Source organism: Pelobates fuscus, chromosome 7 (assembly GCF_036172605.1).
Source record: "Pelobates fuscus isolate aPelFus1 chromosome 7, aPelFus1.pri, whole genome shotgun sequence".
Classification (NCBI taxonomy): domain Eukaryota; kingdom Metazoa; phylum Chordata; class Amphibia; order Anura; family Pelobatidae; genus Pelobates; species Pelobates fuscus.
Window position 1 is genome coordinate 69,792,429 of NC_086323.1, and position 271,850 is coordinate 70,064,278.

The 271,850-nt window shown below is 42.1% G+C and overlaps 2 protein-coding genes, 1 non-coding gene and 1 pseudogene across 6 annotated transcripts; 3 read left to right on the forward strand and 1 right to left on the reverse strand.

Annotated features, from left to right (window-relative positions):
* Positions 1-44,715: 44,715 nt before the first annotated feature.
* Positions 44,716-179,534, reverse strand: EVI5 (ecotropic viral integration site 5). Of its 4 annotated transcripts, XM_063428395.1 has the most exons (21): positions 179,323-179,377; positions 175,002-175,107; positions 137,862-138,091; positions 121,396-121,588; positions 119,593-119,817; positions 115,822-115,896; positions 112,158-112,283; positions 111,907-112,050; positions 111,116-111,205; positions 107,275-107,372; positions 103,522-103,582; positions 101,889-101,942; positions 98,903-98,935; positions 98,108-98,254; positions 93,702-93,836; positions 92,714-92,854; positions 89,846-90,004; positions 88,628-88,774; positions 81,859-81,954; positions 66,424-66,519; positions 44,716-46,977 (listed from the first exon to the last, which is right to left on the reverse strand). In XM_063428395.1, exons 2-21 carry the CDS (start codon positions 175,068-175,070, stop codon positions 46,669-46,671), a joined length of 2,628 nt encoding a protein of 875 aa, XP_063284465.1. In that variant the 5' UTR covers positions 175,071-175,107; positions 179,323-179,377; the 3' UTR covers positions 44,716-46,668. The 4 variants fall into 4 exon arrangements, with proteins under 4 accessions (XP_063284465.1, XP_063284466.1, XP_063284467.1 ...); XM_063428396.1 differs by lacking the exon at positions 175,002-175,107 and having other exon boundaries at positions 179,323-179,534; XM_063428397.1 differs by lacking the exons at positions 98,108-98,254; positions 98,903-98,935.
* LOC134568600 (small ribosomal subunit protein eS6-like) lies at positions 143,641-153,463 on the forward strand (annotated as a pseudogene).
* A 56,196-nt stretch (positions 179,535-235,730) lies between the features above and the next one.
* Positions 235,731-248,258, forward strand: RPL5 (ribosomal protein L5). Its single transcript, XM_063428394.1, has 8 exons — positions 235,731-235,840; positions 236,589-236,658; positions 236,761-236,876; positions 240,395-240,529; positions 242,805-243,007; positions 243,990-244,167; positions 245,352-245,440; positions 248,096-248,258. Exons 1-8 carry the CDS (start codon positions 235,838-235,840, stop codon positions 248,196-248,198), a joined length of 897 nt encoding a protein of 298 aa, XP_063284464.1. The 5' UTR covers positions 235,731-235,837; the 3' UTR covers positions 248,199-248,258.
* On the forward strand, positions 243,769-243,864 carry LOC134569991 (small nucleolar RNA SNORD21). Its single transcript, XR_010084646.1, has one exon. It is a non-coding gene; the product is annotated as a small nucleolar RNA SNORD21 (small nucleolar RNA).
* Positions 248,259-271,850: the final 23,592 nt, after the last annotated feature.

Sequence of the window (271,850 nt, forward strand, 5' to 3'; positions counted from 1 at the left end):
ATTTATAAAAAAAAAAAAAATACAATATGGGCCACATACAATTTTTAGTTTTGTTCGTTTTTTTTTTTTTAAATAAGGACCATAAATACTCACAGGCGAATTATTAAACACCTACAGGCATTAGTAATATCGTGGGGTAAAAAAACGGCATCTGTTTTGCCCCAACCAATAAAGTCCTGGTCTTTTGACTGGGTATTAGATATATAGGGTTGTGAACTAAAGTGATTATTGTTGAGAAATCAAAGTAAATTTCAATTTCAAATTTAAGGCTATAATAACAGAATTAGAAAAATTCTCCCAGTCAGCTGTGCTCCTAGATCGGTTACTTTGATCTTAAATGTGAAATTCGCTTAGATTTCCCGACAAGTCACTCTAGGAAATAGCCCTATAATTACATCTCTGTTAGCCCAACCATTGTACAGCGCTACGGAATCTGATGGCGCTATATAAATAATATGTGTACACTGTTTAAAGATAATTTAGAAGGCCTATATGTTCTGATATTTATATACTTGGTCTATGTGTGCTGAACCTGTACTGACCAGTATGCCTGGCTGACTTGTTTCTGTCTGTCCATTATACACTAGGTCTGCTAGGGCATATCTGAGATATTCAGGTCACACAATATAATCTGTTTATTGCTCTATCCACACTCCAGACCTAGAGAAGGGGTTATAGATCAGTCTGTTATTTGGAGCAATCAGCAGAGCTCTTAATATGGTTTCCATGGTGATTATACTCTATTGGAATGTTGGCCCAGAATGGGACTTTATTCCTGTCCCATAAGCTGGATAGGCTACATTCAGAGTACATGGGAGACTGATCACTCCAATCCACCTGCTGATTTTTTATCCTTGAGTTGAGAATAGAAGCTGCTAGTGAAATCAGAGTCCTGAGATAAGCATGCTGCTCACACTATTCCCATTCATGCCCTGTCTGATTCTGTTTGCTGTTTCCTAACTCAGGATACAGTATCAAGAGACTTATTAAATAAACAGAGAATTGTGCTAAACTCTCACCCCAATAGTAGAATTAAGGCAAAGATCAGAGCTGCAAATACTCTCCAAGGCAAGTGTTTTTAACTTTGCTCTTGTGGATTAAATGTCCTAATTTACAATTTAATTCAACCCAGCCTATTTAGTGAATAAATTCTACAGTATTAAAACCATTGAAGTCCTGCCTGGCTTACTAGTATATGAGGTTGCCTGGCTTAGTGTGATGGGAGTTGTATTCACAATTTGCAGGTTTATTTACTACACCAGATTTGGCTAAATTCACCAGAAAGTTGAAAAAAAACAAAAAAAACATTATAACTAAGCTGCAAACATAGCCAAGGGAGATTTTTCTGCCATTTGTCCTAAATTGTATAATTTCCTTGTGAATTAGCAGAATTAGCAGAATTATTCAGTAAATAACACTGTAGATGTTTAGCAAACAGTGAAGGGTTTGCTCAACAAACACAGTTATATTGAACTGAATGCAAATTGCAAGGTTTAGGTAAAACCAAGTTTTTCTTTGGAAAACATTATACAGTGTGTGTACCTATTATCACAGTTTGAGTATTTCAGATTCAATGTTGTGGTTCTTCATTACTTGCAGCAATGTGTTGTTTTTATTGAGAAATCCGAACTGTACATTTAAATCACTAAGCAGTGAGTTCTGGAAAGTTGACAAATGAGTTGTTAAAATGTAAGATGAAATATCAGCAATCGATAAAATATTTTATTTTTTTTTTTTTTAATTCTTTATTTTTGCATGTGCATATGAATTACAGACAAGCGTGCAGGGCCACAACAGCAACTGCAAGCATAATCATAGCATTCCAATGAGTGGCATGTTGGTACAGCACATTTTTTTTTTTTACATGAACAGATAGATTACCGGCATATTTTTGTTTAAACGTTAGAGTGATGTTGGGTAGTTTTAAGTTTAGATATAGTACAAGATTGTGTCTGCGAGTTGTAAGTAGGCTTGTGTAGCCACAGTAGGAGATATAGGCTAGTAATACATATCAAGCATTTGAAAGGTAACAGCTAGCAGCTAAATATTTCGTAGAGTCAGCATAGTTTCAAGGCAGTTAAACAAGCATTATAGGGGTGTCTAACGCGTGAAACAGTTAGTTACTAGTTTTTAAGAAAGAGAAAACAAGCTAGGAACATTTTTAATGCTTATGAATATGAATATGTAGGCATACTAAATAGTGACCGCTAAAACATTGCATGAAATCGCTGCGTGGCTGTAAGGTACTGCAGTTTTACATTGCTCCCCTCCCCCCACCCAATCTCACTATCAAGCAGAAGCACACACTTGAGTTAGCAGAAACAGTTAAACATCAACTGATAAAACTAAAAAGTAGGCAACTCAGCCATGTATCATTGCTGATGGTGGGGTGGTCTGTCCTGGGTGCCAGCCTTATGTGTCAGTATAGACAGGTGGTCATTCAGCCTAAACCCCTGCTGGGCTGTGGGCTTCCATGTGGGGATAGTCGATAAAATATTTTAATCAGTCTAAGCTGTAGGCTTGTATTTGTACAATTTGGGCATAATTTTACCCTTTTAAATGTCATCCAGGTGCACAAAAATATCTATGGCACTCAAAGCCCTATGTTCCCCATTTAACGGTGACAGTGGACTAACACGTTTTACTGCCCTGCCTGTAGATAAAATAAAGAGGGTATACTTTGTAAATTAATACAAAATAAATAATTTGGAATCAGAGTTTTAAACTGGGCAAGGACAGGGCCTGAACAATTATTAATATTATTAACAATAAATTAATATTAATTAATTAGGGTCCCCAGCTAGCTACAATCTTCTAACTTACTTTGAACACTCTGCAATTGAAATTATTTAAAACCACTGTTTGACTTAATCTCAACTCTGTTTATACCCAGGTGGAAATCTTTATTCAGTCAGCCTAATGTCAAGGTTACTTCTTACGATAATGCTGGAAGTTAATGTGGGAAATGAATAGGTCATCCCATCTGGCTTAGCTCAGGACCCAGCCAAAGGCACCATATGGCAGACTCAACAAGCATCATGTTCAACTGGGTACCTCCAGAGATATGTACTCTGTCCCCTTACCTATCACATACCAATGCTTTGTTCACTGCAAATCACTTTGAAATGACTTATTTATGTACTCAGAGCATTTGTTCTATATATACATTTCAAGGTCAGACTATCAAGTTTTCACTAACATTTGTTTGTTCCAGGGTGTAGTCTAGAAAATAAACATGTAATGCAGAACAAATAATAAAAAAATTATCTGTACATTGTGCTTGCCAAATTTCTAGAAAATATATAAATGATATTACACTAAATAGGGCGGATTTACAGTTATATTGCAATGCCATGGGCATAGAGGTGTATATACTAGAGATATGGGTCTGCCTTGTGCATTCTGCCATGCAGGCACCTCAATCCCAGAATACTATGAGCTCAGCTGTACACCAAGCATTCTGGGATTGAGCCATGTGCATTTTGGGGACAGAGGTTAGGTCAGCACACATCAAACTTCAGGTAAATATATCTTTTAATCTATTATTTTATTCTAGTACAAATTACAATCTATAGATTTTATTTTTTCTATTTATTTTATACTAGTACAATCTATAGATTGTCATATGTCCTTACTGGAAATGCCAATGTCACCCTCAGGTTAGTGACAGTCAGACCCACTTAAAAAAAAATACATAGTCTGGGCACCATGGATACTGTTGCACGTATAAATACAGTTTATCTGAGTCAAAATTAGTTTAGTTCATATTTTTTGGTTTTTGGTTTTCTTTTACACATTTAAGAGAAAGGTGCACACAACAATTTTATGAATGATTTATCCCCCGTGCCTTTCTTGAATTGTGAAATTATAGAATGCGTCATTAATTTATGTATTCATTAATAATGCCATGATCAATATCTGCATCTAATATTTGTTACACACCCATTATAGTGAAGAATCACAACAATCTATTCTACTGTGAAAAGGTTTGATTGTAATTCCTGGCATGCAATGTGTGATGTGCTATAATCATATTTAGCACTGATAGGGTTAAGACGTGCAGGGTTATTCACAAGGTCAGAATTCAAAGTGAATTCAGGGAGAATTATACTTTCTAGGCCAAACTAGTAGAACTGAAATCATAACTGACTTAGAGAATTTTTCCAATCAGCTGTTTTGGCCTTAATTTTGAAATTCACTTAAAATTTTCCCTTTAGTAAATACTTCTGTTAATAGAGAATTAGAAAACAACTCCTAAAATCCTTAGCCAGTGCGATATTCCAGGAGGTGCCGCCTGACACCATCACCAAGCTTTGGTCCAGGCCTGCAGATTTATCTCCAAATTTACTAAGATTAGTATATATTAACATACTAGATTATGCAGCAGTGAGGGATATGTTCGCATAATTCAAACTTATAGCAGCATTTAAGCGAAAGATCTTACAAGTTTAGTTTCCTATCTCATCTGACTAGATGTAAATCTGTTTACAACGTTGATGTGATAACATTCTGTTTACCATTTAACATCAAATGACTTGGTTATAGCTACCATAACACCCCCTCGTTTTGTTTATTGGTGTATTAACCGTTTGAGACATTGAGAGGTAGCTATATAAAGTAGGCAATCCTTGTTTTTGTTTTGGTTAACACTTGGCCCATATATCCTGGTTTGGTAACATCACCTGTAAAGCAAATCGGATTTGATTTGTATTAGTATCTATTACTAGCCCTGTCATTGCTGAAGAGGTGTATAAATGAACACACAGACCAATGTATGTTCCAAGTTAAAATGAAAGTCACCCACTACTCCAACATTTATGCATGTTTCTTCATATATAGTTATTGTCATCATTCTATCTATCACATAAACAGCAATCATTAAAATAAAATGAAATGATCTTACCCCGAGCTTCTTGGCTAGTTTTGTGCATATTGAGTTGGATCTTTAGTACATGTACAAAATAAGCCAATCTTATTTTTATGCAGGTGATGGTTTATTTTCTAAATTGCACTCAGCCCCCAAACCACATTTCCTGAGAGCAAGAAGCCAAAAGATGTCTATGCGTAAGGTAGGAGTCCGGCCGTTCCTCTATACTCGTATCCTTTCTGCGTCTGGAGAACAGAGTCTGGCTCAGATAGAAAATTTTGCTAAAACACTATATCTTAACTTAAAAAAAGACAAAAAAAAAAAAAAGACAGAAAACACAACCACTGCATCCACCCCCTTCAACTTCCGTAATGACTGCTCACAGATTTAACACACAGATTGACTGAAAATATAAAGTCACTGGACTGGAACACTATCTAAATGTGCTGTACACTGGCAGCCTGTTTAAAGACTGTCAGTTCCAATGTAATCAATGATGCTGAACAGATTTATTATTTTAATATACCGGAAATATTTTAAGAAGAATGTATAATAGCAGATAAGTCTAAATTGTGCTGGTTCTAATCCTCTCAATGTGGTTAAACGTAACTGGCAGTCCGGGCAATTAATGGTCATAACACATGACTGAAACCCAATTTTTCCACGTTAGATAAACGACTTGGTTTAGCAGTGACTCCGTATATATGGGGCTGTGTTGGTCATCCTAGCTATCATGGAGATTGGGTTGGGAAGGATGGAATAAATGGAGAACATATGTTAAGTGAGGCTGGCATGGAGAGATTTTAGAAGGAAATAGATGAAGATGGGCATTATGGAATGATAAGCAAGACTGGTATGAAAGGAAGGTGGGGGGTGGTTAGGCATGAATGGGCATAAATCATGGGCATGGGATGAGTGAAGCTGTCATGAATGAAGTCTAGGTTGAATTGGGTGAGGAAGTGCCTGGAGGGTAGTGTGAGACTGGTATAAAGATTGCTTATACTGCGCCCAAAAGTAATACGTACATACACCTCAAGGAGGGAGAGTTGGTAAGTACCTTGAAGTAATGAAACAGAAAAAAACAATAATAGTGCAATACAGTATATTAAAGTGCAAAATATGTGCTGGATAACTGTAGGAAAACCACTCACATAGGGTAGAGCTATATAAGAGCTCTGCTTTGTTCAGCGTGGACGGTATAATCCCCGTCTAAGGATACAGGATGGTAGGGGATGGTATTGGTCCTCCAGATGCAAATGTAAATAAAAGAGAGAAGCACTCTGATAGTGTAGTAGTAGTGCTTCTCTCTTTTATTTACATTTGCATCTGGAGGACCAATACCATCACTACCATCCTGTATCCTTAGACAGGGATTATACCGTCCACGCTGAACAAAGCAGAGCTCTTATATAGCTCTACCCTATGTGAGTGGTTTTCCTACAGTTATCCAGCACATATTTTGCACTTTAATACACTGTATTGCACTATTATTGTTTTTTTCTGTTTCATTACTTCGAGGTACTTACCAACTCTCCCTCCTTGAGGTGTATGTACGTATTACTTTTGGGCGCAGTATACGCCATATTTTATTCTCTGTTTCACCAATACACAAGGTTTGGGAATCCTTGTACTGTATACAGCAGCCCTCACTGATCTATCACATTATAGCGAGCACCTATATACCCTGTTTTTTGGTATAAAGATTGGCATTAAGGGGAGGCTGGCATAAAGGGAAGGCTGTAAATAACGGAGAGTTGGCATAGACGACCGCGCAGAAACCCCTAAAAAAATGAAACAATGCAAAGGATGAGCGCATGATATCCATCTATCAGTCACTGTGAAGCTGATTGGAGAAGGAGATAGGGACCCTGTCAGACTGTATAATACATCTAGTGGGTTAGTGACTCTTCTCTGAACTTTGATTGTAAAACTACATTGACTCACATTTAGGTGGGAATATTAGTTCTGCTTTTGATAGATTTCTTTTTAAAGTCATTATTCCATGTTACAGTAAACAGATATTCATCAGTAAATGGTTCCGTTGTATCGGTTGTTAAACAGCTATCAGGTTTTTTTTTTTCTTTTTAACCAAAACCCCCCTGAATAGTGTAACCTGATTATCAGTGCTTTTGCAGAAAATACTCTACTATCTTGTTGTGGCAGAAGAAACGTCTGTAACAGTGGTTTTAATACAGCATTCACTTGGGATCCAATTTTTAATTTCAAAATATCCCATTACTAAATTGTTAAGCAATATGTCACAAAACAGACTCCTGAAAAACACAATCATTAGACTTTTTGTAGTGTCTTTGGGATTTCCATTCTACTCTGGAAAGCAGTATTGATACATTAATCAGTCCAGTGTGTTCCTTGTTCTACGGCCTGCTATGATGTATTTTATCAAAACATTGGGATACTCTGAAAACAAATAGGAGGCTAAAGGGAACCTGTCATGGACAACACTACTTAAAAAAAAACCTTCAAACTCCATCATTACATTGTACTAGTAGTTTTGATAGCTTATGTATAGATTGGGAGAAAAAAACATCTAAAAATAATTTTTGTGTTTTATAATTTTTTTTTTTTTACATCTGTCTCTCAATTCCTCAGCAGAAGACACTGTTCTACACCTATAGCAACCACAGTACGTTTTTTGTTTTGTTTTTTTTTTTTTAACTTTGTTTTGATGATTATCAGGTAATCGATTAATTTCAATTGATGCTGTCACTTGGTGTTTTATACATAAAATATAAACATTATGGGGAAAAAAATCTTTGCATTGATTGCACTGACATGCAATCGGAATTATTAAAAAAATAAATAAAAGTGGACAAAACTGTTTTTGGTACAATATGCTCAACGGTCGAATTTCGAGCAGCTTCTGTGGTCAAATCTTGTCATTTTCCCATCAACCATTTACTTGTACAGTGCATAATAGGTAGCTATTATGCACTGCACAAGTAAATGGTTGACTCATGCCCTCTTGTTGACTGACATTTTTAAAACTAGGTGAGAGTGGCAGAATATTTCATTATGTCAAACATTATTCTCTTATTTTTCTCATCTTTTCCTTGAGAGGACACGGTTATACTTTTAAAAGCTTAAAAAAAGGCCCTCTCTGAGTTGCTGTTCGGTTTTTACTGTGCAGCTTTGAATATTGCCATGTTGTGTCAGTATGGTGTATGACTCGAGTGCCCTCGTGGTGTTTTAGGTGTTATTAAGAAAATTTATGATGAAGAAAAAATACCTTTTCCTTCTCACTGCTGTCTCGCACCATGTGCGCATGTGTGTGTCTGGGAGTAAGCAATTGTTGTGTAAGTTTGAGTCTTTGAGTATATGGTGTCTATGCATATTTGTCTGTGCGTATAGTTCAGCTTGGGGTGTCTAAAGTGAAGAGTAGAAAGGTATTTATGGTTAGAACAGTGTTACGGATAGAATAGGACATGGAGCACTGAGAATTCGGTGAAAATAGTACATATGGATTACAGCTGTAGTACATAGAACTAGGAAATAATTTAGGTTTAGTTGTTGGTTTGTTTTAAGGTTAAGAAACAGGACTTGGGGTTTGTGCACTTTATTATTATTATTATTATTTTATTATTTATATAGCGCCAACAAATTCCGTAGCGCTGTACAATGGGTGGACTAACAGACACATAATTGAGATCAGACCACTGGACGTACAGGAACAGAGGGGGTTGAGGGCCCTGCTCAATGAGCTTACATGCTAGAGGGAGTGGGGTATAGTGACACAAACGGGTTAAAGTAGGGGAATTAAATAGTTTGTTAGAGAAGGGTTTATTGAGTGCTTGGTAGGTCATTTTTGACAGTTGCAGGAAAGGAGTCATGGGGTGGGGGATGAGAAGCCTGCTGACAGTTTAATTGATACGCTTTAACGAAGAAGTGAGTTTTCAAAGATTTTTTGAAGGAGTGGAGGCTGGGTGAAAGTCTGATTGAGGAGGGAAGGGAGTTCCACAGAATAGGTGCAGCCCTAGAGAAGTCTTGAAGGCGAGCGTCAGAGGTGGGGATCCGGGCAGAGGATAGGCGTAGGTCTTGGGATGAGCGCAGGGGTCTCGACGGGACATACTTGTGTATGAGGGAGGATAGGTATGTTGGAGCAGCATTATGTAGGGATTTGTAAGCAAGTGCCAGAATTTTGAATTGGGCCCTATATCTAACTGGAAGCCAATGCAGGGACTGACAGAGCGTGGAGGCATGGGAGGTGCGACCGGACAGGAAAATAAGTCTCGCAGCCGCGTTCATTACAGATTGCAGCGGTGCAAGCTGGGAACATGTAAGACCGGTCAGAAGGGGATTGCAGTAGTCGAGGTGAGAGAGAACAACAGCATGAACCAGTATCTTAGCCGCGTCCGGCGTTAGATATGGGCGGATGCGCGCTATGTTCTTGAGTTGGAAGCGACAGGATTTGGCTATCGATTGGACATGGGGAGTAAAAGAGAGGTCAGAATCGAAAAGAACCCCTAGGCAGCGAGCCTGCGAGGTAGAGGTGATAGTAGCGCCGTTGACTTGGATGGAGACAACAGGAGTAGCAGCACTTGAGGGAGGAAAAACTAGAAGTTCTGTTTTGGACAGGTTGAGTTTAAGGAAGTGAGCAGCCATCCAGTTGGAAATAGCACAGAGGCAGTCAGAAACACGAGTCAAGGTGGGCGGAGAGAGATCAGGGGAGGACAGGTAGATTTGCGTGTCATCTGCATATAAATGATATTGGAAACCAAAGGAGCTGATGAGTTTACCAAGGGAGGCAGTATAGATGGAGAACAATAGGGGGCCGAGGACAGATCCTTGGGGGACGCCGACAGAGAGGGGTTGGTGAGAAGAGGCAGAACCAGAGAAAGAAACACTGAAAGAGCACTGGGAGAGGTAGGAGGAGCACCAGGAGAGAGCAGTATCCCGTAGACCAAAGTTACGAAGAATGTGAAGAAGCTGTTGATGATCAACAGTGTCAAATGCGGCAGAAAGATCAAGGAGGATTAGGATAGAGTATTGGCCGTGAGATTTAGCAGCAATTAAGTCGTTGGATACTTTGGTCACAGCAGTTTCGACAGAGTGACCAGCGCGGAATCCAGACTGAAGGGGGTCAAGCAGAGAGTTGGATTCGAGAAAGTCTGTCAATCTGGCGTACACAACTCTCTCGAGGATCTTGGAGGCAAATGGGAGTAGCGAGATAGGGCGGTAGTTGGATGGGGAGTTGGGATCAAGGTTGGGCTTTTTCAGAATCGGGGTTACGGTTGCATGTTTGAAGGGTGAGGGAAATGTGCCAGAGGAAAGGGAGAGATTGAAAATGCTAGCGAGAGGAAGAGCAAGAAAGGGAGACAAAGTGCGGATGAGATGCGAGGGAATAGGATCGAGAGAGCAGGTGGTGGGGCGGGAGGACAGGAGCAGTGCAGAAACCTCTTGTGCTGTAGCAGGTGCAAATGTGCATAGGATGGCAGGGGGAGTGGGGTTGGGTGATGTAATGATAGGGGAAGGAGAGAGGTTAGAGATCTCTTTCCTGATTGTAGAGATCTTCTCAGTGAAATGAGATGCAACGTTTGTGGCGGACAAGGTGGTGGAAGGAGGGGTAGTCACAGGGCGAAGAAGAGCATCAAAAGTGTGAAACAGGTGTTTGGGTTGATGGGACAGTGTGCTTATGAGGGTTTTGAAGTAGTTTACTTTTGCAGAGGAAAGAGCCATGCTGTAGGAGCGCAGCATAAATTTATAGTGGACAAAGTCAGATGCAGAGTGAGACTTTCTCCAGCAGCGTTCAGCAGTTCTGGAACATTTTTGGAGGTAACGGGTCAGCTTAGTGTGCCAGGGTTGTAGTTGGGGGCGCTTGCTGTGTTTAACTGTAGGAGGTGCCATGATGTCAAGTTGAGAGGAGAGAGTGGAGTTGTAGAGTGAGGTTGCAGAGTTAGGGCAGTTGAGATTTGAGATGGGTAAAAGGAGTGTTTGGAGTGTGGTGGAGAAGTGCTGGAGATCGAGGGAGTTGAGGTTTCTGCGAGGTTGGAGAGTTGATGGTGTTGAAATTTTGGTATGAGGTATGCAGATGTTAAATGTTAGCAGATGGTGGTCAGACAAAGGAAATGGATCAGTGGAGAGATCAGAGGTGGTACAGAGATTGGTGAAGATGAGGTCAAGAGTGTTTCCTGCGGTGTGAGTTGCGGAGGAGGAAATCTGTGTGAGTCCAAAGGAGGAGGTTACAGAGAGCAGACGGGAGGCATCAGGGCAGTTGAGCTTGTTGATAGGGATATTGAAGTCCCCAAGTATGAGGGTTTATGGCAGATGGGTAATGAGATGGGTAATATTGGATGACAGGTGTGCCTTAAAAATTAAGTTTGGGTCTGGATGTCCCATTAACAAAAGAAACTTGTGGGGTACAATCGTGATGAATTCCTACTTTCATTTTTTATAGTACTTAAAGGAACACTATATGGTCAGGAACACAAACGTATTCCTGACCCCATAGTGCAAAACCCACCATTTAGGTGGCTTTCCTCCCCCTTAGCCCCCTTAAAAGTTAATAAAACTTACCTTATTTCTAGCGCCACGTGGGTCCGCCGTGGCTCCGCTCCCTTGGTGACATCATTAGAGTTGCCAATTTTTAGCCAATCCAATGCTTTCGCACAGGGAAAGCATTGGATTGGCTCAAATCGGCAAGGGGGCGAGGCCAAACACGTTTTGGCCAATCAGCACCTCCTCATAGAGATGCATAGATCAATGCATTTCTATGAGGGAAAATTCAGCATCCCCATGCAGAGTGTGGAGATGCTGAATGGCACTGCTGCCTACTGTGCAGCACTGAACCAGGAAGCACTGCCTTTTCTCTGAAAAGGCCGTGTTTGCATGAAAATGCCTGAATGCAATGATTATACTCACCAGAACAACTACATTAAGCTGTAGTTGTTCTGGTGACTATAGTGTCCCTTTAACCGCTTGAGGTGATAGTGTTACACCTTATTATGTACACACAGTATGTGCATACAGGATGTCCTGCTTCTGGAGTAAAAACAGATTGAATTAAAATGTTCCAAATAATGGCGGAGAACGTGGCTTATGACAGAAGGCAACCATGTTGGATAATGAAAGCAGTATATGCTGATACTAAGAACAGATTCTAAATTAATACATTTAGACCAACAAAGCTACTCTGGTATCCATTCTGCACAATACCAAATTTAAAATTTTAGGTAGAAATAGTCCAAATGATACCTAATTACGTGTCATTTTTATGAGATTTAAAACATTTTTTTTTTTTTTTTTACAATTTTATTTTTTAAAATGTTGGCCCAAAATTTAGAATTTACTGCGAATGCCTGACAATCCAGGCTGTGATAAATATTATTATTTATCAAGTAAGTTATTTTGCCTTAGTTTTAGATCATAGTTATAATTTCAGAAGTTGTTGATTAAAAATTAAAATGTTTGTGTATTAATTTCCTGCCCTAAAATGACTCCCCATTTACTTATTAGACTCCGCCACCACCACTAGAATAATCAATTTTGCAATAAACAAGTACACATCCTGTCATAGGTATTCAAGATGGCTGCTCTTACATACAGGTGAGGTAGATACACAACATTACATTTTTACATGTTACTTTTTATTTATTTTACATATGTTGAACTAGGAGGAACAAGATTTTGGAATGTGTATTGCACTTAATACTAAATGATTTCCTGAAGAAAAAAACAAAAGCCTTTTTTTGTTTGTTTGTTTCTTAAACATTTGGATTTTAGCCGAGTATGACTAATGAATCCATTGTTTAAAATTCAAACCTTTTTTAAGCTCGTGTACTAAAAAAGCATGACTAACTCGTAGTATGTTAGTCCCAAAACTAAAATAACCTTTGGTGGTTTTTGGCAATGAAAACACTGCAGATACGAAAATAGTAGCACGAAGAAGACTCTGACTGTTAATTTCCTCTGGATTCGGGAAGCCGTTAAATTGAGTCTAGGTGGGCGAAATAGCCTCTTTGAGACCAGGTAAACTAAAGCAGAAAGTGATTCAGGAGACAGAGCTTGAAATAATCTTAGACAATTCTCTTATGTCATCTGTGAGTGACTGCATGCCGTACTGCACTGCATTGAAATAAAATACTAAACAGGGGTATCTAAACAATATTAGTCAGGCTAGACGTGTAGGAGACATGTTTCTAGAATATATTACAAATCTTAGTGACTGACAATGAGTTAAAATTCCAGGTAAGGTTGTACAATTCTAATTACTAAACACTCTCTTTGCTGTAATAAATGCCTTGTAATTCTATATTTCTCTTTTATACAAAAACTGTATCTAAATAGCTTTGGCATTTGGGGTTTCAGACGGTTTCTTAAAGGAACACTCCAAGCCTCATAATCATTACAGGTAGCTATAGTGCTTATGCTGCCCTGGTAACGCCCCACCCATTCAATAGTCAAGTTATTACATACATTTGATGTAATAACAGTGCATTCCATACCACATTATCTTTACAAACACCTGTCGCAGGTAAGATAATGGGTTTTAGTTGCAAAATCTGATCATACATTACATAAGTTTGTCACAGTGCCAAAGTACTCCATGTTTGGCAGGTCCGATTCTAGTGATTGATCTTATGATATTAAGCACTCCGTGGGACTGAGGAAGGATCTGGAACATGGGTAGGCATCCTTTGGCACACCAAGTGTTTTGGACTACACCTCGTCTGATGCATTATGGGTGTAAGAGCATTATGGGAGATGTAGTCCACAACATCTGGAATTCCGAAGATTGCCTACCCCTGCTCTAGATCTACATATTTGGGAGGCTAACATAGTTGGCGAATGACAGGGGAACATGCATACACACGTAACCACTACAGACTGAAAAACTCATGTAAAGAGTTAAAGGGAATGTAAAATGTCCCGTTTTTTGTATGCATTATGAAGAGAATGCAATAAAAATGGGGAAAAACTAAACAAAACGCAACAGAGAAAACATGCTAAGTTAAGCTTTCTAAAGGTTCTAATGCTACTGACACTGGCTCTGGAAGATGCACCATTCCCTGACCCGACCAGGAAAACTCCTCAAATACAGGACTCTTCTCTCTTCTTTGTTCCCACATCCAAAACATACATATGGGGAGAGAGAGAGAAGTGGACACATAGACTAGATCTTCACTGGTCACACTTACAAGATATAAAAACAGAATAGGCATATCGCCATATCCACTGGAACTCCACTTGCAAAGATTCTCAGGGTGTTGGAGCAGCCATGAACAGTAAAACAATAAAAATATGCACTTAAAAACGCCCTACGCGTTTCCTCCATCTGCATGGACTTCCTCAGGAGAATTAATAAATCAGTGTGCAGTCATCACCCAATTACTAACCCTAGGAGACGGAATGGGGATACACACGCTGGATACACACCAGCAAACTGTTACAAGTTAATTGTTACAACCCCTATATAAACGAGCAGAAAGCCATGCAAAGGTTCATTACTCCTGACGACGGCGTGTTAGCACGCTGAAACGCGCGTCGAGTTTTCATTTCATTTTTTATTTTATTTTGGTCAGTTTGTTCACTGAGGTAGCACTTATGGATTAGTTTAATTTAAGTTGATTTGTAATTTTAGTTACCTAGCCAGGGAGACAGAAGGGTAACAGGTAGGCACTTGTGGAGTTCACTGTGCCGAGGTTAAATAGGGTTAGGACCTCTCTCAGACAGTAGGTTCTTTACTGGGATTGGGGCTTGGGGGTTTTGTTTGTGGGAATTTTTGGTTTTTTCCCCCTCCCCCCTCCCCCCCTGGAGGTGTTCCTCCACCCTTACCCTTTACTCCTTCCTCTACCTACTTATACCTTTACACTTTGCAGCTTGGAGGAATTTATACCAACCACTTTGGGTTTGGTTATCTCCCTGTTTAGTAGTTGGTAGGATTTGTATGTGCAATTACACATCTAATCCTTGTACCCTGTCTTTTCTTCCTGTCTATTTTATTCCCCTATATCCCTAGGATTATTAAAGGCAGGGACTCCCTTTTCACCACTACTCTCCCTATTAGGGGCCTTTTGGGGTTCCATTTTTTCATTTTTTGTTATTTATCAATTGTGGGTTATTCCCCAGCAGGGAGGAGGTAGTAGGGCTTTTTTCATTTTTCTTCTGTACAATTTTCCAATATAGGTGTTATGCACCAATCTTTAGCCCTTTAAACATCTTTTCTATAGAGTATACATTTTAAGCGGATTGATTATTTAGCCCATTTAAGTCCATGGCAGGATTTCTCACTAACAAAGTAGACCACAAACAATGGTGCTCAGATGCGGATGCCATTTTTTCCACTAATTCTCCACCCAAAACGTTACCTCCAGTAGATATACAGAGTGGTTTTAACAAATTAACTAAGGTCTTCAAACAACAAATTAAAACAAGTTGGGAGATCTCAACTTTGGAGACATATATTGCTAAAAAAATCATACCTAGAGGTCTAAGAGTTCTGGTTCCTCCATCTAGGAATATTGAAATAGAAGGCTTTAATCAAGAATGGGAGGACGCAGCAGCTAAATGCTCCACCACGTTTATGTCAATTATATGTAAATATGAGACATTACATCTAGCTAAAATTCAACAAAATCTAGATGAGGAGATTGAAAACATTCAAAGGTTCAAAGATGAACCTCAGTTCCAAACTCTAGAAGTAAAGCTCAAATCTAATTTGGATAAGTTTTCTTATCAAATAAAAATTAAAAAACATCATAAATTCGTAAGAGACACCTCAGATTTTGAGACAGGCAGAGTTTATCGCCAGACGAAAAGGAGAACTAGAGTTGATTCAGACCATTTTAGCACATCTGAATATGAGTCAACAGACAATGAAGGGGACAATTTAACCAGTAACCCTGTACCAGCAGCACCCAAGAGTATATTGAGAAAAGGGGTGGATTTTTTAGGGTTGCGACAGGTGGACGAAGTACAACGTCCCAGAACGAGGCAGTCACAGAGAGGCAGGGGTCGGAGACCATACCGACGCTAACCACTAGTGATCTAAAGGTTATAAATCTATCCTCACTAACCCTAACAGATGTACAAACTAAAATACTCTCTAAAGGTTTGTCCTTTGTACCCACCCCAATTTTCAATAAATTCATGTGGACAAAGGATTTGCATCTGTTCGCCCGTAAGCTTGCCTTACACAAGTATCACACACATAAAAAAGAAGTAAAAGCATTGAGTCTAGGTCTGACAGTCACAGATATGGACTGCCTAGACACTTTGATCGAACTCCTTGACTCTAATGATCCTGTAGACAATACTCCAACCACAAATCTCGCACCTAAAAGTCGATTTACCCCTCATCTGAAGGACTACAAAAATATTGCAGTCTTTCTAGATATGGTTTGTAGGGACATTGAAAAAGCAGACTTGGGTGATCAGAAAATCAAAATCTGCAGCAATCTGACTAATAAAGAAAAAATTGCATTAAAACAATTTACTGAGTATGATGACCTGGTGATTAAACCATCCGATAAGGGCGGGAATGTAGTGCTTATGGACCGGTCTAACTATATCCAAATGGCACAACACCTTCTGGATGATAGGGAAACCTATCAGACCCTTAGTCATGATCCCACCTCACAATACTTTATTGAAATTAAAACTCTGTTGAACCAAGCCTTATTAGATCAAGTAATTACTAAAAGTGAGTTTGACTTTATGTTGGTTAAACAGCCAGTACTCTCAACATTTTACAGCTTGCCAAAAGTCCGCAAGTCTCTAGACAATCCATCTGGGAGACCAATTGTGTCGGGCTGTGGCAACCTGACTCAGAATTTGAGTATATACCTTGATAAAATCTTGTCACCTTTGGTGTCAAAATTACCATCTCACATTAGAGACACTAAGCAGATGCTTAATTTTCTGAAGGACCTATGCATACCAGAGAAGGCATGTCTATGTAGCCTAGATGTGGAATCTTTGTATAGTTCCATCCCACATGTGAAGGGCATTGATAATATCAGAGCCATTTTGGAACAAGAGTCCCAGTTCTCAAATCTCCATATTGATTTTGTCTCAAATGTACTCAGAATGGTATTGACCAGGAACATCTTTCTATTTAATGGCATTATTTACCAACAGATAAAAGGGACGGCTATGGGGACCCCATGTGCTCCGTCCTATGCCAATCTTTATCTGGGGACTTGGGAGAATCAAATCCTAAAAGCGCCACAATTACGGAAATATTCCGAGTCAATATCATGCTGGAAAAGGTACATCGACGACGTACTAATCGTTTGGAAAGGGTCTACCAAGGATTTTGAAGATTTTGTTAAAATTCTGAACATAAATGACTTTGATTTAAGATTCACCAGTGAGCTAGGTGGGAATAAAATTAACTTTCTGGATATTACTATTGAAATTAAGGAAGGGGGAATGGTACAAACGACTTTGTTCAAAAAACAAACAGCTACAAATAGCTTTTTAAACTGGACCAGTTACCACCCTCAGCCACTCAAGGCCGGCATCCCAATAGGCCAGTATCTCCGTTTGAGACGGAATTGCTCATCCACAGAGGACTTTAAAATCAAAGCCTGGGAGCTAAGGAGAGCCTTTAAGGAAAAGGGGTACCCGAATAGGGTCCTTCGTAGGGCCTACACCAGAGCCATCAAAACTGACCGCGATACACTTCTCACTGACGAGAATGCACAATCAGGGGATAAAAAACTGATTCGATGCATCGCCACATATGACGCTGGGTGGGACTATATGATGGACTCTCTTAAGCGGTATTGGCCGATCCTTAAATCAGATCCACATCTCAAACAAGTAATTACTCCTTTTCCCTCAGTAACGGCAAGGAGGGGAAGAAATTTCAGAGATTCTTTGGTCCAGAGTCACCTGGCACCAAGAAAAAGAGGCACCAATAACTACTTACCGAAAGGCTCGTATAGGTGCGGGCACTGTAGCGCATGTGAGTTTATGGAAAGAAAGTCCAAGGAATTTACTGATAGCAGCAATACAGAGGTTTTCCCTGTTCGATCATTTTTTAACTGTAGAACGGAGGGCGTGATTTATTTACTAACCTGTTCATGTGGTATCAAATATGTGGGGAAAACCTTTAGAGCTTTTAAACTGCGGATCAGGGAACACATTAACTCAGTTAGGAGACCGTTAGAAACTCCTATATCCCGCCACCTTAGAATACACCATCAAAATTCCTCTAAAAAATTGAGATTTATGGGAATTGAGCACATCCCTCAGACCCAAAGAAAAGGTGATTGGGATACGAAACTTAAACAGCGTGAGTCCTTTTGGATTTACAGACTGAAGACCCTTTCCCCTGCTGGACTAAATGAAGGCTTTTCATTTACCGCTTTTTTATGATTATGACTACTCTTCGAGATGTAATATATAATTAGGGACATCCCTCATAAGTCCTGTGTATATAGTAAATAAGTTGGACACTTGTATATAGTCACTGTTCAAGTAAATGTATATATCACCCTTTGCATGCTTTGCTTATTAAGGTATCCAGTGTGAGATTTAACAATGGGACTATTAATCTGGACATTTTGTATGTCTCTTCTGGATTTATCAGGTTTATTTGTTATGCTGCTAAATAGGGAGAACAATAGAGATGTATGTAACTCTCAATATTCCTTCATAGCAGCTCCCCCCCCCCCTTTTATACTCTCATCACTGGGTCTCTCGTTTATATGTTTCTGGTTTTTGTTTGGGTATGTTAGGAATACTTGTTATACAGCTATGTTCATTATAGGACCCTATGTATTGATATCTTAGCAATACATTACTATGACATTGTGGCAATAGGACCATTATTCCTGGCTTAATAGCCAGAGGTAGGTCTGATAGACTTATGACCCACCTATTATGTGCCAAACTCCCCTTCAGAGTATTATGATGGGCTGCTCTGGACACATAGAATGTGGTGGGTCCCTTTAAGTATGCCAGTCCTGAGTCACCGGAGGGATCCTACGTAAACTGTATGCTGCATGAGGGGCTGGGTTTGGAAAATTCAATGACGTCAAGATTGACGCGATCTAAACCACTCCCCCCCCCATATCCCCACGTGGGTATTACCCAATTGAATAGCGTTCGCCTGCGGTCACATGGTCCAAGCAGTAACCCAATCACGGACTGTGTGGGCTGCGTTGTGACCAATCAGTGAACCGCAGATGGAAGGGTACTACCCAATCGAACGGCGTCTGCCTGTGGTCATATGGTCCAAACAGCAGCCCAATCACAGACTGTGTGGGCTGCTTTGTGACCAATCAGCGAACCACAGGAGACGGAATGGGGATACACACGCTGGATACACACCAGCAAACTGTTACAAGTTAATTGTTACAACCCCTATATAAACGAGCAGAAAGCCATGCAAAGGTTCATTACTCCTGACGACGGCGTGTTAGCACGCTGAAACGCGCGTCGAGTTTTCATTTCATTTTTTATTTTAGTCAGTTTGTTCACTGAGGTAGCACTTATGGATTAGTTTAATTTAAGTTGATTTGTAATTTTAGTTACCTAGCCAGGGAGACAGAAGGGTAACAGGTAGGCACTTGTGGAGTTCACTGTGCCGAGGTTAAATAGGGTTAGGACCTCTCTCAGACAGTAGGTTCTTTACTGGGATTGGGGCTTGGGGGTTTTGTTTGTGGGAATTTTTGGTTTTTTCCCCCTCCCCCCTCCCCCCCTGGAGGTGTTCCTCCACCCTTACCCTTTACTCCTTCCTCTACCTACTTACACTTTGCAGCTTGGAGGAATTTATACCAACCACTTTGGGTTTGGTTATCTCCCTGTTTAGTAGTTGGTAGGATTTGTATGGATTTGTAGGATTTGTATGTGCAATTACACATCTAATCCTTGTACCCTGTCTTTTCTTCCTGTCTATTTTATTCCCCTATATCCCTAGGATTATTAAAGGCAGGGACTCCCTTTTCACCACTACTCTCCCTATTAGGGGCCTTTTGGGGTTCCATTTTTTCATTTTTTGTTATTTATCAATTGTGGGTTATTCCCCAGCAGGGAGGAGGTAGTAGGGCTTTTTTCATTTTTCTTCTGTACAATAACCCTAAATATTATACTCAATTCTCACATCAAATGCCACCTAAAATCATAATCTAATGCCACTTACAAGCATACTACTAAACCTAAACATTACTCTAAATCCCAGCCGTAAGAATCCTAATCCTAAAACATATATCCTTAATCCCAAATGTACAAATCCTAAAACAAGCTCTAAATATTACTCCTAACCCTGTTGGCCACATGACTCCAATGCCAACCTCTAATCTCAACTCCAACTATAATCAACATTCCAAAAAATATCCACGTTGTCCCATTTAATGTTTAATTTTTATAGCCTCCTTCTCATTCAGTGGTGGCTGACACATTTTAAAATGGTAGGCTGCTGGACACCACCCACAGAACTCACTCTTATTACAATATACCTCTCCTTCTGACTTGTTGGGTTGTGTTTATACGTGACAAAAGCTGTGAATGGGAGGGTGCATTGTCATGCCAAATTGACTTATTAGTGTTAATTAAGTCACAGAATGGGGAGCTACCATTTTAATTTTAACACTTATTAAAACACATTTTAATAAATGTACATCCCTGAAGTCGATGTGTTCGTGGCAAATCCTGAGGTGGTTGATTGTCCATATAGTCACTGAACAAATTAATTACAAAAATGAAACAATTAGAAAAGATTTCTTTGAGGGGCGAATGAAGCATACAGCTGTTAGACCAGACTTGTGTTTACCGTACTTTGTGTCATATTGACTTATCAAGTGGATTATTTACACTTTATGCACCATGGGTTTGAATACATTGACCTGTTCTCACTTCAGACCACATGGGGAAGATGCCTAATAGGCACAGGAGATTACAGTATCAAAATACAATATATCTGAGATCTGTTGGAGAGAATGCAAATGCCCAAGAGGCCTCCATGGATGTGTTAACCCCTGTTCCAGCCATGGGTGATCGGCATGCTTTTTGCATACTTTATTATATTTTATTTTAATTATATTTTTTTTTTTGTTGGCAAAAGGAAGTAAAACAGTTCACATTACTGTTACATGCGAGACTGTATATACAAGACACGGAATACATAACTGTATAAATGCCATACTACTTGTTAGATACAGCGAAAATAAACGCAGCTTGTGGACCAACAGGTTTTCATTGTAAATAAAGAGTGGTTAAGAATAAAGTAGAAACAGAAAATACATGAGAGTTGAATTCTCATTGAGCCAATCTATACTGCATTAGAGAATATATTCTATAGAGAGTAAGCATGTCTCAATAATAAATATCCATTACTCTAAGACAGGAGAATGTGTATTCAAGCTACCAGAAGCCTCTTTTGTAGGTACTACTGTCTTTTAGAGATTGGTATCATGGCTAATGCTGATGCCCATAGTGTGAATAATGAACCTTCATCAATGGTTAGTTACCTGGTCCAGTGAGGAATAGAAGAGACAAAATGGAAAAGAAGAGGAGAGAGGAACTAAAGACAAAGTATTGTGTTGCACCTATTTTAGTTAGGATGTCCGGCCTAACCTATGGCGTTAAGGACATAGTGATAGTGATCCTACCATTAGGGAAATATGTTTTTCCTCATTAAAATATACAGTAGTTTCCCGCTGGCCGTTTGATGGCAAAATAGAGAATCGGGGTTGAATTACGTAATGAACTACTGCGCTTGCATGGTGCCTGGTGATTATATTTGGATTTATAGTGATTCCACATTTGTAATGCTTCCCTTTTTATGCTTTTTGGCCCAAATTGTGACATGATCATAGATTCATATGTCCAGTTTAGGTCAATTTGATTAACTAATTGATTGGGTTCAGCACGGTTAGTGGACTTTCAGCGCTTAGTTATCACCATATTGGCCAATATAAATACGTGGCACAAAAATGTCACGTGTGCCTTAGATATTCGTTTTGGAAACTTAAATAAGATACAAAATGCATCAGGTAATCCCTTTGTGTACTTGGTATGCTTGCTCCCAAGAGCTTTCCTCCTTCCATAAGGTGATGCATGACTTTGGTAAGGGCTTACCTCCACTAGTAAGAACACAATATCACAGAGAAATTATTTGTGGGGGTTTGTGTCAAAGGCACATTATTCAAAATCTGATAGAATTTGATTATGTGCGGTTACTGTGTTACCTCTTAATATTGGCTAGAAGGCATTTTACTATGTAACTAGAACAAAACTCCTAAACGAGGTGTTACATCAAAAAAGTGCTTTACATATAATGTGGGATACCCTCTTACCCACACAACACAAACATATAAACACCTTCTAACAGTACAAGATACACTTACCTAGAGTGCCTTGCAAAAGTATTCACCCGCCTTGGCATTTTTCGTGTTTTGTTGCTTAGCAACCTGGAATTAACATGGATTGTTTGAGGATTTGCATAATTTAATTAACAGAACATGCCCACAACTTTGAGGATTTTTTTAATTTTTTTATTGTGAAGCAAACAACAAATAGGACAAAATAACAGAAAAAGTCAATGTGCAAAACTATTCACCCCCCTAAAGTCAATACTTTGTGGAGCCACCTTTTGCGGCTATCACAGCTCCAAGTCGTTTTGTCAATCTTTGTTTTATTGAGGCACATTTGGTTTAGGGTACAGAATAAAGAAGGGAAGACAATGATAAGTTGTACAAGTTGGGGTCGTCGCATCACAATACATATTGTCATAGAGAAACATCAGCCTCATCATTTTTTTTTTTTTTACATGAAGAACAGGTATATACCGGAATAACAAATATAACCATAAACATAGACATCGCCTATCTAGGTGAACTATTAAGGTAAAGAATCAGTATGCTATACAGCACCGTAGACATGCTGTGGGCGGTTAAGTCGACAGGTAAAATTTATATCATTCTAACTTTCCAATAAATTAATGACATGAATAGTGCGACAGTTATACATGTAACCTTAAACTGTGCGATGTTATCCTCGGGGTTAAAGAGAAGGATGCAAATGTAAAACTGGGGAAAGCTTATGTAGATCAATCCGGAACATGGAATAGTAAGTCTTGGTACGTGCTGGCCATGATTGGAGGTAAACTAGTGTACATTGGCATGACAGAAAAAACTTATAAGAGTGTAGCCGGGCCTGTGCCCTTCAATCTGCCAGATAGTTAAAAAAGGGGATAAGCGTCTCAGTCGGAGACAAAGTGTATATCAACTGAACAATTACAGTAAACTTGGCCGCGTGAGAGGTGATGCTAACCATTTGAGGGGCTAAGCATTAGATTCTAACAAGGTTTATGAACAGTAATAGTAACTTCCCTACTTGTCAAGGTTTAGGCTCCTGTTATTAGCGTGGTTGCAAGTAGGGTTAGTGGTTACGATATGCTTCTTGCAGGGTATTATATCAGGGTCAGGTAGTGTGACCTATTGCATAAGTAGCGTTCTACGGCATGATACAGTGGTGTATTACCCCTAACCAAGGGGGCGACGGGGGGGGGGGGGGAGGGGGAGCGTTAGTGTAACGGACCGTTTCAGCATAAAAGGGGAAAAATGCGTTTAGGCGATAATCCCCTTTTCCATAGACAGGCACAGCTACTGCAGAACATCAGAACTCACGAGCTGGATACGAAATAACACTCCGAACTGGAACAGCTGAACAAGAAAAGCATACAATCGGCTTACACTCTTGGCAGTCAGCTTACAATCCAATCCCCCCCAAGAACGAGACGAAACTTCATTTTGAGGGTTAAGCAGGAACTCAAGACTGGGACACCCAGTCTGGCTTTTATTACCAACAAGTACATACAGGACACTCCCAGGGGGAGGATGAAATTAACCAATCACATGGATGTACCTCCCACACATTTCCTCCCCTTAGATTAACACTTAACACAATTATACTGTACACCTTTTTCTCCAATTCCTGGATGTACCCCAAATACATATGCTACACCTCCAAAACAGGTATCCCCTGATAGCCCTTATTCAGGGGGACAACATATGCAAGAATCAGCCCATTCGGATAAATGGTTCAGGAGTTATGGAACTTTAAAGTATTGACCGACCGCATGGGTAAAGTATCCGAAAACAGTTCCATGCATTTTGGCCCTGCGGTCGGTCACAAACAAGGGAATGAAAACAGACGAATTGCCTGTGTTATAGAGCCTGGAGAGGGTTTGAATGAATTCCCTTGTTTGTGGGGTTCTTTCTACCGAACGGGGGGTCATTCGGTAGTTTCCATACGAACTTCTGGAAGTATGGAGGTCTCAGCGGTGTTTGCCTAGTCAAGTGTCCGATTTCAGTTCCAGACACTCGACGGCAAAACACCGCTGTTCGGTAGTTAAAGATGGCCGCCGCCACGTGTTGGTTTCCTGAATGGCGGCCACCCAGAGGACACAGAACACATTACATGATTGCCAATTACCCGTTTGCAACATTGTTGCAAACGGTAATTGGAGGCACACTTAATCCTGGGTGGTCTGGTTGTTCGGTAGTTTCCTCAATACAATGAATGGAGTGATTCTACCGAACAATCAGATGAAGGCTGCATATATATATATAACCCAGGTTAACTGCATACAACAATACATACATGACATTTAAAGTATTAAAGGCAGGATTACTGTACTACGTTCCACAGTCTTAAAGGTACAGTAGTCCCAAAAGTTCCAATATGTCCATCGCTGCTTTTAAAAGGGCCAGCAGCAGCAATACAAATTATTACCTGCCCAAATATAGTCTTTAAAGTGCAATATGTCCAGGGGCCATAGTCAGCGGGCAGGAGGCTAGCAGCCAGGCCTCTCCAGTTCACAGTGGCGAAGCTGGTTTCGCCACAGTTAGCGTGTTGGTACCTTTCGCAGGCCCAGAGCCTTGAGCCATCCCGTGCTTTTCACGGCTGGAGTTATATACTTAAACTGTAAACTTAGGATTAAGACAGAAAAGGAAAAACAGGAAAAAACAAAAACAAAACACAGAACGATCAGTCCCATAGTCCAGTGGCCTTTGCGCTGGTGAAAGTAAAATGTGGGAGGATGGAGAAATGTCTCGTTCCCAGCAATGTCGGCCGAGTGACGCAGGTCCCTGTGATCACTCCGGCTGCTGTTGTCAAGTTTGGGGGTTCAACGGTGTCCTGTCTCGTGGGATGAACGGCATGCTGGTGGCTGGGTCCCCTATTTCGTGCTGTGACTCCGGTGGTAGGGTGACAGGTAAGTCCGGTAGGCCAAGATTTTTCAGGAGTGCTGGTGCCTCTTCGCTCGATGTTATCGTGTGAGTTAGTTCATTGTGGGGGATTAGCAGGGATCTTCGTGGGCCCCATCTGTAGGGCACTCCTTGGTTGCGCAGATGGCTTGTTAAGTGGGATAACGTCTTTCACCACTGTAGCGTGGCCCTGGTAAGATCTTGGTAGAACGACAGCTGAGACGTTTCAAAGGTCAGGGGGGTTTTACCTCTGGTTGCCGCCAGGAGTTGTGCTTTATCGTGGGTGGAGGCGCATCGTAATATGACATCTCTGGTGGGCATGTTAGGCATCCTGGATGAGGTTGGGAGTCTGTATACGCCGTCCAGCCCGAATTTACGATTAACCGCCGGTGGTAAGATGGTGGTTAGGAGTCTACGGACGTAGTGCGGCAGTTCGGCGGCCTGGATTTCCGTAGGTATACCCCTTATTTTCACGTGATTTCGCCTGGCTCGGTCCTCCAGGGCGGACATTTGTAACGTTAGGCTGTGCTGTGAGGTTTGCAGTTGGTGCACGGCATCTTGAATGGTCTCTATGCCGGCTTTGAGGTGTGTGATGTCTTGCTCCGTGGTTTGGACGCGCTCTTTGACATTGTGCATGTCGGTTTTCAGGCGTCCCACATCCACAGCCAGTGTTTTTTGTATGTCTTTGACCCAATTTTGTAGGTCCTGTTTAGTGGCAAAATCAGTGTCTCCCATTGCTGCGGTCCTTGCCGGCATTGTGAGAGCTGTGTCAGTTTGGGTTGATGAGTGGGCCGGTAAGAGGGAAGGTGTGTGGGCCACGGCGGCGGCTTTGGGCAGTGCTGGCCTCTGGAGCAAGGTTCCGATGTCCTGTGCCATACCGGGGCCCATGTGAGCCTTCTGCGAGCGTTTCCCCATGGGTTCAGGGGTCTCCGGCCTGTATGGATCGAAGTCGCTTTCCGTGTCGGAGTCACCCTGCAGGTATGTCCCGCCGAGTAGTTGCTCAAGGCCGTGCAGGCTTGGCGCATGGTAGGCCTTAGGCCTGCGTTTTGCACTCCCGGACTTCGGAGTGTACCTGAAAGGCATCTGCCGGTTCGGTATGTGGGCCTGGACACTGTTCCGACGTGCTCCGGTTCGGATGGCAGGTAGGTTCCGAGATTTCGGCGGATTTTAGATTACAAGGTGGGAGCCCGCTAGAATGGCGTCCGCTCCGTTTCAGGTCCCGGCCCCCGCTCCAAGTCGTTTTGGATAAGTCTCTATGAGCTTGCCACAGGGATTTTTGCCCATTCCTCCTTGCAAAACTGCGCCAGCTCCTTCAAGTTGGATGGTTTGCGCTTGTGAACCGCAATCTTTAAGTCTGACCACAGATTTTCTATTGGATTGAGGTCTGGGCTTTGACTAGGCCATTCCAACACATTTACATGTTTCCCCTTAAACCACTCAATACTATATATACTTTGTGCATACTTTATTTTATCACTGATACAGTGCTCTACTGCCTTGCCAATAAAAAAAAAAAAAAAAAAAGACAAAACCCCAAAGTTTAGCTATGGTGGAAAAATCTTCAATAACTCTATCCATTTGCCACAATTCCTTGTTTAATGAACAGACCCCTCAATATTTATTCTTGCACAGTTCAGTGCACGAGTCCCTTTCTATCTGTTGAGATTATATGATGTATAATGATCTGACATTAGTTTACAGACTTGTTAGAGGTCAATGGCTCTTAAATACTAATTTAAAGGGACACTTTAGACAACCAGACCAGTTTATCTCATTGAAGTGGTTTCATGGAAGTGACCCCGTCTCTTTATCCCTGCAATATTAAAACATTGACGTTTCTGCAAATTACATTACAGGGTTAACTCCACCTGTCTTCCAGACAGCCACTAGAGGTGCTTCCGGGTCGTCATCACGCTTTTCATGAGGTTGTCTAACATCGTCTAATCCCCACAGGAAAGCATTGATTCAGTGCTTAAGAGGCTTGCTGTGCATGCGCATTAAGTTCCACCATTGCTGTGGCAGTGCAGGAGGACACGACCAAGTCATCTCAGAGGGAGCTTCAGTCCGGGATGATGTAAGCGAAAAAAGGGTAATTAATCCTTTTTATCATCAGATGATAGGGGGAACAGGGCCACTCTACAGTTAGGAATACACATTTGTATTCCCAACGCTGTAGTGTTCTTTTAATGCTTGAGGGCCAACAAAGTAGCATTTCAGTCTCCGAAATGCTACTTCATTAGAGATGGTTGATAAAAACTAACTAACTAAAAAACTAACTAAAAAAATAAATAAAAACAAATCGAGATAGAACATTCTGTTAGGAGTTATTTTAATAGAGCTGATGAACAGGGATCTCCCCATTCCTAACAAGTGCAGGCTCTGACAATGTTCTTATACTTGAGTTCCCCAACTAAATTAATTCATCCTACACTTTGATATACACTGTGCTTGTTATCGTGATCATATGCCTGTCCTTGTGACAACCGTGCAATTTCCTGTTTTGTTTAAAAAAAAATAAAAATAAAAAGAGAGAGAGAGAACAGATTGATGTGAGATTATTTCTGGGTTACCACAGATTTCCTATGAATTCCTAATTAGCAATGTTTTTTTATAATTATGCTACCAAACACAAATCTGTGTACGCGGTATTACGGATGATAAAATTGAGATTTGTCGGACTGCGTGGTAACCATTTAATATCACACACTCAAAAATACTAACCGAGAACGGCTTTTGGTAATTATAAAATAAACAGGAGCAAATGTATTTAGGAAATAAAGAAAAGCAAAGAAAATGTTTCCAACCTAATACATTGTGGTCATTGTTAAGACTTTGCTAAATCTTTTCATACTAATACAGTGATGGTGGTAAGGGGACTTACACAAAGGGCAAATGAGTTCTCTCATTCTGGAATAGTAAATTGATTATTGTTAAACATGAACGTTACTCCAACCACCATGACCACTTCTGCTTTTAGAAGTGGTGATGGTGGTAGGAATATGTATGTGCCGCGTTTCTGCTTGAATACGCTGTACATACAGAGAAATATGCACTTTTGGTCCCCCGGCACACGCGAATTAGGCAGCCAGAACTTTGTTCTAGATTGCCTTATGTTAATGCTATGCAAAATTAAATAAAAATATATTTTTATATGTCAGCGCACACTATGCACTGGCAACAGGATCTGCAGGTAGCGCTGGGAGCAAGGGGGAAGCTTCAAAGTCCTCTCCTCCTGCCTCCGTTTAGTATCATTTTTTTCTTTTCATATGTGTTTAAATTCCACCCCTTGTTTACTCTCAGCTCCCTCCTCACCCTGGCTCAATGTGTGCGCCATGCACTCAGTGTCTGAGAGAATGGTCCAAACAAATGCTGCTTTTTGACCGTTTGGACCATTGGAACTGTCCGCTTACGCAGATATATTACCTGGACAATTATTCACATCATTCTCTGACCACAGTAGACTGTTTGTATTTTCCCAATTTACCTGTTCTCAGGGCATGCAGCCTCTGTGATGCACACCGTATTAGCAGCACAACTCAACAATATTAATGAAAAGAAAGATTTTTAAAGGTAAATTTGTAAATTCTGATTTAAATAATTAAACAAAGTTAACATCTCTAGAACCTTAGAACACATGCATCTTCTTTTACCCGATTGTATGAATGCTTATGCCAGATCAGTACTTTCACTTTCATTGAAACCTTCTAACGCTGTTCTAGCTATTGTCGGCTTCAAAATCCACTGTTGCTGGAAAGTACCTCCTGCAGTTTTTTTTACTACTTTATAAAACTAGAAAATGCTTTTGAATAATCGTAACCACAGCAGATTCAAATACAACTATACTATTGCAATCTTCTTCCTATTCCATGAAATCTCTGGGGCCCAATCCCACCTTATTACAGAAGTTCTAAAGATGGAGCACTGCTACGAGCAGTACCTGTATAAAAATCTATTTTTATTGTCCTACTAATACCAAGGTCAACAGCTGCCACTGACACATTGCCTACTCTCATCAAGTCAGTGCAAACAGCATTATTGCCATTCATTGTGATTAGCACTCACTCTCAGCAGTTAATGTAAGTGAACAAGGCTGACTTGCATGATGTGAACACCCAGGGAGTACTCACACTATACAAGTACTTGGACAACTCAATGGAAAAGCAAAATTTCCCCATGCCTTAACGGATTCTGGGTTCAGAGATCTCACAATTAAAAAAAGAAAACGTTGAGGATCTGTAAGGTACATATTATCGGACAGCTTACTAGCACCATGACCACTACAATCAGCTATAGTGGTTACAGTGGTTGGAAAGTCCCTTTAATCTTAGAACAGTCCTCACTGTGGGCCACACTTCTAATAGCCAAAAGCAGGTGTTATTTGGGGCAAAGTGCTAAACAAGGTGTGATCACCATAGAAATCAACACAATGCCTCTCAAGTTTGCCTTCAGAATAGCACTTTGTCTTGATAAGTAATTGTAATGGAGCTCCCTGTACCCCTGGCTGGTTACCTCCGCCAAGGACCGCTTCCTAGCTGGAGCAGGGGACAAACCGCAGCACTTCTGCCCACAGTCGCCGTGGCTTGACTGGGGTCCTGGAACCGCTCCCTCCTGGAGTTGAATGGGGAATTCGCTCTAGACACCCCCAGGCACTGGATGACACTCAGTCCTGGGAGCTCTAATCCTTACAAGGACTTTCCCCATTGAATCCTCTACACTGGAACAGTGATTAAAGAGTAGCCCTTTTCTCCTCCCAGTAACCAGACGACACATCGTTCTGGGAGTACAATCTGAAATACCTTTATTGGCAGCCACAACTGGCCTTATATGCAGGTCCCCATGGGGGACACACTCACCCCTGGACCTGAGAGTAGACTACAGTAAAAACAAGCACACGATTACATTGGCTCTCAGGTCCAGGACACTCCCACATAAAACAAGATAATCCCTCCTGTGTGCCTGGGAGATAATTGAGTCAGGAACTGTACAAAACTCCATTATCTCCAGGTACAAAAAACACACATTTACCAAAGACCCCAAAAGTACCTGAAAAATACATAAAACCCCCTAAAGTTACATCCCCTGATAGCCCCGATCTGGGTGACCAACATTGAAAAATCACCCACATCGGTTCAGGATTTTCCTGGAAGTCATAATTAGTCAAAATAGTTCCATAGAATCACGGCTAAGTGCCCTTGGGACCGACCGGGAACCGCAAAGTCTTCATACCAAAAATCGTTCCAGGGCATTTGCGGCAGTCCCCCTGAAGTCTATTCGCGGTTTTGGTCCATGCGAACGGCAGCTAGTGAGCTAGTGTTCGGTTCTATGCGCACGAATGGAAAGTGCCAAACCAGGGGGAATAAAATATGGGTCTTTACAGTCGCTGACCTGGCCCATAGTCGGTGGGCAGTAGGCCAGCTTCCCCACTCCTCCAGGAGTCCGTGGAAAACATCTGTGGAAAGCGGCGTTTGTCACAGTAGGGTTCTGTATGTAATACCGGATATCTTAGAATTAAAATCCTCTGAGTATTTTTTTTTCCCCACTATTTCTCTCTTCATATATTTTTTCTATTTACAGATATTTATTTTTTTAAATTTTTTTTTTAAAATTCTTTTTATTTTTGCGAGTGATCGCTGTAAATAAGCATGACACATGAAACACATCAAAAACATGTCAACTACAAACATGGTACAGTAACAAATTATTCAGGGTCTCTTTGCGTTATTCCACTCTATTTTTTCTTTTTGGTATTCGTGACTAGGGTTCCCTAATTTGGACTTGGAGCGGTGTGGTAATCTACTCCAATCTAGGGGTCTGTCCTTAGGTCTTGTAGCGCCTCTTTGGTTTTAATGCTGGTAGTCAGTGGCTTCACTGAGGCAGTCTGTAAGGCATAATATTAGCCTGCTAGCCTTCATGGGTGGTGACATTTTGCTTGGTACTCTATAGCTGGGGCGGAAGGCCTAGGGAGTGGGCCGCGCATGCATAGGTGTGCTTAAAGGAGGATATAATGACCTCTAGTCCATTGCGCGCTGTGCTTGGGGGGGGGGAATAACGGAACTCGGGGCTAGTCCAGCAGCTTACGGAGCCAGTTTAGTCATTGGGAAGGGGTATGGGGATAGAAACAGTGTTAAAGACAACAGGTAGTTTTGCGGTCCATCAACAGTGTGGATTGTCAACATGGGTATCTGTAGGATTTGCTCTCAGGTGGGTGAGGCGTTCATCTCTCGTCTCCCTCTTCTCGGTACGAAAGGGGTGATCCCTGCGACTGTCCATGCTGGGCGGTCTGTTTGTAATGCTTGCTCCGCTGGTATGCCTAGGTTTTGGAGAAAGGTAGGTGCGTCTGAGAGGCATGTCAGTGTGTGCAGCTTGCCGGCTTTCTCGACCAAGATTCGGCGCGGTCCCCATTTGTATGGGACGGCGTGCTTCTGCAATAGCTGGGTTATCTGCTTAAATGAACGTCGCCAGATAAGTGTGTTTCTGGAGAAATCACGGAAGAAAATCAGCTGTGCCCCCTCAAACGACACTGTAGAGGAGCCTTTCACCGCCCCCATTATTGCTCCGTGGTCGGAGTCACGGGTCAGTTTTAGTAGGGTGTCCCTGGTCGCTTCATGGGCGGCATTGGAAGCCTTGTTAAGACGGAAGCAGGAGTCCACCGCCACCTGCTTTGCCTGTTTGGGCAAGAGCAGTGTGGCGATTAACCTCCGGCAGTAGTGGGGGAGTTCCGCCCCTGTGATCGCCTCTGGTACCCCTCTGATTCTGAGATTGCGTACTCTGGCTCGGTCTTCCATTGTGGCTATTTGCGCTTGCTGCTCTGCATACTGTTTTTGCAGCGCGCCTATAGCGGCGTCTGTGGCTGATTGGGCCAGTTTGGCGCCCTCCATGCCGTCTTCTACCGCCTGCACTTTATCGGTTAGCTTTGTCACCGCCTCTCGTATCGGGGCCATGTCTGCATTGAACATCGTTTTTATTTCCGCCATTAATGCCCTGATGTCTGCTTTAGTTGATGGTGCAGACTCTGCCAGTTCAGTGGCTGTGTGTGGCCCTGAGCGTGGCCGGGAAGGGGGGAGAAAATATTCAGCAGCACTGTCGTCGTCCGACGATGTTGGTGTGTAGGCCTCAGCCGGCGCCATCTTGGCTGCATCTGGCCGCGAGGTTGAGCGGAGGTACTCTCCGATATCGCGGGTGCCCGAGCCCGGGTCCGCTCGATGTTTCTTTGACTTTTTCCCCATTAGGTTAGGTGTCAAGCTGGTACCTTTGGGGTGAGTTTGCTGGGTTCGGAACGGTGGAAATCTCCGTTTAGTTAGTGTAACAGGACGGAGCGTTCTCAGTATACGTTCGTCTCCTGCAAGCGCTGGCTCCGCCCCCTATTTACAGATATTTTAGCAGTTTTTCTCCAGCTATATTACAGGTTGTTTCAATCACTCACCTTAGGAGGTTTGCAGCTACAAGTCTTCAGGGTACTTTTTTTTATTGAATACCAATGGAATATTTCTCGAACCAGCCTCATCCTAGGAATTTTTTTCTGTGTCCACAGAAACAGAACATCAGGAAATAAAACAGGCCAGAGGAACCAAAAGGACAGCCTGCCAGATCCAGGGTTATTGGGAATGGCTGAAAACCTAGAAAAAATAAATATAGCACCACTGAAGTCCTGTGGTGGCGATTGCTATATATTGAAGAATTAGTTAGTTGTATTGAAGGGAGATTGTCATGCCAGGCTCAACATTCGTTGTAATAGCACCTACATCACTCAATATAAAAATGATTATATAGATACATTCTTCATTTAACTGCTATAAAAGCTGTTATACAGTCCATGTAACATTTACTCCTCGCTCCAGTGCCTCCATTTGTGGAGGTCCATGGGTATTACAATATTGTAACACTTAGTGCTGCCAGCAGACATCGCGGACCCCCCAAGCACAACTCTCCCAGACATCCACACAGATACATGCACACATGGAGACGCTCTAGACGCAGACACACACCTAAAAACAGAGGCATGCATTTGCAGACACGCATAAAGATACACACACCGATATATAGTGCTGGATGTGTACATATACACTCTGCCACACAATAGTAAATACATATTTTAGTGCAGGAGGGTGGCTTTCCAGGAGTCTAGAGGGAGTGGGCTGGAACTAGCGAGGGTTGTTATCTGATAATTCTCCATCGCACAGCTTTTTGAGGGCACTTAGAGTGATATTTAATCACCTCCTTACAGTCCAAATGCAAGTCCAGTTCAGCTGGGAACTGCGGCCTAGTTTGAGTAGGTATTTTTATTTCCCCAAACAGACCACAACATTTTAAAAAGGCCCTGTTGACTATTCTTAGACTCTGGATTTTCTGACATAAATTAGTGTATGCGAGCACAGGTGCAGCACACTAAGATTCCTTAACCATCTTACATTGCTAACGGCAGCATCATATCGCGATACCGAGAGCCCGATCTAGATTTAATGACCGATAGATCAATAGCAGAGCGGTGTACCGTCATGTAAAAAGTGATGTGGAGACCACACCAAACTTCCCCATAGACCACCCACTACCTGAGGCCTAATTAGACATCGAGAATACTACTTAAAAATTTAAAAAAGTAAATGTGAAATAGGGATTAGGGGAACATTTGCGACGTTTTATACTAATGCCTGTATTATTATTATTATTATTGCCATTTATATAGCGCCAACAGATTCCGTAGCGCTTTACAATATTATGAGAGGGAATTTAACTACAAATAGGACAATTACAAATAAACTTACAGGAACAATCGAGCTTACATTCTATAGGAGGTGGGGTGTAAAACACATTAGGACAGGAATTTGCAATCAAATAAGGTGGGCTGCTCTTTAGGAGAGGGCAAGAGACAGGTATGTGAGGTAGGGGTTAGTCTTGGAGGCCATAAGCTTTCCTAAAGAGATGAGTTTTAAGGCACTTCTTAAAAGATGCAAGACTAGGGGAGAGTCTGATGGCGGTAGGCAGGCTAATCCATAGGAAGGGAGCCACCCGCGAGAAGTCCTGCAAGCGCGAGTTGGCCGTACGGGTGCGGACAACGGACAGGAGGTGGTCACGGGCAGAGCGGAGAGACCGAGAAGGGACATACCTATGAATCTGTGAGGAGATATAAGAGGGGCTAGAGTTATTCAGTGCTTTATAGGTGTGAGTTAGTACCTTGAATTGACTCCTATAGCATACAGGAAGCCAATATAAGGACTGGCAGAGGGGTGAGATGTGAGAGAAATGACTAGAGTGGAAAATCAATCTAGCAGCAGCGTTCATTACGGACTGTAGGGGTGCAGTACGGCTATTGGGAAGACCAATCAGGAGAGGGTTACAATAATCCATGCGGGAAATTACTAGAGCATGGACAAGCTCCTTGGTAGTATCTGGTGCAAGAAAGGGGCAGATGCGGGCTATGTTTTTAAGATGGAATCTACAGGATTTAGCAACATGCTGGATGTGAGGCTCAAAGGTGAGACCAGAGTCAAGTATGACGCCAAGACAGCGCGCTTGCAAGGATGGACTGATGTTGGTACCACAAACTTGAAGGGAGAGCGAAAGAGGAGGATCAGTATTAGGAGGAGGAAAGACAAGGAGCTCAGTTTTTGAGAGATTGAGTTTCAGAAAGTGGGAGGACATCCAGTCAAAGATGGAAGAAAGGCAAGCAGTGACAAGTTGCAGGACGGCAGGGGAGAGGTCCAGGGAGGAGAGATATAGCTGGGTGTCAACGGCGTACAGGTGGTAGTGGAATCCAAAAGAGGTAATAAGTTTGCCAAGAGAGGCAGTATAAAGAGAAAATAGAAGGGGACCAAGGACTTGGGGGACTCCAACCGAGACAGGACGAGGGGAGGAGGTATCATTAGAAAAAGAGACACTGAATGAGCGTTGGGAGAGATAAGAGGAAAACCACGAGAGGACAGAGTCACAGAGACCAAGCGATTGAAGAGTTTGAAGAAGGAGAGCATGATCAACAGTGTCACATCTTCCAGAGATGATACCTCTGCTCATAAGATTCTGCAGGACTTGGTTGCTTGGGAGTGCTGGGTGTTAATGTTGTTTTAAGGGGCCCAGTCTGAAATATAACATAGACCAGTTCACTAGGGCATGGAATCCTGCAAATCTATATTCGAGGAAACTTCCCTGAACAAAGATTAGTTTACTCACCAATGGAATTCTGTGAACATAGATTAACGAACGACTAGGGCTTATTTTCGGGCGATGGCTTATTTTGGGGGAACACGGTGGGCACTTCACTAAGCAGGGCAATTCTCCCCAATGAAGCGGGACATAGTCTTTTCTCTGCCAGCATATCTACAACTGCGTCCTATTACTTCCCCTGCCAGTTGCTGAGAGAACAGGCGCAGCTCTCGGTTTAGGTTCCCCTATCACCCCCCCTTTCCCTCTCCCCCCCCCTCACCCACCCCCCCTTCCCTCTCCCCCCCTCACCATCACCCCCCCTCCCTCTCCCCCCCTCACCATCACCCCCCTCCCTCTCCCCCCCTCACCATCACCCCCCCTTTCCTCTCCCCCCCTCACCATCACCCCCCCTTTCCTCTCCCCCCCCTCACCATCACCCCCCCTTTCCTCTCCCCCCCTCACCATCACCCCCCCTTTCCTCTCCCCCCCCTCACCATCACCCCCCCTTTCCTCTCCCCCCCTCACCATCACCCCCCCTTTCCTCTCCCCCCCCTCACCATCACCCCCCCTTTCCTCTCCCCCCCTCACCATCACCCCCCCTTTCCTCTCCCCCCCTCACCATCACCCCCCCTTTCCTCTCCCCCCCTCACCATCACCCCCCCTTTCCTCTCCCCCCCTCACCATCACCCCCCCTTTCCTCTCCCCCCTCACCATCACCCCCCCTTTCCTCTCCCCCCTCACCATCACCCCCCCTTTCCTCTCCCCCCTCACCATCACCCCCCCTTTCCTCTCCCCCCTCACCATCACCCCCCCTTTCCTCTCCCCCCTCACCATCACCCCCCCTTTCCTCTCCCCCCTCACCATCACCCCCCCTTTCCTCTCCCCCCCCACCATCACCCCCCCTTCCTCTCCCCCCTCACCATCACCCCCCCTTTCCTCTCCCCCCTCACCATCACCCCCCCTTTCCTCTCCCCCCCCTCACCATCACCCCCCCTTTCCTCTCCCCCCTCACCATCACCCCCCCTTCCCTCCCCCCTCACCATCACCCCCCCTTTCCTCTCCCCCCCCCCATCACCCCCCCTTTCCCTCCCCCCCCTCACCATCACCCCCCCTCTCCTCTCCCCCCTCACCATCACCCCCCTCTCCCACTCCCCCCTCACCATCACCCCCCCTCACCATCACCCCCCCTTTCCCTCTCCCCCCTCACCACACCCCCCCCCCCCCTTTCCCCCCCCCTCACCATCACCCCCCCTTTCCCTCTCCCCCCCTTTCCCTCTCCCCCCTCACCATCACCCCCCCTTTCCTCTCCCCCTCACCATCACCCCCCCTTTCCTCTCCCCCCCCTCACCATCACCCCCCCTTTCCTCTCCCCCCCCTCACCATCACCCCCCCTTTCCTCTCCCCCCTCACCATCACCCCCCCTTTCCTCTCCCCCCTCACCATCACCCCCCCTTTCCTCTCCCCCCCTCACCATCACCCCCCCTTTCCTCTCCCCCCTCACCATCACCCCCCCTTCCCTCTCCCCCCCTCACCATCACCCCCCCTTTCCTCTCCCCCCTCACCATCACCCCCCCTTTCCTCTCCCCCCTCACCATCACCCCCCCTTTCCTCTCCCCCCTCACCATCACCCCCCCCTTTCCCTCTCCCCCCTCACCATCACCCCCCCCTTCCCTCTCCCCCCTCACCATCACCCCCCTTTCCCCCCTCACCATCACCCCCCCTTTCCCTCTCCCCCTCACCATCACCCCCCCTTTCCCTCTCCCCCCTCACCATCACCCCCCCCTTTCCCTCTCCCCCCTCACCATCACCCCCCCATTCCCTCTCCCCCCTCACCATCACCCCCCTTTCCCTCTCCCCCCTCACCATCACCCCCCCAATCCCTCACCCCCTCACCATCACCCCCCCTTTCCCTCTCCCCCCTCACCATCACCCCCCCCTTTCCCTCTCCCCCCTCACCATCACCCCCCCTTTCCCTCTCCCCCCTCACCATCACCCCCCATTCCCTCACCCCCCTCACCCCCCCCTCCCACCCCCCCTTTCCCTCTCCCCCCTCACCCCCCCTTTCCCTCTCCCCCTCACCATCACCCCCCCTTTCCCTCTCCCCTCACCATCACCCCCCCTTTCCTCTCTCCCCCTCACCATCACCCCCCTTTCCCTCTCCCCCCTCACCATCACCCCCCCTTTCCCTCTCCCCCTCACCATCACCCCCCCTTTCCCTCTCCCCCTCACCATCACCCCCCCTTTCCTCTCCCCCCTCACCATCACCCCCCTTTCCCTCTCCCCCTCACCATCACCCCCCTTTCCCTCCCCCCTCACCATCACCCCCCTTTCCCTCTCCCCCTCACCATCACCCCCCCTTTCCCTCTCCCCCTCACCATCACCCCCCCTTTCCCTCTCCCCCTCACCATCACCCCCCCTTTCCCTCTCCCCCCTCACCATCACCCCCCCTTTCCCTCTCCCCCTCACCATCACCCCCCCTTTCCCTCTCCCCCCTCACCATCACCCCCCCTTTCCCTCTCCCCCTCACCATCACCCCCCTTTCCCTCTCCCCCCTCACCATCACCCCCCCTTTCCCTCTCCCCCTCACCATCACCCCCCCTTTCCCTCTCCCCCTCACCATCACCCCCCCTTTCCCTCTCCCCCTCACCATCACCCCCCCTTTCCCTCTCCCCCTCACCATCACCCCCCCTTTCCCTCTCCCCCTCACCATCACCCCCCCTTTCCCTCTCCCCCTCACCATCACCCCCCCTTTCCCTCTCCCCCTCACCATCACCCCCCCTTTCCCTCTCCCCCTCACCATCACCCCCCCTTTCCCTCTCCCCCTCACCATCACCCCCCCTTTCCCTCTCCCCCTCACCATCACCCCCCCTTTCCCTCTCCCCTCACCATCACCCCCCCTTTCCCTCTCCCCCTCACCATCACCCCCCCTTTCCCTCTCCCCCTCACCATCACCCCCCCTTTCCCTCTCCCCCTCACCATCACCCCCCCTTTCCCTCTCCCCCTCACCATCACCCCCCCTTTCCCTCTCCCCCTCACCATCACCCCCCCTTTCCCTCTCCCCCTCACCATCACCCCCCCTTTCCCTCTCCCCCTCACCATCACCCCCCCTTTCCCTCTCCCCCTCACCATCACCCCCCCTTTCCCTCTCCCCCTCACCATCACCCCCCCTTTCCCTCTCCCCCTCACCATCACCCCCCCTTTCCCTCTCCCCCTCACCATCACCCCCCCTTTCCCTCTCCCCCTCACCATCACCCCCCCTTTCCCTCTCCCCCTCACCATCACCCCCCCTTTCCCTCTCCCCCTCACCATCACCCCCCCTTTCCCTCTCCCCCTCACCATCACCCCCCCTTTCCCTCTCCCCCTCACCATCACCCCCCCTTTCCCTCTCCCCCTCACCATCACCCCCCCTTTCCCTCTCCCCCTCACCATCACCCCCCCTTTCCCTCTCCCCCTCACCATCACCCCCCCTTTCCCTCTCCCCCTCACCATCACCCCCCCTTTCCCTCTCCCCCTCACCATCACCCCCCTTTCCCTCTCCCCCTCACCATCACCCCCCCTTTCCCTCTCCCCCTCACCATCACCCCCCCTTTCCCTCTCCCCCTCACCATCACCCCCCCTTTCCCTCTCCCCCTCACCATCACCCCCCCTTTCCCTCTCCCCCTCACCATCACCCCCCCTTTCCCTCTCCCCCTCACCATCACCCCCCCTTTCCCTCTCCCCCTCACCATCACCCCCCCTTTCCCTCTCCCCCTCACCATCACCCCCCCTTTCCCTCTCCCCCTCACCCTCACCCCCCCTTTCCCTCTCCCCCTCACCCTCACCCCCCCTTTCCCTCTCCCCCTCACCCTCACCCCCCCTTTCCCTCTCCCCCTCACCCTCACCCCCCCTTTCCCTCTCCCCCTCACCATCACCCCCCCTTTCCCTCTCCCCCTCACCATCACCCCCCCTTTCCCTCTCCCCCCTCACTATCACCCCCCCCTCACCATCACCCCCCCTTTCCCTCTCCCCCTCACCATCACCCCCCCTTTCCCTCTCCCCCCTCACCATCACCCCCCCTTTCCCTCTCCCCCCTCACCATCACCCCCCCTTTCCCTCTCCCCCCTCACCATCACCCCTCTTTCCCTCTCCCCCCTACCATCACTCTCCCTCTCTCACACCATCACCTACTCACACACACACAGCCTCCCCAGACACACTGTTAGCGTCCCCTCACACTGTCACCCCTCCCTACACTGTCGTCACCCCCACACTGTCAGTCTCTTCATGCATCCACACTCACATTAACCACTCTTAATCCTGTTAATCTCACAACCTCCAAACTCACCTGCCCTCACTCTGTGCACATTTAAATAACAAGTTTTTTTTTTTTTAGTATCACTCCAATGGCCTTTCAAATGATACTAAAAAAAAAACTCCAGTTATTTACGTGTACATAAGGATTTGGGATAACGTACACGCACTATTTATGTTAAGCCTTAATTGTGTGTTACATGACAGGTAACATTGAAAGCCCAGTTGATAAACAAATCAAGGATTTTTGAGGAACTGATTTTGCCATTGCTAATGCTAATCAAAACAGAAAATGAAGAAAACGTTTAATCCCCTTCCCTGCACTCATTTCCACCTCAGTGTGGTCTCAGCTTTGCTCAACACCGATTTTATCCAATCTGATAAAAGACTCCTGCGGATTTTACACACAGTAGCATTTGTGCAAATTGCAAAATAAGCACACTGCAGATAAAGGTTAGCCCATGAACCTAACCTTTCACAGAGGTTACACAGTACTAAGAAAAGACTTAGCAGACTCCTATCTCCTTCCAGATATCGACAGCCTTCCTGGACTACAACAGATAATCTCACCCTCAGAGATGAGTGGTGATTATAGAGATAAAAGTGACTCGATTTGAGATATCGTCAAGCACCAGGTATACAGCTTTAACCAACAGGGCATGAATTAGATCTTGGTTGATATATTACATGTTACTATACATTGATAAGTCGCGTGCGCATCTGTGAAGGTGGTATGTGACAGGCTTATAGGCATCAATGATTATACCCTAACTACTACAGCATGCTGCAGAGGTTATGGTGCCAGGAGTGCACCACCCTAAGTACTCATTCTGTTTGCGGGGTCTGCCAGGTGCCAGAAGCTCTCTACATTTTGCTAGAATTAAAAATATAAACTAATATAACCGCTCAAAAACTGCTTCATTAACGTAGGCAAATCATATATTTAATGCCCTAGGAGTGCAGCTGTGTATAACTTGTACCAGGAAGTGAAGGTTATTTTAGTCTTTAAAATCTGTGATTTACATCACCAGTGTTTGGAACGTGCACTAGTCAGACCACTGTCTAAAACCCATACTATATTGGTTACTGTTACTGTTGTGGCCCTGCCATCGCAAAACAGAGGGCCGGTTTGAAACATGAAGAGTCTAATAAAAGTCGTATATATGTGTGTATAAAAAAATATATATAAAAAAAACACAAGAAGATTCCTTGCACTCACACTTTTCTATTCAATGCCAGGCAGGGACGTTTTAGCCACGAGGCAAACAAGGCATTTGCCTTGGGCGGCATTTTCCAGGGGGTGGCAAAAAACGCCACCCCCAAACGCCCAGGGCAAATGCCTTGTTAGCCTTGCGGCTGACATGCTGGGCGGGCAGCGCTGGTGGGCGGCTGGCGAGGGAGCACTTCCTCTGCTCAGCTCCCTCACGCGACGCAGAGTGTGGCTGGGAGCTGGAATATGACGTCATATTCCATCTCCCAGCCTCACTCTGCGACGCGCGAGGGAGCTGAGCAGGGAGCTCAGGGGAAGTGCTCCCTCGCCCGCCCAGCAGCCACTGGACCCCCAGGGAGGAAGAGAACCCCCACCCAGCATTTCCAAAGGTAAGGAGGGTGGGGGGGTTAAATTTAAAAAAAACTTTAAAAAAATGTTAAATATGTGAGTGAGTGTGTGTATGTCTGTTAGTGTGTGTGTGTGTGTGTATCTGCTAGTGAGTGTCTGTTAGTGAGTTTATGCGTATCTGTCAGTGAATGTGTGTGTGTGTATTTAAAAGGCGGGGCGGGGGAAGGGTTGGGTGGGGGTGGCGCGGGCAGGAGGGGGCGCCTGAGTTTTGTCCTGCCTAGGGCAGCACAAAACTAGGATACACCACTGATGCCGGGTGCAAAAGCCATCTGGCTGTTGTTCACAAAGTATCCAAAATGATGGCTGCACTCCTCTGTCTTCATTAAAATCCAAGTAACATTATTAGATATACATTAAAAAAATAGATCAATGTTTCAGCCCTGCACTGAGCTTTCCTCAGGATCAAAAAAGACAAACATATATATTTTTAAATAAGTGCATCACTCATGCTATATGTGACTTGCTGTAACTTCAAAGGAACATTTGCTCTTTATATTGCAATAGCCAAATGCCTAAAACACGGACAGAATGGAAATTCAGATTTTTTTTTTCTTCTTGTAATAAGCTAGGTCCACTTTAAGTCCAAAGGGGTTTCTATGAGACACTAGTAAAGGTAATATTAAAGGAGCACTATAGTAACTACAACCACTACAGCTTCATGTAGTGCTTTTGGGGCATATAGTCAGTCCCCGCAGGCTAAGCATTGTAAACACTACCTTTACGAAGAAAAGGCAGTGTTTATATTGCTGCATTCAGGGCCGGCCTTTGGGGTGTGCGAGCTGTGCTACCGCACAGGGCGCCATGGGAGAAGGGGGTGCCATGCGGCTGACAGCTCCGGAAACCCGGGTGGAGGATTTCATTATTCACAACAACATTGCAGCAGTGCTCACCGTGCGGCAGGGGCGAAACTAAAATGCAGCTATAACTGCCTCCATTTCTCCCTTTCACCCCATAATGGACAGAGGTAAATGTGTGTGACTGTCTGCCTGTGTTTGTATGACTGTCTTTGTATGTGACTATCTACCTGTGAATGTCTGCCTGTGTGTGTGTGACTGTGAATGTCTGCATGTGACTGTCTGCCTGTAATTGTATGTGTGAGACTGTATATGTGGCAGTATGTATGTGACTGTCCGCCAGTACCTGTGTGTGTTTGTCATTGTCTGCCTGCAACTGTGTGTGTGACTGTATGTTACGGTCTGCCTGTAACTGTGTGTGTGTGTATCTGCCTGATCCTGTGTATGAGACTATCTACCTGCAACTGTGTGCATGTTACTGTATTTGACAACGTATATGTACAGCTGTGTGCATCTGACTTTGGGACTATGTGTATGTGACTCTGCAAAAATATACACCTGCATTCACACATTTGTATCTGAATTAAATACACACAGCCAATAAACCCAGAAAAACACACATATAATCACACACAGTTAATATACCCATTACAAATATCACACACGCACATTATTCTGTGTTTTATAGTAAGGGAGCTCTGTGACACGCTAATAGGCACATTGCTGTGTAGTGTATGAGCTTGTCGCAGAGCTCCACATTACTGTGAGTTTTATTGTTGTAGGGTTCTGTGATAAAACGGCACACACCACATAGTATTGTGAGGGTTTTTTGTTCAGTGATAAATGGATAAACAGTGCGTTACTATGAGTCTTAATTCCAAAGAGGTCAAAGTAAGGAAAAGCCAGAGCACCAAAGCAAAACAACTCGAAGTATTATGTGACACACTTAGTCTGCTCATCTGAGGGGGTTGTTTTTAAATCATTATTAATTTAATAAAGCCCCTATACGCACACTCTATAGAATGGATGAAGGGGGGTAGGCGCTAGGTAGATTTTTCGCACAGGGAGCCTAAGGCTGGCCCTGGCTGCATTCGTCATCCTCTAGTGGCAGGCACTAGCAGGACTTCCTGGATAAGATCTTGTAATCTTTGTAAGACCTACGTTCAGCATCTCCACGTCTTGCGTGGAGAAGCCAAACACTACCCATTGAGATGCACTGATTCAATGCATCTTTACGAGGGGCAGCATGGAGAACGTTGCCGCTAGGGCCAGTGGCGTACACATGACCCATGGGGCCCCGGTGCGAAAATTGATCCGTGGGGCCCCCCCCTCGCGCTTACTCTGCGCGGGCCGGGGCAGCAACACATGGCGGCGGGCACCTGGTCACAGGGGTTGCAGGGCTGCGACCGCGGTATGTACGCCAGTGCATGCAGATGCACACACACTTAAAGGACCACTACAGACACCCAGATCACATCAGCTCAATGAAGTGGTCTGGGTGTCAGGTCCCTCTAGTTTTAACCCTGCAGCTGAAAGCATAGCAGTTTCAGAGAAACTGTTATGTTTCACTGAGAGTTAATCCAGCCTCTAGTGGCTGTCTCACTGACAGCCGCTAGAGGCGCTTCCGCCATTTTATGACACTGAACGTTCATAGGAAAGCATTGAGTAATGCTTTCCTATGGGCGGTTTGAATGCGTGCATGGCTCTTGCCGTGCATGCGCATTCGGAGCTGAGAGGCGGAGGGATCCCCAGCGCCATGGGAGTCCGGCGCTGGAGAAAGGTAAGTGCTGAAGACACACACACACACACACTCTCACGAACAAATGCATACACACTAGCTAACAGACACACACATTTACTGACAGAGACACACTCAGCGGCAGACATACATACACACTCACTTACAAAACATACACTCTCACTGACAAACACACACTCACTAACAGACATCAAACAGACTCACTAACACACACACAAACACACTCAGTAACAGACACACACAGTAACACACTCACTGACACTCACTAGCAGACACACACACTCTAACACAAACACACACACACACTAACACACACACGCACACACACACACTAACACACACACACACACACACACACTAACACTCACACACACTAACACACACTAACACTCACACACACACACACACTCACTCACACACACTCACACACTAACACTCACTCACACACACACACTAACACTCACTCACACGCTCGCTCACACACACACACACACTAACACATGTTTTTTTTTTATTTAATCCCCCCAGCCTCCCTACCTTTTGGAGTGCTGAGGGGATTCCCTGGGGTCCAGTGGTGCTGCTGGGCTCCTAGGCGGGCAGTCAGGCTGGCCGGTGCGCGAGGGAGCACTCTCCCCTGAGTGCTTCCTCTTCAGCTCCCTCGCGCTCCGCGTAGGGATGCCGGCGCCGGAAGATGACGTCATCTTCCGGCTCCAGTGTCAGTGCGGTGCGCGAGGGAGCTGAAGAGGAAGCACTCAGGGGAGAGTGCTCCCTCGCGCACCGGCCAGCCTGACTGCCCGCCGGGTGTAAGCAGGGCCAGCCTCGGGGGGCCCGGAGGTGGCCGGCTTCAGGGCCCCCCAGGAGAAGAGGCTGGCCCAGTGGGTGCATACAGGGTCGCAGGGGCAGCCGGGCCCCCTGGTGGGCCGGGCCCGGTCGCAGCCGCGACCCCTGCGACCCTGGTATGTACGCCACTGGCTAGGGCTACAAGGTAATGAAGACTTCATTATTCTTATGCATGAGATAAGAGGGAAAGAAATTAAAAGCATAGCAGCCATTTAGAAAATAATAAATTAATTACATTTAAATCATGAAAAATTGTTTATTTTAGTTACATATATATAATGTTAAAAGATTTCCATAGTGTTTAACAAAGCATTCATGAATTTGCAAATGTCCAATTCCATGTATTTTTTTAACCTATTTCACAAAGATGCAGTTAGTGTTCTGTAAAATAATCAAATATTCCTTAATCCATCTGATATGATTTATATACACAATCCTCCCTCCTACTCCATCCCTCCCACCTGGATGCAGAAAAGCCCCATAGCAGTTTATATTTTAACATTTACATTCCCAATATAAAATGACAAAGTGTATAATGTACATCATTCTCTTGAGAGATATGTATAATTATATACAAATTAGTAATGTTAATTGACCTTTTAGTAACACAAATTAAAACAAAAACGACACATCAAAAGTAAATAAAAACAGCTACTAATTCACTGTGCACATTTGGTCTCATTGTGCAGAAAATCTGCTGCTTTTTACTGCCACTGAACAGTGATATTTAAATAAATCCACAAATATTAAAAACCGCAAACATTTGAACCCATTCAGAACGGATATATTTATGAATGTCTGAAAAGGACTTAAATATCCCTTTGCATCCATGAATTATATGAGACAAGTACTAGAAATATGCTCGTTTCAAGAATAACCAAAAATAGGAATTTGCCACTGGAACATCTGCCTAAAAACATTATTCTCTGTTACCCTTACCCTAGAAAAGAGATTCAAATTGAGACTTTAAGGAACACCAAAATACGGCTATTTAAAGATTACTCAGATCCGTCCAAAGGGGAAATGTTGATAACTTATTGACGACTGACAATCAACGAGGCCTTGTTTAACCCCTTAAGGACCAAACTTCTGGAATAAAAAGGGAATCATGACAGGTCACATGTCATGTGTCCTTAAGGGGTTAAGAACTAGTACTCTCAAACAAATTGAGGGTATGAACCCGAGCAGGACGCACACGCTTCCACTGGGTGATAGTTTTACTGTGTAAAAATGTAACATGATCTAGCCACTGCCTCAATCGTTTAATCTATGCAGTTTGATGATATTTTGTTACAGAACCATTAACGCCTAGATGGTCTATAGATGGACTAGTGTCGAGTAGAACTGGGGTGTTGGCTTTGCCATTCTATAATATAGATTACCAGAGAATGTTAAGAGCTACATTCTAAACACTAGAGGCCTCCACACTTGACATGTTCTACAGCCAGAATGTATTAGAGCTCTTCGGATGTCAGTAGAATAAAATCAAGCCCATAACAAGCTGGTCATCAACTGGAACCATGAATCAGAACTACAAAGATGAATATCACTGCCAATTTCATAAATCAGAACGGGTATTTATCATCTCTAAATAGTACCACTTCTTGAAAAATCTGTTTTTTAGTGGGTGGAGTGTCTTAGAGTCATCCTTGATATGAAATGAAAACAGTTTAGTGTTATCGACGGAATAAACATGAAAAAAAATAATCAAATATTTCTTAACAATACACAGCGTAATTAGCCAAAGATTATAATCATAATAAATGAAAAAGAGGCATATCATTTGTTCAAATAGGCATAAAATATTGCACAGGGCGGTCTTTTTTTATTTTATTTTTAATGTCAATGTTAAGTCTACTTCTATGACAAACTGTACATTGACATTTTCCCTCTTTAGACTGCTAAACAGAAGGTATTTATACATTTATCTAAAACCAGAAACATTCAAGGAAACAAACAAAAATTAAAAAACAAATTGCATGATAATACTGTTACAACGCTCAATCCATCACAAATCCCAGTTTAGTGTATGGCAATGGTGAAGATTTGGCAAACATGAAGGCAAGTGAAAGTATATATACATGCTGGGACAGTTGGGCACCAAAGGCCCTGCGATAATTCCGTATTGACTTGTACCAACGATCGTAAAATCCAAGGAAGTGGATTTTAATGGGAAGTCACAGTGATGATCACACAGTAGTGGAATAAGACTCTGTTCTCCTTGAAATTTGATTAGGAACCAATCCATTGGTGTCTGTAACTATGGAAAGGACATCTGTGTCACTGTCACTGCTATCTGAATCATGTGTGTCCAAAGCAACCTTTCCAGGTCTTTTGTGAAGATGAAAATGAACCTTTCCTTCTTGCAATGCTCCAGCAGCAGAGTCTTCTTCTGAAGAGTGAAAAGACTCATATTCGTCTACCATATGACTGACAATATGGATCCCGTCAAAAGTGGGTTGGTCTGGGAAGCCCCTCTGACGCTTTAGACACCTTATCTGAAAAACAAATCAAACAAAGAATATTAAAATCAGTTCAAGTAAAAAAATGAAAGAGTTTTTCTGTATTTCAATATGAATACTAATAAACAGCCACAGCATCTTGCGCACAAGGGTTAGTTATTTATATTTTAATAAAAGTTAAAGAAGGAAATTTCATCCCTAATAATTCTTCCATGAGGTTTGGAAACCAGAGTTCTCTACAAAACAAACAATAGTTGAAGCGAGTCCTGAATATCAACCAATGATCTAGGATTTAAACCAGATATTCGGCAATTCCATAAATCTAGACTAATATTGATCGTCGATAAGTGATTTAATTACCCCTGCTTTACAAAACATGAACAAATCTTGCATTACTTCGCTAACAGCCAGCAAATAACAAGAGATGGAATGTGGATTCTACAAGGGATAATGGGAGGGCACATGATAATGTAACAAAATGCAACATTAGAAATTCTTACAGGTACAGGAGTGACCAAACAATGATGTTGGTTAACATGTGTATAAGTTGAAATTTGAGTGAATGGGTTCATGTAATGGAGTATGCAAGCTTATCAACTTCACAAACACTATCTTGTTCTACAAATTGCTAAATCCTTCTCCGCTAACTACAGAACATCTGTGAATATTCCCAGGGATTTAAAGGACAAAGTATCTCTAGCAATAATCCTGGTTAATTATGAAGAGATATGTGCCACATCAAGTCCACATGCAACACTAGAATAAAATAAGACCATGGCACAGTGGATGAGGAAAAGTGAAATTCTGGACCAAAATGATGCATTGGGCTTCACCTTACCTGGAGCAGACTGTCCCGTGAAGTCAAGCATGTATGAAAACAGGTGGAATTAAAAAGGTACATCTTTCACATCATAAAGATAGCAACCAAAACATCTCATAAATGCATACAAGAAGCAATACGTCAAGTAAGAGACTGTATCATCACAACAGAAAGTTATGCAGTATTGACATGCATTTTTATCTAAATACTAAACCCAGTAATTTTGCACAGGGCACTAGCAGAAAATGAAATCCTTGCTAAAATACACCTAGTATAAAGGAGAGTGCTACCGGTATATTTGTATTATATACGTTTTTTTTTCTTGTTTTTTTTTTCTTTAAATAAAAGTACAAAAAGTCTCAAGGTACAGCCCTTGTTTCATAACTGTGTGCCACAGTATCAGTAAAGAAAAATGTAAATAGATTTCATGTATAAGTCAGTCTTTTCTATGTGCTTCTAGTCTGTTCCTGAAACCGAACATGCTTAATTCTTTAGTTGTGTTCTTTGAAAAGAATGGCACAATGTTCCTCGAATCTTGTGGCATTGAGCCATAGGAAGTGAAGTCCATGAGGATGGAGAAAAAAAATATATGATGAGGCAATTCTTACAAAATAGCCTGACAGCAAATTCCATTTTGTCTAGGTGCCTGATTTATCTTTATTGTGTCTAGTATCCTCTAGACTTCTTCCTGTGTCGGCCAAGTATCTCCTAAAGGTAAGACTGTTGTGGTGATTTGGTTTGAAACATTGGCACCCGTCTGCCCTAAATTGTTCAGACAGACAAATAATGATACGATCAGCTAGAATGATTATCAAATCACAACAGCTCTCCATATATTTGTTATTTATATACTTAAAGGAACCAATATCACTACAGCTTAATGTGGTTCTGGTGTCTATAGCCTGTTCCTGCAGGCGTTTTAATGTAAAGACTGCCTGTTCTTTTAAAGCATATAAATGTACGGCGGAACCTGCTGTGGATCTTTAATAAATAATCTCCTGCATTTTCAACAAGGTGCCATAGACCGCTTTTGATGATGATGCGACCGTTTGATGGGAAATGGAAGTAGAAACTCTGCCTTTTGCCAAAAATTGCAAGAAGTTAGCAATAAGTATATAAACAGGATTTGAGAGTCATCAATATGATTAACCTAGTCCATTTAAGGAGTGTATCTCACAGCAGTAGCCGGGTGTGATTGTGTATTTTAGCACTAAGTTTATAAACCTAGTGTATTTTTAAGGCTTTATTTTAGGAGTTTGGCAAATTGTAGGCCTGAGCACAGTTAAGCTGGCCTGCCATGTATTGCCATTTTGTGTTGAATTGCCACCTTTGGTCTTCACATCATTAATCATGGATTGATTGGCAACACAGCACCCTTTCTACATCTTTCTCAAAGAAACCCGCTATGTCAAGATTGAGATCCAACTGCCAGGTGATTATAGAGGTCCATGACTAAACAGGACTGACCACACCGAACGGAATAAAGGCCAATGACAGTTTCTTTGAATGCTTAAAAAACACATTCTGCAGTCCCATAATGGGCCATCACTGACTGTGTACTAAATGGAGCCATCCAACTAGCTAAACAAGACAGAAAATGATGTTCAAAGACCATCTGAAGCCACATGTTTACATACAGTTACTCAGGAGGGAAAAGCATATGATTTTTGGAATACACTATTGCCTAAATGATCACTGGCAACGTAAGAAGACAAGTTCTTTAATACTATCCATCAACACTCTGGGGGTTAAGCCATAGCCAAGAAAAGAAAAGAGAGAATGTCCTGCAGTAGATGTCGAATAACAAAAGTAACTGACTGATAGACTTAAAACCATTATTTTATTTGCTATTAATTAAAAACAGTAGAAAGGTAGTTCACACAGAATAAAAGTATAAAAAAACAACCATAAAATCTTATGTGATTCACCACTTAGGCAAAGATCTTGATCTGATCTAGGACCAATGCTTTGTGAGGAAACAAGCAAGGTTTTTAGCTGTGTGAATTAAATTGCTACTTAAAAAAACAAAACTTTTTAAAAATAAATAAAAATAAAATAAGGGTTTCAGGCTGATCAGCATGTTTCTGTTATTGTAATACAGGATATTTCACACTGTATTTAAACAATTTTATTAACAAAACGGTGCTTTAAGCAGCTTCTTAAAAGAATGTGCAAACTCTGGTTGCTAGAAAACCACGACGATGTGAACACCATCTAATCGTATCATAGGTTCCTTTGACTGACCACAACTGCTCAAAGACAGTCCCAGCCATCTGATGCTTGAGAAACTGACATGAGCAAAACTAGGGAGGTCCAAAAAAAGAAAAAAGAAGACCATGGCGGTTCTCTGCAAATCAATCTACTCCTTCCCGGCAGTAACTTAAAGATATGTGATATGCAGAGACAGACGATTCTGTGGCCTGAAGCTTATAACTGTGTACATCAGATTTAAGTGTAGAGATAAGAGAATTCAAGTGTAATTGAGTTTAACATCTGCTGGTCACAAAACAACAACAAAACAAAACAAAAAAAAACCTGCATACTTTCCAATTCATCACTAAGACCTAAAATAAATTGATTAAATGGAATGATGAGGACCACCATCGCAACCATAGGAAGCTGCAGTAGAACTGGTGAATACGTTCCTGTTTTGTAAATTTTTAATGAAGAATATAAGTAAACTAGTGACTGGTAGAATAACCATCGGCTGCAAAATACTGTGAGCACAGAGATCTTCTTAATCAATATCTTCCCAAATATGCATATCCAGCAACTGGCTAGGTGGGTCCCTAAAGGGATTCTGGTAGGAATGATTGTTTGATGGCCTCTGCGGTACAGCTGTTCTCTGTGAGGCAGGAGATCAGAGGATTTGGCAAAATTCAGTATCTCATTCAGCCATCCGATTAGTTCTGGACACATTCTATATTCTTGTGTATATTTGTGTTTAATAATTTCTACTATATTAAAATGAGTAGAAAACGATAAAGGACTAAAGTCAACCAGGCCACTTTATCTTAATGAAGTGGCATGGGCGTTGAAGTCCTGTAGATTTAACACTGCAATCTAAAGCATTGCAGTTCTGTAGACACCGTAATGTTTACATTGCAGGGCTAACTCACCTCATATAAAACTTTCATAGTGGTAACCACTAGGGGCACTTCCTGCTGCAATGACAAAGAAAAGCTCCATAGGAAAGCAATCACCACACATGTGGTAGATAATGCTCCTCTGTGAAAAGTATTGGAATGGACTGACTCCATAGGAGGCCATGGCTCCTCCATGAGGCAGATGGCAGAGAGGTAACCAGCACTGAGGGAGTTGCCAAGTCAAGTCAAGTAAAAAGGCTTTTAAAATAATTTTATGCTGAACTGGAGAAGGGCTGTCTAAATAGGGACATGAACACTAAAGCGTTATGAATACAGGCTCGTTTATTTAAGATAATATGTACCCGATGTGTATTCTGCACCCACGAACATATCTTGCCGCCTTTCATTTTACCTTATAAAGCAGGAGGTCTCTACTTCCTGAAATCATTATTTCACCCCTAATGATTTGACACTTCTTTTGACAACTCAAATCCTGCAGCATTTTCTATAGAGCCTCCTTTGTATTTCACTTCTTAATATGCTATATACACTAGAAAATCTGAAAACAGTGACCAACTTGACAATCTGCCCTTTGGTTAGTTTCCACTCGGGTATCAAGGTATTTTTTGTTCACTTGTGCAATTACAGAGAGAACCTTAGTCTGTTGCTTTGTACACTAATGCCACCCAGAAGGGCGCCCCAGATCCAAAATGCTAGCAGGCTCCCTCTGCAAAAGATATATATCAACCCCAGATAATGGTCTGCCTTCGGAACTTGTCATTGTGGTGTAGGTATGATACCGCTAGATACAGTGAGGATAAGGTCCAAGTCTGGATTACCCTTAGGGAGACCCTAAGCAAATACAGTGAAGCAAAACCAAACACAAATCTATACACCATACTTTCATCTGTACATAGTTACTGATCTTTGTATTGCACTCTGAATATTACAGCAAAGGTAAAAAAAGGTATTGTAATAGTGAGCACCAAGGAATTACCTTTAACCCTTTAAGGACACATGACATGTGTGACATGTCATGACTCCCTTTTATTCCAGAAGTTTTGTCCTTAAAGGACCACTCTAGGCACCCAGACCACTTCAGCTTAATGAGGTGGTCTGGGTGCCAGGTCCTTCTAGGGTTAACCCATTTTTTCATAAACATAGCAGTTTCAGAGAAACTGCTATGTTTGTGAATGGGTTAAGCCTTCCCCCTATGTCCTCTAGTGGCTGTCTCATTGACAGCCGCTAGAGGCGCTTGCGTGCTTCTCACTGTGATTTTCACAGTGAGAGCACGCCAGCGTCCATAGGAAAGCATTGAGAATGCTTTCCTATGTGACCAGCTGAATGCGCGCGCAGCTCTTGCCGCGCGTGCGCATTCAGCCGACGGGGAGGAGAAGAGGCGGATCGGAGGCGGAGAGCAGGAGGAGATCTCTCCGCCCAGCGCTGGAAAAAGGTAAGTTTTTACCCCTTTCCCCTTTCCAGAGCCGGGTGGGAGTGGGTCCCTGAGGGTGGGGGCACCCTCAGGGCACTCTAGTGCCAGGAAAACGAGTATGTTTTCCTGGCACTAGAGTGGTCCTTTAAGGGGTAATGAAAGTAAAAAAACAAAAACAAAAAACAGTACATTTTACTGAATCTTTATTAAAGGAACACTATAGGGCCAGGAACATAAACTTATATTTCAGACCCTATCGTATTAAACTATTTAGATGGCTGCTACCCCATCCCCCCAATTTAGTTTACTCACCTTTATTCTGGAGCTGGGTCCGACCCCGATCCGCCTCCTTGGCTGACATCAGAATTGATCATCTCAGCCAAGGATATGGGCTGGGGGCGGAACCAAACACAGTCCTGGCCAATCAGCTTCTCCTCATAGAGATTAGTTAAGTCAATGCATCTCTATGGGGAAAGTTAAGTGTCTCAATGCAGAGTGGGCAGCACCTCTAGTTGCCATCTGACACTGTAGGTGTCCCTAGGTAGCAATGTAAACACTGTCTCTTCTCTGAAAAGGCAGTGTTTACAGCAAACAATCTGCACGGACTGACTATACTCACCAGAACAACTACATTAAGCTGTAGCTGTTCTGAAGACTATAGTGTCCCTTAAAGTAGACTCATCGTACAATTGTGAAAGGGGTGAGGGGAGTTGGAAGAGCAAGTGTATAGTTTATGGGCTTTACGCAATTAGTATTAAATATTAGTTTCTAGCGATTTGCAACCTACTAGTATAGACTGCAATGACCCTAAAGAAAAAAGGATGCTAATAGCCCCATTAGTGTAAATAATAACTACTCAACTTAATTTAAAAGATCCTTGTTATTACGGAACTCTGTAACTAAGTAACACCCGCTCCTTTACCACAGGATAACAGTAGATCAAGCTGTTATATCACTGTCGGGCTAATGTTTACGTAGATGCTGAATTGGCTGCTACCAAGAAAAAACTAAAATGAGGCAAAGCTGCCGTCCATGCTCATTTCACCAAGAGAATTGGCAACATCGTGTTGAACATAGTGTCATTGGATATGCAACAAATTGTTACAGCTAGGTACATGTTAGGTGATTTGGCTCCTGATAACAGAGTAACCTGCAGATCCTAAATTGTGCAGTTTGCTGGACACTAAAATCTGATGGTGTTATGGTACACAATCCTCTTGTCGTAGGATTTAAGTAACACTAAAGCCTTGAGGATCTGAAGAACTCCCAGTCACCTCATCCTTCGATATCAGTGAGCAAGGGATTACAATATCAGGAGAAGCAAGGTATACTCATGCTCCTAAAAATATGTGCCTAAACACAGTACCACAGCCCCTGAGTGAGAACTCTACAGGCACTTACTCATTACCGGTGGGACCCAACAGCTAAGCCTCCTAACATTAAAAACAACAAAAATGGCCAACGTGTGTTTCGCTGCTCAGAGGCACCTTCGTTGGGGACCATAAAGCATTGCCTTGAGAGTTATTGTCCCCATATTTATGATTTGTGTGGTTTTCTAAGACCCTTGTGAGACAAATGCAACAAAATCTAACTTGTGACCACTTCAACCTAACCATTAAAAAGCAGCATTATTTCTCAGAATACGCCTTGCTCACTGAGCTGTGAAAATAAAGCAGAACATCAAGTCTATTTTTGTATGTACGTTTGCTATAGAGTGGTGAAGTCAACAAGCGAGGAGTGTCCCACAAACAGATTGTACTTCAAACAGCCTGATAAGAGGTGTTGACTTTACACCAGACTTGTGAATCTAGTGAACAAGAAAGCTGATTAAAGGGGAACTACCATTCAAAGGAGTGAAATATATCTATAAATACAATGATGCTGTGATTCTGTAGTTTCCAGCTATAATCTAATGACTAAAATTCGGAAACAAAAACACGTTTTATTGGCCTCCATAAATCCTAAACTACTCAATACAGTTATGGTAACGTACAGACTTCCCTTTGATTTGGGCAAGTGGAGCTCCAGCCCTCAGCCACGTTTTGTGGGGCCATGGATGTGGCATCGGTGACTGAGTGGCTCTCACACAGACATCCTGGGGGCTGAGTGCACTTAGGACATCTTTCCAATAGTTAATCAAGCAAGACTCCCACACCTGCAGGCCTTAAAGTACATGTATCAGTAGAAGCAGGAGCCCGGATGTGATGTCATATCCTAGCGCCCACAACCTGGTTATTGTACAGCTCTTAAACTCACCAACACTGGACACCCAGAGCCTTTGCTCTCCTGGTCTCCGGATTGAATAAATAAGCAGGAAGAGGGATATACTGCATGTTTGTATGTGGTCTACTATATGTATTGGTATGAGTCCATGTTCATTTGTGTATGCATGTTAGTGTGTATGTACGATTATGTGTCTACATGTTTGTGTGTGAGGATACTGCTAATAAGCATGGGGTGTGTGGCAAGTATGTAAATGGACAACTCTCTGCGTAGATAATTAAAGGGTTTAGTAAGTACGTCAGGCCCTACAAATAGTAATAGAGACGTTGGTAACTTACAAAAGTTACAGTACCCATTGACTCGACTACACCCATTCACCCTGGGGATAACACTAGATGGACCCCACTCTTCATTTGTTCTCCCCTACTTAATCCATTTTCATTTAGCCTGACTTAAACTCACTTGCCTAACGTATACATTTTTGCAAGCCCAGCCAACACACGAGACATCTTTCTTGCCAACTCTTATGTTCAAACACCTACGGTACATGACAGTGACTGAATAGTGATGCCAATGGGCCTGGACTTCCACATAACTGATTTATTTTATGTTTACTTTGCCTTTTAAAAAACAATAGTGCAGTATGCATGACCTTATATGCTAACTAACTATGTCGTGGAATATATCTGTACAAACCACTACAATTTGTGTACTCCCAACTGCACTGTCAAAAATAAAGAATTGGGAAAAAAAAAAAGTTACAGTAAGCCTAAAACATTATTCAAAAATAAAGAGAGCAAATTGCCAGCAACGCTATGTTATACTGCACGACTCTCAATCTGCAGGGTTAACTCTGGAACAGCAGCTAGCTGATGTCTCTGTTCAACCAATGGATCCTTACCTTTTTAAACAGCATTTCTTCAGCTTGCCAACATGAGGCAACCTAGTTCGATGTAGAATCACGTTTCACTCAAGGTGGAACTTTGCTTCAATAAGGTGTTAACACATTTTACAAGTAAAAAATCAAAAATCGAATAAAAAGAAATAAAACAATTAGATTGTGAGGAAGGCTGAACTTGATGGACCCAAGTCTCTTTTCAGCTATGTAACTATGTAATCTTCGGGGACTGATTAAACCAAGCATAATAAAGCCATGGATGGGCACATGTATGGTTCTCAACAAATATGAAAAAGCTGACAAGTATAAAAGTAATGTGTGTGTGTGTGTATATATACACACATAAGTAATTACATCATCACGTAGGCAAAAGTAGTGAATGCTAATTGTACCATTCCTAATTAAAAATGATGATAACATGGGGGCCGGAGCCTAACTGCCGAGCCGGGAGGACGCAACTCGCCAGAGCTTCGGCAAAAGAGTGACCAAACTGGGGTATATGCCGCTCGAACCGAGCCCATCCACAACCAGGCCACTCAACAGAGGCTGGAGGGACACCCGGCGAACATTTTGCACCGCAACAAAGGTGTCATCTCCGACACCTACCACATGTGCGCAGACGGGAGGCGGCCGACCCCGCTGCTCAGGTACCTGAAGGCTTAAAGGCTGGTGTAGACACCACCAGAGACCACCCCCCCCCCCCCCACGCCGGCAAGGGTAATTGCTGGCACCCTTAACAATTCACAGCAACTATGGGGCGCAAACACAAGAGACAGATGCAGATAGAAAGGCAAGCGCTACAGGATATAAGGCTATCCTTTGAGATGGCACCCCTGCCATCACCCGCAAGGGCGGCGCCGGCACACGACCATTATAGTGAGCAAGAGGCCTCAGATGACTCCCCTGAAGAGGGGGAATCAAGTAACTCTCCTCACCCAGCTGATGTATACCTACAAGCTGACTCAGACGAAGATTCATACCCCATCCACAAAGGGAGACATTAAAAAGTTATTAGCAGACCTAAGAGAAGTGTGGAAGTCAGACCTCCAAGAAACACAAGCTGACATAAAGGCCCTGCAGCATAAATTGTCAGCGGCTGAGGTCAGAGAACAGGCTTGAGACACTCAACTCAAGACAACTACACAACAGGTGGAGAGTCTCGCCTCACAGGTCAAGCAACTACACAAAATGGTGACCACACTGGAGTCCCGGCACCGGCGACGAAATGTACGCCTGAGAGGCATACCTGAACAGGTATATGTGGTGGGGGGACATGCTGTCATATGTCCAAAAGCTGATTACCTCAATGGGAGTTCAAAAGGCTACAGACACCCCATGCATCCTGGCTGCTTTTCGGGTGCGCAAGGCTGCAGTGGCACCAGCGGACGCACCGAGAGACGTTATTGCAACAACCAAAGACATTGCGGTGCGGTCCGCCATCCTGAATAAATCCAGAACAATGGGTCGAGTACGTTTTGAGGGCCATACTCTATACATCTACAGTGACCTCCCATTCCTTGTCCTAGCAGAAAGAAGGCAGCTGGCACCAGTGGCTAAGAAGCTGCGAGACTGCTCAGTCAAGTACCGCTGGAATGCAGAAGGCTCCCTGGCCGTCACACAAGGCGCGGAAACACTCACCCTGACATCCTCGGATAACCCAGAGAAGCTTTATCATAAATTAGGCCCATCAGCCACCAGCGCATCGGAGGGGGCAACCGGCGCAGATACACCACGTGAGAAAAGAGCCTCAGGGAGACGGTGCTGGGCAGCTGAAAAAGCCCAGCACCAATCACAATCAGATTGGGGCCTGCAAGGAGACTCTTCAAGGGTATGCTTCAGACCCAGGGAGTCCTTCTGGAGCACCTGCCAGCCTAGAATCATGATGGCTGAGCTAATTTCCACTGCCGCAGTGTGCTTAATTAATTTAAAGGGCTATAAGCATTGCTCACTTAGAGTATGGTATACAGCTCATCGATCAGTCGGGGGCCCACATGAAAGAGGAGATCCCAAGTATTGTTTGATACCTGGATCTCCCTTCCATGAACAGGGATTTAACCCGGCTCACACCAAATTGCAGTAGTCCGACTAAAAGACATGTACCTACCGTCAGGGACAGTTCGGACACTCCATAGCGGTTGCTACTAGACAGACTATGTGCTAATTCTGATGCCCTAGGCGTTATAAACACAGTTGCCGTTTACCTATATGGTCAATCACTACCCCTAACCTATAGACCAGTGATGGCGAACTTTTTTGAGCCCGAGTGCCCAAACCGCAATACATGCCAACTTTTTTTTCCTTAAAGTGCCGTGTGTGTGTGTGTGTGTGTGTAGGGGGGTGCATGTGTGTGTGGGGGGTGCATGTGTGTGGGGGGGGTGCGTGTGTGTGTGGGGGTGTGTATGGGGGGTGCTGTGTAAGTGTATGGGGGGTGCTGTGTAAGTGTGTGTGGGGGGGTGCTGTGTGTGTGTGTGTGTGTGTGTGTGAGAGGGGTGCTTTATTTGTGTGTGTATGAGGGGTAATGTGTGTGTGAGAGGGGTGCTGTGTGGGGGTAGGGGTGCTGGGCGGGGGTAGGGGTGCTGGGCGGGGGTAAGGGTGCTGTGGGGGGGTAGGGGTGCTGTGGGGGGGTAGGGGGTACTGCTGGGGGGGTAGGGGTACTGCTGGGGGGTAGGGATACTGCTGGGGGGTAGGGATACTGCTGGGGGGTAGGGATACTGCTGGGGGGTAGGGATACTGCTGGGGGGTAGGGATACTGCTGGGGGGTAGGGATACTGCTGGGGGGTAGGGATACTGCTGGGGGGTAGGGATACTGCTGGGGGGTAGGGATACTGCTGGGGGGTAGGGATACTGCTGGGGGGTAGGGATACTGCTGGGGGGTAGGGATACTGCTGGGGGGTAGGGATACTGCTGGGGGGTAGGGATACTGCTGGGGGGTAGGGATACTGCTGGGGGGTAGGGATACTGCTGGGGGGTAGGGATACTGCTGGGGGGTAGGGATACTGCTGGGGGGTAGGGATACTGCGGGGGGGTAGGGATACTGCGGGGGGGGTAGGGATACTGCGGGGGGGTAGGGATACTGCGGGGGGGTAGGGATACTGCGGGGGGGTAGGGATACTGCGGGGGGGTAGGGATACTGCGGGGGGGTAGGGATACTGCGGGGGGGGTAGGGATACTGCGGGGGGATAGGGATACTGCGGGGGGGATAGGGATACTGCGGGTGGGGGGTAAGGGTACTGCTGGGGGGGTAAGGGTACTGCTGGGGGGGTAAGGGTACTGCTGGGGGGGTAAGGGTACTGCTGGGGGGGTAAGGGTACTGCTGGGGGGTAGGGGTACTGCTGGGGGGTAGGGGTACTGCTGGGGGGTAGGGGTACTGCTGGGGGTTGTAGGGGTACTTCTGGGGGGTAGGGGTACTGCTGTGGGGGGGAAGGGGTACTGCTGGGGGGTAGGGGTACTGTGTGTGGGGGGTAGGGGTACTGCTGGGGGTGGTAGGGGTACTGCTGGGGGTATAGGGGTACTGCTGGGGGTGGTAGGGGTACTGCTGGGGGTGGTAGGGGTACTGCTGGGGGTGGTAGGGGTACTTCTGGGGGCTAGGGGTACTGCTGGGGGGCTAGGGGTACTGCTGGGGGGCTAGGGGTACTGCTGGGGGATAGGGGTACTGCTGGGGGGATAGGGGTACTGCTGGGGGGATAGGGGTACTGCTGGGGGGATAGGGGTACTGCTGGGGGGATAGGGGTACTGCTGGGGGGATAGGGGTACTGCTGGGGGGATAGGGGTACTGCTGGGGGGATAGGGGTACTGCTGGGGGGATAGGGGTACTGCTGGGGGGATAGGGGTACTGCTGGGGGGATAGGGGTACTGCTGGGGGGATAGGGGTACTGCTGGGGGGATAGGGGTACTGCTGGGGGGATAGGGGTACTGCTGGGGGGATAGGGGTACTGCTGGGGGGATAGGGGTACTGCTGGGGGGGTAGGGGTACTGCTGGGGGGGTAGGGGTACTGCTGGGGGGGTAGGGGTACTGCTGTGGGGGGGGAAGGGGTACTGCTGGGGGGATAGGGGTGTTTGGGGGGGATAGGGGTACTGCTGGGGGGGGTAGGGGTGCTGTGTGTCAGTACCCCCCCCTCCTCCCTCCTTCTTACCTTTAATGAAGTGGGGGGGCGGCACAGCCATCCCTGGTGGTCCGGTGGTGGTAAGCACTGTAGGGGGAGGGATCTGTGAATCAGCTCCCCTGTCGTCCCGCGCTATGCTGTGTGGAGTGTTGCCATGGTAATGCTCGGCAACGCTCCACACAGCATCGCGCGGGAGGACAGGGGAGCTGCATCACAGATCCCTCCCCCTGCCTCCCGACCCGGAAGCAGAGTAGGCGCCTGCCGTTTCGGGCAGGCAGGTGCCTACTCTGCATTGATGGTGAACCTATGGCCACGTGCCCACAGAGAGGGCCCGGCGTGCCACCTGTGGCACGCGTGCCATAGGTTCGCCATCACTGCTATAGACCAATGCTATTGTTTTTGACCGATGCCTTCCATTTGTCCTATGTCCCTGTTCTTCATCTCTTGCTGGCATAACTGTGTTTGCTGGACCATATTGAACCTTATTCTCTCTAATTGTTTATTCCTCACATATAATGGCACAGATGTATACATGCTTATAACTCTAATAAAATACAAATAAAAATAAAAAAAAATGATAACATAATCCTACACGTTAAGTTATGTCATTTTTGAAGACCCTTTAAAATTACTCACTGAAAATTTTACTAGCATTGACCAAGCCCTTCAAAGTATTGTTTGTTCTTGTGAAGATCTCCTAAATGAAATCCAAAATAAATGTATATATGGTATGTATAGACATATCAAACTAGACTCCTATATCTGGTAAGAACTTGTTAACCATAACTCATCGTAAAAAGATATTTAGCACTTTGGGAACTTGTTCCCTCTAAAGTTCACAAAAAAGTAAATTAGCTCTAAACAAGAAATCTGAAACAGAAAAAAACCTAAGCTTAGTCGCCAAAGCGATTTTGTGGTCTGCCAGGATACATGTGGGTAGACTTGCATATTGTAATCTCTTGTGCCACTCCTGTAATCTAGGTAAAACATACAGTGCTTGCAACATTAAGCAGGAAGTCAAGACAGCTGCTGAGTAACCAACAAGAGCCATAAAAACAAGACGACCCACAAGTTGATAAATCATTGGATTTCAATGGTTTGAAGCTAGAGGAAAACAATGTGGAAGCTGGAGATTTATTACCATTTTGAAAAAGGACATGTGGTGTCCCGTTATTTTTGTTACAGAAAAAAAAAAACGGCATTTTCTTGGTATAAAACAAAACAAAAGGTTTCTGCAATGGCTACAATATTTATCGAAAAGACAAAGTACATATTACTGACTCACAACACAAAAAAAGAGGTACATCCATCTAAATTTTAGGCTTATTCAAGTTGGGGAGTTAAAATAGACCAATATTGCGTCCACTTGCTTAGCCTTGACATCGCAAGTTGACTGCCCATCTATGTGATCATGGTTTAAAATAACTTGCTCAAATTCTAATCCACATGATATTTCAAAGGATAATTGAAGGGTGCTCTTGAAGGGTCTCCTTGCAGGCCCCAATCTGATAGTGATTGTTGCTGGGCTTTTTCAGCTGCCCAGCACCAAGCACAGTGTAATCTGCAAGTCTGAGTCTCAGCATTATAGGAATATCCCTGAAAACAGATTGCAATCATAGGCCACTTGCTTGGAAATCCATCTGCTAATATCAGTAGGGTTGTGGATAAAGCTTGTGCAGAGTTAGTGTTAGATTAAGCAAAGCGTTAATGTTGGGTTAGGGTTAATGTTCTTTTAGGGATAGTGTAGGGTTATGGTTACGGCAGGTACAAGGTGAGAGTTAGTGTAAGCATAGAGTTAGGTGCGTGGTTGAGGGAGAGGGGTGCGATTGAGGGTAGTGATAAATATGAGGCCTCTATTTTTAGGTCTTTTTATGCAATGGATGTGTACAAATTATTGCAAGAAATTAAGATATTGACCTGACCCCCCCTCCCATTTTTAGATATTAAAAGATAGTCCTTTCTGTCCTTTAAAATACAATATATAATAAGTATGGGTACAATTAAAGAAAAGCCCCTACATTACATTTAAACACAAAGAGCAAATTCTCGATTTTCTAGAACTTGGACAATTACCTCCATCCTTTAGGGGTTAAATATTGTTTAAAGGCTTCTTAGGGGAAAAAACACGAAAAATATTTCTTGTGTATGACTACGTGTAGTAAAAAAAAAAAAAAAGAGATCCATATATAGTGGTATCAGAAATCTCGGCTTTTTTCACGACCATGTACATTTTTCGGTTTTAACCTCATTAGAGACAAAACACGTGTTTCTGATATTATTATTCATACACAGACCACCTGAGAATTATCCCATAAAAAACAGGGAAGTAACGAAAGACTATGGAGTGTAAAATGACAACACTGAAAATATGACTCATTCGTTAACAGCTAGATTGTGAGAATATTCTAATGTGGCTAGTTTGTAAATTTCTGAAGAAATCAAACTACAATCCGTGAATATCTTAACATCTTTGATTTAGCAGTCTAGTAAGAAAAATTAAACAACTAGAACATGTGCTCATTTGCGGTGGACAGTCAGCTTTTAAAGGCTTTCCAATTTAGACATTTCATACCTCCACCTAGAATACTTTAAGTGTGCCTATCATTGTAATTATACTATTTTTAACGAGAATAAACTATTATCTCTATGTAATACTGTGCCAGCAGAATTGCTAGAAAACAAACGTATAGATCTTTCAGTTTTCATAAAATATAAAGTTTTCTACCTATTCACCTTTTCTCTCCATAGAGAGGTATGCTGGTGGCATAGGTTTTTACGTGGAGGAGTTTGTAACAGGAGAAAAGCAGGAGAACCCCCTACAAATGGTTCTCTTGCTTCCTGCTCTCTCACAGTAACTACACTGCAGGAGTTTTAACTGCTGTGATTAATTTCCATCAAGAGTGTGTGGAGCTTTGGTTGGGGAATAAGGATCAAGGTGGCACGTCACTCCATGCCGACAATGATGTGTAGGTAAAAGAGTTGGTGGGAGTTCCAGGGCAGCACCTGCCACCATAAATGCGACCATGTCCCAATAAGCATATGCGAGAAGAGGAGCTTTTCTGCTGTAATTCAAACATTGGAACCTACAAATAGCAGCTATTGCCTGGGAATCTATGTTTCACTAATCTCAGGCAGACAGAAACACGTGTGCCCTTCTAGCACTGCCCTGAGATATGGGATTCTGCGCTTCAGGACATCAGTCAAACCATGCATTCCGAAGAATACCGTATGGATTAGGTCACCCACGGAGTAGTAAGCATTTTGAAAACATGACCTGTCTGCAGGAAAAGTGTACAATATAAAATGAGGTTTCCATTATTATTATTATATTGGGTCTATGTCAAAGTGGATAATTGCTTTGTGAAAACTTTCTAAACCGAGATCTCTGCTTTCCAACAGGTCGTGTAGTCGTGACAGTAGGGAGGAATAATGGGTCTTCAATATCATTGTGCACTAAATTAAAGCAGATATTAATATATAACAAGTACCCACACTGGTTAAATTAATTTCCAGTTCATATGTGTGCTGTGCACATACAACAGCTGTTGAAAAGCACAAATCAAGGCTCCTAAACTGTGAGAGTAAACAGCTGCCAGGAGACCTGTCCTAGATCATTACAGGTGTTCCCCCCCCCATGGATGTAGGACACGGCACCCAAACACAGCAGTTTGTCCTTAAAGATGTGGTTTCATTTGAGCACCTAAAAACCCGGTTTAGAAACCAGATTTGGCGCCAGGCCTCAGGGTAACCCTTTAATGACGTCTATCCTCTTTCTGTACTGCCACATCTTATGCTCACCTCCAAGACTTCTCCAGGGCTAGACCTTTTCTGTGGAACTCCCTTCCCTTCTCTATTAGACTTTCACCCAGTCTCCACGCCAACATAAGCCTTTACAAGATGGCCTGCCAATCTGCTAAATAAAACTACCAAGACTTTATCTCACCACATTACTGTCAGTGGTATCTCTGGCCTGATGCCGCACATTGGGTTTTGTAACACGAGCATGAATTCCTGAGAACAGATTTTAACAGATTTCAATAAAAGCCAATTAAGTCTTTACTCTTTGAGTTCTTTTACTTTGATTACGTTTTTGTATCAATTGCCCGGGTAATAAAACACCAAGTGTATAGGATACATTTATTTGATAGGATTTGTTTAATTTTGCTACATATCCTTTCCTATGGAGTTCTACCAGAACCTGCTTTCTGACTACACGTTATAATTACACTACCAGAAACAAATCCATGTCTAGCGGCTTTAAAACAGATAGCGATTTTTTTATGATCAGTAATGTACAATGCAACAGTGAGGACAAAACAATGCTAGTGGATTAAATTCTAAATCACGCAGCAGTGATGGCCCACTCTGGGCACCAGACATGTCTGAATTGTTTTTACTGTGACTCTCTGCAACTTACCAAAGTAACACAATCTATATATTTATAGGTACACAGATATTATGCTTTACTATCAAAAGGCATATATTTCAAAGCAAAAGTGTGCGTGGGATTTTATCCCCCCACAGCTTTTAAGCAATTGTGGTTATTTCATTTATTCAGAGCAGTATTTTCTCAAGGCTGGTTTACGGTTTTTAAGAGATAGAAATAATAAATATATATATATATATATATATACACACATACATATTTTTTTTTTACATTAACACACATACGCACACGCACCCACTTTTGCTTCACAAACACGATGCTAACACCTCTCTTACCTTTTACACATTCAGTTTCCATGAAGTGGCATTGCGTATTAAATTGTTTTCCTACAGACATTTAAAATTTAGTGCAGGTTGCATCTTATTCTACCAAGTCTGTATAGCTAAACAATTATAGATTTTGCCTACATAGCCAAATCCACATGACACTTCAAGAGGTAAGTGGCAACATCCGTCTGACAATTCACATATACTGTATGTCTATTTTGAAATTCTTTGTGGATATGTAAATACGTCCATAAGTTATATTTCATTGCAGTTTACACTTTTACCGCAGCAGTACGGTCACACAGGGAATTGTGATCTTATTACCATTAACTATCAAAGGATCCCAGCGACATCAACATGATTTTTGAAACAGTAATCATACTATGAAATTTACCATCAGCGCTGAAATGTTGCTGAATTCATTTTTATTTTTTTTTAATCTGTGATCCTGTCACAAGTTTTGTAATACTTTAACGGATGCCGTGAAAGAGATTTTTGATAATCATCTGACAAGCCCCCGAGTGTAGGGTATAAAATAGAGATCCCGAGATGTTTTAACAAAACTTCCAAGAAGCTTTCCAATTCTAAACACGGGCAAACTGGAATGGCACTTGCAGTGCATCTAGGGATCCAGGGATAAAACACTGCATTAGAAAAAGAGAATAGGCTAACACAATGGGTCCACAGATATGTGGGTTTGAAATCTGAAAAACTATATATACTGCCTGTACGAAGCATACGGAGACTGTGAAAAAAAATATTTCAAAATGACTCTAAGGCTGTTTTTTATTTTAAAAAAAAGGGTTTATTATTGGTATTGATATAGCACCAACTTATTCCGCAGAGCGTTACAATATTATAGAAAGGGGGAATTTAACAGTAACAAAACGATACCAGAACAATAGGTATCTGAAGACGCTGCTCAGACAAACTTCTTTATGATGTGCAAATATACTTATATACAGCTATTGGTGCGGTGCAAGTTTCATAGCCACATTCAATAAAACAAAACACCCACCACACCCATGCACTCTTCTAAAAGAGAACAAATAAAATACACAAAAAACGTTACACACTGAAAAAGGTCTGTTTGTGAGAAGAAAAAAAAGTGTTCAACTTCTGTTTGAAAAATAATGCAGGATGGAACAGGAGGACAATACATATTCCTAAACACTACACTTTTCCTAGAGCTGGCAGAGGATTATGGGCATTAAAGGAAAAGGTCTATTTTTTATTTTTTAATCTAATGATCTGCTCTATTGAGAGCAATGACCAGTATTGACTTCACCCTGTACACAAGCTTTAGCAGGGCTGAAACCAATCAGAAAATGCTTGGAAGACAGATTATGCCAACCAATGGAGCAGCAACATGGGGGTTGAACTCTTTAATACACGTGGTTAAAAACAGGGGGGCCCAAAGGTGGATCCCCAAATGTTGTAGAACTAGAACTCCCTTGATGCTGTGCATACCTTTGGAATGCTTCTAGAATGACAAAGAATCATGGAAGCTGTAGTTTTAAAACATCTGGTAATCTACTTTTTGGGCATCCCTGGTTAAAAATAGAATAAAAAAAAAAATACATGGTAAAAAAAAGACACTCAAATGATTACAAAAAATATCAGTAATCCTTTAAAGAGCTGATGGAGGAATAAGCAGTTTGAAACCCGGTGCGAGATATAAAAATCTGAAGCAGATTTCTTTGTGGTTAAAGAAATCAAAAAACTCTAGCTACAAAGATACAAATATATCTTATACTTCGACAGGAAAATTAGCCACTTGGGGAGATTTGAACAACCTGAAATTAATTATTGAATAGAATCATACAGAGGTCTAAGTTTTGCATACTTTTCAAGAAGTAACTGAAATTAAGCAAGTATCCTTTTTTGCAATCTCAGCCCTACCAACATACTTTCCCCACAACTGCAAGAGACCACAAATCAGCACATGTGTTCATGCATAACTGCACTATAGTTGCATACACTGTACACGATAGATAAGCAAAAAAGACAAACATAACCCCAACAAACAAAAAGAACTAAACAAAATGATACATACAAGCAGAGAAACTACAGTCAACGTAATCACGCTAAAACATTTGTACTGTGGATGCACATTTAAATACCACATTTGCTAGATATAAAACATGATTATAACTGCAGTGAGACGTAAATGGTTGGTGATAGCATTACGTCCACTTCGTACATACCTCATGTTTTAGCTCAACGATCTGATCTTTTAAATCTTGGATGTAATGATTGGAGTCGGAGTTGTTCAGTTGTCCTTGTACTTTCCCTTCTTCTTTCTATTTGAAAAGAAATAAAATGAAAATCAAGTCACTCACGATGGTCAAGGTACTTTTTGCTAACATGCAGAAAAAAAAAAAAAAAATAATCATGCCAAGTAGAACTGGCTCATTAAAAATGCTCATTAAAATGATTGATTACTGGTTCGAACATTTTTATTCAATTTTCTTTTTTTTTTTTAATTACAAGTTTGAAAACTGAACACAGTCGTGGAATAAGTATTTCAGGTTAACATGCAGAGTTAGTCTGTAATCCGGTTTCTTGATGGTAGCCTTTAATGTAAAGAACGTAATGCTGTACTCACTCTGACGACACCTACTCCAATGACGTGGAAAAATCACTGCAATACTGTTTGTGCAATTAATTAAGTTACTGTTGGATTAGTACTGTGACCAACAGAGAATAAACATGATATTCATGTCTTAATTCCCCCGTGATTAACGCAAATACCCAGGATCACTTAAAACATGTCAGGGACGAAGGGAAGAATTAAAAAGAAAAATTAAAGAGAATCCCCCTCCCCCCAAAACTGAGAAGACTAGGTCAATGTAAGACTAGGTCAATGTAAGACTAGGTCAATGTAAGACTAGGTCAATGTAAGACTAGGTCAATGTAAGACTAGGTCAATGTAAGACTAGGTCAATGTAAGACTAGGTCAATGTAAGACTAGGTCAATGTAAGACTAGGTCAATGTAAGACTAGGTCAATGTAAGACTAGGTCAATATAAGACTAGGTCAATATAAGACTAGGTCAATATAAGACTAGGTCAATATAAGACTAGGTCAATATAAGACTAGGTCAATGTAAGACTAGGTCAATGTAAGACTAGGTCAATATAAGACTAGGTCAATATAAGAATAGGTCAATATAAGACTAGGTCAATATAAGACTAGGTCAATGTAAGATTGTAATTGTAAGTCTATGTTTTTGTAAGTAAATGTTACAGACGTTGATTTGTAAAAAGTAAAATGAAATGATGCAATGCTTTATATGTATGACAAATTATTCTATTTTTCTATGTTAATGAATATATATAACAAACGAATGCAACGAATGTATGTACACTAATTTTAACACTTTTTGTTTAGGTACATTGTACTTTTTATATATGTATATCTCTTTGCTGCAAAAATACACACACATACAAACACACAATTTAATTTCAAGACTTCTCGAGGGCTGCACCGTTCCTGTGGAACTCGCTTCCCTCCTCCGTTAGATGCTCAACCAGTCTCCACTCCTTCAAAAAATCGTTAAAAACCCACTGCTTCATAAAAGCGTATCAATTAAACTGTTAATAGCTCCCGACTGATTCCTCTTCTGCAACTGTCACTAGTCTAATTCTATCCTTTACCTTTTTGTGTCATTTTACCCCACTCCGTCTAGCATGTAAGCTCATTGAGCAGGGCCCTTAACCCCCCTGTCCCTGTGTGTCCAATTTGTCTGGTTACAACTACATGTCTGTTCGTTCACCCATTGTACAGCGCTGCGGAATTTGATGGCGCTATATAAATAATAACATAATAATAATAATAATAATAATTTGTACATTGCAGCTTTGCATCACAGCTGCTTTTTGGGGGATTTTATTAACAAAGGAAAATATATTCTATGCAGTGGAAAGTGCTAAACACTGAAAGACATTCTAAAAGTTTATTTCGCTCCTTATTTAGCACACGTTTTCGCCCCTAGAGTCCATTTACAAGGTTGCATATTACAGCTCTCCACATAAATACCTGCACACTGGCTATCAGAAAAGTTTGATGAAATAAATGTCCGTTTATTTATCTCCATAAAACTCTCAAACGCTTTAGCACAGTTGCCATTTTGAATGTATCAGTCCACAAACTTTACTCAAATTATAAATATTTCCCCCCCCCACATTTAACAGTGCTATTTATGGCTTCCCAAACTATCTGTGGGAAAATGGCAGCCACAAGCATGTCTTCCAAGAACCTAAATGCAAGCGAGGTTTTTATCACAGAATGTCAGTTAACAGACTTCCTTCAGTAGGAAAACAGGTGCAAGAAATGGAGTCAAGAGAATTCGGTAGGTTTTCTGTTCTTTCAGAGCAACGGATTCCCTCATATGCTCCACTACACCCAACATCACCAACGACATGGGCATCCAGCTGTCACCAAAAGGGTCAAACGAGGTCTTACAGAAACCCAGATTTTTCCTCTGTTTCCTTACAAGCAAATATTCTGCAGGAAGAACATTCATTCTCTGCTTGACTATATTCTAGGAAAGCTAAAATAAGACAAGCTATCCCAAATACTTCATGTGTAATAGGAGATACGTGTTCTAAAGCATTGTTTGTTACATGTGTATGTCTATATGAGATTGGGAAGCTTGTGTGTGTGTGTTTTAACTAGACTATGTGACTGTGACTGTGAGTGAACAAACAAACTAGGTTATAATCCACTAACGTGGTAACTGTGGAGCACTGATAAGTGCTCTATAATGAAAAGGAACACGATAGGGTCAGGAATACAAGCATTTATTCATGTCACTATAGTGTTGAAAAATACACGTGGGGTCCCTGTCTCCCCTTAAAATAAGTTAAAAACAAAAAAACAAACAAACAAAAAAAAACCCACCTTTTTTTCCAGCTCTGCGTGGGTCTGCTGGTGCTGGCTCCGCCCCCGAACTGCCTCCTTGGTTGACATCATCAGAATTGATGATCTCAGCCAAACACAATGCTTTCCCATAGGATGATCTGATGTTCTCAGCCAAAGAGTTGGGCAGGGAAATGCTGCCCTTGCCAATCAGCATTTCCTCATAGAGATGCATTCATTCAATGCATCTCTACGGGGAGTGTTCAGTGTCTACGTCAAAGGGTGGAGACGCTGAACGTCAGTGCTGCACAGAAAGCACCTCTGGTGTCTGTCAGAGGAATGGCCACTAGACGTGTTCCTAAGTTGTAATGTAAACACTGTCTTTTCTCTGAAAAGGCAGTGTTTATAGCAAAAAATCCTTCAGGGACATGGTGTAGACACCAGAACAGCTACAATAAGCTGTAGTTGTTCTGGTGAGTATTGTGTCCCTTAAAGGATCTCCTCCAATTACCTGGTCAATTCACCACAATCCCTGATATACTGAATCATCCCAATAAAATAATTATAATGCATAAATGCCATTGCTAAACTATGTGCGCAAATTCAAGTAGGGTCGTGATTTTAATTAAATATCTTGATTTAATTTTGTAACATTGTGTTTAGATAGCACGTATATAAAATTAAATTAACCACCACAGTGCCAGGCACATGTATGGCACTAAGGAACAAAATCCCAATAATCTATGCATTTGTGTAGCATTTCTGTGTAGATGCCTGAGTGCACCCCATGCATCATGGGTAATGATGTCACTCTGAATGTCAATGTAAAGTTTTGCAGAGGTTACAGTTACACTAATGAAACACTATGTACATATATTTATTTTTATCAGTCCCTGTGTTCCTTTACAACTTTATATATTAATGGAATTCCACTTGTGAAAACAAAAACAAAATATCCGCACAGTTTAATAATCACCCTTAAACGTTCCAGTAAACCAAAGCCTAGTCAGGCTCCTCACTACAGCCAGATCCTCCCACTGTAGAGGAATCAACATTGAAGGACTTCTGACAATTAAATGCTTCTCATAGGTAAGCATCTGTCGCCACAGTTTACCAATTACCTTATATACTCGAGTATAAGCCGACCCGAATATAAGCAGAGGCCCCTAATTTTACCCCAAAAAACTGGGAAAACTTATTGACTCGAATATAAGACTAGGGTGGGAAATGCAGCAGCTACTGGTAAATTTCTAAATAAAATTAGATCCTAAAAAAATTATATTAATTGAATATTTATTTGCAGTGTGTGTATATAATGAATGCAGTGTGTGTATATAATGAATGCAGTTTGTGTATATAATGAATGCAGTGTGTGTATATAATGAATGCAGTGTGTGTGTGTGTGTGCGTGTATGAGTGCAGTGTGTGCGTGTATGAGTGCAGTGTGTGCGTGTATGAGTGCAGTGTGTGCGTGTATGAGTGCAGTGTGTGCGTGTATGAGTGCAGTGTGTGCGTGTGTGTGCGTGTGTGTGCGCAGTGTGTGCGTGTGTGCGTGTGTGCGCAGTGTGTGCGTGTGTGCGCAGTGTGTGCGTGTGTGCGCAGTGTGTGTGTGTGTATGAGTGCAGTGTGTGTGTATGTGTATGAGTGCAGTGTGTGTGTGTGTGTGTGTGTATGTGTGTGTGTGTGTGTGTGTGTTGCAGAGCCTTGGTGGGGGGGTGGGCATTTTTATTATTTTAATAATTTTTTTATAATTCTTTTTTAATTGTATAATTTTTTTTCGTCCCCCATCCCTGCTTGATACATGGCAGGGAGGGGGGCTATCACTCCCTGGTGGTCCAGTAGCATTGGCAGTTCAGTGGAGGGGGGCTGGCAGGAAGCTCTTACTTACCTCTCCTGCAGCTCCCTCCTCCACGCCGGTCCGGTCAGCTCCCTCTGCAAGTCCCAGTGTAAGTCTCGCTGCTGCGCTATGACCCCACGGCTCTCGCGAGACTTACACTGTGAGCTGACAGGGGAGCTGACCAGACCGGCGCGGAGGAGGGAGCTGACAGGAGCTGCAGGAGAGGTAAGTAAATTGCTCTCTGCCAGCCCCCCCCCCTCCCCACAGCCCCTTGATGTGATGACGTGTTGATTTAATTGAGGAAATAAAGAAGAGTATGTTGAAAAGACAACGTGCAGTGTTTTTTTTTGTTTTGTTTTGTTTTTTAATATTGAATTTCATGGATTAACATCCACTACCATGGTGACCAGGAAAAGGATTGTTCATCCTGTGAAAGGTTTAGCAAAACATGCTGTAATAGCATAGTTAACCCATTCTATCCACACGATATAAAACATATAATGTGACGGCAGATAAGAACCGTTTGGCCCATCTAGTCTGCCCAATTTTCTAAATACTTTCATTAGTCCCTGGCCTTATCTTATAGCTAGGATAGCAAGCTACACCTTAAATCTAGGATATGAGCTACAATCCTGTATCCAGGTATTTGCCCCTTGGACGTATATAGCAACCTACTTATATTTACAACAAACTTTCAAAGAGGAAAGCCTAAAGCATAATGCTTGGGCACCCCAGTAGCCTCAAATGTGTTCAGTTCTTTATCTTTTACAGTGATTCTTTTAAAATGTTATAGCTTCACAATTTGACTTTTGTGTTGTTAATCAAGTTCCCTTTTAAATTATTCAAGTTCTGTTAATTGGCAAACGCAAAACTAGTTCCATTAAAGGAACTAGCAGTCGCGTGTGTAGTTCAACAGAAGTGGCATAAAGCTTTGCATTGTGTGGTGCCATGTACCAGCTGTAGACCTACAAAAGGAACCCAGAGGTTTTCTGCAATATCATACAGCGGTGGTGGTGGTGGTGGCGGTGTAAATGGTTGTCTGTCATGAACTAAAGATATCAAGATAGAGAATTCTCAATATAGATGGTGCATGTAACTAACCAGAAGAGAGCTGGCAACTTTTAGCTTGGGGGGGACAAACCCAAAACAACAGCCTTTTTTGAGTACAAAACTCACAAATCTCTGTGTGGATGCTCCTTCTCAAGCAGAGCATGTAAAAACAAGTAGATGCTGATGGAGCCGTGAGATGTAACATAATGTATAACTGGTCCTCCATCAGCCTCACCTGCACAGCATGATGGAGTAACCATAGAGAAACGTGCATACCCGAGAGAGACAGACTTTCATTCCCACAATTCACTTGACACCAAAGTCTTGCCATCTAGCACATGCTTTGATTTTTAAGAGGACTGTCTCATCTTAAGTAGCAGTTACTTCTAAACACATACAGGGACATCACATATACTCGCCATTGTCCTCCAGCCTAGTCAACCCCAAATACTGCAGTTCACTAAAAAATAGTCTAGTGGGCCAGTCTAGGCTTGTAGAACAAGTTGGGAGAAACAGCAGCCCAACAGCAGCCACAATTTCACATAGTGATGGACTAGCAAAGGCCCTGCACCAATAACACATTTTAATCTGCAGAAGAATGGACACTACAATCCCTGTATACTAGCAGGCCCGGAAGGATGGGGGTTGGCATTGGAGATCCAATTGGTTAGCACATCTCGCAAGATAGGCACACTCCTTAAAAGGGACACGCTAGGACCAATGCGCTTTTTATTAATTTTCTAGCTTTTGTCCTAAATAATTTGTTTAATTAATATTTTTTGCAAACCCCCACTTAGTCTGCACCCCAACAGTCTGTTTCAACCAGCAGTGTCTAATAACATAGTTATACATGTGATCAGGAAGCGAAGCAAAACAAAGGTTTTTGGGTGTTGCAGTTCAGGTAACAGCTTTGTAGAAAACTGATAACTAAACGTCAATCACAGAAACTCCTTCTCAGTAGAGTCTACAGAAATCGTTGGAATCTGTGAAGTCAACTTCAATAAGCAACAATAGTTTGACAGATTCATAGAAGTTCGAAACGCAGAACAATTTATGGCTAAGTCAACTAGTGACTGTCACATTTTAACCTTGCAGTGCTCGGTTATACATTTCTAACGGTACAGACTCCATTGACCTGAATGAGAGGCTCTTTATTGACCAAGCTACTTTCTGGAGTGGGAAGAGTTTAAGGCTGATGATGCATTTTTTCCCTTTAAATTAAATTATCATACATCGAAAAAATAAATAATTTACTCTACTGTCCACATATAGCCACCTCCATAAACTCCTTTGTACATGAAAAATGCAGTTTTCAGTTCACGAAACACTTTTCTAAAGTGGTCGGTCAACAAGATACAAAAAAAAAAAAGATAAAAAAAAAAAATCAAAGACCTACTTTTTCAACCGCGTACAACAGCCACTGCTAAAAGGTAATTAGAAGCAAATAAAATTATCACAATGGAAAATATTTTTTCCTTTCAGATTACAGCATAAAATAACCAAATGTTCTAATTTAAACAGACAAAAAACAAAAACATTAAAAGTTACTGTTTTCCTTGGTTTTAAAGGCAATTTTTGAGGACCACGAATAGTTATGTAACTTGCAAACAGTCAGTGTAAGCAGGCTGTGGTGAAAATCTTGCAATTGCTGTGCTAAAGGCGTCTAAAGATTTCTTAAGAGGTATAAATTTGCATCCTGTTCAACTTCAGTGTATTTCTGAGCCGGCAACACATGAAAGGGAATCAGTTTCACGCGCAAAATGTTTTCTTGAAAGGGAATACAGATGTTTGGGGGGCTGATGCCACAATACAAATACCACATTTAAGAGGAAAACTCGTCTTTAGCCCTGTAATATTATGTAACTCATAGAGCAGGTGTAAAGAGGAAGACAGAACACACGGAGTGTACTTATTTAACATGCCTTACATAGATGTGCAGAGTTCGAGAAGGGGTATAAGTAAAAAGGGATTTACAAAAAATTTTTTTAGTGTAATGCGTATTGATAAGTCCTTGACACAAACTGATCAGTAATAGCCATTAAAAGGGCAGGCTAAGCAACCAAACCAACAGTGTATTGTAGTGGTTATGGTGCCAGAAGGGCCTGGTGCTGTCCTACAGGAACGAGTGAAACAGACTTTGAAAAGTTTGACATGTACTCAGATCCCATGCCACTGTAGCAATATCAATTTCACCCAAATTTTGTCATTAGCTGAAGACTGTCAGATGATGATGCTCTCAGCTTCTAGATTGCTATTCCTTAGGTGAAAGAGGAACATACTCCCATATTTCTCCTCTTTATCAATATCACAGAAGAACCACTAATGCTAAACCATTTGAAAATGGTTGAATTCCTTATTGTAGCGTGTCGTAAGAGTTACAGGGCTCAGTGTCCATTGAACCGGGCTGCAAGACAGTGTAACCACAAGCACTAAGGGCTGAAACTTGCTTCCCCTGTGGAAAGTGTTTGATAGAGAAAAAGATATGAATAAAGTGGTGCTGGAGAATGGTAGAGATTCAGTACGAACTACGGTCTCAATCATGAAACATCATGGGATATGTCACATCTACAATAATTTCACCAGCAGAACCGGTAAGACAACTGTACCTGACACAAATCGCCGATACTATGGAACAGTAGGTCCTTAGAACTTTTAAAAGAGGTTTATAAAAATCTATTTATCATATCTCCTGTCCCCCTGCACAGATTAGGAATAATGCCAACAAACATATCTTACTGATCCTTTATGACTGTCTTCCCTGCTTGAAGCAACAATCAGCTTTAAACCGTGGTTTATGCTTCAACTGAAATTCAGAAAAATGTATGTGTGAAAATTATAAAAAAATACTATTTTATCTCTTAAACAGTTTCTTATGGTGTTTTTAAACATAACAATAGGGGATATACAGAAATCAGAGCAAGGTCGGCAAGTAAGATCTGTGGGTTCTGAACGTCAACCTGACCCAATTATTCTACAACAGTGCATGTCTCTGTGTCTGCTAAGAATGCACCTGTATATTTGGAGGACACATAACATTGTTTGTTATAGGCCAATCACTAAAATAATACCATCTGGAGGGTGGGGGGATTCTATTTGTATCATTCTGTATAACGGGGGGAGGGGGGATCTAGAGTGGTAGCCATACTTCACAGAAGTGACAAGAGGTTTCATGAATAACGGCGGTTATCCTATTAGGTCCACATGTTGAAGTGCGCATGAAAAAGATAGTCACATTCTCATTCTTCCCCAATATAAACAGCATACTATTAAACAAACCCTCAGACGATAGGTGCCAAAATAACCTTATTGGAGTGCATAAGCTGTATTTCCTCCTCGAAAGCTGTGTGCGTTGAGGGTTGTCTCACATAACAAACCTCTGCTAGGGTGCAGGGCAACTAACGCAGTCTTTGGCAAATTGTTTATTTTGTGCTCTGACCAGGACTTATACATTTTTGATATTATCGTACAGAAAAGGGGATGTCATTATGGTTTCAATTTGAACAAAATTTCTTATGTTTAGAGATGCATAGAAGTCATCGTTCAAATGGAAAAAGAGTTCAAGAAATGGTAACTGCTGACTAGAGGCAAGTTTACTTTTCTTTAAATAATTCACTGTGGCATTTTAAGATGGAGGCCAGATTGTTTGAAGAAAAAAAATAAAAAAAAATATATATATGATATGTATTTGAAATGTTAAAATGTGGTTAAAATGTCCTTTCTGTGACTTTGTGGTGACTCATACAAGGTTAAGGTGCTGATTAAAATGTGTAAAAAGCAAGGTTTCCTGTAAACTTGCAGACAGAAAACTAAACTCTAATTTACGAGATACTGGTACCGGGTTTAAAAAAAAAAAAAAAAAACGAGAACCAAATTAAGGGCACTGATTTAGCTCTTGAACATTACATTTTGAGTATTTTCCACTTATCGGAAAAACATATTTCTGCAATAGTTTCCAGACGTCTAAGACAAAAACAAACTGGTATAACGAATAGGCAAGTAATATGTTACTTGCTCTGTGAATTTATCAAACTGTGCATAGTGCTGAAAACAAGTCCAACAAAAAGATAAGGATCGTGTGCAGAATAAAAGTCAATTTGCCCATCTAATATGGATGTGCGACAGCAGATTTATCCCTGCTCTGTAGATAATGTCAATATAAAACTACAGTGAACTTGGTGAAAACCTCCTAAAGTATTTCACACATCTACAACACTTAAAAAAAAATAAAAAAAAAAAAAATTGAAAAAGTAACACCCCTTACCCCCCTAAAAAACAAACAACAACACAATATAATCTTCATTTCCCATCCCTCCCAGGTCATGTGATGCCTTCTTGTTTTAGCCACAATTATTTGACAGAAAACACTAACATATCTTATCTAGTTAAATTCATTAATAAATGGAAATATCGAATGCTCTCTCTTTTAGACTACACATTTTAATGCTTTATAGTTTGCTTGTTATGTTCTACACATACCTATACTTTATGTGTTCTGTAACGCATATATGAAGTTTCAACAGTATGTAAAATGCTTTATGGGAGAAGGAACGTAAGTTTAAGTTCAAATTCAATATGTTTATACAATAGCCTCTCGATGACAAGATAAATATATATATATATATATATATATTTACTTAATGACAGACTTGGCAAGTCAACTTTTAGAAGGGAATTAAAGACACTGTCTCCGTTACGGTTCTGAACACAACATTTTTATAACCAAAAATTATGAAGTACACATTAAAAAGGAAACACAGATATAGACGGGGAATTTGTGGTGTAATATATAGTTTATATTGGGTTGTGAGCTCGTTATCTCACAATCATAGAATATTAGAATATAACCAGGGTGGAGACATCAGGAAAAGACGTTCCTTCAGATCTCGTGTAAGGTCACCAGAGATTATAATGGTCAGAGAAAATTCCACAAATAGAGTGAGTCTTCCTTTCATAGGTTTAGAGCTACAGATTTCTTAGGGAGATTAACGTGTCCATCCAGCCACAACACATAACTATACTGCCCATGTGTATGGATAATTACCCAATTGAATCTCACATTATTTATAAAATAGGGTTATATTTCTTGGTCACTATAAAGCTGGGGCCCTTCCTCAAGTCCAACCATCTTACAGTGTTTAAGAATGAGATGGTCACCTTGCACCACAGGTTCCAAACTTTCAGTTACGAACACAAAAAAAAAAACCAACAAAACAAAAAATTGCAATATTCATGTGATCCAGGCAGTCAATCAGTAACCGGACGAAACAAGTCTCATAAGATTTAAACTTAAACTTCTGAACAGATTTAAAAATGATCAGCACAGAATAATGTTAAAGTACTAAATCACCTAGGTGGCCTAGTGCATTTAACATTTTCACAATGAGTGCTCCTTTGCTTTTTTTTTTTCTACACTTTTTTTGCACGGATGTGTCAGCCGCACATTTTTTATTTACTGTGGGCTTTCTCTTTGACCTGGAAACAACCCAGTACACTGATTTATGGCAACATTCTGATCATCATGAGCTAAATCTGTGGTAAGGTTGAAGGTGCAGGGGAGACAACAAGAGTTTCTAACTGTTTGTTCATGAACTTTCAGAGGAAAAGCTTAGCTGAAAGGTTTCAGAGAATCATCATCACAGAGCTAGGCGTGCAGGATGGAAAGTCAATATACAGCATATTAAGTAGAAGGAATCGCTAGATCTACAACAAAATGATTTCAGGTTGGCTGAAGAGCTGTTTTAACGTTAGAAGTCTAAAAACAAGCAAAGTAGTTTATTCAATTAACTGAAAATCATGGAAAATAAAATAAAAAATTAAATAAAACACTTCTTGTAAAGTAAGATCTAATGTTTACACTCCCTTTATTGCACAGTCTGTTTAATCTAAAATGTATCATCTCATGCACTGTTAATCACTTGTTAGAACTTGCAGGAACCTCCAATGTGTGATTAAAGTTACATTTACAGAGCAAGAGATAAAACATCTAAATAAGTTAAAAATCAAACCATTTTTTTTCATGCAGACTGTGTAAGTCACAGCCAGGTGAGGCACGGCTAGGGCTGCATGGACAGAAACAAAATAGATTTAATACCTAAATGGTAGTGAAAATTTAAAAAATAAAAAAAAAAATACCATTAAAAACTACTGTTCTATTGAGATACTGCTGATTAGACAAAGGCTTTCTACTGTTTACAGAGTAATTACGTCAGATAAGATCTTCAAATTCATTTTCAAAGCAGGGCAGAAGAGAGACAGCGAGTAAACAAAATGGACTTAAAGCTAAATAAATAAAAATCCCCCACCCCCCGAAAACGTAATATATGAAATTTGCACTGGCGAGCCCAATAGAGCTAACTGGATTCTCCTACAAGCACTGGGTCAACTGGATGCAGTGTGTGGACAACTGGCAGAACCAAGTGTAAACTAGACTAAAATGGTTTGACAAGGTACTTTGAGAGGGTACTAGGGCACTCCTGATATTATATCACTACAGTGAAATGGATTCTATGAACATGCAATAAATGTGAAGACAAGGCCTTAAGAATTCATTCTTTTTTTCTAAATGCTGTTATGTACCCTGTTCAAGGCAGTAGTATGTGTTAAATCTTGCAAATCCCAGTGATCCTAATGCATTTCTATGGGCTGCAATGAAAATCCAATGTAAGCAGATGGTTCTTTTTTTTTCTGATTGATTTAAAATATTTTGGAATGGTGCCAGGCATGCCCTGGTAATTTGTCAAGCCATTTTTAGAATGGTTTGACAAATTACCTGGGCCCTGCTAGGTGCACAATGCTCTGTATCTGGTTAGTTCCACTAAGTAGGGCCACTCATTGGATGAAAGCATCAGGGGAGCATTCTCCACCAATGACGGAGGTCCCTTATAGTGTCGTGCTTAGTTTGGGGGAGATATCTGGCAGAAGGCTGAGGTGGTGCTGGAGTCTGGTGGCCAAAGTAAGTTATCAAACCTTACAAAAAAAAAATGGTTTGACTACAGGGTTCTGTAGTGGCTATGGTGGTTGGAGTGTTCCTTTAAGGGTTTCGCTGTGTATCTACAAATGAAATGGAGAAGATATTTAGACAAGGGATCTTGGGAAACTTCCTTATGCAACCCAATTTTACTTCTTTAGAATTATTTTGTGAGTTCTTCTCAATTTGGGGTTTATGGTTCCTCAAAACAAAACGGCATATCTGTGCGAGGGAGTGGGCGTTTGCGTGACAATTTGCTTTGCCACATTTCTCACAAATGGGGCCACCGATGACACTGTCCAACAATGGCCAACGCATGCTACACTGACACAAAAAATAAAATGAATTCAGCAGCTTCACTTTACTATTGCATTGGTCAAATTAGCTGTGCACGCTCCAGTTTCACAGTTTTCTTAAAAATCAAATACAGAGGGAAAAGGGGAGGTCAACAAAATATGCAAACATGCCAGCCTTAAAGGTGAATTGCCACTTCTACTAAAAATATATCACTGAATGAAACCATGAAAAAGCACCTATAACTTTTGTAAACCATCTTTTCCATTAAAAGTATATTAAAGATCTAGATTTACTTAATATGTTACTTGCAGATTCTCATGTTTGGTACTATTACCATGTAACCTACCACAGATAAGTTTGTTTACAGTACCGGCGCGCACTGTACAGCTGTATCTTGAGGATACAGGTTTTTATCTGGTTCAATAAAACTGCCTTGTTATAGTACACATATTACATTGGTTTCTCCACCTCCATATACTATGCTCAATAACAAAAACGTACAGGGTTTATAATAATTGCCATAGAGCAAAGATGGAGGCACTTAGCTGCAGGTTAGAGCTGAAATAAAAACACTAAGAACGGACAGTTCCCTTTTAATTTGTGCCTATATAAAATAATGGAGGGCCATTATATACTGCAGAGTTAAATTTGGTCACAAATATCTGAGATTTCAGTGCATACTTTTTTCGAGTTTAGAACGGAAGAATAATTCTGTTCAGATGGTGAAAGAGATAGCTTCCTTTGACCATTCTAACATTAGAATTTAACCTTTTAAACAGCCCAATCACGTTTTGCTTTAAAGATGCATTATATGAGGTAAAATGTAAGCCAAATATAAACTGAAGCACCCCGATGGGCACTTACTATTAACTGGGTGTTTAATCTAGCATATGGTTACTATTGCTCCTGTCTATACTGATCTACCTACTCATGCAACACGAAGGCTGCCAAAACTGGGCATCATGGGAAATACTTTGACCACAAAAATGACAGTTAGATTTCTCATTGGATCAGGAAGCTGTGATCCAGAATATGAACGATCATATATTTGAATATCGGTAAAAATAATTTTTTACAAAAATAATCAGAACGTCATTTTTCTTCTTTTTCCGGTATGAATTTCAACAGATAGCAGGTCTAACCACTAACCATTTTGTCTGGAAAATATATGATTTGTCTGCCACTTATAATGGCTATGTTTCTGTAACCAGACCTGTTAATGAATTTCAGAGCAAACATTTAAGTACTAATTACATTAATACTTTGTTGAATTTCCTGTTCGGTTTGGTTGTATGTATCTTTATTTCATAAAATCAATAAAATGTTCTCACTGAAATGTAAAATAAAATGCCTATAAAAAGGAGAGAAAAAACAATTATTTATAAATGCAAGGAGCTTAAAACCCCAAAGTGATGTCATTTCTAAGGAAAGGATTTTGTGGTCAAATTCAGGTTTGCTAACAGCTATGAATAGTCGACAGCAAAACTCTATTTGCTTGGCACAACACATTTCCAGTAAAATCACTTTTTTCATTACTTTAAAATCCAGAAAAGACTAAACTGTCTAAACGGTTTAATTCCGCATATTCCAAGCGCAAAAATAATTAAACAAACAAAAAAAAAAAAACACACATATATGCATTAGATAACAGAAAAATGCTAACAAAATTATCTAGATATGTGTAAATATCCCTACCCTGTAATACACCCACATGGAATAATTACATTCTAAAGAGAATAATTTGCATATGAGGGTCTCTAGCTGATGTCGCAAAAGATAGACATAAATTTAACTATAAAACAATATTTTTCCTGATTAATACTAGCACACAGAGAAAAACATGTAAAAATAACTGGCTTAACAGACCTGGAAACATTATTCCAGATAGGAGGTGGGTGCATCCAAATGTATTTTCTGGACAGGTTTAATTAATAATCAAGTAATATAAAAAAGACAAAAGCATAATCCCTAAATCCAGAATTATTATTTAGTCTACTTCAAAGGGACATTATAGTCACCAAAACAACTTTAGCTTAGTGAATCAGTTTTGGTGTATAGATCATGCCTCTGCAGTCTTACTGCTCAATGATCTGCTATTTACAAGTTAAATCACTTTGTTTATGCAGCCCTAGGCACACCTCCGTGCATGTGACTTACACAGCCTTCCTGAACACTTCTTGTAAAGAGTCATGTTAATGCATAAAAAGAAACAAAAGTGATTTAACACCAAGATGGCAGAGAATTGAGCATTATCTATACCAGTGGTTCCTAAATCAGTCCTCAAGGCACCCTCTACCAGTCCAGCATTTAGGGATTACCCAGTTGTGTCTAAGTTTTTTTTTTCTTGTGTTTCTTTCTAAAAAAAAATAAATAAAATAAAAAATCTTAGAGACAACTGGGTAATCCCTAAATCCTTGACGGGTTTGGGAACCACTGATCTATACACAAAACGGCTTCATTAAGCTAAAGTTTTTTTGGTGACTATAGTGACTTTTTAAGAAGTATTTTTTCCCCCATGTATACTTTAGTAAGAAGAATATGGGGATATCATGTGGGTTCTGCTGTGAGTTTTGTGTCCTAGTGTTTCTACGTATATATAGGAAGCGTAGGGTCCAGGGGCACTCTTACCTGAATCTCTAGTTCTGCTATATGCTGTTGGAGTTCTGCCACAGCTGCAATACTGTCTGCTTCTCGCAGTCGCACCGCCATCAAATCTTCCTTGTTCTGCGACAGAAAAATGAAACACAGGTCATAATGAATCTAGCTTTGGCGTGATAAAGATCCATTTAATACTGTTCTCTGCTAGACTAGTGAGGGTTCAGCATAATTCTCTGGTCCACAGTGCCATATAATCATTAGAGAACATTAAGCCAAGAATGTATGGCCATCAATACAAACATGGTTCTGAAAGGGATCAGTTGGTTTGATATAAAAATGAGATCCCTGTGCACTCTAACCTCAGTCCACACCCTTTGCTAGAAAAGTCATAATTTCTATATATCCAAGATATAGGCTTTATCCTGTTACACAATGCCTTGGCTGTTCCCCACTGCCATTAACCTATTTGGTGTAGCCAGTTCACAGTTTAATCTTTCAGGCAGTCTAGCCTTCTTTCTAAGTCACACTCTCTTTGCACATCTTGGAATTATAATGAGGAAGTGAAACAAGCTCATTAGGATGTCTCAAGCACAGAGATTCGTCCATAACTTCTTAGCACAATAACTAATATTAGCTGTAGAGAATAAGTGGTCGAGCGTCCCTTCAACGAAAATGGAAGTGCAGGTTTAGCATGTAAGGGAACTGTAGTCACAAATTAGCAGAATGCCATCAAAGAAGCAAACATAATACTTCATATGGTTTGATTGGAAGGATAAAGATTAAAGGCCATCTAGTATTGACTGGAATAAATGGTTTACTTCAAATTAGCATAGGAAACAGGAGTAGTAGCACAAGGAGGTACACAGGACACTATGTCCATAATAAGAACAGCTTACAGCAGGGGTAATGGTGCCATTTGGGTTTGCGTACTGTTCCCGGTTTTCAAAAAGTTTTGATGCATTTTGACAAAACCAGAGGTCCTAAACCCAGCACTGAGTGTCTTCTGTTTCAAAAGATAGTGCTGAAGTTATGTATTATCTAATAAAAACCAACCTTGGATTGGGATTCTAGACAAAAAAACGGAGCTTTTTTTTTGGCATTTGCAACAAGAGAGTGGCTCATCCATATGTGGTGTTCATATTTAAAGGAGGGATCAAAAGGATTGTCAAGGAATTACACAACGTTGTGTGCTTAACATCTGTGGAGGAGACATTTGTGAAGGATTCTTAAAGAATAATATTAATGGAACATTCCACGCACCTATAGCACCATTAGCATCGCCTGGAGTGCCTTATGTGTTAACAGCATGTCCCCTTTTTTTCAATTTATATAAGGTTGAGATTTTAACAGAAATTGGCACTTTTGTAAATTAACCTTGTTACAACCACTGGCAAAAAATCCTGCTACTTCCTGGTTTGTTTAGCTCAGTGGAACTAAACTCAACAGACAGCAACTGCCCAGAGCCCCTGTGTTGCAAATACTTCTTATTGAGCTGCATTGGTCAGTGATTGGACAGCCACAGAAAGTCTGGGTGGGGTTAGAATAGGATGGATTGCAAAGACTTTGGATAGGAGATCTGAAACATTTGCAATTCCTTCCCCCCCCCCTGTTTGTTTGTCATTTTAAGGAATATATTAGTAGATGTAAACATGGTTATGGCACAATAAGCCAGCATTCTGCAAGGAAGAAAGTATCAAGAAGAAGTGATTTCCTTATATTATTCTAAAGCTGCACACACAAGGTATCAAATGAAAATGCTCCTGGATGGTAAGTATTAAAATTTGTTGTAAATGGTACATTTTCAAGTTAAATAATCTCCAATTAGTAACTCAAATTTTCTAACTAGGCCCCACATCTCTTTAATTTGTTTATTAATTATGTTTTGTACATATCCATCTACATCTCTCTCTCTATCTATATCTATCTATAGGCAATGAGAAGAGATGGTGACCAGTTCATCAAGAGAATTGTACAATGGACATGAGTTCATGCACTTAAACTTGAGAAAAGAAGATTTCACCTACAACATAGCAATAAATAAATATATGTAACTCTCATACTGTCCCATTGTACAGCGCTATGGAATTTGCTGGCGCTATATAAATAATAATATTAATATAGGTAGAAGATGTTCAGAGACATAATAGTTACCGCATTTATTAAATAGCTTCTTGATGCAAGGGTAAATCACTTTTACCAGCCTGGTATTTTTGGGGTGGGGGGAGATACAATTGGAAATCATGAGAGTTCAGCAAATCTCAGGTAATAAGTGTGTTCTATAATAATCTAGCTGAGGAAAATGTTAGGTTTTGTTATTGCAATGAATATTACATGACTCAAACTGAGCAGAGGGTAAGAGGTCATACACGGTTCTGCAGTCCCCACACACATTGATTCATAACGCTTCTTCCATTTTTTCAGTTTTGCTTTCTATTCTAGATGATTTTACCACAACTTGTGCAAAAAGCTTATTTTCCTTTTCTTTTAACAATGTACATCCACAGGTACTTCTCCAAAATTGGACATTTTAAACAGAGTTGCTATTAAACGAGAGATGTTAATGTGTTTGTGTGGACCTCGTGTTATAAAAAGCTTCTAACTTCATAAAAAATGTTTGTGCCATCTCAGAGTGTAGAATGTCACTTATATAGCAGGGAGCTTACAACAAAGAAGGTGCATACTCTGAGCTTCCAATGTCGACAGCAGCAATAAATGCATGGCCCACAGCATGGGGACATGTTCTTGGATTAAAGAGTATACTTATCACCTATAGATTTACATTGTCCTGTCAGCCATGAGGAGAGAGCTATCCCTTAAACCAGAAATGCACTGTGGGTATAAAAGGAAGACAATCACAATTCACTGGGATTCAGTAGAATATACCTTTAAGGCCCTTCTAATATAATAGATCTGGTCAGTGAGAGGCATGGCAGAAGGCATTTTATATATTAGAGGTTTACATTTTTGTCAAAAGTCTGCTGCCTACTAAAATTTGTCCAAAATTAGTTCGGAGAGGTTCAACCAAACTTCTTTAAATCTAAACATGATTGAATTGATCCTTTTAGGGTTTATCTGTGGACTCATTCATTGGACATTATTCATTGAATAAGACTTTATAGGTAAATCCTGGTCTACTCATTGTAGTGTGGCTTAAAAAGGAATTTGATTTGGGCAACGCGCTGCACACAAATTTGTGCACAAGTCCATTGCCTGCTCCCACGATATATGGGGTTGGTTTATTTAATTAATTTAAAAAAAAATACTAGCGAGAAACAAAAGGGACTTTAAAAACATTTTCCTCTCCAACCATTATAACAAAGTCATGTTCATGTTACCCCGGGTTATATCCTGATGGAGAGAAGTCAGAAGACCGTGTTCTAGTGCTAAGTATCTTACTACTTATCCTGCACTGCTGCTGTACCCGATCCTGAGGCAAACCATAACTGTACAATAGTGTCAAATATTTACTACTGCTTAAAAACGTGAATAGCCAAACAGCAAATCACATGGCTGCACAATAAAATGCATGAATTGTTTAGACTTTGTTGTTGTTCATCTCTAGAATGAGGAAAAACATATATTTTACCAGTCTTACACCATGGAATTATTATTGGTACAAGTATGTCAGAAATGGCAGACCACCTGGAATATCCTGAACAAATTCCAGATAGAGAATGGTAAAATAACGAAATTAATAAAACACTTCAGGTGCCCAGTGTTTCTAAGGTAAAGAGCACACTAAATCAGAAAGTCAAACATGATTACTTTGACAGAAAGGTAACTTCTCTTCACACTACGTATATGATGATGTGCACAAATCCAGCCATTAGATGGGCTACAGCAGCAGAACTCCATGCGTGGTTCTTCTCGGGTCAGCTAATCTCATTTACATAAAGCTATCCAGAAACAAACAATACACCACATTTCAAAACATCTCAAGCTAGTTCCACCAACATGAAAGTCTCAATCAAATCGTGAACTGCTAGGATGAGGTACAATAAGAACTTTACAGCCTGAATCTGCCACTCAATACTCCATAGGAACTATATAATGCTTCAGAGTCTGCATGGACCATAATGTCCAAGGAATATGTCCACCACCTTTCTGATTCCAATCAACAACCAACAGTCATCTATCTATTTCAATATAGCCAATGGCTCCACATACAGAAATCATATTACAATTAGTGGTTTACATTCGGATTTAATAAGCCTTCACTCTTTCGGCAGCAAAATGTTTCCACGTTGCCCCTACCATCCCAATATAAACGATTTCTGTCTGCATACCCACCCTGCTTACAAGAGAAAGCCTTGGGTGCCATTTTTTTTGCTTTTCTAGTGAAATTCTCTCCTTCTGAACGATCATTAACCCCCAGGAAATTCTCTCCTTCTGAACGATCATTAACCCCCAGGAAATTCTCTCCTTCTGAACGATCATTAACCCCCAGGAAATTCTCTCCTTCTGAACGATCATTAACCCCCAGGAAATTCTCTCCTTCTGAACGTTCATTAATCCCCAGGAAATTCTCTCCTTTTGAACGTTCATTAAACCCTTGCTAAATATAGGTAACGTATTCAATGACCAGTTCTACCTTCTAAGGTATACATATAAATAATTTAGAACTTGTCCTCTCCGGTACCTGGAATCACTCAGAGCTGTATCATTAGACTGTGGCCAGGGCGGTGAAATCCCTATAGTTTACATTTCATAAGCAGAGTACAAGTTTGTAATACCTCCAGTGAACTGTACAACTGCATGTTATGCCATGACGTCATATACATATACATGCTAAACTGAGAAACAAACAATCCGAGATAAATTCATAATATTTTATAAATAATGGGCCGCAGTGATTAGTAGAAGATGACTGCTAGTTAAATTGGCATACCGTAGAGAAAAGTATATGCAAATGTAGGACTTGCCTACCAAACGCAACAAAAGCAGGTAACAGCATAATCTGTTTCTAAGTAAAGAAGGAGTAATTTCAGAATTATTAACGACGGATGGACTTTTAAGAGGGTTACTTAGCAGAGTACTACTCTAACTGCGAAAACAACATTATGTACACATTAAATATTATAGTATACCATAATATAGCATGTCTGATATATCGGATGGCTCATAATTTCACAAAATTCTCCATTAACGTGTTAAGAAAAAAAATGTCTTGTGTCGGCAGCACTTTGCATAAACAGCTAAAGTTGTATACACACTCCCAAACCTTACTGAATGAATAACAAAAAAACTTGTTCAGAGTGTACACATTATACTAGTTCCCATGTTCTCCAATATGACGAACTGAACTACATGGGTTTGTGAGATATGCCCCACACTTCCACTGAAAACATCAATAAAATATCATATTGTATATGAAATATTTGATCAGCTTCATCTGTACAAAGTTACTACCAGTTCCAAAGGATCCTGCTGAAAGCTAAAAGCATACACATTAGGGACAAGCACTGGTGTCATGGGATCTGGTTCCGAATCTCAAGCCAAAACTTAGCCCCTCCTGTTTTTTTTTTGTCCCTGCAAGTGGTTGTATTGTGATTTATCTGTAACTAAAGGAACACAAATACAAAAAAGAGAAGTCCTGCTCTCACTCCCATCACTACTGGGCCGGCAGCAAGGACTACAGTACACATCAGCCCCAATATATAGTAAAAACCAAAGAAAAGAAAAAGTTACCTGCGCTCTCTCCTTAATCCCTATGTATATTTAGACAAATGGAGGTCATTTAGTTGCTCCAATGGAGGGAATGCCCGCCTGCCAACGTTAAGGCAGACCCCATTAAGCGGGTCCTAACACTGACCCCTCAGCCTGCTTCCTTGAGCTTCTGGCAAAGATATCTCTAATGAGACAGAGAGGGGTATTTGTTATATACACCCCTATATACTTATTAACCCTTAATAGGGAACACTTGGGATGGGCAGCAGCATTGTAACCAGGCTGTGTGATACAAAGTAAATACAAATACAAAAAGAGAAGTCCTGTGCTCACTCCCATCACTACTGGGCCGGCAGCAATGACTACAGTACACATCAGCCCCAATATATAGTAAAAACCATTAAGGGTTAATAAGTATATAGGGGTGTATATAAAAATACCCTTCTCTGTCTCAGAGATATCTTTGTCAGAAGCTCAAGGAGGCAGGCTGAAGGGTCAGTGTTAGGACCCGCTTAGGGGGGTCTACCTTGACGTTGGCAGGCGGGCATTCCCTCCAATGGCCATTGGAGCAACTAAATGACCTCCATTTGTCTAAATATACATAGGGATTAAGGAGAGAGCGCAGGTAACTTTTTCTTTTCTTTGGTTTTAACTAAGGGAACACGCCAAGCACTGTCAACACTACAGGTCACTGTAATGATGTATTGTCCTGTAAGTATTTAAACCACTTAAGAACATTTTAACAACTTACCTGGGTCATGCCAGTTGGTGCTCTCTGCCACACACAGCAGGGCTTAGCTCAGTGGAGTTGGGCAGTTAGGCAGCAGGAGGAGCATCAGGCACGCAGCTGAACCAACGCGAGTTATCAAACATTACTTAATTACTCTGGGAGGGTACCAGAGCACTCTTTATACCACAACCACTACAAGTTGCGGCTATTGTGCTTGGACGGTTACTTTAAACTTGTGTGAGTGTGTGGGGGGAGGGAAACAAAAACATATATTACATATACATTAATGAATGTCACAATAAAGAATAGATTATGAACTAGATGCATTTTCTTTAATTTATTTTATTTGTAGATAAAGGTTACTCTCTGTATCTGCATTGTTCTATTGAAGGTCAGTGTTACCTTGCATTCAATCTCGGCCTGTTTGCGCTTTGACTCAGACAGCTGAGCGTGCAGGCCTTTGTTCTGCGCGGACAGATATTGCACTTTCCCTTGTAGGGTGCTGACCTCCAGCTCCGCCCTTCGAAGATGGTTGCTGTTTATCTGGTTCTATCAAAGGAAAAACACAAAAACACAGAAAGGAATGAGATAGTGAGGTGGAGAAGTCCTGCAGCAGATAAGCATTTTTCATTTATGCCACATAAAAAAAGAAAGATAACAGAACTTTGCTTCAAATACAGGTTTCCATTGTTCTTCTAAATCGTTAAATCTGTAATTTTTAGTAACTGACATACTGCAAAAGAAATACAATGGATTTGGTTAAACCGATCTGTCACCTTAGTACCATTTTATTTTATTATTCACACAACAAACGCAAATTCCAAACACCTACTCAGGCAATGGCTACAGAATGGCTGTTCATGGTGACGACATTTTGCCACTGCAACCCCTGGCAGCCTTGCATGCCCATTGTCACTGTTCTCTTGTACATACACAATAACACAAAATGGGGCATGCATAGGAGACGGTGCAACATTTTGGCTGCTGACGTAGCTGAAACATGGGGGGGGAGGGGAGGGGGCCAATTGCACAAGATGTTTGGAACTGCATTATAAAGAGACAACATCCTTACCACTGCGGCTATCAGTTTATACACAGCCTATTCACCCATATTCGACACAGGTAACTTGTAACCAAGTGTTTTGGGCTGCCTGATTGAAAGTCCTGGTGAGCTCTCCTACAATGGCATCAATTTATTTAACAAATCACAAGTTACTCTCAAACACGAAAGTAAGCTGAGGAAGAGCCAATGAAGTAGCAAAGAAAGCAGCGCTCAGTGAATGCCAGGTAAGAGAAAATATAAAAAAAATATATATATTTGACTCCTTCCAATGAGGGTCCAAGTGCTCCTTTAATTAATTAGGAATTATGGCACCAAAAATAAACATAATATTTCAGCTAGTAAGCTATTGGCCAAAAAACAAAAAACAAACAAACCATGTATTTGATTCATTTTTATGTTACAAATACAAGCCACAAGGTGCAATGGGCCCCCCTAGTGGTCATTTGAATAATGGAGAAAAATTCAAATATTTAAAATCTAACGTAACCTAGCACAAATGCATGTAAAGACATAGGTGACAATGATCGTCATATATTTGCTAAATAAATATGCTATACCTGCGTTTCCATTTCCATCAATCGTTGCCTGATCTCCCGTAACTCCACGTGCCTTTCGGCTTCTCTCAGGCGCACAGTCATGAGCTCATCCTGAAGTTCATTCACGGTGTTCTTCTTTGAGGGATCTTTCCACCGCCCAGCGGTACGCGCTAGATGACGCTGAAATCATACAAAAATATTTTTTTTTGCTCATATGGTAAGGATAGAACTTAGTCTAGTGGTTGTTACTCATGTAACTTGAAAAATGCGTCTTATGCTGAAATGTTGGGGGGTAGTTTATTTGACAGTGTTTTTCTCTCTATTAGGGTTTGGTTGATATTGTGTGTTTATGGTGTTGTATTATACAAGTGTATGTTGTTATGCGATTTGAAATAAAACGATTTTTATTGTAATGCAATTTGGTGTGTATCCTTAGTATATTGAGCTGTGTGGATTAAAGCATTTTAGGAAATGCTCTGAAGGATCGCAACCTTAATATTTGGCCAAGTGATCTGCTTTCATCCACAATACTATAACCAGGCTGCTATTACCATGGCATTCTTGGTGAACTCAATAGCACAATATAATACAGAGCCATTACATCGGGCAACAGGCCATAGGGTCGTAACCAAATGCCTGATTGGTCAGTGCAGAGCCCGCTAGGTAGATGACAGCAGCTAGTAATTCTGAGTTTGTCTTAATCAAACGTGAGATCAGGTATAAGATGAGACAATTACTGTAGGTCAATGAACGTGTGTGTTTTTTTTTTGCTTTATGCGATTAAAAGCCAAAAAACTAAACAAAAACAAAGATTTGCGAATACAAGTTGGGAAACCAGATCTTTTCATTTAATTGTATTACACAAATCAGTACAGGATTGCATCCCTAATTACAGAGAGAAACGCTGTAATATAATTTTTTAATAAAAGGGCAAATCTGATCAGGGGCATGATCTATACACCAAAACTGCTTCATTAAGCTAAAGTTGTTTTGGTGATTAGAGTTTCCCTACTAGTATCATAATCAATGCAAAAGTGATCACAGTGTCGCTATTAGGTTTGTGATAAACACACAGAATTCTATTCGCAAGATACTGCCTATTATGCACTTAGTCCAGATTAAAAGAAAACCATGTATATATACAGTATCTTTGCTGTTGCAATACTATTCAAAATGTGAGAATATGAGATCTCACGTCACTTTTTCACAGAATACCTTGTGAACAAAATGCATTTAACAGCCCTATCGGCTCAATAGCAGAAACTCAAGGTTTAGTTTGAACAAATATCTATCGCCACATGATGGTGCGATCTCTGAAAGCCCACAATAGTTTTTAATTTGGTAACCTTGATGTAGGTTTTTACAGGTATTGCACTCTCAAAACGGTATATCCATCCCTCTCCATCCAATTACCAGGAATACGGATACTGGCAACATGTTCAATAAAATGAATGTTAAATAAAAAAACACACAAAATGTAATGCACAATAATTGGGTCCCTTTAAAAAAAAAAAAAAAAAAAAGGTTACAAAAAATTGTGGATCTATTCTGATTGGTGTCTTTTTGCTTTGAGGCACTCATTACATCATTAATATTCGTGTTTTTGTCAGATCCTAAATTGTATGATTTACCTATTCTGTTTCTAAGTAAACACGGAGTAATTTCAGAATTATTAATGACGGATGGACTTTTAAGAGGGTTACTTAGCCGAGTACTACTCTAACTGTGAAAACAACATTATGTACACATTAAATATTATAGTATACCATAAATACATAGAAGGCAGTATTCTGCCAACAGGATTCTGTGTCTATCATCACAAACCAAATAGGAAGACTTTGGCGACCATCAGGATACTTTACACACATTATTTGTGGTTTAACAGGACTTCTGTGCTAGCCAATATAGGATAGCACATAATTTACATATATTTTGGATTTCTTGTAATTATTATGATTATAGAATTTAAAAACAACATATTTAAAAACGCTTTGTGCTCTACTCCGATAGGGAAGTGGAACACTGTTTTTTGTATTTGTCAGTTAATACTATAGTGACACCTAGTGGTGAAGACTAAACTTGCAATGTTATCCTAAAAAACTAAAGTGGTTGTTAAAACATCACAGCTTCTAAAAAAGAAAAACATACAAATTCCGCAACATCAATAGGTTTCATAACCAAGAGAGCAACATGTGACAACACTAATTCATCGGTGGATGGATTTAAAGCAATGACACACAACTCTGCACTTTTTGATCTATTTTTCAATGTCTTTTCAACATTCCTGCATGTGCTTTAATTCTTCAGAAATGAGGAGCAGCGCTGTGTCTGTGTGCACTGCTCTGTAACTTTATATATAATTACATCCCATATTTATGATGTGTACACAACCTGTAAAACCTTGAATGCAACAGAATGACCTGGATTGGCTGAGGAATCTATATATTACGGTAGAAACTGTAGAACACCAGAAGGTCTGGCAAACAAAGGACATTCAAAAAAGTGATTTTTATTTTTTTATTCACATGCATTTTTAAAAATGCATTTTTATTTTTTTCATAAAGTGTAACTCTAGCTTATTAAATTGTAGCCAGTATTTTTATTTTCATCCCTGCACGACTGGAACGTATTTTTAGGCCAATACGTTTTTACACTTTAATTAAAACTTTTTTTTTAGCTTGTTTAATAAGATAAGGAGGTATAAATAAATATGTAAACTAATATAGTTTAAAAAAAAAAAAAAAAAAAGCAGAGCTCATTGCATCTGTTGTCTTGTTTCTTAATTATTCTGTTATTACAAACCAATAAGAATATCATCTATTCTTAGTGGTTTATCGTTATTACCTTTACTTAGACCAATAAACACAACATAACAAAATGGCCTAATACCTGCCAGTGTTCTTCTAAATCCTTTATTTGCTGCTTCAGCTCTTTAAGAGCCATAACTGCCTCCGCTTCTCGTAATTTCACAGCTATCAGCTCCTCCTGGAGTCGTACAATGTTGTTCTCATCCGGTAGGTAACTATTCCTCTGTACACAAAGAAACATGGCATGTAAATGAAATGAACCCCAGCAGTATCATGTGTACCAACGCCACTACTGAAGGAACGCTTAAACCTTCATGCACTCATATAATATGTCTCTATAGATGTGAGTATTTGCAGAGCACGCCTGAGACATCACGGGGGCTGCAAAGTCTCCTTAATCAAGGACAGGCCATGGAACAGGCCATAGATGTAAGCGAGTTACTTATAGCTGCGGCTTTATTAACCTCAGTAAATATGTCAATGGCATAAGCTTGGGTGAAGGAATAAAGAAACTCGCTTATCTCTTCCACGGAATTAATCGTTCCACATTAGTGAATAACCCTGACAGTATAGAAGGTTTTTATGTTCTGATTATTGCTAAACAAAAATGGTGTCTTCCATACTATAACGCACTTACAAACAAAGTATACAGACTGAGACAACTTGGGTTGGGTGAACTCTTCTCACTATCTTAGATCACTGCCTACAATATTCAAGTAAGAATTCCAGGTGAATTTAAAATTTAAGGTGAAAACAGCCAAACTTAAAAAAAAATAAAAAAATTCAGTTCAGCTACTTTGGCCTTAAAATGTAATTTCACTTAAGTAAATAACCCTATATATCAGTAAAAAGAATTCAGTTAGCAAACTTACTAGGGAATAAGTCAGAAAAAGGGTCTCACGTTCTATTTATGCACCATTTTAAAATTAAATCTATAGATACCAGGCAGGGGTCAAATTAGCATGCATCCTAAAAACTAGATGGCATTTACTCCTCATTTTAAAATATCTACAAAGGAATCGAAAATGGAATAAAAGCAGCGGAATGCAGACCCTGTACGAAAGGGTTACCTTGTCCATCTCCAGCATCTTATCCTGCATTTCTTTCATTGCACAGTGCGATTCTGCCTCTTTTAGTCTGGCTTGCACCAATTCCTTCTCCAGCTGCAGTACAAATTCTTCGGAATAGCGAGGGTTACATTTATGCTGAAAAAAAAACAAGATATTTCCTAATGTTAAATATATAACAGTAGTTTTGTAAAATCCGGGTAAGTAGGAAGAAAAAGATCCATATTTTCTAAAACCCATTTTTATCTTGCTAAAAAAAAAATCATCATATTTAAGCTGCTTTTGTTAAAAGATTCACAAGGACTGTGCGGAAATCTTTTCCTTTTTTTTCTCCCATCTCTATTTCTTTTAATAAAAAGGAGTTTAAAGGAAAAAAAAATAAAACAAAGGAACGTTTTGTAGGGTTCTAGGCGCCACACAGCTTTAAACGAAAAAAAAAACTGGTGCAGTGCACCCGACTTATTTTATAAACCATTTTATTGATCTCCCATCCCTTCACAACGGCTTATTTCAACTTCAGAGATGTGATTTGTTTTGTAAGGGAAAGAAGAAATCGGGTTATCTGGCATCCGGTGATATAGAGCTTGTGGTTAATTGGGGAAGGAAATCAAAAAGTGTTCATGGTAAACATGGATATAATTACTTTTCCGTGTCCAAAGTGAGTTTGTTGAGACATCGAAAGATTTTCTACCAATACTACCGACAAGGTATCGAGAGCGGACAAGTGATTACTGCGATGTCACGATGTACTGCTGTGGTGGGTTTTAAGACTACAGCAGGTGACTTGCAACAGAGATTCCAGAAACAACATTTACCCAGTCTACATTTAAGGAAGAGAAGCAAATAATGGACAAACCAATAACATTATTAACATACTTCATAAATCCTGGATCCCATTGTTCCTCTTTTCTAGCAGCACAAAATATTTTGGTATGTGTTTTAGAGAAGAGAATTTAACACAAAGAGTGACTAAGCAACCAAAAATATGGCACAAATATGGAAGGTATATTTATAACTAAATAATGAAAATATCAAAGGTTGTCCAAACCTATATACTGCCAGAATCCTGGTTGTCCTTCTGCACCTGTGCCTGGTGTCTCGAAATCCAGATATCTTCTCAAAGGTAGGTTTATTTCTTTAAAAAATGTATAAAACAAATATACTTTACCAGAATACAACTGGTTAAAGTGCAAAAGTAGTGTAAGATAAATCCAAGGTAAAAGTCTTTAAAAAGTGTCCTTCAATAAGGTGTCCAAGTGTCCAATTTGGACACTTGGACACCTAATTGAAGGACACTTTTTAAAGACTTTTACCTTGGATTTATCTTACACTACTTTTGCACTTTAACCAGTTGTATTCTGGTAAAGTATATTTGTTTTATACATTTTTTAAAGAAATAAACCTACCTTTGAGAAGATATCTGGGTTTCCTGCTACTTCATTTCGAGACACCAGGCACAGGTGCAGAAGGACAACCAGGATTCTGGCAGTATATAGGTTTGGACAACCTTTGAATGGTCCAAAGGAGCATACAAAGAGAGTCATATGAGGGTATGACTCCAACCTTGTGAGTGCAACTACTATTTTCTCTCATTTTATGTTATTGTATAGACATACTACGCTATTTTGCATATACCCTTGTTTTACAGATTATCAAAGACTCAAGCGGTTCCACCTATTGTTTTGTATGTATATTATTGTTTTTATGGTGGTGTAGGGGATACCACATATTAGGTGTTTAGAGCTGCTTACTTTTTATCTTTCCCACAGAGTGTATTATTTTTCTTTTTAACTAATGAAAATATCATGTTTAACGGTGTAACACTGAAAAAAACAAAAAATAAAATAATTTAAAAAAGCTTTCTCCAATTTATTACCTTTGCTGAAAATTGATCAGATAGTCTTTAGATGGATGGTGTATGTTTTGGGCTTTTACTTCCATCCAATAACATTAAATACCCAATGACAGCTCATGTAGGTATTTAGTTATATATTAATTCTACCGGGTGCTCTTTTTATTCCAACTATTTTTGGGTGACAGCCTGCACAAAGATACCGCCACTGTAATTTAACACTGAATTACATCATTTGAGTGCTCCAAACAGGTTTCCTGCTTCATCCCATGTAATTGACCAGAGTCAATGTATAATTAACGTTAATCTTGCATTACAAAGTGAGCATACTCTGGATCAACATTCATCATTGGGATAGACAAGATTGTCTTCCATTTCCGTCCACAACAGTACATTGTAACTAAAATATTTATAGCCATTGTGTTCCATGACTTGAAAAACTGCCTGTGATTGCACAAAAAACTTTATTAACTCAAACATTTTGTAATGGTAGTTTAAACAATACTACATTTCTAAGGGTTAATCCTAGCTGGACCAGGCACCCAGACCACCTCATTAAGCTGAAGTGGTCTGGGTGCCTAGAGTGGCCCTTTAAGTATGAGACAAGGGATACCTTATATCTTACTAGATAGTACAATCAGTATTTCCACCAAAGGCGAATGTATGAACTCTGAATGCCAAGTAAAAATATACAATTTTATAAAAAAAAATGTTCTTCAAAGTTTTAAAAGACAGCAGCCACCACAAAATGTCAATTTTTTCCCTACTCTTTTGTGGTAGACATGAATCCAATGTTTAAACAGAAACAAGCCTGTGGTGAAGGGTATTAACATAATAAACCCAACTAAATTACCACAAACGGCCACTCTCTCCTTCCGGAAATTTCAGCTAACACCAGATCCATAACCCTGACCCCTAACCCTAAACACACCACATCATCATAACACCACCACTACACACCAATGGAGACGTACATAGGGGACCATCCCTTATCTCCGCACAACATGACAAAGTCAGCAACCCCAACACAAGGTTCATATACACCCACAGAAAGACAAGAGTCAAGAGACTGGGGAAGCATACACAGGAAAGCCTAGACTTAGACTCCTGACATATATTAACAGACCTGCAAACTTAACTCATACGAGTCTGAGGTTTTGGAAGTTGTGTGATTCCCCTGAGACCTGCGCGTCTCACTGTTTAAAGGTTTAATAACGTACTCATTACTTGTAGAAACTACTGCTCAAAGCCAATCACTCAAAATAAATAAATAAATAAATATATATATATATATATATATATATATATATATATATATAAATTAAAAAAGTAAAAAGAAAAGGAGATAACAGATCTACATTATACACGAAAGAAGAAAGGACCACAGGCACTCCAAATTGAAACCGTATGCAGATTTATTAGGAAAAAATGCAACGACAAGCAACGTTTCGACCAACAAAGGTCTTTTTCAAGCTCAAGACCTTTGTTGGTCGAAACGTTGCTTGGCGTTGCATTTTTTCCTAATAAATCTGCATACGGTTTCAATTTGGAGTGCCTGTGGTCCTTTCTTCTTTCGTGTATAATTCTGGGATTGCTGGTCCTGATCCGGAGCACCCTTGGCCGCTGGGATTGAGTGCGGTTCCCACCATCTACTTTGCGTAACAGATCTACATTAGACATAAGAAGTCAGAATGTTTGGAATACTATAGAAGAATATTGGTTATTGTTTGTATCATACGGGATTTATTGTAAAATGGTAACACATTGTAACGCTGTTATTTCACACCTCTGCACAATAAAGAAATTTACAAAAAAATAAATAATGAACCCAACAACAGTCAATCAACTAGAACTTTCATATCATGTAGGCAGTCATCAGGAGATAGGGAGCTCTCGTGCCTTGAGGACTGTTTTAAGAAACACGGATAGAGCAAAGGCATAGAAGAAAGGAGTATGCTACAATTAAGCACTAAAGGAGAGAAACAGATTGTGTGGTAGAGAGAAACATTGGAGAAGGACAGAGGAAAGAGTAGACATTAAGCATGAGATGGGTTTTACCAGCAGGGAATTCACCAGCCATTTTAGCAAACAACACATTTGAAATTCGGGTTAAAATGGACAAATGAAACAAGTAAACTCCTTTGACGTAACTTTACCATGGAACAATGTTCAAATTACGTGCGCTCAGTGCTGGCATATTTAAAACTATATTATGTAAATATAAAACGTGGGTGGGGGAAAAAAAAAAAATCAAGGAGGGATCTCTCAAAAGGGTTCATTAACAATCGTCAGGTTTGCTCTGTTGAAGAAACATTTTACATCAAAGCTCTTTTCACCTTTTCAAACTAATCGTACACAATGCACTGTTACTGAATAAATGAGAACTACATAAATGAGTAAAAAAACAATTCTAAGCATTCTATACAGGAAAAACATTTGCATATGTGTAGAACGTCAAAAAAATGAAAAATAAAAATCCCACTAAACCTCAACGAAGAATGCAGATAGAATACAGCAAAATATGGCAAACATAAAACTGTACTAGCAGGCGTCTTACCAATCTCCTCTGTTGCTGAAGCTCTGTGATGGTATGTTGGGCCTGCTCCAGTTTATTACTGGCATCATCACTCTGCTGTTTGATGGTGGCCAGCTCCCGTTTTATGAGGTAGTTTTCCTCTGCCTCCTGGGCCCTTGTCACTTGTCCCTTTGGACATAATTTTAAGGTTTTGAGCAAAAATGTTCAAACGAAAATTAAAAAAAAAAAATCAAATCAAAATGTAAAAAAAATCTCCTTTGTAGGGTTTTTCAAATGTGATTACATTTCCCAGGAGTTTTGATATTTGAAGTTCCGAACAAACAAAAACAAAATCTGAGCTGCATGACTGGAAGTGGTACAAACAAATTAAAATGAGGCTATCACAATGGAGATGCGATTTGACATTCCAATTAGGATTTAGTTCATGCAAAATGACTGAGTTTAATCATGCAGTGCAGTTAGTTTGTTTTAAGAAGTAAATTTATGGAAAAAAAATTAAATAAAATGTTATTTGTCGGAACCAAGGATTTCACTGATTTCTTGTGTGAAACCAAAGAGGTTAGCTGGAAATTATATTAGGATAGCGAGCAACATATAGATTTTTTTATTTTTAGGGTTAATAACAGACATAAGTAATTATCTACTTAATGCCAAAATTAAAACAAAAACCAAGGATAGTTTTTTTTTGTTTGTTTTTTAACGGATGCATGTAAAACTATAGATATAGAAACCATGCATGCATCTCCCTCCCCCAAAAGGAAACAGGATTAACCGGGTTTAATTGTTATTTGATGGTTATATGTGCAAGAACTATACCTGGATCAATCTATCTGCCAAGGATGCACTTTCCTACGAAAAGGAAAAAATGCAGAAAGGAATTTCAGAAGAGACGAAAATGAAAAAAAAAAAAAAAGTGACACATGAAAAAGAATAAATAAATCAATCAAGTGTGCAGAAAAATCAGCATGTGACACTACCTCCTTTGTACACCGTCATATCTGACAAAGGCTGTGCGTAGCTCGAGAAAGATTTAGAAACCCAACAGAACGTAGAGGAGATTTAGCAAAGTGCTGGTCTGAAAAGTGTGCAAAGTCCTTAAAAAGCAAAAATGAAGGTTTCCATGGTGATTGCTCCAGTTTTAGAAATATGCACCACTTTTCTTATCACTATGCTTCGGTAAATTTCCTCTCATTGTATTTTATAAAACATATTCAAGCACGTTCCTTTTAAGAGCCTTGGAATGCTGTTCAAAGGAGGTAGAATGGTTTATCTGAAAGTGAAAAGAACATCATGCAAAAGCGAAGATTTCATAGAAACAGAAAGTAAGGCCGTTCGCAATGTGTGCAGTGGGACGTATCACACGGGATACCAAGTGGACTTCGAAATTGTGTGCTCTATATTATTGCTCACATGTTTAGCATATACTCCGTTTGGGCTTACATGTGCAAGACATTGTACACCAATATGTCATTCGACGTTAAAGTGTGAGTTTTTGCAAATTTAAAAACACAACATAGATATCTAGTTAAGGGTCAGTTATTCACTGATGCACGTGCTTTTAGTCACATTTGAGAGAGCAGTCATGTTCAGCAATATGTGAGTGCCAATCTTGTTACTGCTAATGAGCAAAAGATTTTCCCACGATTCTTTATAACCATCCCTGCACCTCAAGCCATAATGCTATTGTATAAACATTGTCACTGTTAATGTATACACCTTGTTTTATAATTTCAAACATTAAATATAAACTCTGCCGTACAGGTTTGTTAGAATGAGCACAACAAGAGAAGGGCTGTGAAACTCTCCTGGCCTGGCTGAGTGTCCCCTTGAATGCATCACTCAACCTAGAAAAGTATAATATCACTTTAAAAGCATATGTGGCAACACTTGGCTAGAAGGTGTGTTGAAATATGGTCCCTTGAAACATTGTTGCATGAATACAAACATAACAGTATTAACTTTAAATTTACCAGTAATCACACCGACACTTTGATAATACTATAAAATGAAAACAAAAACACTCTCACATGGAAGTAGGAGCTTTAAACCATTTACATTCTTTTCCTCACCCATATTTGATGAATATAAGCCCCTTTAGGAAGTGATCAGGTACCAAGTTGCATGATATAGATATCAGTGGATACATCAGACACAGGCAAATTCTATTAACCCTCTCTCTCTGCCCAATCATTCCACAAACTGTAGCATACGTGGCTCACAGTGCCAAGTGCAATGCAGCCACAACAAATATTTTACCATTTAGCAGGCAGGAACGGATAAAATACTCACAGTATTAATTATAGTTACCTGGAGGCATATATAAGCTTTTGAATTATTGATATGAAAGAATCTGTAACGGGCACTAGGCACCTTAAATCCCCTGGCATCATGCCACGGTAAGGAGTTAAAACCGTTTTTAAACGGTTTGGCACTTGCCTGGGTTTCTGTACGCAGTGGACATTCCTCTTGTAATATTGCTCAAGTGGAAGTATCCATTATACACACTGATAGTACAGTAGTACAATGCTTTATGAAGAACAGATACACACATTCACTTGCTCTCTGTCACAGCATCTACAGTGTGTGCACGGCTCGCTACAAGAATAGAGAAACAGATATCACTCTGTTCCGGCGATAAAGTGCTACCAATGAAGCTGGGGAGTTTGTGGCACAGACCGTGCGAACCTCTTGTAATGTGTTCTCTTGCAGAGCTAGTCAGGATGGGACTGACATTTAAAATGCAATGCATAGTGTAAATAATATATATTCTAGATCACCAGAATAGCCTTTACATAAGAAGTTATAAAAAGCTTAAAGTGAACCTGTCGCGACCAGAATACTCAATACAAGGCAAGGTAATTTATATGGATCATTAAGCCTACTCTAATATTAATTTGACACTTTGATCTGTTTTTTACATCGGCAATATGACATTGTAAAGACTTCTGGGATATATATTTTTACGGAACTGTAAATTGTGGTGAATCGCTCCGGGGTGGGACAGGTTGAAACGTTGCCAATATCCATCCAGGCAGGCTGTGTTATGTACTCTATTCTTCACACCAACTAAAATACTTTTTTATATCCAGCCAATGTTGATCATTGCATCCACACGTTTTGTGTAGGTCAGGTTCCATTTGAACACCACTATTACAGATGTAAGAAATACAACGACTAGCAAAAGGCAGTGCCAAAAGGCAATAGATAAAAAGAAGACAAATTCTGAGCTTCCGGTAAGAAGCATGTGTGAGAGCGAAATATAGGAAGGTATATAACATTTTATCCACTGGAAAAAAGAAAAAAATGTATTTCGCGTTTGAGTACAACAAACCATTTTCTATTTCAAACTTCACTGCTCGCAACTTCAGTGCTAATTTACTCTCGAAAGCCAAATCAATTATTGGCATGTTAATGACGTGTCAAAATATATTCTAGATCCATGATTATTATCTATATTGTTGCAAAATTGATGATTCTATCATTGTAGAGGCACACCATCACCCCCATCCTACAAAGACAAAATATCCGTGCGGAAAGAGTCCATCCATATCATGCAGGAACTGGAGGCATTGCTGAATGATTTTATTGCCTCTTCCTCAACACTCAATGTTCTGATACTTCATTTATGTTTTGGTATTATTGCCTGCCACATTTGATAAAACAACCAATTCTTCTTCCCCTTCCTGTTCTTTTCTTTCTTCATTGCCAACACAATCTACTCACATGTTCTTCATAATATATACAAACTTCACAGTTAGAAAATTAAACAAACATACAGGATCTATTTTCAGAAAATACTTACTTTTTCTAAAGTTTCTATACGTTGTTTCAGAAGTCTGTTTTCAGTGCGTAATCTCTGGAATAATAAAAAAAAAAATTTAATTTGCACATAAGGAATTGGGTATACAAAACTAATCCCTATTAAGGGTTAATAATGTATAGGGGTGTATATAAAAAATAACCCTTTCTGTCTCATTAGAGATTTTTGCCAGAGGCTCAAGGAAGCAAGGTGAATGGTTAGAGTTAGGACCCACCTAGGGGGGGTCTGCCTTGACGTTGGCAGGTGGGCTCATCCTCTCATGGCCATTGGAGGTAACTAAAAAACCTCCATTTGTTTAAAAATACATAGGGATTAAGAAGAGAGCGCAGGTAACTTGTTTTTCTTTGGTTTTTACTATATATTGGGGCTGATGTGTACTGTGGTCATTGCAGCCGCCCAGTGATGGGAGTGAGCGCAGGACTTTTCTTTCTGCATTTGTATACAAAATCTAATCTTTAAAGGCAGATTACAGAAATGTATTGTTTTATTTTCCATTGAACTCAATGTTTGGGAGTAAATAACAAAAATCAAATGTTCAGCATGTAAATGAAGGGGGTGGTTACACTGTCACGGCTATTCAATAAAAATCTAAAATTTTGCTAATTAAATTAAAATGGAAATTTTGACGTACAAAAAAGGGCTGATCTGGCTTAATTCTGGAACTCAGCCATAGTCAGAACGGAGGTTTATTTTGTATCAGTTTAGCGATCTGGATTTACTGTGTGTAATTTTGGAATTATGTGAATAACCTGGTTTGCAAAGGCTTGAAAAATGTAGACAACTGTAAAATGTAATATTTTACAACACAGAAGAGATCAATTAAAATATCCGGCACTCCTACATACGCAAATTACACTTTTGAGCATATGAAAAAAGGCTAACACAAGTTATGGATGATTTTACACGTGTTAATCTGTGTTCTTTTCAAATTATTAAAATAAATTCTAGTCCAGTTTTAGAACAGCCAAGAAACACATTGCACTGGATAAAAGCTGCCTGCCGACTTTTTAAACAAACTGAGCCAGAAACTCTAGTACATTTTAACAGTAGTGGGACATCAATTATGGCTATGACATTAAACACATGACTTTCATGTGAAATGTAGAAGCTGGGACTTGGAAGTAAAGGATATAGAATACCTGTGTGCCAATACTTGACACAATTTATAGATTAATTTAGAAAGTTTTATCGAGAATACTTTTGGTTTGCAACAAAGGCACCAAAATGTTTTTTTTGTTATTGTACATACCAAAAGCCTTAATTTAATTATTTTGGATACCATACTTTTTTTTTTTTTTTTTTTTTTTAAATGACCACAATCGGTTTGAAAAAAACATATCAAATGATTTTTTTCACAAAAAAATCCCATTGACTTTATAATGGTGACTTGTGTTAATAACGCATTTGAAAAGTTATCTAACAGATTATGAGCATCGGAAAAGTGTATCCGAATGAATTGAATAGATGCTTGTGGGGTTTTAGTAGCCATCATAAACAAAACCAATGTGCACTTGACTGAAAATAGTTGATGACAGCAACTCTCATGATGCCCAGTTTGGCAGATTATTGTGGTGTTTTTTTGGTAAGCAGAATGTAAGAAAAGTATATCACTTACTTTGATCTCAACCTGCTCCTCCATTTCTTTTGTTTTAATTGTAGTGTAATCCTTCTCCAACCTATAAAGGAACCGCAACATGTTTGTTATTGAGAAAAAAAAGAAAAAAAAAAAAAAGGTTTTAGCCCAATACAACTGTACTGGCAAATGAAAAAAATGTAACACATTTGGCAAAACAGTAAATTTTGGTCTATATATTTTGGTCTATAATTTGCCAATTCCTAGCCCATTCTACACAATTCTTAAAATATACAGTACAATGAAAGCCATTTTCAAAAGATCACGTTGACCACATTGTGCAACATATACACACAAGACAAGTAGAGAGTAGGTTTTGATGGATCTAAATCATACTATGTAGATAGAAAGACTCTACAACGGAAGACATGGAAAGTGATACTCTAATGTAAAGAAAACAGTGGTAAAAGAGCATTGAAAAGGGCATACACCCATAGGAAAAGGTGAGAACATGAGCTGTCGCAGCAGGGACTGACCATGTTCAAACCAGGGAATCACTCTCAAATTTAAGAGGGACCTCCGTCAACAAAAATTTGTCTGAGCACCTTGGGGATCCACATTTGTCGGACCTCCTTTATCAAATAGCTATTGAGAGATCCATGCTAAAGATCTCATCAACTTTGGCTTTCCACTGCTAGAGTGTGGGCATCGTCCACGGTTTCCAAAATAATATGAGGAGCTTTTGCTGTATTTAGCTGGTGTTTTTTTTTTTTTTTGTATTCTGAAATTTGAGTGGCTGTTATGCAAGGTTCAGGTTGGAAGGATAAACCAGGTCCAACCAAATCAGCAACAGTGCCATGAATAGTGGTCCAACGAGGCTCAATCTGGGGACCATCCATCATATATGAAGTACAGTTCAAACAACTGAGAATCTAGCATGAACATAGCTGGTAAAGACCCTCTGGCTTTTCGCAACTCAAACCAGAACCACTCTGTCTTTAGTTGAGAGATGTGCCAATCTGAAAGTGTCAAGAGGTATTCAGCACGACAGTACTTTTTCAGTAAAATTAATTCCACTACTAGGATTTTAGGAAGGCAAGGCTGATCTCCAAACTTCCAATGAATAACTAGTATGTAAACAATATCCTAGAATTATTTCATAGAGTTGGTGTAAATGTGGAAAAAGGCCTTCTTTGTTTCCAATACCGACTTCTGTTCTTTGGATAATATAAATAACGCTTTTTTTTTTGGTGTTGTTGCTCCAACATATTTTTTTTTTTTTTTTTTTTAATTCTTTATTTTTGTTGTGCTTTTGAATGAGTACCGGGATGGTCACAATGTCACAACAACATTGGTAAGTCGTCTTAGTGTGATACACGATAAAGCATTGGTGTGACATTTGCAGATTCAGCACATTTTTAGAGAGTAGGTAACATGCTAGGTTTAAGCTAGGCAGTTACATCTAGGATGGTAAATATGAACAATATTGTCTAGAAAAGCATAGCAGGACATTTGATTTAAACTTGCAACAAGTACTATTAGGTTTGTACATATGAGGCATGAGAGTCTGCTAAATAGTTAGCTTAGGTGTCGGAGAAGGCTTGGCATGCTAAGCTTAGTGTCGCCAAGGCTGGCTGCATAGGGTGTTAGTTAAGCACGGTAGTGTTTTCTAACTACTGTTTGGGCTTGGTCGAGCTAGCGTTTGGTGTTCGGTAGCTCGAGCGCGAGTCCTCAAATGTTTGTTATGTAGCGTACACCTTATTCAATAACTGCGAGTGTGTGTTGGGCGTTTGGCATGTAATGTTGCCTATTCAGGTGAGGCGGTACCTATTGGTAGGTGCTTCGTGAGAGTGAGTGGTGCAGGACTAGTGAGGGACCACAGCAGAGAAGTTAAGGTATTTTACACGTGCTTAAAAAATGTGAGAGAGAGAATTATAAAAGAAGAATTAACTATGAGACAAACTAATTGAACATATCAAATGAACATATCAAGTTAAACAAAGAGGTACGGTTGTTGCTCTTGGCGTTCAACCGGTTAAGTCCCCCACTGTGAGCGGGCTGATAGCCGGAACGCGGGCAGCTGCAAACCTTCATCCGATGCCGTTGATGTGCTTCCATAGTTAGTCTGTTTGATAGCTCGGACAAGATATGAGGTTGTATGCAAATACTATGAAACACACGTTTAAGTACAATGTAGATAGATGGAGTCTGGAGCAATGCAGCTGAGGCATATATTATAAAGACAGACCGGGTGTGTTACTGCATCCTCAACTACATGAGACAGGATACCACTGGGTTGTGAGACAGGTGTATTAATATCGCCAGAGTGAGTGAAATTAAAGTAAACAATGCAAACATAGATATCTATCATGTGGTCACCGGGTGTGGGGGGTATGTGAGCCACAGCTTTTGGGCCCAGGATGAGGGCTGTGGCGTGCTGGTAAGGAGACCATCAGCCTATGCCTGTTTCGGGCATCAGTAGCAAATACTTACTGTGTCCATGCAGAACTCGCTGCTCGGCGGAGCCCCTGGGCTTGGTTCCATCTCTAGCGTTTTTGTGGAAAGCATCCTCTTGTACAGCCATGCTGTGATCTGCCATCCCCTCAGGGTGAAGAGTTGTGCCTCGCTTGTCTGGGGTTCTTTGGTTGTGTATGCAGTGTGGCTGTAGAGGTTGCTCATTGGTCCTGCTTCTATGTGTGTGGGAGCAAGTGCGTGAGTCCAGGTGGCATGGCGTTATGTCCCGCTGTGATGATTTGTGGTGCCTGCATGGCCGCCCTGGAGGCTTGGACTGGGTACCTGTAATGGCGTCTACTGGGTCGCAGGGCGGATCCACGTGGCGATCACTCTGGCTGCTCGGATGCAGTACACTCCTCGGTGACATAGTGTTGTCCAGAAGCTCTTGCAGAGCCGATTGAAATTTTCCATGTGATGAGTGGATGGTTTGATACTTGTGCCGGCCATCCTTGGCCCTTGCTGAGCGGCCATCTTGGATGTGCCTCGGCAGTCTGGCGTTTCTGCAGTCAGCAGTCCTGATCCGCTTGTCTAGTGGTGATCGGGATATCCCCCACCGGTCCAAAGGGGGAGACCAGCCAAGTCGTTTAGGGGGTCTGGTGTCTGAGAGAGCGGCCGCCTCTCCCCGGCTCCAACTTTGGTAGGCCGCGCTTGGTGTCCCGTTTCCCTGGCTCCGACAGGCTTCAAAAAGGTTACATTATGAATGATTTAATCTATTATGAGACCAGAAGCCAAGTATTACGAGAAGAATTTCTGAGACCTCAAGGTTTGCGATGGCCAACCTTGTCTGGAGACACATTTTTCAAGCTATTCAGCCAGCCGTTAGAGGCGCTTCTCACAGTGAGAAGACACCAGCGTCCATAGGAAAGCATTGAGAATGCTTTCCTATGGACTGACTGAATGCGCACACGGCTCTTGCCGTGCATGCGCATTCAGCCGATGACGTCGGAAGGAGGAGGAGAATCCCCAGCGCTGGAGAAAGGTAAGCCTTTAACCCCTTCCTCCCCCTTCAGCCCGGTGGAAGGGGGGCCATGAGGGTGAGGGGGTCCTATTAACACTATAGTGCCAGGAAAACGAGTTTGTTTTCCTGGCACTATAGTGGTCCTTTAAATACAAGAACTGATCAGATTCATAATCTCCACTTTGTCTTACAGGGATGAAAGTTTTGTAAACTTAAACGGTTACAAGCTGCTCACTCAGAAGGATATCTAAAATAGTTTAACAGAATGTGAGTCTATATTAAACATGTACAAAAATAAAATAAACTAGCATGTTCATTCTTACTTTTTCATCTTTTTTGCATTGTACTTGACTTGATAAGAAGCTTGGATTAGTTTGTCTGGACCCCCATCAAACTGATGTGGAATGACTTTTTGAAAGTGCTGAAAATGAAATTAATATAGCGTTAAGAAAAAAAAAGAAAAAGAAAAAGAAAAACAGCAAAAGATAAGTAGTAGTATGAAGCTCACACATATCAATAAGGGACATTTCTTCTAAATACTGTTCACATGTAACAGCAAACATTGTGCAGACAAAATGAATATTTGTTAATACATATTAATGATGCTTTTATTAATAGTAATTTAGTGGTATATAAGTTATTGATCTGAATCTTGCAGTAATTTATTTGGCTGATAACAGAACAAGCTTTCTGGCCCATGCTTCTACCCATTGACCGTCTCACACCATCTCCTGGGAAATGCCCAAACCCTGAACTGTTGTTGCGCACCGAGAACCAGTGCTCTACAACATCAAGAGGATTTTCCCATCAAGAGTTACTCCAATCACCATGATCACTTTGTTGATTTTTTGAGTGGCCATGGTGCCTGTGCCTGTGGTCTGTATGTGCAGCATTTGAATTTGAAATGCTGCACAAAAAGAGTTTAACACATAATAGAAATGTACACTTCTCAGTATGTATCATTGGGTAATAAATATAAAAAATAAATAGAAACCCATGTGGCTTAGTGGAAGGTAAGCCAAGAAATTAAAGAAAAAAGGCATTAAAAGCATTTAAACAGAGGCATATAAGAAAGCCAAAATGCATGCAAAAAAGGCGATTAGATAGGCCAAGTTCAAAAATTAAAAAGTGATAGCCAAAGAGAGCAAAAACTTTTTTTTTAAAGTACATAAATAAAAATAAAAAATACACAGCCGACGCATACACACAGCAACACGCAAAACGGATCACTTATCCTCATACAATAAGAATACGTGACATATGTTGATTACATTTATTATGCTTAATTTTTGTATGTCTTTTATGCATGATATACATGTTACGAAAAAAAATAAAAATCAGACGGTTACCAAGACACCATCGGGCTTCTGCGCAAGCCACACAATGCATACCGGTCGCAATGTAACTGTCATCACCAAAATAAAGAATTGACAAAAAAAAAATAAAAATACAAAATAAATTAAAAAAAGTTTAGGTACACTGAAAACAGAGATGGGTGTGTTCGTTCATGAAGTCAGTTACAAATGGAAAGAAATTCCAGGCACTCAATGTTTCTTCAAAAAGGCAGATTAATGAAAATTTGACAAAGGCCTCTGTGTAGGTCGAAACGTTGCACATTCAGTTTTCAATAAATCTGCCTTTCTGAAGAAACCTTGAGTGCCTGTACCAACTTTCTACTTATATCTACTAAATTGGGTTTTGCCAACCCGGTCTTTGATGCACCTAGTTTTCACCGTGAGAGTGCGTTATCCTTTATCTCTGAATCAGTTAATGAAGACAGACATTTTTTAAAACTGTTTATTATCAGTATACAAATGATTGCTGCAAAAAAGCTTGCAGAAAAGTTGTGATTGGAGGACTCAAGAAGAGGTGCTGCAGCAACTAAAGAAAATCAATGTAAACAAAACCCTTGAGCCTGATGGTATTCACCCATGAGTACTTAAGGAGCTAAGTGTGGAATAAGTGAACTTCTGATTTTAATCTTTTAGGATTCTTTTCTTTCAGGAATTGTACCAGAGTGTTGAAGGAGGGCGAATGTGGTTCCCATGTTCAAAAAAAAAAAAAAATTCTAAATATTTGCCTGGATAACATAGATTTGTGAGCTTAACTTCTTTGGCTGGGAAAGTATTTGAAAGGTTATTAAGGGATAATAATGATTAGCAAAAATCAGCATGGTTTTATTAAACATGGGTCAAACTAACTTAATTGCATTCTACGAAGAAGTATAAGTATCGATCAGGGTGTTGCAGTCGATTTTGCCACAGTGTTTTATATGGTTCTACACAATAGGTTAGTGTTCAAACCAAAATGAATTAGTCTACATGAAAATTATTGTGCTTGTGTAGAACACTGGCTTAAAGACACAGGACAGAAAGTTCTCATTAAAAGGTACATTTTCAACCTGGACAAAAGTGGTAAGTGGTGTCCCTCAGAGTTCTGTTCTGGAACTGCAATTTAACATATTTATAAGTCTGCACTAAAGACTCAGAACTACAGTCTTGCAGCCAAAGCCTTATGCAGAGGTACCATTTCTGAAAGATCTACTTACCGGTTAATTATTTTATTAATTTAGGTCTTAATTTTTCAATTGCTTTCCTACAGTATTAATTTTACAGACGGTGCCCCTAACATGTTTCCACTCAGGACTCAGAAGTATCAAGTTTTGCAGCCGAAGCCTTATGCAGAGGTAGCATTTCTAGAAGATCAATTCCTTCTCTAATTGTTGGGGACTTCAACATTCCAATTAACCCACCCTTGATCTCAGTAGCCTCAAGATGTATTTCAATTGAGTCCTCCCTTGGGCTATTCCAGTGGGCTAATTCTCCCACGCATGTAGCAAGCAATACCCTCATAGTTTTTCTGATGCATGCACAGTGTCATATCTATATAACACTCAATTTTCTCTCACATTACCACCTTTTCTTACTTGTTCTTAAAAGCCCCATTAGCCAACAGCCCCAGCTACATTCTCCTTAAGTCCTGAGGAACCTCCTGTCAGCTGATGTCTGTTCTCAACTCTCATCCATCCCTACCATCTCCTGGAGGGTGGGTTTAACAGTGGAAATTGTGTGTGCGCGCGCGTCAGTATGTCTGTGTGTGTGTGCGCGCGCGTCAGTATGTCTGTGTGTGTGTGTGTGTGTGTGTGCGCGCGCATCAGTATGTCTGTGTGTGTGTGCGCGCGCGCGTCAGTATGTCTGTGTGTGTGTGTGTGTGCGCGCGCCAGTATGTCTGTGTGTCTGTGTGCGCGCGTCAGTATGTCTGTATGTCTGTGTGTGTGTGTGTGTGTGTGTGTGTGTGTGTGTGTGCGCGCACGTCAGTATGTCTGTGTGTGTGTGTGTGTGCGCGTCAGTATGTCTGTGTGTGTGTGTGTGTGTGTGTGTGTGTGTGTGCACGTCAGTATGTCTGTGTGTGTGCCAGATACCACAGGACATGTTCAAAGGTCTTGAGGAATCCATGCCACGATGCATCAAAGCGGTTTTGGCAGCACGAGTAGGACCTACGCAATATTAGGCATGTGGTTTTAAAGGGACACTATAGTCACCTGAACAACTTCAGCTTAATGAAGCAGTTTTGGTGTATAGAACATGCCCCTGCAGCCTCACTGCTCAATCCTCTGCCATTTAGGAGTTAAATCCCTTTGTTTATGAACCCTAGTCACACCTCCCTGCATGTGACTTGCACAGCCTTCCATAAACACTTCCTGTATAGAGAGCCCTATTTAGGCTTTCTTTATTGCAAGTTCTGTTTAATTAAGATTTTCTTATCCCCTGCTATGTTAATAGCTTGCTAGACCCTACAAGAGCCTCCTGTATGTGATTAAAGTTCAATTTAGAGCTTGAGATACAATTATTTAAGGTAAATTACATCTGTTTGAAAGTGAAACCAGTTTTTTTTTTTCATGCAGGCTCTGTCAATCATAGTCAGGGGAGGTGTGGCTAGGGCTGCGTAAACAGAAACAAAGTGATTTAACTCCTAAATGACAGTGAATTGAGCAGTGAAATTGCAGGGGAATGATCTATACACTAAAACAGCTTTATTTAGCTAAAGTAATTTAGGTGACTATAGTGTTCCTTTAATGTTGTGGTTGATCAGTGTAATGTATTTTCAAAGTACCAATTGAGATTTTTAACGCTTTGTGGCAATCAATGCTAAAATATTGCTTACCTGTAACATTCCTTCCATATCAAGCTGCATTAGCTCAGTCTGATTCATTTGGAGAACAGCTAGCCCAGCCCGGAATACGATCTCCAAACCCTGAAGAGGTATTTGATTTAGATTTTTTCTTTTGAGAAATGCATGTAATTTAAAACGAGATTTGTCTCAATTTTTTTTATATTATATATATATATATAAATGGATGCTTTTAGTTTTTCTATATAAATATTTACAGGGACACCAGCACAACTGAAGTACATTTTATAATTTTTGGCATCAAAAACGCTCTGTATTTATCTTTAGTACACATTTTTATAGCAGAACAGAGTCTCCCATTTTTTAAAGAAGTTTGATTGTGAAAAAAAATACAGCAAAAATATGAAGCCAAACCCTATCAAATAAACTTAAAGGATTACTCCAACCACCATAACCACTTCCGTGATTTGTATGAAACGCGACACATACAGAGATATTTGCAATTGTGTTCCCGGGGCTAGTTAAACTCCCAGCACACAAGACTTGGGTAGCCAGAAATTTTGCTATGAATTATCAATACATATCAATTCTGAGCAAAATGAACATCGGTCGTTAATGTGGTCAGATTTTATCAAGGGGGCAGAGATATATATATATATATACATATTTAAAAATATATATATATTTAAAAAATCTTCTACTGCTCTCTTTTTCCACGCCCTCCCCGGTTTAGAGTGCACGCACGTGCTCCGAGCTGGCATGACGGCCCAATAGGATTAACAGAACACAGGTTTGAAGTTATATATTCATGGAAAACTACTAACCTCAGACATAAAGATATCGAATATCCTGGTGGCAACTGGTAGTGGGAAACTTGTTAAAAAAATAGTGAGGAACCAAGAGGACGCATACATAGACGTATGGAAACTCTGAGCCTGAAAGTGCACATAAAGTTCGGGAAGCTGCTCCTGAAAGGAAGAGAGATTTAGAACAAACATTTAAAAAATTGTTAAGGTGACAATAAAAAAAAAAAAGGTACATTATTATTTTTCGCAGTGAAGATAGTGTTTCTTACCTGGATCATGCATTCAAACTGATACATGCACAGGCCTAGCTCAGCCATGCTTGGTTTAAACAGCTCCCGAAGTCGATAGTCTTGCATTAATTTAACAAACACACAAAAAGCCTCCTCCTCCGGCATCTATGGAACAACAAAAACAATTCTAGCTTAGCATTGACAGATATATCGATATTAGAATTCAAGGCAGAATAATCAATATTAATGATAAGTATAACCTTTTATTTAAAAAAAAATATTAAAAACAAAAAAATTACTTCCCCCTAAAAGCCCCCGCCCCCCCATGCTGCAAGCGATTTTAATTAAATAAGTTACAGTAAATAAAGAAAACAAAAATAATAGACACTTAAAATTGTTCCTTAGACAAGAGAGTGAGAGCATCCATGATACCAATTCCTAAATAAATTGATTTTGATACAGTCCGACTAATGCTACTGTATAACGCAAAGGACTCAAAAGATTTCACTAACCAGCTGTCTCAACAAAATTCTTACTATCATGCTTGTAAATCACTGCCAAAACAGAAACAAAAACAAATAAAACCACACAGTATTATTAAATAAGCTTGGTACACAAGTGCGACTACTACATAAGTAGTAATCATTCTGTAGATCCACAAATGTTAAACTACAATTACCATGATAACTTGCCATGTAGCCCGTAATCAGTGAAATTGTAGTTTAAGAGTTAAAGTACATCCAATATGACAGTAATAGACAAAATACAGTGAACATCCAGTATACAATGTTTTCAGCATTTACAAGCTTTTTACTACTTGCTGCTAAAACAGTCCATTTCCTACAAAAATGACTAGATCGTAAAAATAGGTCTGCATCATCCAATGTGATATCTGGGTAGCTCCAATGTGGGTTTATCCTAACTTTGATTATAATCATGTTTTCATAATTCTAACCCTTGAACAGAATGCATGTACAAAACAAACACACGTGAAGCTGGAGAGATAGCTCATTGGTTAGTGCTCCTGTGGTCATGTTTATAAAGCCTGTTCTAAAAGTCATAGGCGAGTCAACTGAACCTTTTCATCTCTCCAAGATCCATAAAACGAGTACAACTTCACAGGGTAATAACATCAATATCAGTTCTCCAAATGGCTAAATAGTTCAACGAAAGGAATAGTACGGACTCTGAGAATTAAAGTGCATTTCAAATTTTGGCCAAAACAGACAAATTGAAAACTGGTTACTTGGAATTGAATTATTGTTATTTTAGTCTTCAATTTGTTCAGAATTCCCTTTGATGTCCAAGTTTTGTGAATTAACTAGTTTGTGTTAGTTTGTGTACCTCCCCATTAACTGTCATGACTCTTCTTGCACTTGATGAAGTTCATAATTATGGTTTTAGTTCCATTCTTTCGCAAATATTAACCTCCTTTCTATTCTAAAGGAATGTACCTACATTACATTATGATTAAAGACAGATTGGTGGATTTAAGAAACCAGTAACTCAGCATCCAGTAAATAAAGTATACAACTACAATCATTTTATAGGTTTTCCTTTTAATAAGCCTACAATCTGGTTTATCATACCTACCTTCTAAAGAGCACTGATAGGGTATTTATTCTAAAAGGTTGCTTTAATATAATGTGGTTTGGCTTTGCTTTTTTTAAGTAAACAAGCCTTGAATACTCAATTTAACCTCAAAAACAAGAAATAATCTATGACCTGGGTCAATATGCTGGGATTCCAATGAAAGCGAAGGAAATGCACTGACACAATCCCAGCATACCATGGTAAAGGTTCATTTGCATGAATTGCCCTGTCAGTGCCTTTTTAGAAGCAAGCTTCAAAGTCATTGTATTTTATTAATGTAAATTACATAAACTAAAAGAAAAAGGGAAAAAAAAAACACCAGAGTAAATTTTACATGTATGAAAGAACCCTAAAACACTCCTCTAAAACCAAACTGTTCCCCTTCAAGATAATGCATAGCTGCCCTTTTTTTGAAGTTCTGTTTGTGCTAGCTTCTTGTCTAAGTGGATACAAATTTGAAGCCCCTTCCCCCCGCCCCTTATGCTTCAGTCCTTATCTCTAGCGGGTTAGCAGTCTTTTACTTTCCTGCGATAAAATAGCTTGCAAAGCCACTCACAGCTTTAAACCACTTTCCCCTCTGAAGTGTTATATATTAGTAATGACTTAATGGAGCTTAAATGAAAGTTCCTTTACAATAATCATCTGTATTAAAATAGTTAAAAGTACAAATCCTTTGCAATGGCGTCCTGGTACTAATATTAAAAGGGAACATTGGGCAGCATAACCAATGTGGTGTAATGTTAAACCACTTAAGAACAGTTTGATACAAACTGAGGGCCTTCTATAGCCAATGGACAGGCCCCGATCTCAGCCACACGGATATCTCAGAATTGAAACTTTCATATTAGGAATGTCAATTTTCTCCAATTTGAACGACAAATGATTGTTGGAGAGTGCTGGGCTAATACATACCTAGGCTTCCTAAATGTTTTGATATTAAATAAGGGCATGGCGTCCGAGGGCACACGTAGCATAGTAACTAGAGCAATTTCAAGTCTTCCTTTATCCGATTAAAAAATTTACTTTTTCTCAAAGCAGTCTATGGGATCTGCTTTCATTCCAAGTGCTTGTTAAAAAACTTTATTCTACCAATCAGGCACACAAATGCTCTATGTTTAAGAGCCACTTCTATAAAATGACAGGTAACAAAAATCGAACATGGAACAAATAAATTGGGGTCTTTCAGAAGTGATATGATTATATCCATCAGTCTTTAGAAGAAGGTTGAATACAGTCTAATACATGTTTGGCCGAGATCCTTTAGGATTGATCTAGCGGGCCTTAGACTGTTAAACTGCCACTCTCCAATCACGTGTCTTAGTTGCTTTAAACTAGGTTTCTTATGTACCTCCCTTAACTTATTGAACCCCCATAGTAGAAATAGTAAAATAAAGACACATTTGGATACAGACATTTAACTTGTCCAAAAAAAATACAAAAATTAAAAAAAAATAAAAAAAATATGTCAATTTGTTCATAGAAAACTACGGTAAAACATCAAAGCATCTTTTGTACCTTTTGAGTTATTTAAGCTCACTTCTGCAAAACTCTGACTTGTGCCTTCTGGCAGCTTTTGTTGCAAATAAAGCATAATTATTCCCTAGCACTTCCTGTGCTGTACTCCCTTCCTGAAACTGTAACAGCACACACACATCTGCGATTAACAAATTAATGGAATCTGAATTCAGGAGTCTGCCAGTAACTTCAAACCTTGGGAACAACATCTTAGAACTTGTATATACTAACAGAACCTTCAATAATCAAAGCAACCCACACATTGCGCAAACAATAAGGCTGTTAACCCACTGTACTGTCTAGTTCTCATATGCTACTCGAGTAAAACAAATCAGTTCTTGCAATGAAAACTGTAAATTGGTGATAGAAGGGCTTTGATTGGCAAGTTCTCCGCCATTAGCCAGGCCTGAAAAGTTACTTGCCCCAATAGGCATGGAGGGTACCTGGCATACTCATTAGGGGTGAATTTTTTACTCACCAGGATAGAATTTTAACTCGCAAAGACTAGTGGAAATTCTGAGCCCTGTGTGATGATTATATATAGATTGTAGAACAGAAAATCTCGAGATGTTCTTTATATTGCATGTGAACTTACCTGCATGAGAAGAAGGCCTACGATAAAAGCGCTTCCTTGGCAATAGCCAACTTCACGATCCACTAGGGAATAAGCCTTAAAACAAATAAATTAAACATGATATTAGTTGCATAAAGAAAGGCTGTGCATTACCTAATGCATTTCTGTTATCAGTAATAGTCTGTGCACCATCATATATCATTTTAAAAAGTATTCATATACTTGGTGTTGACCAATTTTAAATCTGTGCAGCAGATATTTATCCTCCATATATAAAGATCAAAAAAACTATTTCCAGCAAACATCGGGACCACAGCATCTCTCAGAGAATTCAAAGAGAACCATTTCATGCTTTGTGCACAGTGGAATCCTGGGAGCTGCTCTGCAAATCACACGGATTGGCTGCTGACATCACATCTCCTCTGTAGCGCTTATTTATTTATTTTTTAAATTAAGTGTCACCAAGGGTTTAAATACTTCAAGATGGCTAACTCCACATTGAAAAACTGGCATTTCGAAAGAGTTAATTCGGCTAAATATCTTACTGCTTGAACAGATCAAACCTTTATCAATCTACTTGCATTATTAATTTAATTGGATAAAAAAAACAAAAAAACATTTTCAGGTGAAAATGCTTTCAAGGTACACTCCAACCACCATAACTACTACAAAATGTTGTGGTTATGGTGCCAGGGTCCCCCATTTTAGAAATGCTTGACTTGCCTGGGGTCAGCTGAAAGCTCTGAGCTAAGCCAGGTTTTGCAGGACCTTGTTTATTGTCTGAGAGCGATCTGCTGATGTTGTCAGCCTTTGACTTAAACCTGCACTGCATGGCTTAACTCAAGGGAGCCAATGGAAGCTCCTGATAAGTAGCTTCCAGCTCTCCATCGGAGGTAGAGGCGGTGGGGAGCAGTGCTCCGTGCACCCCATGTAAGAAGTTACGTCATTCTAAAACAATGGGGTTATGGAGCTTGGAGTAATCTCGGTTTACAGTACTCCCACAGCAACTAGCAAAGTGACCATCAGGTTAATATGGTCTTGCCAATTAGTTATATTGCTATACAGAAAGATTCATGTTAACAAAGATACTCAAAACACCATAAGCACTAGAGTCCGTGATGTATTTAGGTTTCTGACTGCCATAAACTCTGCCAAGTATAAACAACTCCCATATTCACTTTATCTTTCTCATGGACAGAGGAGGTTTGGAAGTATATATACAATGCTTGCATGTGAGGGAGAGCGTGCTCGGCTCCACCAAACCTGAATTGGACACACTTTCACATAATCTCACATACATACCCAATATTCTAGCATGCCCTGCCTAACACACAACTAATAATCTCTATATTTACATTGTAATAACTAACCACGCCCACATATAAGCAATACATTTATAACTTAACAAAAAAATGAGGGACAGCACTCAAAGATTGCTCACACTGTAATTACTACAAAAAGATATTGTGGCGTTTTGAGCGTCACCTTAATAATTAGGCTTTATTAAAAGAAGCATGTGTCTTCCAGTAGCCAAACATTGTGTCCCAGCAGTTCCACTACTTTCTCAAGCGAGTGTGTTACTTTCGAGGGGCATCATTTTATATTACAATGATTATGTGCCAACTGCTTTTAGGAAACAGGACACTAGAACTAAAGTGGTTTATTGTCTGTACCAACTGATTTACACCTTTACGTCTAAACGCCAGATTCCGAGGCTCTAGATCTAATAGCCGCAGTAATTCATGTATTTTCTGGAGATTTTGTTCTCCCTCAGACATTTATTTGTAGGATCCCCAGTAAATGAAGGGTAATGTCTAAATCACAAAATCAAAGATCCTCATAGTTGTATGTCGCCGTTTAGGAGATATTTTAACCTTCTGACATTTTTTGCAACCCTTCAGTCAAGAAGTATTGTCAATTAGAAGGATTCTGTGAAATTCATTCTAATACAACCAGACGGATGCATTTTTAGGACAGTACCTGAAAAGATTAGAAATACCCATCAGTAGACACTGAGGAGATGGTAAAGAGGGGCTCTGTCAGGCGCAATGGCCCTTTAACAGCTCGACCGGGCCCCTGTAGTATTTGCAGGCAGCTTCATATAGAGAGTCTGCACGGGGAGGAGGAGACGGCTGAGCGTCAGCTCCAGCCAGCTCCATACTCCCATCAAACTCAGCTAGCAGCAGGACCCCAAGCAAGCCACCATCCTGCACATGAAATGTATGCTAGCAGAAGGATGGCTAAAAATATAAAAATTATGACATGTGTGTGTGTGTGTGTGTGTGTGTCAGTGTCTCAATACATATGTGCATCTGTATAAATATTTATGAGTATATATGTGCATACATCCCAGCAATTAAACGTCAACACTACATGTAAACACATCCTTGCTAACAAAGACAAAAACTATATACAAACACTCGTTCACTCAAGCACCAACACTACACACAAAAGTACATATGTATTTAAAAGCTAACACTACATACAAATACACCCCTGTGTTTAAACGCAAACATTACATAGAATTCCAGTGGCAAAGGTGTACACAAATACACCCCTACATGCACATACAGACAAACCTACTCCATACAAAAACATGACTACATTCAAACGCAAAAACACGGCTCACAAATGCAACCCTGCAAGGATGGTCATATGGTAGATGCCCAGCTAGGATAGCATCGTGGGAGTTGTACAGCAGATGGGGATCTATCTTTTGGCAACCTTTGCAAAAGTGGGGGCCCAACACATTTTCTTGCCCTCTCTACATTAGTTTCACCACTGCATCTCCATTACAATCAGCATCTACTGCACACACTGTGAGGTTATGATTCTTTAAAGACATGTCATCTGATACAATTAGCAAGCAGATATTTCAGCTCACTAACTCCAGTCGCACAGCACACTGTTGCAGTCAGTTTCATACCTTCATTAGAAAAGTTGGTTTCACAAAATACATAGCCGACACGTTTATTGGAGTCCCAGTTGCGAGGCTGATACTTTTCTCCTTTACCCAGGACATGGTAATTATTTAAATCCTGCTCTATATACGAACCATAAAGTACTACTATTTAAAGAATGCAAACTTATTCAATTTTGACCAAGTGTACAATGTATCTGATCCAGTCACATCAGCTTGTTATATCTGTAATAATAATCAATCCCCTCATGACACAGAGTGTTTATATTTAGTGTCAGTTTTTTCTATTATATTGTTCCTGTACGTTTGTCAGCTGCAGAAGATTCAGAGAGTCCCCCTTGTGCATTACGCAAGCCTGATTTACACCCAGACTGCAGAGATTACAGACCTGCACACAGTTACTTTCAAGAACAATGAGAGGAATTTTAGAGGAAACTTGCAAACTGCTTACTGCTACATTTTATCACTTAGCCCCAGGGCTACCATTTTAAATATCGCTGCGGACCATCTGAGAAGTTTTAGTTGTAGATGCTCGTTTCACAACCTTTCTAGGAAATATAGGATTGCACTTTCTGCTCATGCTCTTATCAGATAGCAAAGGAAAAAAAATAAAAAATAAAGCATTCACATATATCTTCTGATTATTTTTAGCATTTCCTGGGCACTAAAATACAGGAACACAATGGGGAACACACGCAAATATTTTTAGTTTGAATAGAACAGGAATAGAAGTAGAACTGGTCTTGGTGACAAATGTAAGCAGTGATCTACTGCGGTCAAATGATTTACCTTTTCAGACATGTCCTGCCCAAATACTATACGTTCTGCTAATAATATATTTACATATGTCTTGAACGGATATATATACCAACCTTCATGACATTAAATAAAACTTCTTGTCCCAGGCTATCTTTCTCTTTAAAGAAATCGTGTTCTGGATATGTCCGGGCAATATCTCTTCTGATGAGCTTTTCACACGGTGAAGTCATTTTTAGGAGATCGGAATACTGGTCTTTTATTGGCATATTTTGGGCATTGCATAACAGTTGCCATACAATCGCTCGGAAGTGGTGTGGGATGCCTTTTCTTACAAGCTCCTATAAACAAAATAAAAGATTGTAAAGACTGTCAGGGTTTTCATAAGAATACAGCTCTTGCTTGAGAGTTTGTGCAAGCAATCAGAGTTTCCTATCAACACAGCTTATCTCAACTCCTATTTCTTTATCCAGAACACATTACATTAAAATGCACCCAAGGAATGTGCATGCGACGGCCACTCACTTTCGTATGAATTACACAGAGTAGATATATCGCCCAAACAGATTTCAGAGGAAACAGGAACAGCTTGTTTTCGTCTCATTTTTTAACTTTCAGGCACATGATATTGTGGTTATAAAGGGACTTGGGCTTAACAGCTGTGTAAAAAGGGCACGGAATGTAACAATTTATTTTTTTCTTCAAAAAACATAAAATTTAGAAGCACTCTGAAAGATAGTACAATTTACCCAATAATCCAAGGCTTGACAAATCCAGATCGTCAGAGAAATGGGGCTAGGTGCCCGGAATTTGCCTCCCCAAAAAATATTTCCGCGATTGACCCCTACACTCTGTAGGACAGCGAGATAGCTGCCTCTTCATGCTACAAAAACGGTCTTATGCTGTAACCTGGTTCAAAGCTCTGTGATGATATGATATGATATTGTATTGTCTCCTGACACAGTTAATGCTGCATGGGAGAGGAATAACATTTGGAAGTGGTTTCAGCTATCAGAACTCATAAATACTCAGTCTGCTCCCACCAGCCACCACGGACAGAATGCTGCATCTTCCCTCTCTACTGTCTCCCATTAATCTCTAGCCATCCAGAGGTTTCCGGTGCTTCCCTAGCAAAATTAATAAATAAAATGTGTGTGTGTACTTGACAAACTCTTGTTTTTTTATATATGAAAAGATACAGAATGTTGAATGATGTATTGGCAGAATATAAAGCAATCCAGAGGTTTTGCCTCCACAAACCATTGATGCCATTATTTAAATCTAATACATGCATTGCCATTGTATGACTGACTGGTCTGGATATGTCACAATATGTCAGCCAAGACAGAAACCTCATACTGGCTTATCTTATATTGTGCAAACATTTGTCAAGTCGTGCTTTAAAGCGTTTAGTAAGATAGATAATTTGTTTCAATGATGGTATATTTATTTAAAAAAAAAAATATATATATATATATATATATATATATCAGAGAAAGATTTACAAAGCTGCTACCCATCCTCCACAATTCACTGAACGTGTCAAGCCTTTAGTATGGTGTGATAAGAGCATAAGAAGGACAGGCATGCAGAAATAAGCATTTATAACAGCCTTGGTTTCCAATCGTTTGAGAAATCTCCAAACCTACTGGTGCCAGTCTACAAATGCTGCATCATGCGAGGGACACAACATGAGTCTATTACAGCTGGTCTTATCAACAAGCATCTGCTCCAAGACTTCCCGTATAGAACTGGCACGGACGTTTGGCACCCTGGCACAGCAAATGTTTACATACACTTATAAGATATATTTACTCTTGAATACACCTCCATGTTGGCTAACCACTTGGCTTGCACAATGTATAGATACAATTAGGAGCCAATTAACAAAACAAACTATAGATCATGCAAACTAATACCTTGATTTGTTTTTCTTTCTTCTTGTAGACTTCCTCCCATTCATTAACAATTCGACCCCAGAGCAACCAGGAATCCTCTTCTTGGTGATGGCTGAGATTACTGGAGGCCGAAGAGCTAGACACCAGCGAGGAACCGCTGTTTCTTCGTGACCCATTGACGGAGCGCAAGGATTTACTGTCTATCTCCAGCAACCTGTAAATAAAATCCGTAATCAGTTATAGCTTGGATGGTACTTTATCTCCTTGTGCCGTATTACTGGATGAATTCCAAGACTCTGTATTATTTACACATAGTGAGCTCTTTGGTTTAAAAAACAAAATCTATAGCCCATGATTTAGAGGACAAATCAAGAGCAATATTCACTTATTACATGGTGAGAAATTTGTAATGCGGTTTATTGTAAACAGAATCGGATGTCTGTTCAACAGGAGTACATCTCAATACGACAGTATAAAAACAGATACCTTAAAACTATTCTCCATTTAACTCTTTCCACTGTTGTTGTATATTGCTGCATATTCCCATTGGTTTAAATTAAATTGTGGGCAAATACTGTATTTATACCATAATCATTTAACTGCTGTTGTGCCCATCTCTTCTCTCGATGCATAACATTGCTTTAGATTGCAAGTTCAGAGGTCTTGCATAGAACTTTGGTTAATAGTGGTACAAATAGCAAATAAAAAGGTGTGAGTCTGTGCTTTCCAGTATGAGACATATTAGATATATAGATAGATATAGGAGTAATTGCTATATATTATTAAGTACTCTGAATCAAAGGATGCTTAAGCGTGTTTAATTAATTACATTTTTTTTTTTTTTTAAAGTACTCAATTCTCGCTCTCCGTCAGCTAAAATATACGCTCAGTGACCCACTGTATAGCACTGCAGAAAACGTTTTTCCCCCCACACTAACAATCTAATAAAGCTTTTCATTCCCCATGTTTACTTTCTGTCTAGTTTTTTTGTTTTGGATCAAAGCCAAAATTACTCCTAATCACACTTTAAAATTATACATTTGACCAGGACATGTCCCTGGCCACCATCATCCTACTGCCATAACCAGATAAAGAACCCCTGTCCCCTGGGAGTTATCGGCCCATTTCCCTCATAAACCACGACATGAAAATCCTACCAAAAATGCAAGCAGAACGCCTTAACCCATTCCTAGCATCTCTAATAGACGCAGACCAGGTTGGTTTTGTACCGCACAGACAGCTATTCGAAAACACCGGCAGAAACATAGATTTGATATGGAGACAGGTGGTTACAAAAACCCTGACGCTGTTCGTGTCGCTCGACGCGGAAAAAGCTTTCGACCGTGTGACATGGCCATACTTGTTCACCCTGCTGACCCACCTAGGGTTCCCCGACCAGTTCATGACCGTCTTACGAGCAATGTATACCAATGTTAGAGCGCAGGTGAAGATCTCGGGGGCTCGGCTCCGACCCTTCACGCTTTCCAACGGTACGAGGCAGGGATGTCCCCTCTCGCCTCTACTGTTTGTGCTCTCCCTAGAACCCCTTTTACAGGCACTAAGGAGCCACCCAAGCGTACGGGGAGTTGGGGTGGGGGGTCGCGAGTTCCTGGTATCAGCCTATGCGGATGATGTGCTCTTAGCTTTAACCAGCCCCGTGAAGTCAATGGAGGCCTTACAAGAGGTATTGAATACATTCGGGCCAACTCTGGGTACAAGGCCAACATGGAGAAATCGGGCGCCCTCCCAATAGAGGTACCGGCAGCCACTGTCTACTTGATACAGGAGACCTACCACTTACAAATCGAACGGCAGGCACTCATATCTTGGAGTTCGCCTGACGGCTAAGCCAGAAAAACTCTACGACCAAAACTACGCACCCTTAATAAAGCAGCTAGTGCGGGAAATGGAGACATGGGTGGATAGGCCCATCTCATGGATGGGTCGCATCCATGCCGTTAAAATGAACATATTGCCCAGAATTTTATTTATGTTCCAAGCGCTCCCCATTCGCGTCACAAAAGCCTCCCTGCAACCCCTACAGCGGGCGATTGGCGCTTTTATATGGCAGAACAAAAGACACATAATATCTAGATATATCCTACACAGGCCACGTCCGAGAGGGGGGTTGGGTCTCCCGCACATCTATTTCTACTACATAGCTACACAACTGAGGCGGCGATGTGGCACTCCCCTCTGGGGGATCGCAAATGGGCTGATGTAGAATCACTCATGACGGGAGCCGACCTCCCACAGCTTCTAATGTGGGTACCCAAAGAACACACAGACCTGAGATCAGAGTCACGTGCCCAGCCATACTCAATTCCCTACAGATATGGGACACCTTTAAACTTAAATAACGGTTAGCATCGGACCCGTCCCCAATTATGCCATACTTACGCAATACGGCCTTCCCCCCCAGGTATGATAGCAAGGGACGCCAGGAATTTAGAAAGGATAGAGCTCCAACGCATCTGCCAACTATTTGAGGGAACGGATGTCATCGCCTTTGACACATTAAGACAGCGGGGCCATCTCACCCCGGCAGATTTCTTTAGATACGTGCAGATTAGAGACTTTGCGAATCTGGCTCATATAAAAATGGCGGCCCGGAAACAGTTGACGTTCTTTGAACGCATATGTCTCCAAGAAACAATACCCAAGGGCATGATAATGCTCATGTACGCCCACCTCTGTTCAGAAGCTAGTAACTGGGGTAAATTAGCCGATACGGATCAATGGGAAAGGGACCTAGGAGACACGCTGGAAGGCATAGAGTGGCAAGAGATCTGGGAGGCAAACCACGCCTCGTCGGTGTTCGTCACACTCCAGGAACAGTCCATAAAAACAATGCTTCGCTGGTACACCACCCCAGTTAAACTATACCAAAATGCACAAGACTCCTACAGACATGTGCTGGAGGGGGTGCGGCCTGGGAGGGAGGTATGTCCACATGTGGTGGGAATGCCCGCAGATAATCACATTCTGGAAGCAGATACAGGCACTATTGACACAGGTCTTTGGCAGATCTCCAGACCTGGACCCTTGGCTATTCCTTTTAAGCATGACCCTGGACGGTTGGACTAGGCAGGAACAAAAGCTACTACATAAGATCACTTTGGCAGCCAGGAGGGCTGTAGCATCCGATTGGCTTCGGCCAAATACACCACCCCTCTCGGGGGTCATCAGTAGAATAAAATAAGTCCATCTGATGGATGACCTGACAGCTAGAGTAAGGGGCACCTTAAAAACCTTTCACAAGGTATGGGAACCCTGGGAAAATTCCCCCCCTCCTCAAGACATACAAGAAATACATTTGAGAATAAAACATTCTTTAAACACAAATTCTTTCCCAGAACAACCCAGACTCCTTACACGCCCGTATAGATAAATTCCTGAACGACGTGTCCCTACCCACGATGACCCAGGAGGCAAAGGCCTCAATGGGGCGAGATGTGACGGTGGAAGAGATGGCGTTAGCCCTAGGCTCCTTCAAGCCCAACAAAAGCCCGGGCCCAGATGGCTACTCTGCCTTATATTATAAGGAATTTAGCCCACTACTGCTCCCCCACCTGTGCAGGGTATTTAACGCTACACTTAGGGGAGAAACCCTCCCACCGGATATGACTAGCGCGAACATCTGCCTCCTGCCCAAACCCGGTAAGGACCACCTAGAACCCTCTCACTATAGGCCAATATCTCTACTTAACGTGGACCTCAAACTCATGACTAAGGTCATGGCAAATAGACTGAACCCGTACCTAGAATCCCTGATCCACCCAGATCAAGTGGGATTTATCCCCCACAGACAGGCCGCGGACAACACTCGACGAGCGGTGGACCTTATATGGCTCGCTAACCATAGACAAACTCCAACTGCAGTAATATCACTCGACGCCGAAAAGGCCTTTGACCGCCTGACATGGCCCTTTTTACACCACACCCTAACGCACATAGGACTACCGCCGGAATTCACCTCATTCTTGCAGGCGGTATACCACGATCCTCAAGGGGCACTCCTACTGCCCCACATTCCGCCCCCGCGCTTTCCCATTACCAACGGCACACGCCAGGGGTGCCCTCTATCACCCCTGTTGTTTGCCCTCTCCCTGGAACCCTTACTCCAGGCGGTGCGAGCCAGCGGGGAGGTGGAGGGGATCACTGTACGGGGGGAGACATTCAAGATCTCGGCGTACGCCGACGACATTCTCCTGACGCTGACCAACCCGGAACACTCCCTAGGGCACTTTCTAAGCATCGTACAGGAATACTCCGACATCTCGGGCTACAAGCTCAATTTAAACAAATCTGAACTCCTTCCCGTGCAGTTAGACCCCGCGAGCCTAGAAAGGTTACGCCAAACATTCCCACTTAGGATCTGCCACCTGGCTATTTCCTACCTCGGAATCCAATTGCCAGCTGACGTCTCCTCCCTATATGCCAAGAACTACACTCCCATACTCCTTAAAGCACACGAGGACCTCATCAAATGGAGACCCCTGGGGATATCATGGATAGGGCGCGTGACCTCCATTAAGATGAATCTCCTCCCTAGGTTCCTCTACCTCTTCCAAACCCTACCCATCCCGCTACATAAACCAGACTTCAAAGCCCTCCAATCAGCTATTGACACGTTCATATGGAACGGACATAGACCAAGGGTGCGAAGGAGCACACTATACGTGCCAAAGAAAACAGGAGGTCTGGGCCTACCTAACTTTTTACACTACCATACGGCAGCACATTTAGCCCAGATCCAGCAATGGCATATCCCGCCTGGAAAGAAGAGATGGGTGGACCTGGAACACCTGATCTTTGGACGCGACCACCCGTCCCTATACATGTGGACACCCAGACCTCATAGACCCCTACCACCGCCAACAGCTCCCGCGATTAACCACGCACTGGACCTGTGGGACAAGACGAGGGACAAATATGACCTCTCCTCTTTCCTATCCCCGATGACCCCCATCTGGAGGAACAAGCTGTTCCCCCCAGGTCTCACCCCCAAACACTTTGCCAACTTTGAGCAAAGAGATATATCCAGAATAGGACACCTCTATCAGGGCACCGAAACCATCCAATTCGCGGACATCCCAGAATCTTCTTCCCTGACAACATTTGACCACTTCAGGTATATCCAACTGCGAAGCTTCGCGGCTACACCGAGCATCAAGCAAGCGGGAACAGCTCCGCTCACCAAATTCGAACGTGACTGCACAACCCGCCCAAACAGAAAAGGCCAAATATCAGACCTATACATGACCATCGCCAACCACCCCACACAACGCTCCCTCCCATACATTTTAGCATGGGAAAGAGACCTAGGCCCACCAACTGAATCGACGGACTGGCCCGACATCTGGGAGGCAATAGCCTCAGTGTCCATATGCGTAACCCACTCAGAACAAGCATATAAAATGCTATTCCGGTGGTACCTCACACCACAACGCCTAGCCACCATGCACCAGACGCCGACTAACACATGCTGGAAACAGTGCGGGGAAACGGGGACATTCCTACACTGCTGGTGGACATGCCCGAAACTCCGCCCGCTGTGGCAAAGCGCCACCCAATTAATCACCAAACTGTTACACAAACCGTGCCCGGTGGACCCTTGGGCCCTGTTGCTATCCAAACCCATAGAACCATTCACAAGATCAGAAAACAAACTAATTGCCCGTATCGCACTGGCCATCCGCAGATCAATTGCAGAACTCTGGTCCACGCCCCGTATCCCACCACAAGACATGATCACACGAAAAATTGTAGAGTGCTCGCAAATGGACAAATTGACGGCACTAATCCGAGACACCCCTAAACAGTTCCACAAAATATGGGACCCATGGCTGGAGGGGGACACGACTATCCCCTGGTGACCCGCACACACAGACAGGGACACGATTAACATCATCAGTATAGACTGAACCGCCAACACTCCACCACAACACTGGCTCACCACAAAACTCATACTCCACATTACTCACCCTAGGCCCTCCCGGGGCCCGGGCGGGGGGGCCCGACGCCCCGGGCGGTCCACAGGCTGTAACCCCTTCCTATATCCCAACACACCCACATAAGACCACCTGTAGGGATATCAACCCACCTACCTAAACCCACCGTCATGACGTCCCCTAACACAACACCAACAGACACACAGCACACCCACGCATCAGAGGGACGCACAGACGACCACCCCACCAACATACAAGTTACCGAACCCGACAAATACAGACCATTACTTCGACCCTACAGAGGGGGCACAGTAGGGACCACGCACAGCCTAATCACAAACGACTAGAGACGGACAAACCCGACATCTGGATCTACAGCAGGACTACCCTCAGCACGAGTCCCCAACACCCTCACCACCCAATACCAACTGGGCGATCAACCAGGCAAGCCCCCTGACGCAACCCTAAACGGATCACCCCCGACGGACGCGACAGACAGGAACCAAACAACGTCCCCGACGGGACTAGACACTCTAACCCTGGCTGGACTCACGACCTGACCAGACCCCCACCCCCCCCCCTTTACCAATATCGTCGCGGTGGGGGGGGTTGTCTTTAGGTTTACACAATTACTGGCTCCCAAAAGAGCGAGAATGAACGCATGGATTCCTGACCACCAATCAATACCGATACATCACTGTATACCATTGCTTGCATTATAATATTCTTATGCGTACCCTGCGATGGTACAAATCTGATCGGATGCAAATGTTATACCCCCACCCCAACCCTTTCCCTCTTTTCTTTTCTGTACCCCCTCTCCCGAATATCGATATGTTTACTTAAATACACAAAAAATCCGACAAATAAAGAATGATTAAAAAAAAAAAAAACACAAATTCTTATAGCCCCAAAACAGAGCGTTGACTAGTCCTGTGCTGGGTGTGAATGGAGCATAGATATTCAGAACTCGCAACATCTAAGATATCCTCAAACATGACGCTTGCTATCAGCACAAATTTTTTTGCTTACTTTGCCCCCTCCGGTTGTAGGATGGAGGTTGTAAATACTGCAAACATGTACTCTAGATCAGGGGAAGACAAACCACTCAGGCATAACATTCATAGACCGAAGGCCCAAGGCAGTCAGGGACCTGGCTGAACAGCTCAGAGATCTCCCCAGCCAGAAAGTCATAATTCCTCACACACATTCCAGCGATAGGTTGCGGGGCTCTGCAGGAAGGGATGGTCTGTACTAGAGGAGAAGGCGGGGTCTGTGGGATAGGAAGTGACATTACTTCCTGCCAGCTCCTCTCCTGCAGAGTGCAGGAGAAGCACTTCTAGATGCCACCTGAGTGACAGTCACTAGAGGTGTTACCAGACAGCAATGTAAACCCTGCCTTTAGTCTGAAAAGTCAGTGTTTACATTTAAAAGCGTGCAGGGATAGTATATAGAGTCCAGAACAACTACATTAAGCTGTAGTCGATCTAATGAAAATAGTGTCCCTTTAAGAATTGTATTTTTGACGTTGAAAAATCTGGCTCCTAATTTTTTTTTAGCTGGCTCCTAGATTTCAAGCAAATTTGTCAAGCCCTTCACTATAAATATAAAAAGCAACTATATCACTCCCCAGGAATGCTTTTTTGTACAGCCCCTATGCACCCACTGCACACACCACATCCCCATCCCACCTTACACCCACCCATTCTGAAGGCAAGCAAAGCATCATGGGAGTTGTAGTTCTACAACATCATCTGTGGATCTGCCTTTTGAGCACCCCTGCACTACAAGCAAACCCACTAGGAGCCTCAAAGTATGTACACAGTCCCACAAGCAGCATCCCTGCACATGCATCCTCCCTACACACACACACACACACACACACACCACAAGTCGCATCCTCACCATTGCACCACTGCAAGCCTCCTTACCCACACTCACGCACAATTATTACAATCAACATACTCTGCTGCACTGTACAATAGGTAAAACAAGACAAACCATTAATGTTTAACACAACAGGTTGCCATACAGGCACACAACATCAGTAGCACCCCACACACACGCACAAGTAGCCGTCAAAGTTACTTGTATGGTTGCACATGTGGGGTACACTGCTTGTGACGTCACTATCAAACACAGAGGAAGCATGTAATTAAATTTACTATATTTCTCTATTTTAAATTGGAGAGGGGTGGCATGCCAACAAGGGTTACTCCATCTAAAAAAAGTTTTATTAAAACACTGTTTTTGGTTGGATTAACCCATTTAAAGTAAATATAGCCCTTTTTGGGGGTGTTGGGCAGAGCACACATTATATCTATGGGATAGCTGCACAAAGGGAGAGAAGAGTAGTAGTAGCCAAAAAACCTTGCACCCGGAAACGGGTGATTGATCTCATATTGCCCAAGGACTCAGTCTTTTAAATCAGGAGTAATCTAATGAGCCGTTATCAGACAAAACATTTGATAAACCATAAATTATATTTATCCACTAGAAGTGGGAGCTGCAAATGAGCAGGATTAGATTAGATTTCCTTTTAACAGGAACATAAAAACGCAGACACATTCCACTAATTGCACATTAATATTTCATGAACTGAGCAGCAAGTGCACAACACATCACCCAAAACAAAAGTCAAAGTCAAAATCATAAACATTAGGATTTACGTCGGGTTCTTTAGTTTTGCAAACACTTGAGTACCATGTGTTTCTAGAGGTCCACAGCAAACCATACAATCCTATATATTAAATGTATCAATAAATGTAATGTGAAGGGCCCTCTACTGGTGCTTAAACATGTTAATCCAAATGGGCAATGATTGTTGAACATAGTTGAAATTATGTAAAATCTGTCAGTTCATATGACTAAATAAAAAAAGAAAGAATTTGTAAAAAAATGAAAAAAAAATTGGTCCCAACCGAAGGAGAATTTAGCTAAAATATGATTGGTCTTAATGGATCCATGATGTCAAAAGCATGACAAAGATGCAAGCCCTCAATGCACCCTGCCCCACCTACCCCCAGCAATTTTTGGCCCTGGGGACTGACTTGACCCGTTGGTGGCCCTTCAGAGTCTATCTTCAGGACAGTGCCCTGATATAGTAATCATTGCCAATAGCTAGGTGTGCGTCAAATCTAATACACGATCAGACATTAGCACTGACCTCAAATTGACTCTCACTATGGCACGAGAATCAACACTGAGGAGCTGTGACGCGATGCTGGAAGGAGGCAAGTACTTTAATCTGCGTCAATAACAAAGTTGACAAAGGTAGTTTATCTTGACTAAAGTTCTACCATTTGTCAAACTGCTGTTTCTACATAAGGACAAATAGTCCCTAGCTTTCCTTATGTATAACTTTGGAATAAAGCATTAAATTTTTTTTTTTTTTTTTTTAAAACAATAAAAAACGCAGATCTGCAATACAGATTTGCTTTAAAGATACATACTGTTTAAATAACCCTCACCACAATATTTTAAAGTGAATTCAACATGCATCTGACGAACAGATGAAAGAAGTATTTAAAGTTAGGCAACACACACTGTCCTTGACCATTGATATTTGCTGAACAAATCGAAAAAAAATAAAAAGGTATGCTGTGAAGCCAGTCAGCCTCTACCGTATATTTTATGTTTTACTTTATTTTATATTAAAATGTTACACTTAAGTACATGTATAGATATTGCATTAGGAATTAAAAGGGTCACTCTACACACCACGACAACTTCGCGCTAATACAAAGTTATGTTACAGAGAGTAAGCAGCACTCACTTTCCCTGCAGACGTTGGTTTATAACCGCACTGATCTGCAGTCTCAAATTGGTGTATGTAATTTATACAAAGATAACAGGTTACATAACAGAGGGAAGGTACAGTAAGTGCAGTAATTATTACAAAAGGGAACAATACTTAATTATACATTATAAGGATATCCTAACTTAATTACAGTTACTAAGAGATAAAAAAAAATAAACAACAGATCGTTCGAAAAGGAACAGAAGCAAAACATTACCTTAGAAGATCCCATCTAGACATATTCAAACGATATGGTGAGTTTGGTTAAAACCGTATTAAAACCTACAAGCTATACTTTTGCTTGTGTCTGTGTTTTTAAAAAAAATATATAAAAAGTGTTCAATGATTTACACTTGGTAAACAGATATAAGGACTTTCAGAGCTGGACTGAACCATTCCTGTATCGCGGGGATGGCATGCTTTGCTAAAACAAACCTTTAGCACCCAAAAAAAAAAAAAAAACTACTTGCAAAATGTTATCCATTATGTTAACTCCCTTCAGTGACATCACAGGTTTTCTGTCCATTAGCTTTGATTTGACAAGTACAAAGTAGCTAATAGGCAGAGCTGAGCATCACTGAAGTTGTCGTTCCAAAACAGGTAGACAGTGAAACGTCTGTTTCTACAGAACTGACAAGCTTGGGGAGCCTGTGGACCTCCTGATTTTTTTTACTACAATCAAACCACCATCAGAGAGACAAAAAAAAAAATTATCAGGGGCTATTGTTAAACAGCTGGATAAAATTGCAAAGTATACAATAATGCAAAGCACATGTTTGGCGATCTAATGATGAGGGGTTAAAGATTTATACAATTCATCTATAGAGAAATGTTCAACATTTTACATGTAACATACGCAATAATAGAGAACTTAAAAGGAACAGGATCTATAAATGTATGTGCGAATACAGCCATGTCGGAAATTTGCTATAATTTACAAGTATATACCAAGTATCTACCCCCTTTGGCAATTATATGGGGGGGAAATGTAACTAAATATCCTATACCGTTAATAATACAATTATTAGCATTTACATAGAGCTAAAATCTTCCACAGCGCTTTACAATTAGAGAAAGGGGATATTTAAAGGTAAAGACCACCCACCTAGAACAAGCTTACAACTTATAAGGAATGTGAAGTAGTTGGATATATATGGTTAGGTGTCTTGCCCAATGACACTTACTGGTTGTGTGGTTTAACGGGAGATACAATTCTGGGTGAGAAACATTACTGCGCCTCTAACCAGATGTTTTCTGGTACTCACTGCAGTAGGTGCTTTAGGATAGTCAGTCCCTCTTTACAGATGAGACGAAAGTATGAAATCAGAGGTTTCCACAAAACAAACATTTCTCCATTCAGAGAATCATTTATACACCCCAAGGAGAGGCTTTAAAGCCACCAAATAAATAGCAGAACAACCATGGAAAACAAGTGTCTCCGGAAAATGTAAGCGTATCCCACAGTAACCTGTATTATCTTTGCGTTTTGTAAAAGACAGAGAAAAGTATACCATATGTGAAACATGTGGGTCTGAATATCAACATCCACTGTTAAAGATCAGATTGCCCAAGAACTGCACTTCTCCCATTCGATATTATAGGAAAATATTATAAAAGTGTTTCATTCAAAAAGGACACTTGGTTTTGAAGATTTTTTTTCATTAAAGGATCACTATAGTGTCAGAAAAACAAAGCGGTTTCCCTGACACTAGTGTGCCCTGAGGGTGCCCCTACCCTCAGGGTCCCCCTCCCGTGGCGCTGAGAGGGTTAAAACCCCTTCAACAGCTTACCTGAGTCCAGCGCCGGCGCTGGTGACCTCTCCTCCTCCGCCGACGTCAGCTCCCTCTGCCAACGTGGATAACTCCACTGGCCACTCCTCAGATGGCTGCTAGAGGTGCTTCCCTGGGCTGACATTCCGTGTCTCCACCCTCTGCATGAAGACACTGAACTTTCCTCATAGAGCTGCATTGATTCAATGCATCTCTATGGGGAGATGCTGATTGGCCAGGGCTGTGAATGACTTTTGCTGGCTCTGACCCTGATCTGAAACCTTGACAGTCTCAACCAATCCTATGCGGAAGCATTTCTGATGATATCCACAATCAGGTTCATTTCAAAGGCAAATAAGGGCAGAGCCATGAGCTGCAGACTTGAATACAGGTAAGTTTACTATATTTAGGGAAGCAAGAGGGAGCCAGTGGGGCTAGATGGTGGTTTTAACATTATAGGGTCAGAATTACATGTGTGTGTGTTCCTGACCCCATTGTGTTCCTTAAACTGGATGTGAGTTTATATGCCCTTTTTTTTAGTCTTTCAGTGAATGTTTTTTCCTCAAAAGAAAACTTTTTTTTTTTTTTTTTTTTTTAACAAGCAGGTCTGTCACATTTTAGTATTTCATAAAGAAATAATCTTTAGAGACTACTTAGTCTTCTGGGCAAACCTGAGGTTGACAAAAATTGACAAATGGCAGAGCTCCCCTGTAAATTTTTGTTTAATCCCAGCAGCTGTCAAGAGTGATAGCTGTGGGATGCAGGCATTGTCTCGCTCATCACCGTCTCACAGGATCCTCCATAGGCCTCAGTGTCGTATTCTCACACAGGCATGAGAGTACATCACTGATGTGCCTCCTAGCAGATGAAAAGCCCGGAGCTGAAGAGGGTCCCCAGGATGAAACCAACGGTTGTCTTAAGGAACTGCTTCAGGTAAATAAAACCTAACTTTGACTGCACCCCATATGAAATAACCCAGAAACTGTGAGATCTACCTTAAGTGGATCTAGATATACACACCCACACACCTTAGAATTCCAAGTCGTACTCTGCTGGCCAGACCTTAAAATTACTTGCCACTGCAAGGCTGGAGAGCCCGTGACATACTCAACAGGGTAGAATTTATAATCACCAGGGGTAAAATTTCACTCACAAATGGCTGGTGGAGATTGTGAGTATACATTTTTTAATACAAGAATTTTAACTGCATTGTATGTACATGTATGACAACAATTATTCCCCACTACTTTAACATACCAGTGTAACAGTAACCCTAATCTAAACTTATCAGGGATTATTAAAGAAAAGTAAGTAGTGAATCTCGTATTAGGGGAAAATAACACTCTCTGGTTTCTGGAGACATTTACAAGCCATTTGACCGTGACCTGATCTCCAGAACCTCTCCAATGGCATTATTTCCCCATAATACACAGTTTAATGGTATGCATTTCAACACTATTATCTCAACTTTCATTTATTTAAGATTGATTGCTGGGATAGCTTGTTATGAGTCAGAATAAAACAATTAGAGGCAAAATAAATGTGCAGAAAAATTACACAGGAGGCAGATCATTAAAAAATAATGAACAATGGAAGGAAATGGAAAGCATGACTCAACCTAATATAGACAGAGAACACAAATCACTTGGGAGTTCTTTTGAAGCCGAAACATTGGATGACACTTGGAATAGATGGGGAAGCATGAATAAATAGATGTACTGTAAGATGTACTCATTCTGTCAATAGATAAAGCTTTGATAGTAGCATGAAAAAGCTCCGACACAAGCATCCCAGCGTGAACCATCCAAGTTGGATTCAGCCTATTAGCTAAGTTTTAGTAACCTATAGATTAGCTTGAGTGGTATACAGTAGAGGATCCCAATCTTTGAGGCACAGGTACAGGTTTTGTCAGTATCCCCACTGGAACAGAACAGGTTAACGTTAATGTCTAAATGCTGGACCTGTTGGTGGCCTTGTTGACTTGGCTGATAACGGATCTAACGTTTTTGATTAGTAAATATATCAATCTCGATAATACTAAAATATGACAAGTTTATTTACTAAAAATGCATCAGTCTCCAGCAGGGCCGCATTAACATAGGGGCTGATTGAGCTGCAGCTCCAGGCCCAGGCCCATGCCCATGAAATAGGCCCATTTAAAAAAAACAAAAAAAATTAATACATTTTTTTTCATTATTATTATTTTTTTTTTTTACACACTACTCTTAGGTTTGCAACCTGCCTGGTATTTTATGTATTTATTTGAGGCTGGCTGGCCGTGCCGGTATTGCAGTAATACCGACAATACAAATGCAGATATTTTTTTCAGTATAAACGGAGATTACTCTGCAATACCAGCACCAGCCAGTAAGGGTCACTGTGTGTGGAGAGAGGCAGGAATAGGAAGTTATAGCATATCCCTAACTGCCTCTCTTTACTCACTGATCCGCGGGGAAGCAGCTACGCAGAACAGAGGGTCCAGACAGCAGCTCCCAGCCTGCAGAGACAGCCTACAGCTCAAGTAAGTAAAGGTTGGGTGGAAAGGCAGCGGGGAGACACGGGGACACAGACACACGGGGACACAGACACACGGGGACACAGACACACGGGGACACAGACACACGGGGACACACACACACACGGGGACACACACACGGGGACACACACACACGGGGACACACACACACGGGGACACACACACACGGGGACACACACACACGGGGACACACACACACGGGGACACAGACACACGGGGACACAGACACACGGGGACACAGACACACGGGGACACAGACACACGGGGACACAGACACACGGGGACACAGACACACGGGGACACAGACACACGGGGACACACACACACGGGGACACACATTGTGACATGGAGACACTAGGGACACAGTGTCTCCATGTCTCCCAATGTCCCCGTGTCTCCCAGCCAGTGTCCCCACGTCTCCCAGCCAGTGTCCCCACGTCTCCCAGCCAGTGTCCCCACGTCTCCCAGCCAGTGTCCCCACGTCTCCCAGCCAGTGTCCCCACGTCTCCCAGCCAGTGTCCCCACGTCTCCCAGCCAGTGTCCCCACGTCTCCCAGCCAGTGTCCCCACGTCTCCCAGCCAGTGTCCCCACGTCTCCCAGCCAGTGTCCCCACGTCTCCGTGTCAGTGTCCCCACGTCTCCCAGCCAGTGTCCCCACGTCTCCGTGTCAGTGTCCCCACGTCTCCGTGTCAGTGTCCCCACGTCTCCCAGCCAGTGTCAGTGTCCCCACGTCTCCCAGCCAGTGTCAGTGTCCCCACGTCTCCCAGCCAGTGTCAGTGTCCCCACGTCTCCCAGCCAGTGTCAGTGTCCCCACGTCTCCCAGCCAGTGTCAGTGTCCCCACGTCTCCCAGCCAGTGTCAGTGTCCCCACGTCTCCCAGCCAGTGTCAGTGTCCCCACGTCTCCCAGCCAGTGTCAGTGTCCCCACGTCTCCCAGCCAGTGTCAGTGTCCCCACGTCTCCCAGCCAGTGTCAGTGTCCCCACGTCTCCCAGCCAGTGTCAGTGTCCCCAGTCTCCCAGCCAGTGTCAGTGTCCCCACGTCTCCCAGTGTACCTAGTGTCCCCATGTCACAGTGTCCTCATGTCTATTTCCACAAGTGCCCCCATGTATCCCAGTGTCTGTCCCCATGCCTCCCTCCCAGTGTCTCCCAGTGTCTCAGTGTCCCCATGTCTCCCAGTGTCTGTTTGTCTCTGTGTCCCTAGTGTCTGTGTCCCCATTTCTCCCAGTGTCTCCATGTCTGGATCCACAAGTGCCCCCATCGCTCACTGTGTCCCAATGTCTCTCAGTGTTCCCTAGTATCCTAGTGACACGGGACACAGGGAAACTAGGGGAAATGGGGACACAGACAGTGGGATTGGGCGACATGGGGACACTGACACTGTGATACATAGGGACACTGATGCCAGGCTGGCCTTCCAATTCTCTGGGCAGACATGCCGCCCTTTTGGCTGTTCTCGTCACGTGATTCGTGTCAGTGGCCCACCCTTTTACCCCGCCCACTGACTTCCTGCTTCACTGGCCACTGCTAGAGGGTATGGATTTACTTGAAAGATGAATGCATAAATTAGAGAGAGATTAGCATTGAGTATGTGTTTTCCTATAGCTGCATCCTTTAAGTTTCCCTCCAACACCATCTCCATCAGATACATGACGCTTGAGAGGTATGACTGTTTCAGTGTTTTTGGTTGATAAGATTCTGTAATTAGGCCCCATCAGAATTGTCAGCACCAGGCCCACTGGGCTATTAATCTGGCCCTGGTCTCCAGGGTTGTGGAAATTAGAGATTATTTTTTTATTATTTTTTTAAAAGCACCTTGGAAAGAAATGGCTGCAAAGTAAACTAGACCCAATGCTGCAAAGTAAGCTTGTTCTTTTATTTTCTTTGTACCTATTCTCATAATACAGTGTGCAGTAACATGGTAAGCAATTCACCAGCTTTATTAGAGGGTTGCTTCAAGCACTATGACCACTTCAGAGGCTTCAGAATGACTCCTCTGCTACTAAAGTTGCAACTTTATCTCCAGCAGAATCATAGGAGCGTCATTAGTCAGCCTGGAACTAGAAATCTGTGCAAAATTAGGATGAAGTGGTCTGGGTGCAGTTGCCCTATCGTTTTGACCCCTTAACGTAAAACATGTTTACATTGCAGTGTAATGTAGTTGCTTCCTGTTCATGAACAGAGTTTTACTGCATGAAATTACTGTCCACGTCCTCATGCTTTGCATAAGTGTCTTGTTGCTGGAAACGAACTATTATTAAACTTAACTTTTTACCAGCAAAAAGGGGGTGGACAGTGATCACAACAATGGAGGAGAATTATCGTTTTTTTCAGGACTACATGTTCCCTTCTATTGTTGTTAGGGTACGTTACAGGTTCCCTTTAAAAAAAAAAAAAAAAAAAAAAGGACATTGTCCAGAGCTATGTTCATTACCGATTTTGTTCTTCCAGCTTTGCTAGCAGCTCTTCCTCATCTGGGCTTAACTGAGCTGGGGAGGTAGGAGAAAGTGCAGGTGTAGACAGGGTGGTCGATGACGATGTAGTGTGTAGTGAAGCCGATGGACTTGCCACCTGACTTGCCATTTGACTGACAGTGTGTGACACTGTGTTCTTCACCCATGAGAGAGTAGAGCTCAACTTTTCTGCAACCTTGTCTGTCGCCACCTGGAATAGAGAAGATGAGTTACTGTTTTTTTTTTTGTTAAACTTCCTTACTGAGAAGAGTTTCCATTTTTGGCACTCCTTTAAATGACACCTCATCTGTTACCATGCAAGCGTGCTAAAAATGCAGCAAGTGTTAAAGAGCTCTGAGATAATAAACAGACAAAATTAAGAGTCACTGAAGCTGAAGGAGGTGCAACAAAAATAAAATAAAAAAGGAATGATCACATTTTATACTGATTCAAGTTCTGTAATAAATGTTACCGTATATACTCGAGTATAAGCCGAGTTTTTCAGCCCATTTTTTGGGCTGAAAAACCCCAACTCGGCTTATACTCGAGTCAGAGTCTGTATTATGGCAATTTGCATTGCCATAATACAGACTGGGGGGAGAGGGGGCTGGCAGAGCTGTAACTTACCTTTCCTGCAGCTCCTGTCAGCTCTCTCCTCCTCCGCCGGTCCGTTCAGCACCTCGGTCAGCTCCCAGTGTAAATCTCGCGAGAGCCGCGGCTCTCGCGAGATTTACACTGGGAGCTGACAGAAGAGCAGAACGGACGGCGCAGAGGAGGAGAGAGCTGACAGGAGCTGCAGAACAGGTAAGTTACAGCTCTGCCAGCCCCCTCTCCCCCCCACTGAACTGCCACTGGACCACCAGGGAAGGAGAGCCCCCCTCCCTGCCATATATCAAGCAGGGAGGGGGGACGAAAAAAAAAAAAAAGAAATAAAATAATAAAAAAAAAGGGGTATAAGGACCACTATGGGAGGGGGGGGGGTATAAGGACCACTATGGGAGGGAGGGGGTTGGTTAAGGACCACTATGGGAGGGAGGGGGGTATAAGGACCGCTATGGGAGGGAGGGGGGGTATAAGGACCACTATGGGAGGGAGGGGGGGGGGGGTAAGGACCACTATGGGAGGGAGGGGGGGATAAGGACCACTATGGGAGGGAGGGGGGGGATAAGGACCACTATGGGAGGGAGGGGGGGTATAAGGACCACTATGGGAGGGAGGGGGGTATAAGGACCACTATGGGAGGGAGGGGGGGTATAAGGACCACTATGGGAGGGAGGGGGGGTATAAGGACCACTATGGGAGGGGGTGGGATAAGGACCACTATTGGAGGGAGGGGGGTATAAGGACCACTATGGGAGGGAGGGGGGGTATAAGGACCACTATGGGAGGGAGGGGGGGTATAAGGACCACTATGGGAGGGGGTGGGATAAGGACCACTATGGGAGGGAGGGGGGGTATAAGGACCATTATGGGAGGGAGGGGGGGGGTATATGGACCACTATGGGAGGGATGGGGGGGGATAAGGAACACTATGGGAGGGAGAAGGGGGATAAGGACCACTATGAGAGGGAGGGGGTGGGATAAGGACCACTATGGGAGGGGAGGGGGGAGTAAGGACCACTAGGGGAGGGGTGAGTCAGGACCACTGGGGGGGGGAGTGAAGGAACACGGGGGTGGGGAGGTAAGGACCACTGAGGGAGGAGGAGGGGAAGTCAGGACATATGGGGGGAGGGGGCGGCAAATTTTTTTTTGCCTACGGCGGCAAATATCCTTGCACCGGCCCTGCACACACTGCATTCACACACTGCATTCATGCACACACACACTGCATTCATACACACACACACTGCATTCATACACACACTGCACTCATACACACACTGCACTCATACACACACGCTGCACTCACACACACACACACACATACGCACACACTGCACTCACACACACACACACATACGCACACACTGCATTCATTATACACACACTGTAAATAAATATTCAATTAATATATTTTTTTTAGGATCTAATTTTATTTAGAAATTTACCAGTAGCTGCTGCATTTCCCACCCTAGTCTTATACTCGAGTCAATAAGTTTTCCCAGTTTTTTGGGATAAAATTAGGGGCCTCGGCTTATATTCGGGTCGGCTTATACTCGAGTATATACGGTATGATATTTGCATAGATAAGGATGAATGGTGCTCTTCTTTTTCATGGCCTATCCCTGATTGAACACACCATAAAGTAATTAATAAATGGTACATGGTTTCATCTAAATTATCAAGAATTTCTCCCAGCTATGATGAGAGCTGCTGGAGATGTGGAGTGTCGAGAGGAGATTATCTACATATATGGTGGCAATGCAAAAAAGTGGTCTATTTATGGCAATTGGTCAAATGCACCATAAATAAAAAATATGTCATATTAAGCTGCCAAGAAAACCGGAAATCATGTTGTTTCATCTTGAATGGCCTAATTTAAATAAATTAGACCTAACAGTGATTATTCACGGTCTGGTCCCAGCAAAGATTCTAATTGCAAGTAATTGGAAGAATGTTTAGTCCTTTACCGCTCCACATCTTAGCAGACTAAATGTCAAATACAGATGGAAAGGGGTATTAATATTTTTAATTACCATTATCAAGATATTGGCCCATGGAACAAGTGGATAAGTATATTAGAAGACATAGAAAGAGAATAAAACCATTAATAACAAAAAAATATAGAATTTTTCTAATAGGGAGTAACAGGACAGCACCGGTGCCCTCTCTGTGACTGATGGTTTTAGTTCTGTTTTTTGTTTTTTTAATACTTATGACTGAATGTATGGTAAGGTACATTGTATTTTGTTTTTATATGAGTTGTTGATGCCATCATCTACCCTTTGATGGGCTGAATCAACAACAAACAAAATTAGACTACAATATACCAACTTGAATGGATAATTATGTGTCAAGTGTTTAAACCTAATGTAATGTAATATGAAAATCTGTTATAAAGAATATTTTTTTAAAAGATTTACATTTTCAATACAGAATGTCAATCACAAATTAAAAATTAAGTAAATGATAACACCACAACAATAAATGTATTTAATTCAACACAAACACAAAAAAGAACAAAGTTGGCAAAATTGAGAAAGATCCATCTACAGCTACTGAATTTTGTTTAGTCCTAAATATGATGCATATTTGTGGCTTTTAAATTTACATAATTGTAAAAGAGGTCTTTTGTACAAGTTATATAACAGTAGAGTGGTACATTTAATAGTTGGTGTAAATATTATATAACAGAGTCTCCCAGCAGTGTTACGGCAGGAGAGTAGAGCAGGCTAGTAACCTACACAACAGGCTGTCAATAGCTACTTAAACTGGGTTAAGGGAAAATTGTCTTTTTTTTTATTATTGAAAAATAAAAGTTGGCACGTAGTCTTTAAGTTTTGCAAAAAAAATACATATCGGGCTCCATGAGAGCAGCCATCTTGATGTTTTCTTTGGTCGGAAGCACTATTTGTCTGTGAAGGCCAGGCATGCACAAATTGCTGTAACCCAACAGTACATTTTTTTAAATGCCCTTATTATACGTATGTTATCAGAATTTATTAACAAACTCTACTAGATATTGATGGTATTGGATTGGATAAACTTGGCTTCTGAACAAAGAATTTAATGAATGCCGCCCCAATAGTACATCAGTGAACCAGAAGATACACTAATTAAAAAAATACATATAATGAAAAAAAATTAAAATTCTTTAGTTATATGTATGCAAAAAAAATAAATAAATAAATTATAGACACAGAGGTTATGACTCCTGTTATATTTGAAAATAATGAAACATGATGGCGGTTTTCCATTAAATTGAGAGAGAGTTGGAAGTTTGGAAGTTGGAAGTTTGAGGAGGACCCCTTTAATTCTGAATTGTTGGTTTGATAATACAATGACACCGAACTAGTCCATATAACTTATGTACCCCATTGGCATTTCAAGCAGCATCTCCGTGCAGAAATATTATAAAAAAGACAGGGAAGCAATGCTAACATAACAAAAACTGCATGAAGAAAAAAAACAAAACAAAACAAAAAAACAGCAACGATCAGGTTGAATTCACTTTAAAAACAAAAAAGTCCAGACAGACTGCAGCTGTTGGAATTCCTCCCATCATTCTTTAACGTAATCTGAAAAGCGCCTGTTTTTTCAGACCCATTCCCTAGTTTGTGGTGCAATGCATGCTCGTTATATTTAATACATCCCACGACAGACAGAGCGATGGTAGGAAGTTGCTAGGTAACATAATTACTGCACTGCAAGAGAAATCTAAGCCAGAAAGGTATGTATCTGCATAACGTACAGCGTCCAACAGCTTGGCTCTGCTCTGGCTGACATGGGCACCAGTAACAAGCCTTTGCCTGGCCCTTCTACATAGCGCTTCCTTTTCAGACCAGACAAAGACCTATTGATGACAGCACGAATCATTCATTTACATCAATGTACAGAGATCACATTATTCGATAAGTTGTCACAATACAACCAGGAGTAAAGGGCTAGCAAGAAAGGGTTTACTTCTTAGGAATTAAGAATGACAACAAATGAAGCATGTGGATACATTTAAGCAGCCTGCACACTTAAACTCTCATCAGGATATGATGAAGTGAAATCGTGCATTGTCATGGCACAAATTTTGTGTGTTTGCTCTTCCACGTGAACGGAATGTAAATATACGATGCGGAAAAGCTAAAAATAGAGTTTTCTGCTTCGCTTTCATTCAAACGCTCACCGGGATTTAGAAGCTGCAGCTGAATTCACAGATGCCTGGAATCCATGGGCAGCTAAGGGAACAAGTGACGTAACGAAGGCTCATTCCACAGACATGAGATTGGAGGCTTGCTTCTCATCCTGTATTAGAAGTAGGGTCTAAAACATTACTGGTGACAGTATCTATATATACAGAGAAACTGCGTCAACTCAGAGCATCTCCGCTATATTCTACTATCTAAGCCCAAATACATATAGGCCACACAAGATGCTATCAATATCTCATCATTGTCAAATAATTAGAACAAAAAGCAATTAGTACAAAATGCCATTAAAATCAGTCAAGTCAACACCACCCAGCTGCAGTCTGATAAAGAGTCATAGGAGAATGGGGAGAAGGGATGACGGCTCATCAAGGCAATTAGGAACACTTGAGAAGATATTCTGGTACTAAATAACTAAAAGTGGGGCAGTTGTCATGGTAACCAGAGGGACCAGTAGGTAAATTCCATTGGTGACTCCTTTCCTTCAGCGTATTTGCACACTTTTTAGAATAGAGCAGTTTGATAAATCTCCATCGTTGAAAGGAATAAATGTGAAAAAGTTAAACAAGGCTAATCTATTTTATTTAGGGTTTGGCAATTGTCAGATTTAAAGGAACACTGAAGGTACATTTTACTTACAATCAGAATTCAGCTCCTGGCTCTTCATATGCCAGGAAGAGGCAAGAGCAGAACATGGAGGTCTATGGAGGATTGCACATGACCCTTCGTAGATAATTTTAAGCGATGAGATAATGCATTATTCCTCCGGCCGTTACTAATTTTCAAAACTTGACAAAGGTAGCTCTGCCTTACGTAAATTGGAAGAAATATACCCCGTATTTATCGGCGTATAACATGCCCCGGCGTATAACACGCACCTCATTTTAAGAAGGAAATTTCCCCCACTCCCAGTGTCCCCCCCCCCTCCCCTTGTCCCATAATTACTTACCTGTCTTGAAGCATGGGCTGGCTTCACAGCGCATACTGCGGTACAGGAACTTAAATTTCAGGTTCCGGTTTCCGGCGGGACTGAAAGGAAGTGTGCACACTGAGTGCGCACTTCCTTTCAGTCCCGCCGGAAACCGGAACCTGAAATTGAAGTTCCAGTACCGCGGTGCGCGCTGAACACCGGCCCACGCTTTCCCCTCACTTTTGAGGGGAAAAAAAGTGCGTCTTATGGAGCGAAAAATATGTATATCGGCGTATAACAGGCACATATCATTTGCCCCCTATTTTCAGGGAGGAAAAGTGCGTGTTATACGCCAATAAATACGGTATATAAAGCAAATAAGTCCCTACTTTGCCTTATGTATTTTTGGAGTAAAGATTAGGAGCGAGACAGAAGAGGAACAGATTGAAGCAAATTAAAGGGACACCATAGTCACACAACAATTGCAGTTTAATGTAGCTGTTCTGGTGAGTATAATCATTACCTTTAGCCATTTTCATATATACGCAGTTATTTTCAGAAAAAAAGGCAGTGTTTAACCCCTTAAGGACCAAACTTCTGGAATAAAAGGGAATCATGACATGTCACACATGTCATGTGTCCTTAAGGGGTTAAATTGCCTCCTAGGGACACCTCCAGTGGCCACTCCTCAGATGGCCACTGGAGATGCTTCCTGCAGCATTGCCGTTCAACTAGATGCTTAATTTGCCTAATAGAGATGCACGGATTCAATGCATCTCTATGAGGAGGTGCTGATTGGCCAAACCAGCGTTTGTCCCCGCCCTTTTCCCAATTTCAGCCAGGCCAATGCTTTCCCATAGTGGCTAAAAATCGTAATTTGTGATGTCAACAAGGAGGCAGAACCCACGCGGCGCTGGAAAAAGGTTTTAACCCTTTCTAAATATAGGTGTGTGTTCCTGACCCTAGAGTGTTCCTTTAAGTATACAGTGACAAAGCTTTAAAGGAACACTGTAGCATTTGGGATACAAATATATTCCTAACAATATAGTTCCCGGTTTGTTGTTTACGTCCCTGGCCTGCAGGGAGTAGAGAAGGTAATTTAGATGCAATTTCTCCATCACAGCGCCAGTCTCCGTGGGGAAGCTCCATCTAGTTAGCTTAGAAGATCATCGAAATAGATGATCTCAGCCAATCCAATGTTTTCCCTCTAAGCATTGGGTGGCTATTGCACAGAAGTGAAAAAATGTTGGTCTCTCTGAGTTTTACTCTGCTACTTCATTGGATGCACCTCTAGTTGTCTTTTCTAGCAGCATATTCATTTTTAAGTAAAAGGTACACTACAGTCCCCAGAACAACTACAACTTAATGTAGTTATTCTGGAGAGTATAGTATGTCCCTGAAAGCATTTCAGCTTACCTGTGTGAAGGGCCTGCAGAATGCAGTAACCCTGTGTATGTGCATGCGCCAGAGGGGGGCCGTCCGTGGGCATGTACACATGACATCACTGATGCGCATGCACGGTATCAGGATAAGGTTTTTTTAGTGCTGCAAGAACCCATGCGCCACAATCAGTTTGCAGGACGCATGTACAGTATAAGGAAGGGTATTCAAACTCTGATACTGCACATGCGCTGGACCAATAACAGCGTCAGAATACCCTATTCTATACCCTGTATACGGTCTATACTACCAGCACAGCTGATTGCGGCACATGCGCTCTCACAACGTTAGAAATTCCTAACCCGATACAGCACACAAGAAGTTTACACATATAGACACACCTTTTGCGCATGCACAAAGTACCAGCACCCTATGGACATCTAATGCAATAAGAGCCAATTTCCCCTTCTGGTGGGGCGCAGGCAGCCCAACCTTCAGCTGATTCAGCCTCACTTCCAGTGCAGCCGCATCACTGTGAAGTGTATAGAGTTCTAACAAAATAGGGGATTTTGAAAGAACACCGGCGGGTCCACGCAGCTTGGAATAAAGTTGAAGAGGAGGCCAGGTACCTAAATAGTGTTTTTAGCACTATATGGTCAGGAATACACATTTACCCTACAGTGTTCCTTTCATTGTCTTTGAATGGGACACACCTTAGGGGGTTTACACACAGGTCATCTGATAAATTGTATTACCTTAAAACAAAACACTTGTGAGACATTTGTATTAGGAAGATTAACTAGAAGGGTAAACTTCCATTAACGCCCAAGCTGTTGGCTATCCATAAACATCTACAGACAACGAGCCAAATAAAAAGGCTGGTAGCCCACGTTTACTTAATGAGAATGTATAACGTTAAATGGGTTCAGTTCACTCTGTTTAGAATCATTATCTTAGCAGGTGCGAGCATCTACAGGTATTAAAAGAGAAAAATAAATTCAAGTACATCATGTACTTGAATCTGTGCAAACAAATATTCTGAACTCTGTGGTTAGAACGGAGAATACTATAATTATTTCCCAGTGAATCCTTTTTGTTGCAGGGAATACCAACGTTAACAGACCAGATCGAGGTCAGGCTGTGTGCACAGCTTAAGGAGATTGTGCCTTTATCTGGTGTTCATGCAAGTGCTTTCCGGCTATTGAAAACAGGATATCAATTGATATAAAGGGACTTAAATAGATGTGAATTGGAAACAGAAGTTTCATGCGACACAATCCATTTACGCTAAACAGGAACAGTTGGAGCAGGATTTCCACAAAAAGCAAAGCTGATTTGTAGTCTGAAATCGGTCAAAGCTTCCCAATTTCTCCACTTACAGCATGTTTGTCAAAACAATATTAGCATGTAGGTAAATTTATTACATTCAAAAAAATGGTTAATTCTAGCTAAAGTTCTGTATTGCTGAAAGAAGAGAAATAGAGAATGAGTAGCTGGTATCCCACCACAGCAAGAAATATATGATACACCCGAAGATCATATACTATATCCCGGAAATCACACCCACACAATGTGTCAGATTATGTCTAATTTACAGTATATTCTATAGGACAAATGCCTTAAATAAATTCCCCCTACAGATTATCCACCTGACGGATATTATTGATGAACAGGCTCTTAAAGGGCCGCGGCACCTAACCAGGCCCTTGTGATATCGGCTGGCTGTGGTTAAGGGACAGCTAAAAATACTGAAGAGAGGAGGAGGCTGGAGGCGGCACCATCACAGTCAGCATGTAGGTAGAGGAGATGCTGGAGTGAGCTGCTGCATGCTTACTACAATCAGCCTCAGCCAGGACCCCAAGCAAGCCAACCTCCTGGACACAAAACTTAAGCTAACAAGAGGGTGGCTGTAAATCAAATTGTTATAACACGTTTCTATGTATGTCAGTTTGTGCGTGCATCTGTTTGGCAAGGTGTGTGTATATGCCAGAGCGTGTGTGCATGTGTATATCTGTGTGCATGTGTCCGTGTGCAAATAGTTGTAATATGTTGTTAAAGAGTCGTGTACTCATAATAAAATGTCATGTCTTTGTTCATACATGTTTGCTGGTTGTGTGTATGTGTGAATGATGTGGGGATGGAGGGGGGCGCAGCGCAGTTGCTGGTGAAGCCACCTTCCTGAATTGAGGTTTTTGCATGTTGAGAGGTCTGTGTAACATAAATGGATATGCAATGTCTACATCTCCCATGATGATCTACCAGCTTTCTACCTGGAAAAGTATTATGAGAGATGTAGTCTGCAGTATCTGTAATGGAAAAGGTTGTTGAACACCGTAAAACCATTCACAGTATTGCAAAAATGTTACCACTGTACTTTTATGGCTTATTGGAGTGTAAATATCGAAATATAAAGAGCTCCCAATAATATTAAAGTTAATAACCCCTTCAGTCACTTACCTGCAGGGTTTTGACTAATAGGGCTAAGGGCAAGACACCCAGACCACTCCAATGGGCAGAAGTGGTCTGGTGCCTACAGTGTCCCTTTGATAAAATTAAAATTACCAGGAATTTCAAGAGTCTGCAAACTTCATTTGCCCAGGCTCTCTCCAGCCATAATAATTGTTTATAGATATATATATATATATATATATATATATATATATATATATATATATATATATAAAGAGGGCAGACAATTCCTCTGTGCCTGGTTGTACAAAATTGCATTACTGGCATCTAGCTGCTGAGTAATGTCAGTATTTGTCAACGAGCTAATACAATCACATTATTATTTATTTTATATAAATGGACGTCAAGTCAAAAAGGCACCCAGCACTACATCGAGTTACAATGCCGGCCCCAACCTGTAGACTGCAGCACAAGTCAACGACAAGAGGGGAGACATATATACTGAGCGCTCACCACAGACAATAGAGAAGAAAGAGACAAAAGAGCTACATGGATGAGAGAGGGCAATCTTAAAGGGACACTATTGTCACCAGAACAACTACAGCTTATTGAATTTGTTCTGGCGAGTAGAATTATTCCCTTCAGGCTTTTTGCTGTAATCACTGTCTTTTCAGAGAAAAGGCAGTGTTTACATTGCAGCTTAGTGATAACTTCACTGGGCACTCCTCAGATGGCCGTTAGAGATCCTTCCTGGGTCATGGCTGCCTAAAATGCATCCAAACATTCAGTATCTCCTCCCTCTGCATGCAGACACTTAACTTTCCTCAGAGATGCATTGATTCAATTCATCTCTATGAGGAGATGCTAAGTGGCCAGGGCTGTGTTTGAATTGTTTTGGCTCTGCCCTTGATCTGCCCCCTTGTCAGTCTCAGCCAATGCTATGGAGAAGCACTGTGATTGGATCAGGCTACCACTTCTGAAGATGTCAGCAGGCAGCTTGTTATTCTGAGGCAAACAGCATGCAGACCTACAGCTTCAGGCTTGAATAGGAGCAGGATGTTGCAATATTTAGTGAGGCATGAGGGGCCCAGGGGGGGGCTAGATGGTGGTTTTAACACTATAGGGTCAGGAATACATGTTTGTGTTCCTGACCCTATAGTGATCCTTTAAGAAGACTTTCCCTTAACAGACCAGAACCATTTAAATGCTGATGTTATTTGTATTGCTTAGTTGTCAAAGTATTCAAAAGCTGCATCAACCCGCCTCCCTCTAAGTAGCTCTAGGATGCCCAGAGCTACTTAGAAATAACATGGCCACAACACAAGCATCCAAATAGGTAAGAAACTGACATCTCTGAACTACTCTACATTAAAACCATGACTCATACCAAAAATACAAAGCGCAGGTAGATTCACCATCAATAACTGGTATCTACTACATGCATATTGAGAGAAGAAGAATTATAGTGAGATGATTGCCTTTTATAAATGGCTTAATCCCAAGAATAACTTCTCTTTAATGACAAGGATATTATTTAATCAATATGCTCTGCAGCAAACAAATGCCAAGTTATTATCAATTAGCTGTGATTTCATAGAGAGTTATGCTGTTACAAGGAGCCATGCCAAATATTAGCCAGTTTCTCCACGTGACCCATTTTGTTTGTACAGAGAATAAAATCGATGCCAGTCATTCTTATAGAACAATGAATTTCTCTACTTAATTACCATCAAAGAGCAAAAGTAGATCACACTGTTACTACTAGCTGTAAAGGGAAACTATGAAGCAAAAATGAAATAAAAAAAAATAAAAAAAAGAATAAAACTGTTCTGTAATCTAATGGCAATGACAAATCCATCAGTTTATCTATAACCTAACAGTTTAGTGAGGGCTAACAGCAGAGCCATGGTATGGCTCCATCTCTGGACACAATTTATGGTTTTAAGCAGTTCTGCAGATTATAAAAATAAATTAAATTATATATATTATATATATATATATATATATATATATATCTCAATATTATTTATACAGTAATCCCAGTTGTGGCGATAGGACCACTCGGGGCTGTGACTCCCAAGTTGGGGGAGTGGCTTTAACAAATTCCAGGTGGGACATTGTCTAAGAACAACTAAGATACTGCGCAGTACACTATGACTCCCAGGCCTCTGGTAGAGGACCTGAGAATGAGCAATAAAATATACCACCCAGGAGGGATGAGAAAATAAAAAATTTTTGGGAGGTCCTTTGAGTGCTGCCAATTATTATGTTTATTCATATCTGCATGGGTTAGCACCTAGGCATATTGCAGATTATTGATATTTTGTTGATTGCGTGCTGGAGTTTGAAAGAGTGTGTGTGTGTGTGTGTGTATATATCAATGTTAAACAAAAGGTGGGTGGGCATATGCAAGTTATTTTAACAAAGAATAACTTGCATATGCCGCATTCCATTCCCCCCCCCCCCTCCCCCATCTGTCAGAAGTATTTGCCAAGGAGTAAAATGCCCCAGGTAAACAATGGTCACAAAGGAGAGCTAACGCGCTCTCTCTCTCTCTCTCTCTCTCTCTCTCTCTCTCTCTCTCTCTCTCTCTCTCTCTCTCTCTCTCTCTCTCTCTCTCTCTCTCAAAGTGTATTTGTTTAGCAGTTATCAGAAGGTTATCTTCATACATAAGGTCTTTTTATGCAAATCAACTTACTATTACTATTCCAGTTAAAGAGTTTCTGTCACAGCAATACATTTTCGGAGTATTTCATAAAGATATAATCTTTGGGATATTCTCCTACTGACTGCAATGGAATTACACTGAAATAGTTTTTTGGAATTTCACTGAAATTCCAACATAATTTAAACATGTAAGAGTTTAACAAGACTTCACTAAAGACTTTGTTTCCACTGTTTTGACTATTCCATCGGCCATCGTAGCGGTGAGAATTAGGCATCCCCTGGCACATGGCGCAAGTTGTGGTCTACGGAAGATAATGCGGTCTTGTGGGATCCTCAATAGATCACTTTGCATTACAATTTTATTCTGATGTTACTGGTTTTCAAACTGCAATAATCCACTGAAAACGTATTCCAATGCCTAATCTGTATTCATGCTTTTACTACATTGCCAATTCATGGCTTTTTTTGGTCTCTTTGTTGCGGTCGCTCCCACACATTTTTGTTTTATCTCTACCCCAACATGAATTCTTTATCCCACACTGTCTCTAGCTTTCTTTTACTGTCTGTGTCTGCTCGATTAGAAAGACATGGAAGGTTTTAACTAGGTTTATACTGGTTCAAATCGAATTAAACTACCTAAAAATATTTGCAACGTTAAAGGTAATTTTTATGGAAAAGCCTGAGAATACACTGTACAAGAGATTCCATAGAAAGGCCAAACAGACAGCTACAGTAAAACATGGAGTCACTCACAGAATCATGAGAATTTCCCAGCTCTGAGCGTTCTAAAACGAGGTTTGACATTACTCTAGAATAATGCTTATTAATACCAATACGAATAATAATAATAATAGTAATTAAAACACAACCAGAACTATAAAATGATAACATGAGACTTATATAGACTGCCAAAATAGACATCACATAGTACGTTTAACAATGATTTGGTTTAATCTCAAGAAAGTGTGGAGTTATTTCTACTTGATAATTATTTTTTGGCCATTCTAATCGAGATTTGAAATGGGAAAAACAAAACAAAACAAAAAACCTCAATTAGAGCATGTATGCACTTCCTTTACCTACATACTTTGTTATTGTATGTGCCAATTCATTGTATTCTAAATTGTTGAACATATTTGTTAACACACAAAGTGCTACCAAATTATTGCATGCTAAGCATAATTTTAAAGTGACACTAGTGTCACCAGAACAACTACAGCTTATTGTATTTGTTCTGGTTAGTAGAATCATTCCCTTCAGGCGGTTTGCAGTAAACACAGTGTTTTCATAGAAAATGCAGTGTTTACATTACAGCCTAGGGATAACTCCAATGGCCACTCCTCAGAGGGCTGCTAGAGGTGCTTCCTTGGGCAGTGCTGCACTGTGTGCGGAGATGCTGATTGGCCAGGGCTGTGTTTGACTTGTGCTGGATCTGCCCCTGATCTGCTTCCTTGTCAGTCTCAGCCAATCCTATGGGGAAGCATTGTGATTGGCTCAGGCCACCACTTCTGATGATGTCAGCAAAACAGGCAGATCAGGGGCAGAGGCAGCTGCTGCAGACTTGAATACAAGTAAGATTCTACTATATTTAGGGAGGAAAGGGGGAGAGGCAGGGGGGCTACATGGAGTTTTTAACACTATAGGGCCAGGAATACATGTTTAATAGTGTTCTATTAATAATTACAATATTTTGTTATAGATGCAACACCTGCAATGACTTGTGAAAACAGAAAACACAACAGAAAGTGCACACACACTACAATAGAACACAGGTGTCTACTGATACTGCAGGATCCGTCAGAGAACTACTTAATGCGGTCAATATAAGTTTCACGGATACTCAAAATCTGATGAAATACAGATTACAGAATTATATTTTATTTATTGATGCGATGCATTTCAATATGCAATGTGTACAGACATTAATTAGCAGCCACAGTTATTTATAAAACATAACTTAAAACTCCCTTTTTTTCCCCTCCCTCTGAACGCAAACTCACTCGAGTGCGGCAAAGTACCCAAATAGGTTCAGATATCTTATTTTTGTCAGTGACAGAAAAGCACTCAAAGAAGCCACTCTGGTGCCAAAAAGTGCAGGTATAGCGGTGATATCCTATTCAATAGCCCAAAGAGTGTGGCTTCACACAAATACATAACTTTCTCTTCGAATGAGCCACTGTTTGATGATATTCAGGGTCAGTTAATGTCTACCAATATTTGATTCATGTTACACAGACTGTGCAGGACAACAAATAAATTATTGCTATGTTTACCCCTAATAAACAAAAATAAGACCTCTTACAATGGACCAGGGCAGTGTTTCCCAAACAGCCCTCAAGACCCACCAACAGACCATGTTTTGTCAGTAACTCCATTGTAATAAAACAGAAAAATAAATAAATCCAGGACTGTTGGGGAGCCATGAAGACTCTTTTAGTAACCACTGGACTAAGCCATTGATCCAGAGTGCACACCATCCAACGCCTCCACTGCGCATGGGTGGGATGTATCAAACGTCAACCTGAGATTTGCTTATATATTTACTTTTACAAACTTTTTCTTGCTTCATACTTTTGTCTTTAATTGTGAATGCTATTAGAAGACTTTGCTTTTTGACTACATCCATGCCTTTTTCTGGGATTTTTAAACTAAACACTGAATGCTAACGAATAGAAAACTGCCAGAAGCTCATTGAAGTTGATGATGAGCGCAAGCTTCGTACTTTCTATGAAAAGCGTATGGTCACGGTTTCCGCTGATCCATTGGGTGAAGAATGGAAGGGTTATGTTGTACGTATCAACGGTGGTAACGATACGCAGGGCTTCCCAATGAAACAGGGAGTGCTCACCCATGGCCGTGTGCGTCTTATTTTGAGCAAGGGACACTCCTGCAATTGCCCCAGGAGAACTGGAGAACGCAAGTGCAAGTCTGTGTGTGGCTGCATTGTTGATGCTAACTTGAGTGTGTTGAACTTGGTTATTGTCAGAAAAGGTGAGAAATACATGCCAGGCCTTACAGACAACACAGTTCCCCATCGTCTAGGTCCCAAAAGGGCCAGCAGGATCCGCAAGCTCTTCAATCTCTCGTCGGTATGTGGTTAGAAAACCACTGAACAAGGATGGGAAGAAGCCCAGGACCAAGGCCCCCAAGATCCAGCGTCTTGTAAACCCCTAGATTGCTGCAGCACAAGCGCCGACGCATTGCTCTGAAGAAGCAACGTACACAGAAGAACAAGGAGGAAGCATCGGAGTATGCCAAACTCTTGGCTAAAAGAACAAAGGAAGCTAAGGAGAAACGCCAGGAGCAGACTGCCAAGAGACGTAGACTGTCTTCACTTAGAGAGACTCCACATCCAAATCTGAATCCAGCCAGAAGTAAAGCCCCATGGTGTTAAAGGATAAATAAATCTTGTAAACTATTTAAAAAAAAAAAAAAAGAAAGAAAAAAAAAAAGAAAAAATAAACTGCAAAGCCTGAAAATGTCAATCGGTTACTATAGTTGAATTGACAACGTTTTCAAAATCACCTATTTTTGCCTAAAACTTGCAGTTTAATTTACTTAAACTCCAGCACACCAACGTTAATATGACTACTATTTACCTTTGTAGTATCTTATTATATGAAATACGCTTATCAATAGTGTTTCTCTCTAGCTAAGACCAAGTTTCACAATTTTGCAAACACCCCCAGAAGTGGCATCCCCATTTTGTATGTGCAGAGGCCAGGGCTGAGGTTCAAGGTAGTTATACTTACCTGACACACGGGGTCAAATTTAAATCATTAGAGCATGTAGTAGGTGCCCCCTATCAGGCATGCACTTGTAGGCTACTCTATCTAATGGGAAATTCGATTCGGTCCTGACCGATATACTCTTATGGAAGTGGCCTTAGGTAGTGTAACACTGCAGTCTATGGAGGACCAGCAAGACTATGAGTTGACAAAACATGATGGTGGAAACTCTTAATTTTGTAAAGTCATGTACATTTTTTGTCAGTTTTCTGTAATTTTAACAAGAAGATGTGAGACTCTGAACCTTCTTTTAGAATGCTGTATATGTTTCCAAGCTGTGAACTATGCAAACTAATTCAGTAAAATACTGTGCTTTAATAATCAGTATTACAATCAGTGAAAGAAGCAGACTTTAAAAATCCAAAATAATCAAAGCCCATTGCGCACATGTCTAAGTTTCCATAAGATCTAACCTCATTCTGTCAGCGAATATAGCCTTTTTCACATCATTAATTCACAGCAAGTCGTTCACAAAACAGGGTTTGGGTTTATTTAAGCATCTGTTCCTTAGTAGAGGAAGAACATTTTAAAACACTATTTTGAGGAGCATGTAAGGTTAAGCTCTTTATTCCGGGGTGAGCACAAAGTCTTCTAGAAGGCATTCAAAATACTAACAAGCACAATGGAAGTTAAAGGGACACTATAGTCACCTGAACAACTTCAGCTTAATGAGGTTGATGCAAAAATGCATATACTAGCTATACATAGTTAACACTTGAGAAATCTACGGTATGTCTTTTACAATAGATGATAGTCTTGACAGGTGCCTTGTGCTTGGTCAGCCTAATGTCATGTCTCTCAATTGCCTAATATGTCACAGAGGTAAAGCACTAGTATACCTAGTTTACCAAGTTATAATTCTCGCTCATGTAGTCAGCCAACACAACGTAGGATTTATTAACCGCAGGGTTACCGCATCTCTGATCATCACCTTGTTTAAACTAATTGATACCAGCATGTTCTGAAACTATGATCTTTTCTTGACTACTCTCCAGGTCATTATCATTAAAAAAAAATAAAAAAAAAATGTGCAGTGTATATCCATGTTATGCCTTACCGAATTAATGATTATTGTTCAAACGTGTGTATATGCTGTTTAGGCATTACAGACACATTTGTAACTGCTTATTCTTTGCATGCAAAAATAAAGAATATAAAAAAAAAAAAAGAAAGTTTATCTACTTTAATTTCATACAGACAAGTAGGTATAATGACAGTCACAATTTAAATATCTGACCAGCTGAAGCACTCACAAATATGTATACAGTAACAACCACATTCCTCTGAAACCACCAGTTTTGCAAGACTGTGTAATTACGGTACATACCAGTACACCAGCCATAACATTGAAGTATTGCTATAAGTCAAGCCAGCTCAGACACCGCACAAATATCTAAACTCACTGTGCTTAAAACCCAGAGGCTGCAATTTATGCAAGTCCAAGCCTGCACATGAAGTGACACAAAGAAAATTAGGAACTCACAACAGAATAAGAGAAAACAGCTCAGAAAAACAAGTTGCAGGCTGCAATAACTCCAGAGATGTTAGTGGGTAAACAGTACATGTGGCCATGTTGGTCACATTCCCAGACTACAAGAAACATGGCTCACAGGCCTTTCTTTCCTCTCACGGTACCTATCCAGTAACCGTAACCATCAAACATTATTCAACCTCTTTCATTCACTCTAGCAACAGCATTAACAAAGCTCTATCTGCATCTCCGGTACTTGCACTGTAACAGCAAGCATTAAACATCTACCACAACATCTTAATCCCTTCATGCAACTATGAGCATCAAGCACAATTTGCTCCCCATTGATCTTCTCCAGCAAAAATGTTAAGGCAAGATAAGCAGACTGAGGTACTGCGAGAGCAGTCTGAGTTAATACTCCATAATAACTCGGATACTTTTACTCATGCAGACCACTAGCACTGAAAAATACTTCATTTATCTGAATGAGGCTTCCGAGTGCCTGGGGGGGGGGGGGGGTTCTTCTGCACTTTCTACCTTGTGAGCAAATATCTGGGGTGCAACTTCTCATAAGATAGAACGTGTCTAGGACTTGGCACAGCCCCTTCCAAGCCATGCAGAACAGTGTGTTTTATGAGGAGTTTATTGCATTCCCACAAGCCTTGGTATCCTGATGTACTGAGAAGGAACTATATATAAGTAAGTACTTTTGTGTGTGATTTTTTTTTTTTGTAATTTTTTTTTTTTTTTTTTAAAGCTCAGAGAGGGATTTTCTGTAATCATTGTCATAAAAGAGAATGCAATGGTTCTAACCTGAAGATCCCTCATAACTCATTCTAGTTTCGAAGAGGAACAAGCTCGCTTTGCTTCATGTTTTTATGACAATGATTAGTCCATTTTGTTTATGTAATATCAATATTGCCCTCCGGATGCCACAAAGTATATATATATATTTATCTATATCTTTACTCTACCACCCTCTCGGGTGACATTTTTTTTACTCTCACTTGCAATAAGAACATCCGTTTCTGTAGTTTCTTTGTGTTTTGTAATATTACCAGGGCTTGTGTTACTAAATGTAATTTTAAATTAAAACAAAGCTTATATATACACACACACACACACACACACACACACCTAAATCCTCTTACATTAACAACGGGCAGTTGTTAAAGCAGCTTTAAAATCACCCCACCTCCCCCCATGAACTATAGATACAGGGACATTAATTTTATTACTAAGAAACAATACTTCTAAATCAGATTAAAATCAGAAATAGTTATTTTTTAAATATTTTCCCCTTGCATAAATGTGTCTGGGTAAGTACACTCACAGAAGCAAACACACATAGTTTTACCTCAGACTATACACCTATATAAAACATAGCACACCTATAAACAAATACACAAGGCATATCAAAACCATACATACCAAAACTTAGTCATGTCAAAGACTTGCTATTGAAGGCCAGGATATGGCAAGAAATAAAACTTTTAAGGGATACTATAGGTTTGAAATAATTTTAGCTTAATAATGTATTTTGGTGACTAGATTGTGCCCCTTGCAGTCTCACTGCTCAATTCTCTGCCATTTAGGAGTTAAATTACTTAAAATTCTGTTTACGCAGTGCTAGACACACCTCCCCTGCCTGTTACTGACACAGCCTGCAAAAAAATAAATAAAAAGGGATACCGCAGGCACCAAACCAAATTTGTCTTGATGAAGCAGTTTTGGTGTATAGATCATGCCTTTGAAGTTTCAATGCTCAATTCTTGTCATTTAGGAATTAAATCACTTTGTTTATGGAGTCCTTTATACACCTCACACCTCCCTGCATGTGACATGTGCCACGTTTCCACTGAGAGGTACGGTTCAGGTCGGGTCGGTATGGTCTGGTACGCTATTTTGAGTGTTTCCAATATGAAAGTGGCCCATACAACCGAACCAAACCTCACCATTCCTGGGCCCCCTTCAGATGTAGGTCCATATGAAATGATACGGTACGGTTAGGGTGGAGCTACTGGCGTGTCACTATACAATCCATTGATTGGCGGACAGGAAAACGTCAATGCTCACGACAAATGACACACTTAGGCTGGACCATTCTGAACCATACCGCTCAGTGGAAACAAGGCATTGCATAGTCTTCCTAAACACTTCCTGTAAAGAGACATCTAATGTTTACACTTCCTTTATTGTACAGTCTGTTTCATTTAGAGAGTGGCAGCAGCGTAACAACCACAGACCTCGTAACATAGAGCAGCTGGCATTCTAGAGAAGAGGTAAATAAAATCATAACTCAACCTAAATAAATTAGCGTTATGATAAAATTATATATTTTCCGCTGTAGGAGATGTTATAACTTAAAGTGGAGTTTCCTAACAGGTTCACTTTAAGAAGAGAAGATTTAAAAAAAAAAAAAGGAAAAGGAAAAAAGGTAACAGGAAACAAACATTATTTTAGAGCTCCATGTGAACCACTTTATTAAATAATGATAAAAATGGATCATAATCAACCCATGCTGTTTGGTCAGACAGACTTAAGCTGGAGTAATAGAACAGGCATTTTCCGGTTTCGTAAATACATGTCACTGGTGTTTTGATGATAATGTCAAAAGGCTGGCGTTGTCTCTTCATAAACAGTTTCCATTTCAGAAACAGTAAGTTTGTGATGGATTTATGTATTCTGGCACATTTAAAATGTTAACTAAATGCAATAGATTATAAATATGGTAAAATATTAAACAAACATTTATCTGAAATACCCGGTCAGACAGTTTCAATGTTCACAAGAGTTGACTCTGGCTCAAATGTTTTTAAAGGGATTACTACCACTAACTCTTTAGTAGTTGGAAGGTCGAAAAAAAGTATTTGTTAAGCTGGGAATTGTTGAGCATTAACAAAGCAATTGCAAAACGACAGAATTTCTATGTAGTAAATCAGTAATCCTGTCACAAATTATTAGTGCTTGGGAGATGACAAAAAAAAAAAGAAATCTCCAATAAAATAATTAAGACATGCCATCTGATTTTTTTGGAAGATAGTATCGAAGATATTTCTTTAAATAACTGGTCCAAATTTCAATGGACGATTGGGGACATCCTCCAGGATGACCAAATTTTATATTTTGCTGATATTCAAGCCAAACTCCTTCTCCCTAACAAAGAACCCTTTTCTTATTTAAGAATTAAAAATTTCTTGAATAAGTTCTTACTAAATACGTCGCCAAAAATTTATATTCTTATTCAAACCATCTTTAGTTATACTAAGGTTAATAAAATTCTCTCAAAAGCTATTAACTTGTTATCCATCCTTGATCAACAACCCTTAAAGATACTTGATAAATGGAAAAATATCCTAAATATAGACATAACTTAGAAGGAATGGTGTTCGTCTCTTAAAGACACCCGTAAATATATTCATTGTCAGAACTTAGTTGACGGTCAATATAAGATTATGTATAACTGGTACCTGACTCCATATAAATTAAGTAAGATGTATCCAGGTCAAATTCCTCATTGCTGGCGTTGTGGCTATCCAGAGGGAACACTCGTTCATATATGGTGGCATTGTAGTTCAGCTAAAAGTCTTTGGGAGTGGACCTTTGAAATACTTAAATGTTTATTTAATATTACAATTAAAAAAGGCCCGGATAGGGGCGGGGCCGGACCGCCGAGCTGGATGGTCGCAAGCGAGATCAGCTCCTACACGTTGATAACATATAAGCCTACAAACCATGAAAACTGACCTGGTTACAGACCGGCAGAGATGGTCCTCAGTGCAAATGGGACTCTGGATCCAAGGTGAGGCTGGCTCCCTGAGCTGCAGTCCCCTGGAGGTGAAGCCTTCGACGACCCAGTTGGGGCCTACTCCGGTGGTGAGAGGGGCGGACGGCCGCTGCCCCTCTATCCTGCCTAACAGTGCCCAGACTCGGGTGGACCCGGCCCTGTCCCCCCCGCCCCCTCTCTATGGACCGGTGGGGGTGATCCCGGTCCTCACCCAGAGGCTAAGCAACAAGGGCCTGGCAACGCCACCACCCCGCTTGAGGGCCCGGGCGCAGCACACAAGATGGCGGATGCCATGTGCGCCAGAGACAACGGAAAGAAATGCTACCCCACCAAGCTCCAATTAACCATAGATGCCTCCAGACATGGGCCCAGGGGGCATGAGAAGCCCGCGGCCTCCCTACCTTGTATCAAAGCTCAACAGGCGACCGAGCCATGTCAATGGCGAGCAGCAACGGAGATCCGACCGCGTAGATCATGGCCGCTGCACCGGAGAAACGGGATATCGCACAGCGATCACCCCTGACAGCAACTACCAACCATGCCGCCGAGCAAGATACTTCCACAGCGGGACCAACCATTAACTCACCTTACACATATCCTGCCTGAGACTAAATGCGGCAACCAGTGGCGAGCCATACTGGGCCTCGTCGAACTATCTCCCCCGGAGGCCACTAACCCCCTGAGGTCCAGATGTGGCGGTCTTGATCCGATACGGCTGCAGCCCAAAAGGATTCATCGAGACATCCAGCGAAACACACGAATGGACTTAGCTCGAACCCCGGCCCTGGAAGACACTCATGCCCTGTCACACCCGAGTACCTGCGAACCCGCAGGCCCACCGAGACGGAAGCCCCTGGAGCTCAAACCTGTTCTCACGAACTTTAAGACCAGCCAGGTTGATAAACACGAAACTTACTGCTTAGACCCAGCATGTTTATATATTAAGCTTATTAGAACAACATATCGGTTTAACCTTGTACTCCACTCCTTAGGCACGCACCCAGACAATTACCAACATAGCAATACCTCTGTCTGCTTGCTAACCTATTAGTCTACTCATTTTACTTAAAATACTTCCATGTCTCACTAAGGTTATTCATTTTATACACCTAATGAACATACAATTGCATCTGAACAAAATGATAGCTAGTGCAGGTTAAGCCTTAAATGTAAACCGATACATATGAAAGTCAGAATCTGTGCAGTGAGGCATGTCCACTCAGTAAATCTTCTTATCGACGTAACTACATGTACAATCAATTAACATTACTGCGTGAAAGCTTATGTCTAATCTACCTTATCTTGCCTTATAATACTCAATTTTCCTTAAAAATTGTGCAAGAGGGGGGCGGGGCCGGACCAGCATGGCGGACGGTCGCAACTTGCAGGAGCTCCGCAGCAAACTACCTGCCAGAGCACCAAACCAAACCTTCTGCCGCCCACCACTGGACCCCAAAAGCGACTTACCCTTCACAGACAACGGCCTGAGGGTTCCGGTCCAAAAAATCGGGATGCCGGCTGCCAGGGTCCATGCCGAGCGATTGCGGCCTTGCGGGGAGTACGGGCGGGTGAGGCGGCCGCTCACCCGTCCCGGATCTTCTCACCCAGCGGGACCACACAGAGCTCCGCTCCCCCCCCTCAGGACCGGGGGGGATATCCCGGTCCATACTCCACCGCTTACAGGGCGGATGGCCCCCAGCGGACGACGCAACAGAGCCATGGAATATACTCAGACGCACGAAATGGCGGACTCACACACCCGTCACAACCAAGCACAGAGACTCACAACTCAAAGCAGGCAGGAGCCCCAGGGGAGCCTAGAGGCTAAGCTTGAAGCCATCATGGAAGCCTTCTGGGCGAAATTGGCAGCAAAAGCTAAAGGTCCCCAACGAGACCCCCCAGCAACAGCCCAGTGGAGGGCAGCCCAAAATGGCCGCGGATCACATAGCGGCATCACACAATGCCCAGCACCTGCCATGAGCGGCAAACACCCCCACGGGACGGGAGCCACAAAGCGGACGGCTCGCAAAAAGAGACCAAGCAAACGGAACAAACCACCCACACCTACTAGCCGCCATCTGGGGAGACCGGCGCTGACAGCGGAGAGGCCTACACAGTGGCGCTCAAGCAGACTACAGGACGTCGCAAAATGCAGACCGAAACAGAGGAAGGTACCGACTATGACCAACATTGGACCCCCTGTGACCACTCGGTCCCACTGGCCTCCACATGTGTTCCAGACCCTGAGGGACTGTCCAACAGACCACCAACGTCCCCCGGTATCAGGAGTCGGCTGAACCTGAACTGAACATACAGCTCGTGCCTAAGCTGCCAGACCTGATATATACTAATAGCAGCCACTTTACCTGACTGTGTAAATGTTTTACCCTGTTCGTTTACAAGCACAGATGTCCTAGCTAGAGACTTCTGAGTTACAATGTCTATCCCTCTGCAGAAAGTTTAACCATAACCAAATATGAAGTCAATGTTACCCACTCTTGTTTATTCCGTCTAAAGAGTTATGCACGTGAAAAAGCCTACATTGAGATATAGTTAGTGATTAGAGTTCTCTTTTAGTAATTAAAATGTTCGAGCTAGCATATAGGGCCGGCGCTATGATGCCCCCTGGTGAATCACCTTACTTAAGCTTATGGAAATATATCGTTTAACATTTAATTTCTTCTATTAAATGTTTGTATAAGCCTGTTTTACAAGCCTGATATATGAGCATATTTTATAAGCCTGATATATGAGCATGTTTTATAAGCCTGATATATAGGCCTGATGTATAGGCCTGATACATAAGTTAAGAGCATGTTTTATACGCCTGTTTTTTCAAGCCTGTTTTGTTTTCGTCTTAAATATACAAAAAAGTGCATTGTCTATTCAAGCCACATTACAGTACATGTATGAACGCGTAAAATCTGGCAGACTGCTGTTGTGGCACTTGCCGACATAAATGTAACTTGTCTCACAAATGCACAATAAAATAAAGAATTTAAAAATTGTGCAAGATTTTTCCATGCCATACCTATGTACCAATATATAAGTTTATGTTTTGTCTGCTGACGCTGCCGTGGCATCGCAAACTTGGTTGTGACTACCCGCACTGCAAAAATAAAGAATAAATTTACATTTAAATTGGAAACTTTCTTCCACTTCTTCTAAGTGCCTCGTAAACCATTGCTTTTTGGCGGTAAAGATAATAATAGCAAGACAATGGAAGTCGCATCTTCCTTTCCAGAGGAGTCAGCTTGTTAATCAAATTTTATTCCAACTCCGAATAGAAAAAGATTTACCGGTCTCCTCCATACTTCTTATAAATAAACAAGACCAATACATTAATTGGATTCGAATTTTGGAAAATAAATGAATTATTTATTTTTATTTTTCTCTCTTTAGATTTCGATAGATAATTACATTATTGTGATATTTTTCTTTCTATGATGTTTAGACTGACCATAGCCCATACTTATTCTGACAGCAGTTCTACAAGAAAGAATTTATCTTTTTATTAAGATATCCTTAATATATCCTCAGCTGTTTAGTTGGGGAATTATCTTGTACTTTAGACTAGAACAGTTGTAATAAATGTAAAATTATATGTTATTGTCACACTTGTTTTTGTCTTGTATGTAAACTGCACTATTTTGTCATATGTACGATAAAATGAGAAAAAACTTTCAATAAAAAAAAAAGCAATTGCAAATGTTGGGCCAACTCATTAAAATTCCCCAATTTTCTAGAATGGCTATTAGACAAAAATGTTTAATTCTTAACTTAATAACCCACTCAAAAAATGTGATATTTTATTCTGTGTGTGTGCTTTATAAAATACAAAGAGGCAAAAATATACATATAAAAAAAAAGTCAAGTGCAAATAGCAAGTTTAAAGGGACACTATAGTCACCTGAACAACTTCAGCCCAAAAAATTATCTCCCTACCTACCCCCCTCACCCTAAAAATAATGAGGGGGGGAACATTAACTAAAAACCTGTAAAAAAATAAAAAAAATAAAAAGAGATAAAAAAAAACTTACCATTCGATGTTTTCTTTTCCCACGCTTGTAAAATGACACAGAGCACTGTGATTGGATGGCTTGAAATCCATCCAATCACAGTGCTCTGTGTCATTTTACAAGCGTGGGAAAATTCCAAAGAACTTTCCCACGCTTGTAAAATGACACAGAGCACTGTGATTGGATGGCTTGAAATCCATCCAATCACAGTGCTCTGTGTCATTTTACAAGCGTGGGAAAATTCCAAAGAACTTTCCCACGCTTGTAAAATGACAAAGAGCACTCTGATTGGCTCAAACCCACCAATCAGAGTGTTCTTAGCCTAATTGCAGGGCGGGGCAAGGCTTTATAAGCCTTCCCCACCCTGCGGAGCTCAGTCTGCGCGGAGCCCTCCATGGGTGAAGATGGATTATTTTTTTTTGCGCTCGTTTTTTTTTTTTTTTTTTTTTTAATTGCGTCGGTTATTATGGATTTTTATTTGGCCTTTTTTGGGGCTGAAGAAAGAAGATTTTAGAAGAAAGAAAACATCGAATGGTAAGTTGATTTTATCTCATTTTTTCTTTTTTACAGGTTTTTAGTTAATGGTCCCCCCTCATTATTTTTAGGGTGAGGGGGGTAGGTAGGGAGATATTTTTTTTGGGGGGGGGGGGGAGGGTTAACTAGGGTCCCCCCCCCCCTTTGTATTTACGGCCCCCACCCACCGCTCAGGGGTGGGGGCCGGGGGGGACAATAGGTCCCCCACCTTATTGATCATTTTAGGGCCCCCACCCGCCGCACAGGGGTGGGGGCCGGGGGGGGACAGTAGGTCCCCCCCTTATTGATAATTGTAGGGCCCCCACCCGCCGCTCAGGGGTGGGAGCCGGGGGGGGACAGTAGGTCCCCCCCCTCATTGATAATTTTAGGGCCCCCACCCGCCGCATAGGGGTGGGGGCCGGGGGGGGGACAGTAGGTCCCCCCCTTATTGATAATTGTAGGGCCCCCACCCGCCGCACAGGGGGTGGGGGCCGGGGGGGGACAGTAGGTCCCCCCCTTATTGATAATTGTAGGGCCCCCACCCGCCGCTCAGGGGTGGGGGCCGGGGGGGGCAGTAGGTCCCCCCCCTCATTGATAATTTTAGGGCCCCCACCCGCCGCACAGGGGTGGGGGCCGGGGGGGGGACAGTAGGTCCCCCCCCTTATTGATAATTTTAGAAAGCGAGCTGAGCTGTCAGACAGCTCAGCTCGCGAACGCGCATTCCGCGCACATGCGCGGTAAAGCGCTCAGGTTCTTCATAGGGCGGCATTCAATGCCGCTCTATGAAGAACGCGATTGGTCCAGCGCGAAGCCGTCCCATTGGGCCCCGCGATTTCGTCATTTTGACGAAAAAAGGGGGCGCGGCCTAGCGGGGAGCTCGGCGCTGGAACGGAGGTAAGTTTTTAATATAAAAACACCGAATTTTTTTTTTTAATTAATGAAAGTTCATATAAAAGCAATAAGGAAGGCTGGGGGACCTGTCTTTCTTGCTTTTATATGGTGACTATAGAGTCCCTTTAAATTATATTCTGAATAAGACCACAAAGTATATATAACTAGATGTATAGATCAAAATAAAAAAATAATAAACAGGTACATGCGCACTGTCCGAAAACTCCACGCACAATTAACTGGAAGTTTTTAGTTCCACTCCAAAAGCCAAAGTGTAAGCTCACATGCCAAGTCAAGGCAAATCTCTGAAGAACCACACTAACCTCGCTGCTTTCAGCGAAAAAGCTAAATTTCTAATGAGACCGAAAGCTGTATTCTTATAACACATACACACTTATTAACCCTTAACAGGATACTTATGAATTACACAGACATGTTACAGTGCTGCCGCACATCTCATGTGTATCCGACCACTTTATCTCAATGAAGTGGTGTGGGTGCCATGTTCCTGTCTTTTTAACCATGACACCGAAAACATTGAGGTTTTATAGGCAAATCATGAACATTTCACAGAGTTAACATGCCCCCCAGTGGCCATCTTCAAGACAAAGGTGCTTTGGCCACAAAAGCCAAGTTAAACTCTACATTCAAACAGATGGTCTTATAGAGAATATCTGATCGGTGCATGCTAATCTCCCAATGTTCCCCTAAAGGAGATACATTGAATTGGCTGAGATCATCAATCTTGAAGATCTCGGTCGAGGACGCAAAGCTTTGGTACAGAGAACAGCACACTGCAGAATATAAGATAAGTAAATATTACCTTGTGGGGCCGGTGGAGGGATTACTACATAAGTGGCAGGTACATAAGTATGGGAACACTACAGCATTAGGAATACATGTTCGCATTCCTAACACTATATTCCTTTAAAGGTCTATATGTGTGTAGTGGTTCATAAGAATACCACTTGTTTAGGGGTAAACATTAATGGCGTGCTGTTAAAAACCTCCGGTAATCTAAATATCCATAAATATTTGGGACATTGCTTTTGTTCTATGTATTTGGGCTGTCGAATACTATAGCTATTGCTGCTGCCCAAGAGTAGTGAGAGTTTGAGTCATAGTTTTGTGTGTTTATTTCTAGATATAAATGTATTTACAGTTTGTTACTGTGCTTGTCATGCCTGGTGCACTTAGCACAGCATTAGGAGCGCAAACCTTCCCTCTGAATTACTGCTTAGTAAGAAGTGTGAAATAATATTCAAGGAACATTTCTGCTGACCTTGCTGAGTATTCAAGTTTACAGATTACAGCTCACACTGCTTCTCTTAAACTTTATATCACCTTCCGGCACATAATACAGTTTAGGAACTTTGCTGACAATCCCATTTCTGTGCTGTCCTAGATGCTTAGCCGGAGATCAACTTACAGAATAATCAGTTTATAAATATATCTCGTATCGTATGAACAAAAGTCACTGAGACAGTGACACAAAGAAAACAATAGGCAACAGCTCATAGATCTTTGGTAAACACCAGGAGACCACACTGCGTGTAACCGACAGGGGATAAGAGCCACTAAATCTACAGGAGGTGGGGTCTGCAGAAGGGCAAAACAGTTTTTCATTAATGGAAGCTACAGAGATTGGAGAAACAACATAGGGGTTCTCTTAGGTGTGCATTAATTGGATATGGATAACATTATTTACTATCATGACCACAGGTCAGCTACTGGCTCACTTATCTGTATAGGCAGTCAGACATAAATTCACTTACATAGCCCCAGTATAAACATGTAAAAAAAATCTAATTATGGTAATCATGGTCACATGCTGTGACATTAACAGATTGCGCTGACAGATGCATATATCGCTCAGGGAAGGAGGTACTTCCACCAGAATCCTGTATATAAGAACTTGTATCTGCTGATTACTTAATGCATTGCATGACAGAAATTTACATTATATGTAAAAAAATTATTTTTTTTGTGTATGTTTCTCTAGCCACAGGAATCTATGTCACAACACAGATAGACTATGAAAAATTACATAAATTATAATAAATACTGTGTTTTAGGGGGGCGGGGCCGGACCACCAGCGACAGTGCCCAGAGCAGAGAGACTGATGTACCTTGGGAGAGGCTGGCTCACTGAGCTCCAGTCCCCAGGAGGAGATATTCTCGTTCCCACGAGCGGGGCCTTCTCCGGCGGAGAGTGGGGCAGACGGCTGCTGCCCCACTATCCTGCTCCACAGTACCCAGCCTGAGGCACAAACCCTGGTGGATCCGGACCCGTTCCCCCCCTCCCTCCCCCCTCCCCCCTCCCCCGGACCGGTCCTCACCCTAGGGCCCTATTCAAGAGTACACAAATGGAGCCGGGGGACTTGAGAACGGCTTCCAAGATGGCAGGCGCCATGTGCGCGAGAGGTGAGGAGGAAACCGAGCCCACAGCACACCACTGGATTCCGCCACCCCGGCCCGGCAACATGGAGGGGCAGAAAAACCACCACCTATCCCCGCAGCCACACGGGCAGAATATAAGCGACACAAAAGATCCTAATAAGCGGGGCCTACCGCCAAACAAGCTACCCTCGCACGAGGACCCTCTTCGCACTCACCTGCCACACAGCTTGCACCACCAACATCCGAACAACGGCATAACCAAGCGGAGGATGCCGGGCCACCGGCGGGGTCTGACATCAACTCCTGGACGATCGACAGGGGCAGGCTATACAACGAGTGTCCCATGCCCGGGAGACACCGGCGAGGACCTTACAGAACAACACGGATGGAATATATCAGGAAGCCTGCTCTGACAGACGTTCGCTCCCTGCCATATAAAAGTAGCAGAGCAGGTTTTAAATACAGGACTCCCTCTGTCTATGTGGGCTCGGGACCACCCTGAAGCTGGCCCTTCCCTTTCCCATGGAGGAAGCCTGATGCACCCCCTTGACACACCAGGGTGACAGAACTGTCAAAGCGACCTACTCAGACCTCACCTATGTTTTGTAATGTATATTGTTTAACATGGCAACCATGTGCACACGAAACCTGCATGGCACTCATAGGTTCACACTCACATAGGTATTGCTGACACACTAACAACTCACTGCAACCACACTGCAGCATATCATGCTATGTCACATGTAACCATCCAAGCGAGAACCCACATACCTACCGAGCTAAGTTATTAACACATCACTGTAACATTATGCAAGAACATTCATGACAATTACACATTTAGCCTAGCATGTATTTAGCACACCAAGAATGTCTTAAAGCTTGATATCTTCATGGAAAAAAACAAAAAACTGTGCTGATTAACCTGCCACGATATGTAATCATATGAAACTGCTTGCAGCGGCTGCACGCCTACTGCACGCCTACTGTAATTTCATGCACAAATAAAATAAAGAATAAAAAAAAAAAAAATACTGTGTTTTACACCAAGTGTCCTCATACCTCATGCATCAATGGATACATATTGTACATCTAAATGATGCAATGTAACAGAATATAAAACCTACAGAAAGGGAAGGACAGTGACCTATTGAAACCTAAACAATTGAATAAAATACTCAAGCAAAAATGGAGACCGGGTTAGGAACAGCAGGTTCTATCCATATGCAAAGTTTGTGAATAAATATTACATTAAAAAGGACACTATACAGGAACACAAACCCTAAACGTCAGTGTTAAAAACTAAAATCTAGCCCCCCTCCCATAATATTGTAAAATCTTGTTTATTTTTTCAGTCTGCAGCTGCTGGCTCTGCCCCTGATCTGCCTGCTTAGCTGACATCATAAGAGATATTGAACTGAGCCAATCACAATGCTTTTCCAGAGGAAAGTATAGGATTGCTTGAGCATGTCAAGGAAGCAGATCGGGGCAGAGCCAGCACGAGCCAAACACAACCCTGGCCAATCAGCATCTCCTCATAGAGGAAAGTTTAGTGTCTCCACGCAGAGGGTGGAGACACTGAATGGCAGTGCTGCACACCCCAGGAAGCAGCTCTAGCAGCCATCTGAGGAGTGGCCAGTGGAGGTATCCCTAGGCTGTAATATAAACACAGCATTTTCTCAGAAAAAAAACGTCTTCACTGCAAACAGCCTGAAGGGAATGATTCTACTCACCAGAACAAATACAATAAACTGTGGTTGTTCTGGTGACTATATTGTTCCTTTAATTTCCAATAAAGCCACACAGGGTTTGAGAGAAAGGTGTATGTAGTTTAGAAGGTGTCTTAATTATGTGCACAGTCTTTCCTATGGGTTTCCCATGCTATAAGCATTATTAGGCTGCCATATGGATTCAATGACTAACATTGTAGTGTCACATTGTAGATTGATCCTATTGCAATGTAATAAATACCCTAGCAACAATATTTCTGAAAGTGTAAAATTTTAATCTTAAATAAGCTTCCCATTTTAAGTAAAGGTTGAAAACGGTTACTTCCTTCTAGAGAGAACAGTACAGTAATTTATTTTTTCTGGGCTTCAATTTATTGATGACATTTTCTTTATTATCAAACTTAGTCGGTTAGATACTTGGCCTCATGCTCTATGGAGAATTTCAGATGACCAACAATTCCTGTCAAGACAGCACCTAGAAAATATGGCCCCAATGTCATCATTAGTAGAAAGTTATGGACTTATATTAGAACAAAATAAATATATCACAAATATTTACCTGGACAAAATCCCAACGAAAACAAGAAAGGCTTTTAGTATCACTGCAGGGAACATTACATTGTAAGCTGCCAATATCAAGCCAAATTTCTTAGGCAAGTCCTACGCTATAACATTTTAGTGAATAGACAAAATCTCTGATTAGGCAGAATAGTGATTTGGTACAATGCACAGGGAACTTGTTGCGCTAATGAATACTATATCCATTGCTGTCGCCCAAGAGAATTAGGGGTTTGGCTTGGTTTGGTGTTTTTTTTATACAACAGTAGCTTAAATGGATCTTTATTATTTAATATATATCTATCATGAGGAGAGTGGTAGACAAAATGATAAATATCCAATGTAAAAAAGTGTAGCCAAAAAAAAAAAAAAAAAAATAATAACCAGAAATTTCACTATTTTTGTGTTTTTTCCCCCGGCATGTTATCAAAATGAACAATAAACACAACACTGCTCGTATTTTGTGCCCTTTCAGTCTGTATGTAAGGGTTCACCATACAGGGGCTGTAATTCCTCTACGGCAGAAGCCAAAAATAATTAATACTTGAACTCATTAAACTTGCTCAGACTGTGTTCAGGTTGAGAACATTGCAGCACAGAGTAACCTTAAGGGAATACAGATTATTATTAACAATAGGTTATGCCTAGGTTAAAAAATAATAATCTAAAAAAACACCAAAGAAGCAAAAAAAAAAAAAAAAACCTCACAAACAATGCAACTGGCATGACAAGTTTTTCAGGGGGTAAAGATACAATATGTGATGAGCTTCACGGGGATTTAAAAGGTTACTTTGTTTATCAAGTTAAAGGGACTCTCCAGTGCCAGAAAACATATCCCTTCAGTGGCACTGGGTCAGGCTCCGCCTACACTCCTTCAGAGACCTAATGCGCATGCCTGGCAATGGCCGCGTACGTGCATTACAACTCCCCATAGGAAAGCATTGAATAATACTTTAAATGCTTTTCTATGGGGATTTCGGCGACGCTGGAGGCCCTCACATAGCGTGAGCACGTCCAACGTCGTTTTAAACCACTTTTCGTGTTCTATGAACACGGAAGTCTCCTCTAGTGGCTGAGATTGTCAAATCTGATTAGGTCAGCCAAGGAGGTATAGAGGGGGTGGAGGCAGAGAAGACGTGAAGCCAGTGCCAGCAGATACGCGTAGCTCTGGAATAAAGGTGAGTATTCTACTTATTTAACCCCTTAAGGACACATGACGTGTGTGACACGTCATTATTCCATTTTATTCCAGAAGTTTGGTCCTTAAGGGGTTAAAGGGCAAAACATGGTTTAACACTATAGTGCCAGGAATACACGTTTGTATTTCTGACCCTATGGTGTTCCTTTAAGTACCTAGCCTAATAAAAATTTACTTTTTAAATGCATTTTTATGGCATTTAAAACAAACTCACTTATTTTTAAACTTTCTTAAATCCCTGAAATCATAACTTTATCATAGCTGCAGAACTAGTTTATGCAACCATGCTTCCCTGTTCATGTTGGGGAGTGGCCAATTAAATGTTTCTCATAGGATAGCATTGTGAGCACACTAAGCATGCACTGTTATCATCACACTCTATATATATATATATATATATATATATATATATTATTTCTTTCTACTATATCATATGCAATTGGTATCTGATATGCAACATCTGTAATGTATCTGTAATGTAACAAGTAAATAAAACATTTTTAAAACCTGAGCGGGGTTTTTGTTGAGATAGATATCTATCTCCTTGGATTAGGGAGTTCCCCCTCTCCCCCATGTTTTGTTCCCTTCCCCCTTAGCCATTTGCTTAGCTTAGCTTAGCCTAGACATACTAGCAGCAGGGTTGTGTACATATGCCCAGCACTCTGGTTTCCACTGCATTCACCTACAAGGTCCTCACACTAATTTACATGTTTTAGAACACCTTGTACTGTATAAATATACTGCCGGTTGTTCATTAAACCAGTATTGTCTTGTCTAGTGTTTGAGACAAGGTTAGAAAAACTATTCCTTACTTTATCCAATATCTAGTTGATGGTTGGGTTGGAAGTTAAGGCTGCTAGATAAGTAGCCATAAATTACCTGGAAGCGGCAGTAGCTCTGGAGTTCCCAGTTGGCACGGAGAAGGAACGGATGCAGTAGAAGGTACAGGTCTAGATCCAAAGGCAAGGACAGGGCACCATGTTCATATTACAGATTTGATTATTGAATCTGTTTTCAACCTAGTGTGGTTGTCTGAGGGTTATGGGGAATGAAAAAAGAAAAAAATGTGCCATTTCTCAGAAACGACACGGCTGTACGGGGATATAATTAAGATAAAGTGACTTTGGTTCTTAGACTGACCCTTTAAATTTATAACTTTGGAAAAAACTTAAAATAAGGGGGGGGGAATGTTTATACACACACACACAACCCTTCATTTTAGGATTGTGAGGCACAGATCTTCGTAAGGCTACAAAAAATATAGTTACATTGAAGGTTTCTAAGAGAACAGTGACTTCCTTAATTCATAAATGGAAGATTTTTGGATCAACCATTACTGTTCTTAAACATATCAATTAGGGGAGACGGGTCTTTGTTAGACAGGTGGTTAGGAACCCCCCAGAGATTATGTGTGTAGATGGGAGAAACTTGCGGAAAGACAATCGTGCTTGAAACACTTCAACAATTTGGCATTTATGGCTGACTGGCCAGATAGAAGTCTCTCCTCACTGCCACACACATGCAAGTCCACTTGGAATTTGCAAAAAAGCACCTAAAGGACTCTCCATCTGTGAGAAACAAGATTCCCTGATTTCATTAAATGAAGATTGAACGGTTTGGCATCAATTCATAAAGTAATGTCTGGATTAAGCCAGAAAACCACGAATCACCTCTGCAATAAATATTCCAACCATGAAGCATGGTGGTGATAGAACCATGCTTAATGGGTGTTTTCCAGTGTCCAAGGCTGAGAGACAGGTCATGCATGAGGGAAAACTAAACACAGCAAAATACATATTGGGAGAGGGCCTGACCGCCATGCTGACTAGACACATGAATGAGCAGCTTCTGAAGTTTTCTAACTTTGACCCTAACAACCGCTTATAATAATCTTGCTGGACCCCTTGAGGGTTAATCTAAAGTCTTGGTGACTGAGACCTCCTCATGTGGTGTGTGGAGTGGAAGGACTGCCACCCTGCTCCCAACTGTAATAAGTCGGCTCCTGGAGCCTTACCATGAGCTGCTATCATTGGTGCACCACATACAACTAAGATGTCGACTTTGTCCACTTTACTTCCCAGGATATCATAGGTGATAGCAAACTAGCCATCTGGAACAGAGATGCTCTTACAGCCACCCAATGAGCACAGCATGCTTTAAGCCCAGAAGAGGGCACCCATTCTTGATACTGCTACTCCTCGAGAAATTGGACTGCTGGCTGATACGATCCCCAAAACTGATCCACAACTCCATTTATGGCAGACTGCCTGGAACTACTGCCGATCCTTGGCTGCATACCATCTAGGGCTTTTCCAAAACGGCACAAAGGGTGCAGATTAATCAACATTGCTTGAGCTATCAAGCCTGGAGAAGGCTTCCAGAGTTCCTGAGTATCCCTCAGATTCTCAGCTTGCCAGAACGGCTTTGATGGCAGATTGTCTGCCTAATCCCTGTATCAGGCATCAGTTAAAGATCTAATTCTGAGTTTAGGGACTATGTCCTGCCACCAGTTAGCTGAGTTGGCTGATATCTATCTGGGGTGTGAGAGAGCCTCTTTAACATATTGTATGCTTAAATGCCGATACTTCACAGGTTACCTTATACCATCACCTCTGCAAGTTTTTCCTATAGGGCCCAGAAGTCTGATCACTGTTGCATTCTCCTTAATTTAAAAAAAAAAAAAAAAAATTGTTCCAGAGTGCACTGGGCTTTCAACAGAACACTGACACTACAACCTAGGACAACAACATAAATGTCCTAAAGTGACCCAACCAGAGCCTGAACCCACTCCAACATCTATGGTGAGAAACTACTACCTACAGTCCCTATCCAACCTGACAGAACTTGAGAGGATCTGCAGAGATGAATGTGAAGAACTACCCGAATCCAGGTATGCGAAGCTTGTCATATCATATCCCAAAAGATTCTGGCTTTAACTGCTGCCAAAGGTGCTTCAACCGATGTGATATTTCTAATGTTTGGCTTTTTAACATGTGGTATTCAATGTAGATTAACGTGTGGGGGATAAACAATTGTAGCATAAGGCTGCAACATAACTATAAAATAGATAGACACAGTTAATACATTGCTAAACTCATACACACACCAGTCAAGCCATAAGACTTGCTTTGGTATATATATATATATCACACGTTTACTGGACTTTAATTTCATAGATAGATAGATACTGACTACACTATGTGTGGAGAGAGGGATAGATACATACACGACACACACTGTTGGCAATGAGGTCCCAGCACCCACATGCATGCTTTGTTCAATAGGTAAGTGGTCCACCCAAATGTTTAAGGCACAAAGATAACCAAATTACTTTAAAGAACTTTAAATGGTGCCCTTTAAGATAAAAAAAAAATAAATAAAAAAAATCCCTGCAAAAGCATAGTTTAGAGATTCAGTACAGATATAGGCAGACCTATCCTAATCAGGATCGTCCAGTTCTGATGTATGGGGTATGACCATATCCCATAAATACTTTTCATGGAAAGAGTTCCTGGGATATGTAGTTTATCTCCCAGCAACAGTTCCATTCATCACATATAAACGGAGAGCAGCAAAATCACTGTTACCAGACTATACACAGCTAGGTTCAATGTTATGTGCAGGGATTTCCATTCACCAAACGTACAGCATGCACCTGCAGCTCCATGCACGGGTTATGCAAATTGTAGTAGTTATGGTGCTTAGAAATGTTAACGTGCACACTGTGTTAGCCAAACCGTTGGGAAAAGCATAATCCCCATCCCTCAATATAAATATAAAAGTTAGAGGGACACTATAGGCACCCAGACCACTTCAGCTCATTGAAGTGGTCTGGGTGCAATGTCTCTGTCCCCTTACCCTTGCCATTGTAATTATGAGAAACTGCAATAATTACCTTGCAGGGTTAAGACTGCCTCTAGTGGTTGTCAATCACACAGCTACTAGAGGCCCTTCCTGGTGGTTAGCTGACTTTTGGTCGCCTTACTGACAATGGATGTCCTCACGCTCATCTTTGTGTTCCTAGCACTATAGTATCCTTTTAAACTGTGTTCCCCCTGCCCTCATGTCAATCAAATCAGCATATGCAGATATCAATGAGAATGAAGATTTACAGAAATTGTAATAGTTTGTTTTGGTATTTTTTTTTTTTTAAACCTAGTATTATTATTGCATGTACACAATTCTGATTTCTTACTTTTGCCAACTATCAAGTTCATATACATCTCTTCTTTAACTTTGCCAGCATTGTGGCTGTAAAAGAATTATTATAGGTTGCCTAACCCTGATGTGGACCAATCATTTATATAACTCTGCCAAGGTGGTACTTCTAACCAAAAAGAACAAACTTGTTTAGAGAGAAAAAAAAATAACATACAAAACGTCAGCAACAACAGAAAACCATTATTATACTTTGGATTACATGGGATGAATATCAGCTATCAGGTTTTTTGTTTTTGTTTTTTTTAATCCAAACTTCCACCAACCAATATGCACCATACAACTAAAACCCACTGTGCTCCCATTACCCAGTGCTCCCCTCCATTGAACATGCCACTTAGCGTTTGCAAACGTGAACACCACAACTAAACAGCAAAATAATTAACCTGCATCATTAGGTACTCAGTACGCTGGAGTGTCCCTGCATTCCTCCCAAGGGCCCTGTGACGCGTCATATGCCAGCATAAAAGTTGGGAAACACAATAGATAATCCTAGGAGAGAAATGTATAAATGTGGGAAAATACAAAATGTCAGTAACTTCCATTTTAAAACATTGTACAGCGAACAGGATAGGGGGAAGACAGTTTGTGGAACCTAACATTTAAAAACAATGACACGTTTTACAGCGGAGAGACCTGCATACCAGTCAGGTTACACAATGGTTTTTTTGAGGTGTTTTTTTCTTTTTAAAAGTATTTCTGAGTACAAAAGGAAATTATTGCATAAAATCCCAGCTGTTGCTATTTGAGAAGCACAAAAAAAAAAATATATATATATATACAAAACAAACCAAACTCACTCTACCTGGTGACATTCAGTGTGAAACGTTACACAGCTTACACAGATTGGTGAATGCATCAAGGAAGGGAATTTGGTATAAATGTACTTATTGACACACAAATCTGTTCTTTTTCAGGCTAAATGTGAAATGAAGTCAGGGAGAAAATGTGAGATGTAGAGGTGTTTTATGTAAAGAGGATTTTACAAAACGTACACCACATTAAAACTTGGTCGTAAGTACAAACATAACATGATTAGAAGAGAAAAATAGGAATTGTTCCATATAATTATGCATGAATGAGGATACTGCGAGCAAAAAACAAACAAAATCTAGATCATAGAAACAAATAATCGTCAAAAACATAAAACACATTGGGGTACAGCCTAAAATCTAAATGGAAAACATAGGATATAATTAGTCAACTATAGCCAACTTTGTTTTGGGGTGGTGTTCTTCAACTTAACGGTTTCAGCCTACAGTTTGCGATTCAGATTCAATCAGTTGTAATTCTGAATTTAGTGAATAAAAATACATTTTCTTTAGAAGTAGGGATGTAAGATTAAAATGAAATAAGCTCTGCAGCAATTTTCATTCTACTTGTGCAATGAAAACACTAACTCTGTGATGTCCAGCCAAGACTCTATAGTGACTGCTGAGAATTATGCGACTCGTTAAATCTTAGCTAATTACCCATGAGAGACACACTATTCCGCTAGAGGAAATTTGCAGCCTTACGTGTAAACTAGAAATGAGAAAGCCAACCTGTCTATTGAAAAACGTTTGCCTGTATAAGACGAAGAAAAATGACATCACTAAAAGGAAATCCAGTGGCCGGTAATTAGAAAATAGCCAAGTTGAAGAGAGGGAGGAAAAATAGATTAAATCATCAAGTCTGTTGGCACGGCATGAAATCAGACCAGTTTATGTTTATGAAGTGGAAGAACAATTTATGATTTACATAGGGTTAACATCAAAATAAGTGTCTTTCACCTCAAAAAAAAATAATAAAAAAAATATTAACTTTAAAATGCAACAGATATCTTAATTAACAAAACAATTTTTTTTTTTTTTTTTTTAGGTGAAAGACACTTATTTTGATGTTAACCCTATGTAAATCAGAAATTGTTCTTCCACTTCATAAACATAAACTGGTCTGATTTCATGCCATGCCAACAGACTTGATGATAGAGACCATAGAGACATATAGTTGTTCTGTAATATTAATACATTATTCAATGATTCTCACGTTCCAATTAGATAACAGCTTCAAGAAAACACAGCCAATAAATATGGTTCCGGATAACGTCAAAAAGCACGCAGAATATCACGTACCAATGGTAATCTGGTTATAGTTATATTTTTTATATGACCATAACTTTAAAATAAGGCTAAGACTTGGCTTACTCTAACAGGTTAACTGTGGATTAAGATCAATGAATAGTATTAACAGCAACTGAGAACCTCTGGGCTAAATGTTACCGCAAGATAAACCGGGCAACAATCCCCCTCCCCCTTAACACATCTGGTGGGAGACTGGGAAAATAATCCTTGTCACCTGCTCACAGAGGGTCACACAGTAGATATGGCACACATGCCTATGGTCAACCAACGTAGACATAGTAATGATAAAAAATAAACAAAATACAAATGTAAAAGATTTAAGGTGAAAATTAAATGTAGCCCATTGCAGTTACACAACTGTGTAAGAAATATGGTTTTAGCATCTTAAATAGCAGGTTAAAGCTTTGTCCCACTCACAATGAGTTGCAGCAGGGGTCCAGCTCGTTTCTCTAATCTCTCAGGAGGCGTGAGAGAAGAAATAGGTAATTTTTGCCTGCTCCCTGTTTTTAGAGAGAGTCCTGGGAACCCCATTATTTGGGGATTTTTTTAATTTTATTATTTTAACACTATGCCCGTTGATGCTACTGTTGAATTAATATCACAGAATCTACCCCTTAGCTGACAAATAGTGGGGAGTTGCAATGACGAAGTTCACTGCTTGATAAATGTCCAACTCCTATACTTTGCATTGAACTTGGTCTTATTTCAAAGCAGACACTGACTGGCATGGAATTTGCAAATTAAGGGACAAAAGCCAAATTTACATGCGAATCACCCTTAGAAAGTACCTGAATTTAACTTTTTCTTTCAATTGGGATGCAAATTAGGAACTTGGTAAATTACCCCACTGTGTTTTATTGCTTTAATCCTGTATTTTTTAAATAAAACTGTATCTTCCAGCTACAGTTATGCAGATTCAGGGTTCCAGCAAACCTTAACCTTGTGTCATACCAGGTTAACCCAGTCCTGTTTATACAGCTACAATGAAAGTGTAAGTACTATGGAAAGACTGATAATCAGTTTCTGTTTAAACAGACAATAACAGCAGTGAAGGCAATATATATATATACACACACACACACACACACACACACACACACTCTGTTATACGCCACTCCATAAGAACAGCAAGCATATCAGACTTAGCATCATGGGAAGATCTGGCCACAAAATCTGACAAATTACCCATTGCGGTGTCAATCCAATCACCCTTTGGAAACAATGATACATATGGATAGGTCACATTTAAGACATCAGGCCAGGCTATTTACCTGGCAATACAGTACTAGGGCTACCAAATGGCCACATTTCACTAGAAAGGTAGATAAAATACCGGTATACCGGTGACCAATATTATACTAACGAAGAAACAGCAAGGTTGTTTTTTCTTCCTGAAAATATTTGGCAACCATACCAGCATCCAAGAAAACAAACCTGAGTGGGCAGAATAATATTATGGTACTGGATCTGGAATGCAAGAACCCATATGTTTTCAATGACTAATCACGTAACTGTGAACAGAACATGAAAAGTGCTGTCCTACAGTATATAGCCTTCATATGCTCCAAGATGAAAGTCCGTTAATTAAGCAATGTTATCTATTTGGAATTCTCCAGTACAAATAAATAGAACACATAGTGCATGCAAATCTATATGTAACAATCTACAGAATTTAGACACGATGTATGTCCAGGACACATGGTGGATCTGGCAGTGCTACCTGGATCCCATTGGTTCCTAGAGAGGTGGTGGGTCACCTATCTCAGGGGTACTAGATCCCAGCAAGGAGGAGGTATTTTTATATGAAAGGGGAAGTGGAGGGCACTGGATCCTGGGGAGATGTTTGAATAATAAGATGACCAATATATTGGAATTGGATCCCTATGAGAAGGCTGATTTTTTTTTTGTATTTTTTTTTAAGGAGGGGTCAGGGAAGCTGTTTTCTATATGGAGGTACTAGACTCCAGGAAAGATTTCTGACGTTAGGTTTCCTATGAAGATAGTCAGTGTGAAGTAAGAGGTGTGGGTACAGGCTACCTTTTTGAGGTGGGGTGGAATCAATTGAGGGGTGCTCTCCAGGCTTCCTTGTTTTGGGGTGATGGATCCAGTTGAGGGATCCTCTTCAAGTGACCTGTTTAGGGGGGTGGCTCCAGGTGAGGGTAGGGGGGTGGCGAGTTGAGGGTGCTCTCTATTCTACCCCTATTTTGGGGGTATGGCTCCAGGCCTCCTGTTTTTGGATGGTGGATTCAGTGGAGGGATATTCCCCAGGCTTCCTGTTTTTGGGGAGTGATCCAGTTGAGGGGTGCTCTCTAGGCCCAGTCTTGACACGTCCTGCTGGCTATGCTCACCCCTTGAGAACGAGCCCTCACTTACCTCCTCCACCATCTCCCCGGGTCCTCCTCTCCAGGAAGCCACGGCTGGGGCCTGAAACCACCCTCCTCCTGCCCCCAGAGTCTATGTAATGCAGCCCGTGGCCACCAGGGATTCCCCCCTTCTTTCCCCCGGTGGCCACAGCCCCCCAGTCCAGGACACCCACCCCCCGCCTCTCTAAGGAACTCCCCCAGCCCCCACAGCCCCTGCTTACCTTGGAATCCTTTTCCCGGGACTCTACGATCAAGTCAACCATGAACTTCCCATCCAGATCCGTGGCTGAGCCGGTAAGAAGCGAGCGATCTCCGTGAGCCTGGCTGCCTGCGATCAGTACGGGCTGTGACTCCCCGGCTGCTCCTCAGGCTCTCTCCGCCTCCTCTCCACTGCGGCCACAGCTGCCACCATTCACCAGCCGTGACGTCAGCAGCGCCTAGTGCGCAGGCGCACACTCACATTAACCCCAGCACTGCCAGGAGGAGAAGAGGGGGGCCATTCTGATCAATAGGGTCATCTGCAGGACAGGGTTATACCAGGAGGGAACTATAGGGAGGAGGGGGGCATTTGCTTTAAAAATCCAAAAACAAAATAGTGATATATTATCTGGGTGTACCTGGGGGGCTGACAGGGAATTGTCAGAAATACTCAATGAAAATTAATTTCACATTTTAGGTCAAAACAGACTGAAAATATATCTTGGATAATATTTCCAGTTTTTCTGTTTAGGTCAAAATATAAAATTCCATATTCCACAACAGTGACAGACAATAATAACTCCAGCAGGTGGCTGTTTTCTTTTAGCTGGGAATTGAAAACAAATTAAAATGTTAGGCCAAAATAGACAAGGTGGAAGAGTGGCTGAGTTGAAGAATTTTCAAATTCAGGAGATTTGGCGTATTCTTTGAGATTCACAGTCAATTACAAAGAATTCCTGGTTTATTGAATATCCACCTCTCTGTTCCTGTACGTCCAGTTGTCTGGTTACAATTACATGTCTGTTAGTACAGCCATTGTACCGCGCTACTGAATCTGATGGCGCTATATAAATAATAAAATAATAATAATTTTAGTCCTGTCTCTTTCATGTATTGTGAAGGGACAAAAGAATTGGGTGGCACTGTAATTTTAACCCTGCAATCAGGGCCGGTGCAAGGATTTTTGCCGCCCTAGGCAAAAAACGATTTGCCGCCCCCCAAATGTCCTGCCCACCATGTGACATCACAATGCCCCGCCCATATGCTCTGCCATATGGGCACGCCAGTCTGCACAAAGTGTATTTTATCTGAAAAGACAGTATGTTTACATTAAAAAGCCTACAGACACGGGCTACAGACACCAGAACCACTACATTAAGCTGTAGTGCTTCTGGTGACTATAGTATCCATTTAATGTGAGGTAAATTAGAGATTAGTGCCACCAGGGCTGCCATCAGAAATTTTGGGGCCCCTGACACAGCTCACGGTCTGGGCCCCCTGGCGCCTGCACCCGAGTCCCCCCCCCCCCGAGTCCGCCCACAGGGATGCAGTGTCTGCAGGGCCGGTGCAAGGATTTTTGCCGCCCTAGGCAAAAGTAAAGTTTGCCGCCCCCCATGTGACATCACAGTGCCCCACCCATATGATCTGCCATGTTAACTAACACAGTGCTGCAGTGCCGCCGTGTTTACAATAAAAGGCCTGCAGGGACAGGCTATAGACACCAGAACCACTACATTAAGCTGCAGTGGTTCTGGGGACTATAGTGTCCCTTTAATGTGAGGTAAATTAAAGATTAGTGCCACGAATAATATACTAGATTGCCTACTTACAACCAGATGAGGATGATGATGGGCTTCAGCTGCCGTCTGGCTCCACTGGTCTGGTGTAGAACAGGCTCTCTGGAGGCGGTATGTAACTGTGGTCACAAAAATCAATGTTCTGGGAGAACGGGAAGCAGCTCCATTTTTTGAGGGCCCTTTACACAGCTCAAGGTCTGGGTCCCAGGGTCCACCTTCATGTTCCACGAATGAGTTTGTTCACAGGGGTGTGTGGGGGGATGTCCTGATGTGTGTAAGGAATGCATTGTGTGAATCTGTGTTTGTATGTGTAAGGGCTGCAAGGTGAGTTTGTGTATGTATGGGATGCAGGGTGTGTGTCTGTAAGGGATGCGCTGAGTGTGTGGAAGGGGTGCATTGTGTGTTGCTGTGTGTAAGGCATGCATTGCTTGTGTATGTGTGTCTGTGTGTAATGCATTGTGTGTTTTTCTGTGTGCAAGGGGTGCATTGTGTGTGTGTGTGATGGATGTCAATCTCTCCCCCTACCCCCGTCAATTTCCTTCTTCTCCCCCTCCCTCTCATTGCCTTCTCCCCCCTCCAATTCCCTTCCTTCTCCCCCCTCCAATTTCCTTCCTTCTCCCCCCTCCAATTTCCTTCCTTCTCCCCCCCTCCAATTTCCTTCCTTCTCCCCCCCTCCAATTTCCTTCCTCTCCCCCCTCCAATTTCCTTCCTTCTCCCCCCTCCAATTTCCTTCCTTCTCCCCCCCTCAAATTTCCTTCCTTCTCCCCCCTCCAATTTCCTTCCTTCTCCCCCCCTCCAATTTCCTTCCTCTCCCCCCTCCAATTTCCTTCCTCCCTCCCCCCTCAAATTTCCTTCCTCCCTCCCCCCTCAAATTTCCTTCCTCTCCCCCTCCCTCAAATTTCCTTCCTCTCCCCCTCCCTCAAATTTCCTTCCTCTCCCCCTCCCTCAAATTTCCTTCCTCTCCCCCTCCCTCAAATTTCCTTCCTCTCCCCCCTCCCTCAAATTTCCTTCCTCTCCCACTCCCTCAAATTTCCTCCCTTCCCTCCCTCTCCCCCCCACTCATTCATATTTCCTCCCTCCCCCCTCCCTCAAATTTCCTCCCTTCCCTCTCCCCCCCACTCATTCAAATCCCCCCCACCCCCACTCCCACAAATTTCCTCCCTTCCCTCCCTCTCCCCCCCACTCATTCAAATCCCCCCCCACTCCCACTCCCTCAAATTTCCTCCCTTCCCTCCCTCTCCCCCCCACTCATTCATATTTCCTCCCTCCCCCTCCCTCAAATTTCCTCCCTTCCCTCTCCCCCCCACTCATTCAAATCCCCCCCCACCCCCTCAAATTTCCTCCCTTCCCTCCCTCTCCCCCCCACTCATTCATATTTCCTCCCTCCCCCCTCCCCCCTCCCTCAAATTTCCTCCCTTCCCTCCCCCTCCCTCAAATTTCCTCCCTTTCCTCTCCCCCCCCCACCCCCACTCACTCAAATTTCCTGACACCAGGCGGGCGCGCGAGGGAGCACTCTCCTCTGAGTGCTCCCTCTTCAGCTCCCTCGCGCGCCGCGTACTGATGCCGGAGCCGGAAGATGACGTCATCTTCCGGCTCCGGCATCAGTACGGTGCGCGAGGGAGCTGAAGAGGGAGCACTCAGAGGAGAGTGCTCCCTCGCGCGCCCGCCCGGTGTCAGCAGGGCCAGCCTCTGGGGGGCCCTGAGGTGACCGGCTGCTGGGCCCCCCAGGAGAAGAGGCTGGCCCAGTGTGAACATACCGGGGTCGCAGGGCCCCCTGCGACCCGGTATGTACCCACTGAATGTGGGGCCCGGACGACCTGAGCAGTCCGGGCCCCCAAGGACCGCCGGGCCCATGACAACCGTTGCGGTTGTCATGCCCTGATGGCGGCCCTGAGTGCCACTAATAATATATTGGATTGCCTACTTACCACCAGATGAGGACAAGAGGCTGATGATGGGCTCAGTCTGGCTCCACAGGTCTGGTGTGGAAGAGGCTCTCTGGAGACTGTTTGTAACAGTGCTCACAACAATTAACGAACATGAAGCAGCTCTATTTTTTGGGGCCCCTTACACAGCTCAAGGTCTGGGCCCCCAGTGCTTGACCGTGAGTATGCCTACAATGCCCACCCATAAATCCACCTACATGGCCCACCCATGAGTTCTCTCACAGGGAGTGGAGTGTATGTGTGTAGGGGATGTGTTATTGTAGAGGATGTAATGTGTGTGTGTTCTTATAGAATGTAGTGTATAGGGATACCAATTTGTGTAAGGGATGTAGTGTGTGTATAGTGGATGCATTGTGTGTGTGTGTAAGGGATGCAAGGTGTGTTTCTGTGTATGTAATTGAATGCAGTGTGTGTCTGTAAGGGGTGCATTGAGTGTGTAAGAGATGCATTTTGTTTCAGTGTGTAAGAGAATAAGTGTTTGTGTGGCTCCCTCTGCCAAACCCCTTAGTGGACTTCCCCCCCTCCTCCTCCAGTGGTCCTTACCCCCCCTCCCCCAGTGGTCCTTACTCCTCCCTCTGTGGTCCGTATCCTCCCCCCACCCCCAGTGGTCCTTTCCCCCCCTCCCCCAGTGGTCCTTTCCCCCCTCCCCCAGTGGTCCTTTCCCCCCTCCCTCAGTGGTCCTTCCCCCCCCTCCCCCAGTGGTCCTTATTCCCCCCATCCCCTCCCCCAGTGGTCCTTATTCCCCCCCTCCCCTCCCCCAGTTGTCCTTATTCCCCCCATCCCCTCCCCTCCCCCAGTGGTCCTTATCCCCCCATCCCCTCCCCCAGTGGTCCTTATCCCCCCATCCCCTCCCCCCCCAGTGGTCCGTATCCCCCCTCTCCCAGTGGTCCGTATCCCCCCTCCCCCAGTGGTCCTTATTCCCCCCCCAGTGATCCTTATTCCCCCCCCCCCAGTGATCCTTATTTCCCCCCCGTGGTCCTTATTCCACCCCCCTCCTCCCCCAGTGGTCCTTACTCCCCCCTCCCTCTGTGGTCCTTATCCTCCCCCCACCCCCAGTGTTCCTTTCCTCCCCCTCCCCCAGTGTTCCTTATTCCTCCTCCCTCGCCCAGTGGTCTTTGTCCCCCCTCCCCTCCCCCAGTGGTCCTTATCCCCCCATCCCCTCCCCTTGTGGTCCTTATCCCTCCCCCATCCCCTCCCCCAGTGGTCCTTATCCTCCCCCCACCCCCAGTGGTCCTTATTCCCCCCCATCCCCTACCCTCTCCCAGTGGTCGTTATCCCCCCCATCCCCTCCCCCCAGTGGTCCTTATCCTCCCCCTACACCCAGTGGTCCTTATTCCCCCCATCCCCTCCCCCAGTGGTCCTTATCCCCCCATCCCCTCCCCCCCAGTGGTCCTTATCCTCCCCCCACCCCCAGTGGTCCTTATTCCCCCCCATCCTCTCCCCTCCCCCAGTGGTCCTTATCCTCCCCCCACCCCTAGTGGTCCTTATCCCCCCCCATCCCCTCCCCTCCCCCAGTGGTCCTTATCCCCCCCATCCCCTCCCCTCCCCCAGTGGTCCTTATCCCCCCCATCCTCTCCCCCCCAGTGGTCCTTATCCTCCCCCACCCCCAGTGGTCCTTATTCCCCCCCATCCCCTCCCCTCCCTCAGTGGTCCTTATCTCCCTCATCCCCTCCCCTCCCCCAGTGGTCCTTATCCCCCCCATCCCCTCCCCCCTAGTGGTCCTTACCCTCCCCCCACCCCCAGTGGTCCACTGAGTGAGCACTTCCTGTCAGAGGTTCCTGCCCCGCGTTCCGTGCCTCCCGGCCACGCTACATTGAGAGACCGGCAGGAGGGAGCGCTCTTCGCTTCCCTCCTGCCGGTCACTTAAATCCGGTGAGGAGCCACACCGGTGATTTCGGAAGCAGGGATCCGGCGCCCCTGCTAAGCTGCGCCCTAGGCGGCTGCCTAGGTCGCCTTACAGGTAGCGCCGGCCCTGCCTGCAATGTAAAACATTGTAGTTTTGTAGAAATGGCAATATCTACATTGAACACACTTCTAGTTACTGTCTTTCAGACAGCCACTAGCGGTGGTACCTCTACAGTAACCGACTGAAATTCAGTCATGTGATCAAATGTAGTTAATAGGAAACAGGGCCACCATCAGGGGGTTCCACTGGGTCCCACATTCCCTATCTATGGCAGCAGGACTCCTGCCGGTGCTGGGGCCTGCACTCTGATAGGGCATATCGGGTGGCCCATACCCTTGCATATGTGTTAACAAAAGCAGTCGCAACTAGTTCTGTCACCGGCCGTCATTTCCTTCCAGCTTACTCCGTACGGGAGGGATCAGGCAGTGAGGAGACCGTGAGGAGGAAAGAGCCAGCCAACTCACATCAGCCACAACCACCCTCCTGCACCAAAAAGGTAAGAAACAGGAGGGTGACTTAAAAATTTGCTATGTGTGCATGCATATATGTATGTATGCATGTGTGTATGTATGTATGTATGTGTGGGTCTTTATGTATGTCAGTATGTGTGTGTGTCTGTATGTATGTCTGTGTGTGTGTGTATGTATGTCTGTGTTTCAGTGTTTGTGTATCACTGTGTGTGTGTCTCTGTGTATCACTGTGTGTGTGTGTATCTCTGTGTCCTTTGTGTCAGTGTGTATGTTTGTGTGTTTGCATGTGTACTGGTGTGTCAGTGTGTGTATCTGTATGTCTGTGTATCTTTGTGTGTCTATGAATAAGTGTGTGTGGAAATGTATACTTTACACACAAATGCACGCCTGCATTCCTATATTTTAACACCAACATTCACACACATGCATACGCCATACAAAAACATGCTTACATTCAAACACAAATTGTGTGTGTGTGTGTGTGTGTGTGTGTGTGTGTATATATATATATATATATATATATATATATATATATATATATATACACACACATACATATACACACCGTGTCCACTTTACACACCCTGCATTGAATACACAAACACACCCTGTATCCACTTTACACACACTGCAGACTTAAAGGCTGGCCCTGTGGGCAGGCTTGGAGGCGGGCCCCTAGGGGCCTAGACTTGGGCTTTGTTAGGGGCCCCAAAATCTCTGATGGCAGCCCTGATAGGAAAGCATAGAATTCAATGCTTTCCTTTGAGAAGCATTGGGATGTGTCTGTAACACTTTCCGCGCATGCACACCAGTCCCCAATGCTACTATAAGGAACTTTGGATTGAACCGCTGGAGTAGGCGCCAGCTGCAAAACTAAGGGAGACAAGGTAAGAAAAAAGTTTTTTCTTCGCTTGTTTGCTGCAAACAGGCTACAAATTAGGCTCTGGGACGCTGAAGCATTAGGAAAACAGGTTTGTATTCCTAATACTATAGTGTTCCTTTAACGTGAGATGGTCTCTTAGGGCAGTATAGATCTTAAGGATTTTGATCCAGTGTCTGCCATTCATGCAGGGTAAATTAGGTTGCCATCACGGCCATGTTTTCCTTGATGTTGGGAGACACATGAATAGTGCTGCTTTGCCGTTTATATAATTTACTTACTGCAAGAACAAAACAATTAATTGATTATTCTGTTTCCTATGGGATCCTTTCTGTGATAATTTAATTGATTTTCTCTATCAGCATGTCAGTTCAAGAAAATGATTTTCCACTCTCAGCATGTAAGTTCTAAAAGATAAGAGGCTTTTTTTATTCATGTACACCTTGACGTGGCCAAGGATGTTGTGCCCAGGCAGATGTTCACAGTGGGATCTAAAAATAAAAAAAGTTAACAATGTTGATTGTATTGCCTACGGTGCCCAGTTTAATGCCAGATCATTTAGGAACGGTTTGACAGAAACCATGGCTGTTACCAATGCCTGGGGACTATTGATCAATGGACAGTGATAATGTATAAGTGTTAATGCTGCATATCTGTGTGTGACCAAGTTGGGGTTTCTAGGTGCCAAGAAGTAGCCCAGTTGCATGCGTGTCTGTAATATTTAGCAATAGGAAATATGGAATTTGGGTGGATAGGCAAAGGAGGAACACGTGGTGTAAGGGGTGCGTAGATCCAAGTTACATGAGGGCAAGGGCATCCCACAGCACACAGCACTGTCTGTGGGGAGCAGAAGTGTCATTGCATTCCCAGCTTTCTCCTCACACACATGCTGTGAGAAGCATCCTGGCAAAGAGAACTTCCAGGTATGCTGAACAGGGGCTGGTAGAGAGACACAAGGGCTGAGAAGAGCATAGGATGTATCTGTAGCTGTGCATGTGAGTGCATTTCGCTAAAATCTATGACTGTGTATGTATTTGTGTGTATGACTGTGAATGTGTATCTGTGAGTGTGCCTGTATGTGCATATCTATGAATATGTTACTGTGTATGTTTGTGTCGTTGTAAGGATGGGCCTTAATGCGTGGATTTGTGAGTGTTTTTGTATGTTTCCTTGAGTGTAATTTCCCTTACATGGACATTAAGCACCAGATCTACTACAGCCTAATGTAGTGGTTTTGGTGTGAGGCACCAGTTCCGGCAGTTTCTGCACTGTGAAATGTCTGTGTCTACATTTGTCCCTAAGAACACCGCTAGAGACAGAATCTCAGCCAGCCACTAGAGGTGCTTCATATTACAGTCCTGCAATCTTTTAAGGACCAACATTCAGCATCTTCAAGCTAGCTGAACGCTCCTCATGCATCGGTATAACAACACATCCCTATAAGGAAATATATGTCTAATGGTGCAGTGCATGCACAGTAGGCTCCCCAACGCTTTTCTAGTATTGGATTGGTTGACATTATCATTATTATTAATTTTATTATTTATATAGCGCCAGCAAAATGAAAAAATGGCAGTTCTAGCATCTTCATCGTTAGGCCTGACAAATGATCATTTGTCACTTGAAGCTAGGTTTAGCACATTTGGTAAAAAATAATAATAATAATAATGCTTTATTGTGTCATTCTTACAAGAGGTAACTGTTTGAAAACCATAATTATTTGAACTAGAGCTTAGATATGACACATTATGATGTTATAATATTTTAAATAAATGTTTCAGATTATAATTGTGTTGCTTGAGGAATTAATGTTTATTTGTGGGTGCGTTAACTATTAATTATTGTCTGCAATGTGAGAGATGTCTAACAGTCAGGTTTTAGTTCCTTAACTACCCAATAAATAGGACAACACTATTACATACCCACACAAATATTGTTATGCTATTTAGGTCACATAATGCAATAATTCAATAAAATTCTCAGTTTTGTGAAAACATTAATATAAATTCTGTTATCCAGATAATTTAACTTGAGCACTCTCGACACTGCAATTTCTGCCGCTTCAGCAGTTATCGTGAATGTTTACAAGTGTATCATTAACATTGTTTAATAAATACACTATTCCTCTCTGTTCTCTATCTTTTCTCATTCCCTTAGTCGTCTCCATCTTGAGACTGTTTAAGAATCATTGCTAAGTTTTGCCATGTGACAGTCACATTTTCTCGTACTGTTACTGGTTTACAACTTGTTTTTTTATGATGACCCTGCAATTCCTGTGTTTTGCTTTGCTTTTTTTTTTTTTTATATATATATATATTTCTCTTTTGTATGCCTTAACATTAAAGGGACATGCTAAGCACCATAACCACTACAGTTCCAAGGCACAACTCCTGTCAAAATGTTTATGAAAGGTTTAACTCTTATCTTGCTGTGCTGGGTGCCCACAGTCCTTCTGGCGTGAGTTTGTACTTCCACATTTGCTTACCAACTCATGCCAGGTTTGGACAGTATTTGTCGACTGATCACTTGTCCTTTTCCTTACAATAAGAAACTGGGTCATTAAGCTTTCTAATATAGAGATCTATGGAATAACCTACCATAAAATATCAAATCTTCCACACGCCAACAATCTCTACAAAACCTGTCTTTCTCCATTCAAACCAAATCTGTAACTGATCATATTTATCAATGTTCTGTAAATGTAAAATGCATTAACCTTGTAACCAGACTGCACTATTTCAGCCTCCCAGAACATGTTTGAGAATGAGAGAAATCATTAATATTCTTTGCAAAAACACTTTGTAACAAAAAAAACAAAAAAATATATTATTCTATGCATTAATGCCCTGTTTACACGATAGTATTAGAATTGTATGGCCTTGAATTAGCACTGTCAATCTTGGGGTCTTTGGGGTTAGAAGGAAGGTAAATAGATTTTAGCCTGATCATCTTGCTTATCATTTTCATACATTCAGCTCCTTCTGGCCTAACCTGCTAGGACCCATCATCACTGTTGTATTCCCACACAAGAGTACAAAATAGGGTCTATAGAAGATCTTAGAAGATCCCATGATCTCCCATAAATAATATCATTCTTGTGCAATAAGATGCCATAAATCGATGGGAAATGGCAGGATGTTGAGGCAGAAGCATTGTCCATTGCTACATTTTGCTAAAAATGTTGTTATGCATGAGACAAAGTTAGTCTATTCATTGCCTCATGTATATGTTATAATTGTGTTGTAAATTCTTTGAATTTCCAACACCGTCACTATGAGTTATTTCAGTTTTTGACAGTGTTGCTCTAGTTCATGGGTCCTCAAACTCAGGGCCCCCAGATGTTGCTAAACTACAACTCCCATGATTCTTGAATTACATAGATAGCCAGATAATCATGGGAGTTGTAGTTCAGCAACATCTGGGGGGCCAGAGTTTGAGGACCCATGCTCTAGTTCAGGGGTAGGCAACCTTTTAGCAGCACTGTGCCGATATAGGATTGTGATGTCCCGTAGCGTGCCGGTCCTATTTTTTTAAATTGAGGTATGTATGCTCCCGTATTCTGCTTGTGTTCTTTATATGGTAATTGCTTTGTATCGCTGAATATTTGTGCGTATATGAGCTATTATAATGTGTATGTTCACAGGAGTAGTTTGTGGTATCGTGTATGATACATATGAATGTGGGCTGTGTATGGGGGCTGCTTGTGAAATTGTGTGTGTGGATGGATTTGTCACATTGTGTGTTTGGTAGTGTATGTGTGGGGGCTGCTTGAAGTATTGCATGTGAGAGACTGCATGTGGGGTTGTGTGCATGTATGTGGATTGTTAGCAGGTTACGTTTCTGCGGATTGTGAGTATGTTTGTGGGCAGTTCGTATTATTTGTATGAGGGGAGGGTTATTCTGCATATCTGTTTATATTTAGCAGTGTGTGTGGCTTCCCTGGGTTCCAGTGGGGACCAGGCTGGCCAGGTACAGGTCAAGGACAGGAGCTGCAACAGTGTGGATTCCCATTCACAAGTGCTGGGAGGAAGTGATCTGAGATCACTTCCTCTATGTGCTGCAATGCATGAATTGAGGATTGTCCTTCACCACCTCTTCGTATTAGCAGATATCTGAAGTTTTACTGGGACTCCTGATAGGACAGAGCCTGTTTGTCTCTAGCAGCCTTGAGTGCCGTGCAAAGACACCTCGAGTGCCGTGCATGGCACTAGTGCCGTAGGTTGCCTACCCCTGCTCTAGTTTAACAAACCTCCCTTGGCTAGTACTAGTATAGTCAGCCTTCTATTGTCTGTAGTTGATGATCTAATCATAGCAGTGATAACTACATGACATCACGGCATGCTGACCCTGATTTATCCATCAGTACAAGAAGGATGTTGTACATCACATCTGGATATTTTGTACAATGCCATGTGAGCTAATAGCTTCCTACTAGTACAATCTTCTTAATCAGGGTAATAATTAAAGTATAAATCTGACAGAATGTGAGAAGACAATGCTACAGAGTGAAGAGTTTGCCCTACAACAATCTACTATCTGGAGTATAAGAATCTCTGAGGACGTTGCTCTTCACACATGGAGTATGGTAATGAGAACCCTTGGAGAAAGGATGTGACTAAACCTTAAAGAATAGGCCTGAGGGTGGAGAGTTTTATAGCTTTCACAAAAATACCCACAGGGAAACTACCAAATAAACAAAATGAGTTCCTTATATCAGAAACCACAATATGAATATATGACGTCTTCTTAAGAAAACATCCAGCTTAGAACAAACATTTTCCACTGAAAAACAGGTTTAACCCCTTAAGGACACATGACATGTGTGACATGTCATGATTCCCTTTTATTCCAGAAGTTTGGTCCTTAAGGGGTTAAAGAAAACGCATATTTAGCGGTGATTATATTTAATAAAAGTGAACCTGTATTTATTTAAAGTGAACCTGTAATATAAAAATCAACTTACCTTAAATCGCCCCCATTTACATTGAAAACATCAAATATCGCAAAGATACATGATGTACTCAGTGTAAAATATTGAGATATACTCATCTTCAGAGCTTTGTGGGTGTTACTCCTCATGTAATCCCAAACTATAAACACTCCATAACTCTAAATGTTCTAACGCTTGTTGATATATCCATACAGGGAGTGCCGTAGAGGCCCTGGATACGTCAGTAAATCCTTGTAACAGACTTTTCTAGTGTTTCTACGTCTGGCTATAGAATTTATCTAACCTTCACTTTGTTGGTGTCTTATCATTTGATACTTTGTCTGAGGACTCTAGGGGTGGAATCATTTCTGAAAGTAAATCAGTAAGCAGTGTGTATATAAAAAATATAGTCAGATTATGTCAAGTTGCAACTACCTATGCTGGATAAGGCCGAAAAAGTAGAAAAAAAAAATTCAGACTGAACTCCGGAGAGCAAGAGTTTTAAAAGCAAAGTACAAATTAGGGAATCCAGAGGCACTGTTAGACAATCCAAATGTCAAGACAGGCAGCTCATAGTCCACGTGTCAGCTATCCAGCTAATCACAAAATGGGCATCTGGAAAAAGCAAAAGGAAACAATACGGACAGGATGTGGACTGGAAACGGCTTTGGAGTAGGATCCAAAGTAATGAATGACAATTGGACAATTCCATGTTTTGTTATGCTGTTTATACTCCGTCACATAATATTCATACGGGCAGTGCTGGCAAAACACAACCACAAATACACTTAACGGCCTGACTAGGAAACATACACAACACACAGATAGGACAGTGCATTGTGATCTCTACACCAAGACTCCCCTGGTGCCCACACAGTTAATGTATTGAAATAAACAAATGGAACCAGTGCCTCCCCTTCCCTCTGGCTGTTTGTGTTAATTAGCAAATGCTCAAATTGCAGGACAATTAGTATTCCTGGAAAACATAGGCTATTGTTATCAGCTTTCCTTTTGTCTGCTTTGGATATTTTCACATACCATCAGTACTTCTTAGCTTTAGGCTACATGATTCCAGATTTTGTTTCTGGAGTTCACTCCTTTGGACTCTGTGGATTATCTATCCTAAAAGCAGCTGACACTTTGTCGTTATCAATATAAGATAAAGACAAGCATTTGTCAATACGCGCTCAGTCTGTTTTCAGTTGTGTTGTGTCTTGATGGTATAGCCTTCGGTGACTTATTCATATAAATCAATAAAAGGAATTGCCATTAGTTTGAGACATTAAGCTCCAACGCATTTCTCTATGCAGCTGACATCCCAGCTGCCCCTATGATAAGATTATCACAGCTGTCCCAAAACCACCTAGAAAACTGGAGTCATATATTTTAGCCATTACCAATTCAATATAAGACATTGAGCTATATAGATGTCACTTTGAAAATTTCCCTTCCCCCATTTTTGGGGGGATGGGGAGAACTAAACAGTAAAAGGGATGTCATTTATCTGGATATTACAACAACAAAAAAAAAAAAACACCTATTAATTGTGTTAACCTTTCTTACAGTAATCGCTCTTTAATTTTAAATGCACATTAAAGACTTTGCAAATTACATCACAATCAGGTTTAATCTTGGCACAGCCAGGGCAGATATATTCAAAGACAGAAATAGGGCAGAGCTTATAACAAAGACAGGAGCCATAATAAGTGCCCCTTCAAATAAGGGACTATAGCAGAGCTCAGAGAATCTCAAATCATGCTTGTTGTGATGAATTACAATTTGAATCAGATTGGGGATAAGAATTACAAATTTGCTCTCAAATTAACCATTTAAAAAAGGCCTTAACAATATGCAGAAATACCATGACACTGAGTAAGCGGATTTGCTTATGTCAGCCTTGATGAAATATAATGACCGCAGCTGTCAAATAGGCTAGAACTGCTGACAATGGATTTCAGCTATTTCTGTAAAACAGAACTTTCAAATTTGCCAGCAACCAGCTTTATTTTGAAACTTCCCTCTTCCTCAATATTTGTAGGCGGTGAGCCAGAATATCATATGACCGTGCTGGGCTAGCAGGATTTTTATAATGTTTCTACTTGTTTTGCTGTGTCTACAGTTATTAGTGTGTTGTGTCTGATGAGTATTCACTTCTCAAAACTAAGCAATCAGCAGCAGGAGCAGCAACCAATAAACCCATCTACCCTGATTATCTGGCTTCAGGCTTATGAAGGAAAAGAGAGCCATTTACATCAAGGCACAAATCTAGGACGTGCACAGAGAAATACTAGAATAGCACGTCATAACTAAATAAATTCATTGTATTTTTATAATACTGAATATAAACATGCATTGATTTCTTTAACCCCTTAAGGACCAAACTTCTGGAATAAAAGGGAATCATGACGTGTCAGACATGTCATGTGTCCTTAAGGGGTTAAACCGTTTGGCTGCTTTATCTATAAGAAACTAAAATATTGAAGCAGCTAGCATTCTCATAAATTCGGAGAGGCTCAGTCCATATCACATCCACGTCCTCACCTGTCACGTACTTGGTTGTACCCGCGTGAAAACGTTATGTAGTGCTCACTTCAGAATTGGATGGACACTATATGTGTGTGAAATTTTAAGAATAGACAGTAAAAGCATTAGGACAAGCAACCAGTAGAACATGGTGAAGTCATTGGAATTTCATGAGGAACAATAACGGAATGCTTAGTGTTTCTTAAAGGGTTACTCAACGCACCATGACCTCTTCAGCGATTTGAAGTGGTTGTGGTGCCTGGAATCTGTATGTATAGCGTTTTGCTGTGAAACACTGCACATAGGGTTTATTTCCTATGCTGCCGGAGGTCTATTTCCACCTCCGATATCGTTACTGAGGTTTCATCATCCAGACCAGAAGAAGAGTTCAGGCCAGCTAATGTCAACTCTGTGCATATTCCTATGCAGGATAGCATTCATTGGCTGTCGGCTGATGCTCTCAACCAATGAGACGTCCTTAGCATCTGGCTTCTGAAGCTCTGCAGAAACCGGATGTGAGTCATCAGAGGAGGACTGATTCACTGTGGCCGACTGGGATACAGGAAACCATTGCATAATGGTTTGCCCCATTACCAGGAATTTGGGGCACGTTACTCCTCACATTATAAACACTACAGTGGGCTATATTCAAGTAGTGCATCACTGAGCTTCTTTCAAGATAGTGCAAAAATAAAACCAGAATTATTAATGTGTAGAAAATGTTTATTGAATAAATCGCTATGTATAATATTATCCTACATAAACTGTTTATATAACTAATAGACTAGCAAATATTACGCTGAATAAGTCTAATCACTGTGAAGGTATGAAAACTCCAGCAAAGAGCTTGATATGCCATATTAATGTTTTCTAAGACGTGATTTGAAGCTTGATAACATTTTTGCTTTAGATAAGTCACAGTATAGTTAAGGGACTTGATAGAAAAGCTGAACTTGATGGAAGCATGTCTCTTTTCAGCTTATGTAACTATAATGTAGCAATCCGTAACACATAAAAACAAGGAAGACTAGTGCTGTACGGAATAGCTATGAATAATTCTGTATAATAATGGCAGATTATATTGGTTGCCTGGTATAGTAATTATTTTGTATATCTAAAACACATGTATTTCTTTACATTCGAGGTAGCATTATACTGTTACATTATACATATTAGTGTAATTTAATTTGATTTCCTGTTGGCTGTAATTAATGAAATATGGTGAATTGTGGTGAACATCAGTTTCTCAATTCACTACAGCTTAGTAAATAAAAACATTGGGCTTATTGACTAACCTTGGAGTTGTGGAAATTATATGGAAATTGTAGGTAAAAATATCTGATCTGAAAAAAAAAGTTTTTCATTTTTATCATCTCGGCTGTTTTTGCCTTAAAGGAATACTCCAGACACCACAACAACTTCATTTCAATTAAGTTGTTATGGTACATGGAGGATCAGGGCACCATCTTAACTTAAAGGAACAATCCGGGCACCATAACAGCTTCCTTGAAAGTATGTAATTATGGTGGAAGGAGGTCCGTGGCTTTGGTTAACTTTCAGGGGTTAAACCGTTAACGAATGGTTCAACCCCAAACTTTTCAGTCCAGCACTCCCCCCAGAACTTGAGATTAAACAGTTAATTAATGGTGTAACCCCTGAAGATAAGCCGACACAAAGGTCCTCCTGACATCATAACAACCATTCATTCAGATGGAGTTTTTATTGTGTCCAGAGTTTCCTTATCAGGGGTTTAACCATTTATAAGCAAAGATGGCTCCCGTCGGCGCCGTCCCTTTCCTTCCGGTGATGGTTTGCGGGTTTTAAGAAAACCCCTCAGACTGGGTGCCATTGATGAGACTATAAGCGCTAGCTTCTCATTTGCAAAACAGTATGAAGAGATGAAGTTGTTATGGTGACCAGAGTGTTCCTTTAAGGTTTGCAATTCCATTATAGAGTAACTCTATAGGCACCTAGACCACTTAGTCTTAATGAAGTGGTCTGGGTATCATACCCCTGTCTTTTTAACCCTGCAACTGAAAACAGTTCTGGGCTGCCTAAGTCACAGTTGCTTTGGGTACAAATAGACCCCGTCAGAAAACGACAGATTAAGCTGAAATACTGCTTATACAGATTGATTGCTTTATGACCACTTCTTAAAGCAGAAGTGGTCATGGACAGGGCTGAACTGTCCATCGGGCAAACCAGGCAAATGCCAATGGTCTGCTAGCTGTGAACTGCTCCCAGGATGTCTTGTATTCCTCCCATATTACATATACTATTCCCCTCAAACATTGCAAACTCCCTATACACACAATACAGTCACTATCCACAAATGCACTACAGATACACAAAACACCACAAGAAACCTCCAAACGCATACAGCACCAAATGCAGTTTCTCTCCAAAACACACACAAACAAACTACTGTCTAATACATGCATCCATATACAAATACAGCTTAATACCTACATCCATAAACACACATACTGTCTAATACATGCATCCATTCCATACACACATACTGCATACTGCATAATGCGTACATTTATACACACTTACTGCTTAATACCTACATCCATACACACATACTGCCTTATACATGCATCCATACACACATACTGCCTAATACCTACATCCATAAACACACACTGCCTAATACATGCATCCATACACACATACTGCCTAATGCATACATTGTACACTGAATATATAATTTATCGCTGTGATAAATGATGTTTGTAATGCATTTGGTGAATTTACACAGACGAGCACTGACAGACACAGTCACTGACAGACACACAGTTACTGACAGACAGACACACACACTCAATGACAGACACACACACACATACTGTCAGACACATACTCAGTCACTGACACACACAAACACTCACAAACACACACTCACTGAAAGACATAAACTCACTCACTGACACACATACTCACTGAAAGACACACCCACACAGAAACTCACTGACAGACATTCACTCACTGACAGACACACTCACACAGACACTCACTGACATACATACATTCACTCACTGACAGACACACACAGAGACACACACTCACTGACACACCCACTTACACAATTTTATTTTTTCAGGCCCATTCAGCCTCCTTACCTCCCTGGGGTGCAGTGTGGGGTAGCTCCTCACTCCTCCCGCCCGCTGTTTAGTATGCCGGGGCTGGCATTACGTCATATTCCGTCTCCCGGCATCACAGAGGGCGCGCAAAGGAGAAGTAGAAAGCAGCCTCCCTCGCCACCTGCCTTCTCCTTCCCCTTCTCCTCCGGTCGTCGGCATTTTTTGGCAGAGCAGGCAGGTGCCTGCTCTGCCATATTGAAGAAGGACAGCTTCGGGGGCGCCCTGAGATGGCCAGATGGCCACCTCCTGGGCCCCCTGTGACAGGGCTCCTATGGGCGCCCCCACCTTTGGGCGCCTGGAGGTTCGGCCTGGCGCTGGGGGGGTTGCTTAGAGGCCGCTCGTCAAGCACTGCGGCCCAAGACAGGGTGGCCCACCAGGAAACATCCCGGTGGGTGCCCCCTTCAGGCTCGCACCCTTGGCAAATGCCTAATTTGCCTAACAGTTGCGCCGGCCCTGCTGGAGTCCCTTGAACTGCACAAACACAGGGCATTTTTCCCCGTGTGAGAAGTCTTCAGCAGAGCTCTGGAAATGGACTGCCCTGGAGAGCAACAAACAGACATGCCCACTTTGGGGTGCGCGTGAGCCAATGAAGATGCAATGTGCAGGGTGATGTAAACTCGATATTGGTGCAGACCACAAAGCTCCCTCAAGAAGGTGATCATTTTTTTTTAACTTCCTGCCAACGCAAGAAGGGCCCTTGTCTGAGCCCAGGCCCTAGGTGGATGGCTATATTAACTGACTCTTACAGAGTCGACAATAATAATAGTAAGTAATACAAATTGTGGTATATGAACATTTCCTAACAGACGTAAATCTATGGACACAGCATTCTTATAACAATGTTTATTTGCTAATGAGTCATTTTTTATTTGAGGTCTATTAACAGCAAATCAAAGCTAAATCAATAAACTCCCCCTTTCCATTGAAGGTAACACAATTACTGAGTATATCCAACAGTAATGTTGAAATCAACAATAGGATATTCGTTAGTTAAATGATTGAATTTGGACAGAGGTTGGATTGACTAACACTTGGAGACACACATTTAACCATTTCAGTGCTGGCTAGTTTTTAATGTGATGCAGACTTTTTCTTTTTTTGGTAATGCCCCATTTATTCTTCAAAGCCTATTATGATCCAATGTCGTATATTCAGAGCACGCTTTTTGTTTTTCTTATTTATTTTCCATATGAATGCCATAATGCCAAAGTCTTTTAATTTAATTATGGTAGATTGTTAGCTCTTCAGAACAAATTGTGGAATCTACAATATATCACATGTTTACTTTTCTCCTTTTATCATTCTAATAAAAATCATGGGTCGGCTAAACATCAATCCTTTATTTTTCTACAGATCAGCTATAGAGTGTTTTTTTTTTTTTACTAAGAATTGGAAAAAATATATAATATAGTATGATATATATATATTTGCAATGTAATAAAAAATATAAGTTGGTAGCTTTTTAACAAAGGACTAAAACTAGCGGCAATGAACATAGAATTTCTACAGATAGATATTTATACTACTGAATCAGGCCAGTTACCTTGGGAATGAACAACATTTTAAAAATGGGATTATATCTTTCTCTGTCAGGCAGCTGGGATTTAATACAGTTCTTAACAATACTTTACTCTTACAGTAAGCTTAAAATTAAATTTCCATTACAACTAACGTTATTCAGTGGTATTAGGCATGCATTTATATTTCCTTACATATGCATTTTCTGATATATATTTAGATTTGTACATATGTATTTGTGTTCATGTGTTTGTGTGTGCATACGATGGCACATAAATGTGATTTGCTCTCTGCTATGAATCAGCATGCATCCATGCTTCATTAAATGCTCTAGCAGCCTCAAGTCACCCTCTTTTTAAAAGATTATGGAGATAATGTATAAGATAGCAAAACATTAAATAAGTGGAAAATATCTGAACATTCCGAGTTTGCTACAAATCTTTAGGGTAGCAGAGCCCAAGAATCCTGATACTCTCATTGCTTTCCTAGGAAGGGAGTTATGACGTGTATGTAGATCAGCTTTCCCAAGTAGATTAATTTATTAAAATACATGAATATACTAATCAGCAAGCTAATAGCAGCTACCACATGTGCACAGCTCCTAGTTATCGTGGAAATTCCTGGATATTTAAACCTTGTACCCGAGCTACGTTACCGTCTAAGGGCCTACAAGTTTTATTTCCCTCAAAACTGTTTTCTGCAGTGGATCTCACCATTGCAAGTAGTTTAATATAAATTGAAAGATTCCTAAACACCCAAAGCCCACCCATTTCACTTCATCATTACCCACATCAAATGTTAGCATATTCAAATTAGCATTGCATTCTCATGTTGCACAATATGGCTGCGCAGATTCCTTGCAATCTTTCTCACACCGACCAATCATATGTGACCCTTTCAGAAACGCCAAATTGACATAGGGAGCGAGAGAAACCTTCATTGGTTTATTAAACCATTTGAAAACACTTTGTGGGGGGGGGGGGGGAGATTGTATCTATAGTCTTCTTGCTGCATTACAATTAGCTGTACTGGTTGTGGTCTTTGGAGCATCCCTTTAAATTGAATATGCACATTTATGGTGCATGTTCCAAATGTTACCCTGGTCAGGGACCTACAAAGTTATAACCAGTTCTCAGGTGGCCGTGGGTTAAATCTAACAAACCTTGGAGGAAGTCTCTATAGATTTGATTTGTTTGGGTTTCATGAGGCTGGGTTGCTTATCTATGTTGTGAAACACTATTCTTTTTACTAAGTGAAATCTGTGTTTTGACTCTCTGGTCACCTCCTGCCTGAGGTTTCAATTTGCTGTCCATTTAACATTTTGTATGCAACAAGAGCTGCTACAAAGTTTAAATTGTTCAAAAGACCTAATTTTGCCTTTGGGCACTTTACTGATGATAAAGGTGGTATGTGTGGGCCAGCAAAAAAAATTATAATAATCTCACAATCAACTGCATTGTGTTGAAAGACCACACTCTGTAAAATTTTGTGTTAAAAATCACAATCTGAAAACATCCTAAAACAGAAAATAAATTTCTGAAGGAAAATAGAACTTGTGAAAGTTATATGATGGCACTTAATCAAGGCTAACATACATTCTCACAGTGTGACAGCTACATTGTTTTGTAAGATATATAAATGTATTTTTTCTTCATACTTTCAGATTTTTGGATATATTAGCCTTTACCTTTATTGTATGCATGCATACCTCCCAAGTGTCCCTAGTTGGGAGGGACAGTCCCTATTTTGGAACCACAGGCATCCCAACATGCAAAACCTAATTCCTGGGAGGTGACCTAATGTGAATAAAATCTAAAAAAAAGTATGAGAAATTAAGAATTAAGTTCCGCATGACATTTTAACTATGAATATCATAAAACCGTTGGATTTCACTGAAATAAAATGCACATATGTGTATACAGCAATTCCTCAGGAGTACAACAGTACCCCCAATGTACAGGTTTTAAGGGTTTTCTGGAAACTTACAGGGGTGAAATATAGGGCTTTCCCCTTTTCCATTTTCACACATTTTGCCAGATTTGTTTGCTGGGCCTATGTTGCCTTTGAGGCCATATGGTAGCCCAGGATTGAAAAATTAACCATATCTTGGCATACCATTTGCAAAAGTAGGCAACCCAGGGTATTCAAAATGAGGTATGTCCAGTCTTTTGTAGTAGTCACTTAGTCCCAAACTATTGCCTAAGTTAGCATTTTAATAAAAAAAAAAAAGAATTTCACAAATAAACTGCCCTTTCACCGAAGATATCATCAATATATTTTATTTTAATTTAAAGTTTTTATTGTAGAGTATCAATATTGTAATACACTTAGTTGTCGCTTGGTTCCAGAAATTGTAACATCTTTACACCAATAAGTATATACACATGAAATATTTAAGACATGACATAAACGTACATTAGTTATTCTTCACAAGGTTGTCCTAGAGTCCTAGACGTAACTACGGAAGATATAGTACCGCAGGATTTGTCATGTGTATGTCATCCATTCAACGCTTGTCTCAGTCGTGTCAAATTAAGCATAATTAAGATATTGTAACGAGAATATACCCCTACACGCAGAACCCAGCTAAACAGAAGACAGCACAGAGGAGAGATACGTCTACCGGACCTTAGAATGGCCGGACTCGACGTGTATAGGAGAAGTACAGAGTCAGGAACGATCCGAGGTCAAGGGCACAAAGAGACAGCGTAAACAAGGACTAGCCGGGGTCTGGTACACAGGAAACAGCAAGCCGGCAAACAGAACAGACAAGGATAAAGCGAAAACGAAGTCAGAATACAAAGCCAAGGTCAAATACGGAGGAACACAACTGAACACAACAAGCGCTAAAGGGAACTGAAACAGAAACCACGATAGGGCAAGGAACTAAGGGAAAAGGGTAAGTATATATAGAATCTGAACTAATGTGATTGGCTCCTGTCATATCCACACCCCCAAAAGGTAAGTGTATGGGGTGTGTGGCATGACAGGGGCCAATGGGAGCCTTTTGGCAATTTAGGCTCCCACTGTCTCTTTAAGAGCACGCCCGAGACTCACGGCACGCTCTTAGATTCAGGCGGGACACGTGACCGCTTCTCACGGTCACTGCCCGCCTCTCGCGGTCACTGCCTGCCTTCCTGTGTGAGCAGTCGGATGAGCCGCGCGCGGCTCGTGCAGCAGCATGACCGCGCGTGGCTTGAAGAGAGGACCGCGGCCGGCCCCTGGAAAAGGTGAGTAACGCTACAGTACCCCCCCCTGAGGACACGCCCTCCGGGCTGGCAGGACCAGGTCTGGCAGGAAAACGCGAATGGAAAGAACGCACAAGGCGGGGAGCATGAACAGCATCAGCAGAAATCCAACTGCGCTCCTCAGGACCATAACCCTTCCAATGTACCAAGTACTGAAGCCAACCCCTAAGGAAATGAGAGTCAAGAACAGCAGACACTTCGAACTCCTCATGACCCTCCACAGAGACGGGAGGGGGAGGAGGAGCATGCCGGGTATAGCGGTTGCGTACGTAAGGCTTCAACAATGAGGTGTGAAAGACATTAGGTATACGCAGATTCTTAGGTAGACCCAAGGCATAAGAAACAGGATTAACCTTATGTATAATACGATAAGGACCAATTAATCGGGGGGCCAATTTCATAGAAGGCACCCGGAGGCGAATATTCCGTGTGGAAAGCAAAACCCTGTCCCCCACAACATAGGAAGGAGCCGCTCTGCGATGCTTGTCAGCCTGAGCCTTCTGGCGAGCAGCAGAGTCCACCAAAGAACGCTGAACCTGCTCCCAAGTGTTACGCAAACCAGCCAAATGCTCATCCAGGACTGGCATGCCCTGTGAGGAGAATGCAGCCGGAAGAACAACGGGATGCTGGCCATAGATAACGTAAAAAGGGCTTTTGACGGAAGAATCATGAGTGGCGTTATTCCGAGCAAATTCAGCCCAAGGAAGCAGGTCAGACCAATCGTCCTGATGGTGAGACACAAAACAACGGAGGTACTGCTCCAGAGACTGGTTGGCACGTTCAGCAGCTCCATTAGACTGGGGATGGTAAGCGGAAGAAAATGAGAGAGAAATACCCATTTCTGAACAAAAGGCTCTCCAGAACCTGGAAATAAATTGGCTACCCCTATCGGACACAATAGATAAGGGAATACCATGTAACCGAAATACTTCTCTAGCGAAGATAAAAGCCAGTTCCTTGGATGTGGGCAACTTGCGAAGAGACACAAAGTGAGCCATTTTGGAAAACCGATCTACTATCATCAGGATGACTGTGTTACCATTCGAAGGGGGAAATTCAACAATAAAATCCATTGACAGGTTAGACCAAGGTCTCTCGGGAACGGGCAACGGATGCAACAGCCCACACGGAACTCTACGAGAGGATTTCATACAGGCACAAGTAGTACAAGCACTTATATAGTCAGTGACATCCTTTCGTACGGTATCCCACCAAAAATACCGAGAAACAGCTGACACCGTTTTGGAAATACCAGGATGTCCAGCAGTCTTAGTATCATGATAAAGTGACAGAATATCCCGTCTCTCGGGAACATCAACAAACAATTTATCATTAGGCCTCTCGCTAGGTGCCATGCTTTGTTTCGCTTGTATGGCCTGCAAGAGGGACGAGGAAATAGACAATATAGTAGTTGCTATTATCCTGTCTGGGGGAATGACAGGAGTAACATGTTTGTCAATAGTTTCGAACTGTCTGGACAGAGCCTCTGCTTTAGTGTTGCGGTCACCTGGCCTATAGGTGATAATATAATTAAAATGACAATCTTTTAGCTTCGCTAAGGTAGGATAGGTTCTTGTGATCCGTAAATATGAGGATGGGTCCTTAGTGCCTTCTAACAAATGTCTCCATTCTTTAAGTGCTAAAATGATAGCAAGGAGTTCGCGATTACCTACATCATAATTCCTTTCTGCTTTGGACATTTGTTTAGAAAAGAAGCCACAAGGATGCAATGGCTTTTCAGGCGACTCTCTTTAAGATAAGACAGCACCTACCCCGATATCGGAAGCATCAACTTCAAGTATATAGGGCAATGAGGGGACAGGATGCTGTAAAATAGGTGCAGAGGCGAACGTAGTCTTAAGAAATTCAAAAGCCTGAAGTGCCTCGGTAGACTAGACACGAGTATTGCCATCCTTTTTTGTCATACGGGTAATGGGAGCTACAATAGACGAAAAACCTTTGATAAAACGTCTATAATAATTGGAGAAACCAAGAAAACGCTGAATGGCTTTCAGACCTTGCGGTAGAGGCCATTCTATGACAGCAGCGAGCTTCTGTGGATCCATACGAAAACCCTTAGCGGAAATTAAATACCCCAAAAACTGGACTTCAGATTGGTCGAATAGACATTTTTCTAGTTTACAATAAAGACCATTAGCAAGAAGGGTCTTCAGAACTGTCGTAACATGTCTGTGATGAGTGTTTAAATCTGTAGAATATATTAGAATGTCGTCCAAGTATACAATTACAAATGTGTGAATAAAGTCTCTTAAGACATCATTAATAAATTCTTGAAATACTGCTGGGGCATTGCAAAGCCCAAATGGCATAACCGTATACTCATAATGGCCTGATCTAGTGTTGAATGCTGTCTTCCATTCGTGGTCCTTTTTTATACGTATTAAATTGTATGCTCCTCTAAGATCCAGTTTGGTGAATACCTTAGCATGTTTGAGCCTGTCAAACAATTCTGTGATTAACGGTATAGGGTATGCATTTTTGATGGTGATTTTGTTTAGACCTCTATAATCAATACACGGTCTTAGATCACCTTCTTTTTTCGATACAAAGAAGAACCCCGCTCCAGCCGGAGAAGAGGATCTCCTAATAAATCCCTTGTCTAATGATTCCTTAATGTATTCCTCCATGACACGGTTTTCTTGAACCGATAAAGGGTACACCCTGCCCTTGGGAGGTATAGTGCCAGGCAACAAGTCAATAGCACAATCGTAGGGTCTGTGAGGCGGTAATTTGTCGGCCTCTCTTTTATCAAAGACAGTCTTTAGAGATAAGTACTGAGAGGGTATAGCCGTAGACAAAGGAGGAATGGTAGGAACATTAATAGAATTCACAGGTGTGACTTCAATGGTACAAGACTCGTGGCAGGCTTCACTCCATGATTTTATCTGCCCTGTCTCCCAGTCGAAAATGGGATTGTGGGTACGTAACCATGGATACCCTAACACTAACTGTGAAGAGGGAGAGGTGATGACCTGGAACCGTATGGTTTCATAGTGTAAAACCCCTGTGTACATGTGTAACGGTGCAGTCTCATGTGTAACAACTGGAGAAATTAATGGTCTACCATCTATGGCCTCAACGGCCAAGGGTATCTCCTTCTCTCTGATGGGAATGTTGTTTTTCTTTACAAAACCAGAGTCTATAAAATGTTCAGTTGCCCCGGAGTCAACCAGAGCGTATATGTTTTCAACTATACAACTCTCTCCCATATGTAAAGAAACAGGGAGAAGCAGTCGATTAGGAGGCAATGTAGGAGACTTAGAAATCACACCCAAGGCCAGTCCCCTATAAGGTCTTAGGTGCGAGAGTTTTCCGGGAGCAAAGGACAATCCTTTACCATATGGGCTCTCTTACCACAATATAGGCAGAGTCCCTCCCTTCTCCTATGTAACTTCTCAGTATCAGAGAGTTTGGCAACCCCTAATTGCATAGGTTCCTCCTCAGATACTTTAACACTCTCCGGTATATTAACTCTGGGGTGAATAGGTGTAACAAAATGTCTATTCCTGTTCTTAGTATAGAGCCTGTCACGAATCCTATTATTTATGTCAATGAGGTAGTCAATAAGGTCCTCTAAGGCAATAGGAAGCTCCTTAGCTGCTACCTCATCCAATATAGAGTCTGATAAACCTTCCATGAAGGCAGTAGTTAACCCATTGTTGGTCCAATCAACCTGTGAGGCAAGGGTACGAAACTGAATAGCGTAATCAGCCACAGACCTAGAACCCTGTTTAACTCTCATTAATGCTCTTGCGGCATTCTTTGACCTTTTCATTGTGTCAAAAGTTCTGCGAAAAGCCGTAAGAAAACTACTGAAATCATGCACCATAGGTCCATTAGCTTCCCACATAGGATTTGCCCACTCAAGTGCTTTATCGGTAAGTTGGTGCATAAAGAACCCAACTTTGGACCTCTCTGTGGGAAATGAACGTGGATACATCTCAAAGTGGAATTCTATTTGGTTAATGAACCCTCTGCATGTCTTAGAGTCCCCTCCATACCTAGGAGGAGGTGTTAAATGGGCCGAAGTATTAGGCATAGTAGATACTTCAGGAAGAAGGGGTGTAGGAGGGTTAGGTGTGGTTGCTGGAATGGTTCTAGCTAAGAGCGTCTGGAGAGCCTGGGCTATCTGATCCATTCGGTGATCCTGCTCTACAAATCTAGCCTCATGGGACGCCATCTGTTGAGCTAAATCTGCGGGGTCCATGGCCCTATCGTAATGTAACGAGAATATACCCCTACACGCAGAATCCAGCTAAACAGAAGACAGCACAGAGGAGAGATATGTCTACCGGACCTTAGAATGGCCAGACTCGACGTATATAGGAGAAGTACAGAGTCAGGAACGATCTAAGGTCAAGGGCACAAAGAGACAGCGTAAACGAGGACTAGCCGGGGTCTGGTACACAGGAAACAGCAAGCCGGCAAACAGAACAGACAAGGATAAAGCGAAAACGAAGTCAGAATACAAAGCCAAGGTCAAATACGGAGGAACACAACTGAACACAACAAGCGCTAAAGGGAACTGAAACAGAAACCACGATAGGGCAAGGAACTAAGGGAAAAGGGTAAGTATATATAGCATCTGAACTAATGTGATTGGCTCCTGTCATATCCACACCCCCAAAAGGTAAGTGTATGGGGTGTGTGGCATGACAGGGGCCAATGGGAGCCTTTTGGCAATTTAGGCTCCCACTGTCTCTTTAAGAGCGTGCCCGAGACTCGCGGCGCGCTCTTAGATTCAGGCGGGACACGTGACCGCTTCTCGCGGTCACTGCCCGCCTTCCTGTGTGAGCAGTCGGATGAGCCGCGTGCGGCTCGTGCAGCAGCATGACCGCGCGTGGCTTGAAGAGAGGACCGCGGCCGGCCCCTGGAAAAGGTGAGTAACGCTACAGATATAGGTCCAAAACTGTCTTATTAACTAGAGTTTCTATAGTGTGTTATTTTATTCTGTTTTGTGTGAGAAAGTTTAAGATCCTCCAATAGGTATAAAATTTTACTCATAGGCAGCGCCTCCCTCAGCTGTCATTCCTCCCACTCCTCCCCGGACACCAGCCAAAGATCCCACTGGCTCCCCCCTCAGTGAGAGGATCAGTAGGGAAAAGCTGTGAGCCCCCTCCAGTGTCCAGGAAGATAGAAGAGAAAGGCAGGAGTCAGTATTATGGAATGGAGAAGGAGGAGGAAAGGGGAAAGATCTGCGGATCATGAGGGAGAAAAAAAGAAAGATAATTTTGTTTTTTTTAAATGATTTTTTTGGGGGAAGGGTCAGTAGTAGTACCCCCTTTGCGGCTTTCTCCTCACCCCATCTCGCTCCCCTCCCCCCTGTGCAATCCGCAACCCCAAACTCCGGGCAAGATATCATTGTTGGCAAGAAGAGGGTGGTCATCATCTATTTGTCATTGCTTCCTTCTGACCTGTAGTTTTTATCCTTGGATTGTGTCCAATGGAACCATATCTCATGATATAATTGGGCTTTTCCAGCCATCATGAGAATGAGATCCTCAATCCCTCTTATCTCATCCACCCTATTTATCCATTCTCTAGTGGAAGGGATTGCCTTCTGTTTCCAGTGGCAGGGGATGAGGCTGTGTGCAGCATTGATCAAGTGTGATATCACAGTTTTCCTGTATCTTGTGATTGGCATAGGGGTAATGTATAGTAGATAAGATTCCAGAGGGAAGTCCATGCTTGTGTCTGTTAGTGTGGAAATGATCTTGTGTTTTTCCTCCTAAAAGTGCTGGATCTTCCGGCAACTCCACCATGTGTGAAATAACATGCCCAGTTCCTGCTCACACCTTCAGCATTCTGGGTCACAATTGAGACCCATGTTGAAGAGCCTTTCTAAAGTCTTATACCAATGAGATACCATCTTGTATCCCGATTCCTGGTATTTAGTGCTGATGGAGGACTTATGTGTGAATATAAATACATTGATCCATTGTTCATCTGTCAGTGGGTGTCCCAGATCCTTCTCCCAGTATTTAGTGAAGTATGGAAACTGGTTTCCCCTTTGCAGGGATATTAGCATCTGATAGAGCAGTGAGATGGTGTGCATCGGTAGTGCATCTTGCACGCACAATGTTTTGTATGTGGTTAATTGTCTGTTCGCTGAATCCAAATGTGGAATGGATTTAACATGCCTCACTAATTGGTGATATCAAAATTAAGTTAGAAAGCTTGATGGACGAGGCGCCAGAAGGTCAACCAATGGTGTAACATTTCCTCCCGAGTATATGTCTTTCAGTCGGCATTGCAGAGGTAAGCCCAGTGAAGTCAGGTATTGCAGGGAGTCCGCTGGCCTGAACAATGGATTACCCACTATAGGGTACATGGGGGACACCAATGGTGACAGGTCCCTCTGCGAGGATAGTTTTCACCATATGGTCAAGGTAGCATTAATAGTAGGGTGGCCCTTCGGGAGGGTAGTCTTTGATCCTCCTGGTATCCAGGGTAGCGCCATCAAAGGGATCGTGGAAAAGCTGCGTTCAATTGTGGTGCACAGTTTTTCGGAGGGAGAGTGGGTCCACTCGATAATCCTCTGCATGTGTACCACTTGGCTCTATTTGGCTCGGTCCGGTAATCCCAGTCCCCCTCGTTGTTTGGCTTGTGTTAAGATCGTGTACCTCAGTCTTGCCTTTCGTCTGTGCCACACGTACTGAGTGAAAGATCTGCGGGTCAAAGAAATGAACCGTTGAGGTATATCGATTGGTAGGGTCTGAAGCAGATACAAAAACCTGGGTAGAGCGTTAATTTTGAGGACACTTATTCTTCCTAGCCACGTGATGTGAGGGAGTGACCACATCTGTAGATTCCTCTGCTCTCACTCCAGTAGCGGAGTGAAGTTGTGGTATTATACATTTTAATCATTTTATATTGTTTTGGAAAGTTACAGGGTCAAATAAAAAATTTGCCCATTTAGGTTTTTGCAAATTGAAATTTGCTAGATTGGCTATGTTGCCTTTGAGATGGTATGGCAGCCCAGAAATTAAAATAAACCCCACCATGGGATACCATTCGAAAAAGTAGATAACCCAGGGTATTCAAAATGAGATATGTCCAGTCTTTTTCAGTAGCCACAAAAGCTGGCCAGAGTTAGCGTTCTTATTTGTTTTTTTGCATTTTTACACAAAAACTGCACTTTCAGTGGTGATATCATGGTCGTGATAAGTTTTACCATTTTGAAATACTCATATTTGTGTTCAGCAAAGTCTCCCAAGTACAATAGTACCCCCCATGTCCAGGTTTTATGGTGTTTTGGAAATTTACAGGTATAAAAATAGGACTTGCAAATTAAATTCTCTGGACTTGCTGCCTGGGTTGTAAGGCAGGTCCCTCAAATTATAATGAATGAAATGACTTAATTATGTAAAAAGTTTACATAAATATACATGTAGAATTTAAATATTTATACATATATATGTATTTAAATCCTACATGTGTATTTATGTAATTATATCCATTTATATGTTTCTATTTTTTATTTTTTATATATATATATATATATATATATATATAATTGCATTCTGAGTATTCATTCAAGTGTATTTTGATAACTATATATATATATATATATATATATATATATATATAGAGAGAGAGAGAGAGAGAGAGAGATTACTTTTAGAATGAAATTGCATATATATATATGTTTTTATTCTTTTTTATTATTTAATTTATTTAATGTGTTTATTATTTAAATGTAATTACTATATATATATATATATATATATACACATATATATATGTGTGTGTGTGTGTGTGTGTGTGTGTGTGTGTGTGTATATATATATATAATATATATATTTTTTCCACCTGATTTCTTTAGTAACATTGTTATGGGCAAATGCAAATATTACAAGTTTTAGAATGAAATGTTGTATTTCTTAAACTGTGTACTTTGTCTTTAAGAGATATTGCAAACTGACAAGGTGTTAGAAATGGAACATATTGTTTTTCATAGATGTTTCTTTAAGCAATAACCTCAGTGCATATTATGTTCACGCCATTTTGTCCCAGACAAATTACAATAACAATAACGCATAAACAAGCTTCAAGGCTATCCTACGACTCTTTCAATACACAATATACTGTGGTAACCCCAAGTTAATGGAACTTTCCCAAATCCAGGAATCTCCCACGACTGTGCACTTACGTCTTAGTATAAACAACAGATAAGCTATTCAGACTTTAAGATGCCATCTTGCACTAAGTCAGGAACATTTCTATGACGTATGCACCCTTTAGTTATGTCTTGTATCTTTGCCAAATTAAGGGAGGTCCTAAATTGATTTAAAGTAGACAAGTTACTTTTTCATATATGAACTATGGTGATATATAAGAAAAGTGGAAACCACCCAGAATACGTTTGAATATATATAGAATGACCTGTATATAGGTAGCAGGGCCGGCCTTAGGCATTTAGACGCCCTGTGCGAAAAATCTTCACAGCGCCCCCCCCGTCATCCATGTATGCTGTTATGTTTGTGTTGTCTGTGTATGTAATAGTATGTGTGATGACTGTGTGTGATATGTATGCTATGTGTGATATTTGTAATGGGTATATTAACAGTGTGTGATATGCGTGTATTGGTTGTATGTGACACACACACACACACACACAGAGTCAGACGGCCATACACACACAGGAAGACATCCACACACGCACAAGCAGACAGTCATACACACACACACAGGCAGACAGTCATACACACACACACACACACGCAGACAGTCATACACACAGACACACACAGACACACACAGGCAGACAGTCATACACACAGAGGCAGACAGTCATACACACAGAGGCAGACAGTCATACACACAGAGGCAGTCATACACACAGAGGCAGTCATACACAGTCACACACACAGAGGCAGACAGTAATACACACAGACAAACACACAGAGGCATACAGTAATACACACAGACACACAGTGGCAGACAGTAATACACACAGACACACAGTGGCAGACAGTCATATACACACACACGCAGACAGTCATACACACACACACACGCAGACAAACACACAGGCAGATAGTCACACACACAGAGGCAGACAGTAATACACACAGACAAACACACAGAGGCAGACAGTAATACACACAGAGGCAGACAGTTATACACACACACACGCAGACAGTCATACATACACACACACACACACACACACACAGACACACACAGGCAGATAGTCATACACACAGAGGCAGACAGTCATACACACAGACACACACACAGAGGCAGACAGTCATACACACAGACACACAGAGGTAGACAGTCATACACACACACACAGACAGTAACACACACACACACACACACACAGAGGCAGACAGTCATACACATAGGCAGAGAGTCACACTCAAATGACAATCACACAGTTACCTGTGGAGTTAATTGTGGAGGCAGTGCAGCTCCTGGTGACTGGTGGGGAAGCAGGGACTCCTTCCTGCTTCCCCTGCAGCAGTTTTCCGGCGCTTTTAGCTCCGCCCCCGCCGCACGGTAAGCTCCGCCCCCGCTGCAAATTAAAAAAAAAAAAAAAATTATTTTTTTTTTTTTTTTTTAAATCGGCTGTGCGGCCGCACGGCGCCCCCTGCTCCATGGCGCCCTGTGCGGCCGCACAGCTCGCACACCCCTAAGGCCGGCCCTGATAGGTAGACTCTCCAAGCGTATGCTCTGTATAAAAAGATCAAATAGCTAACATAGCGTAAAATAGTATGATATAGGGATGTGGATGAGTACTATTTTACGCTATGTTAGCTATTTGATCTTTTTATACAGAGCATACGCTTGGAGAGTCTACCTATATACAGGTCATTCTATATATATTCAAACGTATTCTGGGTGGTTTCCACTTTTCTTATATATTTGCATATTTTCTTAGGTGGCTGTGAAGTACACCTGGGATCACTTCCAGTCATACGTTTTTTTCACCTTTAGTGTATATACTTTTTTCTTGTTTTTACATGAACTATGGTGACCCTAAAATGAAGACACCTAAGGTATAAATAGGTGTACTTTTATTTTTTTTTTTTAATTCTTTATTTTTGCAATGGTATGTGGTAGACAATGCATAATATTGTGGCTCGTGCAAGAGCCTATTGAGTTTCAATAGATAGTATCCATTTACATTCATGTTACAGTACATGTTTGGTTTTTCAAGTTAGGCATGGCATTGCTACGGTTAACCATTGTCTTTTATGTGATATAAGAGAAATTAAGAGATTAGAGAGAGGAACAGAAGAACATAACACAATAACAATAGAGTAATTACAGTAAATACACGGGTCGGGACACCGGTCGTCTCGACCCAACTATGGTGGTCGTGGAAGGGGAGGGGAAAGGGGGGGGTAACTCAGTCTGTTGTGAGTAACTACTCTTCACTCCATTTTCCCTGTTCTTAACGGTCACTATATGTTTCCCATGGTTCCCAGGTCTTAGTGAAGGTCCTGGTGGTACCCCGCACTTGGGCCGTTAGCTTGTCCATGAGATATTGTTCTTTGATCTTATTTATCACTGTCGTGACCGGTGGGGTGTCGGGTTGTAGCCATGTTTGGGCCACTGCTCTCCTGGCTGCTAATGCTATTTTGTTAAGTAATTGTTGGCTTGGTTTAGGTCAGTCTTCTTGGGGTCTGGCCAATAGGAAGGTTCATGGGTTGAGGGCGATAGGTCTGGCCAGGACTTGGGCGGCTAGGGTTTGGATGGTTTTCCAGTATGTCTGGATTTTAGGGCAGTGCCACCACATGTGGGCATACGTCCCCTTCTCTCCGCAGTTACGCCAGCAGAGGTCTGTGGGTGTTTTTTCCGGGGTGGTATACCACCGGAACATTGTTTTGAATGATTGCTCCTGCATCGTGACGCAGATGGAGGTTTTGGTATTTGTCTCCCAGATGTCCTGCCAGTCTATGCCCTCTAGGGTTTCCCCTAGATCGTTTTCCCACCTGTCAGTGTAATGAAGGGTACCCCATTCCCGCGTGGTGGAGCAGAGGTGGGAGTAGAGGAGGGATATCATGCCCCTGCGGTAGCGCTCGGCTAAACATATATTTTCAAAGAAAGTTGGTTTGGTTTTAGCCGCTGATTTGACCGACTCTTGGTTAGCGTAATGCCGAATTTGTAGGTATCTAAAAAAATCTGCCGGGGTTAAAGTCGTTCTCGTTTGCAGTTCCGAGAACTGGATGACCTCGTTCCCTATGTATAGTTGATAGATTCGTTGTAGGTCCGCATTTTCTAGGCCTTTAAAATCATTTGGCCTCATGCCTGGGGTGAATGCTCTATTTCGATATATGGGGGTGAGTGGGGATGATGTTACTGTTAGGTCATATTTTATTGCGTACTTGTCCCAAATGTGGATTGAGTTTGTGATGGCTGGGCAGTCGGTCCGCAAGAGCGCTCTATACTCTTTCGGGGTCCAAATGTAGAACTGTGGAAGATCCGATTGCATAATCAGAGACTCCAGGTCTACCCATCTCCTGGTCTCAGGGGGGGTGTGCCACATTGCAATTTGCGTCAATTGGGCCGCTAGGTAATAGAAATGTAAATGTGGAAGGCCCAGGCCGCCTCTTGCTTTGGGGCGGTATAGGATGTTGCGGGCTACCCTATGTCTCTTGTTGTGCCAAATGAAGCGGTCAATAGTCCGCTGTAGCGGCTTTAGGTCATGCTTTGTTATGGGGAGGGGCAAGGCCTGGAACAGGAAAAGGATGCGGGGTAGGACATTCATTTTGACCGAATGGATCCTCCCGATCCATGAGATTGGTTTGTCCGCCCAGGTCTCCATATCCGCTATAAGTTTTTCGATCTGGGGGGTATAATTTAAGTTGTGGAGTGCTGCATGATCTGCTGATAGTTTAATGCCGAGATAGGCGAGATAGGATTGGGATACTCGTATGTGGTACTCCGAGGTAATTCGGGTGGTCTCGTGTTGTGTGAGAAGGATTGGGAGGGCACTGGATTTCTCCATGTTGACCTTGTAGCCCGAAATAGTGCTGTAGTTCTGCAGGAGGGGCATTAGTGCGTGTAGGGAGTTGAGGGGGTCGGTCAAGGTGAGGAGGACGTCGTCCGCATAACCGGAAACTATGAATTCCTGGTCTGCTATTCTCGCTCCTGTTATGTCGGGGTGTTCCCTGATCGCCTGTAGGAGGGGTTCAAGAGTTAAGACAAAAAGCAAAGGGGAAAGAGGGCAGCCTTGTCGAGTACCGTTGTGTATACGGAATCGTGGGCTGTTCGACCCTGTCAATTTTATTTGTGCTGTCACGTTCGTGTATAGTGCGCGTACTGCTGTGATGTAGGGGGGAGGGATGTGTAAGTGTTCCAGTAGCGCGAACATATAAGGCCAGTTCACCCTGTCGAACGCTTTCTCAGCGTCGAGGGATAGGGCTACTGCTGGTGTTTTGGTTGTAGTGAGCGTCCAGATTATGTCAATGTTTCGTCGGGTATTTTCAAAAAGTTGTCTGCCGGGCACGAACCCTACTTGGTCAGCGTGAACGAGGCGGGTGAGGTATGGGTTGAGTCGCGTCGCTAATATTTTGGCTAGAATTTTACTGTCATGGTTTATGAGCGAGATAGGTCTGTATGCCTCGGGTTGGGAGTGGTCTTTGTCTGGTTTCGGTAGCAGTATGATGTGTGCTTGGGTCATGTCTTGAGTAGGTGGTGTCCCCTCCATTAACTCACGGAACAGAGTTTCCATGTGTGGTATCAAATCTTCTCGGAAGGCTTTGTAATAGCTACCTTCGTAGCCATCTGGGCCCGGGGCTTTGTGGCTTTTCAGAGAGGAGATGGCCTGGTTGATTTCGTCCTTGTTTATTGGGGCGGAGAGTTCCTCTATGGCTGCGGTGTGGAGTTTGGGAAGGTTAAGGTGCGTTAGGAATTCTAATGTTTTCTCACAGGTGGCCATCTTGAGAGTCTTGGCGGGTTTTTGGGGGGGGAGGATTGTGTGTGTGGTACTAACTGTCCACCTTCTCTGCAGTATTCCCTGTCTGTGTTCGTGGTGAGTAGGTTCCTATGGGAGGCTGTGTGGGGGTGTGCTACCTGTAAGCTAGGTGTCTCGTCTGTGTGTGCTGGATATACATTACATTGCTGTTCATTTGGCAGGAGGTGATGATGGTCGTGCTGAAAGTCTTTAACGGGGTGGTGCTGCCGCAGTCCAGGCATAGTCAGCTGCTGAGCAGCGCTCGGTGGTCAGCTCCAACAGTCCGTCCTTCTCAGGTACTGTGTGGGTAATTCCGGTGCAAGGCATGGGTGGTGGGTGGGTCGCAGACGGTCCCTGCGCGGTTTGCGGCAAGCCTCAACGAGCGTCTTAGTGGGAAGGGTCCGTTCCTTATCAACTGCCGTCGTGTGCCGTGGGTCTCCGCTGGGTCGGGATGGGGAGTGGTGAGATAGTGCAGGCAATGGGTGACTCCAACAGTGATGGCGGTGGTGGTGCGTCCTACTCCGCGGCCAGGTACCAATCCCGTGGTAGGGGTCGGAGGGCTGGGAGTGCAGCTGTAGGAAGGCTGAGATTGTTGGGGGGTGCTATGCCCAGGTCTCGAAGGAACGGCGCAGGATTTACTCCCGGAAGGAGGATGTGGGGCCTACCCTGCTTGAATACCATTAACTTGAAGGGGTGACCCCACGCGTATTTTACTGCGTTTGCCCTCAGCAGGTCTGTGACTGGGCGCCACTCACGTCTGCGCTGGAGTGTAATGGGAGCTAGATCCTGGAAAAGGGAGATCGCTGCGCCGTTGTGGGTGATTGGGTTGTCTCTTGCCTTCTTGAGAACGGCTTCTTTCGTCTGGTAGTGAAGGAAGCGTACTATAACATCTCTAGGCCGCGTGTTGTCTTCCCTTCTGGTGCGCAGGGCCCTGTGCGCCCTATCAATATGCCAGTGTTCGTCTGGGATGTCTGGGAGGAGGGGTTGGAGAATGGTAAGCACCGTGGATGCAAGTGGGCCCTCATCTGCCCGTTCAGGAAGGCCCCTTATACGTACATTGTTGCGGCGTGTGCGATTAGCCAGATCTTCCAGGGCGGCCTCTGATGCCTCCAGGCGTGTGGTGAGTGCATTGATGTGGCCAGAGGCCGAGTTATGTGCTGCCACTGTGGCCTCGACGCGTTGCTCTAACTCCGAGGTCCGCGCCCCCAATGAGTGTATCTCCGCCATAACAGCCTTGGAGCTCCGCTCAATTTCTCCCGCCAGGAAGGACTTCATCGCCGCCATTTCGGCCAGTATGTGTGCCGTCTCCTGTGTGGGTGAGTGCCTCATCTGGGGTAGGTCTTCGTCCGTCGGTGAGGTAGGAGTTCTCAGGCCGTGCTCGGCGCCATCTTGAGAGTCTTGGCGGGAATGGCGGGAGGCCGCGAATAGATCTTTTACCGTGGCCGGAGTTTCGGTGCGTTTTTTGTTCTGCTGTCTGGGTGTGCGCTTGTCCATTGTCGTTGGTCAGCGAGTTGGTGTGGGTAGATTGCCGGTGTGATGGCTAAAGGTAGCTGTTGGCATAGGGGTCGGTGAGGAGCGCTAGACAAACACGTCCAGCTTGGTTCCCGGTCAAGCCACCAATAGGTGTACTTTTAAAATGTTAAGACACAGAGGAGAGACTTGGAGACAGACGCTGCTCCATCTTAAAATGACAGAGAGGCTGACATGATGACATGTTCAGAAGGGTATGTTAACCTATTAATGATATTTGCAAGCATTTAATTTCATCTTAAACACTCTGCTATAATGGATTTTATATTTATATTTTTATATAATAAATATCCAAAAAGACAAAACTATTGCTTCCAAGATAATCCTTATTTTATATTGTATTCTCAATTATTTACATATCTTAAATAGAGGATCTCTTACTAACTATATAACATTATGGCTAAGATATCTGTATGGTTAGCCCTACTAAGTTCTATGCTTTAAGACATTATAGTGGTAAATAAGGGAACCAGCCACGGTTACAACATGTTTGTCTCAGCAGTTCACCAGTAGGGGGACTGTCTGACAGCCCAGGCAGTCCTGTTGCAGGCTGCTGCATAGGCAGAAATGCTTGCCATGTGATTACTCTTTCAGAGTGCGGGAGCCTAAATTGCCGAGGGGGGACTGCTTGTGCCGTCAGGCAGTCCCCCAGAAGCGGATCGCGGTGGATTTGAGTACATGGAGGTCGCGGGAGCTGTAAGCCGTTATGGCGTTCCATGCTGTCGTAGTGGCTTTAAAGCCCATTCAAAGCGGGACTGCGTTAACGGGTTAATATTCCAATTAACTTTCAATATTAATGAAATTCCAACACAGTCTTTATGAACATTTCATAAAGATTTGTTTCCTTATGAAATGCTATTTTGTTTGGGTGGGGAGGTGAGGTGGGACAGTGCCACTGTAGTTCTATATTCCTTTTTTATACACATATACATGATCCACACAACATAAAAAAACAATACAAGCTGCAAAAACACACATTCTGCAAATAACACTATCAGAGGGAGGACACCTGCTGGTTACAAATGGCACTGCAAAGGCTTGACCACTCAATTTGTATAGACTGAAATGATTGTTGCAGCTGGTAGAATTGTAGCCAGGTAATTCACCGGAATTCTACCAGGTGCAACTAACATTCCAGGAGAGAATTCCAAGTAAGTTATTCACTTAGAGAATTCAAGGTAAGTTCAAAGTGAACTACGAATCTGAAACCAAATAGCTGAACTGAACGCAAAGCTGACTTGACAAGTTTCTACTTTATCTATTTTGACCTTCTAACTTTAGTAAGTAACCCTCTTAAAGTGAGTAGAAGTGAATATCACATTTTAGACAAAAGTAGTCACACTGGACTATGGACAGTTAACCTGGAGAACTAGTCCAGTTCTGCTATTATGGCCTCAAATGTTCCATTCCTATTGAAATCACTTTGAATTTCCAACAGTTCACACTTTAGTAAGTAACCTTGTAATTCTCCCTTACAGCTTGGGATTCAGTGGTGTTTACTTCGATATATAAAGCCACTTCTGGAAAATTATCAGGATTATTTACTAAAGTCAGAATTGTTGGAAAATTAAAGTGGATTTCAAATTTAAGGATTAAACAGCCAAACCGGAAAAAACCCTCTCCAAGGCTGCTGTGCTTCCAGTTTGCAGCTATTTTGGTGTAAAATGTTAAATTCACTTTGAATTCCCAACAATTCTCACTTTAGTGAATAACCCTGAATGAGTCATCATTAAAAACAACATTAAACGAGCGAGAGAGAACAGTGACAATAGACATCTCAGTTAACTTGTCCTGCAAGTCTCCGCTCAGATCTCACACAACATTCAGCTCACTTGTGCCCAGGGCTGGCCTTAGGGGTGTGCCAGCTGTGTGGCTGCACAGGGTACCATGGTAACAGGGGGCGCCATGGGACCTACACAGCTCGCAAGTTCTACTAACAGGAAGGCTGTTTTAGGGCTTGCAAGGTGCCAGGACTCACCTCAGAGACAGGCCCAACTGAGCTCCCTCCCTGCAGTGTCTTCCCTGCTGTTAGAGTCAGAGCGCACAGGGGGATTTCTGACTGCACACTCCCCTACAGGAGCAGAGGGAGTCATGGGAGGCAGAGTTATGCTCTGTCTGTCTACTCCCACACAGAGAATAGCTGCCTGCCACTGAGGAGCCTGCCAAGGAGTGCACAGGGAGATCAATTCCTCTCACAACACTGTGAGAGAAATAGAGATTGGGAGACAGTGTATCAGAAGGACTTTAATGATGAAGTGGAAACTGTGAGGTGGATAATAGAGGTTAGAAATATAGGAGGGACAAGGGGATAATGGAGATACAAAAGAGGTAATACTTGAGGAAGAGAGGGAGAGGGAATGGAGAGACAACAGAGATTAGAACTGGGGTAAGCACAGGGGGATAATGGGGATACAACAGTGGTTAGAAATTGGGGAGATGGGATAAGTGAGAGATGGGTGGATATAAAAGAGAGATAGCTGGTCTAGACGTAGGGGAGACACAGTTTGGAAAGTGTTGATATAAGGAGAGACAAATGGGATATAGGATAAACTAGAACTGGTGATGGGAAATGAGGGAGAGATACAAGTATGGAGATGTGTGTGCAGAGCATGAGTGACAGTTCTAGCAAAGGGTAGGTGAGAGACACCAGCGAGGGAAGGATGGTTAATAGACAGACAGGAGAGATGGATGAAAATAAAACAATGGGTATATGAGTAGAATGATAAACATAGGAAGGAGATGGGAAGAAACACATTGGAGAGTAATGGAGGAGAGACAAATGGGCTGAAATAAGGGATAAAGACGTGAGAATGTGAGGAGATATAAAACTGGGAGAAAAAGGCAAATTACTTCAAAAAAATCAAATGTGTGCTCATTTCATTCTAGTCACTGCATTTACACATACACAACATCCAAACATTAGTTACAAACACAGTACCCGAGACAATCTCTGCCACTGCCAGAGGCTGATAGCCACTTTATTGACACCCAGAGTGGATATACCGAAAACACATGCCCTACCTACTTGATACTGCTGCAGCTAAATGTGTTTCCTCTCCCCCCCGCTCCGCCTCCCCGCCTTCCCTCCCCCCCCCCACCCAGGGCCGGATTAACATATGGGCTGATGGAGCTGCAGCTCCAGGCCCAGGCCCATGGAATAGGCCCATTTAAAAAAAAAAAAATTTTTTTTTTTTTTTTTTTTTTTTACACACTACTCTTAGGGTTGCCACCTGACTGGTATTTTACTGGTTTGCCACCTGACTGGTATTTGAGGCTGCCTGGCCGTACCAGTATTGCAGTAATACCGGCAATACAAATGCAGGTATTTTTCTCAGAATAAATGGAGATTACTCTGCAATACCAGCACCGGCCAGTAGGGGTCACTGTGTGTGGAGAGAGGCAGGTATAGGAAGTTACAGCATATCCCTGCCTCTCTCTACTACTTACTGATCCGTGGGGGAGCAGCAACACAGCACAGAGAACAGACAGCAGCTCTACAGCTCAGGTAAGAGAGGGATGGGAGGAAAGGCAGCAGGGACACATGGGGACACTGAGACACTAGGGGACACATGTGGACACTAGGGGACACTGAGACACTAGGGGACATATGGGGACACTGAGACACTAGGGGACACAGACACTAGGGTACAAATGGGGACACAGACACTAGGGGACACTGAGACACTAGGACACAGACACTGGGAGACCTGGAAACACCGAGACACTTGGGGACACTGGAAAACATGGGGACACTGAGACACTAGGGGACACTGGGACACATGGGGATGCTGAGACACATGGGGATGCTGTGAGACATAGGGACATTGGGAGACAATGCGACATTGGGACACGGAGACACTATGTCCCCATTTCTCCCAGTGTCCCCATGTCCCCTATCCAGTGTTTCTAGTGTCTCAGTGTCCCCAAGTCTCCCAGTGTCTGTGTCCCATGTCTCTCAGTGTGCCTAGTGTCCCCATGTGTCCCAGTGTCCTTATATGTCCCAGTGTCCCCATGTCTATGTCCACAACTGTCCCCATGTCTCCCAGTGTCCCCAAGTGTCTGTCTCCCAGCCAGTGTCCCCTAGTCTCCCAGTGTCCCCTAGTCTCCCAGTGTCCCTAGTGTCTTAGTGTCCCCAAATGTTTCAGTGTCCCCATGTCTGTGTTCCGAGTGTCTCAGTGTGCCTAGTGTCCCCATCTCTCCCAGTGTCCCTATATGTCCCAGTGTCCCCATGTCTATGTCCACAACTGTCCCCATGTCTCCCAGTGTCCCTAAGTGTCTGTCTCCCAGCCAGTGTCCCCAGTGTCCCCTAGTCTCCCAGTGTCCCCTAGTCTCCTAGTGTCCCCTAGTCTACCAGTGTCTGTGTTCCCATGTCTCTGTGTCCCTAGTGTCTTAGTGTCCCCAAATGTTTCAGTGTCCCCTGGGCGACATGGGGACACTGACACTGTGATACATAGGGACACTGAGACACTGGGTGACTTGCGAGACTGAGACACTGGGAGCAATCCATCTATACAGCAGAATCAAACTGTGAGTAGTTTGTTGGTGATTTTACAGAATTTTCTCTGATGTCACTCCTTGTGATTATACAAATGATTAAGGCTGGTATTTTTTTTCCAAGAAAGGTGGCAACCCCAACTACTCTTCACATACTCTTGCTTAAAGGAGCACTATAGGGTCTGGAACACAATCATGTATTTCTGACCCTATTATGTTAAAACCACCACCCTGGCCCCTTCTTGCCTCCCTAAGTATATTAAAATATAACTTGTATTCAAGTCTGCAGCTGCTGGCTCTGCTGCTGAACTGACTGTCTGCTGACATCATCAGAAGTGGTGGTCTGAGCAAATGACAATACTTCCCCATAGGATTGGCTGAGACTGTCAACTAGGCAGATCAGGGGCAGAGCCAGCACAAGCCCTGGCCAATCAGCATCTCCTCATAAAGATAAATTGAATCAATGCATCTGTATGAGGAAAGTTCAGTGTCTGCATGCAGAGGGTGGAGACACTGAATGACAGTGCTGCACACTAGGCAGTACTGTCCCAGGAAGCACCTCTAGCAGCCATCTAAGGAGTGGCCAGTGGAGTTATTTTCTCTGAAAAGACAGTGTTTACTGCAAAAGGCCTGAATGGAATGATTCTACTTACCAGAACAAATACAATAAGCTGTAGTTGTTATGGTGACTATAGTGTCCCTTTAAGTTTGGAAGCGTAAGAGGGATGTATGGGAACAAAACTTGTGTGGACTGGCTGACAATAAAATTAGTTTAGGTAATGCAGACGCTTGTCTCTTTTAACACTGTGGCATGTACCCTTTCTTCTACACTCAGTACATACACCTTTTCTCTGTCCCAGACTATATACCAGGAACTTCTACCTGCTAGTAAGAAAGTAAGGAGACAAGTGGACATGTGAGTGCTAGGGGGCAGTCCTTAGAAAGCATGGAGTGAACGCATCATTAGACACATTTATGTCAAGCTCAGGGTGCTGCCTGCATAGTATGCCCTTAGTTGGACAGCCTGCAGGATTGGCGGGCAGCCTGACATGCATTCATGCCAGGCTGTCCTTCAAATTCTTTGGACAGACATGCCCCCTTTTTGGGCATGTTCTCCCCTTTTAGCAGGTCTGGTCACGTGATTCGCACCAATGGCCCACCCTTTTACCCCGCCCATTGACTTCCTGCTTCACTGGACACTGCTGTTAAGGGTTATGGATTTACTTGAAAGATGAAAGCAAAAATTAGAGAGAGATTAGAATAGAGTATGTGTTTTCTTATAGCCGCATCCTATGAGTTTCCCTTCAGCACCATCTCCATCAGATACATGACGCTTGGGAGGTATGACTGTTTTAGTGTTTTTGGTCAATAAGATTCCGTAATTAGGCCCATCATAATTGTCAGCACCAGGCCCACTGTGCTCTTAATCCGCCCCTGCCCCCACCCCCTTCTGTATCTTTTCCTTCACTTTTCTCTCTTTTTCTCTATCTCAACAGCTAAACTCGCTCTACATACCTTCTGGGAAAACTGACTAAGCTCAGGGGCCCAAATCCAAAAGCTGAGGGGCCCACTAGAGAGACAGAGTAGACACCGACATTAAATCTTTGGACGTCACATAGCTATCACAACAGCTGATAAGAGAATCAAAAACCACAAATAAGCGGACACTATAGACAATAAGCTAGGTACACTACCAGGGCTAGAGCACATCGACAGCTAGATAGGACAGGGGCAAAGCAACTACAGAACTCAGTCAGCATAAAAACAGCTCAGACCCAGAGGTGTGGAGTTAAAACTCATCATTACTTTATTTTCGTTTAATGTTGTTTAGGTTTTTTTTTTCTTTTAAAAGAAAAAATAAACTCAACATTGACCTATGATCTACTACCAGAGAACCAAACATGAGTACCTGACACACAAAGATCCTGTAAAATACATCATATGGTGATAGTTATGTTATGTTATTCGAACATGTTGTGAAACTTGACCACCAATTGTTCATATTAACACTGTAATTAACCGTAATGTCAAAAACCTATACATGTCAATTCTTCATGTCAATGTTAAATAAAGAATTGTAAAAAAAAAAATGTGTTTCCTCTATATATTTTTACCTGTTGCTGTCCGCAAGAATTCCAAGTGTTTCCTATAATGTTCATCCAACCCTTCACTACTGGCTCCATAAGCTGACGATTAGTTCCCATGTTAAGCAATGTCCTTCCCTCCTTATTTTGAGTGTGCAAAGCTATTTTTCTGTTTAATTAATATATGCTTTTTGTTTAATACACTCAGCCAGCGACCTAGGCCTTCCTACCCAGCATTGGCAAAATACTAACCCAGAGCTGAGGTATTGAAGGCTTTATACCTGTTTATTACTTACCCACATGTGCCTTATGTCTATTTTTTTTAAACGCAGCACATTGCCATTAAGCCTATAGGCACTAACCGCTTCATATATGCGCCCTCCAGCTACTGATTGATACATCCCTAGACTGGGCGAGAGTGGGCTGGATAGCTTTTTAAAAAAATGTTTTAATTATCTAGAGGTCCAAAGCTTCAAACTGGTGGGAAATAAGAGTTCTGAGCAACTCTCTCCCTTATGTAACCAGCAGCACACTCCTCCATGCAAAATGTCAGTAAAAATCAAACTCAATGCCGTTGGTGCTCTTGTCGTAGCAAAACTGACGTGACTGAATATACAAGACAGGCTAACAGGCAGGAAAAATCAGAAAGTGATGTTTGAGTTGCAAAATACTGCAAGATCTTGGAGTGAAGAGAGAAGACATATTCTGCCAAACAGATTGCCCAGTGAATTATGGGTAAATTGTCATGGAAACAAGTATGTGATCTTTTAGCCCCACCTTGTGCCAAAAATTTCCAAAGGCCAAATCACCCATGAGGGAAAATAGTGCATAGTTTCTTTAATGTTTTAAGGAGTTATACAAACCATTTTTTTTAAAGTGACAGGGGGGTGGGTGGGGGGTGGGTGGGGGGTAGGGGGTGGAACAGAATGCCATAAATTTTAAATTGTATCAAGAAAAATAAAGGTGACAGAGCTGCTTTAAGTACCAACGTTTCTTTTATAATTTGAAGATAAACTATATGACATCTTTTCAGTATGATTATGTGAATGGAAATGCCTCAGGGAACCTGTCCTTAGCTGCAGCACAGCTCATGGCATGCATCGTTTTTTAGACGCTGTCTGTCTGCCCACTCTGGATTCCAATCATTTTGATGCTGGACGCTCTGGACAGATGTCATTTCATACGGTTTCTAGCCTTCGTCAAAATAAGGACCCAGCGCATCCTGGGTCATTCCTGCGAAAACATGTTTCAAGCAAACAAAAATGACTCACGGCATCAATTATTTTTTTTTGTAAATCTGTTTATTGAGATGATATAATCAACAGAAGTGGCTCGCAGGCCAAGCAAAAACGTAATATTTCCAAAACAAGATAAGGCCAGCATAGAATATTCTAGTATCAGAACAGTCTGAGTAAAACAATTTTAGTACAGTTAAACTTCACAAAATCAGGTAAACAAAGTATTGACCTAGGTTGACAAATTCCGTGATTACTTCCCTTTATCTGTGGGAGCAGAGAGCAGGAATCAGTTTTGAGCGCCTTCGTGTAGTATTTGTGTGTATATGAGTATTTATTCACGGCGTGATGTAATTCTGGCTAGACATGGATTACAGTTGGCGCTTGCCTATGGTGGACAGGGGGTGAATATGTCACATAGGTAGTTACTACCTTAGATAGTTGAGGCTAGTTCGGGGTGTAATATAGTTTCAGGGTAGGGAGACCAGTGAGTCTCAAGTTTAGAGCTATGTGGGGTCGGGTCAGCAAAGGTCGGAAGATAGAGTATGGGCAATGACACCAGCAAGTCTTCCACATATGTGGGATTGTTGGTGGTAGGGTCCCAGGTGTAATCCGGGGTACATCCGGGGAGAGATATAATCTGTTCAGTGATGTTGAAGTACCCCCCGTTAGGTAAGGTATGTGAAAGACCTATCTTACAACACCTCCATGTCCCGATGCCCCCACCCTAAGTGGCCAAATGCTCAGACTGAAGGTAGAAAACTAAGTCCCAATGCAAGTGCTGACCCCTCCCATGCGATACCCATCCAAGGCGGAGCCCAAAACATGTTCACCGGTCACCCCTACCTCAACATCGCTGAGTCACCTAATGGTTCTAAGAGCCTCTGATCACTCCTGTCATGGGCGGTGTTTTCTGTTGCGTGTGCATGTGTAGGGTTTCTGTCAGTCCATATGTCAAAATGCTAGTGAATTGGATCAGAGCGTATTCAGATTGTGGAATGTCCAGTACATTAAGTGTCCCTGAAGGCGATTTCTACCCTCAGAGTCTTCCGTCCAATGTCAAGTCCTAACTCGTAGGTTTCTAGTCAGTGATTCCTATTCTGTCAGTTGTCACGGAGCTCCACCTATCTGCTTAAGTCCAGTCTGTCCAGTTTCGATCTCAGACCCCTCGAGACCCTGCGATCAGAGGGAGGAGAAGAAAGGAAAGGAGATTAGGAGGAGGGGAGCATTGGTGCATGCGCCGTGTGTCTCTGATTGTCTCCATCTTGTCGGTACTGAGCAATATAGTAAAACCAGGGCATCCACATGTCGGTGTGCCTGGTTCTTCGACCTGTGATGGTGGCGTGTGCCTCCTCCGCCCCCTGAATATCTTCGACCCGGTGAATCCATTCTTGTTAAGTTGGCACCGTATCCGTTTTCCAATGTGCTGGAATGTTGGCCTTAGCGGCGTTAAGCAAGTGCCGCAGTATCGACTTTTTATACACTGGTATGGGCTGTGTAGAGGCGTGTAGCAGGGCCAGTTCCGCATTCCAATTGGGTATGACTCTCAGGATGAGCGTCACCTCGTTCCTGATCATGATCCAATATGGGGTGATGAGTTTGCACTCCCACCAGATATGTAGTACCGTGCCGCGTTCTTCCTGGCATCTCCAGCACACTGGTGGGATTGATGGGAAAATTTCACGGCATCAATTACTATCAATACTCCTTTTGAAATAAAGCACGTTGCCCCGTTGTAGTACCTTCTTGGCCCAATAGATGTGACTATCCGTTGTCTACTCAAATCTCTGCCATCCTCTACCAAGCTCTGTTTTCTCATACTACCAATAAAATAATAATAATAATAATAATAATAATGGAGAATAGATGGTGGTTTTTGTGACACATTTGTGTTCCTGACCCTATAGTGTTCCTTTAAATACTGTAGAAATTTCTTTTTGCTAGTCATTTGTAATATATTCACTTCAGTAGAAAATAAAACTTTGTATCCAACAGAGGATACTGAGTGCATACTGATTGACATTTCCTTTGATACTATTTTAACTGATCCTGACAGATTCTTTGTTGGATACAAAGTTTTATTTTCTACTGAAGTAGAAATATTATGAAGGACTAGATATGAGAACTTTGCACAGTATTTAACTATTATTTTTGCTTTATTATAATTGTGTTTCTATGTATTGAATTTATTTTAGAGCTGATATTATTGTACGTTTTCTCATACTGTCTGCTCTCTGGTACCCTCTGATTCGGCTTGTTTCTGTTTATTCTTTTAATATTTACTCTCCTGAGATAACGTTAAGCCCAGCTACCCTTTAGATCTGTAATATGTACAGCGCTATGGAATTTGCTGGCGCTATATAAATAATAATAAAAATAATAATATGCTTCTATCCTTTTCTGTGTTAGGCTATAGGTACCGTGACAAAATAAAACTCAGAGGTGACTGGTCCTTTTTAAAGGATGGAAGGATAGAGAGTATTCTGAGTCTAACAATGAGCAATAGATCTGTGCTGTCCCACTCCTCTTCTTCACACTAACAGAGACTGAGGCCTGCAGTATATTTATTGTCTTAATATTCTTCTTCAGCGTGGACAGCTTACACAGATAGCGAATTGTGGACTTCCGAGAGCTTTGCTCGCTACATCACCACATAAAGACAGGGATACAAGAGTAGCAGAACAGTCAGAACCCCATGAATGACCAAAAAACGACTGCCGTGATAAAAAGAGAGGTGTAGGTGATATCACCGCACTAGTGTAGACACTGAAAGTTAAATTGTTATCCCTATTAAGTTTTTGCAAGCTGTTTTTAAATATACCCTCCCCATCTCCCCTCCCCCACCTCCACCAATGAAAACAAAGCGATAATTAAATGCAGGCATATCTTCATTGGGGGCTTATCTACTAAATATTACTATTTCACTTTTTTTTGCATTTCGGCAGGGGGGTGTCCCTTTAACTGAGGAAACTAGATGACATTTTCTTAGGAAATGAATATATGATTTATCATTGATATAAATATGTTTGCTTTGTTTAAGGAGTTATTAAAGAGGAACTGGTATTTCATGAGAAGTGATAGTTCCTTGTTCCCTCAGTGCAGTAAAAGCTATTGCAGTATTCCCTCAATGGACAAAGCAGTGGGGGTAAAAAAAAAAACTACTTGTCTCTGATACAGTCATGTGTTCTTTGGGACTTTTCCATCCCATGATGCACTCTGGTATCAACAGAGAAATTCCATGTTGGTTTTGTGCCCCTATTTCTTTACCTTCCTTACTACCTGTTTTGTGTCAGTGGTTTGTTCTGGTCCAATCCTGCAAAACAGGCTGCTGTGCAGCCCAGCCGGCTTTTCTCAATTCTCCTTTTCCCTATACTACCTATCCAGCCCCCACATCAGCAGGGAAGTTCACAGTTTTGGCCAGCCAGTCGATATGGAACAGCAGTTATACAATGTATATATATATTATTATAAATTGCGTTTAGTGGGCCCACTACATGTTTTAGTCACCATGTAGGGCTTTTGAAATGTTGTTTTCCTTTTTCTCCCACACCCCCTCCCTCCAGTACTTTCTGATCCTGGCATAATATATTTTTATTGCCTTGCTATTTTATATTGTACGCACCTCTGTCCATGTATATTTTTCTACAATAGATCAACTTACGTGATGGCACTTCAATTCAATGGATAATCTTTATTTATTTTTTTTACTTTTTTTAAAAATACTTTATTTTAAAGAATGAACAAAGCAGACATATAAACGGTACATCAATACAATAGCGGAAAATGCTCAAAAGTTTAGTACAAATGTTTTAGATAAATCAGCAAGAAAAGGAACAAACAAAAAAACAAAAGGAGAGAAGGTGGGAAAAGGGAAGGGGAACCCACTGTGTCGATATTGCCTAGATCAGTAGGAACATTATCAATCGGGTTGTGGAGAAGTACTCTGTCCACAGCATCCATATCTTTTCAAATAAAGTTAAGGTATTGTGAACTAATGTAGTCAGGAGATCCATCACGTGATTTTATCAAATTTTCATATTGACTTTTTTTATTGGTGGTGATCATAGTGTGCAACCAAGATACTGCCAAAGTAATTTCTCTCTTGGGAAAGCCTTCCAGAGGGCAAGATAGTAAAAATAACCAAATCTCTAAGTCAAATGATCTCTGGAATACAGATGCCAGCAACATCTCCACTTCATTCCAAAAGGGTACCACCATTGGGCTTGTCCACCAAATATGAAAATAGGTAATTTGGTGGACTCTTTGTGTTATGTACCTATTTTCAGACAGCAAGTCAAAGTGGAGCACTTGCTATAAAATGTTTATACTATTATAGCATTAAGTCACAGCGAGACCAGTAGTTATACAGTGTATATGTATCGATATAGCACTGAAACATGTACACTCCCTGAAAGAGCACTTCCGGTCAGTCCAGCCAGGTACAGGAAACATAAGTTCCTGTACCGCGGGAGACACAGCAGGGGGAGGAACACTTTGTGACAGGGGACAGAGGGGGGAGAAGGAAAAAAGACTATGGGACAGGAGGGGGGGGGGGGGGGAGAATGAAAAAAAGACTTTGGGACAGGGGTAGAAGGAAAAAACACTATGGGACAGGGGAGGGAGGAGGGAGAAAGAAAAAACACTATGGGACAGGGGAGGGAGGAGGGAGAAGGAAAAAACACTATGGGACAGGAGAGGGGGGGAGAATGAAAAAACACTAGGGGACGGGGTAGAAGGAAAAAACACTATAGGACAGGGTCAGGGGGAGAAGGAAAAACACTATGAGACAGGGGAGGAGGGGAAGGAAAGAACACTTTGGGACAGAGGAGGGGGGAGAAGGAAAGAACACTATGGGACAGAGGAGAGGGAGGAAAGAACACTATGGGACAGGGGAGGGGGAGGAAAGAACACTGGGCGTGAGGGTGAAAAACTAATATGGGGAGGGGGGTGAAAGAACACTACGGGACAGGGGAGGGGGGGAGAACACTCGGGTGGAGAGAGAGGAACATTAAGGGAGGGCACTAAGGTGCAGGGAAGGGAAAAGGAACACGGGGGTAGAGGGGGGACCACTAAAAGTGAAGGGAGAGGAAATATATGGTGAATGGGGGGTGGCACTAAGAGACAGGTAACGGGGGAGGGGGGAGTTCCTACCACACATATTTACACACACACACACACATCCACAACACAAACACACACACACTGCATCCACTACCCACACTGCATCCACTAAACAAACAACCACATTGCATCCACTACACAAACAAACACACACTGCATCCACCACACAAACAAACACACACTGCATTTACTAATCAAATTCTCCATCCATCCACTACACACAAACACAAATATTCTTATAAACATAAAACAAATCTGACTGGCATGTGTAAGTTGTGCATTTACCACTTAATAAAAAAAAAAGATTTGCAATAAAAAAATAAATAATAATCATGTTCAGTTAACAGTAGATTTGTGTAGAAATTTTTTTTTTTTTCAAAACGGTAAATGTACGGATTATCTGCTCTAAAAAAATCCATATCGGTTGATCCCTAATCTATGCACAAAAAAATAAAGAATTAAAAAAAAAAACATTATACTATAGAGGTTTACATTAGACTTTAAGATTCATTTTGAGCCAAAATCAGGCTAATCAGGTGATCAGCCAAAGTTCCAGTTTTCAAATTGCTATAATCTCAGTGGAATCAACTTGCAGAAGCCCAAATATGTTCGGCTCGGTTCCTGATTTGCAGTGCCATTTCTGTCAACTTTAAAAAATGTGGATGGAATGGAAAAGAGGCAGTTTTTTTGTTGGGGCAAAAAGGCAGCCTAGTTTGCCATGATGGACAAGAAGTCTACCCTATTATGTGTGTTGTATCTCCTGTCCAACCAAGAGGTAAGAGAAAATATGATAGATGTTTAGAAGACAGTCTACAAATGCTGGTTTTATACACAGATCAAGAGACAACTGACATATAAAGGGAATAAAAGGAGGAAATGTAAAACAATCTATGTTACCAAGCAGGATTTGTCCATACTCTTTGACGCTACTGAGGGAGACAAATAAGCAGTAATACAGTATGTTTTACACTTGCTGTGCCAGAGTGGGAATGGGAGATAGTATGGTTATTGAATCTAGTGTGAAACTAGGTTTAGTTTGCTGCTGCATCTAGCTATTAGCTACTGCCAGGGGCAATTGAAACAACTTTGAGTGGGAGATAGGAGATTTACATTTTAAATGTTTCCTACATACTAGGTTCCCAATACACAGAGAAGTACCAATTTTTTTTAAGTAAAATGTTTGAAAAAAGAAAATCCTTTATTTTTTTTCAGTGCAGTGCGTGTTGTGCAGTGTTTCTTAACGTTAAACACAATAAACAGTAAATCCACTAACCGCCAGCCTGTTTTGCAACGCCTATTTTGGCTGAATAAATTTGTGTTAGTTTGCACAATAAAAAATAATTGATATATCAAGGCTATTTAAATAAGAAAAACAAATCCATCATCATCATCAATCTTATGTCCTAATCCCAAGAACAAATTGAGGACGGGTAAGGGAAGAGGTTGTGTTGTCCAACCCACCATCATCAAAAGTGCAACAGCATCTAAGAGTCTGAAGACCTCTATCTCGGCCATGAGGACGGCATACAGCACTGTCACTGCCACATCCACCATCACTGTTAATAGTATTGAGAAGAAACACAAACGTACCCTATGAAATGGGACTTGGTTATGGACCCCTCAAAACTCTGACATAACCCAAAGAGAGATGTAAAAACAAGGGGTAGTTACTCACCAAATCAAGTGACTTGAGAGTGTCTCATTTATTCATAAATATGTAAAGAAAAATGAAAACCAATAATCTTTATTGAGTTGAAGAAACAATTCAAATCATGTAACAGATGTGAAATTAATTATCTTAGGCAGAAAGATAGAAAAGATTATAAAAAAAAAACCTATATAGACCATAATCTGATAGTATTTAGTATTTTATAAATATTTAATATTCTGTATTAAGTCAGGTTTAATTAATAAGCAGATGGTGTACTAGGTCTATATTTTGCCAGCATGTAAATGCCCAAACCAATGATAATGCCCAGTGCTTTTGGAGATCATACAAATAGTCCCTACGCAATTTAGGAGTTAAATCAGTTTGTTTACACAGCCTTAGTCCCACTTCCCTGCAAGTAACATGCACAGCCTTGCAACCTTGCCTTCCTGTAAATAGAGATGCGAGATGTACACTTGCTTTATTGCAGAGTCAGTTTAATTTAGAATTTATTTTCTCCTGCTCTGATAATAGCTTGCTAGCCATTTAGGAGCCTCCTGTGTGTGAATTAACTTTAATTTACAGAGCAGGAGATACGATCTTCTACAGTAAGTTAATATCTGAATATGAAACCATGATGTTCATGCAGGCTGTGTCAGTAACAGCCAGTAGTGGTGTGGCTAGGGCTGCATCAACAGAAACAAAAGTGATTTAACTCCTAACTGGCAGAGAATTAAGTCGTGAAACTGCAGGGGCATGATCTATACACCAGAACTGCTTCATTAAGCTAAAGTTGTTTTTATTGACTATAGTGTCCCTTTAAAGTCCTATTGTGGGCAACTGCCTTCCCTCTACCAAAAATGCCTTAGGTGCTATTTAAGTCCTGCACAAGTCTAGCTTGCATTACTGTTTAGCAGTACTTAGAAAGTGTATTAAGGGAGGGGGCGGAGCTTGAACTCTGAGAGGAGCAGTTGCATGCCGAGCGAACTCCTGCATAAACTGACATTTTTCGGGGTAATACCCCCATTTTCAGCCTGAATCCTGGCATCCACACTCATAATCCTGCCAGGGGACAAGTTGCTGAACATAGTGACTCCACTACTAAGCACCTGAGATGCAGAGAGCCCGCGGAGAAGACTCGCGGCCTGCAAGTGACCGGGTGGGGGGAAAGGCGGCCGATTTCCCCGCTCTCCTGGTTGCTGAAAAGAACTGCCTCAGTCCATTCCCCCCCCCCCCCCCCCCGCGACCCCCTTAGGACCGGTGGGGGATATCCCAGTCCCCACTGGACTGCTCCAGCTAAACCCTTTGATCAGACAAGATTACCTACCTGCACGCAACAGGAACCTCCAAAATGGCAGACACACATCCTCCAGCAAAGTCGACTGAACTACCGACCAGCACTGGCCACAGTTTCTCTGTTGAGCGCTCCCTGGAGAGACTGGAGGCGATATTTACCAGCTTCTGGGCGAAATTGGAAGCACGAGCAGCAGCTTTAGCTTCTCAACAACTGCTATCCATCAAGCTGAACCACGTGGAGAGAGCGGGCCCCTGCCGGACACCGAGGGTAAGCAAATGCCCGCCCCTCCACCCTTGTACCCACCTGGGCCAAAAAACAACCAGGGCTCAACAACACCATACCAGCGCCCACCCACCGTTACTCGGAAGGGGACCCATCATTACAACCCACACAAGAAGGACTTGGGCACTCTGAGCCATCAGGCGTGCAAAACTGAGGCACTAGACACCACAAGGGCCCAGTTTTGGGAGGATACCCTCTCACAATGCCGCCCCAGTGCCCCCCCTAGCAAAATCTCTGCCTGCACCATGGGCCACCCGGCGGGGGGAATCGGGTGAAGCTGTGAATGATGGATTTGTGTGGGCTGTCCAAGACATGAGAGCCACGAGGCTTGAGTAGCCGTTGTTAACACTCGCACCACGCAAATGACACTTGCGGTACCCACAATATATGATGTCCTCCTGGCATACAAGGACAATCACAGGGACAACTTCTGCTCTTTACTTTATGTCTGATATATATGCTTTGACCACAATACCATTATGACAGCGCCCTTAGCACTGCTTCAGTTGACATCCCTGCCATTAAGTCTAACTCATCCTATACTTTCACGGGGCTCCGCCCTTTAACCCTTGAGTGCCAGAACAGGTAGCGCAGGGGCATATATACTAGTCTTGCCATATCTGTTTTCCTTTTAATTTCCTTTTATTGCACCCCTTGTCACAAGCCCAACAGGTCTCAAAGACATTGCAGCTCCAGTGGGAATTTAACCCTGTTTGTCTACTGTCTAAGCATGATTAATACTCTTCGGTAACGCTATTTAATTAAGCAATGTTATACATTATTCATAACTCAAATTTTGCTTAAGCTTTAACAAAACTACTTAACATAAAAAGTGCACAATATGCATGTAAATATGCAGTAACATTTAATGTCTAGCAAACATAACACTATGTCAGTATGAATGCTCAACCAAGCTGCGTTAGCACTGCTAGCCAGATTAGTAACGTTACAATCTCTAGAATTAACTTTATGTTATTTCATGATATATTGTTTGACCTAACCTTGTACCACAATTTTTCTGATAAGCAGAACTGGTGAAACTAATAGACAAGCGACAATAATACATATAAAAACTGTGCAGTATCTAATGCCTAACTATTGTAGTAACACTATGTCTGAATAACTGCCTACCCTAGCTGTTGTGGCATTGTAAGGCTGATGTGTTATAACATTGCACAAATAAAATAAAGAATTAAAAAAAAAAAAGTGTATTAAGGGAACATTTCAAGCACCATAACCACTACTGATGCTCTTGGTCAATGAGCTGTCCCTTCTGTTCAGTATGAGAGAAAATAGAGGCAGATTAACATTGCCAATCCTGCATAACAACAAAGTTTTCAGCTGCTGGGTTAAAACATGGCACCCAGGCCTGCCTACCTCGGCATGGTCTCCACTATGCACTGAAGTGGTTGTGGTGCTAGGAGTGCCTGGCAACTGGTAACCCTCCCTCCCCCAATTGTAAGTAGTCAAACTATTTTAGAACTATCAGTCGAACTCCCGAGCCACAACTGTCCCAATTCTAGTGCGGTACTCCAGATTCAGGCTCCTGACCCTCCATATCGGGTTTCTTCCTTGGTGTCCACCAAGAAGACTAATCACAGAAACTGTAAGACGAGCACATTATTAGATGCACGCTCTGCCGGGGCCATGAATGGGGTGCTGTAACTGTCAGGCTTGAAGTTTGGCAGTACTCAGTGAGGTGAATAAATGGTGAAAGTGTCCAAGGCAAACAATACAGAAAGGGCCATGCAAAGGCAAGGTCAAGATAAGCCCATGGGTTCATAAACCCAGGCAGTAAAGGTTCAGGAGTGGCAACAAACGCCAACAGTCGAATATCAAGATAAACATTATATGAGGTAGCCAAGAGTTCACAGAATAACTGAGCAATGGTTGCAATGATAGCCCAGCTGTTCTGTCTTTAAATAGGGTGCCTGTCAGAAGCCACGCCCTGTTTGACACCCCCGTACTGCCTCAGTAACATGGAGGCTATCTGGAAGCTTGGAGTTGCCGGGGGAACCAAGACTGAAATTCACAAATTTTGGCAAAAGGTGGATCATCTGCCGGAACGCTTTGTCAATTCTCACAGCTGTTGCTAATGACAGCTATAGGAAACGGGTATTTTGAAATTGGGTCTATGGAGGATGCACATAAGTACATTAATGACTGGGTTCTGCCAGGTGAAGTGTCAGGAGCTTTCTAAATTATTTATTTTAGTGAGCGGCCAGTGATAGGCTGAGATCAACACTGGGGTCCAAGGGAAAGGCATTGTAGAAGGAGTCAGAGGGGGCTGAGCGTAAGGTTAGATGATCCCCAGGACCTCCAGATACTATAATGACTTAATTGATTTTTAATCTCCATACAGCGGCAAAGAAAATATATTAACCAGTCTTCATCCCGTTGTACAGCGCTGCGGAATTTGTTGGCGCTATATCTATAATAATAGGTATACACAGTAAACAATTACATAATAGCATAGTCTATATATGCCCAAAGTGCAATCCGTTTCTTCTCTTTCTTTCCCTCTGTAGAGGTTATGGCACACTTCCAGGGTCAGTAGTCAAACTGTTAGTGGAGAGCTACCAGCTGCACAAGATTAGATGGCCGGACACTGGGAACCACCACTTGTGCAGCCATGAACTCTGTGCACTGCAGGTGTTAGCTCACTGGCTGAGAGTGCTCAGCTGACGCCTTAATTCAATGAATCAGCCCAACACAGTAGGGATTATCTCAGTGGAACTAATGAAAGCTCCTTACAAGAGCGTCTAGCTCCACAGACAGCGGTGCCTGGCACCCGGCGAAACCCAGTTACTTCTCAAATCTTACTCAAACAGTTTGGATACCTGCTCTGGGTGGGTGCCGGGGTACTCCATGGTACCATAAACACTACACCGTGCTGTAGAAGTTGTGATGCTTGAAGTGTGGGTTTAATTTACAGTAATGTATTATTTAATTATTAGTCTTATGTTTGTAGTTTAGTTGACTACTATCTCTGGTAATAAAGGGGGCCTGTGTGCAGTCTACATTCTGACTGGTAAAAGGGCCTGTGCTAGCTAACGCCTGTACGTCACTCATAGTATAACTTTACCAAACCTTACTAGAGGTTCTTCCCTGCCTTCCACTTTTGTTTTGTTATTTTTCTTGTCTTTCTTAGGGATCAAATTTAACACAACGGCTTTGTAATTTTCAGCAGTCATAGCTCACTGCCATACAGTGAATTCACAGCTCACTAATATAAGCAAATGTAACGAGTCTACTTATCATTAAAATATACTGTAAAACCTACAGGATTGTACGAACACTGTCCTGACATTTACTAATAAAACCCGTCTGTGTTGTACTGACTTGCCTGCACTTAAAGGATTGTAAAAAAAAAAAAAGAATTAAATAAAGTACAAAAATTGCTGATCTAGATAAATTCTTCAACTGGGCTGTGGTAACAGCTTGGCTCTATTAGCTTGAAATTTGCAGTTTGGTTTTCAGATCACTTTAATTCAAAATTTAGTGAATTAACAAAAAAAAAAAGTATAATAAAATAAAGTCAAAAAGAAGGTTAAAATGAATCCTCCCACCACGTGGTGGCAGCATCCTTATTTGTTGCTTCCTCCACTGTCACAGGGGTGTCTTCTTATTTCACCTATGATTCCTCTCGGCTCGGCCGCTGCCTACTTACCGCGCATGCGCACTGCGTACGGCCTTTTCCCAGCGCTCCAGCGCCCTTACGTTTGCGCTGTGACTCTCCGGTCCTATACTCAACGGGACAAAACACGGCGAAATGGTCAGTAACCGGGGGCAATATCACCGCCAATCAGTGTCCCATCTCCCCCTGCACCGCGCACACCGCGTTACGGCCGGTGGCAGGCGGATTGCAGTCCGGATGGTGGTGGATTGTGAAAGTGTCTGAGGCTGAGCCGTTCCTTCCAGCGTGGCCTAATGGCTGCTGCAGGCTCTGGCTGGCTGGTCGGCCGGCCTGCTCCTTCCTGGAGGATCACACAGGCTGCCTGCTGATACAGGCTACTGGCACTGCATGAGGGGCTTCTGGGGGAAACCATAACATTCTTATTTATAAAGAAATGACAGTGTTTGTGTGAGATCAGTGATCCATTGAATAATACTGTGTGTTTTTATTTATGTCTTATATTCACCTATGTTCTATTTCTACATAAAATCAGTCATTCTAGAACAATTATCAGTGAAATTAATGCTTTATTTTTTTTTATAGAAAATCATTTTTTTGCAACTTCCTGTACTGTAAATCATTAAGATGGGTGGTCTGTTTGTTCCCTATCGATCATGTTGGTGTCTAACAGGAGTAGTGTTATAGGATGGGATATATAATCTTTTTTTTGGTCCTAACTTTAGGTCAGTGGTCGATGAGCGACCCGTATGTCAATGCTATAAGCTAGAATTATTGAGCTTAGTGCCATGTGCTCTATTTGTAGGAAGCTTGCCGTATATTGGTGAGTCTTTTTAATTAACCACTTTTTGATGTCAAGTCTCTGTAACTTTTTTGTTTTTTTTGTTAGGGGTTCGTAAAAGTTGTTAAAAACAAGGCCTACTTCAAGAGATACCAAGTCAAGTTTCGCAGAAGGAGAGGTGAGGGATTTTGGTCTCTAAAGATGTGGTGTGTGTATATGTTTTAAAACTTTAAATTGTTTGCATGTGCAAATCCAAACACTCTCTCATCCCTTATTCTAGAGGGCAAGACCGATTACTATGCTCGCAAACGATTGGTCATCCAGGATAAGAATAAGTACAATACTCCTAAATACAGGATGATTGTGCGTGTCACCAACAGAGACATCATCTGCCAGGTAAGAAGCATGTGGACGGACATCATGGTGGATGGCATTTAAAAGTTGAGATGCACATCAGGCCGATGCTTTACTTTTTTTAGAAGTTTTTAAAATGGGTTAAACTGTCTTCCAGTTAATGAGCTTTGTGATTTTACTTTCTGGGATGGCAAGTGTAGAGAAATGCTTCCCAGAACTCAACATATTCTGTCTTTAACCAGCACTGAGCAGGAAGATTGCTGTGATCAGCATGTGTCTATGTACTGGAAGCTCCCCTCTCTGCGAGAGACAAGGTCTCGACAAGCTTGAATTCTAATAGCATAGGGGCACTAACAGATACTGCTACATGGTTGTCAATGCAAAAAGCTTTAGGAATGAAAATAATTATATTTTATAATTATAACCATAAAGTGTACGCTATCCATATGTCTATCACTTGCTGTCATATTGAAATGGAACATGAGGAAGCATGTTGCATTCTGGGATTGTGGCACAGTGAAAGCGCCTTCATTCCTCTTTTGTTGTTACCCTAGATGCTAATTATTATTATTTTATTATTTATATAGCGCCAACAAATTCCATTGCGCTGTACAATGGGAATAATGAAATACAGATGTAAGCAACAAACCTCAAGGGTCTGTTCCTGCCTTGACTTATAGTGAAAACTGATAAGTGCCTGGTGTGGATTAATATAGCAAATATGCTAGTGCTTGATTTGTTGATAATTTAACCTTTAATTTAAAAGTAAACTAGCACATATTTATCGAAGTGGATCCAGTTTTCTCCTGAATCGTTTAACTGTACGACTTTAAACCTCTTAAACAATTACTTTAGTATTGGGAATACAAAGATGTGTTGGTCGCAGTCTGTTTCCTCTGATGGGGGACCTAAAGCGCTTGCTGCGTGTGCGTTAAGACTTCATCATAGGAAAGCATTACCTCAATGCTTTTCTATGACGCTGGTCATTTTCATGCAAAACTCCAAGAAGCGCCTCTAGTGTCTATTTGGTAGACAGCCGCTAGTGGCAGTCTTAGTACTGCAATATAAGCATTGCAGTTTTTCTAAAACGGCAATGTAGAACATTACAGGACAAGGGGGGGGGGGGAGAAGACAGGGATAGTGGACCGAGACCACTTTAATGAGAGAAAGTGGTCTGGGTTCCGATAGTCCCCCTAAGGATGTATGGAATCCCAGTGATTAGAGCCATGAGTGTTCAATGTATTTTACTCCAGAATCTTAACAGTTAATTTGCTTCTAAATAACTCATTGCATATCCATGAGTGGATGAGGGTTTTGGCAGTTTTTACAATTTGCTCCAATTACTTTGTCAAAATGTATGGATTCTCGCATATTAATGCGTCTGAAGTGGCACTCTGAGAAGTTCTGAGACTTTACTGTCTACTAAAGCAAATTAGAGCTGTGGAGAGGGGCAAAAGTAATGTCAAAATAAATCTGCAGTTAAAACTGTGCACCAGGGAATGCCTGGGTTAGAATTAAAGGGACTCTCGATAACACAGCTGGGTGTAGTTACATTGAGCTGTCTCATCTGGGAGCCTGCAATTTAGCACTTTAATAAGTGCAGATTTACCTGGAAAGCCAACTGAAATGCTTTAGGTGCTTGGAGTTTTCCTTTTGAAGGAACATTTTAGGGTAAGGAATACAAACACGTATACATAACCCTATAGTGCTGGAGTGCCATTTTAGCTTGCCGTCAGATTGGAGATAAAGGATAGTCTACCTTTTCTCCATTGCTGTGCTGATAATGCTGTGGCTGGCCCCTGACTCCACGGCTGAGGATATCAATCTTGGTGATCTCAGCCAGTCCAGTACCTTCCCAAAGGAAAGGACTGTGAGGCTAAACATGGTAAAATGTTGTGCTGCACCAATCCGCATCTCCCCATAGAGATGCATTGTATCAATGCATCTGTCGGCAGTGTTCAGTGTCTTCATGCAGAGTGCAAAGACACTGAATATCTGTGCTGCGTTCAGTGCAGCACTGATATAGGAAACGCCTCTAGTGGCTGTCTGAGTGAAAAGACAGTGTTTACGTTGCATGCATGCAGTGACGGGCGCTATACACCAGAACCAATACATTAGGCAGTGGTTCTGGTGACTTTAAGCGAACACTAAAGTACTCTTTACTGAGATGGTAAGGTGTGTGGGTTTTGTTTTTCCCTACTAGTGACAGGGTTTACCTTGAAGGGCTAAACATACCTCCAGAGGCTTTTACACTAACAGCCACTGGAGGCTCTGTCACGTGACACATAAGCCCCCATAGGAAAGTGTTAATCCAATGCTTTGATGTGCGCATGGCACTTGCCAAGGGTTTTTATCTGAGAATTGGATTGGGTCATCGCGGCTCCCCCTCCCCCATGATGTCACGGAAGAGAAGGCAACATTCATTAAGTGTTCAGGTTGTGGTTATCTATTGCAGTGAATAGTGTCTTTTAAGGCTGACATGTAAATCCGTGAATAGCACTCATCTATTGCAAAAGGTAAAATAATACACTAGTACTGCTTTCTTACTATAAAGTTCCTTCACGCAGCATGTGAATTCTACATTGTAGCATTCTGTGGAAGTGCCCTGTCTAGGAATCCATGGTATAGTATTGAGGTAGCCAGATAAACCGTTAGTTACACGTCAAAACATACAACTCATTTGTAAAACTGATTTCTTTGAGCTTTGTTGAAAGTAACAAAGGCCCATAATTTTATGGCAACAAAGAATAAAGTCCTTGTTTGATAAACTGGTCAGTGAAATGATTTATTATAGTGTCTTCTGTTCTAGAATGGTTTATCCCCAAAGTTGCCTCCAGCGGTTATGTGCACTCCCCACCATGCAGCATTCAGCCTGGCGGGGGTGCAGCTATTTGGCTGAGAGCGGTCAGCTGAGGATCTCTGCCAATCAGTGATTGTCCATTCACTAAACTGGCTTGAAAAAGTTTTTTTTTTTTTTTCACCAAGCCAGTTTATTAAATGGGAGGAGTCAGCTGAGAGAATCAGCTGACTGCTCTCAACCAATCAGTGGCACCCCACGCATCTTAAATTTGAACATTCAGAAGCCGGATAACGCCTGGGGGAATGGGCACCGCCACTGTAGACAAAACTTGAGGTAAGAGTGCCTTAAGGGGCATCCTGGCACTAGAAGTTGTTCTGGTGCCTGGAATGTCCTTTTAAGTGAAAATGCAAAGTGGATTAAAATTTCAACTTTCATGCCAAAGTAGCTGAACTGGCAGCATAGACTTGATTTATTTTTTTTCCTATTCAGATATATTGGTCTTAAAAATGAAATTCTATTTAAATTCTCACTTTTGTAAATAACCCTGCTAGTCCTAGTTTTGTTTGTGTTGAGTTTTGTGAACAGCCCTAATGCAATTTTTCAGATAAAATTCTGTGGTTTATTATTCATTTAGCTATTGGTAGCATGTGCCAAACTCATTGACTTTCAGAGATGATTGTTTATGTTTAGTGTGACCTAAACATACCATAAGCTATATTATTACTTCTGATTTAATATTCTGTTTTCTCTTCTCTTACAGATTGCATACGCCAGAATCGAAGGAGACATGATTGTTTGTGCTGCTTATTCTCATGAGCTTCCTAAATACGGCATCAAATGCGGCCTGACAAATTATGCTGCAGCTTATTGCACAGGCCTGCTGCTGGCTCGCAGGGTATGTAAGCATGCTGACTGATATGGTCAGATCCTACAGTTCTGGGCTGCTTTTCCTACTAATCTTCACAGTTTGTTCTTCCATACGCTGCACAATGATTTTTCCTCCGTGTCTCTCTGGCATTATCCAAGATGTATTTTTGTTTTTATTTTTTTGAGGGGAGTGCATTTTCTTTTAAATCAATTATTCAACAACAATCTGTTAGGTTTATTTAGTGTGCATCAAAGTAGTTTGTATCTGATACTTGTTGCAAGACTATTTTACTGCCCTTGGATATTGTCCCTTGTTGTGTTTTATTTTTTATTTTTTTTATAACTATTCCAGAATTTCACTCTAGTTTTGTGTATGTGGCAGTTATTATTCACTGTAGATAACTAGGATATGGTTTATTTCTATCTCTGTAGAAGTAAAACATTACGGCCCAATTTTTGAAGTCAAGACTAGTCAATTCAGTGGTGTAAACAGGATAGTCTAGTTTATAAACTAGTATAATACATAGACACTATATGAACATAACCTTAAATCGGCCACCCACACCTGCAAAATTAGTATTTCGTAAAGATATTTTTCTGAAATACTCATATTGGCGGTATTGGAAATTCACTGAAATTCCAACAAAGTCAAGATATACTGAGACAAAGTAGGGACTAATTGTCTCAATTTTTTTTCCACCTGGCACTTTTTGACGCTGGATTATGTTATCGCAGTCTAGACGTGTCTATTTCCCCCTGCTGCAGGGAAATTAGCTCTGTCTATGGAGGATCTCACCGGATATTACATACACCTCTGCACGTGTGAGAGAACATTAGTGCCATCAGCTTTTTGCAGCTAAAAGTGCCAAGAGCAGAAGAGGACCTGCCATAAGCGAAAGGCAGCACTTTGCAGGAATAGTTTAAGGCAAGTAGAACTTGCCTTTCCCTGCCCCTCTTGGCCACCGGATGCCCAGCTGTGATCTTGGAGTCGGGTCTTTGCAAATTATGCAGTCTACTCAGACTGTAGCAGTAAAATACCAAGAAATAATCTCATTCAACTGATCAATACATTAGGTGCAACCGGGCCATGTGCTAGCACAAACTCCATGTAGGATACAAATGGGGAAAAGGTCCGGGCACTCCAATTCTCAAAAGGGCATAACACTGTGTAACCAGCAGCAATGTTCTGACTTTCAACCCAGATGGGTCTTCCTCAAGTTTAAGAGTCTGTGATCCCAATAAATATGCCTTTTTGAGCACGGAGTGCTTGGATCTAATTATTTCCACTTAACTAAATTCAGCTGTTTAAAGCAGCACTGTCACTATATGAGGAGTTTTGTGGAGTTTGTCTCTACCTCATGAGCTGAAACTAGCTGGTAGATCAGGGCTTTGCAGACTTGCCATCACAGGTAAATGCCATGTGGTTTCTCCTTGTGGAATGTAGGACTTGTCAGAGCCTATAGATTTTCCAGAAACCACTAGACTGAGCAGTGATTCACTTTTAAGCCCTTATTTCTTTGCTCTAGCTTTCTTTGTGAATCGGTAGATGGGTCAAATAGAAGTTCTCTGAATTTTATTAAATTTTCTGGTTTATGTGGCTTTACTGATCAGATACATGGTCAAAATGTTCGCTTTCTTCAACTCTGTGCTAGGCCAGTTCTGAACATGGTTAATGCAGGCACTAAATTCCCTTTGATGATTAGCCAGAATATAGGTTGACTATCACAGGAAATGTGCATTAAGCACCTGCAGTTGCAAATTGTCCTTATGGTTCCAGGTTCTGAGGTCATATCAGGGCTTACAATATGAAGTTCTTTGCTGCTTGCAGGGCCTCAAATTATTTGCCATGCCCCCCCCCCCCCCCCCCATATCTCCCCCCTTCTGTCTGTCTCACCTACACACATGCCGATTCAATGTGAGATCTATACCTATATCAGGAATGGAAGTTATAATCAAATAGGTTGATTTATTTATTCTTCCCGTGGTCTAAATATTCTGATACTGGAATAAGTCTGGTTTACAAAAAAATTTCCATTATTAAACGGATTTTTTTTTTTTTCTGCATTTTCTTGTGGGGAGGCTGACCACTATGCATATTGATGTTCAGTTCTCTCTTCCCCTTCATGTTGTATTGTGCTGTGATGGCTGGCTATCAATCTGAGAAAACTGTGTTGGAGCAGAGAATTGAGTGGGGAAATGTCCTCCTAGTTATGGGATCCTTTATAACTGTCTATTTGCTGTAATAGAAGGCTAAAATTGGCTTGAGCAATTATAACAATCTTGCTAATCTTTGCCTCTTCTAGCTCCTTAACAAATTCGGCCTTGACAAGGTCTACGAGGGTCAGGTGGAAGTAACTGGCGACGAATACAACGTGGAGAGCATTGATGGTCAACCTGGCGCCTTCACTTGCTACTTGGATGCTGGTCTCACACGAACCACCACTGGAAACAGAGTCTTTGGTGCTCTGAAGGGGGCTGTGGATGGAGGCTTGTCCATTCCTCATAGGTTAGAAATCTTGTTTATAATCTTTAATACATCTGTGTGTAAGTTTAGCTTCATTGAGCTTTGCAGGACTATACAGGGACAGTTCTCTTCCAATGAGTGGGATCCTGGATTACCAGCTTAGTTCAGTAAAGGCACCTGGCAGGAGAAGCTGGATGTGGAGTGGGTACCCAAGCCCTTTTTAAGTCTTTCTAAAACCAATACAACTTGGCATTATCTTAACCACAAATAGGCTTGGTGCCAGGATGCCCTAATTGTTAAACTACCAGGCATACCAGAGGGACTTCACCCAAAAACTGAAATGTGTATTTATCACTATGTGGGGGCTGCTCAACCGCCTGAATAGCAGTGTGCACCCCAGTCCTGCTCTGACTGGAAACTTAAAATTAGAAACTGGACAGCTGTGCAATCAGTCCTTTATTCTGCCTAAATGCTGTCTCAGTGCTGCACGTGGATCCCATGGACATGTTAATACCACATGGTCTGCCATACTATGCATTAATTCCCCTGCTTTACTTTTTAGCAGTACTGGGGTGGTCCAATTGACTTTCTATCTGAGTGTGTGTCAGACAATTTTTTTTTTTTAATTTATTTGTTTTTGAGATGGCACATTAAAAGTTATTCTTTCCAAGAATTAAGAATTGAAGACATAACTGACAAACTGAGCTGGCTGCCTTTTTATAAATAAAAACTGTTAAAAAAAAAAAAAAAAATAATAATAATAAACTTGCACGTTGAACTAGTTTTCTGAATGGTGTTCAGCTGCTAGATGATGATCCCTAGTGTCTGAGCATACTGTAGTTGGTCCTCGGTTTGCTTTTGATGTAACCCTATTGTTTCAAGACGGGACTGATAGCAGCCTCATTCTCTTGGTTGGTGGAGCAGAGTTGCAGGCAGTAAAAATGTTAAGTGTATGAGTGAATGCGGAAGAATCATTCACACAGGGGCTACAGGATTGTTGAGTTTACTTTTTTTTTCTTCTTAGTACGAAGCGTTTTCCTGGCTACGACTCTGAAAGCAAAGAGTTCAACGCCGAGGTTCACCGCAAGCACATTCTGGGCCAGAATGTAGCTGAGTACATGCATCTTCTGATAGAGGAAGATGAGGACGCCTACAAAAAACAGTTCTCACGATACATTAAGAACGGCATCACCCATGACCAGGTAAGGCCTTTTGTTGGAAGGGGGGAGTGATCTATATGCAGTGTTTTTAGGTGGGCTGATATAGCAGTTTCAGACTAAATTTAAACATTGGCACGCATTTGTAGTGTACTTATTGCAAGATTGCTTGATTAGCGCGGTTTTCATGTATAACTTATCCTTTAATTGTAATGCCCTGCGGACTATGTTGCCGCTTTCTTAATGATATTTACCCCTTTTCTAGGTAGCTATTTGAGTGTTTGCTTTTACAGCTTGTGTTTAATGGCCTTTTATTGAGGAAAAGGCAAACACATAGATTTGAAAACCATGCACATGGCAATGTAATGGCATGAGATAATCACTGAAAAAGGATCACGAGTACACACATTTTTTACATTTTGTAGTCTTCTACATGAAAACTTCAAGAATGTATTTCTTTTTTTTAAATCTACACACATGCATTTGACATTATGGGTTAAAATGTTTTGAGTGACGAAAGTCTCATGGAAATTCCTCTAGATAAGGGGTGAGCAATCTGCGGCCCTCCAGATGTTTTGAACTACATCTCCCTTAATGCTCTTATGGCCATAATTCTAGCAAAGCATCAAGGGAGATGTAGTCCAAAACTTTGTATTCCTAGCACTATAGTATACCTTTCAGTACCAGTGTAGATATTAATAAAACCTAGCCGCTCTTCTATGAAGGGTTAAACAAGTCATACAACAAATATTGTATTTTGGAATGGAATACTACCAGTTTTATGGTGCAATGTATACACCTCAAATGCTAAATTGGCACAATTGCTGCCAAACAAGCTGAATATAGCACACTGCCTTGATGTCTTCAGGGACCACGTTGGGATAATTGCAAAAGATAACAGATTCTCAAGGGGTTTATTTTTATTTACAAGAAGTAGACTGCCTCGTATGTTAATGCGGGGTCTCCAGAGTTAATCTAGACATTCTGTGAATCTGTCAAGATGCAGTGGCAGCATAACATGAAACCAGCTTTAACATCTATTATGTGATATTACAAAAAATTGACAAGTATAGTATATTGGATTGTATCCTATTGGATCAATGCAATGTTTTGTGGAACCAGGACATACTTGAAAACGTGAGAAATCTCAATGTATCTTTCCTGGTAAAATATTTTATAAAGTAATGAGTATAAAAACCTGCTAAGACATCTATGGCTGTTTCTAACAGGTTGAGGACTTGTACAAGAAAGCACATGCATCCATCCGAGAAAATCCAGTGCACGAAAAGAAGCCCCCGAGAGAAGTTAAAAAGAAGAGGTGTGTCTTTATTTCTGTATTTGATGTGTTTTTTGTGACATTATTGCTAGTGGGTTTAATTCTTGGTGTGGAGGTATAGCTAATGGCTGTGTAGTGTGAAAGCCCTGTAACACTATAGTGTTGGCAGTATATCGGTGTTTCTACATGTAGTTCTCAGAACCTGCTGCTTCTCCATGGCCATCTCCAAATACAATCTGTAAATTACACCTTGTTCGCCCATTCACTGAAATACCATTGCTGTAGGCTTCCAATAATGGGGATTTATTGGAAATGTGCAGTTTATGTAAATCCTACTTCACGCAGAAATGAAGATGGGTTCTTGCATCATGCTTGTTGCATCCTTTTTAGGGATATAATTTCTAATTAGTGGGGTAATAGCTGCTTGATCCAAGGAGACATCTGACTGCTATTTTGGGGTCAAGAAGGAATTTTTTTCCTAGTTTGTTGCAAAATTGTAAGCGCTACAGACTGGGTTTTTTGCCTTCTTTTGGATCAACCGCAAAAGCATATGTGAGGAAGGCTGAACTTGAAGGACGCAAGTCTCTTTTCAGCTATGTAACTATGTAACTACCGTATATACTCGAGTATAAGCCGACCCGAATATAAGCCGAGGCCCCTAATTTTACCCCCAAAAACTGGGAAAACTTATTGACTCGAGTATAAGACTAGGGTGGGAAATGCAGCAGCTGCTGGTAAATTTCTAAATAAAATTAGATCCTTAAAAAATTATATTAATTGAATATTTATTTAGTGTGTGTATATAATGAATGCAGTGTGTGTGTATGAGAATGCAGTGTGTATATGAGTGCAGTGTGTATGAGTGCAGTGTGTATATGAGTGCAGTGTGTGTATATGAGTGCAGTGTGTGTATATGAGTGCAGTGTGTGTGTATGAGTGCAGTGTGTGTGTATGAGTGCAGTGTGTGTGTATGAGTGCAGTGTGTGTGTATGAGTGCAGTGTGTGTGTATGAGTGCAGTGTGTGTGTATGAGTGCAGTGTGTGTGTATGAGTGCAGTGTGTGTATGAGTGCAGTGTGTGTATGAGTGCAGTGTGTGTATGAGTGCAGTGTGTGTATGAGTGCAGTGTGTGTATGAGTGCAGTGTGTGTGTATGAGAATGCTGTGTGTGTGTGAGAGAATGCTGTGTGTGTGTGAGAGAATGCAGTGTGTGTGTGAGAGAATGCAGTGTGTGTGTGAATGAATGCAGTGTGTGTGTGAATGAATGCAGTGTGTGTGTGAATGAATGCAGTGTGTGTGTGAATGAATGCAGTGTGTGTGTGAATGAATGCAGTGTGTGTGTGAATGAATGCAGTGTGTGTGCGTATGAATGCAGTGTGTGTGCGTATGAATGCAGTGTGTGTGCGTATGAATGCAGTGTGTGTGCGTATGAATGCAGTGTGTGTGCGTATGAATGCAGTGTGTGTGTGCGTATGAATGCAGTGTGTGTGTGCGTATGAATGCAGTGTGTGTGCGCGTATGAATGCAGTGTGTGTGTGTGTGTATGAATGCAGTGTGTGATGCAGAGCCTTGGTGGGGGGTGGGCATTTTTATTTTTTAATTTAATATTTTTTTGCTTCATTACATTTTTTTATTATTATTATTTTTTTATTTTATTATTATTTTTTATTTTATTATTTTTATTTTATTATTTTTTTATTTTTATTTTTTTTATTATTAATATATATACATTTTTTTCGTCCCCCCTCCCTGCTTGCTAGCTGGCCAGGGAGGGGGGCTCTCCTTCCCTGGTGGTCCAGTGGATGGGCACTGTGTAGGAGGGGGCTGTGGGGGCTGCAGAGAGATGTTACTTACCTTTCCTGCAGCTCCTGTCAGCTCTCTCCTCCTCCGCCGGTCCGTTCAGCACCTCGGTCAGCTCCCAGTGTAAATCTCGCAAGAGCCGCGGCTCTCGCGAGATTTACACTGTGAGCTGACAGAAGAGCTGAACGGACCGGCGGAGGAGGAGAGAGCTGACAGGAGCTGCAGGAAAGGTAAGTAACATCTCTCTGCAGCCCCCACAGCCCACAGTCTGTATTATGGCAATGCAAATTGCCATAATACAGACAATTGACTCGAGTATAAGCCGAGTTGGGGTTTTTCAGCACAAAAAATGTGCTGAAAAACTCGGCTTATACTCGAGTATATACGGTATATATGATCCGAATATGACATTCCAAGCATTATAACCCATGCTTTGCTTCACTTATGGTGGTCTGTTATTACGGTCTCTTCATCCAGCTTTTATATTCAGCTCCTTAATACACATCCTCCCAAACCCCTGCTTGTGGGTGAAAAATGGTCTCTCAGTACTTCTACAAAATGATATGCAACACAAAGTTCATTTATTAATGAAATTAAATTTAAAAAAACAAAACCCTTTTTGACTACAATTCTGTTGATATAGATTTTTTTTTATTTGGTTTCAAATAAAAGGCTTGTGCGTTCATTTTGGCAAGCCAGCAGTGTAATCTTTCCACCCCTCAGTTATTGGGGAACAGTCTTGAATGCAATTTTCAGGGCCACATGAACCTGTGACCTTCCCCAGCAGACTTACTCTGTGCCAGCCACACCGCCAATGCTGCGAGTTAAATTGGTTCCGTTAGTGATGTGCCACAAAGATTTTGTGTATCTGTTAAAATTAACAATCTTTTTGATTTCCAGGTGGAATCGTGCCAAATTGTCTGTGGAACAGAGGAAAGACCGCATTGCTCAGAAGAAAGCCAGCTTCCTCCGAGCTCAGGAGAAAGTTGCTGCAGACAGCTAAACTGGGCACTCTTCTATTTTCTATGGGAGTCTCAATACAAATAAATATATTGACATCACGTTTTCTGCCTGGGCTTTATTATTCGATCATTAATGGATTCACTGATGAAAGGAGATAATGATTAAAATCCCAATTGTAGTCGCCTTTAACTTTCTTAAACATGTGTGGGTGTACCTAAAGAAACTGGACAGGTATGCTTTTCCTGCACGAAAGGCTTGATCGTACATAGATCTGCACTCTCATGCACAAGTACTCTTAAAGATCTGTCCTACATTAATCTGCTTTTCAAAACTCTTTGAACTTTAATGGGTGGCTGGTCAGAAACGCTTAACATCCTTTATAGCACTGTCTATTTAATTTAACCATTAGATATCGCTTTGCGAGGCACGATCTGTAAACTAAAACTACTTCAGTTATTTTGGTGTCTAGTGCCATTTAAGAGTTAAATATTTGTATTTCCAACTAAATAGTAGATCTACCTATCGTGTATTCATGGTAGTGGGGGACAACATAGTGACTTGCCTAGCGAATAATTACAGCAAGACAAGTCTTTTGCTGACTGTCTTATAGTATTAATCTAAGGCAGTGTCCTGCCTCTTCAGTACTGATTGCTATGGGCACCAGATCCTATGCTGCATATATTAAAGGGACACTCCAGGCACCCAGACCATTTCTGCCCATTGGAGTGGTCTGGGTGCCAACTCCCACTACCCTTAACCCTGAAAGTGTAATTTGCAATATTTACATGCAGGGTTAAGTCCTCCTCTAGTGGCTGTCTAATTTTCCCACAACCATAATGTATGCATATAGAATATTGCTATCTTTAGAGAATTTATGGGAAAACGTGTAGGGTCGTCCCAGGAGTTGGGATACAATATATGGATGTCCCCACACAAAAGCAACGTACATGTTAACTGTGAAAAGACTCAAAATGGCCAGTTCCACATCTTGTACAAACTGATGCCTCTGTGAAGGTTGCTGTGTAGTTTCTTCATATAATTTTGTGGCAATTTTGGATTGTCACCTCTAGTTAACATGGACCTAACTTTGCAAAATCTCATTGACTAAGTCAATCAAGGATGGCTCAATCTTCCCCTCTGACAACTTTGTGAGGGGCAACCTAATGCTCCAGGGTTGTTTCATGGAGTTAAACAGCAGGAAGTGCTTCTAGTAGTCTGTTACACAGCCACTAGAGGCAGTATTAACCATGCAATAGAAACATTGCAGTTTCTTTAAAACCATGTATTTTCAGCTGCATTATTAGGGGGATGGGGGACACTGCACCCTGCCCACACCAATCAGATGAAGTGGTGTGGGTGCCTTTAGTGTTTGTTTAATGCTGCAATTTCCTATATCAAATTTCACTTGCCAAAGAGCTGCAGACTACCAAGGCGTTGGGTCTCCTATTATTCTGATGAGGAGATGGGCCCTGGCACATTTGATCAGTAGGTGAAACACATATTCAAAGCTTGTTAAAGGACCACTCTAGTGCCAGGAAAACATACTCGTTTTCCTGGCACTAGAGTGCCCTGACGGTGCCCCCCTCCTGCCCGGCTCTGGAAAGGGGTAACACTTACCTTTTTCCAGCGCTGGGCAGGGAGCTCTCCTCCTCCTCTCCGCCCCGTCTGCTGAATGCACACGTGCGGCAAGAGCTGCCCGTGCATTTAGCCGGTCGCATAGGAAAGCATTTACAATGCTTTTCTATGGATGCTTGCGTGCTCTCACTGATTTTCACAGTGAGAATCACGCAAGCGCCTCTAGCGGCTGTCAATGAGACAGCCACTAGAGGATTAGGGGGAAGGCTTAACCAATTTATAAACATAGCAGTTTCTCTGAAACTGCTATGTTTACAAAAAATGGGTTAAACCTAGCTGGACCTGGCACCCAGACCACTTCATTAAGCTGAAGTGGTCTGGGTGCCTAGAGTGGTCCTTTAAAGCAGGGCCATCGCCATCTCTTGTTCCTGTAAGTCACAGGTCTTAACTGTAACAATTACTAGTTAGTCCACCTGTCCAGTGTATGGCACTGCATAATGTGTAATTTGTTAAATAAAAAAAAAAGGCAGAACTTCAATTAGGAAAACTGTTAGCCCACAAATGATCTACAGTTGCAACCTGATCTCATTAACGTGGTCTGGGTGCAGTGTCCTCTCAGCTTAACCTTGCAATGTAAAACGGTGCAATGTTTATAGTGCTGTTATGACCGCCACTAGAGGTGGTTACTGCATTTACACAGTTTAACTCCATGAAATGATGCTGAATGTCCTTAGTCTTTGCATGAGGGCTTCCAGCATCTTCAATATCCCCATTGGAAAGCACTGATTCACTCATGTGTAGAAGACCTAATGTTGAGACACTGCAGGCAATATAACAATTTACTCACATTGAATTGGTAATAGTAACTGGAGTCCCCCAGTACTGTACCTCTGTTTAACATTGAGAGTTCCTGGCCTCCACTGGAGGTGTAGCCAAGGCAGAGATTTCACACTTCCTTTTAGCCATACTAATTCATATCATAAATTTGTAGCTGTGATCGACAGTCAACTAACACTCAGCCAATTACAGCGACTTGTCAGAGGTGGCTCTAGACTTTGTGAGGCCTTAGGCGAAACTCAAACATGAGGCCCCACTAACAAGTGTCACACATACACATTGATGCACAGTTTACCTGAGTGTGTCTGACAGAGTATCCGTGTGTGTGTATGTGTCTCTGTGAGCATGTTTGTGTTTTTGTCAGACCCTATGTGTATGGGGTAGCTGCTTGAAGTGTGTTCTGTGTAAAGGAGGGGGGGATGTGAGAAGGAGGGGGATTGATGGTGAGGGGGGAGATGTGAGAGAGAACCTATCTTGATTTATTCCCTGGTAGTCCGGTGGCCATTACTTCTGGTCTACCATGTAATCTCGTGAGACCATCAGAGCGTTGCTGTGGTAACCCGCTGCAACGCTCTGATTGGCCAGTTCTCCTAAGACACATGGTCTGCAGCTCTGCTAACTGCGATGGCTGGCCGTGCCTCATACCGGGCAAACCGCCGGGCCCCCTCCTGGTGTCGGGTCCTCAGTCACTGACCGAGACCCGACAGTCTGCCCACAGGTAGTTTAGGCGGCCACCTAATTAGAGAGCCGCCTCTGCTACTTGTTACGGCTCAGGCTACTATGTCCCCATAAGCCTGAGCAGTGCAGAGGAGCTAGGCTGCTGAGGACTTTCATTTTGCAGTAAAATGGAGGTTGAACAGGACAACAGTGCTACAGGGCTCCAAACACTTAAAGGGACACTATAGTCACCAGAACAACTATAGTTTATTGAATTTGTTCTGGTGAGTAGAATCATTACATTCAGGCTTTTTACTGTAAACACTGTCATTTCAGAGAAAATGCAGTGTTTACATTACAGCCTAATGATAACTTCACTGGCCACTCCTCAGATGGCTGTTAGAGATCCTTCCTTGGTCATGGCTGTCTAAAATACATCCAAACATTCAGTATCTCCTCCCTCTGCATGCAGACACTGAACTTTCCTCATAGAGATGAATTGAATCAATGAATCTCTATGAGGAGATTCTAATTGGCCAGGACTGTGTTTGAATCATGCTGGCTCTGCCCCTGATCTGCCTCCTTGTCAGTCTCAGACAATCCTATGGGGAAGCATTGTGATTGGATCAGGCTACCACTTCTGATGATGTCATCAGACTGCTTTTTTTTTTTAGGCTGACAGCATGCAGATCTACAGCTTCAGGCTTGAATACAGTAAGATTTTTACTATTTTTATGGAGGCATGAGGGGCCCAGGGGGGGTAGATGGTGTTAACACTATAGGGTCCGGAATACATGTTTGTGTTCCTGACCCTATAATGATCCTTTAACTTCAACAACATGAAGCCGTTACAATATCCCTTTTAAAGGGACACTATAGTCACCTGAACAACTTTAGCTTAATGAAGCAGTTTTGGTGTATGGAACATGCCCCTGCAGCATCACTGCTCAATACCCTGCAAGAGCCTCCTGTATTTACAGTGCAGGAGATAAAAACTTTTAAAGTAAGTTACATCTGTTTGAAAGTGAAACCAGTTTTTGTTTTTCATGCAGGTTCTGTCAATCATAACCAGGGGAGGTGTGGCTAGGGCTGCATAAACAGAAACAAAGTGATTGAACTCCTAAATGACAGTAAATTGAGCAGTGAAATTGCAGGGGAATGATCTATACACTAAAACTGCTTTATTCAGCTAAAGTAATTTAGGTGACTATAGTGTTCCTTTAATCTTATTTGGATAAAGTCAGGAATTAATTAGAAAATAAAATATTTTCAAGAGGTTACAACCTGAGAGCAAAAAGACAAAGGGGTGTGGGGTGGGAGCGATGGGGTCTCCAGAAATCTAATTTATATTTGAATAGGGCACAGTCACAGTTTATTGGAAGAGGTCCATGTTTGTGTGATCTCTTCAATTCAGGTCTTCTTCTAAGTACAGGGTCAGGGTTACATAGCCAGCTTTTCTCCCTGTAGAACTTGAAATCCAACCTGGTGTTTACAAAAGGCAATGTGATTTAAAGGACTTACATTTCATTGAGTAGTTTGTACCATGGTAACAAGTCCAGGTTTCTATTTCAGATTCAATTACCGCATAAAAAGCATTTCCAGAAAGATAAAGAAAGGAAATGTCTTTATTGTGAAAGATGCTGATAACAGACATTATGGATTGGGTCGCTCCGTTTTATTACCGCAGCACAATGCCGAAGATTTGTTTCAGATTACAATTGTAAAACTAGATGATTAAATTCCATTCTGAATGGTGGTTTTTCTCCAAATTAATTATAATCTGCTGATTGCAGTGATACCGAACCCTCGGGACCATTTTAATTATTCAATCAATTATTTCTCAGTTTGCTCGCAGAGAATAACGCTGAGAGTCATACAGCAAAGTATATTTTGGAACAATGGAAAAAAGAAACCTGGATACTGCAACTGGGAACAGAACTGGCTCATAGCCTTAGCTCCCTCCAAGCTTAAAGGCACCCACACCACTTCTGCCCATTGGAGTGGTCTGGGTGTCAACTGTCACTACCCTTAACCTTCCAAGTGTAATTATTGCAGTTTTCATAACCTTTTTTTTTTTTTTTTTTTTTTTTTTTTTTTTGAGGCATAAAATTTTGAGGGTACAGAATGTAAGAGGGGAGACGATAAAGTTTCATACAAGTCGGGAGAAATACAATGCAGTACATATCATCTCTAAATATTTGTTAGCCTCATTTTATGTTAAGAATAGTAAAGTTACGTCAAGTTAGGATAAAGCGATTATTCATTTGCAGATTATTTAAATACAGGCTAGTACTAGACTATGGCATCTGAAAGCTGAACAAAGTCAAAATAAACAGGCTTCACAATAGGTTGCTTAGTCTCAGTGGCGAGTGCAGATCAGTTATGCGATTAGCGAGGGTAATACTAGGCTATGTAGGGTCTTATGCATGTCTTAGGTGAGTGGATTACGTGGGTTTCGACATATAGAGATAAAACTAATGCACAACTAATCTGAAGCCATAACCGAGGTGGGTCATTGAGTAGTACTAATAACAGGATTGATAACCCGTTTGACTAGGCTGCCCTAGAGCTTATTGCTGAACATGGGAAGTTATTGCTTATACGCTAGAAGCTACAGCATAGGTTAGGTTTACTATAGGTATACATGCTAAAGCAGGGTTGTGCAGTGGACAAGGGAAAGTGACGCTTATTAATATTGGCATCTCTGAGCTGCAGCTTACGAACTGTAGTCCCTGAAACAGTTCATTCAATGCCCAACCTCTCGAGGTCATGGGAGCTTGCATGCGGTGCATAAAGGGTAGTTGCTGTTGGCGGATTCTTGCTGGAGCTGGGTCCGAGGTCACACGGAGGGAAGAGAGCGAGTGTCTCTAGTCGGTGGGGTGCAGCACTTCTGATGGAGGGTCTGTTAGTCTGCAGTCTCTTGGGCCGCTTATGCCTCCGTGTGTGTGGGCGATTCTTCCGGGTGGTCTCCTCTGTGGCCTGCAGCCCGTGTGGGTCAGGTAAGGTATGGGTGGGTGAGCGTGGTGATGTTGCGCCCGGGGGATTTCCCCTCACCTCCCGCTGCCTGCGACTCCTCTTACCCGTTGTTGGTAGGTCATGCAGGTCGGGTATGGTTGCTCAGTGACGCTCTTTAAGTTTGTCCCAGAAGCGGTTGAAAATCACCTCCAAGCGCTGCAAGGTGTCTTGCTGTGGGCTCTGTATAGGCAGCTTGCTCTTGGGTGCTGTGTTGTCAGCCGCCATCTTAGGTGCGCCTTGTGCGGGCTGTTTCTCTGTGTCTCGCGTTTGGGTGCAAGGTATGGTCTTGGCTGATTGCTCCAGTCACCCTGTGTGGACCGGGTTAACCCCCGCTGGTCCCTGGAGGGGGGGGAGGGGTAGGAGGCCCGTGCACCGAGGGGTCCGTTCGTGGTTTTACCGTCCAGGAGAGCGGCCGCCTCTCCTCGGCTCGGCCACAGACAGGCCTTGTTTGCTTGTTGCGGGTTCTCGGGTAGTGTATATCTCGATTTTGGTGTCTTCTGGTGCCCCCGGGTTCCCCCTATACTGCTCGTGCCTTCTGGTGGGTGAGCTTGCTGAATTTCGGGGTTTATGCCCCTTATTATGTCTGGTTTGTTAGGAGCTGATTTTTAGCATGTCCGTCCAGCACGGCGGTTAGGCTCCGCCCCCCAAACTGCAATATTTACCTTGCAGGGTTAACTCCACCTCTATTGGCTGTCTACTAGACAGCCACTAGAGGTCTCTTCCATGTTTGTAGCACATGAAAAGTGTGCTATAACGTCGCTGGACGTCCTCACACTATGTGAGGACCTCCAGCGTCGCTGAAATCCCCATAGGAAAGCATTATTTAATGCTTTCTTATGGGGAGGTCTAATGCGCGTGCGCATTAGGTCCCCCCGCTGGTGGCCGCGCATGCTCAATAGGCCTCCCCACCGAATTACGTCGGCGGGGGAGGATCGTGGGCGGACCCTGACCCAGCACCGAGGGACATTGGCGCTGGGTACAGGTAAGTCACTGAAGGGGTTTTAACCCCTTCAGCAACTTGGGATGGGGGGTGGGAGGGAGAGAGAGGAGACCTGCAGTGCCAGGAAAACTTTTTTTTTTTTTTTTTTGCACTGGAGAGTCCCTTTAACCCCAAAACGTGTGCTTACAGAAGGCCTTGACATGGATCTGTACGAAGTGAATTAGGACTGAAACAGGAATCAAACCAAGTCAGAGATGGCAGCAATAAAAGGGCAAATAAATACAAACAAATAAGGAGCAAATAGTCAAGGATGTAGGGATAAAGAACTGCGAAACATGGAATGTATTAAAGAACCACCAGGTAGCGATGGGCTAGAAAGGAGATGCTATATATACAGTATGTGATTTGCAATAGTAGCGTGCAGGTTGCTATAGGACCTAGTAGTATAGAGGCAGAAAAATAAGTGAAAACATTCCCTCACTCACAAAAAGCATGTAGCCGCAACTCCAAAATGAAAAAAGCATGGATATACTGGTTTTAATCATACTTCTAGCAGTTCAATAGGTGCAATAACAGGGTTACCTTCTCGGTGCTGGAATCCTCCCAGTGATCAAACGACACTTCACACAGGACATGTTTGGAATCCCCAAAAATACATCAGGAAGAAATCATAGAAAAAAAGCACATTTATTGAAGTCAAAAAAGAAAATACATATGGCAAGATACTAGAACAGCAGTCCTCGTGTATGCTGTATTGGTCCAAGCATGGGAAAATTAAAAAATAAAATAAAATAAAGGGCTGTGAGTGAACAAAGTATAAAAAGTCCAAAACCTGCCACTCGCAACTGCTGTACAGGGTAGAGACCACCAAATAAGCCGACCCTAAAGAAAGATTAGAGAAGCCCTGGACGCGTTTCGCATCACTCCGGGTGCTTTCTCAACCCCATATGTATTTTCTTTTTTGACTTCAATAAATCTGCATTTTTTTCCTACGATTTCTTATTGATTAATTTTTGGGGATTCTATAGGACCTGTTTGAACACATTGTTTACATATCAACAAAAAATACCAAAATCCCCCCCCCCCTCCCCCCACACACACTTTTTGCCAACACAGTATTAGTTGACATCTAAATAACCAATAAAACACAAATGCATTAGAAGTGTGCCCCAGCAAACTCAGTGTACATATATTAATGAATAATACTTCTATTTGATGGCAATACTTCACCAATTATATTCCAAACTCTATACAGGGTAATGGTATAGAGTTTGTATTAAAACCATTAAAGCTCAGTACATAAAACCACAGTATGTTCTGTTATGGAGTAAACATGTTCCAGCACATCTGTACATCAGCATGTGATCCAAAGAAAATCAGGGTGGTGGGGGAAGTGGTGAAGGATACTCCATAATTTATGGGGCATTTGACCCCTCTCCCCCCCCCCCTTTTCCTTAAAAAATGTGAAAATCTCTCCAGTTCTGTCACCAGCAAGTGTCCATATACCACCATATTGCACTTTAAATATTGCCGTTGCACAGTGTTAATCATTTTAAAATATGTTCAACAGAGCTTTTATAAAAAATAGAGAAAATCACAAGGTTAGTTAATTGGAAATATTTTTACTGCGCATATTGAAAACACAGCATGATCTGGATTTATTTATAAAGCCCAAAACTGCAGTGAATTGAAAACCCACTGAAAACACAAATTTCAGGCTTAAATAGCATAAGAAGTGATTATAGTGGAGAGAGAGAGAATTTTTCCATATCGTCTACTTTGGCCTATATTTTGCAATGACGTCTCAAATTCACCAACATTCTCTGTTTAGTGAACTAAAACCACTCACAGAAAATATTCTTCATTCAATAAACTGTCCTGTGAAATCACAGATTCGGATTGGCTGACATCACATCCTCCTCCCCAGAGGATTATTTACACCATTAACTGCAGGACTTGTGGATTGTGGTGAATTCCAAATCGGTTGAGAAAAGAAGGATATTATTATCATCATCATCATCATCATCATCATCATCATCATTTATATAGCGCTATTATTTTCTGCTGAGCTTTACATTTATAGAATGTGATTAAAGGGACACTGTGGGCACCCAGACCACTTCAGGTCATTGAAATGGTCTGGGCGCAAACTCCCATCACTCTTAACCCTGAGCATGTAATTATTGCAGGTTTTTATAAACTGCAATATTACCTGCTAGGGTCATCTCCTCCTCTAGTGGACGTCTACCAGACAGCCACTAGAGGGACTTCTCCGTGGATAGGTGACTTTTGCACATACTTTATGCATGAGGACATCCAGCGTCACCGGAATCCCCATAGGAAAGCAATGAATAATGCTTTCATATAAAGAAATCCTAATGCGAGCGCGGCCATTGCCCATCATGCGTTTTAGGTCTCCCCCACTGGCTGACGTTGGCATGAGCGGAGCTAAACCAGCACCTAGGGACATCAGCGCTGGACTCAGGTGACAGAAGGGGGTTATTAACCCCTACTGCACCATGGGGGAGGAGAGGGGGCCTTGACACAGGGGGAAACTATAGTGCCAAAACAAGTTTATTTTCCTGGCACTATAGTTTCCCTTTAATTAACAAATATTCTATGGCAAAGTTCTGTTTGTGGAGCAATCACCATGGAAACCTTTAGAACATTTCTACAGATTGCTCCACTTTATGGAATTTGGCCCCTGAATCACCAGGTACACATAACAAACTGTTCAAAGGAGCTCTGTTATTCACATTTTCTTTCTGGAATTCAGTTTAAATCATGAGACATTTCCAGTAGAGGGCGCTAGTTTATCAATAAATATCAAAGCTCGCTACGGAGTAACATCTGCTAAATCAATGGGATGCGGTTTGCTGGTTATTACAAATCACTTACCATTGTGAAACTCCTACTGGAATCAACATATTTGATTTTTATTTATTTTTTTATAGATAATATATTGAGTGTGCTTTTTTAGGGATTCGTTCAATCATTCTACAAAATCTTTTAAATTTGCTTCTGTGTATTTCAGGGGCTCAGCTAATTGTTCTGAATGTCCTCTGTGACAGATCTGCATTATTAAAGTAGAACAGTCACATTTGGGTTCTACGTATGCGTATTTTGCAAAAACAGACCTTTATGAACATTGAGTTGGAATTCCTTTACAATTTTAACAAATCAAAATATATAAAAACAAAGAGGGGGATAATTTGCTTGAAGTACTCAGTCATTTTATTCAGGTCTTCATTTATGACAAAATGCAGCAATTTCAACTCTTCGTAACTTGCAATTTTCCACGTCAGTACATGCAGTGGCCCTGTGAACAGGCATAGTCTTATGTGCAGTAGCCCCATCCTGTGAAAACTACATTTCAGGACGAATTTCCTTTATAGGGTGAAAACGATTCAATTTCCAAATACCCCCGACCAATAAAATTCCATTATTTTTTACTTGTTCCTTCACGAAATTACCCATGATGAATCTCCTAAGAATCCGTTATAATATGTACCATTAACAAAAAAATGTAAACTACTTTTTTCTAAACACTTTTGGTGTATATATCATGCCTCTGAAGGTTCACTGCTCAATTCTCTGCCCTTTAGGAGTTAAATCACTTTTGGTTTGGTCCATGCAACCATAGCCACACCTCCCCTGGCTGTGACTGACACAGCCTGCATGAAAGAAATTGTATCATTTTCAAGCAGATGTAACTTACTTTAAAAGTTTTTATCTCCTGCACTGTAAATACAGGAGGCTCTTGCAGGGTCTAGCCAGCTATTAATAGAGCAAGAAATTAGAAATTATAAAATCAAACAGAATTTGCAATAAAGAAACTGTAAACATCCTTACAGGACTCCTTACAGGAAGTGTTTAGGAAGGCTGTGCATGTCACATACAGGGAGGGCTGCATTATTAAAGTGATTTAACTCCTACATGGCAGGGAATGGATCTATACTCCAAAACTGCTTCATTGAGCTAAAGTTGTTTTGGTGACTATAGGGTCCCTTTAACTACTAACAAATATGTTATTTAACTGTCAAATCCTACTCTGAAGCTTGCACACCATGTCTTTAGCAGCCCTAGGTTTATAGAAGAGATAGTTAATTAAACTGATCGGTCAACCCAAAACATTTCTTGAGCATTTTTATAAAGATACTGAGTTTATGAAGACTGCAAGGCAGCCCCAAAAATACCATGAGATGAAGTAAGGACTAATCTCTCTTATGGTAAAGTTTTAAGATGACAAAACTTGACAAATGACACAAGTTCTGCCAACAAGATCTGACAATCCCCCCAGCCATCACTCTTCAAGAAAAAAAACAAATATGGAGGTTTCCAGGACCCTCATTAGACAGGTCAAACTCTAGCATATGCACATAAGTATAGTACTGGTATGTTCTCCTTAACAAGCACCAAGTGCTAAAGACTGAAGATGGCACCAACCACGAGAACAGCATCAGGTAAGTATAACTTAGCCATGAAACAACCCCTAGGCCTCCTCACCCTGAGAAGTGATGTTACCATTGAAGGTCTATGCAGAATATGCAAAATAATCATCTGGTTTTGGAACAACATGTGGTGTGAACACGTTATTTGCTTGGTTAGTACGGATGCCTCTTGCTCTCTGTACTTTGTATATACTTGCCAAAAAAGTAATAAATACACAATAAGGAAAAAAACAATATGGTGGTATTGAAGACTATACTCACACCATTATTTTATATCTCTAATTTAGAACCTAAATAGACATGCACATCAGAAAAGGTAGTAGATAACTGGGGTAAAACCTCCGTAAATGAGGTGCTCAGGATGTGTACAAGGGTATCACCGAAGAACAAGTAATGAAATAATAAGTAAAACAAGACATGTGTTCGTAATAGATATGCCGATCACTTCTCAACAGCAAGTGTTTAACGAAGAAGGGTTTTCTTAAATGTTCTCTATGATTCTAGAACACTTGGCCCTTTGCTTGCTAACCGCGCCACACATACATGCCGATGCAGTAGTAATATTTGTTTCCATATTTATGATGCATTTTCTTGATAATCATAGTCTTGGGCCCATGCCTAAAAACACGTGGCCGCCTAAACAGTCCAGTTCTAATTTAAAATACCAATTTAGATCTCATAACCACGTCAGACTATAAATGTGGTTATGATTCTACCTTTTTAGTTTTTTTTTTGTAATTCATTATTTTTACTTGTGCATGAAGTAACAGGACAGCGTGCAGCGCCACGACAGCTTTTGCAAGCGGTTTGTCAGCATTTCAACATGTGGCAGTTTAAACAGCACAATATTTTTGTTTTAAAACATGAAAATAACAAGATGTAATCAGTTTCATAGGATTACATATCGTGGTACACAGGGAATATTAAATGTGAAACAATCTGAATTATTATGTCTAAAGCAGTGAGACACGATAAGATTACAGGCTTGCATCATTAGACATATGTGCCCATTCAAATATGTGGAGGTATGCTTTCTTAGCTATGAGGCAAAAAAATGAATAGGTAGCATGACTTTAAAGCTAGTTACAAACGTGGCGTGTACAGTGCTAATTAGGCTTAAACTATTGCGATACAAGAGGTGATTAGTGTGAGCACTGTATCTGCTTAAAGTACCCCCCGGGAGGCTTTCCAGGTGAATTCGACTGAAGTCTGTATGAGAACAGAATAAAGGGAACACGCTAGTAAAGTTGAATTAATGCAGGTGTTACTCAGTTCTCGTGCTCAGGTTAGCCAAAGTCTCAGTTTTGGTCGTCCTCAGCTAGCATTGTGCTCTCTCGAGGGTGTCCCCCTGCTCCAGCCCCAAGTTGTGAGTGGGTCTTGCATCCCAAGTTCGTGCGGTCTTGTAGAAAAAGCTGGGATATGGTCCTGCAATGGTCCCCGCCGAGCCGCTCATGTGAACAGTGACCGGAGGCAGAAGTCTCCTATCTCGTGGGTAAGGGTCTTGTGCGGGGGCAGCTGCGGTTCACCCATGTGTTGCATGGTCACTCTCCAGCTGCTCCCCCCAGTGTCAGCCTGGAGGTGGTAATTGCTGCTATTGCTGTCGTCCACACTGACCTCCTGGGGGGCATCCAGCCTCCTCTCAGGTACTGCGGTCGCTCTGCTCCGTCGTGCAATTTAGGCGGCGGCCATCTTAGTTTGTGCCATGCGGGCCCAGACTGGTCTCGCCATCGTCCAGCTCCCTGGATTGTGCTCTGCCTCCCCGGTGGGGGGGGCTGGGATAACCCCCACCGGCCCACAGGGGGGGGAATGGGGCCTTTGAGCCCGAGAGAGGCCCCGCCGGACCAAGCACGGGAGATCGGCCGTTTCTCCCGCCAGAGCCTCACAGCAGGCCCAAACTCAGCGGCCCATACAGTGTCATCGGCAGTCGGACAGGAGCTGACTTTGCACATGGAGCTGTCGCCTGGGTCCCCCTTCCAGTTGGCATCTGTTTGGTATGATTACCAGGGGGAACCAGGCATATTTAGCCAGTTTTGCAGGGGTTCATGGAGGAGCTGATGTGCTCCATGTCCTTCCAGCTCGGCGGCCAGGCCCCGCCCCCCTACCTTTTTAGTTTTTAGTCTTCCATCAAAGCTTTTCTTTCTCCCTCTCTTCACTTCCCATTTCTTTTTGTGATCTCTTCTCGGTCTGAATTCTTGTTTTAGTTTCTCTCTCATTTGAAAATAACTCAGAGGGTAAATATAGGGCTCGGATTGTCTTTCTTGGTAGCAAAAAAGGAACATTGTAATGCTCATTTTGCGTATTGTCTTATTGACAATGGGGGGGGGGGGGATTTAATCTACAACAGGTCTAGTGAAAAAGGTTAGCCTTAATCATCCAAAACAAACAAGTCCTGTATGTTTGAAGTGTGAATTGTTAATAATTTAAAGCAAATTTCTAATTTTGCCCGATATTTCCAATTTGAAAGGTATGTTTATAGTTCCACTGTGGTAGCTTAAAAGTTTAAATGTAGCTAGATTTTCTGACTATTTACACTTTTTGAATAACCTTCTCTATATGGTCTTCATCATAAAAATTCTTATCCTACATTTCCTTCAAGCTTACCGTATTCATTACGGATTCTTACCCGTTTAAATATTTATAGCGTTATCGGAGTAAAGATCTTATATGGAGCTATTTTCTGAATGGTTATCAAGCAAAATGTGGAAAACATTGATCTTGGAAATTATTTTATCAGACTGTTTAAAATGGAACAATGCATGTAAAATCAATGCCTTGGCAAAGGACTCAGGGGGCTTTATATAATATTAATCAATAGCTAACTTTATATTATTCATGTTATTGCACTATCTATTCCCACGTGGCTGCATAACGTAGTGCATTGTGATACACGAATACGTACTATTATTATGTCTGTGCTAACTGTGAAAGAGCATCTGAGCCAATGTTTTCTAATTTGAGCCACTCGAGATGACCAACTATATTCATTGAGGACCCTGTAATTTTAGAGTCTGAGGTCCCCCCCCCCCAAAAAAAAGATTTGAAACTTGAAAGAATTTGAAGGCAGTGCCTTCTGTCCCAATTAGGCCCAAGATAGTCCGTCCTTTGTAGAGATCACAAAAGGCTTAGGGAGAGATGGTAGCCAAAAGGCAAGTGACTTATGTCGCACCATTGTACCATTTTCAGTGTTTCAAAAAAAAAAAAATCAATAGCAAGTGACAGAAACATGAAGAAAAAAATTCATACACGTGTGCTAATGTTTTGGGAATTAAATTAAAACTCATCCCATTTCGATTTGTGTACCTTTAGGAGACAGCTACCTATGGAAGAATAACACGGCAAGGCGGACATTATTATGTCACAGACGCTGTGTTTTCTGTAGATGAAGTGGTACTTGAACTTATCTGGTGACAGCTCGCTAGCTTGCTGTCCCTCAAGCATGTCAAAGTAGATGAGACTGTCATATTACTTGGCCATCAATGGGACATAGTTAATGCGAATCCCTTCATTCCCAGGAAGCCGTTGGATGTTTGAGAGAGAGAAAATGCAGCCTGTATGTTTTTCCGAGACACACTATTGTTCATCTCTAGTCATGTAGCGATTTACCATCTTCTATTTTGAGACTTTGGTTGCTATTTTTAAAAATTTTTATTATTATTATTACAATATAGACTCCAAAGCATTCTATTTCAATATTAAACTTGTTTGTTTTTTTTGTGTGTGTAAATTTTTACTGTGCACAGAAATACAAAACATGCTTGCAATGCCTCAACGGCAAGTGCAACATGATACATGACTATAAATTTTAAGGTATTTCAAGGATTCTGCACAATTTATGTAAAATAACATGTTCTGGCTAAGCATACATGTCTAAACAATATCCTTGAAGTAAGCTTGTAGACGAAGATTGTGTCCATTAAGCTGCAGTAAATCTGAATAAACTATAAGAAACAGACTATCGTGCTTCAAAGAAAATTTAATAAACAAAAAAACAAGTATGCATTGTGAAGGCGTGAGGAGAAAATGGAATCAAGCCAGCAGGAGTCTCAGTCCCAGGTCATCTCATGCCCGTCAGAATACATCATAGCCTTGTCTGGCATGATGACCCAGGTAGAATCCACACGAGCCTCGTAGTGGAGCATTAATATTAGCCTAGCTGTGGTTTCAAAAGTCACTCTAGTAAAGGTAACCACTCTGCATAGAGCAGGATAGGGCGGCTGCTTGAGCTGGCCTGTTTATTAGTGGCACCTGGCTTCTTCGATATTGTGATGACTCAGGTGTTTCCTTCCTAAATGGAGTAAAGTTCCTTTGCTGGGAGCACAGCAGCAGAAGGATGGGCTTGTAGCCCCTGCAGGTCACTTTCTTGCTGGTGCTCACTGATCCTGCACTCCAGAAATTGGCAAAGATTTAATCCAGCATGGCCTCAAGATCATGTTGTGCTTTGCTGGGGTTTGGGAAACATGTGGTCTCCACCATGGTAGGTGAGTGAGCCATAGTAGATTGCTCCAGCTTTGATTGTCTCCCCCTTCTGACCTGCCAGGTATCGGGGCTCTTGCACAAGTGTAGTTGCTACTGGGCACCTCTTCGCCAGGAGATCAGCCGCCTCACCCACCCATTGCATACTAGGCCACATCTGCCCAGAGGGGTGTGTAAGCTCCCAACAAGTCACACACTGCTCCTCATTATGTCAAGTACATGTCACTCTGTTTATCCCTTTTAAAGGACCACTATAGGCACCCAGACCACTTCAGCTTAATGAAGTGGTCTGGGTGACTGGTCCAGCTAGGGTTAACCCCTTTTTTTTTTTTTTTTTTTTTTTTTTTTTTTTTAATAAACATAGCAGTTTCAGAGAAACTGCTATGTTTATACTGAGGGTTAATCCAGCCTCCAGAGCCTCTAGTGGCTGTCTCATTGACAGCCGCTAGAGGCGCTTGCGGTCTTCTCACTGTGAAAATCACAGTGAGAAGACGCCAGCGTCCATAGGAAAGCATTGTAAATGCTTTCCTATGAGACCGGCTGAATGCGCGTGCGGCTCCTGACGCGCATGCGCATGCGCATTCAGCCGATGACGTCGCGAGGAAGGAGGAGAGGAGGAGGAGAGGAGGAGGAGGAGGAGGAAAGCTCCCCGCCCGGCGCTGGAGAAAGGTAAGATTTTAACCCCTTCCTCTCTCCAGAGCCCAGCCGGAGGGGGTCCCTCAGGGCACTATAGTGGTCCTTTAAGCCAAAAGAGGCTGCAGACAGCAATTTATATCAGGACAGTGGAGGAGCTCACACGAAACACGTCTCTCCCCCCTGACAGTCAGACTCCAACCCCCCTATTTAACTTATTTATGTTGTTTTCTTAACCCCTTAAGGACACATGACATGTGTGACATGTCATGATTCCCTTTTATTCCAGACGTTTGGTCCTTAAGGGGTTAAGGTTCTAAGTTGTCACACCATTTTTTAGACCATGAATGTTGCTTTGTCTGTTTATGTAAGGTTACTGGTTTGCTACAAATTGGGATGTTTTCTTCTTTTATGTATGTTTTTTTTTTTTTAATTCTTTATTTTTGTGTGCAGGGTTTATGACAATACAGTCTGTATGGCCACAGCAGCCTTCCGGGTTTCTGAGTTTTCAGGACATCACAACATATTTCAGGCATACATCATTCTGTCAGTTCTAACCTGTGACGTCAGTGATTTCTGCATATTTTTATTTACGGGTCAACTGAGGTCAAACTAAGGCTTATTTGGGGTAGAATTTGAGGTGTGTGTCTGTCCCCTTCTATTGCTAGGGTCGTGTTCGCGTGGTGGGTGGGTTGCCAGAGGATCGTCTGTCCTAGGTTAGCTGGTCGTGTATTTGTCCCCCTTTATGTGTTTCAGTTGGGGTGGTTGTGTGTATACATAGCGGGCCTTAGTGGGGTGTATGTCTTCGAGTGAGTACTGTGAAGTCTGTGTGTGTCCACTTGCGTGTGAACAAATGTTTGTCGCCCTTTGAGCCAGTTGAGCCTTTACGGTCGTCTAGTGGGTTGGGGTTGACTCCTTACCGAGGGAGTCCCGGGGGGGGGGGAGGGGGAAGGTTAAGTCTCATCTGATGGTGGGTCGACAACATTTCTGGTGTAGCGTGAGTTAGTCTCTTGTGAGGTATAAACATCGACAATATCTTAAAACAACCCAAAACAAAGGGTAACGCAAAAAACATGTTAAAGCTGTGTGAGATTGCTAGCTGCGGCTTTTGCAGTTTAGGTCAGTTCACTCCGGATCCCTCTGTTCCTGGGGACGAATGGGGTCCTTCTCTCGGGGTCCCAGGTGTGAGTTGTCGTGGGAGATTCTTGTTCTGTTGTTCCAGTGTGGATCCCCAGTGCGCTCAAGAACTGCTCTGCCTCTTGTAGTGAGCAAAGATTGTGTGTGGTGCAGTTTTTGATTATGGTCAGAATCCTTGGCAGAGTCCATTTATATTCCAGTTTAGCTTCGGGTAGACGGCTCGTCACCTGGGCCAGGGATCTGCGCCATAACAGCGTGTTTCGTGTTAAGTCCTGATAGAAAGAGATGTGGTATGACTCGAATGCAAGTGGTGTCTTTCCCCTAACCGCTGTGAGGAGCCTGATCTTGTCCGCCACTGAGTGGCAGCAGATGATGACGTCTTGTGTAGCTGTGGCTTGTCTTGCTTTTATGATCCTAAAGAAGCAGTCTAGTGTAAAACATTTTTTGGTTAGGATGTCCTCTTCGTTGGCTTGAGTGCGTACTGTTATTGCCTGTATTTTAGTCTTTAGCAGATACATATCTGCTGCGTGCATTTGTCTCATTTCTTTGAGCAGGTTGGCTATATCTTGTTTAGTGGCCGGTGTGAGGTTGTTCCCATTAGGCTGTTGCTCCCTCGTTTGTGGAGCTGCTGTTTGGTCCTGTTCAGCTCCGGATTGTTCTCCCTCATCTTGGAAGGTATGTGTGTGGTCCGGAGTAGCCGCTATCTTGGGCGCAATCGGGCGTTGCAACAAGTCTCCTATATCCTGCGTGGTCCTGCCGGCATTCTGTGTGGGTCTCTGAGATTTTCGGCCCATGCTGTACTCTTCAGGTGCAGCTGTAGCCGTCTGCAGGTAGGCGTCCTGGTGTGGACTCAGGGCCGCGAGTTCCTGCACTAGCCCCGTGGTCTGATAGGCGGTGTAGGTTTTCCGGTTTTCCGACGGGTCCGTCTTACCGCTTGTGGAAACAGGAAAGGCATCCGCTTGTTGTTTGCCCGTTGGGGTTGCCCCGGGGGCCGGTAAATGCTTTTTGTAAGTGCCTTACCTTAATGCCTCGATATGTTGTCTTTTTTCCGTCGTTTGTACGGAGCTCAGAGGTGATGCATCCGTTCCTGTCTGGTGCTCGGCTCCGCCCCTTTTTATGTATGTTAAACCACATTGTTACACCCTTAAAAGGGACACTATAGGCTCGCAGACCACTTAATCTTATTTGAAGTGGTCTGAGTGCAGTGTCCCTGTCCCACTTAGTCCTGCAATGTAAAACATTGCAGTTTTTGTTGAGAAACGCCAATGTTTACTTTGCAGCATTAAGGCAGAATCTAGAGGCGCTTCCAGGAGTTTACCGGATTCTAGGTTCCCTATATGGTGCTGGATGTCCTCACTCTCTGCATGAGGACATCAAGCATCAGTGAAAACCACATAGGAAAGCTTTGAGTCAATGCTTTCCTATAGGGACAGCCTAATGAGCTTGCAGTGTATGCTTATTAGGTTCCCCCCTGTCAGATGATGTCGGAGACGGCAATGCGCCCAACCAGTGCTGAGGGACAGCGGTGCTGGATTTGGGTTATTAAACAATTTATTTTTTAACTCTTTACATGCAGGGGGTGGGGTAATAGAATGGGGGCAGAGGGCAGTATAGTGTTGGTAATACAAATCTGTATTCCTACCACTATGGTATCTCTTTAATGATCTGTAATATAAATCAGTTTAATGGCTTCTAATTCGTAGCTGGCTTCACAGTTATTAACAGGCTGTCATAGAAATCACAACTTGTTTGGACTAAAAAGGATTCTGAAAATGTATACTAAGACTAGTTTGAAGGTGACATGAACAGGGTTATTCACGAAACATGTGCGAATTGGCAAAAACAAAAACACAAACAACTGAATTCCCACCACATTGGTAGTTCTTAACATGATTTTGATTTAATTTTATTATTTATAGGGCACTGATCATTTTCATTTGCGAAGTCTGTTCTATCAAGGCTTTACAAAAATTGCTTTGTTTACGGGTACACCCAAAAACAAATACAGGAGGCTGTAGTGGTTATGGTGCCTGGGACGCACAAGCACTTTTCCAGGGTAAATGGTTTGACAACCTAGCTGGAGTCCGCTATGCACCGTTGTAGCGGTTATGGTGTCAGGCATGTCCTGGCTCCATTGCACTATAAGAAGTGGCTTTAACACTGTGTGTTGTACAAGAAACGGTTAGCAATACGAGGAGCTTGGAAGAGGGGAAATTGCCTGTGATCACTAGAATACAGAGATTGTGGGGTTATTTTTCATCCTTTAGGACTGAATATTAGTGCCAGAGCCTTTACATTACGACATTGAGTATACAAGGACAAAGGATGTAATGACAGCATAGTGTAATATTTGGTCCTTAAAGGGGTTAAACACTGACATATTCCCAGACATAGATTCAATTTCTGAGCAATCAAAGCTTGGAAATAGAGCTCTACACTTAACGTTTCATGGTAATTCAAAAAAATCAATTACAAAGTAAATGGACAAAATGAATTCAGTTTACAATATCGAAACCACTATTTAATGTAATAAAATGCAAATTCATGTTAGGAAGGAGTGAATGAATATTTGAAAAAAAAATTTAATGGCACACACGTCGTAATCAACTATGGCTATATGTAATGTTTCACTGTCCAATTATTAGCAGATAATAGATAAATTAAATTATAATACACAGCACCCTTTAGAGTCAGGGTGTATCTTTATAGTAAAAGGATAGATTTTTGAAGTCATGAGCATATCGGACTGGATAATTATTATTCCCAAGTTATTTAAAACAGAGCTCTATTTTAAAACGAACACTTTAAAAAAAAAAAATATTTCACTAAATCTAACCCGATTACCCGATTTCAGCACCTTGGTCCATTGGCCCTGGGTCGCAGTCTTCCGCTGGACGTTCTCATAGAGAGCAAGAGGACATCCAGCGTCATTTCATGGAGTCAAACTCTATGAAACTCTGGGAAGTGACTCCGTTGACTGTCTGCAGTCTGTTTTACATTGCAGGACTAGAGGCGGCGTTATCCCTGAAAGGTAATTATTGCAGTTTCTTAAAAACCGGAATAATTAACTTTGCAGAGTTAAGGGACCTGGGACACTGCACCCAGACCACTTCAATGAGATGAAGTGGTTTGGGTGCCTTTAGTGTCCCTTTAAGAAGCTCCAGTAATTCCCAGTTTCCTATTGGCTGAAGCAAATGGATGCAAGGTCCTCTTACAACCGATAGGAAATTCCCAAGTCACTGACAAAGAACAAGTAATGTATATTTCCACTAAATAAACCATCACCGTTTGGGCAATAATTGAAAATGAAAAGGAGAAAAACAAAATAACTATAATCTCCATTTTATATCTATGGACCCCACTTAGAAATATAGAAATTTGCTATATATGTTAATGCCCCAAATGTCACTGATCAAGAAATCAAATATTTATCCTGCTCTCTTTAGCACAGTGGAAGAAAACCATAATCAAACTACATTCTTCCAGAAATCAAATTATCTCTAAGCGAAATGCAATGTAAAATGCAGCGACCAATAGCGCGTAGGTCACATTACAACAACATGCCTAGCAGATCATGCATTCTGGACAGTCCCACCATATATGCCACACCGTGCCTCTATCAGCCTGGCATCTCCATACAGTGGACGGCACACTAGGAAATATCCTGTGGAGGAGGGTGGGCGTCCTGTACCAGAACAATATTAATTTGCAAATGTGTAGATTAACAGAGAATCTTTTTGTGTCACAACTTTAATATTTTGCATAGAAAGTAACATAGGACATAGATATTATCAAATACTGAAGATCACGGCAGGGTATGATGGCAAACTACTGTTTGGATCTGCAAGCAGCGGTTTAACCTTAGTTACCGGTATACCTAAATAAATATTTAACTTGGAAAGAGCTGCTTTTAAAGGGTTAGTCTGAGCACCATGACCACTTCAGTAATTTGAAGAAGTGGTCTGGAGACTGTATGTACAGAGTTTCACTGTGAAATACTGTTCGGATGGTGTTTAACACCTCTGCTGCTGGAACTGTACCTCCACCTGCAGCAACTTCACCAGGATGTCAATGGCCAGCATGGGACTAGAGTTCCGAGCTGGGTTGTCAGCTGATGCGCTCAACCAATGAAAGTCCATCACCAGGCCACCATGGAGCATCAGAGCTCGGCAACTATCCAGATAAGGTGGAAAACTATTGCTAAATGGTTTGCGCAAATACCTGGGCAACCGACGTTGGATCGATCACTACAGACGGTTGCAGTAGTTATGATGATTGGAGTAACGCTTTAACTGCTAAAGACACTTGTGAGAGAGGCACCCATACATTTATTTTGTGGGATATCAATCGCGAGTGAAAAAAGGTGCGTTCACTCCTGGGCATGACACTGCATTTGGAGAAGGCAAATTCCTACATATCAAAAGATACAATTGACAGTCTGTCTCAGAGCTCCTCAACGTCCATTAAATATAACTGCCCTCCAAACCCTTGGGGCTATAACTCATTCTCTGCCATCCTACTGCATGGAAAGGATTATGGAAGCTGAAGTCCAGCTACAGATGGGAATCCACAGTTAGACAACTCAATACATATGAAACGAGGGGTGACCATGTATTCCACAACAATTTTAAAGGACACTATAGTCACCAGACCAACTGCAGCTTGTTGTTCTGGTGAGAATCATCATTCCCTTCAGGCTTTTTGCTGTAACGGCACAACAGGATTGGAGAAGAATTGAAGACCATGGCTGCCGCTATGGCCACCAAGGCCAACCTTCAGCTCCTCACGTCCACAATTCAGGAAGCGGTGCGGGCAGTGGTGGCGGGCCTGCGGATTTGAGGTCACTGTGCAGGAAGGCCGCATACACACACTGGAGCGCTCGGCTGAGCGCGTCAATGTGGGATGCTACTTGCCATGAGACGCCATCTGGAGGATTTGGACAACAGAGGTCGGCGGTGTAACATCAGGGTACCCGAAGTGGATGGGGAGGAAAATGTGGAGGAAAATTAAAAGAGTGTTTAAAAAAAGACAGTTTACTATATTGATCTTGGTGTCTAGTGGCAGTTTCTGTATTCTACAAATGCAGACATTGCCATTTCTAAGAAATGGCAATGCTTACATTTGTCATTCACTGGATCTCATCCTAATGTAGACTTTCAATTATTCAAGTGAAGCATGATGCCCCCAAAGGCTTCTCATAGAGCAGCAATATATTCATTGCTATTCTATGAAAAGCATTTGATTGGCTGAGAGCAGCAATTGCCCCTCATGTGTTGCTGGACCCCTAATCTTCTAGATGGGTCCAAGATCATTTGTCACAATGATCTCAGATCAGCTGTAGGCATTGCTCATGGGAGGGTTGTGTGTTCTTTCAGATACAGCCCAACCCACTCTTACTGGAACTACATATTTTAGGATAATGATCTTACCCACTTTAACCAAGAATTAGCATGCATTTTTCCTTACGCATTATCTTGGAATTGGGGGCTGAGAGGGGAGGATATCTTCTAATATGAGTGGGTGAAATCACATTTGCTCTGACTGTTTAGTGGTAGGCAATAACATGAATGAATGAATGTGTTTCACTCTTTGTGACATAGCATTAATAATCAAAATGATCTAAAACAGCAACTCCTAACTGGATAATCGTAAAAAAATAGAAATAAAATAATAAAATTAGACAATTTAACAAACATACTTCAAAAATATAAAATTCAAACGTATTTCACACTTCAATGATGTTAAAAACTATAACCAATGGAATAGTCAAATAAAATAGAACTTTGTAACATACCAAACAAATTTCATATATGTGTAAAGTGAAAAGTACGCTCATTGAGGGAATTTCTTACTATCCTTTTATTTTCCTAAAGCAACCTCAAAATAAGTACCGGTAAATGTGGGCCACAGTGGGGAGAGATCAATATACCATGGTGGCCACGTCACATATACAACTGCTCTTTCGCCTATCCTC

Bases quoted from the DNA above. Each gene is read 5' to 3' on its own strand.
- RPL5 (XM_063428394.1), top strand. The intron at 243,008-243,989 runs GTTAGAAATCTT...TTTTCTTCTTAG, and splicing joins GGCTTGTCCATTCCTCATAG to TACGAAGCGTTTTCCTGGCT. The intron at 244,168-245,351 runs GTAAGGCCTTTT...TGTTTCTAACAG, and splicing joins ACGGCATCACCCATGACCAG to GTTGAGGACTTGTACAAGAA.
- EVI5 (XM_063428395.1), bottom strand. From the start codon at position 175,070: ATGACGCGTCACAGGGCCCTTGGGAGGAATGCAGGGACACTCCAGCGT. The intron at 138,092-175,001 runs GTTAATTATTTT...TCTCTATTCCAG, and splicing joins CTGAGTACCTAATGATGCAG to GTGGCGACAGACAAGGTTGC. The intron at 93,837-98,107 runs GTAAGACGCCTG...TTTTTTTTTCAG, and splicing joins TTCAGCAACAGAGGAGATTG to CATAAATGTAACCCTCGCTA.